Source organism: Epinephelus fuscoguttatus, linkage group LG12, assembly GCF_011397635.1.
Source record: "Epinephelus fuscoguttatus linkage group LG12, E.fuscoguttatus.final_Chr_v1".
Taxonomy (NCBI): domain Eukaryota; kingdom Metazoa; phylum Chordata; class Actinopteri; order Perciformes; family Serranidae; genus Epinephelus; species Epinephelus fuscoguttatus.
The window spans coordinates 8,813,388-9,084,789 of NC_064763.1; the positions used below are offsets into that span (position 1 = coordinate 8,813,388).

General features: G+C 40.0%; 9 protein-coding genes and 1 long non-coding RNA gene across 18 annotated transcripts; 2 read left to right on the plus strand and 8 right to left on the minus strand.

Moving 5' to 3' along the window:
• Positions 1 to 328: 328 nt before the first annotated feature.
• Positions 329 to 48,533, plus strand: fgf11b (fibroblast growth factor 11b). The gene is made up of 5 exons (XM_049592914.1): positions 329 to 853; positions 25,729 to 25,839; positions 27,828 to 27,931; positions 48,097 to 48,295; positions 48,397 to 48,533. Exons 1-5 carry the CDS (start codon positions 661 to 663, stop codon positions 48,531 to 48,533), a joined length of 744 nt encoding a protein of 247 aa, XP_049448871.1. The 5' UTR covers positions 329 to 660.
• Positions 48,534 to 69,139: 20,606 nt separating this feature from the next.
• Positions 69,140 to 72,378, minus strand: LOC125898396 (uncharacterized). The gene is made up of 3 exons (XR_007450622.1): positions 72,332 to 72,378; positions 72,133 to 72,197; positions 69,140 to 70,753 (listed from the first exon to the last, which is right to left on the minus strand). It is a non-coding gene; the product is annotated as an uncharacterized LOC125898396 (long non-coding RNA).
• Positions 72,379 to 76,656: 4,278 nt separating this feature from the next.
• On the plus strand, positions 76,657 to 81,046 carry LOC125898544 (claudin-7-B-like). Its single transcript, XM_049592375.1, has 4 exons — positions 76,657 to 77,156; positions 79,382 to 79,546; positions 79,638 to 79,722; positions 80,090 to 81,046. The coding sequence occupies exons 1-4, from the start codon at positions 76,934 to 76,936 to the stop codon at positions 80,238 to 80,240; spliced, it is 624 nt and encodes a 207-aa protein (XP_049448332.1). The 5' UTR covers positions 76,657 to 76,933; the 3' UTR covers positions 80,241 to 81,046.
• Positions 81,047 to 84,230: 3,184 nt separating this feature from the next.
• On the minus strand, positions 84,231 to 94,527 carry npm1a (nucleophosmin 1a). Its single transcript, XM_049592362.1, has 11 exons — positions 94,360 to 94,527; positions 92,397 to 92,476; positions 91,294 to 91,413; positions 90,454 to 90,547; positions 90,138 to 90,250; positions 89,980 to 90,050; positions 88,548 to 88,599; positions 88,380 to 88,460; positions 88,143 to 88,244; positions 87,953 to 88,027; positions 84,231 to 85,520 (listed from the first exon to the last, which is right to left on the minus strand). The coding sequence occupies exons 1-11, from the start codon at positions 94,406 to 94,408 to the stop codon at positions 85,470 to 85,472; spliced, it is 888 nt and encodes a 295-aa protein (XP_049448319.1). The 5' UTR covers positions 94,409 to 94,527; the 3' UTR covers positions 84,231 to 85,469.
• A 1,912-nt stretch (positions 94,528 to 96,439) lies between these two features.
• On the minus strand, positions 96,440 to 123,061 carry kcnip1b (Kv channel interacting protein 1 b). Of its 2 annotated transcripts, XM_049592918.1 has the most exons (9): positions 122,904 to 123,061; positions 122,191 to 122,482; positions 102,792 to 102,916; positions 101,083 to 101,152; positions 100,915 to 100,985; positions 100,690 to 100,797; positions 100,457 to 100,561; positions 99,984 to 100,046; positions 96,440 to 98,796 (listed from the first exon to the last, which is right to left on the minus strand). In XM_049592918.1, the coding sequence occupies exons 2-9, from the start codon at positions 122,276 to 122,278 to the stop codon at positions 98,749 to 98,751; spliced, it is 678 nt and encodes a 225-aa protein (XP_049448875.1). In that variant the 5' UTR covers positions 122,279 to 122,482; positions 122,904 to 123,061; the 3' UTR covers positions 96,440 to 98,748. The 2 variants fall into 2 exon arrangements, with proteins under 2 accessions (XP_049448875.1, XP_049448876.1); XM_049592919.1 differs by lacking the exons at positions 122,191 to 122,482; positions 122,904 to 123,061 and adding an exon at positions 108,841 to 109,260.
• A 26,335-nt stretch (positions 123,062 to 149,396) lies between these two features.
• Positions 149,397 to 159,027, minus strand: hrh2b (histamine receptor H2b). The gene is made up of 3 exons (XM_049592829.1): positions 158,912 to 159,027; positions 152,205 to 153,056; positions 149,397 to 152,044 (listed from the first exon to the last, which is right to left on the minus strand). The coding sequence occupies exons 2-3, from the start codon at positions 152,904 to 152,906 to the stop codon at positions 151,583 to 151,585; spliced, it is 1,164 nt and encodes a 387-aa protein (XP_049448786.1). The 5' UTR covers positions 152,907 to 153,056; positions 158,912 to 159,027; the 3' UTR covers positions 149,397 to 151,582.
• Positions 159,028 to 178,715: 19,688 nt separating this feature from the next.
• LOC125898886 (mucin-3A-like) lies at positions 178,716 to 191,220 on the minus strand. Of its 5 annotated transcripts, none has more exons than XR_007450663.1 (5): positions 190,726 to 191,220; positions 186,232 to 189,558; positions 185,607 to 185,648; positions 184,440 to 184,514; positions 178,716 to 179,465 (listed from the first exon to the last, which is right to left on the minus strand). XR_007450663.1 is itself a non-coding variant. In XM_049592909.1 (5 exons), the coding sequence occupies exons 2-5, from the start codon at positions 189,486 to 189,488 to the stop codon at positions 179,454 to 179,456; spliced, it is 3,372 nt and encodes a 1,123-aa protein (XP_049448866.1). In that variant the 5' UTR covers positions 189,489 to 189,558; positions 190,726 to 191,220; the 3' UTR covers positions 178,716 to 179,453. The 5 variants fall into 5 exon arrangements, 4 of the variants coding, with proteins under 4 accessions (XP_049448866.1, XP_049448865.1, XP_049448868.1 ...); XM_049592909.1 differs by lacking the exon at positions 185,607 to 185,648 and adding an exon at positions 184,620 to 184,647; XM_049592908.1 differs by lacking the exon at positions 185,607 to 185,648.
• Positions 191,221 to 199,719: 8,499 nt separating this feature from the next.
• On the minus strand, positions 199,720 to 231,267 carry LOC125898499 (protocadherin alpha-C2-like). The gene is made up of 4 exons (XM_049592309.1): positions 228,459 to 231,267; positions 223,385 to 223,443; positions 214,947 to 215,032; positions 199,720 to 204,579 (listed from the first exon to the last, which is right to left on the minus strand). Exons 1-4 carry the CDS (start codon positions 230,997 to 230,999, stop codon positions 204,269 to 204,271), a joined length of 2,997 nt encoding a protein of 998 aa, XP_049448266.1. The 5' UTR covers positions 231,000 to 231,267; the 3' UTR covers positions 199,720 to 204,268.
• Positions 231,268 to 240,940: 9,673 nt separating this feature from the next.
• On the minus strand, positions 240,941 to 251,742 carry LOC125898707 (protocadherin alpha-C2-like). Of its 4 annotated transcripts, none has more exons than XM_049592591.1 (3): positions 249,155 to 251,742; positions 246,998 to 247,034; positions 240,941 to 245,128 (listed from the first exon to the last, which is right to left on the minus strand). In XM_049592591.1, the coding sequence occupies exons 1-2, from the start codon at positions 251,588 to 251,590 to the stop codon at positions 247,023 to 247,025; spliced, it is 2,448 nt and encodes an 815-aa protein (XP_049448548.1). In that variant the 5' UTR covers positions 251,591 to 251,742; the 3' UTR covers positions 240,941 to 245,128; positions 246,998 to 247,022. The 4 variants fall into 4 exon arrangements, with proteins under 4 accessions (XP_049448548.1, XP_049448547.1, XP_049448546.1 ...); XM_049592590.1 differs by having other exon boundaries at positions 240,941 to 245,131; XM_049592589.1 differs by lacking the exon at positions 246,998 to 247,034.
• Positions 251,743 to 258,658: 6,916 nt separating this feature from the next.
• Positions 258,659 to 265,183, minus strand: LOC125898231 (protocadherin beta-15-like). Its single transcript, XM_049591976.1, has 4 exons — positions 262,321 to 265,183; positions 259,562 to 259,623; positions 259,344 to 259,456; positions 258,659 to 258,999 (listed from the first exon to the last, which is right to left on the minus strand). The coding sequence occupies exons 1-4, from the start codon at positions 264,850 to 264,852 to the stop codon at positions 258,728 to 258,730; spliced, it is 2,979 nt and encodes a 992-aa protein (XP_049447933.1). The 5' UTR covers positions 264,853 to 265,183; the 3' UTR covers positions 258,659 to 258,727.
• Positions 265,184 to 271,402: the final 6,219 nt, after the last annotated feature.

Consider the following 271,402-nt stretch of genomic DNA (forward strand, 5'->3'; position numbering starts at 1 on the left):
CGGACTCTCGGCTCATTATTCCATGCTGCCACGTTTAAATGGGAGGCAAAGTTGGACCTCCGTGGACTGCACAAATGGTGACAAACAGTTTGATCTTTCTCACGCTTTTACGAGCTTCCTAGCATTCAAAATGATTCCACTTTTCTTCAGTAAAAGTGTTTTTATATGTAAAATAAATTGAGCTCTTTCTCTTTGGTGTTGTCTAGTCAAAGTAGGTTAGTTATTTTGCAATATAAGATTTTGAAATTGGCTATTTGAATGTGAAAATGAGTGGGGAAGAGGGGTAGATACATGTCTCCATCTTCACCTTTTTAAAAGTCAGTCATTTTAACCTTCTGTTATTTTCAAAACTGAAAATGTGACTGTGGCACTTTTTCGTGTGCTCTGTTAGTGTCAGATTTTTATTTTTCGGTCAGCGTGGAGGCTTTACTTTGGACTGCAGGTGAACTTGCATCTCTTCCAGTTCTTCCCTCTCCAAGGGAACCCTCAAACTAAACTCTTCCCTGTTAACCCACTTAGACGCCCCTGTCTCCCCTGTGGGGGCTTCTCTACACCGTTTGTCCTACTCTAGTTTTTTTCTGAGGAAAAGCAAACGCCAAACCAGCAAAGGGGGTACTGGGAAGGAAGACACCCCCCTCCCAAAGGTGAGAGGGGGGGAAGATGGCAGCTCTCGCCAGCTCTCTCATTAGACAGAAACGGGCGGTCAAGGACGACCAAACCAACCGACCGGTAGCCAACAAGCGCAAGCCCTGTCCTAAGAGCAACAAGTCCTTGTGCCAGAAACAGATCCTGGTGCTGATCTCCAAAGTACGACTATGCGGGGGTCGAAAAGGTCGAAATGAGAAAAGACCGGGTGAGTCACTGCTATTGTTTTCATGTTTTTCCGCTTGTTCTTTTTCTCCCCCATATGTTGGCACAGTGGGCTCAAAAATGATACAATTTTTATGAAACAAGTAAAATGAGCTGAGGAGTTTTACATTTTTACAATTAATCAAATACAAAATTAAGCTTATATCACAAAATCCAATATTTAAAATTCTGGTTTGAGTTTTCAAATTTTTACTTTTGTTCATTTAGTTGATCAAAAACCTGCCAGAGAGCTTTTATTATATTATTCAGTTCTCTTTCATCTCTGTTTGAAACTACAGATCAACATTGTATCAAAATATCTTTCCATTAGGAACAAGGAATCATCCAGCGTGACAGTTAGTTATTATGCTCAATCTGTTTACCATAGATTCACAATTAAAAGCCATTAACTTAAAATCTAATGGTTTCACAGTAGCAGTTGTTTTCAGGGCAGCCACCTCTTGCAGCTTCACCTGTTTGATACACTGACCAATGGTGGCTGCTGCCCTAAGCTCTGCAGAGTGAAAATTAAACAAGCTGTTGAATAAATGCAGCTGGAATGAGTTTCCACTCACCTAATGGAGCTTTAGCGTTCCCAAACATATAATTACGTAGAGACCAGCAGGAACAATAAATTGGGAAATTAGCTCAAAATCATCATTACAGTTTTATGCAGTGTAAGCTCTCTCTCTGGTTTTGTGCACATCTGCAGATTGTCAAACTCAAAGCCACTTCATCTGTACACTTTTTAGCTACAAATTACCATGTACATGTATAATGCATACAGTTGCACAACAAACAGTTGTCTCATGCAATGGGAAGAAATTATTATTGGAAATTGTTGAAGAAACACTAACAGATGTACATGCACACACCTAACGTCAGGCTGACTAGTTTGAGTAGAAGTTAAGATTTTTGTTTTGATCCTATAAATTAAAATTCAAAGAGCATTCAATGAGTGACACACACATCTGCACCAGTACACTCACACAAGCACAAAATGTGGGTGGAAGAGGAAAATTAATTGTGCGATCAAGATTTTTATTTGGAAAGTGTTTAGAAACATTGGGATATAACATATCTCTTTGGATGGATGGGTGTTGTTTGGATCAATCACTTGTTTGAGTATTGTTTTGTGACTATATGAAAAATTTGTGCTTTAAATAATAACACAAAAATTTTGCAGTTTCTATCATCCATCCATCCATCCATCCATTTTCTAACCGCTTATCCTCTTGATGGGGGCTGGAGCCTATCCCAGCTGACATGGGGCGAGAGGCAGGGTACACCCTGGACAGGTCGCCAGACTATCGCAGGGCTGACACATAGAGACAGACAACCATTCACGCTCACATTCATACCTACGGACAATTTAGAGTTACCAATTAACCTGTCCAGTTTCTATCATAAACATTACAATTTTAAAAAGCTAATTCTAGAGGACTGGGCTACCGCACAGTGTCACATCAACTTCAATCTTGCAGTAGTGCTGTCCTGACATCCACACCAGCCACGCAACCAATGTGGGTAAGAATGTTCCTGTGCTGGGTAACTCTGTCAGCTTCTCTGATGTAATTTCTCTTTGTAAGCACAACTTCAACACTGAGGCTCTGAATGGAGAATTATGTGATGTGTTGCCAACATCACCTTCTCTTTTGTCAATGAAAAAGAAACATGTGCCACAACACAAATTAGCCCATTTAAAAGTATACAATCTGATGCTGTGCTTGTGGATGCGGTGTGTGTTGTGACATTATTGCTTTATATTACTATTCATAAATGATAAAATGCCTGTTTAACATTTAATGGAAAGTTATTTTTTGTTTAATTTCTTAATATGTAAACCCTGGTGTATTCCTTTCAATAATAGCCTTTTTCCCTAAATGCACTATTGCATTAATTCAGCAGAGAGAGTAATGTAATATCTTAATTTATTTGTGCAGTATTCTTTACTGCTTTGGTGTGACTGGTAGACTGCTGAATTATTTAATTCATAACTGAGAAATGTTTTGCCTTATTCATGCACAATTAGCGAGTGTAGTATGCTTAAGTTAAATTATGCATATTACAGAAATGTCGCTGAACAAACATCCTTCATAAAGAGGCCACATACTTTCATGGCTGATTGGGGAAGAAACTGACACACACACACACACACATACACACACCCCCCACCCCGGAGCTAAAGACTGCATCTAAGCAGATTGAACGTGAGAATGATGAGTGATGAGCAGAGCTTTGTGCTTGATGAGGACTTTCATTTCATTCTGCACCACTGTGTTCACATATGTCTACTATACTTCAAACAGAATTGTGATTCAAAAACTTTGAAGTCCATCACATGGTATAAAGACTGATGTACTGTAGATAGGATACTGTACAATATTTATTATGAGAATTGCAGAAAGCTTCACCTGAAATTTGTCTGGTGACGAAATACTTTAAGTCTTGCTTATCTAGTTCCATCTGTGGTACCATTAGGTAATAGACATCTAAAGAGTTGTTGGTACTGGCTCAATACATTGAAGTCCTTCTATTATTAAAGCCATAAAACATTTCAGAGGTATAGAAACATCCAGGTCAATGACAACATCCTGTAATAATACAGCTATATCTCAGAAAAGGTGTACTGGTGAACCATTATTTTGTATCTGCTCTACCAGTCCCTGCTTTTTATGAAACTGGCCGTTAGTTGTTTATATAATAATACCAGATGTTCATCTGGTGTTGTAATTGCAAAGGGGCGGATTGTGGACATAAATGAAAAGGCTCCACGCTCACCTCAAGTAACAGTTATGATCATTAGGAGATTATTATCCGTGTCTTTCTTTGTTCTGAAATTCCATTTGGCTGTGTAACATGGCATTACCTTTCAGTTTGAGTTTATCCACAAAAAAGTAGGTAAAATGCGAGCACAACTCATAAGACATGATGGAGATGTGAAAAAGGACAACCTGATAAGCTATGTGAGGCTAGATCAAAGGGGCCCAGACGCTAAGCAGATATCAAAAATATAGGTTTTCACATTGTCTAGATTTAAGAAAAAGAAAGTGCAAATAATATGCAGTAACATTTAAAAACCTACAAAAGTCCTCAGGGCTCATTTATGCTCAACTTTAGAAATGGAGACGGAGGCGGATGGAGCCTTCTGTCCATACTTTGCATTTATTTCGTTTGTATTTGTGCACGTTTTCTGAGAGCTTATGGATACGGACGAGATCGTGGAGGCAGTGTAGCATATTTCAAGAGAGATAGGATGGTAGAACATAACGAAGACATTTTTAAAATGGTGGATCAAAATGAATCAGTTATATAGTGGGAAAGAAATGATCCAAATGCTAGGTTGTATGTATATAATGGCTATAAAGTTGTTTAGATAATTAGATAATTACGTGTCCTACATTTGACAAGCAGGGTAGGCCTACCAACTTAATCATCAACTCATAAATCTGCTCATTTATGCTTAGCAGGCAGCACTTTGTCCACAGGGGGGAGTTAAACCGTTACTGTCAGACCTTTTGCACATATACCAACCTGCTAGCCCTGTAGATGTAGACCTACTTACATTGCCACCCACAGGCTTTGGAAATAATACCTGCTACTATTGAAACACAGCTAACAAGTGTTTCTCTTTGTGTTTCAAATTGAGAGGGGAAAAATCAGCTTCATTTAAGCTACTGACCTTTTTACAAAACTGTCCATAGGACTTTAGGGTTTTAACCAGATATTGTATATATACTTATGTGGGTCTAAAAAAGAGATTAGAGATTAGAGATTAATAAATATGCTTTCACATTTATGCAACACAAGTTCCTATCTTTTGTAACATGCACAAATAATAGGATGTCATTTCTATGAGTTAATACCTTGTTACTAGGAAATACATATATTAAGGTTGTCCAATTCTCCAAATCCACAATTCGATTTGACTTTCAATTTTAAGGTCACGATTTGATTCAATTTTTTTTCCACTTCTTTTTCAGTCCCAACAGCTATGCCACTGTTAGACTACTGAGTCTTAATTTGTAACAATTATACATAGCATTAATTGTGATATATTTTTTTTGAGAATGTGCCACAATAAGGCCTTACACTAAAATCTAAACAATTTAATCACAATTAATAACAATAACTTTTTTTCATTAGTCAACTGGAAACAAACCGTTAACCAAAAAAAAAAAAAAAAAAAAAAAAAACCCACAAAGAAGAGCCACCAGATGGCAGAGGATTACTTTACAACAGAAGCTTAACTTTCCTAACTGATTCGGTTCTTCACATAACTTGCGGGGATGTCCATAAGTTTAGGGAAGCAGAACAGTTTTCCGGTTTTGATGTTTCTCCATTATTTGTGACCCCAGATGTGGCCACTGTGTCTCGAAAAAACAGCTGAAGGCTTTGGACTTACTCAAATAGGCAGGGATAGAGAGAAATAACTGGTTGGAGAATCACTGGTCCGAAATCCAACTGAAAATCGAAAGCTCTTTTTGATCGATTTTCAATTTAGAATAGAAATCGGACATTTTCTCCACACAGCACAGCCATCACAGGATTCTGTAGCTTCTCTACAAGCTGTGTTTTTTTTTTTTTTTTTAAATCAGAGTTTTTCTCAGCTGTCACATTAGCATCACACCAGCAGCTATATTTATTACTGCCATAAAGCAACGGGCTACTAAAATGATAGAGATGGACATAAACCTTGCTGTTAATACATGTGGTTGGCACAGAGCTCACACTGGATTAGATCCATAACAAACTCCAGAATCTGCCTTAATTTACATGCCTTTTCCCTCATTACCCTCTAGGTGTCCTGTACTGTGCTTTACTACACAGGTAACCCCTTCAAGTGTTGTCCTGACCAATGAATAACCCTTCTACAGTCAGTGATCTGCACCACTGCCCTCTTTTCAAATCAATTCAGCTCATTAATGTATAGCAAATAATCAATAATCACCCTCTTAGTTTGTTCAAGGTGGAATCTGACTTGAAAGGGAGGGATATCGAGCTGCTTGCCCTTTGGTACCTTTCTCTAAGTTAGATCAAATGAGCACACAGTCTTAGCGTTAAGCATGTGCGTGGAAATGATAAGCAGACGTTTAGATCCAAAATTACCCACATATGTGATACAAAGAAAGAATCTTTTTAACATCCTGGTAGAAGAGAAATGTCACCAGTACTATTACCGCAGAAATCCAAATATGCATCACAAATAGCAACACTATTAGCTGAGTCATTAGAAACTAATGGATGCAAATATAGTGCAGACCTAGACATCTTGTAGCATTGTGTGGGCTGTTTGGCATGGTGGCGCACTGTAGTATGTTGTAGGAGTAAGCATCCAAGGGGCCAGTAGACAGTTGGAGCACAAGTGTAGGCCCCAGCTGGCGGGCAGCAGACCAGGTTACAAGGAGAGATCCAGCAGAGGATAGCATTAAGCTGACCCCAAGAGATCGGGGCCGCAAACTCGCTTACTCAACAACACCCGATCAGACAATGCAGTGTTAGGTAGCTTCTCATCAGAACTTTACTGACTGTGACAGGGGTCAGAGAGAGAGAGAGAGAGAGGCAGAAAGGCAGGGCGACTGTGTGGAGGTAAACAGAGGTTTAAAGACAAAAGTTGAGATATTACTGACAGTAAAATCGTATCAAAAAGTTGAAGGTGGGAGGCAATTGTGGGGGCAGACACAGATAAAGAGGTAATCGAAAATACAGGAAGAGAGGTAGGGAGATGTAACAGTAGAGATTAAAGGGGAGGTGGGTGGGACTGAAAAGAGCTGTGAATCAGACTGTCATAGAGGCAGCATGTGGGGAACATGAGAAGAGAAACCATGGGGCTGGATATGAACTGCCACTGATAACGTTCCTCTCCTGTGTAATAATCTGGCTAAAAGCAGGTTGTTTTTAATTGAAAACGGAGCATTTCTCTTCAGTTTCATGAGTGTGCAGGTGTTTTCGTTGATTCAAGTTGGGTGGGTGGGTCAGTGATCAGAGGAGAACCCTGCCTCCTGGAAATTACATTTATATGTAATTGTTATGCCAGATACATTTTGAGTGTGTTTTTGAGCTTAGTTTAGTGCTATGTTCTCTACCGCATGCATACCTTAGGTAGGTGGTCATGGGAAGCAAAGGACTTTGTGGTTAGGGTTAAGGCCTCAAAGCACATTTTCTCAATCAGATTCTTACTGTGAGTAATGATCTCTTTATGAATACACGATTTTCTGCCAACATTAGAAAACTTTCATATAAGAGATTTCTATTCGAGATTTTCTATTATTTTGCCTGAGCATTGCAAACTGGTTTGGGGTGGGCAGGGCTCATTTGGATGAAGGTGATGTCACATACTTCCATGCACCAATCATGGTATACTAAAATGTTTTATCATAATGTGATGAATCGGTGGACTGCTGCTAATGTTTGCCTGCCAGTATGTTTACATGACACTGGAAAAAAAATCAATGTAATGTGTTAGTCCGACTAACACTGAACTTTTAGAATTAATGTAAACATGTTAGTCTGACTGAAATAATATTAGGCTGAATTTCTGAAAGTCGGACTAACACATCTAGATAATGTCATTGAGAGTTGAATTACTCCTGCACGTATACAGTCAATTGAACCCAAACTGGCCTAGGCACTCTGCGCATGCGCCACAGTATCTGCCCCAGGCTTCAACACGGAAGTCAAATAGCATTACATGCGTAACAGAAGAAAGGCCGGTAACAACATGGCCAAATCCACAGCTGTGCATTTTTGGACGGACAAAGAGCCACAGTTCGTGCTGTGTCAGCTGAAAAGAGTTAAACATTTCAAAAAACATGGATGGGAGGAAAACAGAATGACGTATTAGGTCAACCAGATAAAGGTCAAATACTAACATACTTAAAGGGAGCATTCGCCACCAATTGTAGCGGAGCCAGACATTCTTCGGTCAGTAAATCAATCCTGCTCCCATGCTTAAATGTGCATGTAACCGTACTGACTGTCAATCAAATCAGATCAAACCACAACCATACAGTCCTGATGAAGCAGATCATGAGAAAAATAATTTTTAAAAAAGTACAAAAAAAAACATTTTTACTAAATGGTAACTTTGCTTGTTGCTTACTTAAAAATAAGGATTTCATGTTACAGAAAAGTTTTTAAGGGCTTTCAGGTAACAAAAAAGCCCTTTAACTGAAGAAATGAGTCTGGTTTTGGTTTACCACAAATTAACATCAAAAACATGTCTCACTTTTATTTAAATAATCTTATTCAATCATCTTCTCTTAAAAATAATGACAATAGCAGCATATTAAAAAATGATAATAAAGATAGACCCTATTTGTCAGATGCCCGATCAGAAAAATTCTGGAGCTCAAATTCAAAAGGCCTGCTGTGACATGTACATTTATTTATTCACTGTATATCACAGCAGCCCTTTCCCTGAACTGGAGGATCAATATTTTACTGTCGTTGACTTAAAACTTAAACTGGTTATAACATGGATTTTTTTCATCACTCGGGTAACATGTAGCTTGGAAAAGCATTAGCTAATGTATTTTTGCATCAGTGTGCGGTGAGGAAAATAAGTGAAACAGTAACATACAGACTGTAATGTTGGTTTAAGTAATTTACTCACTCGTGCATGGCGGTTTAAGTAAATGGAAAATTCAAAATGACCAAATAACAATATTAGGTGATGCATGCTGTAACATTAGCAGTACTGCAGAAAGTTTAAGTGACTACTACTGACAGAAACACGTTCCACATGTTGATAAGCCCAGGCCACACTGCCTGTGTGAGCAGTGTGTTATGGCTACTTTGCTCAACTGCTGCGGCTCACACTCCTGCAGTGTTAAATATATCATGCCTTGGTGGGGACAAAATTTTGCAACTTGGTAGATACATTCATTAGAAACACATGGGTATGTTGAGTTTACTGATATCAAATTTTCACGAGTATATCTGGTGGCAACCCCGGCGCACCTCATTGCCCTCCCACTCTCCTCATGGCCCTCCCCCAGTTTATTGCCATGAGCAGCTCAGCTAACGTTAGCTAAGCACATGACACCACCCTACTGTCCCTCTGATTGGCTAGTACCAGTTTCCTCGAAAAAAAAAAAATATTTGGGAAGGATTGTGAGTAGTGTAAGTGCAGCGAGGTGTGTGTCTGCTGTTGGACACTTCTCAGTTTTCATGCTATGATTATTGTAGCCTAAAATTTCATGCTAAACAGCATCACAATAATCCCTTAACTTTTTCTGAAATATTAGTGCTTAGATGCAGTGAAATTACTTTACAGTGATTGCCTTGGATTTAATTGAAACTGACAAACTGAACAGTAAACTGTATGATGCAGCTTTGCTGGACTGCATATGGACTGGCAGCAAACACACTTAAAGCACCATAAACAAAAGCAGGGTGCTTGTTCTAAAGGTTAGGGCAGTTGAGGTAAAATTTGGGAAATGCCTGCCCTCATCTATGAATTACAATGTTTCACCACAGTTTAGTAACATCGCAAACCCTAATCTAAATTTGAGAGATTTACAATAAACAACAGCTTGCTGTTTGTCTGCATCTAGACAAGACAAGCAAAAGATTAGTGGCTGATTGCTGTTAAAGTCATGCAGTGTCTGTGGTTTTCTGACCTTAACCAACCCTTTTTTCATCAGAGGGAACTTAAAAACAGGATCTGGTACTAAATAGTGTCAAATGAGGGGCATGGGGACGCAGCTGTTCATGAAGTAGGTGATCTAGTTAATCCCTTAAACTTTCTCCAAGATGTACACATCAGATTAAACTACCATGAAACAACAAAGTTTTAAGCTCTAATCTTCTATCTTGTTTTATATTAAGTAAAAGCCCATTAGAGATTAAGGGATTTATTCATGTGTTTCTTTCAATTTTGAAGGTTTATCTAACTTTATGTCTCTGGATTGCAGACACTCTTTAGACACTCAGCAAATAAAGTCTGTGGACATGAGGGGATCAGGGGGATCAGCGACTTTTTCTGAGTATTATTGCAGTTAGAGTTTAGACTTGGCTTGTGAAAAGATATTGAGCTGGAGAGAGGCTGATGACAATGGCCTTAAGTCTTATTCAAAGTGAAGAGGCAGAGGGATGTGTGTACAAACCCCCCCTTTTGTTTCCTGTCATCCTGAAGGTACCACCTTAACCTCCCACACATACCTGCTAAATTGAATCTGTGGGTGCTTTGATTAAAGCTGACAAGGACAGATTGAATTTACCCCTAACAAGAGAAAGACAGTGAGGATGGAGGACACCTATAGAGGTAATGATGAGAAGACAAGGAGAAGGAGAGGCAGAGGAAGTGAGAGGAGGAAGGGCATGAATGGGAGATGTACTGCAAGAGAATTAGGAAGTACTTCATACCAAAAAGATGTGTATATGTGTATACATATACAGACAGTATGCAAATTAAGAAGTTACTATGAAAATCAAATTATTATTATTATTATTATTACATTTTATTGAAATACCAGATTAAAAGTGTTCACATTGGCAGAAACCAGTTTATCAGTGTAATTGCCCATAACCAGTTTGGCAATTCAAGTGTCTATCATATATGTAACCTCAGTTAATCAGGTCATCTCCTAGAGATCGAGATATTCTTTTGCAAGAGAGATCAAGATACATAATACCACATTTGAAATTCCTCTGTTCCCAAATAATAAGCCCTACTGTATAATAATAGCAGTATTTTTATTTTGTTATCACATATAACTCTTTTCCACCATGGGAACTTAGTAACCTGTAAACTGGGGCTTTCTCTAACCTAAACTTGTAGGAACCAATTAGTTGTGGCACAGCGAACTTAGAGGTGTAGGATGTGAATTTTACTTTAAAACATTAAAAAAAGAACTAATATTATCAACAGAATATAAAGAAGTAAAAACTTTGATGTGCACTTGATTGGGATCAGCTCATTTAATGGCGGTCATCTGTTGTTATAAGCCTCATTGTCATTAGCGTCATTAGGTGCCCGCTACACCTACTGGTAGGTTCAAAAGGCCATTATCAGCCCATTTAATGGCTGCTACCAGTTCATTAGGTTTCACTTTCCTTAGGTTTAGGTGACAATAAGACGTGGTTGGGGTCAGAAGATGTTTATGGTTGTGCATAAATATTGGTTTCCCATGGGACTCTAACCCTAACCCTCCATTTTTTATATGTTATGTACATTTTGCATACAGTCTCTTTCAAAATAAACACATTACGTCGGTACAACAAAAGCACATGGTTAGGTTTTGCCTACACACACACATGCTTGACTTTAGGCAATAAAAGCATGTGATTGGGTTCAGGAAAAAAGAGAATGGTTTGGCTACACAATCACACGGGAAGCAAACACCAGCCTCCCAGGTGAAAGTTGGTGTTTGTTAGGCTCATCCACCAACCCTCCCACCTGCCCTACTCTAACTTTCGCCACCTTAACCTTTGTTGTGGTCCTGACATGTATCTTTCTGACGCAGCCAAGCACTGTTAGACAATAACAGTGACTGGCCACGTATCATGCCGACATGAAAGGACAGCTTTTTTCATCAGTGTGTATCAACAGAAGTCACTGACCAAGAGCTGGTTTTTGACGACTTTGGAGTGAGGACGCGTTGATATCTACTATGCTTATCACCACTGATAATGGCCATTTAATGGTTAAACAATGGCAAAATTGGCTGTTATGTCAAAGATATCTGTATATTATGTTGCAGAGATATCTACTGAAATGAGCGTGCGAACCAGCTAGCCCCAGCCCGTCCTGTATTGTAATACCTCTTGTACCACTGGGGGCAATAGTGAGTCACTGTTGCAACCCGTCTACCCTCAGTCCAATAAGAGAGGACAAAGAAGTCGTGTCTAGTATAGTTAAATCATTTTTGTTGGTTTCAGATACCTGGGATCTCTCCTAACAAACTTAAGAGATCTTTTTACATCCTCAGTTTCCTCTTCCTTAATTGACAACAGCCAAGCTAAGGCTAGCTTGCAGTCTTATTGTTTATTGAAGCCCGTCATTCTTAACCGTCTCAATCCAGGCCTTGGCCAAAGCCAAAATATGTCCAGAGCATGATAATTAGAAGTCCATAACACTTTATCCCAAACCATTTGTTTTTAGACAAAGACTGTTGTAAAGCTGAAAGACGCACAAAGCACAAACAGTGCAATTAAAGACAACACAAACCGTACCAAAAAAATGTAGTGTTGGTTGTTTACAAACTGCCACACATGAAAATCACAAAATAAGTGTATTTTGACCGGATCTCAGAGTTTCAGCAAATTGTAGGTATTCTTGACCTGCTGTTAGTATTTGGCTTGGAGGTGAAATACTGCCCCCTTTTCATTTAAAGCCTGTGGCCAGGTATTACACAATTCAAATCAAAGAAAACAATACAATCCGCTAAATAATTCTGTTCCAATCGTTGCTTGAATGGAGTTAGTGCCATACTCATGCACATGTGTAAGTGCTCACTGGTAAGCCTGGAAAAATGCAGTTCAGTTGTGGGACAAACAACAATGAGAAACTGCAGCTAATATAGATCTTCTTTCACTTTTACATGTGATGACCTTTAGAGACCAGAATCATTAGATCAATAGCAGAGCCCCACTTACAGTAACAGGTCGACAGAACGGAGCAAAGAGAGTACTCGAGACTGGCACCAGACCAGCTTGCACACCGCTGACCTACCTTTCAGTGCCGGGTGCATCCCTCCGCTGCCCCAAAGGATACACCATTCACTCCTGATTCAGAAAACAGGAAGGGACGGTGACTAATCTGTTGGAGGACAGACTGTGGAATGATTTTGAAAATATCAATGCTACCCAAACATCATGTTACATGTAAAAAATTCTGTAAACCTGTTGTGTTTGATACATCTATATTGTGCTTTGATCACTGGCATCCATGTTTGCATATGTGTCCTGTACAGTCATTTCTTCATGCCTATTTATGAGAGTATCAAAAACTGTGTAAACTAAACTTAATCTCAGACAGAGCTTTGCTGAAATCTACAATGGATTCTTTCCTCCCATGTAGAACTGCTCCTCAGCGTCTCTACTCGTTGTTTTCTTCTTCTGCGTGGGAAAAAAAGCGCACCATGTAAGAACTATATCAAAATGTTTCAGCAAGCAAATCAATGCAAGTTCAAATTCTGAATCCTTTGCTGTCCGTCACTGTGCTGTTTAGCTTAGTTGTTTGTTTACGCGTGTGATCATCACACGATCTGACAGAGGTCTGGACGCCTGTGGGAGTGCAGAGGAATGTTTGTTTGTTTGTTCTGCATATATTAAAGTGTTTATTTGTGTCCTTGCTGGAAGGTCCATGGGGGGGAAAGGATAGGTGAGGTGTGTTGTGTTGGGTAGCTGTTAGGTTCAGTGGTCTTGCTCTTGGATATTTTAATCTGAAGAAATCAAATTTGGTGCTATAATGTTATTGATTAAGCTGCGAGGCTGCAGTATGCAGCACTGAGTCCCTTGTGTTAAGCATGTTGTTAGCTCTCGCTGATATGTACCTGTCATAATGCTAATGAGGCACATATGTGAATACTGAATGTGTGTCAGGGAAGCAGCGTGAGTCCTATGTGCTCTTGCTCGTGTTTGACATGCTCTTGTCAGCACCATTAATAAGCAGCAATAACTGCGTCTCACTTATGTGAACTGCTGCCACTGTCACATGAAATGATTTATGGAGCCTTGAATTTAAATCAAGAGGCCACTGTTGGAGCTACGGGTGATGTGATACACCTCATTCATTCCTATTCCTTCTTTTAACCTCGCCCTGGTCCAGCTATCCCTCTTCTTCTGCCTCTACAACATCCTTTTTCAACCTGTCTTCCCCTATCTCCTCTCTCTACCCCTCATTTCTGCGTCACACTTTGTATCCTGGTATCCCTTCCCATCACTGCCCTTTTCTCTTGCTCTTGCTATCCTTCCTTCTTTTATTTCTGGACAAACATAGACCATTCCTCAGTCTCGCTTCCATGTTGTTAACTAGCTTTCACGACTTGATTCCTGCCTTGCTCCTCTCCTTCTCTCCCCCTCCATCTTCCCACAAGGTTGATAATTACAGTACTAGCAGCACCGTAGCTCATGGCCCAGTTTAGAAATGAAAAAAAAAGGAAGAACCACGTTCTCCTTTTATTAGAAGCAGAATCAAACACTACACATGAGACAGACTCCCTCTGTCTTGCATATATGCAGCACACGTGCTTTTATGCAATCACAAATGTACTGTATGCATGCATGCATACACAAAGAGTGAGAGCTATAGAAAGAGAGCACGATGATAAGGGAGGGGAGTGTCAGGGAGTCCTGAAAATATAAGCCAAGGAAAACCCCTGTTGTTTGGTGCGGTCAGAGCAGAAGAAGAAATGCCCTTGGCTGCTCAGTCATGCAGGCCCTAGTAATTACCTCCAACCTTATCAAGAGGAGCTCGGCGAGAGGGAGATCAACGAGCGACATACTGAGCTCAAATCAAGCCAGATAAATACATTAGTGTAATGATAACCAACACCGAGCTATACACCACGCTGATTAGCGATAAACCACAACCACTGCTTATTTTTCAGTGCAATTACATTGCTGCGGAGGGTTTAAGTGTCCTTGATGGCAGCCGCGATGCATGAAGTGATTACCTTGGGTTCTTATGTGCATTGACCTCATTTATACAGACACACACATAATTGCTGTGTTTATGGTTGTACTGTAACACCAGGCTCCAGTCTCCCCCAGGTGATTTTTAAAATGATTATCAGTGCTGAATGTAAATTGATGAGGGGCATCCCTGTGTAGATGGGTTACTGCTGGGATTAGAGGCGAACCCAATTTAATAAACAAAATGCTATTATGGCTATAATCTCTCCTGCTTTTACAAAACTTGTACAACTTACTTAATAATCTGTTTACCTCTGTCTGAAAGTTGTACATTAAATCTTTCTCTCCCAACATAATAGAACCACAAGAAAACATCTCAGTCAACTGGGAAATCCATTAAATTTATGCTTAAACTATGTGAATTTCACTTTAAGATGTACGTCGTGTCACTTATGTAATTACATAGAATTAGATTAACAGTAACACAAACGTTGCCTGCAACAAAATGTGATAATGCAAGCATTTTTAAGCACTGGCAGAGTAAAATTTAACTTAGCGTGTATATACAGTTATCTTTTAAAGCCACATCCCTTAAGGCATGCTCTGCTTTTCCGCTTGTCAACTGCAAGTCATATTTTCACTCATGTGCGGAGAGGTCAGTTGGAAATGGGCCTGCTGATGAGTCAACATGTTGTCGGGTGCGCTGACAACACCTGTCCGCTGATGTACATAAACAGACAGGGAGCTCTCTTTGACCCACACTCCACTGACCTGGATCAGCGAATGTTTTCTGTCACTCAAGCCCACACGTGTCCCAGGAGTGATGAATGTAGTCGCACACCTCCTCTCCACGGGAAATACCCAGGACTGTCGAGGCTGCAGGTTGTGTTTCTGGCATAACTAGGAAAAGTTCTGCAGGGCAGATGTAGGTGTGCTCACCCTGAAAGATAATGTGTAGTCCCTGCTGTTCTTTTAACTACAAAACAGGGATGCGCCTCACAGCAGATAGGATACATATGGTAAAATTAATCATCATTATGAGCAGTCTCAGTTGGCTCAAGAGAGCAGTTTTTGTGTAGATCCATTTGCTGTATGGTCATAATCAAAATGTAATACTCTGTTTGCTCATAGGAGAAAACTTTGCAGAAGTTGGGAATCTAAGCCTGTTCATCTGAGTTGAAGTTAAACATCCCATCCTCCACCCTCGAGACAACAAGTTTAATTTTCCGCCACAATTCTAATGTCAACCTACTCACTGTTTGGTCATCAGTCCTTGGATGTATTTTTTATTTTTAAGCAAAAAAAAAAAGCTTGTCTGAACTATGGCTTAGTTCCTCAGGGGGACTTCATGCTCACATTTTTGTGTCACATACACATCAAATCACCAGGATTCTGTGGAGTATTTAATATAAGACATGTACTAGAGCTGAAATGAGTTGATTAATCACAGTTCAACAGAAAACCTGCAACTATTCATATAACAATTAAACTGTTTCAGTCATTTATCAAGCAAAAAACAATCTGCTTCCATGTCCTGATGGTAATTTGAGCATCTCTAGGTCAGATAAAACAAACAATCTGAATGTGTCATGTTGCATTAATCGAGAAAATAGTCTCTAGATTACTCAATTATGACAGTAATTAAGCTGCAACCCAGCTCAACACTGCATGGGACTACTTGTTGGTGCATTATAACAGTGGTGGAAATATTCAGGTGCATTACTTAAGTGAAAGTACCAATACATTAATGTAAAAATACTCTTACCTTTACTTAACTAAAAGACCTGCATTCAAAATCTTATTTATGTAAAAAAATCAAAGTACTGCCAGCTAAATATATTTTAACTATCACAAATAAATATATATTATTACATATGGTATTATTGGAATTATTATTGGTAATACTGATGCAACAATGTCTAAGTACCATTTTACTGTACCTGGTTGAGCCGGAGCTAGTTTTAAATACTTTAGATACAGTTCAGTAGGTTAGGCCACTAGCTCCTGACCTAGGAATTCTGGTACATGAATTTGAATTCATTTTTTGGACTTTTTTTTTGTAAAACACTGGAGTTTTTCTGTGTACTTTCAACAGTTGGATCAGTTAAAAGGTGGTACTAATTGAATGGTAACAACTTGTATCTGAAAAGTGACAAGGGACTCCAGCGGGCCACTGCTTTACTTACGGGGTTGAACGGCATAACAGTTTGGGAGTAGGAGTGTGAATCTTTTGGTATCTCATGACTCGACTGGATTCCATTTCAGTTCAATTTAAAAACTGATTCTCAATTCAGTAGACAAGGGTGCTAATTTCCGAATCTAATGTAGTTTGCTGTGCGCCAAGAAAGATGGTGCAACAAATTCTGAATGAATCCATGAATCCAGAATAGAGTCTGGATAAGATCAGGGGGTTTATGGATAAGACTAGGGGATTTATACATTTAAAAATATATTATCAACTGATTGCAATAATGTAAACGCAAAGGCAGACCTTAGAGAACAGGTAGCATTTAATAATGCTACACTTCCATAACTTTTTAATATTTCTCAATTATCCGTAACTGTAAGAATAACAAGTTTAGGTTTTACAATAAACAAAAATGCTTCCAGTTACAGAAATAAAATTAGAAGTGTTAGTGTAGGTTTGACTGAGTTGATCTTGAGGTCCACAGATCACAGGTAAGAGCTATTCTGGTGGCTTTGGCCAAGGCTTCCCTGACCTTTACCTTTGTCTCTTGGTAAAGCCTATGTATCGTTCTCTCAGTTTGTAAATTACGGGATGGTTTGACATACTTTCACTCAATTGTCTGGATAACAAACCTACAGCCTTCACTGTCGACTGCATTGCAGGGGCTTTGGAAATGAAGCAGGTGAAGGATCTAGGGTTTGTTTTTTTTTTTGCCCCTTCAGAATTGGCTGAGAGTTTGTTAAAATGGTGCAGTGTGTTGCTCAGCTGTTGGCTCAGCTGTTGTGAACATGTTTCACTTCTTTCAACTCTGGATGACTGTGCATGATGCTAGCCAGAGTAGTGTTTCTGTATGTTGAATGAATTATGTCAGCTCCTCCTTTCCCAGGAAACTGTAGAATTAAAAGTGTGCCAGAAGGCTTGCCTTTTATGAAGATGGGACTAGCTGAAGTTCCTGCTGCTCAATTGTTTATTTTCGATAGGCTACTGACTACTGAGCTAGTGTTGGCAGCAGCTGACTAGTCATTCATACTGCTGTGTGCAACTCCGGTTTCTGCAAAATCTATGTAATCTACGGCTTCTTAATCTAGGTGATCTCATATGGAAGCCGAAAAAGGGCGTGCATTGCCTGATTGGCTATTGTAGTTAAGTTGGTTGAAATCTGCAACCTTACCACTAGATGCCACAGAGTCCTACACACTAGTCCTTTAAAAAGGAGCTGGACACAGTTCTCAATATGGAGGTTGCTGAGCCAGCAGGCAGCAGCTAATGGTGTTAACTCCATAGACGCTGCTAAACAACAGCAATGGTGTTAACCAGGGGGAACCTGAGGATGGGGACTATGCTTTTGTGACAACGCTGTCTCACTATCAGGAGTAACAGTTTTACGGGAGCAGTGTGAAGAGCTTCCCAGTGGGATACACACATGCACTAACATGCACTAACATGCATATGTGTCAGGACCTCCTTAACAAAACAAACTACAGAGAACCTCAGATTACAACACACACGGATGTAGCATGACTTCATGCTCAGTACCTCATTACTCCACTATATCTTTAAATAGCAAATAGTGGTTTGCTGCTATATTAATGCTCTGGATGTCACATAGAGAACTTTTAAGTGCAGTACTTAAGTAAATGTATGAAGGTACTTTCCACCACTGCATTATAAGATGCTTTACTTCAAACAATAGATTTGTTTGGATTATGGTCTTATAAAACCAGGAATGCTTTTGGCACCCTGCCATATAAAATATACCCTTACTGTTTGAATACAAGTATGCCCTAACATACCAAAATCTCCAAACATGACCTTTGAGTCAGTAGCTCTCCGAGTTATCAACTTCACTGTTTACCCCTGTGGAGCAGTAGAGAGTACATGTGCACACTACGCATCCTCGTGATACAAACACAGGCTTTTTGCTCATGTAAACAACTCTGTGTGCTTTGCTAATCCAACCAGAGGTAGACTGCTGTCAGAGTGTGTCACTATCTGTCAGTGTACTTCCCCAAGGCTTATGAAGAGGAAAAAAAGTTGGCTTGCCTGCTAATGTGTGCTCACTCTTATGCTCACTCCTAAACTTAACAAACCGTTAAGTTTAAAGGGGCACTCCAGCAATTTTTCACATGAAGTTGAGTTTAGCCCTCACAAGGAGGTCTACTCAGCCTGGGAAAACACTTGTATAAAGTCTTCTGTGGCTCTGGAGGGAGCTCCCTGAAGTTTTTTTAAAAAAAATAACCTTGGTAAGGTCAGCTTGGGCTTGATAACTGCAAACTGAAGTTGTAGCAATATCAGGAGGCAGGGGAGGTCCCATGAAAGATGCAATACAGTTGCACTGGGGGATATCTAGTTTCCTAGCTCCTGCTGCTTCGATCTTATCTTTTCAAATCTGCAAATTGCCTAACTTTATTGAAGTTCAATATTAAATTCCTTAAGTAATCTTTTAGCTTATCTCCTGCTGCAGATTGAAAGGTAAAAATTAGAATTGCCACCTTGTTGTTGTATGCCTCCACGAGCCAATAAAGCTGCAGTTACAGTTTACATTCATGTCCAGACTTATATGTAGCCTTGACAGTTCAAAATACTACAAACAGGCTATGGATGTTGCTGCAAAGAAGCTACATATTCTAAAACATGGTTGTTTTACACACATCTTCAACCAACAGTACAGAAGATCTATACAGTACAATCAGCACAGTTTCAAGGTGTACACCCAAGATTGGTGTCACCGATTCAGCATCAAATATCTCCCCTTGTGTTTCTGAGTTATGGTGTTGAATAATGGCAGAAAAAAATGTTTTTGCAGAACATTATGATGTCACAGTGAAGTTGACCTTTGACATTTTGGTTCTAAAATGTCATCACGTCATCATTCTATTCTGTTAGATATCTATGTACAAATTTTGTCAGAATTTGCATATTAATTCTTTAGTTTGGGCCAAAAACATGTTATCTGAGGTCACAGTGACCTTGACCTCTGACCACCGAACCCTAATAAATTTATCCTTGAGTTCAAGTGAATGTTTGCGCCAAATCTGAAGAAATTCTCTCATGGCCCTCCTGTGATATTGCTTACCTTGAGAAAAAGACAAACATGAGGTGACAGTGACCTTTGACCTTTGGCCACAAAAATATAATCAGTTTATTGTTGAGTCCAAGTGGATGTTTGTGACAAATTTGAAGAAATTCACTCAAGGTGTTCTTGAGATATCGTGTTCAGGAGAATGAGATGGACGAGGTCACAGTGACTTTGACCTTTGGCACAAAAATCTAATCAGTTCGTCCTTGAGTCCAACTTGATGTTTAAGCCAAATTTGAGATATCATGAACCATTAGAAGAATGGATCAGACTGACAGACGGACGGATGGATGGACAGATGGACGGAAGGACAACCCGAAAAAATAATGCCTCTGGCAACGGCTATCACTGGCACGTAGGCGTAAAAAAGCTGTGCCAAGAGCCATATATGAAGACATCATATATGACATATTATTCATGGACCTAGTATAAAACATTCCACATCAAAATCAAAAACATTTTTGATGATTTTACATTTAATATTGTCAAAATGAGTAAAACATGTACATTTTGTGAAGGAGCAGAGAATATTTAGGTACACAATGATCCCACTGACACCCCAACAATACTGACTCCAGGTATTTCAAAACGCATTTTAAAAAAACAGAAATCAGATCACAGAGATTTTTAAAAAAAAATTCTGCAATGTATTCCAGTCTGATGGTGAGAAATACCTAAAAGACTCTTTACCACTGTCAGTATGAACATGTGCTAACAACTTAAAAAAAAAAAAAGTCCTGTGACCACAATGAGCACTGTCAAGTACTTTTCTGTGAAACAGAAACACATAGACAGGTTGGGAGAGGCCCGAGAATTGCCTTGTATATATAGTATACCAGGAGTAAAGCTCACAGTAGTGAGTCAAGGCTTTACAACTTGTGATGAATCTAAGGGAAGCATGGTAAGCTGTATCAATCATAGTCTCAATGGCAGTACAAGTGTGTGTGTTTGTGTGTGTGCACATTATGCAGACACAGATGCTGTCAGGACAGTGAGAGGGAAGCAGTTGGCAGAATACGCATGGGGATGTAGTGCATCTCTGCTATTTGATGACACTGAGTCGAATCAGTTATGCACAGTTTTGTTCATTTGCATGTTGTTAAAAGCCTTGTTGCTGCACTCAAATATCAGAGCCAATAGCAAGCAAAAAGCTTTACAAGTTCACAGTAGATGCAAACATACATGAAAGGAAAAAATAATAATTGTAAAGGGTAACTTGGCACTATCCTGGACCCATTTTATAGTGTTCATTGCAACAAAGGTAACTATCCATCTTCCTGAGAAAATACAAAATTTCTGTCTTCTAGAACCCAAAAATCGGTGTAAATTCTGTAACGTGCCCTGGGACACTCTGCCCCCAAACTATGAGGCACTGCCACATTCACCTCCTACCCCCACCCATTTTAATGCCAAGATATAACTTCTGGCAGTCACACAGAATTCATAAGTCAGTTATGTAACTGATGTTTTTATGTCTACACAGGCAGGTAACAGTTTTTGTTTAACTCAATCAATTCAAAGCGCCTTTCTAATTGGCTAAAAATGAAAGTAGTAACAGAGACTTCAGTCAGGAGTCTCCACCATCACCAACAGAGACTGTGATTTAGAGCTGTTTAAAGTGCTGCCTTTATATCAGCTTGGAGAGGCTTCAGCAGATGCAGCAGTGGTGGAGAGAGACAGAGTTAAAGAGATATGAATGAGTGTCAGGGAGTGTGTAAACTTGCCTCTAACACTGTTACTGGTTGACACTGTAAAATACTTGCTTACTAACAGTAGTGCCAGTGGCGGCTGCTGGTCTTTCAAACAGGGGAAGCTCACTTTAAGTTTACATCATAAAATTTGTCATATTGTAGCGAGGCAGTAACTTATAAAAGGAACATTTAATTGAAGCCATTTTTCAACCACACTCATGCCATAGAACCACAGCAAAACACACCTCAAATATTTTCAGAGGGGTTTAAACACCTGAACTGTACTGTACAAATGGTGAAAATGAGCTATATCTCTTATGGAAATAAGGAACTCCAGACGGCACTCTGTCAGAAGACTCCACTCGCCGGTGCTGGTGTGTATTTCCAAAGCGCTGTCAATCACAAAGGGGTTCAGCCTTTTAGACAGTTCCTCCAATCATCATGCATACACCGAGCGTCCTCTCCCGCCTACCGCTCCATTAGGTCCCAGGGAAGCTGAGTCTCCCTGGAAGTGACAATTTTGTCGCATTTATCCAATGACCATCTCGCTTTGCTGCATGAAAAAAAAACCTGCTCAGCCCTGTCTCATAGGAATGCTTGGAGGCTCCGCGTCCACCGTGCTGACACGAGAATGTATGACAGGGAGGTTGCGTTTGAAAACTAGTGATAAACAGCTGATGTTTGAACATCATAGTCATGATGTTAAACGCATCCTAGCGCACCTTTAATGCAGTGTAAATTCTTATTTTAATGTAAATTCAATAGTGCATATTTGACCATTTCTTCTATGAAATTTTAGGGGAAGCTCAGCCTCCCTTGTTGTCTCAGAGCAAGTAGTAGTATGTTTACGACTACTACTCTTAGTTGCATGCTCTCGGTCTCTCATACACTATACTGTTAACAGTGTGGATGTATGTTTGCTGTATCTACTAATAGGTCTTCCAGGTATTTCTGACATAAAATCATAATCCTGTGGACCTGGCCCCTTATAACAAAAACCAAGATTTTTTTTATTATTATTATTAAATCAGACACAGTAGAATGGTTGGGATATCATTAATCTTCTCTCGTACATTTTTTAAGAAATTAAAGTAAAGAAAGCTAAAGATTACTTGTAAATGTGCTATTGGTTCTATACGGGCAAATATAGCTGTGTATGTTGATATGAAGGTAGAGTATAATATATAATAAATTAGTATACCTATAATCTGCATACTAAACAGAGAACTTCCTTCTCCTGGGCCCACAGCTCACTCCAGATCCTGGCATCACCACCAGGCCCCCAGGAAGTATGCCGGGCTTTTAAGACAATTTTCATTGTGGCCAACTGCAAGTTTTGGGGTCGGTCATGTAATGCCATTGGGTTCCAAAAGACTATTTCCAGTAGACTTTCATTAGGAAACATTAGGAAAGAGATGCCTATAAGAAATTGGCTGGCTTGGCGGTTGTAAGTCTGGCATGCCTGCTCTATGTGGAAGTAGTGCCGATCAATGATTTCATACCGCGGAAATAGAGCTTTTTTGGCTCCATAGGCCACTGAGCTACTCTCATAGCTTTCCCTTTAGTTTCAAATTCCTACAATAACAGAATAAAGGCACATTGTCTTCTAGAGCACAACAGTTTTAAAATATGACTTTGGGCCTAATAGTCCAATGTTGCAATATTTGTATGGTAATAAGGTGGTGAGTGTCCACGGGAGCTGTTTTTGTGTTATCATCTATGAATCTATCATGCAGCTGCAGTAAAATACAACAGTTATAGTTTTTGCTGGGAGCTTTCATTACACTGGATCAGAATTTATTGTGCTTTGGGACGAGGATTCCAAAGTTGGAGCCAGCTCTGCTAACTGAAACATTAGTTTTAGTGCCCCTGACACCAGGCATGGGAGTTTTGATTGCAGCCATATTGCACAAGCTGTCTATTGAAGTTGTGCCTAAATGTGTGTTTTTTTCTCGCTCACATACAGCCGTCACTCTTAATGAAATGACTGAAATGACAGTGTCATCTCATTCATTCTGTTCCTCTGCCATCCCACTGCTCACTTCTCTCCTCCCTGATCCTCCCATCTCCCTTTCTTTCTCTCTCTCTCTCATCTCTCTGTTTTGCATCTGTGGGGACAAGTAATGAACAGCGTCCCTGCTCTGATTGGATGATGTATGATGTTATTAGGTGGGATGAAAGCGTACATAACTCAAAGGACACAGAATGTAAAAAGGGGAGAAAGAAGAAGAAAGTGCAGGAGTAGAGATACTGAAATGTTTTGACAAGCAGCTTTGAAAGAGAGAGGATGGGGACTGCTGCAGATGCATGCATGTAACAATGGGAGTAGGTCACAGTTTCACTGATGCCTCAACCCTGGCACACTTCCTCTGGGAAATAGTCCTACAGATCTCATCCCTGTATCCTCTGCCACTCTCCTGCTCCCTGTGCCAGTCTGAAGAAGACAGGCAGATTGCACAGTGCCCTAAGCCCCTCCCTGGGGAGTGTGTGTGAGGGCATGGGCGAAGTTTAGCAGAGGGGGAACTCCCAGAGGTGCCTCAGTCCTCCAGAGGCTCTGTTACGAACTGCTCCTTCATCCATGTTTCATCTCCCGTATTAAAGCTGCATTGGAGGAGACTGGTCAGTTGAGACTAAATGACTGAGCTTTAAACAGAGTCAGGGGACCTGCAGGATGGAGTAGCCTCCTGGCCGAGGCAGCGAGGTCCTGAGCGCAGGAGACAACTTAGATTTCTATAACGCAGAGAGTGCCTCGTGTAATTGAAGGGGAGGGGTGGGGGGGATGGGGGTTCTAGTGATGTCTGAGAGCTGCTGCAAAGATTCTGTCTGTTTCTTAAATGAACGCAAAGTAGGCTGCAGGGACTCCACTCATGAAACATTCAATCTCTCTATTCGCCCTCCACCCTCTCCTCCACCACCCAGCCCCCTTGATTATATATCTTTTATTTAGCGGAAGACAGACTAACTCTCTCACTTGACTTCATCCTCTGATGGCCCCAGCCTCTTGCTAAAAATACCACTAGTACCAAGCCAGCGGACTGATGCTTGAGCTTAAGTTATAGATGCATTTTATTCACTGAATTACTAGCTGCTACAGAATGTTATGCATCCCCAGTGTTAGGTGAATTAGACCAGAAATGTACCTTGGCCAATTCACTAAAAACTAAGAAATTGAAATTGTAATTGAACTGAACACTTGTTCTGATTTTTTTTTTTTTTTTTACATTTCCATGCTCTACAGAGAAATCTAATACTGTAATAAAACGTCTAATACTGTGTTTATACTTCTGTGTTGAATCAACATCGTACCTATGGCATAGACTATGCATAAATGCATACGCTGTGGCCTGACCTACACCTGTCAAGAAATGTATCTACACATCTTGGTGACGCAGACCTTCTGTTTATTTTCCTTAACTGAAAACCATTTCCCTCAGTGGAAATGAAGCTTCTGTTTACTTTTACTTCACCGATAAGAAACAATTAAATTACAAAGACAATGAAGCATTTTAAGTCTTGTGTGTAATTTATCTGCGCTTCATATGAGCAGAGCAAAGTCGAATGGAGTCAAATTTTGAAACCTTACCTTGTTGAATGTTGTGGTTGTTTCCAGCTTTATATGAAGTAAAAGTCCGTTAGGAGTAGAAATGCTCACAAAAGGTGTAGGCCACTTGTGTATGCTACAGCTTTGAATAGAGCCTACGCACAACTAGATCAGCCTTTCCATAAAACATAGCTTTATTCTTCTTTATTTTTCTTGTAGTATTGTGAAGTATTTGAAGGTCGGATAGGTCTACGGTAAAGATAACAGGGATCAATCATCATCTGTTCAGCCAGGCATCTTCCCTCTTAGTAAAACTCCCTTAAGACCTCTCACTGACGCCTAACAGGCCTTTCATGTGACTTTGACTTTTTAAATGCTTTTGTTATTTCTGTACTGAAAAAAGAGCAGAGGAATATTAAATATAACCACACCTTACACTGACACTGTAGTTCCCAGGTCTTGTATGTAATTGATCATTTTGACTTTGCATGATGGTATGATGTGAATATAAAGCCCTGTTAGCGACTCTATAAGGCAGCACTTGGTAGAATGACAATCTTAATATGCTGATGTTAGGCAGGTATAATGTTTAACATTGTCACCATCTTAGTTTAGTGTGTTAGCATGCTAACGTGTGCTTGTCAACTTAAGCCTCTGTGGTTGGTGTCTTCAAGCACAGACATATTTGACTAACCCTTTCCTTTTCCAGGTTTTGTAAATCAGAGAATGTCATGTCTGTCCTCGACCTCTGGCAGTAGCACCTGACTAATACAATGTTGTTTTCTGTGTTCCCTTGCAGAGCCACAGCTAAAAGGCATTGTTACTCGGCTATACAGCCAACATGGATACTACCTGCAGATGCAGCCTGATGGCACCATGGACAGCACAAGGGATGAAAGCAGCTCATTTTGTGAGTGTGTGTGTTTCTGTTGATAGCCTACATGTCTTTGCTTGTAGTCGTGTTGTGTAATTTCAAACAAATCAGTCACAGTCAAGTCTCCAGGACCAGTTAGAAGAACTGGGTAGAAGCCATACTGTGCTAAATGCAGAGGCCAGATGTGTAAACTATGCATATACACAAAAAACAGGTGTATGCCTTTTTCTATACATTAACTGGTATTTATAAAGCAACTATGTACAGTGAGAATGTGTGTACCTCACACCTTCTTCAGACTTGAGTGACTTTTTTGCCACTTTAACTTATCAGTCTTCACAGCGTTCTGTGTGTCAATCACAGGCGCATTTATGAACCTCATTCTAAATTATTTATGATTTACCATCCGTCTTATTTACATAGGAGTCATAATCTCCCTGTTAATGATCGTTTCATTTGATCCTGAATTGTGCTGCACTTCTTTAAGTCAGTTTCAATGTGAGTGCTATGAATGTTTCATTGATCATCCTTATGATGTTTAATAATCATAATGAGTGAGACTTTACCGCAGTGATGGTTTGCAGAAACGTGATGAATTAGTGGTGCGGATGCCACAACTATCCACAGCTGTGCATAATGACAGCTGATCTGGGAACATTGGAGGACCTCGCCGATGCAACAGGATCAGTGAAATTGCAATTCTGCCCTGCCGTATCTCTCATTGACAGATCTAATGAGTGGTGAGGCAGGCACAGCTATCAATATGCAAATGGTGTTTAAGGTTGTTTCTACATCCATTTTGGTGAACTGTGGTACTGGAAATGAGGCTTGTGCATGTGCGCCCTGCTTCACAATGATTGAGATTTATGAGCTGAATAGAACCTGGGGTACGTGTAGCTTTATAAATCTGACAAAAAAATGCATATGCACATTTCTGTCATTGTATGTACGCAGTTTTATGCATCTGGCCCGTGCAGTTTTTCACCTTCATAGAGCTGAAATACGGAACAGCTGATACCCTTAGTGGGAGGCAAATCTCAAGCTTTGGCAAAGTTAATACTCTACTTTACACCCTGAGCTAAATAGAACCACAGTAGGTGTCACACTTTGCTATATGGGCCCTGTGGCTGAGGAGTCGAGGCAGAAGTTAGGATCCTGTCAGCTCATCTGTCAAATTTGTTCCAATTTGTACGGTCATGTCTGTCTTTTAATAGGAAGCCCCATCACATCATACTGCCAAACTGTGGTCATTTAATGTGTCCCTGCTCACAAGCAGACATGCTTAGCATATGTGTTCGTCCTTACAAGCCATTTATATTGTGTTTCAAATCCCAGATACTGATTTTGATTCGATTTGTGACAATGTCTGAAGTTCACAAACCACGCAAAGCAGCTGTCTGAGTTTAAAGTGCTTCTAAGTGACAGTCTGCCGCCAAATGTTCATCCTGACCTTTAGCAATCTACTTGTGGTTTTCAGATCAGAAACTATGAGTGTTCTCTTCCAAGTATCATTTCTTTGTATTTGCCTATTTGACCTTCTAGACTGAGACATGTTCCCTTTTTTTAGACTGCAGATTGAATACGGCAGTTTTTAAAAACTGTAAACTGTATTTATTCAACAGCTTACATTATATCTTGATGAGCTGACTCTTTTGTTAACAGGTTTAGTTTAACCAGCCTGGATAATGTATCTATCTCTCCTAGACTTCACTGTCTTTGCTCTAAGCTCCATTCGGTGTGGCAGAACATCTCCTTTATCATCCAGCTTTAGAGGCAGTGTAAAGCAAAGTGAAGGTGACTTAGTGTTATTTAGAAACATAAACTTTGAGAAGCATTTTGGTTTGAGAGAGATACAGCATGCAGCAGTGACACTGCAGCCACTCAGCCTAATACAATGAAAAGAGAAAAGCAGATTCTGTTGCTACACAGTATTGTAGCTTGATTTCACAATCTACCCTGACTTCCTCTTTTTTCCTCTGTCTCTTTGTTGTGCCCTTTCTTTCCTACTTTATTCCCCAATTCAGCACAGTTCAACTTAATTCCAGTGGGACTGCGGATTGTGGCAATCCAGGGGGCAAAGACAGGATTATACCTTGCCATGAATAGTGAAGGATACCTCTATACCTCGGTAAGTATGCCCCACAGTCATGTGTACAATAAAAAAGCTAATTTTCATTCGATCACATATCTCAACTATATTATAAAAAATATGTTGCTGTGACACCCCAATTATAATTGCTCTGGTTTTGTCTTTTTACTGTAAATGTTTAGATTGAGATATAAGCTTTCATGTCCTGCTCTGCATGGGCCCCCCTCCAGAAGTATGTAAATATATTAATCAATTAATTATTATTTTGTTAAACATGATTTTTTCAATATAAAAAAAGAAATAGAAACTCTAAAATGGAGCTGAAAGCACATCAGCTCTTTCTCCCTCATTGAGAAGTTCTGGATCTGGCCTCCATCCTGCCCACCACCACTGCTTGCAGTAGGTTTCGCTTTCCGCTTGCTGGCATAGTGCAGAGACAGATCTGGCTATGTAAGACCAGTGAAAGAGTAGTGCACATTAAGATGGCTGGCGTTACCGTTAGAGACTGGAGAGATTCAGTCATAGATGTTTGAGCCTCAGTTGGACTCAGATTAGAAGTCTGCTGTGCACCAAAATCAACGACTAGGAGATGTATAAGAATGCTAAGTGTAGTTAGCTAGTAGGCTAACTGGCAGTAGCTAAAATAGTGTTAGTGGTATAAAATATCTGCTACAAAGTTACAGTTTACATTCAAAAACTACAGACTATCATGTTTACTGTCAAAACTTTCACTATGCTAATGTGTATAAGTGTGTATGATTGTTTGAGAGAATAAGGTAAGACATTGGGTGTGTTTACATGGACATGAATAACCTGTTTGGTTTTTGGAGTATCCCATTTATGTATCTGAGCATGTAAACACCACATCTCCTTTTCAGAAACTAAGATAAGCCCTGAAACCTGAATATGCTAGCTTGATAACTTCGCAAGAAACTAGGATACTGTTGCATGTATACACCTCAACCCAGTTATTGATTGCTGCTGACTATTTGAGCAGGTGGGGCTTCAGCCAAGTGACAGAAATACAATGGCGGCAGCAAAAGCGTCTCAGGTCTGGAACGATAAAGGAGCACAGTTTTGTCTTTCGGCAATTAAAGAGGCTTCCCTATCCTATGCAGTGGCAGTGACAGTGACAGGCTGACACTGGTGTGGACGATAGTGTTGAGTGGCATTGCTGCTTTCAGGAATAGCTTAGTACATACACACGTACAAGTGTGTGTGTGTGTGTGTGTGTGTCAGCAACCGGATTACTATTCATTATGTATACAGGGAATATGAATAACCCGAGATAGGGTGACAACCTGTAAGAATACTTTGGAAAGACAGTGAGGGAGGAATTGAGAGTAAATGTAAAACTACAACTACAGTTGTTCCTACGTTTTGCGATTCAGGATCAGCTAATCCATTTTACTTTCGTGCTTGTTTTTTTGTTTTCAAAGCAGTTTCAGAATCCTTTAGAATCCTTTTATTTCTTTGGAACGACCCATTTTTAAGTTTTGATCCAATTAGACTGAAATTCGATCAGATTACTTCTGAACCAACTGGGCCCTGGGCCCAGGGGTCTGTTGAGTGCAGGAACTGCCGATGGGAACAGGTGGGAACATGGCAAGCATGCATGTTGCGCTGTTGATGTTTTGTTGTTTAAATCAGTCTTTTTTGACCTTTTAGATCTCCATAATCTTTTTCGCTTTCACTATTTTTTCCAGTTTCACTCACTTTTAAAATATATTCCAAATGTTACCAACATCCCAGGTGCTTTTAAGCTTATCAAGCCGGACTACTTACAAAAATGTTGACAAAATGACTGTGAACAAACTATGCAGTGAGTAATCAACTAATACATGAAATGCATGAGACTTTGAATCACTGATTGTCTGAGATGACAAAGATTAAAATGCAATCGGTTGCAGGTCAAAAATTGTCTGGTTGATTCATTACAGTAAGATTAAACCAGTTACAGGTGACCAGGAAACATAAATATGTGAAGCTGTTGCAGGAGGAACTCTTTAAAGTGCAATACCCATGATAGAGTGTTGGTATAACAATTTCTTGTGTCTAATTTTGTCCATTCAGCAAAACACATTATTAGCTCTAAAGTATCATTTCTAGGGATAGACCGATATGGATTTTTTAGGGCCGATGCCGATACTGATTTTTTTCCATCACCCTTAGCCGATAACCGATTATGGACTGCCGATTTTCTTGAGCCGATATTTGGGGCCGATACTGCTAAAATAAGAAACATTTATTGAACAGTAAAAAATACTAAAACAAGATGGAAAGTTGAGGTAGAACAGGTAGAATATTATTATTATTATCATACATTCAAATAAAAAAAAGAGTTCAGTGCTCTTAAATCTTCCAGCAATGTCTTTATAAAATAAACAATATTTAAGCTGAAGCATAAATAAAACAACAACTACTGTACACAGTAGGATTCAACAGCTTTGTTCAACTTAACCACATACTTTCAAATGAAAAAAAGTGCCAGGGAAAAATAAATCCACGAACCCAAGCACGTATCGGCCGATGCCGATACAAGTAAAAAACTCAAATATCTGCCCGATATATCGGCTGGCCGATGTATCGGTCTATCCTTAATCATTTCAATTCTTTCCTTAGTAAGTGTCAGAGGGGTTTAAACCAATGGCTGCATTAAGCCATGACTTCATTAAGAATAAATTGAAAATATATCTATTTGGTAAACTTACTACTACACAAAATATAGAACTTAATATCAAGAGATAGGCTGCTATATCAGCAGCAGGCATTATCTTGGTGGACAGTCAGATTCAGCTTTTAGTGACAAGCTGCAATCCTCGTGAGAACACTGGTGTGCTCACTGGATAGTGCTTGTCCCAGTGTGCTGTCAAATCAGTGCCTTGGACAGTGCTTGTAACATTGCTCTAGCTTGATAATATGGTCAAAACACTTCAGATCATGCAAAACATTAAACATTTTAAAAAGGAAACACTCAAGCCGATCTTGGCAGCTAGTGGAGCTTTCAAGTTGGGTAGTTTGATCAGCACCCCGCACAGCGTTAGTATCATTTTAGGAATGTGTGGTCTGGTCAGCACCCTGGACAGCACTCTTAACATTGCCTATCAGTGTTCCTTAACCATAGCTACATGGTACACAATACAGTGTTTATGGGAAATTTTGGCTATTTACTGACTGCTATTGCTATCTATCCAGTCAGTGGTGTAGTGGAGGGTTAGCCTCTATATACAGACTCTACATTCAGTGTCAAGAATGGTGGAGGGTATATCCACCTCTTTTTCTGGACACTTTCAGTAAACCCATCTATCAACCAAAAAGCCACAGAAATGTAAAGAAGAGCATATCCACTTCCTCCTTCATACCCTACCCATCAACCTAGTAGTACACCCACCTCACCAGCTACCACTACCCCACTATGTATAAGATAACAGCACAAAACCAATATAGTTATACACCTGTTGCTATCAAAAAAACAATGACCAGGTTCAGAAAGCAGTATATGTTAATATCCCAACCTGCAGTTTACCTACAGCATGATAATGGGAATGTGTACATTTTTTCACACTCATTTCCATTGTGTCCTTGCTTGGTTGTCCCTTTGCAAACACAAACAAGCACACTCAACCACCCACAGGCACACACATACCCAGACACAGACAGACATACAGACAGACACACACACACACACACACTATGAGGGCTCAAACGTTTCACCCAACCACACTACAACGCGTCACTTGTGCCTACTTAGGACACATCAGATCTAATCAAACTACGTGAGCACACACCTACATTTTACATAGGGTTACTATGGAGACATGAGTGTTACACACACGTCCGCTACATGACGCGCAGACGTTGTGCGCTCCACTCAAACGACGCGCTCACACGTCTTATCAGTACGCGTGCACAGCGCGTTATAAACGCTACACATACACTACACCTGCGTGTTTACGCACACACGTCGGATTAGCAGAGTTAGCATAGCGATGCTACGTGTCACACATCCGTAACACGACGTGTTGTTGCTTCAAGAGTTGACACTTTTGACCCCTGTGATACATGACGTGTCTACGCACGCACGTCTGATTAGCAGAGTTAGCATAGCGATGCTACGTGTCACACGTCCGTAACACGACGCGTTGTTGCTTCAACAGCTGACACTTTTGACCCCCCTGAGTACATGGCGTGTCACGCGCCGCACGTCTGATTAGCAAGCTAGTTAGCATAGCGATGCTACGTGTCACACCTCCGTAACATGACGCGATATTGCTTCAACAGCTGACACTTTTGACCCCTGTGATTTCATGACGTGTCTACGCACACACGTCTGATTAGCAGAGTTAGCATAGTGATGCTACATGTCACACATCCGTAACACGTGTTGTTGCTTCAACAGCCGACACTTTTGACCCCCCTGATTACATGACGTGTCTACGCACGCACGTCCGATTAGCATAGCAAGCTAGTTAGCATAGCGATGCTACGTGTCACACCTCCGTAACACGACGCGTTGTTGCTTCAACAGCTGACACTTTTGACCCCTGTGATTTCATGACGTGTCTACGCACACACGTCTGATTAGCAGAGTTAGCATAGCGATGCTACGTGTCACACGTCCGTAACACGACGTGTTGTTGCTTCAACAGCCGACACTTTTGACCCCCCTGATTACATGACGTGTCTACGCACGCACGTCCGATTAGCATAGCAAGCTAGTTAGCATAGCAATGCTACGTGTCACACCTCCGTAACACGACGCGTTGTTGCTTCAACAGCTGACACTTTTGACCCCTGTGATTACATGACGTGTCTATGCACACACGTCTAATAACCACACGTCTAGGCGTGTGCAGGCATTGCACGCACATTGCACATGTAACAAGTACACGGTGAATGCACACACAGTGCACGCGAAGCAAGTACACTGTGATGGTTGCATACGCAATTTACATGTATCAAGTATGCAGTGAATGCAGTGTGTGTGTTTGCTGATAAGTTTGACCCCTCACACACACACACACACAACCAGTACATATAGTATACTATATACCTCACAGGCTTTTACTACGGTATTTCACCAAATTCAGAATTTAATTGTGAAAATCATGGCGATAAATGTGCATAAACTGTGAAGTTACAGTTAAATTCAGTCATTTACAAGAACGTACTGTTATCAGTAATGTAATGGGCTTTAATTTTGAGGTTACACAGTTAAATATGGTTATTTTACAAAGGCATTCTGCTAAATCACAATAATTCATGAGTTAAATTGTGAGATTACAGTGAAATACAGTAATTCTACAGGAGCATATTGCTAAATCACAGTAATCAAATATACAAAAATGTGATGTTACAGTTAAATTCAGTAATTCACAGGAACGCACTGTTATATCACAGTAATGTAATGGGCCTTTTATTGTGAGGTTACAGTTAAATGTAGTAATTTTACAGGAGCATACTGCTAAAGCACAATAATATGCAGGCATAAATATAGTGAGATCACAGAATACAACTATCATTTCACAACACTCTATAAATATGCTGTTTCTCTTAAGTGGTCATCTGTGTGCTGGTTCTTCTTACTAAGCTCTGATTATCATGCATTATTAGACTTTGGTGCCTTGCCTGTGTGAACAGAGAGAAGAAGGGATTTCCTCAGCAGTAGTCAATAGCTGTACTGCATCCCACACTGACCTCTTTCAGAGAATTTCCTCTCAAACACGCGCGCACACACACACACACACACACACACACACACACACACACACACACAAATACACACACAGACACACGCTTACATGAATGAGTTTGCATAGGTGCTTCACAACAGAACAGCTGTCCTCCTGTGTAATATCATGTTTGATTTTATGACCGCATATTGTTCTCTATAGTGTATCTGATGTGCTAATTTGCCGGTGTAGGCGAGAGTGCAGGTGGCATGATATGGCCCTTCATACATATCTGTGTGCTCTGACAGCATGTTCATACTTGCTTTTACATTTAAAAGCGTGGAGAGAGAGTGCGTGACACAGACGAGGAATGTTTTCATTTACGATAAATAAGTTCATCACTGTCACTCTCAGAGGAGCCGTGGTGACTGACAGAGTGACAAGTCACTTCCTTCCAGCTATTTCCTTATCCTCTGGCATACACTGCTGCTTAATGGTGGTAATTATGTTGTTTTCCTGTGAATAACTCGTCATTTTCCCTTTGAATGTGTCACTCATGTGCAAACACATATAGTGGTCAGATTGTAGGGCAGACAAAGTCCACTGCTGCCCTGACTTACACATAAATCTCAGAGCCTCACCACCTGTAGGTGACAACAGGAAATGGCTGATCCTGATACAAAAATAGAGCTTGGCTCATACATGCCCCATTTTATAATCTATGTGCTCTGGAAAACTCATAGACAGAGAAAGAGAGCGAGAGAGAGCGAGAGAGAAAGAGAGAGGGAGAGAGAGGGGAGGCTGTCTTACAGAAACAGTTTTTGCGCCAATCAAGATTTAAACACAGGCTTTGCTTGTTATTGTAAATATTTGCCTTCATGCAGGTGTTTGTTCTTATCTTATATTTTAAAAAGGTCCCTAGCGGGGCGCCGGTGACTCAGAGGCCGTTTACACATACACGGTGATTTTGATAAACGGAGACATCTTCCTTCGTTTGTGCCCTTCGTTTACACGCAAATGGAGATTTCTCCTCTGAAAACGAGTCTTTCTAAAAACTCCGGCCAGAGTGGAGATTTTGGAAAACTCCGGTTGCGCGTTTGCATGTAAACTGAGATAAACGGAGATAAACGGAGTTATAGACAGCCGACGTCACAGTATGCGCCGGAACTTGTGCCTGTGTCAAAAGTGTGACCTATGTTGCTATGGTGACAATGGATACATGGAAGGCTTGAGCTTCTCGTTACACTGCCACCTACAGGTTTGGCATGCTCTTGTGTATATATACACGGGCAAGTGTAAAAGAAGATCTTTTCGAAAATGGAGACGGTGAAATGTCCGTTTATGAAAATAGCCGGCCACGTGTAAACGGTCTCTCTGTGGGTAGAGCAGGCACCCCATGTACAAGGCTGTTGCCGCAGCGGCCCGGGTTCGAATCCAGCCTGTGGCCCTTTGCTGCATGTCATCCCCCATCTCTCTCTCTCCCCCCTTCACACTTACCTGTCCTGTCCATTAAAGGCAAAAATGCCCCAAAAAATATCTTAAAAAAAAAAAAGTCCCCAGGGACTGCAAATGGAAATTAGCTAGTTGCTAAATGTGGTACAAAACATATCCACTCCTTGTGTGTGATTAATGTTTTTGTTTTGTTTTCACATAATCCCTGACAAATGTAATATATACATTATAAAATCTTTGTTGTAATCCATGTCAGGCTGTACAATATCAATCTTGAGGCACATCAGATTGGATGATGACTGCCTAGATTTAGAGATATCCCTGATCCAGACATATTTTCAAGGATCAGTATAGGCCAAAATAAATCCGATCAAATTCCAATCCTTTTTTACTGCACTGTATTGTGTTTTGTTTACCTCAGCCAACTGGTGTTGCAGTGCTGTCCTCCCTTACCAAAGCTCTACAGTGTGAGCATTCAGATTCATATCACGTGAAAATTATAGTGTGTGATGTGAAAAATTATCTGTCCACACTGGTGAATGACTCTAAGTTCAGACAGAGGTTACAAAAATACAAAGATTCACTTAACTCAGACCCTAAAGAATCTTCTATCTCTTCTTTCTGTCATTAGCACAGAGCAGTGTACTGAACATTCAGGTAGCAGCTTCTCTTTTTTAGCCACTGTTATCAGTCAATTTCACTGTTTTAAATTACAGACATCCCCAGCAGCAGGTCATATCTGTCGCTAACTTACGTTAATTGTGTGAGTAACTCGATGGCAGGCCAAACTAAAACCCACTCTGTGCAGCTAATCACTGTGCCTGATCACTGTGCCACAGGATTGTGTGAGGGAAGATCCCCCATTCTGTTACAGTACAAACCTAAATGGACATGTCTTCTCTCCAAACTATCATGTCACCCCAATTTCAGGAGTTGCAATCTCCAGTTACTCTTTCATGTATGTCAGATCAGTAATCTAAACTTACAAGCTTAATGGTTTTGAATCAGGACCATCAGTATATAGATCAGGTAGCTCTTGAAAATAAGGTGTGTCAGATTCAGTAGGCTACAGCTGTGGCTTCAGTAATTCAGTCACATTTAATCAACTGACTCTAAATATAAGTATCTGATTGGACTAAGATCAGAGATGTTAGTTAGTCTCACATGCTCTCCAAACTTCTCCAATTGTCCTCTGGGTGTCTTATTGATAAGTTTAACCAACCAGTATTTCTGGTGCCAACTCGCAAGGACAGCAACGTTTAATTGACTGGTAAACGAACTGCACACATCCCAAGGATATACTTTGTGAGCTTAACTACACTCACTACACTACTCCTATTTTACCTCAGACTGCATTTTGTTGCTCTCCTTGGGATTTACTATGAATCCACCTTATTCCTGAGGGCACTACAGTAGAAAAGATTATGTGCGCAACTTCCAGTGAGATAGCGGAAGTAGCAGCTAAGCTAGTTTGTCCGATAGACTGCTTGTGTTTTGTCCCAGTGGCTAGTCTTGGTGGCTAACCGCCAATGCGGGTTCTTAAGAGGTAATCTGCCTTCAGTTTGGCAAATACTGATTTAGTTTTTAACAAATATTTAACTATTATTAACCTCTAAAATGTCTTTGTGGAGCTCTGGTACCTGTTGCACTGTCCATGTCTCTAACGACTTACAACCAGGCTAAGTTAAATGTTTGTCTTCAGCAACTGTGTGCTAAAAAATTTACAGGGAATGTTCCTGTTGCCAAAGGTACCATTGATTTGAGAAATAAAACCACAAGAGTTTCACGAGACATAGCGAAAAAGTATCAAATCAGAATTTGCACAAGAGAATGAGACCTAGACTGACAGGTCCGTCACTCAATGTCAGTACATGATATCCTTGTCTTTCCCTGTCTGACTTCATTCTACATTAGAATATTGCTCGTTATAAAATAAACTCAGCAACATACCTTGAAATATGTGTTTAGTTATTAGGGCTGGGAATGCGTTACTGATTTACCGTACTTTCTGTATATCATAGAAAAAATGAATGCCGAAAGTTATTTCTTGACTTTACACTTTACTTACTTACTTCTTTTCTTATTTTTACTACTATACATTTCTATTACTGAGGTTTGCTGCTAAATTCAGCATCATGTTTTGCTCAAAAACAGTTTTTAATACATCAGAAGTAAAAAAATGGGTAAGCTGTAGCAGGTGGTGTGTTCCATGTTTTATTTCCCAATTGCTCTTGGAAAGAAGAATAGAGTACTGTAAACAAACTGTTACCATTAGAAATCACTGATTTCGGTCCAACGCCGGAAGTTGCACAGAAAATTCATGCAAGGTATCATGGGGGCTAGGAATAATGTGGATATTGCTGTAATTTCTTGTCTCTTTCTCCTTCTCTCTAGTGGTCATCTCTTCGAGCTACATCAGCATTGTTAGACTTTCTTTTGTTGGCTCCTTCTTACTTGCCTCCATTCTCTATTCCTTCCCTTTCCCTGCTGTAAGACAAAAGCCATCTGAGTAGCGCCTTACAGTTGATTTTTTGTAACATCAGCTGGTAAGAGTAGCAGCACCGTCTGCCTGTGCAGCACAGTTAGCCTGTAACATGTCTTTGGACTGCTTCAATTTAGTAACATTACCATTACCCATCTGAGAATCCTGAAGATGAATGTATTCAACGTAACATCACTGGCACTGCCCCTTGTGCTAATGCTTTTGGGTTCTGGTGCATTTTTCTGAGCGAGTTCCCTGGGTGGGACCACTTCAGGTGATGTAGATATGTGTTTTAGCCTGCAGTCTTTAGTTGCATGCCTTCAAGTCAAAACATTAAAACCTGGGCAGAAGTTGGTCTATCTGATGTGGCATTCCACCCAGTCCTGCCGCATTCAGCACTAGTGCAAATGTTGGCTAAATATTAGCCTATATCATAACTGTAAATGTTTGCAAGTATTTCCAGCATTTTAAGTACTATATTTGTGTGATTCAGTGACATAATGGAGTACACGTGCGGATCTACAGTGACATCCAAAATGGTAAGATCCTGCAAAGGATCGAAAGAGTCTGAGGTAGTTGTGTGTTCACCACACCTGAGGAACCCATAAAATGCATTGAAGAAAAAATCTGCATATGATCCAAAACAGCGCTGCCTTAGGTGAGACACCATTTTTGTATAGAGGTAAGGAGAAGGGAAGGTGCTTATCATTGCCCCCCTGGATGCTCTTTTTTTAGACCACTAAAGGGTGAGGTGAATGGAAAGGTTCCCAAGCAGGCTACATACTGAAGGAACTGCACATATAATGAGACGGAATACCTGCTAAGAGTGCTTTGATGGAGGAACAACACATTTTTCAAGATTTGAAACTGTAGAAAATAAAAGCACAAATCATAATGACAGGAACTAGGTCCATGCTGCCAGTTCACGTAGGACTGAAGAGCACCTTCTAGTCCATGACAGTTTGGGTGAAGACTGGGCAATGCAGGCTTTGAGGCACAGCATGGGGGCAAAAGAGTTTAAATTCCTAGGAATTTAAATCTTGACAAGGAGTCAGCAATTTTATAATCCAGGCCGGGTAGATGTGCTGTGCAGAGAGTGAAATTGCCTGTGACATATGACCACGTAAGTCGTCAGACAAATCTGTGAATAAAGGAAATGAAAGAGCGTACTTTTATTCTCGTTCTCACAGAAAACTACGATTTGTTTTCTAGACCATAGGCTGCCCCAGAAAATGCATGTAATAACAGTAGTATTTAATTCTAAAGGTGTGGTAGACTGTGAATCTGTGGGAAGAGCAAGCAATTCCGTATGCCAAACGTCAGCAAACCATTGATTGTTATAGATCCTCCAAAACAAATAGAAAGAGCTGCATGGCAAAAAATAATTTTAGGATGACTGATGTTTGTGCAATTATCATTGCACCAAAAATACAGGCTGTCCCAATTTTCATACAGCAATCACCATGTAAAGCAACAAGATTGTGTAGTCTATCCACTGCTTTTGAACGGTCCAACAATTCACATATGAAAAATCGGCCCTGGGGAATAATATTTATGGCAAAGTTAAGGTGGCCTAATAAAGACAGCAATTCATGTTTAGATGCCAAATCCAGTGCCTTTTTATGACTTTAAGAAATAACTTTTCAAGAGGCAGTGATGCTTGCATGAGGTTGCTGTTGACATGAGGACTTGCAGTGGCCCTTGGGTTTTCCCTGCAGACAGAGGAGCACCCAATTGCTTAAAAACCTCTTTCAGCCCGCTAATGCATTGATCTAGTGGGGACTGAGGAGAATCCACTACTAGGAAATCATCTAATGGGTGAGGGATAAATAGCAGTTATTCAACAGTATGCCACAAAGCGATTCTGACAGGGGTTTGAAAATGCAGGGGCTGCTATGACAGCCGAAGGTTGATCTGACCAAAAAACATACTTAATTTTGTCATCTGATGCCAAAAAGGTGCCACTGCATTGGATGGAGTGGCTCTGAAGGCATGCTATATTGGCCTTCTCTAACCATGCGCCTGTCCTGGCTCGCTTGATGGATTGCAATATGGACAATTGAATAGAATAGAAAAAATGGTGTGAGAGGTATGACGGGGCAGACAAGTCCATTATCATTCCTTTTTCTCTGAATATTTTTGAATTGCCATGCCGATGGGATTTATGTGTAATTTGGAAAAGGCCCAATCGTGTAGCCCTCCTTGATCTGTTTAGCTAATAACTTGTTCAGTGTTTCTGGTACTTTAAAATCAGATTGGAGGTTATTACAGACATGGGATACTTTTGGAAGAAAATCTAAGCCAGCAAGGCAACCTTTAACCAAGCCATTAATCCAGTAATTCACAAAATAACAATTTGATTGTTGAATTTGAAAGCTTTATGATGCTGAAAGGTGTAAATGGTTTATCCACTTCTTTTTCATAGAGCAGGACAGACATGTAGATCTTGGTTGGCTGTCTTCACATTTGCTGCAAGCATGTTTGAATCTGCAGTTAGAAAATCTACATATCTTGTAAAAATGAGGGGCCTGAGGAGTTTCATTCTTAGAAGTCATCTTTTCACTGCTTTGTTCCTTGTTTTTAGTAAGAGGTTGGAAAACTGTCAGGCTGAGCTTGCTTCTGATTCACAGTTTTTGGGAAGAGGGTCAGTGGTTGCAAAAAAGACCCACACACAACACAAGAAAGGGCCTGATGCTCTGACTCATGAGAGTCATATCAACAATGGACTAGTCCAATCTTTGACTGAATATTTGGATGTGCAATGTCAAACAGGATGGATTAATTGATCCTGAATAGCAAAACATGAGATTTCCAAATCTGGATAATTTTGATCCAAATTAAATTCTGAACAACTGGGCCATTTACATTTTGAGTCACACCTCCTCTATTACTGTTTCTGGGTTGGTTTCTCATGCAAATATGTATTCTAAAAACTGTGCCTTGAATGGACCCTTTTGCTGGCTCCAAAAGCGAGTCAATCCCCATAGACCCCCATATTAAAATGTCCAGCCTTACAGCAATAATAAACATGTTTACAGCCTGGTACAAAAAAAAGTTTTGGTCTGTATAGCTAATTTCCCCATTTATGAAAACTGTATGTACTGTTTTTATATAACTCACCAGTTTAAATATTATTAAGGATTAAGTTTATGCTTAATTAAGGGCAAAGCCGCTTTGAGTGACAGGCCATCTGCTAGTCTGCCTTTAACACTATGAGTCAGGTCTACCCATTGCTCCTACACAGCTCTTCCCAGTCATCCAAATTTGGCAATTTCTGGCGTGGGTAACATCATGATGGCTACGTCCATTATCTTTAAACAATCTATGGCTGAAACGCATTTGTTTTAGCCCACTATAAATAATGCTGTTAACTGTGAGTGCCAGTGTTCTGTAAGTTTTAAACCTTGCCACAACCATGCACCTGATACAGCATTCAAGATCTGGAGCTGTCGAACACTGCTAATTTTTCACTATAATAACTCGTGTCATCCATCTTGCCCTCACACAGCGCATCAAAAATCATGCTGTGGTGCTAATACCAGAATTCCCTATTCAGATTGGATGGTTTTTATGAGCTTCAGCAGCAGTCACATTGTGAGAGACTTTGGTTACTAAAACTCTAAATCAACCGCTGTGAACGCGTCTTATAGTGAAAACTAGGACCACCAACTTGGACTGACCGATTACTTCCCCACATTGTTCTCACAGTTGTCAGCTTTCACCTAGGACAGCACACAATAACAGAGCATATGGGCCTTATATAACAGAAATACAGCAACAGCACAATAAACACCATTGTTTGTGACCTGTTCAGCCTTGTGATACAAGTGTGTGATAGCAAGAGTGAGAAAGACAGACAGACAAAGGACAGGAGAAGGATAAAGAAAGAATGAGAGTGAGACCTTTGTCCTTTCTATTCTTTTCATGGAAGGATTGCATTGAGATGCAGGACAACACCAGCAGCGAGATAGCATCGCTCTTATCACAGGACAAGATAAACTGTGGACATTATAAAAAGTAGCTGAGAGGATAATTGGCCAGAGCAAGAGTAGTGAGATGAAATGCAGAAATGCAATGATAAGGACAGACATTTTGCCAGGTGGCCAATTAAGAGCACTTAGGGAAGGCAAAACCTATTCTTTCTGATTGACTCATGATATACCTTGTACCGGTGCTCTCCTTCCAAAACTCTCTTGAGGATATATTAGAACGGAGTCCTTGCAATTTTCCAGGGTATGATGACAATGATACACAATCAACCAACACTTTTTGGGTCCTATCTTACCATGAAAATTAAAAGCAAGGTGATAAAGGCAGCAGGCGGTCACCTTTGTCACTGAGGGTTGAAGAGGGAGGGTCAGCCACCACTCATCTCTCAGCTACATTATATTGACACGGGCATTCCAGCTGTCAGTCAACAATGCAGAGGCACGAGTTCCTGCAAAGTACTATCCACTCTGCTCTTGCAACGCAAGCATTGTGCCTCTATGAGCTATTACTAAGCATTACACACAGACCATACATGTGTTTTTCTAGACAGTATTAACTGCCAGTCTCATCCTCTGTAAACCCCTCTTAATAAGCACGTCTATGCCCTATTGACTTATGTAACGTGGCGTGTCATAGTGCATCTACATCTGGTTTGACAACATCAGCAACATGCCCTGCCGGTGGTATTCTGCATTGCACACACTGGCACGGATGATGCATGTGTCTAACAGAGGACTGTTGTGAATGAGCTTTACATTTCACGTCATATGTGCTGCAGGAGTAATGCAGTATGGTGGGATTACTGCAGCTGGGCAGATTTCACAGCTGCCCATAGATTACCCTGGGAGCTGATGGGACAGTCAATAGATGCAGGAAGCCTGTGTGACATGTGACCCCTGCTGTCTAAACAGGGGACTGCAAATAATTGCACGTCAGAAATCCTAAAACGTGTTTTGAATTTCAGAAGTAGAGCTACATTTTCAGGGGCATTAGTTCTTATTTCACGCTTGTGCATGCACGATGAAATGAGAGTAAACAAGATACTAAATATTATGCACGGATTCTTTATAGTCATAACTTTCATGGCTGTTCCTACATCCTAATTAAAAGCAGAGAAAGAGGTTAGTCTGACTTAAGGAACTCTGCCCTTTGACTGTGTATTATTAGTACTTCACTGTCCTTATTTGGTGGCGAGTGCAATCCCAGTGTATGGTGGCATGGAGAGTTATGCTTCCTGAAGCAGGTAGAATAGATGTAATCAGACACGAGGGATGAGGAAGGAGGTGGTGTGTGTGTGGGTGGAGGGTTGGGGGGGAGGGACGCTGCTCTGCATCATAAAAAGGTTCTTCCCATCTTGGGGATTCTCAGCACGGATGCAACATATTACCTTTCTCGTCTGCTTTCATTTAAATTCATTTTTGGCTTGAGACACATGGTAGAGAAGCTACCCAAGTCTCTAAATGAGTCGCTGTTGAAGAAAGAGGTTTTTATTTAATTTCTAGTCTGAGCACCACACCATTTAGATGGAAATACTCCCCCATCACTCTTAAAAATGTGCCGTCCTCAACACATCTTTGACAATTATTCATCTGAGCAGGTAAATCCGGTGGTTTGAGTGATATCTTCAGTCAGTACACCCCGGGTGTACTGACGGGTTTCTATAGTTCTGGTAGAGGTTACCTCAAGGTGAGTTTCAGAGATGGAGATAATTACAGCAGCATATTTGTATCAGTTAGGGACAGGCATCTTGGCTCTTGTGGCAGGTTATCATGGAAAAACCAGCTAACAGGCCTGTCAGATTTTTTTTGCCTTCACGCTAGCGACAGCTATGGCTCAAGGCATTATATTTCTGGGATGACCATCCATCCATCCCATTCTTGTAAACGTGATATCTCAAATACATCTTGAGGGAATTTCCTCAAATTTGGTACAAACCTGCATTTCGACTCAAGGATAAGCTACTTAGATTTTAGTGGCTAAAGGTCAAGGTCACTGTGACTTCATGTCTGTCCCGTTCTCATGAACATATCTCAGAAACGATTTGAGGGAATTTCTTTAAATTTGGCACAAATGTCCACTTAGACTCAAGGATGAACTGATTACATTTCTGTGGTCAAAGGTCACTGTGGCCATGAGTCTATCATATTCTCATGAACATGATATCTCAGGAATGCCCTGGGGGAATTTCTTTAAATTTGGCACCTACGTCCACTCGGGCTCAAGGATGAACTGATTCGATTTTGGTGGTCAAAAGTCTAAGGTCACTGTGATCTCAACAAACATGTTTTCGGCCACAACTCAAGAATTCATGTGCTAGTCATGACAAAATTTCACACAAATGTCTTATAGGTTAAAATAAAGAGATGAAATTTCATATCCAAAAGATCAAAGGTCAGCTTCACTGTGGCATCATAATGTTCTGCAAAAACACTTTTCTGGCTATAATTCAACACCAAAACTCAGCAGAAGGGGAGACATTTGGTCAGATACTGAATTGGTGACACTAATCTTGGTTGGTCACCTTGAGCAACAACATCCATATTTGAAGCATTGTCAACTGTCATGAGTACGCATGAGTCTGGACAGACATGGATGTAAACTACAACTTGACTGCTTGGCGGAGGCATACAACCACAAAGCGGCTATTCTAGTTTTCAGTTGTCAGTTCAGTTGTCTGCTCTCTCAGTGTACTTTTTTTCTTCCAATCCTTTGGAGATTACTTGAATGAAATACAGAAAATGTGGGTTCTATCATTAGGCTAATTTAAGTTAATTTAATTTAGGTAATTATAGTATGACTTGAGAGACGGGTTATCACTGGTGTCATTCCTGAGGTTGAGCTGAAGGGTATTTTGTTGGATCATTGGGTTCTTTTCCATAGGGACGTGAGTGTCAGATCATTGGGTGCTGGCGACTAAAGCCCTTGTCAGCCCAGCGTTCCTACTTTGGTCCTGAGGGAGATGCAAAGAAGCAGGTCTCTCTCTTCTTAATCTCCTCTATTACCCAGCAACCCCTCTGTCCTCTCCGATCTTCTGCTCTCTTTCCTGTCTCTCCTACCTTTCCCCTTCTGTCTCCCGCACTTCCCACCCCTCTTGCTCTCTGGCCTGATTAATAATGAATGAAGCAGATCATCTATCGATCCCATCCTCTTTGTGTTAGCACAGCAGAAGATATCAAACCTGTCAGAGAATCTTAAAATAGCTCTGCGATGTGGTGATGACGGTAGTTTGTTGGGTTAAGGGTAGGTGTTTGCTTTTTAGGATAAGAAAACAGAACTTAAAAGGGTATAAACTGTAGTGGAGCAGCAGGACAGGAGTGGATGGAGAAAGGGCACAAACTCCTGAATTGCCTTCTCAGCTAAAGGATGATGCCTCCCTGTGAAGGAGAAAGGTGATGATCTGTGATAAGTGTGAAACTGGAGGTCTCTTATACCTTCTCAATCTACTTTTGGCTCTTTATTAAAGCTCATCTATGCCAAGTTGTGATCCTTTGGCCCTCTTCTGTCGTCCTGAGTCTCTGAGAAATTCTCCACTCAGCCATTTCTGCCCTGCTGCTCTCACTTAATCAATCCAGCAGATTGGCTTTGCTCTCTGACAGGGGAGGACCCTGTCAAGACCCTGATGGAGACTAAGAGAGATGTATATCTGTCGCTATTGGTTAATATCACCAGTCAACATTATGCAGGGTTCAGTAGTCCTTATGTTGAGGACGGGAGGGTGGGAAGAGTGCTGCTGGAAAATGATCATTTACGACTGGCTATATCGTTGGATTTGATCCAAGTTTTGCTAATTTGATTTTGTAATGTCTATTCAGATTTAGCAACTGACATTATATGAGAGTAGCCTTCATTAACAGGGATAATGCTCTTTTGGGGAAATGAAGGGGTTGCGAGCAGTTCCACCAGACAGTAAATCCCTTCACCCCCTGTTTTTTTTCACTTTTTCCACAATAATGAAGACCCTGCATTTTTAACAAATACGCCAGCTAACAATAGCCAATTAATCGTCATTAATAGATTGACTAAATCAGCAACAGCTTTGATAACTGAATAATCATGCAAATGATTCTTTGAAACACAAATCAACACATTCTCACTCCCAACTTGTCAAATATGCTTGTTCAGTGGTCCTAAAGGTCAAACTATGAAGCTCTAGATGCCCTTCCAGCATCAGTTTTGGACGCTCAGGGATGGCATGTCCATTTATGCTTCTTACATGCATTGTGTGTTTTCATAATATAAAAGATTATCACAGTTTTAACATGTACAGCTTACTCTTATTAAATGCATACAATCTGTTTTTGTTTTTTTTTTTTAAACTTGGAACAAAGGTAAAAAAAAAAGTTTTTAGGTTTACTTCCTTAGGTTCAGTCAACAAAAGTACAGGGTTTAGGTTTAGAAAATCAATAAGATTTCGCTTAAAATAAGTATATTTGTTACTAACATAATGTTACACTACATGACATAATTTACCAAGTGACATACGTCTACGTATACTGGCACACTATATCATCATTATTAAAACAACTCCGCTGACTTTTGGTTTCATACAGGACACAAACAGCAGGTCTCCAAGGTGAAAGTCTGGAGTTTGTTTGACGCATCCACCTCCCCTCCTGTCCACCCTATACAAACTTTATTGCTCTTTATACTACAGCAGTTTCTTGGAGCGTCACAGTATGACCCCAGTGCTTCTCATACGGCTGCAAAAGGATGCCTCAGTGTGTCGGTATCTAACCCGTAGCGCCACTGATCTTGTATCAGTGTTTGACACACTAAGAGTGAGACCAGGTTGAAAATGCTTAAAAGTGACTGGTTCTGTCTTCTTGAATGAGAATACTTGCTGGTTATCTTAGTCTTCTATAACGGTAAATTGAATATGCTTGGGTTTTGCACTGTTGGCCAGCTTAAAGAACATCTTCTTTTCTGTCACCCTCTGAACTTCACTTGTATCATTTACAAAATTGTTTCAGGTTCAAACATATAAAACTATTAGATATTTCCCGACATTTTAAGGAAAGCCCAAAAAAAAAAAAAAAAAAAAAAAATTCTTCTGTCCTATTCCCATGCTGGGAACCACTGTGCTAATGCCTCTTATGGCTGTGTTTGAAGTTTAAATTATGTTGAATGGTGAGTTCAATAAATGGATGTCTATGGGATCCAAAAAGGCTCAATAAGGCAAAAATAGAAAAATGCACTTCTATAACAGACTTACCCCATTAATTAGGATCTTGTTCATTAGGCAAAACAGGCTAGAAAAGCTTTCTGAACTTTGGATGCCTCTGAGGATGTCACTGCAGTTTGATGTCAGAATTAATCATGTCAATGTACAGTATTTAATGTGTGTAACTGAATTTGTTACTGTATTGGTGAAGGTATCAGTGTTTCGGTGCTTTTCATCTACTCTGCTCTTTTCCTTTGGGAAAGTTATGTATAGCAGAGATGTTAATGCTATTTCTCCACGTATAGTATGCATCCTTGTCTTGATGTTCCCAAAGGACCAGGATGTTCATGCTTTCAAAGAAGCTCAAGTTCACATATAATTCTACCCATCCTTTCCCTCAGGAAACAGTCACCTAATTAATATATTCCACTTCTTGTTTCCATGTTGTTGTTTTTGTCTTCTTCTTTTTTGTGCATGTGTGTGTGCTTACATGTAATGGAGTTCATGTTCAAAGGCTCATAAAAAGGTTACAGTTTTCTCATGGCATTTCAGTATTCACTCGCAGTCACCCCTAAAAATAAAAAAGCGTAAACTGAAAAAAACACAGTTTGCAAATAAAGATTACAACCTTTTTTTTTTACCTCTGCTGTTATTCGTTCAAAAACTACAAGTCCCACAAATCTACAAGCTGCAATGCACCAGTTGTTCTATGATGACGCAATCAAGCAAGAGAAAGGTGAACAATGCTGAAAAAAGTTGCGGTATGATAGGCTATAAGTTAGTGTCATATGCGCAGACATCGCTAAAAATAAAGCCCACTCATTTTTATTATGAGCAAAACAGAGATGAGGAGGAGGAGGAATCCTGTAAGGGGGATTTGGCTTAAAGGCTTCGTACTACCCATTAACTGAGGCGGCTAACATTAACATTTAGTTACTAGTTACTTTGCATATTCAAGCTAATTATGCAAAATAAAATTAACAAATAGCCTACATTATGATGTAACATTATAAATTAAGACAAAACTCTATTGTCAAGCTCTAATAAAGTACACTAAGTAGTTAAGATGAGCCCCACTTTTACAGCTGCAACATTAACTTGACGCTAATACTTTTGTACTTTTCCTGTAAGATTTTGAACGCATGAATTTTACTTACAACAGACTATTTACATTTACTTAAGTAAGAGATCTGAATACTTTTTCCACCACTCATGTTACTTTCATAGTCCTCCACTAGTTTCATCATCATAATTGCACACCAGGAGAAGCAGCACACACACCATGCTCATAAATTCCTTTTTATTCTCCTAATGTTTTTCATGTTGGAGCACAACTACTCCTTGGAAGAAAGTTAGCGTGGAGCTACACTTGCACTTTTTTTTCCTTCTCTTCTTTTTCTTTTGCTAATGTGAATGTACCTCTTCCCCTTTGCATATTTCTTTTCAGGAGCACTTCACTCCAGAGTGCAAGTTCAAGGAGAGTGTGTTTGAGAACTACTACGTCACATACTCCTCCATGCTCTATCGCCAGACCCAGTCTGGCCGCTCCTGGTATATCGGTATCAACCGTGATGGGCAGGTCATGAAGGGCAACCGAGTAAAGAAGACCAAAGGAGCTGCACACTTCCTGCCTAAAGTTATAGAGGGTTTGTGTCCTTTGTGTCACTTCAGCACAATTCAGACCAGTCTCTTATTTATTAATGACTTCCTTTATTATTAACCAACAGCTTCTATCTTTGTCTCACAGTTGCGATGTATAAGGAGCCATCGCTTCACGAGCTCGCCAGTGAACCAGTGAGTCCTCCTCGGAAGACAGTGAAGACGTCAGACTCGCCGTCCCTAAAGAATGGACGGAAAGAAGCTCCCAAGGCTGATGCCTCGTAGCACAGGAGACAGAGGGTGGGACAAAGGGCAGCAGTGACACTGGGAATACAGCCGCCCATTATGCACTGAGGGTGGCTGAGGGAATGGCCCCTCACTGGCCACCAAATTCCAGAAGTGCACTGCAAGATGCTGAGGGATAAAGGGTCAGCAGTCCATCAGCAGCCAAGAAGGCCTGAGAGAGGAGTCCCCCCCCCCTCACCTGTCACCACAGAAAAGAAGCCCAGGGCCTGAGCCAGAACTACTCCCACCCCCCACACCCCACCTCCCTTCTCCCACTGTTTGTCTCTTTCTCTGCACCCCTGTGACTTCCTAATGCACAGTCTCCTTCATTTCTCTGTCATGCTCAAGCTTCTTTGTCCCACTGACAATTTCATCTTTTCTCACATGCCTACCAACTGTATGCTCCATTGTACTGTATATTCACCACTCATGCATTTTCCAGCGCTGACTCTGTATCATAATCCTCACCCATGGGCCCCCTCTTGAGCCCTAAAGTTGGTGGCAGTGTGGCTCAGCCAGCTTTCCACCCACCATCTGCCGACCAGCTAAGCTAATCACCAAGGTCAACTAAAAGCTCAAAGTGAGATGAAACAGCTCACAGAGGAAAGATATCTGCAGGGATCCTGGTTCAGGTCAGGTCAGCTGAGGCAGAGGATGGATGAGAAAGTGTGTGGGCAAAAAAAACAGCTACTTTTTAAGAGGAGTTTATCACGTTAAAACTAACGGCACTTATTACTTTTTTGATTTTGTTTGAATATATCAACCAATCTTGTGATAAAAAATGGAATACAGCTCAGATGAAATGGACACGGGTGACACAGATGATAATGTTGCTCAAAACAGAGTAAAACAATAGCAAGGCAGTGATGACAATATTAATAATGGTAAGCAGTATAATAATGGTAAGCAGTATAATAATGACAAGATCCAGCACGGTCTCATAGAAATACGTGAAATGGACTCAAAGTCTTATCAACACATTATGTGGTAGGGAGCGTAAAGTACATGCCATCACATGCTGCAATCAATAAGGACCTTTTGTTGTAGTGGACACAAATCAGCATAGGGTGGGTGGGAGGAATGGGGGATGGGTCAAACAAACATGGACTTTCAACTAGGAAACCACTGTCAGTGTCACTTGTGAAACAAAAAGTCCTCGTAGTTCCATGACTTTACGGTGTTAATATAACTATGCAAAGTACTTAATGTAGGTACTTTACATACCCATGTAAGTTTACTGAAACCACAATCTTCTCCCAAACTTAACAAGTGCTCATTAAATCTAACCAGGTGTCCTTCTTTCCCTACACCTAGCAAATGAGGTTTCACAACGAAACTGTGTTCATAATACACTTAACATTGGCATCATTTTAGAGTTGCCAACACACAATTTTGACACATTTTGTGCCAACTACATTGTCAATAGGTTAATTGGTCCATTTCACATTTTTCTGTGAGACCGTGTTGCACGCTCAGGATTTCAGAATTTCCAGAAGATGTGTATGACAAAAAATATATTAAGCTCACAAGAAAGGAGCAGCTTGAAGTGTCATGTAAAAATTAAATAAATCCACTATTCTTCCAGGGAAGATGAGCCATAGAACAGAGCATACATTACTTAGTTTTTATTCCAGACTCTTAAACTCCTGAGCAATATTGTACCTACAAGCCACAAGATAAATCTCAGTGAAGAAAAAGAAAAAACAAGAGTGAATGAGTGAGAGCATGAGCACAACTCTCTTTCCAGCCCCCACTTCTCAACCAGGTGACCACTTCTTATTGCACTAGCTCCTCAAAGGCTACAAATTAACAACTGGGTCATGTTTTAAATCCATGGTGGATCTGAACTCAGTCACCTGAAAAAAGGAGCCGTAGTGTGTGTACTTCACTCAGCATCTGCTGTCAGCAAAAGCCAGGTTTGAAGCTCAACATCAAAGCCAGAGGAGCCTCTGAGCTGGAGCACTTGTTATTCCGAGGATGTCTGGCAGCTTATCCACTCACTAGCTTTATCAAATCACCTTGGAAGAAATCGCCCTCAAAAATGGAGTTGTCTGAGCGAATGTTTTGGTGTGATTGTGTTTTAACCCCTGTGTGTGGACGTCTTTCACAGTATGGAGATTCTGTGTGTGACTGAATGCCAGTACAGAGGATAGATAGAGATACTGTGGGTAACCTCCACCATGTCCTTCAGACAGGGCATGACACTGTGTCTTTGATCCGTCTGTGTCTGTGTATAGGTGATACTTAGGGGAACATCCGTTAGCATAGCATTTTCAGTGATCACTGAGGATCTTTGGGCAACCTAATGGCAACCAAATTCATAGAAATTCATTAATTTAATAATTTCATTAGGTGCAATGAAATAACATTTTGGTGTGCACTGTGTCTCTCAATCAGATATAATTTGAGAAAAATATGTGATAACCTGACAGAAGTTGAGGCCTCTAAATAGGAACTGTCAGGGTATTGGTTGTTGTCACGTCAACGCCGGCTGCTGTTGGGTGCTGTCTGCTCTGGAAACCCACTGAGGGGTAAAAATGTCACCACAATGTTCAGTCAAAGTGAATTTGCATGGATACCACCAACACACACAGACAGCAGTGAGTCCCTTGTTATGTCAGGAAGAGCAATGCCAGGAGACGTTGAAGGCAAACTATAAAAATGCTCATTAGCCTATATGGTCGCTAACAATCGCAGATAATCTCTAGGATGTTCGAATGTGAAGATAGGGGGTTACAGAATGTGAAACGGAGGCTTTACGAATGTGCTGCATTGAGGGTGAGAGTCTGAAAAGTCTGAAATAGCGTGTTGAATTGTAAAGAGGTCAGCGCATAGAGGCAGTTATTTAGAAAGTGTGAAGGATTAGCAGGTGTATTCTTGAGGAATGTTGATAAGGAAATTCTGCAGCAAAGTAAGCAAGATTCTTGGCAGGGTTTTATGAGGCATGTGGATATGATAATTAATGTAAGACAAAGAGGCATGTAAGGCACTGCATGCTATTTATGACGGGGGGGGGGGGGGTCTATGAAGGAAATTAGTTGGAGAGCTTTGCATTTCTTCATTAAGTCTTAATTTTCTGGGTTTTTCCAGGGGGAATATCATTCCGTACAAATTTGGATATTTTGTCCTTGTTAGTGTATTTTGCACTGCAGACCTACAAATTTCTATTTTTGACGAGCCAGTGCTCCATCTCCCTGGTGAATTTGGTACAGCCTTGAACAGTTTCAAACTACTGTATGATATCAAAGTGTTTGCACAGCAGGTAGTATGCAGTCCTATAGGCTTATTTTAGCTGTATGAACTCATACTGTTTTCAGTATTTGTGTATTCCATCTGGAAGCTTCTTCATGCCAGTTCACATTTCAGTCCGTTCTATAAAAGGAAAGCACTTGGAGGTGCAAAGCAGTGACTGAGTGACAACAAAGGAATCTTGCATGCCAAAATGAGACATGATTGATTGATGTATTTTTTTCTGTTAGTCTATACAGTAGGGCTGCAACTAAAAATTCCTTTAAAGATCAATTCTTCATTATCTGCTAATAATTTTCTTGATTATTGATTTGTGACAAATGTCTATTATAGTGTCCCACATCATAGAGGGACATCTTAAAATATATTTTTTGACACTTAAGAGTCCAAATCCCATAGATAAATCAGTTTACAATTATACAAAAGAGAAAAGTATCAAATTATGACATTCCTGAAGTTTGCACCAGCAGTTTAGGGCATTTTTGCTTGAAAATCAATAACAATGATTAATCAATTATCAAAATAGCTGCCAATTATTTTTCTATTTATTGACTTTTTGACTAATTAGGTTTTTTCGCACCACAACGTTCTGGAGACTCCCTAAGAGGAACTGGCCACTGGGCAGGTTCCTCAAGAACTACATACCTTTCTCTGTTTGCCTATGCAACGCCAAATACTGTCACTTTGGAGGAATAAAATATTTCCTACATCACATACATCCCCAGTAAAGCCTGGAATTCACTATCGGTCCATTTGTCTGTGTTTTTTCTTATATTTTATTCTTCACTAGCTATTGTTTGTGTTTTTGTTGTTTAAACAGCTAATTAAAAAATACATAGCGTTGGCCAATGCTGCATTGGCGGAGCTTAACCAAACGAAGTACACTTATGTCTGGACCAATCACTGGTTCCTCTTGGGCTGGGAGAGTACCTACTCTGAAATCGGAGCTTAACATCCCTCAAAATGGTGTCTAAGTATTTTGATCGTTCTTAGTTTTTACAATGTTCTTACAGCTAGGTTCTTAGAACCACAATAAAGTTCCTCTTGTCCAAAGATACAAGATACAACTATCATATTAAACATCAGAGAGATGCACATCCTTCATAGATTTCCTTCAAAAAAAGCAACCAGTCCTTACTACCCTAATACTGAAGAATGCCCCAGTAAGTTGTCCGATGGTGATACTGCAAGTAGACAGACATGAACAGAGAATGTGAAGTAGTCTGATGTCGAATTTGAACGACGAAGTAGAATATAAGATTCAAAGAGAGCAGTGCTTTTTACGATGAATGTGAAGTTAAGGATCTTGCAAGGTTCAGAGACAAGTAAGTGCAATGAAGGCAACAGAAAGTAGGATTTTGGTCATGCAGCTATTAAGTGAAAGTAGTTCTGCTCTTGAATGTAAAAGTTATGGGAGAAAATGGCCATGTGACGTTGATAGAATATGTTAGTCATAGAGTAAAAGAGGTACTGTTTTTGTTATTGTTGTTTGAAGGCTTTAGAAAGTGTTGTGTTATTCCACTGTGAATTTATCTTGAAGAGCAAACAGCGAGGTGGTACCATGGTAAATAAAAATACCGCTATAGTTTGTGTGCCCACGCATCAGAGACTTAAAGTTGTAATCCCACACCTCTCTTTAACCACAGCCTACAGGATCTACAGCCCATTAACTTTCTTTTCAACACTGTGTTGCCTGTGTAGGTGTATACTTACAATATGTTTATGAAGTCCGTGTGTGTGTGTGTGTGTGTGTGTGTTTGTGTGTGTGCATCTATGATTAAGAGTAAGGTAAGACAAGACAGAGAGGCAAGGAGAAAAAGAAAGGGCATGAGACTGAAACAGTGATCGATAGACTCAATAAAACACAAACGAGAGAACAGCCACCCTGCGATGGGTGCAAAAAACTATTTCCCCAAGGTCTGCCAGAGACAGCAAAATCCATTAGTTCATAATGAACTGAGCTGTTGTTAGATTTCTACCTGTAAACTCAACAAAGAGCCCAGTCGGACAACTACAGACGGGGGTTTTCCTCGGGGCCTCTGCACTGGGCCAGACAAACAGTTTCGTGTGAGTATCAGAAGTCATAGTATCATTTGAGACACATAACTGCAGGTGCATAACATAAACCCCGTCCCTAAACTTGGCCCACTAAAAGACAAGGTCATTGGAGAACTGGAGGAACGTAGCACCTTACGAGCACTGGGCAGTGCTGGAAGCATTTAAAAGTGAACTTGCTGTCTTAAGAGGTTCTTAAGAGATTCCAACAAACAAACAAACAGGGAGTCCCCTGACTTTTTAAAAGTTAGTGGGAATAACAGGCAATAATGAATATGAACTGCAGCTAAGTTATCACCAATGTTTGTTTAGTGCAGTACAGATTTAAAGCTTTTATTGCACTGCACATCCAGGGAAACTTTATGGAACAACCCTTGGTATTATTTGATTTGAAGTGTATTATAAAGAACCAACAAGGCGTTTTAATCACACTGAATGCAGTGTAACAATACAATGTTAAACTAGCATACATGAGACCACTCTGAGGTATGCATCTTTTGATTTAAAGATTTTACAAAGTGTGTGTGTGGGATTTTATTTGTCTCTCTCTCTTTTTTTTTAATCAGAAGTAGCCAAAATGTAGAAATTGCAAAACATGCTCTGGTCCTTTTGAGAATTATCCAAAAATCCTCAGAATGATCCAACTTAAACGCAGACCCTTGATCAAACCAGAAGCTCACCACTGTCCAAAATCAAAGTTTATTCCAATGTTTTATTCTCAAATTGTGTGTTTACAGTTATTTTTCAGTTCAGTGACGATAAATTGTCCCAAATACAGCTGCCAACATGTTCTAGTCATGCATACTGAAATGTGTACCATGCAATTTGTGACTTAATAGGGAAAATGTGTACAACTAGCTCCCTCTAATGGGAGCAGTTGGTTGCTAAAAAGGTAACAGTGTTAATGAGGGACACAAAGAAACACTGTATGGTTTGTAGGCGTAATTTCCAAACATCAATCTAATGACACTCAAAACTGATTCATTATGATGAGATATAATGCTCACATTTTCACACAGAATTTAACAGTGTACTGCTCTACTGTTTGATTCCCCACAATTTATGATAAGGCTCAGTTGTTCACATCATGCTGTAATGTGATGATAACACACGCATACTGGCTTCCTTGTTATGCTTTATGTGCAACATTTCCAAACTGCAACAGCTCCTTACATTGGATTGGTGCTCTCCTACTGAATCGTTTTATTTAAAACAACTAAAATTTCACAGCTAGATACTGTTAGTACACAACAGTATTTCCTACAATAAATTTGACAGGTAAACCTGTTTAACGCTGCTATATGAATTACAATTGAGTTTTTTGTTTTTCTTTTGCAAAAATCATTTTATTGCAGAACAATTTTTTTGAAGGGTTAGTGGCAATTATCCTAACCCCACCAAAAATAAAAGATACATCAGTTTTGAATTTATACAAAATTGTGAAGTCCCCAAAGTCTCAAAAGGTAATATCTGTATTTGTGCACACAAGTTAATTATCTTGTGGGCACAAAATAATTAGGCTACTTGTTTACACAAGATGATAACTTGTTTCCACAAGATAATTAATTTGCAGACACGGGATAATTACTTGTTCCCACTGGATAATAACTTGTTCCCACAAGATAAAAAATATCACCGTTTAGCTCCATACAAAATGGAGGTGCGCTATATTCATTGTTCCTAAGTATTAAATGTTAAAAGCATGATACTTTAATACTGTTAAGCCTTGGCTGCAACACTGTGTTTAAATATTTTGAATTAAATAAGTTTTGGTATCAAAGGGCACAACCTAGAAGCCATTTATTTTGTACTTTTCGAGCATTCTTGCTGCTGCAGCATCATATTCATCCTGTTGAAGTAAGTGGCCTCTTTGAGGAATGCTAAAAGTGTTAAAGATGTAAAATGTTCCCCTTGATCTTTATACAATAAGGCAGCATGCTTCTTCACAACAAAACCTGTCCAGATGGCCTAAATGTATGGAATGCCAGTTCACATGTATGTTATGTTAATAATACTAGTGTACATCTGATGTACTATGTCAGGTCTATTCTTTTCAGATATGTACTTAAATAACTGGTGTTGATGTTTTTTTTTTATCAACTGTCTTTCAGTTGTTCTACCTTGTCATGTTTCCTTTCTAATGCAAACTCCTCAGAAGGAGGAATAATTGTTGTTGCTCTCCAAATGTTCTTCCCTATTTGGTGTGTTTTTGTCTTTGCTCGGCAGTGTTGTATCCACATTGATGTGTCCCTTGAGTGAACTTCACCCAAACGGAATCCCACTGTGCGACTGAGTTGTGTGTTTGTGAAAGAGGCAATGTATTCAAGTGAAAACAGCAGGATAAAAATTCCTGAAGCCAACATGGGTCCTGTCATACACAACAATGACCTTGGGGGTCTCAGAGTTACGGTCACGCAAGTCTTCCAGGAAGTTCCCACAACCTCTCTCTCCTACTCTAATGGACTCTTGGTTTAACTCCAATCTTCTTGTCTTCCAAAAAAACTGACAATAAAAAAAAATGAAAAAGAACAAAAAAAGCCATACATTAAAATGGGCCTCGGCACTGATTAGCCACAGAGAGACGGCCTGAATCCTCAGGCACCTCCCACGTATTAGCAGGGATTTAGACACATGTTGGACTCCTTACAATAAGAGCCAAAGCAAGTGGCAGGAACGTACTGGCTTTTTGACCACTTCAGGAAGTAGCAAACAGAAACAAAGACCAGCAATATGCAACAAGAACTACCAGCCTGCACTCAAGGAAGGGAAACAAACTCAACAGGCTAACAAACAACAATCAGGATTTGCAGGCTACAGAGGCGATCAGTGGTCTGCAATAATAACTGCTAGACTGACGTGGGATTTTTTTTGCCAAGCATGCATCATCACTGTTCTTTGGCTCATTAGGGATGACTCTCCCTCAGTATCTACAGACACAAGCCCTCTAATCACCCTCTCTCCATGTTTGTCATCAGACCTGTCTACATTTCTACAATAACTCCTACATGAATTGAAAGGAGATGTCTTATTCTGGAATATTATTCAATAAAATAACATATATTTGTATGATTGTAAGCAGTGCCCTTTGATATCTTGTCTTCTTCTTCCCATTTCCTTTAAAGTTGCTCTAAAATGCTGTATAAGTTACATCTTTGACCAAGGCGGTGTAGGTTATCTGCATTATGCAACACAGTCTCACAGAAATGCATGAAATGGACACAACCTCTAACAACACATTAGGTGGAGGTGGGCACGAAATAACTTAAAGTGACATGCTGGCATCACAAAAACCAGGCTGTTCTCATGCACTGTTTATATGTTTTCCTACATATGGTAATGCACCAAAATTCACACATATCCTATGTAATGATGAGCCAGATATGGCCAGCGTATTGAAGACTGTGATCATGTGACCAATACACTTACAGGAATAAAGAAGGAAGCGGTCCCTTAAAGAGAAAGGTTTGGTTGGTAGATAGGTCACAAAAAAGGGACTTTTCCTGGGTGACGGTTGTTCTGAAAAATATGAACTTTGAGTCTTTTAAGGTACATTATTACCATTTTTCCCCCAACCTTAACCACAGTAACTTTTACCTGCCTAAACCTAAAGACGCCCATCCATGTTTCACTTCCTAAACCTAACCACAGTTACTTTATGTAAGTATGTAACACTATTCATAGGGCACTAATTCATAGGATATTATACCAACCGTTGTATAAGAATACATTGCAAAAAATAATGTCAATGCAAAGTCTATTATGAATGGTCACAGTTTTGTTTTGAAAAGTCAAAGTGTGGTTAGGTTTAGGGAAAGAAAAACACTGGATTAGGTTCAGAGAACAAAAAATGTCTTTGTTAAACTTAGGAAAAGATTATGGTTTCAGTTAAAATAATCAATAAACTAGGGTTGCACCGAAATGAAAATTTGTGGCCGAAGCCGAATAAAATTAAACGCTTGGCCGAATACCGAATACCGTTGTTTAGTTTTTCATTCATTTTTGCAGATGAACCCTCCCCCAGAGTAGTGTTGTCACGGTACCAAAATTGGGACCCACGGTGCGATACCAGTGAAAGTATCACGGTTCTGAGTAGTATCACGATACCACAGCAAAAATAAGGCAGATGTGCGTTATCATTTATAAAAAAATAAATCACTTTTCTATAATACATCAATGATATATCAGTGGAATAAATTACTTACTGACTTATTCATACTTCAAAAACAGCATCAATAAGTGATTAACATAGCGGGGATCGAAATAAAATAAATAAATAAAATAATATAATATAATAATATTATTCAGCCTTGTTTTTCACTTATTCCACCGAATACCGAATGTGTGGGGGTTTTTTGCAATATTTGGCCGAATATATTCGGTTACCGAATATTCGGTGCATCCCTACAATAAACCATTGAATGTGGATATGTTGCGAAAATTATGCCAATGCAAAGTCGAATAACAATCACTGTTCCATTGTGAAACGGTCGAAGTTTGGTTAGATTTAAGGAAAGAAAAACACTTGGTTAGGTTCAGAGATCAAAAAAGTAGGCTATTTGATTATGTTTAGGAAAAGATTGTGGCTTTGGTTAAAATAACTACAGATGGGATGTGAGTGACAAAACTCATATACTTTGTGTAGTCACATAGTGTACCTTTGTTGTACTTTACATACCATAAAACTTCAATTAATAGCCCGGGCTATTATTTGCTTATCACTGAAATCTACAGGCCTTTGGGAAAGGCATCTGTGTGGGACAGGCTTTTAATTCCTTTCACACAAAACTGTTGCTAAGCACAGATCAGAAAAAAATCAATCAAATTGTTTATCTAAACCAGTATGAATATTACTTGTATAGAAAATTAAGCTTCAGATAATATATCAATTATGAGTTGATTCAGCTCTGACAGACAGCGCATCAGAGTTACAACACTCGAGGATTAGGGCAGCTGGCACACTGACACAACACCACTTTGTCCTGTTAAAACAATACTCACAACTTGGGATTCATTTTTATGTAAAACCCTTCTGATTCTTTAGATCTGAGGACCCTTACAAACTGAAGGAGTATGAATAACTCACAGGGTAATCAATGAATGGACACACAATTTGAGGTAGCCCAGAACCTGGTTTTATTCATCTGAAGAACTTCTATTTTAAAAAAGAACTGCTTGGCAACCAGACCAGGCTTCTAATTGAGACAGGCGTTTATTTGTCAAAATGTGTAGCCACACCGGGCTAGTAAAAGGGACCAGGCCTTTAACTGGGACTAGGCTTTTAATTTAAGTTTTAAGTTAGTTATGCCAAGTCCTTTAAGTCAGGTAACTATGTTGACTTTTGTTTTCCCACAGGACACAAACAGCAGTCTCCTAGTTAAAAGTCCATGGTTGTTGGACCCTTCCACCACACACCCTATGCAGACTTTATCAATCTTCATAATAAATTTGTGTGTCCACCACAACAGAAGCTCCTCAATGGCATTGCTATTGTTTTCATGTTTCCAGCATGACATTTAACACATTTCATGCCCACTTCATAATGCATTTGTAAGACTTCATCCCCATTTAGCATATTTCTATGGCACTGGGCCAACATATTTGGGTTCACTCTATTTGTACTTGCAGTCGCCTAATGAGCTTTATGCTTTTGCTGACTGGAGGACCCAGTTGAGCTGAGAGATGGTGTCATAGGTTGGTTGACCTGCCCCAGTTTTGTCTTTTCTTCCTCTACCTTTAAAGGGCATGCTGAATTGTGCTCCAGCACATTAGAGACAAATAAATTGTGCTCTTTCATGTTTGTGTGGGCAGTTTTAAAGATGGTCAAATAGTAAGTTTAGCAGTGCTGGTCTCAGAAAATTTGACTGCAGTAGCTATGAGAGAGCTTGGTAATTGGGAGGGTCGGCTTGAGAGAGAACTTTATATATCTCTTTAACAAGAGCATATGGCCTAAATTACGCCTATCAATTAAGTCACTTAATCATAGATCTAAGTATATTATTGTTATTCGAAAAATGGCATACCTTTACTGAAAAGTGAGGTTACAAGTGTTTCGCAAAAACTGGACAAGAGGCCTGTACTCACCGCTTCTGTCACATTAATTAAAATGATAAACTGATTCATAATCTTTCAGTGAACACACCGATGTGTGCACAGCTCCCTTATTGAAATGGTAAGTCAAATTAGCTGGCTACATTTATAACACTAATACCTAACAGCAACACCATAACTAATTCCTTGATATTGTATGTAAACTCATTAACGTTTTACCACTAATAAAAATACAATACAACCAAATGACTGTGTGGGCCCACATACTGTAAATACAATATATATATTTTCAAAACATAAATAAATGCTTAACCATGTGCAACCTGTGAATGACTTTGACACACAACTACAGCAGACTCACACGAACCTGAGCTTTCCTAATGCTTACTTAATCTCAGCTCATCTCAGTTGGATAAATGAGGTGACGCTGTGATTAACCACAGATTACAGAGGCCTCTGTATCCATGCACAGTGGATGCCCTGCAACATTCAACAATGTTATGAAATTCATGCTGTTTCCTAAGAAACAAAAACACAAGTATCTACATCTACATGTCTAATCCAAAAGCACATACAGTAACGTTAGTATCAGATAACTGCAGTGTGTGTATGCAAACGTTCACTCATCAACACCTGCTTGCATCAGAGTTTATCAGTAAAAGACAGAAAATATCAGCCGCAGAGGAACATCAAAGGGGATAGAGCACTTTGAGTTTCTCAGAAAACTTTGAAGCAAAGTATGTTTCACCATCCAAACCAACCACCTCTGTCTAACCTGAATTACAGTTAACTGGCACCTGCAATTCAGGACATGACATTTAGTAAACTGAACCCAAACCATATCAAGCTGACAAAGCTACCAGACTATCAGTCTAATTAAAAAAAATGCATACCTTAATGTTGTATTCTTCTGTGCAGAAACGTTCCCAACAGTAATACATCTCAAAATAAGCGCCCACAAGGGTGTACGTCTTGAAGCTGGCCTCACGGGTCAGTGGAGTCCTTCTTCAGGGTTGCTGTTAGCAGGGCTAGCTAAATTAAGCTAGTAGCAGCTCCGAAATTATTGTACTGTGCGATGTACACGACTCCTTGTCCCTGCACTGTTGTCCTCAAAAGTTTTGTTTTCAAAAATCCTCCTCAGTCGTGGGCAATTGTTGGAGCTGTGTGTTGGCTCTTTACTTTCTTAAAAATGGAGGAAAAAAGTCAATTCTGTTGCGTCCTTTCCCCGACTGGGTTTGGTTGGCCTGCCAACTGCAACTGACTTTGATGGGTGTGTCAGAGGTGTTACCCAGTCAGCAGCGACGTCTATATGAGCCACATTCTAGTAGCTCTTCATGTTAAAACTGAATAGTGCCCAAAAATATTGACATTAGATGGACTAAATTATGTCCAATTAGGAAAATCCACTTAGATGGGATTCTGTATTCTGATATCAGTGTAGTATCTTATCATCAATAGATGCCCAAATGGGCATACAAGGCAGACTATCAATTTCCATGTCCATAGGTGTGAGAGCAAATGTACAAGTTATAGGAAAACATGAATAGTTTATTCTATATGCTGTCATACTTTTGTAGGCTATATATTATACAGTCTAACTGCCTAATTTTCAAGCTTCTAAATAAAACTAGCCCATAATTTGTCAAATAATTCAGGATTTTTGTTCTGCATTTTTATAAAGGTGCACAAAGGTCATTTAAGTATGATTGCGCAATCAGATTATGGGCTACGATGGTCACTCACAGAGATTGCCAAAGCTTGCACTGCTGCGTCCTTCAAAACCCAGCCTATCTAGGTTTAATGTTTGGAGAGTCCAGTGCATGGATGTATAAAGAGAACTGGATACAACATTGGAGGCGGGGTCCCATTCATTTCTTGGCGCATGCGCATGACTCCAAAAAGTTCAACTTTCTGGGTATAATAGGCCAACCCGAATCTTTCACATCGCTGAGCAAGCGCACTAGAGACTTTCCCCACATGAGCAGCTAAAACTTCCAGTGTAGCCCTCCATTAACTTGAACAAGGATAAAATGATTTAATCATGCAGCTCCTCTAGACTTTCTGGATGTTATAAACCCGAATGGATCAAATCCCGCGAATGAAATGAGTCAGGCATTGTGACGGCATTGTGAAAAACAGGTTTCTAATAATTTACAAATTTCTCTTTCACCATGTAAGTCAAGATAAGATAAGATAAGATAAGATAAGATAAGATACACCTTTATTGATCCCATAATTGAGAAATTCCAGTGTTACAGCAGTCAAGGAGAAAGTCAGATTAAAGATTTCAAATTTAAACTTAAAAAAATTAAATAACTAGGCATGCAAATAAGTACAAAAAATACAAGAGACAGCGATAAATATCAATAACAATAATAATAATAATAATAATAATAATAAAAATAATAGGAAGTGGACAGCAGTGAATGAAAATGACCAGTGGATAAGGTGCAAGTGATTGTATGTGCAAAAACAGCAGACTGCTGTGGTGTCCATAAAGTGTTCATAGTGTCTATAAAGTGTCCATGGTGCAGTTTACTGTGAGCAGTGCTGGTTATGTAGCCTGACAGCAGCAGGCAGGAAGGACCTGCGATAGCGTTCCTTCACACACTTTGGGTGAATCAGTCTATCGCTGAAGGAGCTCTCCAGAGCTTTTATCTCCTCCTGCAGAGGATGGGAGTCATTAGTCCTCAGAGATGACAGCTTGGCTGTCATCCTCCTGTCTCCCACCACCTGCACAGAGTCCAGAGAGCATCCCAGGACAGAGCTTGCCTTCTTGATCAGCTTGTCCAGTCTCTTCCTATCTGCAGCCGAGACGCTGCTGCCCCAGCAGACCACTCCGTAAAAGATGGCTGATGCCACCACAGTGTCAAAGAAGGTCTTCAGGAGCAACCCCTGCACTCCAAAAGACCTGAGCCGCCTCAGCAGGTAGAGTCTGCTTTGGCCTTTCTTGTACAGTGCTGTTATGTGATTAGTCCAGTCCAGTTTATTGTTAAGATGAACACCCAGGTACTTATAAGATGTCACCATCTCAATGTCCTTTCCCTGGATGTTCACCAGTGTTGGGGGGAGGAGTCTGCACCCGCGGAAATCCACCATCAGCTCTTTGGTTTTCCCCGCATTGATCTGAAGGTGGTTCCTCAGGCACCAGTCCACAAAGTCCTGTTTCGGTTCTCTGTACTCCCTGTCATCCCCATCTGTGATGAGGCCGACTATGGCAGAGTCATCAGAGAACTTCTGCAGATGACAGGTGGGGGTGTGGTATGAAAAGTCTGCAGTGTAGAGGGTGAGGAGGAACGGTGCCAGCACCGTCCCCTGCGGGGCCCCTGTACTGCAGACAACCAAGTCCGATACACAATCCTGGGTCCTGACATACTGTGGCTGGTCCGTGAAGTAGTCCAGGATCCAGGATGTGAGGTGATTAGTCACCCCTATGTGCTCCAATTTGTCCCTCAGTCTATGGAAAAAAGTATTTTTGAGCCCCATGAGATCCTGTGACAGATCCTGACGTTATAATTCCACAGTTTGGCAACTTTGTCAAATTGGCTTTAAAGCCTGGCGCTGTTCCCGGGGGCTTGATCCCATGGCCATATGTTGTTAATGCAAACTCAATAATTTCCTGTATCCATTTCAAATAACTGAGGAAAATGCAATTACTTGCACAATTCCCATATGATAGCCTCCTTCAAATCTAGTTTTTGGTATCTTGTGGCACTTTTGAGCTACATGACCACAAAATTCAGTTTGGCTCGGACTTAAAGGGCCAGTGTGTAGGATTTAGTGGCATCTAGCGGTGAGGTTGCAGATTACAACCAAGTGAATACCTTATCCCTCACCCCTGCCTTTCCAAGTGTGTTGCAGGACCTACGATGGCCTTCAGGAAGCCAGTATTTGGTTTGCCTATTCTGGGCTACTGTAGAAAGATGGTGGGCTCTGTGGAAGGGACCCTTTGGTAAAAACATAAATATGAATATTATTTAGAATTCTACTTACAGATCCCCCTAAATCCAACACTCTGCTTCTTTATCAATCGTAGACCCAGAGTGACTGAAATAGGATAATAACACTTTGTATTAGTAATCTACACCAACAAAATGTTGAAAATAGTATTATTTTATTGCTGAATTTATTAAAGTGATGGAAATGTACATTATGCAAAATTGTACATTATATGACGAGCACCTGGCGTTTACCCACTCTTTATTGCCCCTTGTCCTTATTTGGGTTGGCCTTTATTTGATTGTGGTGACCACACCCCCAGCCATTATTTGAGACCCTGCCTTGCTTTGATATAATATGTTAAATTTAATTGATACTTAACATAGTTTTATTTAGAGTTTGTTTACCTTTATGGACAGAGTAGGGGCTAAGGATCAAACATAGGACTGGAAGAGGACAGAAGCCTTCAGGGATGGACACATTAGGAGAAAGAAGATAACAATTAAGGAGAGTTAAGTGTGCAGGCGAAGGGAGCAGGAAAGGTGAGGACAGAGGAAAGAGCGAAAGATGACACAAGCTTTCAAAAAGCCGCCCAGCATCGGAAATCTTTCATTTACAGCCTGCCCAGTCTCACCACCAGCAGTGCAGACACCATCAACCCAAATGGCCTGAGACACAAACCTTATGTGACCCATTTTCCCCTGACAAATTGTGCCAGAGTGGATTTGAATGCGTTCGCTCTGTCGGGTGACAGACAGGCTGAGAACAGGACCAAATTCAACCTCAGTCCCAGAAAGGCTATATCCTGTCCTGGTATTAATACACTCTTTTCTGTTTTCACAGCAAAGCCTAAAAACACTCAAAGTTACAGACAGAATGGGAGTACTGGTTACTTGTATGCAATGCCTTGTATTTATGTTCAGAGGATTAGCATGCTCAAACCAAGGAAATGATGGAAGACCCCTGTTTTATTGCCTTCCTCAGTCTTACTGGGATATTTATGTGTGATGAGTGTAGTGTACTGCATACCACTATTTGTGGAATAGTGGGGGTTTATTTTAGAATGTTTGTGAGTGTCAAGCAGCAACATCGAAAATGGCATCCATAAACTAGTCTGACTTTTGGTAAGCTGGATAAACAAAAGTAAAACCATATAAAAACCAAACTTGCCTCTTTAGAGACAAACTTACACAGGCTTGCTGACAGAGAGTTGGGCATTCACTATAAATTACACTTACCCACCACTTTATTAGGTACACCTTGCTAGTGGCGTGCTGGAACTCCCTTTGCCTTCACAGCTCCCTTAATTCTTGGTGGCATAGATTCAACAAGGTGCTGGAAATATTCCTCAGAGATTGACATGATAGCATCACACAGTTGCTGCGGATGTGCCATGATGTGAATCTCCCATTCCACCACATCCCAAAGGTGCTCTATTGGATTGAGATCTGGTGACTGTGGAGGCCATTGGAGCACAGTGAACTCATTGTCATGTTCAAGAAATCAATTTGAGATGAGCTTTGTGACATGGAAATAGCCATCAGAAGATGGGTACACTGTGGTCATAAAGGGATGGACACAGTCAGCAGCAATACTCAGGTAGGCTGTGGCATTTAAACAATGTTCAGTTGGTACTAAGGGGCCCAAAGTGTGCCAAGACAATATCCCCCACACCATTACACCACCATCACCAGCCTGAACTGTTGATACGAGGCAGGATGGATCCATGCTTTCATGTTGTTTACCCCAAATTCTGACCCTACCATCTGAATATTGCAGCAGAAACTGAGACTCATCAGACCAGGCAATGTTTTTCAAATCTTTTATTGTCCAATTTTGGTGACCCTGTGTGAATTGTAGCCTCAGTTTCCTGTTCTTAGCTGACACGAGTGGCACCCGGTGTGGTGTTATGTTGCTGTAGCACATCTGCTTCAAGGTTCAACGTGTTGTTGGTTCAGAGATGGTCTTCTGCATACCTTGGGTGTAACAAGTGGTTATTTGAGTTACTGTTGCCTTCCTATCATCTTGAACCAGTCTGGCCATTCTCCTCTGACCGCTGGCATTGACAAGGCATTTTCACCCAGAGAACTACTGCTCACTGGATATTTTTTTCTTTTTCAGACCATCTTCTGTAAACCCTAGAGATGGTTGTGCGTGGAAATCCCAGTAGACCAGCAGTTTTGGAAATACTCAGGCCAGCCCATCTGGCACCAACAACCATGCCATGCTCAAGTCACTTAAATCACCTTCTTCCTTATTCTGATGCTTGGTTTGAACTTCAGCAGATTGGCTGAATAGCTATATGCATTAATGAGCAGTTGAACAGGTGTACCTAATAAAGTGGCCAGTGCATGTATAAAGCCTGCAGCCACATTGATCTCTGCACTATCACATTTAATACATTTATTTGGTAAAACTAATTGCTCCGGCCATAATCGTATAGAATTTTGTCATCATCTTTAAAAGTGGACTCAAATCTGGCTCATGACCTTTGACAATTCCCTCATCACCCACACACACACCCTTTAGTTATCAACCATGACATTAAAGCTTTAGAGTAGTAATAAAAATCTCTGCACACAAAAATGGCACATATACATGCAGCATTTAAAGGAAATTGGCATGGTGTATGAAAAGGTTAATGTAAATCTGCCCAGACATTAAACAGTGTTTATCTGGTCCGAGATTAACAAACATGTGTTTGATCTCCTGAAGAGTCTTTTCAAAGAACCACGATTATTTAAAAGGTATCAGATGGATAAATAGCTGCAATTACTTGTAGTTCACAGCCCAGCAGTCCATTAGACATTACAATCTCTCAGTGATAACCGTAGTAAATGGATGATGGGTCGTGTCCCACAGACTGGGATAATTAAGCTACAAGTCAAACTCTAGAACAAGCTGAAGTTGAGCAGCATCTGATCTGGCAGATTATTGCGCGCTCTGGGCTGTCACTGACTTTCACAACGAGCTCCCCTTTGAGACGTGGCCTCAGTCAGGGTCAGACAGCCCTCGTTCCTCCTCTGATCCTCCCTGTGCTTTACTGGGGCATCTCAAATCTCATGGAAGCATGACTCTTGCATTTATATAAGATTATTCTCAGAAAAAAAAACACACAGAGAGAAGCAGTCTGCACTCAGACTGAATGGAGCATTATATTTCTTAATGCGGCAAATAAGGATTAAGGCATTAAACCAAATATAGTTCTCACGATAGCTGGAGGAACCAATTACCCTGAGCGTGCGCATGTTTCCGTTATAGGCATGTACATGCTAAATTTGAACAAATGTGGGAAAATCACAACCTTGGAGGTTTGATGTGCACGCGTTGCATTTAATTATGTTTTTCCAAGCTCTGAATGTTATCTGACTACACACAATCATCTGCTCTTTCATTGATATTAATGTCAATAACACTGCATCAGATGGATGGTAAATAATCATGAAATGATTGACAAAGTCACTTGAAGTGCGAGGAGGTGAAGGTAATAAATATCAAAATGATGTAATTGCTACAAAACAAAATATGTCAGTGAAAAACTATTGTAATACCAATCAAAACAACTGATAATTGCGATGAACAAAAGCCATTTTGTATTCCATCATTCATTTTCAAGGCTAAGAGAAACAACTAAAACAAATGTTTTGATGAAAAAGAATTTTACTAAGTAATTATTTCATTGATTAAATAAAAAGATAGAGAGAAAGAGAGAAATAACTGGAGTCTGTAAAATAATTTACAAAGATGTCACATAATGTCAGCAAAGGATAATGGCTGTCAAGTCCCAAATTACACTTAGTCCCTGCAAATGAGCAGCATGTATATGATCATTAATTTTTTAATTTGATGATTAAAAACTCTTTTTCATTTTCTACAGTAGGTGCAGAGTGAAACATCATTTGGCAAATCTTCAGGAATAAAGCCACCTTTTTTTCAGTGCACTTGCAAATAATTCACATAATCAACAATCAAAACTGTATATGAGTGTCGTCAATCAAATACCATTCTAATTTGACTTCATTGTTTGGTGGATATCCTTGATAAAAGGCACCTTACAGAGCAGTTATTTTCGAATTGGAAGAATGAGGCCCTGAGCGTCACAGTTTTTCTGCTTAGCTACTAAATAAGTATAGGATCATTTCAAGCACTTCACAGCTGCAGCTGTAATCAAGACATTATACATAATATACAAGGCAGTAATTATGATGTATTATTCTGCAGCTCTGCATTTGCCCAAATGGAGTTGCCATACCCCAGCAGACCACAGCTCATAGCATATTCAACTAACTTTATTGTCTTTATTACATTTGCCAGATAGCCCATGTGAAGTATGTGTAAAGTATCAATCATTTATTTTGCACTGCATGTGTTAGTAAGACAGAAGTGGCTTTTATTTATTGGATATCTGTATAGTATACTGTATTGCTGTGCTTGCTTTTGGTAAATAATATAATATTGTAGGAAATGAGTTTTTAAATTATGATTTTTTTTTCTTAGGGGCACCCAGACCCCCTGGAAGATTTGGTAACCTCCACCCCCACCCCAGTGTTGATTATAGACTTGATAACATATGTGTTCCTCTAGTTAAGGAATACTTTTAAATACATGTACATTTAGATCAATGGCGTAACATAGTTGGGACAGGCCCCTGTGCATGCTATTTTCACTGGCCCTAGTGCCAGATTTTGCTGCTAAAATAGCCAACGAATCTTGTATCATGTCATTATATGTTCAAATAGAGACTTTACATTGGACAGCATCAACATACATATTACTTAGCAATCATCTTTGCATATCTGTACCAAGCGAAAACATGAAGCCAATGGAGAAGTGCCAGAATTGCAGTTCTTCTAATGGCCACTTGAGGCTGGCTCCAGAAGCCAGTCAATCCCCATAGACCTAGTGTTGTTTTTGGCGGCCTATTTTCATTTTAGTTTTAGTCTAGTCTTTGTGTAAAACTGTCATTTTAGTTTTTATTAGTTTTAGTCACGTTCGTACTCTTTTTTGTCTAGTCAAGTTTCAGTCACCTAAACGTCTGAGCATTTTAGTCTTATTTTAGTCAGAATAATCCATGACTATTTTCGTCTCATTTTAGTCGACGAAAACTGATGACATTTTAGTCTAGTTTTAGTCAATGAAAAATGTATTTTAGTCTCTTTTTAGTGATGCAATTCTATTATACCCAGTCAATATTGTATAAGTACCTAGTATAGAATAACCAAACCAAAATTTTCTTTTCTAAATTAGCTCCCAGTTAGAGCTAAATATATATTTATTTATACAACAGTTAGTTCCGACCGAGTAATTTGATTGGACAAGAGGCATTCCTGGAATGCTGATATAGAGTATAACATCACTGGGACTTGTAACAGTAAAATCACTCCGCTCACAGGTGTTATAAGTACGGGATAATGTATAATGAGCTGGTGAATACTGAGAAAATAACTCCCGACAGGGGAATAGAACCCCGACGCGCACCCTGCCCTGCGGCTGAATCTCCTTGTCAGGGCAGCGTCCCTAGCAACGCTGGGCTACATAGCAACGGTCAATACACAGTATTATCAGACCTCTGAATGCCGTGACTGACCAATCAGAATACAGCATTTAACAGAGCCATGTAAATAAATATAAATACAGCCGTTAATTAACCAACTATCACACTCGCTACATTGACACAAACTGACACTAGCGTTACACCAAGAAGATGGATATTTTCCCCAAAATTATATTTGAATTAAATTATGAGAGGTCGTCAGGAGAGGATGAGGAAAAGGAAAGCCAGGACCCTTCTGTGCAGACCTCCAGGTGTGTTTGTGTAACATCAGCCGACCTCGACAAACTGGAGAGGAGCAAAAATGAAGCAAACACGGTCAAGAATTATCAATGATCATCTGATGAGGTATTGATGAGGATGAGGGAGATTTGAAGCTGAATCCGGCTGTGCCAACATCCAGGTTTGCCAACGTCTCATCAGCCGAACTAGACGAAGTTACACAGTTGCAGATCGATGTAAATGCAAAGTAGCTTGTGAGTTCCTGGTGTGTGTGCCGCGTTGCCTGGCAACAGACTGGCGGAACTGTTTTTTTTCGCGGAGCTAACATACTTAAATAATTTATTTCATCACCTTTTGTTAACATTTCCTTACTCAGCGTTGCTGTTTAAGCTGTTGTTGAACTGTTGTATAAAAGCAATATCACATGACAGCGAGTGATGTTGTACTGTATATCGTCACGGCTGTAATCCGTCTGTGCAGTGCGACGCACAGCCTAGGACACAGAAATACTGCAAAATAATAATAATAACATGACTAAACATTATAACATTATTTCGTCTCGTCTCGTTTTGGTCAACAAAAATGAAAAGACATTTTAGCAGAGGTTTTTTTTTGTAAACCACATTTAGTCTCGTTTTTATTCGTCAACAATATTGCATTATATATTTAATTATAGCCTAGTTATCATCACATGACCACCATTTACGTTGCGTCTCGTCTCATTTTCATCACGTGATAAAGGTTTGTTGACGACGATATGTAGTCATACTTTTCGTTGATGAAAGCAACACTACATAGACCACCATGTTACAATATCCAACTTTACAGCAGAAATAAACAGCCTGGTACAAAAAAACAGTTTGGATCTCTATAGCTGTTTGCTGTTCCCTGTTCGTAATGACTGTATGGGACGTGAGTTTTTATATAAAACATACCTGTTTACATTTTGTTAGGTCTTAAAGTTACGCATCAATAAGGGCAGGCTGTTTTGAGAGACAGGCTGTCTGGTGATAGTGTCCTCAGCTGCTCCACAGCTCCACCCTCTTGCCCTTATTGGTCACTTCTGGCTCCAAAAAACCAAGATGGTGACGGCCGAAATGCTGAAGTCCAGGCTTCAAAACAGGAGTCCATAAACCAATGGGTGACGTCACGGTAGCTGTGTCAGTTAATTTCACAATTACTACAGTTAGTTCATTATCTGTACATGACAAAAAATACCATAGAAAATAAGAAATTATTTGTTTAAATTAATGTTTTTTTATGTTATTATTACAGTCACATTTCTGAAGTGACAATCTGAATCACTCTTCACTTTCTACAGGCGCCCACACCCCAAATGCTCCAGTGCAACCCCGTACCTGCACTGTCTATATTTACGATATAATTCAAACATTTCTAACTGTTCAATTGTTGTTGATTGTGTCCCACAGCTTACAGTTTACATTACAGTTTATTTGTTTTGTTTTGTTTTTTACAGCTGACAACTGCTTTATCCACCAGTGTCTCATGTTTGAATTGAGACTTCTGATTAGAGGAAATATTCAAAATTGTATCACATTTGTATACGCATAAGCATTGGTAAAACACAGACAGTAATGGTTCAAAATAGAACAGAAAAATACAATAAAATTAAAGGAACAACCTCCATTGTTTTGTCTTCAAAGCATTATAACATATGTGGTCTCACGACCCCTTGTGTTTTGCATCACTGGTTATCTTGTTGCTCCTGTACAAAGAAACCTGTAATTTGATTTGGATTTGATGGTGTTTTTATTATTATTATTATTCTGTTTTATCGTACTTTACAGTACAATGCATGTCCATTTAAATTTTTATAATCTAATATCTCAAACAAACAATAATTATGCACTATTAATATAAGAGTGCATATTTTTCTGCTATTATCTTCTTGAAATTGCCCTCAGACATGGTCCATTTGTACAGAATGTGTAAACATCATGCTGCCAGTTACTGGGAGCTAAAATGGCTGTGTATAGCTTTGTGTTATATTCACAGTCACCACCAGATGACAGCATTGCAATTAAAATCTATGTTTGTTAGCCTCATGTAACCTTTCGTCCTACAGCCTGCTCTCATGGAATCATGGTGCAACATGCACACTCAGGGTAGAAGGATTACAATGAGTCATTACTGTCACATCAAAATACACAACTGTCAGAAGGCAGGGTTAAATCCTAATTGGAAAACATCTAATCAGAAAAAAATTATGACTGAAAATATAAAAGGAATTTCGGGGAAAGATTTTCAGGCAGGTAATAACTTCAGTAACAGTCAGATTAAGCTTCATCTAATTAGCTGCCAGGGAACAACTTTAATAGTGTGAATAATTCTATGAAATTACATTGCCCACAGACCAACATGATCCAACTTTAAAACAAATGTACTTTTTAGAAATGGATATACAGTAACTGCTTCTCTGTTGTTGTTGTTGTTGTTGTTGTTTTGGCTCAGCCAACAATACAGTACAAACCTTAATAAAACTTCAGATTTTTGTGTCAGTGACCTTGAATTTACCTTTAGGAGCATTGTGAATAAATTCCTGAAGAGGACAGAGACAGCTGACCTTCAGTGGACACACCCTGAAAAGCAGAATAAACACATGTAAATTATTTCATGCAGTATCTGTATCTGTTTCTCTACAGATGAGTCACCTGACTGGTCAATAAACATGTGACGAGCCAAAAATATTTAGGTCCTACTTCCTGTGTCTTACCTGCAGCAACTGATGACTCAGAGAGTGACTGTGGGTATCAGTCCAAGAAATACCGATGTTGCGCAAGTATCATAGTAGTTTTGAACTCTGAAGATTGCTGTATATATGTTTATATGCTATACAGTCAAGTACAAATGTGTGAAAAGTTCACATGCCTGTGCTTGTTTCGCTTGCTCGTGCATGGAGATTGCTCATGGTGGCATATTCAGTGTTTTTAATAACTGCATAGATACCAGCAGGTGCCACATAAAACCTGTTTAACTGGTAAAGGCATTGAATCAACTCCCAGAGTAACTTTGAAGCTACTGCCAGGCTATAACGTAGCTGTGTAACAGAAATCAAGTCAAAGAGAAACTGATTCTTACAGGCACGATTCAATCAGATTAAAATATACCTACATTTAAAATGTCACCATTGTAAACATTTAAATATATAATTTGAAAATCCAACTATCCAGGAAAAACCAGAGCACAAGATCACAAGGTTTAACCTCTATCAGTTAAAGAGTGACACTGAAGTCCCGGGATTTTCTCTCATGTCATAATGAACTGGTGAGAGCAAACTGTCATCTGAAAGCTATTCTCCCTCGGGGCACAGTGCTCCTGAAAATTAAACTCACAGCCTCTTACATCTCCACCTTTTGCTGTGTCAGGAGGAAGGTGTTTACTCTACTGAAGGATTCTACTGAAAGGTTTTGTTGTAGCGGTCGTGGCAGTGCCCATAAGTGAGCATGTGATTTGTAATAAGAAAAGTAAGAATTTAAAATAATGGAAAAGGGTAGGCACAAACCTGACAGTGAAACAAACCACATATTATTTACAGAACAGGAAAAAGAAGTTCTGTTTTTTTTTTTTTTTACCGCACTACTCCAGAAAAATGTCTAATGGGGAAGTGAGCATTACAGATACTAAACACAGTCAGTGGGAGCTGACTGGTACAAACACATTCTCCTGACCTGAGTGAGAAGATCTACTGGAAAGTATCGTGATCAAGGATACTGTGGTCTATCTCATTCTTTACAGCAAACACCTCAGTCATACATTCTCCAGTCTAACTCTTCAGCCAACACAGTTTCAGGTATCAGCTAAACCAGACTCTGCAGAATATCAGAAAACCTGACTCATACCTTAAGTTCAAATCTTTATTGACCCTTGAGGAGAAAGCTGAAACATTTGAAACAGGAAGTTTAGTTGTACGCCCTCAGGACATTATTTTTAATGTCAAAAACTTAATTTCCTTATTTGTGGTATTTTTTCTGCACCAATTTGTGCCTTTTCTGCATCAAATTATTGTAGAAATGTCTTTAATTTCACATTGAGGAGGACATGTCTCTTGCGCACACCCCCCTGAAATCTGTGCCTATGTTAATCACAACAGGTACAGCGAACAACCAAGATGTATCTGTTTGTTAGAATAGGTGTGGTGCAAATTAAGCGCATTTATTACTGTTCTTGGAGCAGAGGAAAATTCAAACCTACTGCTTTTCACCCTCGAGGGGCTTTATCTTCACCCAGAGGGGAGAGGAACAAATTCCTGTGGAGTGGGTGGTCAAAGCAAGCTGAGATCAATCATTTCTTCTGCAAATACTTGTCTGTCATAGATAGCCTCTCTGCCAAGGAGGGCTGCTGTGTGCCAATTGTTTTGCTGGCTACTTAAACAATGTTGAACAAATGACTGGTAGAGTTCTCATACCAGGAAATCAAACAAAACGTTAAGGGAAAACTTTATTTTACCAATAAGTAAGTAGTGGGAACAACATTTTTTTAAATTGTTAAAAAAGTATCTTTTGCTTGTTCTGGTCTGTTTGGTGTCTCACTAAAGGAGAAATCTTGCTCTGAAAACACTTTCTTTACTCCAACATAGCAAACTATTACCTGCACCCCTCTCCCCAACTCTCAATTGCATTTCTACTCTGTTCTTCCTGTAATAAGTCTACTCTCATGAGATTTTAGAACGAGACTTCGCCTTGAGTGAGACTCAGACACAAAACTGACAGAAACAAGCAAAAGGTACAGAAAAACATTTCACTTCTCTGTAGGGTCCATCCTGTCATGTTGTAAGACACTCACAATAAAAACCTGAGCAAAACCACCCATCCATCCATTCATTTTGTCAAGGTCATAGTTCAAGTTCTTGTTGATCACTTTTCCCAGGTACTTGTTGCACTTAACCATCTCAACAAGTGAGCCCTTAATAATGGTTGGGAAGACTGAGTGGGAGTTATGTTTTGTGAACATTTAACCTCAGAAGTCACGCCATTCATCCTGGAGACTCATTAAAACGGGGTCATCTGCTAACTTCAGGAGATGCCTGTCATTGCAGTTACTCCTACACTCATTTACATACAGAATAAACAATAATGGGGACAGCAGGACACACCCCTAAAGTGAGCCTGTGAATGACAACCACTTCTGGGGTAGAGCAAGCATCATCCCTGATTGCCTAGGGCCATGTTAAAACTCCAGCAACCATATCATCACACTATCACAGTTTAAAGTAATTAAATTCAATTTTAATTCAATTCAAGTCAAAAACACTTTATTTGTCCCTGGGGGGCAATTTAAAAGGAGCATGAAGGTAGTTTTACAGGGAGCACATGTCACAGACATTCATTCAAACACAGATAAAAAAGATAAAACACAAAATTAAAAAAAACAAAACAAAACAAAACAACAACAACACACAAGTAAAGTGCTTAGTTTAGTATGATTGTAAAGTGCTTAAGTGCTTCAGGGTTCAGAGTTGAGGAGCTGGATAGCCCTGGGGACAAAGGTAGCTTTCCTCTGCTGTGTCCTGCAGCCAGGACAGCGGAGTCTGCGTCTGGAGGGGAGCCACTGAAACTCAGAGTAGTAGAGAGTATTTACTGGCTAAACGGTGTGGTAACAAGAAATCACCAGTAACAACTGGTGATAGCTTCACTGAAAGAAACTGGATCTTTAATATGAAATCATAATAACAATAGGATCCATCAATGCACAGTACTGTCCATACCGACACAACTGTTACTTTAGCCAATTGTTCTGGGTTAATGTTTAGACTCTGAACTGTGTCTCAGGGCCGGCAAGCCACTCCTGCTGCCTTTTCTTGATTTTCCTGGTTTCAAAATGTACCTCCTCCATCACAGAGTGTAATTCAATTCTGCTGACCTATGTCAGATAAAGCACACCCTCCTGTCAGAGCAGTGTATACAGGGCCACTAAATATGTCCTATCACTTAAGCACATGATGGCCAACACACATAGACGTGTTGATAAACTACACAGCCAGCAAAATTATATGTGTGAGAGAATGTGGTATTGTGCTATGTAATATAATATCTAAGAGATAATGTGTCTGGCAAGAAATTAAAAAAAGACTTCCTTATTTTGTAAAAGGCCTGATCCATGCTGGTAGTGGATACTCCAGCTTATGTTGCCATGTTTAGATGCTGATTGTTCAATATCAATAATCAAAAACTATTAAGACTGTTTTATCTTAAATCTCCCTCCACTTAGTAGTTCAAATGAGTACAACAAAAAGCTGGTGAAACGGCTTGTGATCACATTACACAGAGTAATGTCCGATTTGGCCCCATGTGTCCTGATTGTAGACCTCAGTATTCCACTCAACTTCCACTTATGTTAATGCAACTTCCCATTTTGGACGGTACACTCTTCATGTGGAGCCTAAGCCTCTACTTGCTGCCAGACAATATGTGTACAACAAATAAACTAAGTGCAGGCTGGAATTCTGACCTAATACATTGGCCTTATATGCATAGTTTTACTTCTACGTACTCCTTTTTTAACATTTCTGTTTTTGTTTTTTTCTCGTTTTTTTTTTATTACAATATTGTTTTAAACTTTGGTTCGAAATAAAGTCAATCATTCATTCATTCATTCATCTACTGTGTCAAATTTTTTAGCTGTATTTGATGTGTAATTATTCTGACGGATAAAAATGTAAAATACTGTGTTTTTGCTTACCAAGCCTCGGATAGTTAGACTAGATGCGGTTAGACATCGTATTATGACTACTGCTGGCTCTTAAGGTGTCCACTAATATCAAATAATATGACTTTAATTAAAAAAAAAAAGAAATCGTTGGTTCATTATACATTTGTGTAACTCAAGATGTTTTTCTCTTTCATTGTTTATTGTATTAAAATATACAAACCAAATCATCACAAACCAGACTATACATATTTTTCTATTTATGGTATCAGGGGTCTATTCCAGGAAAACACTTACATCATGAAACTTCAGGTGTTTGCTGCGACGCTGATGAGTCGAAACTACGTGCGCATCCCCGCCCACCTGCAGTAGAAACCGCCTAAAAAAGCTCGCTCCCGCTGCTCCCTCCCCAGATAAGGTGCGGCAGAGGAACAGGTGTGTGAGGAATCTCCGACAGACTTTAAATACTGAAACAACACCGTTGTCTGCCAACCTATTTACAGAAAGCTAAGGAAAACATAAATATATAATAACAGAGGAGTTAACTTTGTCATTCAACAAAGCAAACTTAACTAAACCCCGTGAGACAGTGAGGAGAGGGATTCGTACCTTCACAGCAGGTGGACGTCGTCTTTGTTGATTCGCCGCCAGGTCGAAGAAGAAGGAGAAAATGGCCAACTCGGGTCTGCAGATTTTGGGATTCGCCCTGGCCCTTCTGGGTGTCATTGGACTGATAATTGGCACAATTTTGCCCCAGTGGAAGATGTCTGCTTATGTTGGGGACAACATCATCACGGCGATAGCCATGTACGAAGGACTGTGGATGTCCTGTGCTTTCCAGAGCACAGGCCAAATCCAGTGCAAGGTGTACGACTCAATCCTGCAGCTCAACAGTAAGTCACCCAGTTAATGGATTTAACTTGAGTTTCGTCGAATTTCTTCTAAAGCACAAAACTTTTAAGAGAGTTTTAGTCATATTGTGACATATAAGCAAATAAAAAGCTGTTAAATGTTAGGCTGAATATACTTTCTTTTTCTCTCTCCATAAGCCTAATAAGCAGGCTACCCTTAAAGTCAGACACACTTACAGGCCTTAATTGTAATTTATAATTCGAAGCTTATCTTGGTAATGAAACAGTTTTAAAGTTAAAATACATATTTTTTCTCACCTTTTCCCTAACCTCCAACAGGAAATGGTGTAACACACTGAAACACACCTGGAATATAGGAACTAGTTGCTTTTTTTCAATAGGCCATTTCCTTCACTGACTCCTACGGTGTCCTTTACAACGCTTGTCTAATACCAGATTCCTGCGGCTTGGGCCAACCGGTTCTGTCACTTATTAACTTCCCCTTTATTCACTCAGAATGCACTTATTTTGTTTAAACCACTCTGTGAGGCCTCACCTGCACTGTGCAGCAGGACAGGTTCATGGCTCAGTGCCAGAGATCATTCTTTTAAAAGAAACTTATGTTAATAAGTCTTTAATTTTTTTTCCACTTGGTAGAATGTGTGCAGCACTTTTACACTCAAGCAATGATTATCCTACAGGCGTTGTCCAGTACAGCTACCCCTCCTCCTGGAAACCCTATAGTGTCTGATTTGCATTACACAGCATAGGTAGTCACAGGTTAAACAACACCTGCATGAGATTCTGTTTAGTCAACATGTCTAAATACCAGCCCCACAAAGAGTTGCTTTGTCCTTAACCCACATGGCATTGAATTAACACCAAAAAATATTGAGTTTTTCACGCATCATGTATGGAAAACTAAAATAAATAAACATTTAGTTTGCATTTTTCCAAATGTTTGAGCTCAACACTTAATGAGTAGGTTAAACAATTACAAAAGGCCCTGCTCCCAGGTTATGGGAACTGGTTATTCATTGGTAAACATGTAGGCCATTAGTGAAATAAATCTAAAGCCAAATGTAATAATTGGAACATTTCCTTCTTAAATTAGAAAAATAAAAGTCCATGTACCTGATCTGTCTTAATGGCTCTTATCTGTTATCTTAAAGCAAAGGCTAAATGGGTCAATAGTGTCATGGCCGTTGGATTTTTTTATTGTATGACTGTCAAATTCAACTGATTGATTGCCCTCAGGCATAAACTGCCTCAGTGTCATTGGTTATTCTTCTGTACAGTTCTGTATGTAGGTCCCTCCCTTCATGTCGCTCTTGGCTCAACATATTCACTCAAATGCACAAGTCACTTGTTGACTCAAGAGTTAAGAGTTCACAAACTCTATTTTCTCCAAATAGCTTCAGTTTTTTTCTTTTTCTTTTTTCTTTTTTTCTCTGTTTGGCTTATTAAAACATTTGATAAAATATCTTGAGTGCAATGTGTCCTATCGCCTCTTCAAACATGAACACAAACCAAACTCTGATAAACATTGTATGATTAAAGCTGTGGTTAGATATGGAGCGAGTGAACAAATAATGGCCTGTTATTCAGAAATACCTGCTCAGAATCTACTAACATACACCTGAAGTTCAGGAACTATTCATACCAAAACTGGGAAAAGTATGACAGCTAGATTTTGACTCTTTAGTTGAAGCCACAGCGGGCATTCTTGGCATTCTCAAAAGTGTCTGGATCTTTTTAGATGGTAGTTTTAAAGCTAAGAAACCACCTGCTGCAAAGTAGGCTGTGAGTACCAGAAATTAGGAGTGTCCTCCCCATAGTGAAACCTGAAACCTGGTTAGACCTGTTTCTGACTTGCACATACAAACCCACACACCCACTCCCCCAACCCCCCCTCCTAGTTTCTTTGGGCTTCCGGTTAGAGCCAGTTTCTGTGGTTCGTTGTTATAGGGAGCGGCAATGAGACACAAGAGACGGAAGCTGCTCTGTTATATGTGAACGGTGTTTGTTTACGCTGCTTTTTTCCCAAATGGCTTACAATCACACAAGCAGCTCTTCAGAAAATAAGTTGAGGCTTTTCACCATAAGTCACTGTAGAAATGAATTTAAAATTAAAAAAAACCTTGTTTTACTAAAGTAAAGCCTTTCAAGTCTTGCCACACCCATGACCCTGTGTATAGAGTATTTCTAAGTGTTCAATACTTGTCACAATAACTGATGGATTAACCCTATCCTGTCCCCTTACTCAGGTGCCCTCCAGGCAACCCGCGCCCTCATGATTGTGAGTATCATAGTAACGGTGGCAGGCCTGGGCGTAGCCTGCATGGGAATGAAGTGCACCAACTGTGGAGGAGATGACAAAATACGCAAGTCCCGCATTGCCATGACTGGTGGCATTATCATCCTGATTGGAGGTAAGAAGCCTTTTTTAAAATCTCTTCTCTTTATTTTCTTTTGCCTTGACACTTAACAGTTTAAGTGATGTTCTTCTTTACTTTCCCACAGCTTTGTGCTCCATTGTTGCCTGCTCTTGGTATGCTCACGACATCATCCAAGCTTTCTACAACCCCTTCACCCCTGTCAACACAAAGTAAGTACATGAGAATTTGAGCTGAAAACTTTACCTTTATGCACCAGTTTTGTCTTGTGCAGAGCCACTTTTAGAGTGAAAATGTAAAAATTGCAACATGAGCATTTCAAATGTGCTGGGTTTTTATAACGTTTTTTTTTTTGTTGTTTTTTTTTAAGCAATGTCCCCAAACATGTTAGATGTGCTAGTGTATTTAACATAGCAGCTTTAAGCTTCTCCTCCTCTCCCTTCTCTATCCAAACATTTGCATATGTTCAGTCACTCCTCCTGTGCTGATGAATGTATGCTGCATGTTTGTTTTACAGTAGTCGAAGCTCTGTTGGCATGTGTTGACCCTTCTAACTTACTGTAACTTGTCTTTCTGAAGGTACGAGTTTGGTGCTGCCATCTTCATCGCCTGGGCCGGAGCGTTCCTGGCTGTAGTTGGAGGAGGCATGCTGGCAGCCTCCTGCCCAAGAGAGAAATCTACACCGAAATATCCCATCTCCAGACCCCCCAGCAGCAAGGAATACGTTTGAACGGGACAGGACTCTGTGTTAGATGCTGAAGGAACACTTTGACATTCATTTTTTAAAATTTTATATTTTAGTTTCTTCAGGGCTGCCCTGTGATGTTACTGTAATATTATTTTAACAAAGGCATTAAAGTTTTAAATAATGGCTGTTTACTTATTGAAGAGCTCATTGGCCTTGCCCTGTCTGGAACTACAGTTAGTGCTTATTGATTTGTATACTATGTAGTATACTATTCACTTAGTTGACACCTGTAAAGCACTGAATTAAAGTTAAGGTGAACGCCCACAATATTACACAGTTTGGTATGTAGACATATTTTGCTACAAAGTACACTGAATCAGAATGAGCAGCGTGCTTGGGGGGAAATGTTTTTTTTTAGATGTGGCAATGGACTACACCTATTATATCATTTATGACTGTGTAGGCCGAATACATAGCAGTTCATCATCTGGCACCTGAGAAGCAATTTTCTACCATTATTTCCATGTATTTGTGCCTTATTTATATAAAAACTACACATTATTCAGTACCACTGTTGACTGCTATACTCTAATCAAGTGCCGATATAAATTACTGTATTCTGATTCATTTTACTCAGATTGCCATGTATTTCCGACCTACACATAGCATGATGGATGTGAGCTATGTATTTGTTGTCCTGTAATAATGTCTGTGTGAGTGCGCTTGGCCTATTGCTACTGTTTTTTACATCACAAAAGCTGTTGCACCCATCAAATTCAGTTTTTTAAACTTTTTAAATTGTGATTTGCAAGGTATGTGTTGTACATAAAATAAAAATGGAAAATGTACTTTCTGGTTTGTTGACATGCTTTTACACACATAGGTGTAGATTTCGTGTGAGTGGTGCAGAGAGCACGTTCTCAATATTTAGAACATGTGCACCCCCGATAAAAACATGAAAGTATCGGAAGACTTTTATTTTGATAGACATTTACACCGTAAATTGATGCAGGTATAGTGCAAATTGGTGCATAAAACATCACCAGAAGCAGGACCTCCAAACCCTCATTTCTTGTGTCCCACACATATTAACTTCAAACTTGCATAACAGAAAATGGAGCTCAAAGTGCTTTACAACTGAAAGTTTCAATAACTACACTTGAAAAGGGGGGAAAAATAAACAGTCGGAAAATTAGATGGAACAAATGGAGGCTCTCTGCACCAATATGCAAATCAATAGTATAATTATAGATTACTCATAAGCTTTGTCCTTGAAGTAGTGTTGAACTCAACATGTTTACTATATCTTCATGCTGTGAAACACAGCCGGCATGTGCAGCAATCATGAACACTCTCAGACATGTAGTATGGCAGACTTAGGTTGCAGATGATTTTCCTACTGTGGTCAGAACCTGCACTGATCAGAGCCACACTTTACTCTGGCTGGTAGCCATCTTCCTTTGGCTTGATGTGTATACACAGCATCATAATGGCTAACAAGATGACATTTTCTTTGGTTTTATTGCCACCTTGTGGTGTGTATAGGTAACTGCTGTTAGTTGGTGCAGTTGCAATATATGCTGTATGGGTGAATGAAAGTATTGTATCTTATAAGTAGTGCATTATATTCTCAAATATCAGTAAAGGTGTTATTGTGTATGCAGGCTCAGATCAGCTTTTTGGATCCATTTGAAGCAGTCGCACGATATGAGGAAAGGTTTTACTGCAGTGGAGCAATTTCACCGGAATTCTCCTTATACTTCCTATCTTTTACAGTCTAATTTCCCCTCACTTTGTCATTATATGTCTTCAAGTTATACTACCTCTGATTTATTAGACCCAGCAGTGTCGTGCTCTAGTTCTCCTTTCCCTCTGTTCTCATCGTGCCTGCCATCCTCTAATCATTATTCTTTCCTCCCCTCAGGCCAGATCCAAAAAGTAATAATAATAATGATTTCACTCCTAAGTGGCCAAACCATATGACCCCAGTCTGTCTGTGTCCTATAAAATCACACAAAGCATCCAAACCAGACAACTCTTTTCTTTTATTACCATATATAACAAACTTATTTTGGTGATGTATTAATAAAATAAACATTTGCTGATAATTTTAACTGTCATTAACAGCCTGTGTGTCACAGTATTCAGCATTCAGAGTGGCTCTTAAAATATTATTTCCCTCTCATTCCCTCCTTTTCATTGGAAAACATTTTTCCTCTCTGCATAAATTCTAACCACAAAACACCTGCTGGCTCCTCTAATCTAATCAGGAGGGCAGGGCTATTGATCACAGTAAATCCAGGCCATCACAGCAGATATTTCTGTGCCACAGAGTCACTGAATAATGAAGAATTATTATTGTTCATCGCCCTGTTATCACCCCGACAGTAAATTATGCATAACTCTATGAATGTGATCATTTATGGCATCATTAAAGGTAAAAATGAGCAAAAAGGGCTTAATGGTCTTAGAGTGGCCTCATAATCATGTCTGTGAACTCAGGGCCCACTATAGTCATATAAACAAACACGCAAGGACACACACACAGACACTAGCTCTTGAATAACTGACTTATTTTCTTGTGTTGCTGCACAAGATAATTTTTTATATGCAAATTACATCCGATGCCTACCAGCCTAAACCACAAAGAATGGCTGCAATGGGAAAATGAGCCTCTCTACCTAAAACTTGGACACCCACACAAAATACAGAACCAAAACTGAAGCTTTACTCAGTGGGGAAGTTTCAAGTCTCAAGTTTTCGCACTGAAGTTCCAAGTCAAGACTGACAATTCCCTAGTCCTAAACTTTGAGTTTCAAGTTTTTAACAAGAGATAATGCGCCTCCTCACCAAAATGCTATTTCAAATTCAAGCAGTTATTTGTGAAAACAAGTGCAACTGAACTTAATCATAAAAAAATGTGCATTGCACCTTCATAGCATAGCACTATTGACTAATACCATAATTAGCTCATAGCACCCATATTAGCTTGTCAACTATGTTAACATCATCCTCAAGGTATCAAGTATTTTCAAGTCAAATGGCTCAAGTCCAAGGGAAGCCATGAGTCAGTGGTGTCTCAGTCAAACTCAAATAGCAAGTCTTTTTTTGATTTTGTCAAGTTGACCTGCAAGTCACTTGAGTCTGACATGAGTGACATGTGTCCACAACTGGTACCACAATTAGCCCATAGCACCCACATTGGCTTGCTAACTGTGTTAATATTTGCCTCGAGGTATCAAGTATTTTCATTAAAAAGGATGACGTCCAAGAGAAGTCATGAAGCATTGGTGTTCAAGTCCAAGTCGAGTGAATTGCAGGTATTTTTGCAATTCTGCCAACTTAATTTCGACTTAGGTCGGAGTAATGTGACTTGTGTTTATAACACCAGGCTCAATCATGACCCAGTTTAAACTCTTATTACAATAAGAACTGAGCAAAATAGACACTGAGGAGAACCTATCCACATGGGTTGCTTGACACAATCAAATGCAGTATTTCCTGCTAATAAACATGGCTGATGATCTTTTTAAATCTGAGTAAACATCTGCTCTCAACATGGTAAATTCTCTTTGACTGTGAATCACAGATCAGGGTGCAGGACTGTACAACAGTTATGATAAAGGGTCAGTTTGCATCAGTTTGCAATATGTGACCCAAATGTAAATATACAGTATTTTCAGGTTTTCAACAGAAACAAAATGTTATACTTTAATCAGTCTCAAGCTTGATCACACAGATCACAGTAATGTAGAGATGAGTCTAAAGAAAGCTGGCTTGATTGCCATTTTAACTATGATGAACATATCTGTATGCTGCTCCTCCAATTAAGAGAAATTTAGAAAAGAGATGGCTGTGCACACTTTAAAACTAATGCAAAAGACACCTGCAATTCTAAACTAGATGTCAAAAGAAATGCAAAACAATTGCATTTTCAGCAAGTTATTGTTGTACATTAACAAAAAATAATCTTCAAAATGTTTTAAAATTATTAGTAATTCTCACTGGCGAGAAATGGAACAATGGCAACACTTCAGTTTTTTCTTTTTATTTAATCAATCTTGGTATAGTCCACTCAAACCCAGACAAACTTATACTTGTTTTTCAAGAACGTGGAATGATGTTCTGCTTTCACAGGCCTCATGCATCAACATTTATAATCTTATTACTATAACTGGTCACAGGAGCACAAAGGCTGTGGCCTCATTAAACCTGAGTACAGGTGGGAATTTCTGGGAACATCCTTTGCAAACCCTTGCTGGAAAAGTAATAAGTAACTCCTTAATAAAAAAAAAAAAATAACTCATTTGCAAAATCCATCATGCATTCAGTCACTCACAGAGCAAGTACATAACCTTTGGCCTCCTGGCTGGTAGTCATGGCAATACAAAGAACCCAAACAGGCCACAATCTACGAACAGTGCTGAAATGTGCTCCACTTATGACACCATGTCTTCAGGTTAATGCAGCTTTCTGCTAAACACCAAATGGTTGATTACTTCTGGACGGTTGATACATGAACAATTAGAACAAATCTTTGAACTCTGATACAGTTTTAAGTGGACAGTGTGTTGTCATGGGAACTTGACCGTAGGAATCTCACATAGCATAAACATTCAAAACATTTCACAAAGTGCAGTTTTTACATCCATGTTGGACAATACTTCTACAAAGACAAATCAATGTTGCTCAATCACCATCAAAACGTCTGCTTTACCAAAACTGATACATGTCGTCACCATGGCTAACATCAGCTGAAGTTTTATTGGCTGTTGAAAAGTTTTAATTTCTGGTGCTGCTTTGTTGCTGGTGTGCATAATGATCCGGTGCTTTTTTTAATTGTTCCTGCATGAGGCCAAATTAATCTTTACGGTTTACATTAAAAAAAACAAAACAAAACAAAAAAAAACGCATAAAGACATATCCTCCATATTCTGGTGCCAACAATCTAGTGATTTTTATTTACACATTTACAAATATGCAAATTTGTAAGCTGGTTCTCCTGGGGTTTATTCAACAAACCATATCATTTCTCTGCCCTAATGAGAGTGTGATGGAGGAGGAAGGACACCACCATGCAAAAGCACAGTGTGCCGTCAGCGTCCATATCACTGTCTCTCTCTAGTGTCTTTAAACAGAAGGGCAGGTGGAGCTGGATTAGACTTAGAATTAATGACAAGTGTGAGGCACTGAGTTTGGCTTCAGAGGGTTTGAGAGGTGCTATGGGCATAAACAAGTCATAAAAAGAGACAATAAAAATCACTGAGACTGTTATTTGGCATCCATCATCGTCTGTCTCCACTTCCACAGCTCCGCAATGACCTACAGAAAGGAAAAAAAGAAGATATTTATTCATTTAGAAAGAGAGAATCAATACCAAATTAAATGTGTAACCCATTACTTTTCTGATCTGCTCCTGCACCATAAACCTATTCTATCACCTTCCATTTAATGGATTAGAAAAATAGATTCTGCATATTTATGTGGAATCTGTAGGCAATATTTGTAGGTTTCCATTTGTAGTCAGAGTTGTATTGACCAATAAGTTTGAACAGCAGGTAAACACTCCATGTAGAAAGGGGAAAATGCATTGGCCACAATGCTATTTAGAACCAATCTGCTATCATATGATGACAATGTAGCTTTATATTAGCTTTTTTTTTTTTTTCCCCAAAAAAGATCTGTTTAGAGAGGAGCCAAAATGACAGGTACATGGAAAAGGGAGGTCCTGGCTAAGATATTTGCTAGCTACACCAGTTCAGCCTAAAATACTGAGACTTGCACCAAGACGCTTTATCATTTTCAGACTGAATGCCAATGGGTTCCAAGTTTGAAAAAAATGTAGACTTGGATAGATTGATGCTTTATTAATCCCTGTAGGGAAATTGTTATACAAAGTACAAGTACAGGTAGATACTTTAACCCTTTTTCAATCTACAATAGGGACCACTGTTTTTTTAATTTCAATGCTAAAACCATTATTCATTTAAGACCACTGGTTAACATTAATCTTCCTGTCAAATTCTTCAGATGGGAGGGCCCATCAGCTTAGTGCAAATCAAGCAGTAGAATTTATGACACATTACAGATTTAAGGAGAAGTCTGTACAGACCTGTTTCCACCAAGCAGTATTGTACGGCACAGTTCAGTTTGGTACGCTTTTTTCCCCCATTTCCACTGTGAAAAGTTGTGGATGGTACCGTCCCCATTTTGGGTACCTTCTGTTGGGGTAGCTAGCACACAGATCTGGTGCTAAAAGGTGGAGCTGTGAACACTGCAGTCTGTTGATTGGTCAATTGTGGATGCCCTGCTCAGGGCTGAGTTGTTGCTGGTTTTGAGGCAGAAGCCACTGTTCATACCATGGAGAGTTTTATTAGTAGACAATAACTAAAAAGTGAAAGGATGTTTCGAGCCTCCTGCAGCAGCTGGAGAAAAAAATAACTTAATTCACTGGGATGTCTGCCTCCCTTTTGAGTTGGAATGTTAACTTGTAATGTTATTCAATGCATTAAGGTGAAGACATGAATCAATCAACACGCCTTAAATTTCACTGTGACAACTATGACCATTACTTTAGTTTGTATCTGACATACACTATTTGTAATGAGTGGATCTTCAAGCATTTATATTTATATTAATTTCTATTCTATTTTTATGTGCACTGCATATATTCTAATCCTCACTTGCAGAAAAAAACCCCCAAAGCGTTGCAAAGCATCATTCCTGTGGGCTCCAGCAACAATAATCTGCTGAGTTTGCCTCAGAAGGACTAAGTGCACGATCCCGCTGTTTTTAAATATCACATGGAGAGAGACTCACTGCAGCCGGTTTTATTTTGTTCTGAAAATGTCGGCGTGCAGCCTCGTTCTGTGATGATAAACAAGGTGCAGACTTCCATCTATATCACTGTTAATGAGGAAATACAGTGAGTGCTGGAAGGACCAGTGAGTGACAACAACCGCACCCACATTTTAGAGTACGGTTTGTGGTGGAAACACTTAATGGACCTCGAGTCTCAGTACAATGTCTAAAGGGTTACTTTTGGTTCCAAAGGTACCATACCGAAAGTGTTTGGTGGAAACAGGGCTTATGTGTAAATGGTCCTTTGTAAGTTAGCCATGACCCAAGGTTCAATTAAAATCAGACAGATGTCAACTCAGAAATGAGAGGCATCAGCAGGACCAAATTTATTTATGTTAACTAGGGATGTACTGATGTGAAATTCCGGGCTGACACAGATGTGTTTTTGTAGTACATTATGTTTTGTTATTTATTCCCCCTTTTGTGCCAAGGAAAAAAGAAATCTTACTTATAAAAATAAGACATTACTTAATGCAACGTCCGTGAGTTGTCATTTCAGCCACCAACTGCTAACAGCTAACGTTAACTTGCGCCCCCCCCCCGCCCCCCCAAACCGCCATGTTGATAGTGAGTTTACTGACACCTTTTCTATTGTCCCCAGGACGACAGGATGCCATTAGTCTTGAGTCCTGCTTTACAGCTTGAATTGCTGTGACACAACGGAACAACATAGGCCACTGCCATCTTATTTGCTGATAGGCTGATGACGGTCGAGGCGAATATCAGTCAATAAATGTATCCCTAATGTAACATGTCTGCTCCAAATTTAATTGAACTTTTAATGACCAATGAACTCAAATAAACAAACTAAGTTTCCTTAAAAAAAATTCCAAGATAATTTAGGGCATTTATGGGTTTGTAATATTGACGGGCATCGCCAATTTGAACTTTACCTTGGTGTCTGCCACATTATGACCATTCTTCATAAAGTTCTCAAACTTGGGCTGAGATTTAGGTAGCTGTACTCCCTGTAAAATGGAAAGAATTACAAATGAGCAAATTTAAATGTCTAAAAGGCACACCATGTTACTCTATCAGGTAATAAAGTAATTCAGTTTAAAAGGAACTTTCCAGAACACTGACCTTCTTCACTGTCTCCATCAACTTGGCTTTAAGATCAGGAATTGTTAGGTTTCCTTTGGGAGTTGGTGGAGTTTTAGCCTTATCACCTTTAGGACTCTTTTCCTACAATGAAAATTACATTTAGATACATTTCATAAATATAAAATATTAATATACTGACTACTACTATGGTTAGCGTAAGTCCCCACATGCTATTCAGTAGATACAAAGGGCCCAGATTATGAAAACGACTGTTACCTGCTTTTTGGCTGGAGTGTTGGGTTTGGGACTCTTGCCATTCTGAGCAGGGGTTCGTTGCTTGGATGGTGCTGGCTTGGCCTGTAACAAATAAGCAGCTATTAATAAGGAAAGGACTCCAAGGTTCTTTAGCTGGAACTGACACATCTGTATGAGACTGATGCTTGCCTTGACAGGTGACTCTTCTTCCTCACTCTCCTCGTCATCATCTTCATCATCCCTAAGAAAACAAGATTAAAAAATCAAAACAAATCAGATAAAGGGTGGACTTGCATCTACCCATTATGAACCATGTGAAACTCGTCTTCTGGAGTGAAACTTGATACCTGGGGGCTGGAGGAGGGTCATGGGGCAGCGGACTGGACATACTACTTGTCAATCAGGTAAAAGGGGCGGTATGTTTCCTGAGACGTTTGCTCTCACACAAACTGCTTGGCCCAGCATAAAACACGATCTGGACTGATTAAATTATTTTTGGAAATACCTAATTTTCTATTTTAGAAAACAGTATTTTAGAACAGTGATAATAGTCTGGAAACATGAATATTTTTCCATACTTTATTTTTCCAATTTCCATACTTTAATACCTGGAAATTGATCAAATTTATTTCCATACTTTTCATACTTGCGTAAGAACCCTTGTGTCTTTTATCAAAAAACTAATATGGCCCTCTGTGTGTTATTATCATTACTAGTGCTTTAATTTTGATAAAATGCATCAAGTGAAAACTGCAAAAGGACTCCTGTGCACTGTTTAACTTGCAATATAAAATTTATTTGCGACGTTTCGGTTTTTTGGTCTTCTCTCTCCAACGCACCTGTCTTGTTTTAATAGATGTGTGAAGTGATTTCCTTTGTATTAAGTGAAAACTGAAATATTTCCCTGTTTGGTCTGAAGCCAAGAGTTTTATTACAAGCAGTTGTGTTGCAAATCATTGCTGGTGCTGACATGTTATCCCTCTGAGAAAACCTTGTTGGCCAGATCATAAAATATGGCCAAATAATTGAGCATTAAAAAAAACAGATATCAGCAGTGTAAAGGAAAAAAGGGACTTACAGTAACTGACAGACAGCTTTCACTTTCCTTTCTTTCACTACCATGTTTCACAATTAGCCCAGTCTTCCTGTTCAGCTTCATAACAGTTTCCTTGCTGAACTGGTATGTTGAGAGAAATTTAGCAGCATCATGAAACTAAACTGGGTTGAGTGTGTCCCTTAACTTTTTGATGAACTTGATAATTCACTCAACCCATCTCAACAAAGCAGCCACTTGAAAAGTTAAACCCCCTGAAACCTAAGATTTAAGATTATCCAGGATCACGTTTTAAATTTGAGTTTAAAGTTTTGGTGCAACACAATTAATCAAGAGTTACAGTAAAAGCCGATGTTTCATGGGAGGATTTAATGCAATCCTCCTTGATTTTAAGCTAGTTTTAAAGTTTGGTGCAATGTCGTTTAAAGTTAAACTATGATTTAAAAATTAATCCTTGTTGGTGCAACCCAGCATTAGTGTTGAACTTTTGGACTCTACTGAGTTCCAGTTTATGTAACCTGAACATATTAGAATAGCCTGTAAATGTGTGTGGAGCTTGACACTTACTCATCATCATCATCATCATCGTCATCCTCATCGTCCTCATCATCCTCCTCAATGTCCATTTTCATTTTTTTCTGTAAGGAGATAAAACGTGTTACAGTTACTTGAATTTTAATAGATTATTTTACTGTTTACAATAGCGAAGGAATGGAGAAACAAACCTGTGACTTGATGGCAGGTGAGGAGGCCGGCCTTTTCTTTGATGTTTTTACATCTTCCTCCTCTTCTTCCTCATCTTCCTCCTCTTCATCAAAAGTCTGATCAGCTTCCATCACTTTAGGAAAGAACAATTTAGAAATGTTTGACTAAGTTAAAACACTACCACCAAAACCAAAGGGATATGCTGTGCAATAAAAATGTTTATTTACACTTCAATTGAAAGTAGTGTCTAATGGATTAATCCCCATAATAACCAGACACTGAAAATAAATCCCTGACCGATTAAAACACCTGGATGATCTTCTAAGAAATACTCACTGACGAGGTGTTGTCCACTGAGGTGGATTGGACCGGCACCTACCCTCAGACGGAAAACTGCTGGAGGTGTGATTGTGAAACCACCGAGACACACCTGAAAAAAAGAGAAGAAAACGCTCACTTGCTTAGGGTTTGGAGTTCAACTATATCAAGACAGCATTTGTTGTATTTGTTTCCAAACATGAAAGGTATTAGCTTTTTGAGCCAAATAGCACTATTTAACCAACACCTACCTGCAAAATGCAGGTTGGGCACTGGGTGCTACTCTTGTGTCTACTCTGTGCCAACTTTTAAGGGTGCAGAGGCAGGTTGAGTCTGAAGTTGCTAAGCGACCATAATGAGTACTGCATCAGAGCGTACTTACCAGAAATCCCAAGTTCACAGCTTCTTCCAGGCATTGTTTTTTAAGTGTGTATTAGGCCTAAAATGTCATCAGACAGATGTTAAGCTCTGGGTAGCCCTGTACTAAAAATGATTCTTCTCCATATTAATCATAGACTGATATTCACAGGAGAAAGGAAAGAAATCTGCTGGCTGTGATTGGTTCCTTGCCACGACATGTGGTGCGTTTTGCTGCGTTCCAAAAGTTGAGCTTTGTTTATCTCAGGGCCCAGCTGTTGCGCCCAGCGAAAAGGTTCTTGGGAACACTACAGCGCTATGACAGCATTGCTCTAACTTTTCTACATTCTGCATGTCTAAATTCAAACAATAAATGTGAGGGCACAAGAAACAGCATGTGTACAGGCCCTTAGACTTACGTGGGTGGCTGAAGGGACACTGGAACTCGAACACACTTTGTTAGTGCATCTGTACATGAGTAAAGATGAGAAGTTTACTTACACTTGGCAGGGTAGAGGGCTTTAGTGAGACAAGCGCTGCCTTGATTTTCTGACCCTCTGTGTCTTGTCCTTCAACCTCCACCATGTGAAGCTCGTCTTTAGTGCCGGGGTCCACACAGGCCTGGAGAGGGCGAGGCAACAGCTGACTGTAACTCTGTTAACTTTCAGGGTGCCTGCACACCTGACCTATTTAACATTCTTTCGTTCTCTGATGTGTTTCTTGTTTGTTCGTGGTGTGAACAGTTGAAAAACAGAAAACAGTATCTACTGAAAAGTACCCCTAACCGTAAAGCAAACATCTTGTGTGTTGTCCCACAAGGATCGATCCTTGGTCCTCTTCTTTTTTGTTTTTAAAAACACAACCGCAGTATTCTGTGATAGTTTAAGTGTGATTTTAGCACAAAGTCAAAGCCCTATTAAATCCAATACAGCCTACAGGCTCTACCTGCTTGACACTATTTACAGCATATGAGGTCCAGTTAAAATCTATACTATTAATGCTGACAAGCCATCATTTTTTTTCTGCAAACCCTAGAAAGTATGACTAAACACCTTGGGTTCAGTTATGTGCAGCACTTACTGTTGATTTGTATACTACTAAATGATTCAACAAAATGAGTGTGAGAAACAAAGTGACAGATGTGAATCAGACACTTCCTGTTCTGATAAGGGGAGTAAACTCAGTTGTTTCTACCCTAAAACTACTGTGAGGTGAAAAAGCTCAACACTGACTTTGTTAGAGGGGCATTTAGTTATGACTTAAATTGCGTTATTAACTTAGGCATGTAATTATTGCTGTAATTTTATCTAATTACATAGTTATTATTTTGCCAAAGAAAATGTGAGTGTAGCCTTAATAAAGCCAGAGGGTAGTATATATATATATATATATATATATATATATATATATATATATATAGATATATAGATATATAGATAGATAGATAATTATATTATAATTTATATAAAATTCATATAGTCAAAAGAGGTTTCATAAATAGCCAAAATGCTGGTCGGCCAAGAATAATAGAACATCTGGCATGTTCTAAAAAACAGCATGTGTTCTCAGCCCTGTTAGGACACCTTGGACCTCAGGGTACTTACCATCCGTAGATCTAACTGATGCTCAAAGTCATCATCCTCAGGATTGAACACCACCTCCTTTCCAGCTTCCAGCACACAACCTGATGAAAAGGTTTTAAAATGTAAGTCATTTGCTTGAAAAAAAACAAAAACAAAAAAAAAAAAACTGCGTGGGGAGTGACCTCATCATAGGGTGCTCTACTTCAGACAGGCAATCATTTGTATGTATAGTGCTATAATTCAAATGCACACAAGAGGGAGCCATAGAGACTACTGAGTGTTCCCACATGGCCTTGACACAGGGAAACCCCTCTATCAGGAGAGATAAATAATTCTATGGCTGTCTGCAGCGCTTCATAATAGACTCAGGGTTTGACTAACAATGGTAGATAAACACCATGTTACTGCACTTCCTAAGCAAAAACATCAACATACAATGCGACAAATTAACTAAATTTCATATCTCCTGTCTGAAACAATTCTCAAAGCAATATTCTATTTCTAACTGACTAATTACTGAGCTAGAATAACTCACATAACACGTGAGAAAAGTGAAGGACTGAAAGGACAAAAACAAGGATAAACACTGACAAGTGCTAAAAATAAAATAAAATAAAATAGGACCTTTCTAAGAGCACAATCCTATGCAGACAGTGTGCACCTAACTAATATGGGATAAGATTAATATTTAGTAATTGTATTCAGTGTTTGGTTTTTTTGTATTAACAAAAATTGATACAGCACAGCATCACAATAATTTACGTGGCAATATTGGATAGATACACAGATGCCAAGTATTTATTTTTTATTATGTAAATTATTAATACTGCAATACACATTCCTGTAGGGGCATAATTTGCAGATGAACAAAGATAATAAATCACAGTATATTACAATACTCAGCATATCGCAAAACATTGTAGGTCGCAATAATTTTGTATCATGACCCAAGTATCGTGATATCATATTACTGGTACTCTGGTGATTCGCACCCCTCCAGCCTGCAGTAAAACAGTAATAAAGTGCAATAAACATAATAAGTGCAGTACAGAACAGAAATACACTGCTGTGCTATACTGTACATTATATTATGTTATATTTAACATTATATTTCCCTGTTGACTGAATCAACTCAATCAATTTGTGACTGTCTTTTCCCCCCAAGCTAAAATAAGCTCAGCACCACTAAAGAGTATTATCCAATATCTCTGTGTGTTAACTAACTGCACTCAAGAAAAAAAAATTAAACTTATATTTTCCTTGGCTGCACTACAAATCACAGTCATGTCTATAACTGTAGTTTTCATCCCACGAGGAGGGAAGGTGAGACTGGGTAACGGGACGGAGAGGTGCACATGATCCAAAGAAACAGAGTGACTTGTTCGCGAATTCAGTCACAACGACATTATCTAAAAAAAAAAAAGATAAAGAAAAAAAAGGTATTGCATCATTATAACGTATAATTAGAAGTTAAGGGGTCTAACTTTACATGATGCACCCAGCGAAGGGAGTCAGCAGGTCCGCATGTTTGATCCCACGTTGAGATGACTTATCCCGACTGGCTAAACCTGTCATGACAAATTTTAACCTAAAGTGTTAAGTTGATGAATATTATAAGATGTAAATACAAATATAATACAATTCCCAACCACGAGGAGAGAAAATGCTGGAATATTAACAATGTTCACAAAACATGAGCGCCGCCATGTTGGTAGTCAGACACGTGTTTAGCTGCAGCCTGGAGTGAACCCGCGCTGTTCAACACTCATTCAACCTCCTGCTACAATATCTTAATGGTGAACAATCTAATATATAACACGTTACATGTTTTGGTACGACATGAACATTACCTTTTATTACAGAGGAACAAACGCAGCTGAACAGCTACATTTAATGGGTTTCTCTTATCAGCAGTCAAACCTGATGACACGCAGTTAATATTAAACACCATAAAGTAACATAAGACACGCAGAAGTTATCTCACCGTAAAGAAAGGTTTGTGGCGCCATTGATTCCTCGTCTAACCCGTTCATCTTTTCAGATTAAAATACTGACAACCTGCTGCTTGTCTGCGGTGGAGGTACAGCCAACTACTAACTTATACCAACCACTAACCAACGTGGTGTTCCGCCTCCTCTCTTCTTCGCGTCCTACTTCTTCTTCTTCACTGATTTAAACGCTGAATGCAGAACAACGTGTATAGATGCATACCGCCAGCCACTGTAGCGGAAATGTAACAGCAGGGCTTTGTGCCGCAAGTTCTGTAGGTTATTGAAGAGAAAAAATGGAGGCACTTCAATTCATTTTTAAGTAATGCAGAGGGAGTAATGTTTTTTGTTTGGCTTAGGGGATGGACATTTAAATGGTTATATTTTTAATTTTTTTTTAATATCCTCAAAACCTAAAAAGCGGGTTTTAAAGGCATGTTTTCTTTAAAAAGCTCCAAAATAAGAGAGGCAAAGAGTAAGGTTTGAGTTCAGTGTTTACAATTTTATATAGGCTAGATAGTGTACAAATATGTAACATATTTTAAAGTGCATTCAAGGGTTTTTGTAAAAAAAAAAAAAAAAAATCTCTATATCTTTGTTGTTTAGTGTAGCACTCAAAGAAACACTTAATACAATGCAGAGTACTGTTAATTAATAATAAATATATAACATAATAATAATTATAAATAATTATAATTAATAATTTCAAGCCCCCCCCCCCCCCCCCCCATCTCTTTTCCTCTCTTACATGCAAAGCAGAAAGTTTTGATCGTAAAACCAACAAGACAGTACAACAGCGACACCCAGTGTGCCACAGTGGGTATAGCACAGCCCTGGTTCTGTTCAGTGGTTAGAACTGCCATTATTCCTCTGCCCATTGAAGATGGCAGATGGTGATATGTACTATTTAATTAGGATTTAATCTGATTTCTGCTGTATTAGTCTTGTTAATGTTTATGTCATTTGTTATCAGAGAAACCCAGTTTATATTTTTTGCCAGTCAGACCAAATTATATAAGGAGTTGTATTTCTAAAGATGTCTATGTAAAGGTAATGATGAAGTTGGATCTTTATCCCTAAAGCTTTTCCAAATGTGATTGCTTCATCCAATTTGGATCTCTGATTGCAGGCTAAATTAATGCGTGGCGTTAATGTGCTCTGAATGTTAATTATATGGGTGAGAAATTACACGAGAAAAATCGTTGTGTGTAGCCACCGTGAGCCAAATGGGTTGGAGTCTGGGTACTGAGAAGGCCATGAATGGATGCATGAAAACTGCCGGCAGCTAAACAGCACAGAGGCTTTACTAATCAGTCCACACTGTGTGACCGAAGCGCCCAAACACCAGCTGGGTTCACATTGACACAAACGTAGGAGTCATATATAATTCTGACCTTACATTTAAAGGTCAGGGAAGTTATGCAAGCTTGTTTATGTAAAGAAATATCCCCAATATAAAATATTTTCTGCTCTTCAGTGACATGGAGAAGGTCATTCATGCTTTTTTTCCCCCTAGATTTCACTATTGCAGATCAGTGGTGATCTGGCTTTTTCTGTCAGAGCTCCTGAACTCTGCAATGCACTTCATGTAGAGATTTGATTATCAACATCTTTATTCACTTTTAAAAAACATTAAAAAATATATTTGTTGAAAGGATAGGATTTTTATGAAGTCCCAATGTTATGTGTCTGTGTGCATGCGAATAGCACGCCTTTATTGTCATTGTACAAAGAATATACATCTGCTTTATCTGATCAGCTCCCAACTAGTTAATACAATAAGCACACAAATAAAGGCAACATAATCATCCTTAAAATTGGGATTACTTAATACAGTATTGCACTAAGAAGTAGTGGATTGCACTATTTAATAAATAGCAAATTATTCTCATTGTTCTTATTATTACTATATGATTCACATCATTTTCATACACATCAAACCACTCAGTGACTCCTTATGCTCCGAATGGAGACAGATGCTTTAGAGGACAAACATTGTTTCTCCACTTGTTTACACACACACACACACACACACACACACACACACACACACACTTAAAGTAAAACACCACTCAGTTTTTTAAGAATTCACATATTTATTCTTATGGCTTAGAATTAATTTTCTGTTTGTGAGATTTAATAACTGAACTGTCCAAACCAAGATACCGGACACCAGAGGCCGTGATGTCACACTGATGTACCACACAGCAAAGAGCTGCTCCACTGACTGCAAAAAGAACAGTGATGAATATTTCAGTGCTACTATATCCCAGTGAGTTTTCTATTATGGTGATGCTTTCAAACACTGACTCACAGAAAACCATCAGCGGGCAACTGCAGGAGTCAGTCACCCTTCTGTCTGTGGCTGCACATCAGTGTGACATCACAGATTTGGTTTGGATGAGGGAGACAGATGTTCACTAATACAGATGGGGATGTCCTCAGTGTCATCAAATATCACATTCTAAAGCTGACATTCAGTGGTATTTCCCTGCAAGGTTAGAAACTAACTCATATCAGGTTTTCATTAGAATAGCCCAGCAAGTATCCGCAGCCTCGTCACCAGAGGACAATGTTGGCACTGTGCATTCTTACAAACCAATAATACATTACATTTGCATATCTTATAAGTACCATATCAACCTTTCTAATGTCACATTAATACACAAGTTGATTTTGTCATCAGTGGACGGAGGGTGTAGTGGTTGGGCAAGATGCCTGCCACGCTGCAAATCACTGCAGTCCACTGTTTGAGACCAACAAACAGTAAGTCACTGCTGTGCTTTAGGCACCAAATGTGGGTCGTTAAGCAACATAGATGTTTTTGGCTGTACCTGTTCTTGAAATGAGTTTTCAGCCCCAAAACATGGGTAGTTTTTCAGAACTGTCACTGCCACTTTTTAGCTGAAAAACATGGGCATTTTTTTTTTTACCCATGCCTGTTTTTCCAACGGCTTTTCAGTCCCCCAGTGTAGGTGTGATTTAGGAGCCTGTCACTTTGTTTCCAGTGGCTTTTTTAACACCCAAATGTGGGTGTTTTTTTTTAAGGAATCCATGGCCGTTTTCCAGCAGGGACAGTGCAACAAAAAATGCTTTGTACCAAGACACTGCTGTGTTTTCCTGCCTCAACCCTAACCATGTTAACCACGGGTTGTTGAAACATAAAATTTCGAGGTGTCCACTACATAATAACGTACAAATGTAGTGTATGTGGTTTGCAGAAACATACAATGCCAATATTTTTCTAGTGACTGGGTTGCCATTTGATTGTTTCTCAGATCACAATCAGCTTTATTGGACAATGCACATACAGGGAATCTGACTCAGTTATAGGTTTATAATTTCTTGTATATTAACATACCAATGAGCAAAATCAATACATTTGTACCATACAAATATTTTCCCATCATTATTGTTGCCATCTCCAAGTTAAACCTTGATCATCTGTGCAAATAAAGATATTGGTTTGACGTTCACAAGCCTCTTCCTGATTAATTACTCAACATCTTTGTTTTGTGGGCACTTCATCATGAAATCCAAAATTTATACACATTTGTCAAGATTTCTGTTTTTACAGTTAGGACAAACACCGATTTGACCACAAGATGCAAAGCAGCAGGTGAAAATATAAAGGAATAATTCAGTTTCTTCTTTCCTTTCACTAAAACCTAAGTTCCAACATAGACAGAAGGACGGGCACACACACACACACACACACACACACACACACACACACACACCATTTCAGACCCATTAAATGTATCGTCTAGTCTTTGACTTTCTACTGTAAGCTTCAGACAGACTCCTAACAACAAGCATCAGACAGACTCAGCAGGTAAGCGACAGCCAGGTCAACACAAAAGTACAGGGATCACTGCAGCAGTGATGCATGAGATAAATATAGAAGTCTTTATGGCCAAAATTCCATAACAAATTTGACAAATGTTTGGAGATAAGTCAAAACCTCTTGCAAAAGCATGCAATTATATTTTGGCAAAGGAGAACGTCTTTTGGCAAAAAACAAACAAAAATAGTTTTGCTGGTTGAACAGTAGCTCTTCGCTGGTCGGCAGCAGCTTTGTAATGTAGGAGCATCTTTAACAGGTCAATCTTCAAGACAAGACTGAGAGTGATGTCTTCTGCGTCCAAGTCTGTCACATTGGTCACTTTGTATTGTGTGGGAAAATTGCAGGAAGGCTAACAGCATTCCAGTACAGTCCCTTCTTTCAAGTCATTGTGGGGGAATCTGACTGTATCCAGACCACAGCTGGATGAGATGGGAAGAGGAGGAGAGACTGGATGTATTGCACATATGCATCCACACACACGCACTCACACCAAGCCCTCGTAATTTCCATGTCTTTGTCTCCATCGTGTCCTCTTGTCCTACATCACGTTTTCAAACAGCTGCATGGATCTCATCATCATTTCATCCTGCGCAGAGAGAAAACCAGTAATCAGGGCAGAATGATGCAATTACCTAGCAATGTACTGAAGCCCTGTATATAGAAAAATATAGGCTGTTTATACTGCCGTGAAGACAGCAGTCTCCAGATATAAAATCAGTTTTTCACACATTTAATGGGACATGAGTTTCAAGTGTTTCAAAACTCTGGAGTCCATATATTTTTTATTGTTCTCTTTTTTATGATATACTGTACGTATATTATTTTCTTGCTAATCTAAGCTTGAAGGTCTACCACATCTAATGGTCTTCATTGTGGCTGACAGCTCCAAAACCTTGTACATGAACCTTTGTAGTTCCTTTAAATGTCACATATTGTTTCCCAAAGGTCAAGAATGAAATTCCCTGCTCAAATTGTAAATGTATTTTACATTACACTACATTTACTCTTGTATTAAAGTTGTTTTTTGCATATCTGTATTTTTTAAGTATATTAAAAATAATTGTAATTCTACTTTTACTTAAAAGTTAAAATAACCTATATTGCAAAAAATAACCTATATTGTTTCGTCTCCAACATTACACAACACAAACTCACTGTAATGGTTGTAACTCTTCAGAGGAGAATTACGTATGTGCCTGGTTGTGCCCTACAAATGGCATAAAATCGGTGTTGCTTCTGCTTTGCTTTAATACATGTGTTTGTGGCTCCAACCTTTGTCAGTTTACATTATTTATACGACTCTGCCTTAGTGATGTTTTATTCTACTGCTGATTCACTAACAAGTGCCAGCTAATTTAATTTGTGTGGCTTAATATTTCTTGTTGCACCCACCACAGTGCCCATAACATTTTCATTCATTGTTGTTTATTCTGTTTAATTGCCTGAGTTTAGTCCTTTTTCTTGTTTGTTCTTATGAAGCTCCACCGAGGAATGCAGTTGTTTAATTGATAATCATTTGTGTGTACAGGCTGCAAAGTCAATCTTTCATTTAGTAAGTAGGCTAAGTAAATTTGTTATTATTTAAAAGAACATTACTTTTTCTTGAGTAAAGTATTCTAGTACTCGATCCATCCATGCAAATATGTGAGTAACAGTAGGTAAATTTATGCATGTCATATATTCTTTTCACAAGCTGACAACATATGGTAAAATGTTTTCACATACTTTTTACATATAAAGAAATAGACAGCTCAGATGTATGAAAATACATACCTCCTGGCAGGCAACAATAAACTCCTCTAAGGTCACCACTCCATCTTTGTTTTTATCCATTTTCTGTAGGAAGAAATATAACATAACTTGAATCAGTATCAAGTAGAAGCAAATCTACAATAATTTTGTTGTGGAAATATACTCAGTGTGCTCATGATGCAACAACCTCACGCACGAAAACTGCAAGAAACCGTTCATACCAGGCAATATAACACAATATGGACAGTTTAAAAAAAGACTGAAGAAAAAAAAATATGGACCTCAGGAACTGGGATTGCTAACAATATAAAACTTTATAAACCTTATCTGAAAACTTGAAGTATATGCGAAGTGTCTTAGTAAAACCAGAGAGGTTCATTTGGGAAGCTACTGGAGTATGATGAGAGTCACATTGTTTTCCCTCATGCTGTGCAAACACAATGGTTTTAAAATCACCTGTCACTGTAAAATGTTGGCTTTTCAATTAACCTAACCTGAAAAAAGGCGTCCACATGCTGCTGAGGGACGTCTCCCGTTAGTGCAGGGTAGGTGTATTTGCCCATCATGTCATAAATGGCCCTCACAATCTCAGTCATTTCCTGAAAGAAGGGAAGATTCTTATCATGGTGAGACATTAGAGACATCAGATGACACACATAACACTTAACGTGATCTCATCCCTTTGGCAGAGGCCCACGCTGTGTACACAGCGACAACACAGTCTCACCTCTCTGTTTATGTAGCCATCTCTGTTAATGTCATAAAGGTGAAACGTCCACTCAAGCTTTTCTGTCAGTGTTCCTCGCAGCAGTATAGACAAACCCATTACGAAGTCCTGACAGCAGAGGAAGATAAGTACAAACTTAAATCCTGAAAGTGTTCTAGAACAGGGAAGTAAAGAAATTAGTAATATTTTTTACACAAAATGCAAATACAATGGAGGATGACTCACCTTAAACTTAATGGAGCCATTGTTTGTAGTGTCAAATGCATTGAAAAGATAATGTGCATACATGCTCGCATCTGCAACAGAAAAAAATCAAAGCGTAAGGTCTCCTGGAAGGTCTTCTCAGAAAGCTTTAACGAGGAATAGAAGAAATTCAAAAGCATTGCACTTTACCTCCATGGGGGAAGAACTGTGCGTAAATGTGTTTGAATGTTTCCTCATTTACCACACCGCTTGGACATTCCTGTGGAAAGAAAAATATGAATGAAGTTTACTCTACTCTAACCCTAACCCTAACCCTGACATCCTGTTTGTTCACCAGAACTGTGCAGTCATGTGACCCTAATCATATTTGTCCCTGGGATATCTTCTGGCACAAACCTACTTTACCATGTTAGCCAGCATGCTAACATTTGTTTCATAACATAATTTTACTCTGATGAAACTCAAACATTGTTTTGTACAGTTAACAATGTATTTCCCTCAGGAGAACATAAATACTTCCCATAGCAAGGTCTTTCGTTTGGGATGCATTGGCTGCAGTTAAAGTTGGATTGCAGGACTTTTACATATAAATGAACATCTATTAAAGTCAAGCTCTTGACAAACAAGTTCACACAACGTTAATTAAGACTATTGCTGTCAGGGAAAGCTCTCCGTATTTCACAGTATATCAGAGATGTGGTATCTGGTGTCTGTGGTGCCTTTCCTGTGCTGGCACAGTGGAATGATGCACATTATGTTAACCAGCTAGTGGTAAAGGGGGCAGGAACCAGGTAGACACCATAGCAATGGAGCAGCAGCTAGGAGTATGGTTAAGAAGCGTCCAAGCAAAGGAGTGGGTGCTCCAGAGAATAAAAGAAACTTGGCATGATGAAAGATTAAAGTAAAAAAAAGAGCATTGCTGGGGGTGGGGGAGATGCAGCAAACTCACCTACAGGCATATGTTGTAAGCACATGTCAACAGTGTTCATGTAATGACTCTCACTGTCAGAGGGGGGAGGCAAAAGTCTTGCACTCCCGCTTTAAAGACGGTTCCACAAAGAAACATTGCTGATGAATTTTTGGCTTGATTATGGCTCTGCGTTGGTCAACCCCTTTGGTCTAGCCTGAGATATTTTAACAGTTAATTGATAGATTGCATGTTGTACAGACAGGCATTGTCCACAAAGGATAAACCTTAATGACTTTGGTAATCCCCTGACGTTTATCAAGTGCCACCAGCAGGTCAAATTGTCCAATTAGTTTATAATCAAAGGCAAAACTAAGAACATTCACTTCAGTCTCAGCTGTTTTTTGCTAATTTATTATATGCATGTTGACATGCTTAAATTAGCATTTAATGCTTGATTTATGTTTGATGCCTTTTCAAGGGCACAGAGTGTATGCATGGCCATAGTGATGTCACACTATCAAACACACACCTTTGCGGGAGTCATGTGGGGATAGTTTTGCCGGTCAGCGCACATATAACATTTTCTAACATAGCTGGGGGGAGAAAATGGAGAAATCGTGCTGTAGATGTGAGTCTCCATTTCACTGACCCCTACAGTTTGGAAGAAGATCAGTTTGCTGCGACGAGAAACCCACACGAGGTATAGAAGATCCAAATGTTTCCTTGTCAGCTCCTATTCATGCATAACGGAGGCTTAACACAAAGCACCGATGTGTCTAAGAACAGCCTCTAGAGTCACTTGCATGGCTGTAGTCTAATAGTCTTTTCAAATAATGAGAACAATCTGACAATTTGCATGGCTAGATAACAGCAGGGACATTTTTTTAATTAGGGTGATTTAATCTTTAAAGTTTGAATTATCTAGAAAGCATTATGCTCTGTATGTATCAAAATAATCTAATAATAAAATCAGAAAGTGTGTGATTACATTCTTGAAACCACGATAGAGGATCTGCAGCTCCTGCTTGGTGAAGTTAGTCTGGGCTTCCAACTGATCAAGACCCTCTGGCCTGTGACACACCATCGTCATCTCGAGCTCATCGTCTGTTTTATCTACAGGGAAGAGAAAGAGAGAGAGAGAGAGAGAGAGAGAGAGAGAAAGAGAGAGAGAGAGAGAGAGAGAGAGATGGAAATAAATATATTTATTACACAGAATCATGTCAAAGCAATCCCTGTCTAACATGTGCTCTTCCCAATTTTTAGAGATGTGAAAACTGTAATACAAAGAAAAGAGACAAGTCAGCGACGCATAAGAAAGTCAAGTCGGCAAGAAACATATCAAAAATCTGATTAGGCGGCAGAAAAGAGCGCTCACGGGGGAAGCAAGTGAAGCAGCAGAAAAATAAGGCAGAAAGAGGATCACATAGAGGTAAAAAGAGAGAAAGAAATGAGCTTGAGAAGAACTACATGTCCTTGCCAAATAGATTTCCCCTTAGGACTGTAGTCATTTTATTAATGGCAACATGGCGCTCAGTATCGGCTGCTGTGGAGATAGATGGCGGTTAATGATGTGAAGAGTTCTGATTCTGCTCTGGGCAAGTCTTGCCAATACGTCACTACTAAGACTGTCTCCAGCCACAGGGCAATGCTAACATCCCGACATCTGGCAGTGGACACAATCCACACAACAATGAATTCTCAAACATGAGCAAACATCCAAGAGGATATAAACATCCAACATACAGTGCTCTCTGGAGGCTTTATTGCATTCACTGGCAGAAACTTGAAGCAGTATAATCTAAAGTAGGCTGATCCAACACATCTACAGCATTATATTAGGGTGGCAGGACAGCATATTTACACATGGGTTGTGTCTGTGGTTACTTTTATATCCCAACTGGTCTGTGTAATATAAACAATATATTTTGTTGGAGACCAAGTTTTTATTATTTGTTATATCCTTGGATGAATTATTTTAACACAAAAATCAAAACCTCATTAAATCCTGGCAAATTCCACAATGAAAGCAACCAAATTAATGCCCCTGACAAACATGGATGCACCAACAAACGAGCTTTGTAACTGTGTCAGCATTATGGGCTCAGCTAGCCCTTAAGAAAAGGAGATTAAAATTAATATCATATGCCTGCTTTTTGGACTGAGGCGATGACTCATTCATTTCAACCCATTCAGAAGTGGTGTCAAGATTAATCCTCACTGCTGAAACTGTATCTAGTATCATGCATCATCGGCCAGAGGCAATCTTAATTTGAATTTCATATCAAATATCCTGTTGGTCCTCAGCTTTTAAGCCATTCCCCGAGGCAGAGTGTATGTAGTGATAAGTGCTGAAAGTGACCTCTAATTAGGTGCATTTGTTTCTTTCCACAAGAATAATTGCTTCTACTTTAATCTTCAAATTAATCTTTATTTGGATCCTGTTTTTTATTTATTAGATTGTGGTTTCAATCCATGCAAAAAGGTTTCAACCATAAGTGTGTTAATTGAGATCAAATTGTATTTTACATGCAGTATTCATAAAGCTTACCTATTATAGGGGATCTATTACGCTTCTTTGTATTATGTGTATATAGAGTTTATAGTGTTACGATAATGGATGTTCCTCTTATACGTGTCCAAAGTTTTAAATAATGAGGTAAACGTATGTAAAAATAACCCCTGTGAGAGTAAACCTCAGGTTTCCCACCATGCTGAACACCTTGTTTCCAACAGTTTTTTCTGTTCTGGTTACAGTATGACATCATGGTGTGCTGGATTTCTTTATATGGTCATCTGCTCCAAGCACGCCACTGCAGGTACACTCATGTACACTGATACATGAAGCTACAAGCTAATGTCAGGGGAACATGTAATCTTGGTTGCTGATGTTGCTGATGTTGTAAACCTCTCCCTGATTTCGGATCATATTCCCGTTGGAACACGTGCAGCTGTTTTAAAAAAAATTTATAGGGGATTTTTCACAGTAGAAAGTACCACAAGCCTTCGTTACAGTCATTCCCTGGCTGCAAGTTATCAACTGCTAACACACATGTAGCTACATGTCAGAAATGTCATGTAATGTCAGGAAAACATATAACATGTCTACTAATGTTGTACATTTCCACCCAATTTATATACATATTTAAAAGCATTTATTGTGCATTCATTGGTGATTTTTTAAGCCCTATTTCTTTAGGGTTTTAGTGAATGCTGAACTGGGGATTTTCCATGCATGTCATACTTTATATAATATATGATTTATATAATATAGTTCTCAGCTGAACATACAGTAGGCTATGTGCTGCATGTGTGTATGTTCCATCAATCTGCCTCAGCTCCTGTTGCAATCTCCTTGACTCTTGTTGTCATGGGGATAGACAGGATTAATGCGAACAGTGATGTGTAGGCTATACTGGATCAACTGATCATTATTTGTGCATGCATCTTCTCTGTAAGTAAAAGTCACTCATCATTAGACAAATAAATGACAGAGACACTGTTTTGCTGCGCCTGTTATTTCTGCCTGGGTGAATTTGCTCTCCTGCAAATGCGATGGTGTGATCAGAAAGAGATTTAATGAAATGAGGGTGAGAAAAGGAAACAGGCAGAGGTGTTGATTAGAGGAGGGAGGAGACATGGTGAAACAGGAATAGGGAAAAAAAAGAGGAGGTGGCAGAATGAAGAAAAAGGTGACAGAAAGAGAACACGTGGCAGAATGGGATCACACAATATGTTTAGAAGACATAAAGAGACAAATGGGACTTAGTGTAAGACAGAAAGTGAGCTTGATCTTGGAAGCATGGTAAGAAAAGGGACACATTACTCTGACAAGATTCAGGCACAGAAATGCTGCAGACTCTCGAGCAGCATTCCCAGTGTTGATGCTTATATGCAGTGAAGGAGTCATGATTTAAATGCTGCAGCAGCTGCACAGGCACATGTTCATCAGCATGCACTGGGATGGAAGTGATACATGATGAAGTGATGGAGATAATTATAGGTGTGTGTCAGATGGTGATATTATAGACAAACCACAGCTCTGTTTTACTGTTAATGCTAACTGCTGCAACAGCTTCAGGCCAACAGTGTTTACACACACAACAATTACAGTGAGTGGTTGTTCAGGACTGTGCACAACAGGTAGGGTTCAGTGTGCTTTGTAAAGGCCTAGCCCAAGTGTTAACAAAGCCAAAATGTTTTACTAGTAAGCATCTCACATTTCCAAACTGTATGAGGGATTTGACTCTTTGTCACCTGACCTTAAAGCTATAGTTGGTAACTTATGTAAAAAATAACTTTTTGTTGTATTTGAAATTGTCACCATAGCCTGACAGTGGTGCATGACACAGATGATCTTTGAAAAAATCATGCTCCTCTCTCTCCTCCTGCTGCTGCTTCTAGTAGCATTTGCAAGAATCCAACCAGAGCTGCAGGGCCTCTAACGCAGCTGTCATTCTTGTCAATCACTGCTCATGAACTGCATTCAAACAGGGCAGCGCTGATCAAATCCTAAGCATGAGTCTGTTACTGCAGTGCCTGTATCTCGCCTATTCTGTTATCAGAAACATATTTTCTTGAATTGTTTGCTGTGAAATGAGAATGTTTGCTCAGGCTGGTGGGCAGTGCTTGGTTTTTGCATGGCTGTTTTCTACCAGGTCCCAAACTTTCTCACTTTACAGGCAACCAGTGCACTAAAATATGTTTCTGAAAACATCGGAGGTGAGAAATAGACGATTCAGTAACAAAATGTTTTACTTGCTTTTTTATTTACTTGAAGTAAAGTTGCAAGCCACAGCTTTAAAGTAATAGTCTGACATTTTGAGACACGCTTTGTCACCTTCTTTCCGAGAGTTAGATAAGTAGATTAATATCACTGTAAGACATAAGAATGACGCCAGTGTTGTCTTATACTCTGCTAGAAAAGGCAAGCGTATTTCCTAAATCATCAAATTATACCTTTATTTCTAACAAAAATTAGATTATTTCAAAATGACATCAATTACTTTCTGTTTTCTTTTAACATAATACACACACACACACACACACACACACACACACACACACACACACACACACACACATATATATGTATATGTATATATATATATATATATATATATATATATACACACACACACACACAATACATATATATATATCTATATATATATATATATATATATATATATATTACATTGGTGTCATGAAATGACAGCAGCTATTGCTTCAAATCTTCAGTCTGTGCAGTTGGGATGATACAATTTAATTGCTGATTGTGTTAAAAAACACTCACAATTAATTAACCATGGTCAATTTTCATTACCGGAATTACTGTAGGTATCACATCCAACAGCACTCACAGAGACTGCTGGGCGACTAACAATGAAAGAGACTCTACAATACTGCATACGTACCATGTCTAAAAACAAACAAATGCATAAAACTTAATCGAGGAGTGGAATATTTCATATTTAAAGGTATGACATGGATGGCTTTCTGTGAATATTGTTTGTGTGATTTTCATTATAAAGTCTGTTGACTAAAACAGATGTGTGTCCTTTATGTGATGCAACAGAAATATTTGTTTCTCAATAAAATGTGAGATAATGTGATTCCAGTACGTTCCTTTTTAAGCATTGTGAGCATATTTTGATGATTATTGAATCACAGTTATTTTTACCAGGATATTTGTGACATAGAATTTTCATATTGTCACACTGTTGACAGATAGAATGGCTGGTACACAAACATCAAATCCCCCAGGCATAAATATCAGGCATCTTTTACAAAAAAAATAAATAAATAAAAGATTTTTTTTTTCATATATAGCCTACAGCACACTGTGTACTGTTTACTGAATGCTCTGTGGTCTACAATACAAGATTGTATTAGCTTTCTGACGTTGACTTATTTTTATTTGTACACTGTGTTGACCTACCTCTCTGCCCTGTTCCTTGTGCTATTGTGATACTTATTTTCCCTCCTGGGGATCAATAAAGTCTTATCATGTCTCATCTTATCTCATATACCTCTGCACAGCTGGCGACGCAAGACAAACTTTAATGGAGCTTCAAAAAACAGGATGACCTCTGTGCATTCGTCCTCATTTTGCTCAAAGGCTTTTGAAAGGCTTTTATCACAACGAGGACGCATGATTCTCATCAGTGAAAAAACAAACAGCAAGCGCCACCTTCGTCTCGTGGGTCGCTGTCTACTGTCAGAGAGTAATTGTTTTGTTTGCCCAGTTCATCTATTTTATCTCTGTTTCATGCTGCTATAAATTCATCATTCATTCCTGGCTGAGTATCGTTCACACTCTCCTCTTATGCCCCTACAACCCAGTCTCCATGACAACGAGGATCTCAAGCATAAGGCCAGGAGGAGGTATGATATGTGAGCTGCATGTTAAATCATATGCTCTCTCCTGAACCCTCTCCCCCTCACTCTTTCACTTACTCACATTCAACGGCCATCCACATGAAACACACATATACTCATCGAGTCAGGGGCAGTGATTTGACTCTAGTTATTTTCAAGGGCATCCTAATTCATGGCGTAGTGTGATATCTCCATCTCACATTTTTTATGGCTTGATCTCACACAAGTATGCTGCCACTTCCTTGAAATTCTAGATTTCCATTTAAAAGATAGCTATTCTTATTTTCTGTTATTTCAAATTTTGTATATAAAAATGCATTAATCCACTGGTTTATAAACTTGTCTATGTCATTTGGTTACATGTAAATAACATTTAGTAAATGCATTAGCCGCTCTATTTTTGCTGTTTTCTGAGTGACTCCCTTCTTTAATAATTTATAATCACTCTACAGAAATATGGTGAACATATAAATATCATTGTTTTTTATAAATCTGCATGCATGCATCATGTAGAAAACAACACGGAGCACATATTTTGAGTTAAAATAATGATGTGATTGCTTTCTTTCTGTGTGTTATTTGGCTCTGCTCACTCTCACTTTAGTCGAGCTTTCTGTTGCTCTGCTATCTCCATCTTATTCTGACTAATGTTGACGTACCTCTGGATGGTCTCCTCTGCTTGGTTTGCATGGTCAAAGTGCCCACCACTGCACCCATGTTGTCACCGTGGTAACCAGCCTGGTCAAACAACCCAGAGTAATAGTCCTCTCTTTAGTTCACGGTTTTGTCAGCCTGTCGTTCTGATCTTCCTCCACAGCTCTGAATCTTTAACGGGCTTTGCTCCTGTTGATCCCTCTCACTGCTTTAAGATCTGTTACAGAGTGGTCGAGTCTCTTCTTTAAGCTGATTCTCTTGGATTTCTGATTTCTCTCTCCAAACACACACACACACACACACACACACAAGCTGCTCCTGCCTTTCTGCGCCACTCCCTCCGTTCTGTGCCGGATTCTACTCATCTGTCAGCCTTTCCCCCCTATTTCTAGCTCCCTGCCTCCTCATGCCCTCATGTTGTTGTGGAGTGCTGGCAACTGATGCAGTGCTCAATAATAACACTACTGACAAGTGAATGGTAGCAGGTGAAGGACACGCATTTGCTGACAGACCTCTGGTCTTTACAGGCATTACACTTTAGATGTTATATATATATTAACAGTTTATCTTCTAATTTGTTACTAATTCTTCCCTTTACTTACCTAACACATATTAAGTACATGCACACATACACACACACACACACACACACACACACACACACACACACACACACACACACACACACACACACAGCTCAACAGTAATGGATGATCACAGTCTGATACCACTTTGAATTAGTACTCTGCTCCCCAACGCATGGAGATGAGCATGTAGATATATGTCAGCTGTGGAGCCCACCTTTGTGTGTATTTCTGTGTTAATTCACAACACTAACATGGACAGACGTTTTCCTCTCTCGTCTTCTAACACAGAGGGTAACAGAGATTTGGTGATTTCTTTTACTGCAGTACAAACAAGAACATTAGAGTGTTTAATGGTGTCAATTAATATTCATGCAGCAGCTCCAATTCAAGAAAATGAGACTATGTGCATTGGGGTAGGAGCGAGTGAGTAATGTTTATTTCCCTACAAGTGCTGAGCATTAAAATTCAAACTGGGTTGGTGGAAGGAGAAGTAAGTGTTTATTATACAACAAGTGCTGTTGCTGCTTAAACAATGTCATGCATTGTGGTAAAAGCAGCAAACGATTAAAAATATTTTCCAGTCCAATCCTATATCGGCAGAAAAAAGGTTGGTATTGTACATTTTTGCAAACCATGGATATGTTGCATTTGCATCTTATTACATAGCAGATATGTTGAAGCAATGCTGTGGTTAACTTGTATTCAAGTTCAGGCACAAAAACGATTTGGTTATGGTTAGAAAAAAATGTTTTGGCTTAAATACCCAGTTTGTGGGGCACAATCCTCACTGGAAACACAGTGATTTCCCAAAATAACTACTTTTCAGGGAACACAACAATTTGCTAAAATATGCCAATGTTTGGGGGCTGGAAAGCTGCTGGAAAAACAGTTACTGGTTGCAAAAAAACATCCATGTTTGGGGGGCTGAAAAGCCGTAGGAAACACAGTAACAGGTCACTAAAAAACATCCACAGGAAAAAAGCCACAGGAAATACAGTGACAGTTTGCCATAATATGCCCATGTTTGGTGGCTGAAAGGCTGCTGGAAAATTAGCTGCAGTTGCTAAAACACACTCTCATTTGTGGGCTGAAAAGCCACTGGAAAACCAGCTACAGGTTGTTAAAAGACATCCACTTTGGGGACTAAAAAGCCATAGGAAACACAGTGACAGGTCACTAAAAAGTGCCCATGTTATGTGGCTGAAAAGCCACAGGAAAAACAGTTACATGTTGCTAAAAAACACCCATATTTGAGGGTCAGAAAGCCACAGGAACCAAAGTGACAATTTGATAAAAATATGCCCTTGTTTGGGGGCTGAAAATCCGCTGGAAAAACATCTACAGACGTTAAGACACACCCTCATCTGGGGACTAAAAACGCCACTGGAAAAACAGGTACAGGTTACTAAAAAACACCCACATTTGAAAGCTGAAAAGCAACTGGAATAACAGCAACAGATAGAACAGGTTACTTAAAAAACACCCGTGTTTTGGGACCAAACAGCTTAAGGAAACACAATGAAGGATCTTCGGTGGCTGAAAAGCCAATGCAATAACAGGAATGAGTCGCTAAGAAACACCCACATTTGGTGGCTGAAAAGCTGCAGAAAACACAGCAATGATTCACTGAAAAACAACAGACTTTGCTGTTGGTTGGTTTGGAACAGAGATCTGCTGGCATCTCGCCACCATCCTCTCCACCTCCCAGTGACAAAGTCAGCTTATATAGTATGTCACTTTAGAAATGTTGATATGATGTGTATGAAATGTGCAAATGTAACATAATCATGGTTTGCAGAAATGTACAATGCAGACATTTTCATCTGGCAACTGGGCTGCCTGTACGGGATATTACTCTTGTCTAGCTTTGGATTTGATATGTTATCTGACATATTTAAGCAGCGATTCACAGCAGGACTCAGCTGGAAATGATTTATTCTAAAGAAAGACTTTTAAAAAGTGATTGCTTATGTGTGTATTCCATGTTGTAGAACTGAGTGAAGTACAGAAAATGTAAATGTCTTTTTAAATATTCCACTCACTGCAGACCAGAAATGTAAATGCTCTCTCTGCCTCACTCTATGTGTGTGTGTGTGTGTGTGTGTGTGTGTGTTGGAGGCGGGGGGGCTTCAGAAAACCTCTCTTGGTTTAAAAAATTCATGGACTGCCATTTTTTCAATGACGTTTCAGTTGTCTTGTTTCTTGAAAGTTGGGTTCCACCTCCTTTTTAAGAGCAGTAAAAAGAGCAAAAGCCAGTACGGTGGCATCAACCCTAACCCTAACCCTCGGAAAAAATAAAAAATAAAAAGATCCACGATGTATTACATCATGAGTTCAAGAGCCCTAAACTCTGCAGTCTTTTATACATATAATATTAATTCCCTCATAGTTATGTAAGCCTTGAAAACTTGCCTTATCACTGTGTTTGTCCACGCTGTTTGAACAGCAGCGGATGCATGCAGGTCGTTAGTATTTAAATGAAGTGGCGTGTGTTTGTGGGTGTGCGTGCATGCTGTTTGCTAAGCACAATCCTGTGATTGCCCAGGTGGTGCTGAGGTAAGAAGTTAACATGCACTGATTAATTAAACATAAAGTCATACATAATTCTGATAAATGTACACCTCTCTCACGCTCAGTGTCCTACCCTTTTCATACAGCCCTTTTCCTTTTTGCATTCAAATTTCCTGCATTCAAATACTGTATTAAATAAAAAAGCTACCTCTTCACCTTTACAGATCATGTGACACTCATTGCTTTTCTATCAAACATTTATTACTTTTACTTCATGAAAAAATCAGCACAGCTCAAATGAGACCAGTGAGCATAAATGAAAATTACAAGTGTGTAAACAATCATTCCCCACTTCTCCTACTGAAAATAGATACGAGCCCCCTGACACTCCAACACACACATACAGTACAAACGCTCGCAGATGGGGAACTAAGTATTCAGAAAACTATAAGTAACCCGCTGTGATACCCATGACAGATGTTTGCCATCTGGAGCTGCCTTTCTGCACCATATCATTCTGCACAGTGACACTGCTGCACTGCAGTCTGACCTCATAATCTCCTCATTATTTTTTAAGCAGTTCATGATCTACACAAGTCAGCTCGGCACCATCAACTGCCAACAGGCACGATTCACAACGGTGTTGAAGGTAATTTCGAAAAAAGGTAAATTAATAAATAAATGAAAATGATAATAATCAAGACCAAATAAACATAGTTTGAAGAATGTATAACAGTCAGTCATGAAAAGCTGTTTAACTCATTCCTCACATGGTTTCAGGAACGCTGATGATACCTGAGACTTGAGTGCCCTCAGTTTGAATTTTCATGTAATGAAATAACACATTTGTCTTTAAGGCTCAACGAATTAAATTTGTGAGAGGAAGGAAAAGCTATGTTAAAAAAAAGCCTCCTTTGATCTGAAATTGCTATCTCTGTTTTGGAATGAGATGGCAGTTTCAGACCTGATGAGTGGTGTTCCAGTCTCGTTATGCAATAGCTCCTATCATTAAATTATGTCGTCTCTGCTGCTCTCTTCTTCACCTCAGCGTTCCCTTTTCACCTGCATTCTCCATAATAGATGGAGTTGTGCTTAAAGAAAGTCATGTCTTTGATGAAGGGAAAAAGGGCTACATGATGAATCAGTGTGTCTGGATGGCTCTACATGAATTGCCGATATATCGTACATTTACCGAAATTAATATAGTGCCTCACCATAACCTTTTTGTTGGAATGACCTGTATTGACAATATGGCCACATTATACATATGTAGTGAAAGTGTGATTATAGTAATAAACTTACAAAGTACAAAACATTTTTTTCTCTTTTTCATATAATTCTAAATTGAAAACCCTAATTTATTTTTGACTGGTCAGGCAAAACAGGCACTTTGAATTAGCATTTGGCAACACTGGTAATTAGTTAAAGCTGGGGTAGGCAGTTTATTTTGGCGTCATTGGGCAAAAATCCCACATTCAGTTTTGAGCATATTGTAATTCAAGTAGACAGAGAGAACATTAGACTTCTACGCTTCCTCTTGGCTCTGTTTTCAAGCTTTAGCAAATCTAGGTCGTGACTGGAAACTGTGGTCAATCACAGAGAGGGGGCGATCCTATTGGCCGTTCTACAAATGCAGATGGGCGTGCACATCCCTGCAAATGGTGAAAGCCTGATTGAATAGCAGAGAATCTTACAGAGACAGCTGCTATTCCAGCACTGGCAACAAGTGGTTACACTGCAAAGCAACCCAAAAAGGGAAAACAGACCTATCCAAAAGAGTCTGACAATAAATGAAATAGAACAGGTGTCAATATTAGCGAAGTGTTTCAGAGATGGAGACAATATGTTGGCAGTAGTTTAGCCTACTGCTAACTGGAGCTAAGGGCTCACAGCTGTGACATGAAGTTTACACTGATGTAGCTAACTTTAGCTAATGTTTGAGCCTCAGAGTGTCCACTGCCTCCTCCCTGCCGCCACAGACCACCTTGCTGGGAGGAGAGTGGGCTCTGGAGACGGACTGCCACTCAGCTGCTGCAGCAACCGAGGTCCAGCCAGCTCAAACCCCAGCACTAGGGGAAAGGACAGTCCCAGCCAGATCATCAAACTTTCTGTTGCTGCCTATACATGGGGTTTGTGCTGGCCAAACTCGAGCTTCTACAGCGGCTGACCAAAGGGCTGTCTCCTGAGCTGCTGCCCACTGCAATGTAAAAGCACCACTCCCCCAGGGGAGTCCACAGCTGTGGGGAGCAAAGTGGAGAGACATTGGGGTGGCTAGCTAGTTAATTCTTGTCTCATTTGTGCTCTGAAAAACAGAGAGCGAGAGAAAGAGAGCAGAGGGAGGAGGGGCTGAGCAGCGGTCCACTTTAAAATGAAATAAGATTAAACAGATCAATACTTGGGAAACACTAGGTCAGTGTGTTAAGTGCATGGATATTCCCATGGTCATCTGGTGGGAGGGGCTTAGGACAGAGAGGGAATAGCTGCAGAAAAGGGGTGTATTTTCACATTCTGATGTTTTTTCACCTATTCCAGATTTCAGTCCACCACAGCTTCAATCAGTTAAGTGAATAGTTGAGAAATTATAAAACTGATTAGCGGCAGCTATAATATTTACCAGGTTTCTTTAATTAGTGATTTGGTTATAAGGAAATTTATTAAAAATTAACTTTTTTTTTGTTTTTGTTCTGCATTGAAAATTTTATGTTAAATTATTTTAAATCAAAAAGAACTTCAGTTAAATTAAATATTACAAAAGTGGGTAGCCTGGAGTAAAAGTCTTGTTATCTTCCACACTGTACATTGCCCTCAAAACAAGACAAACAATCTTTGGAAAAATTATACTACTAGCTCTACTGAATAAGATGGATACACGTAGGTGTTCCCTCCTGTTTTTGTTATGTTGTGGTGTTGCTGTTTAAACAGCAGGTGGCAGCAGAGTACAATACTTCCTGATACAGTCAGTGTCCTGGGTCATCATTGCAAGCTCATTTTGCTCTTGATTAAATAATATGAGCAAAAATTAACAGAGTCCCATATCATATGAGCAGGTAGACTGAACCTATAGTAGCCTACTACAATACACTTCAATCACCCAATCATCACCATACTGTTCACAGCATCAGACACTTGTCCAGATTATGTATGTGAATATCAGATAGTAAAACAATGAGGCTGGAGAGGATTAATGTGGAGAATGAAACACACAGAGGAGGCAACAGATAAAAATAAATCTAGAAGAAGACGGTTACATAAAAGTGTGTAGTGAGGTGATGTAAAAAATTAAAAGCAGAGACACACACTGTCAGCTCCAATCCACTGCATCTACAGCCGCAGGAAAGTGAAAGAGAATGAGAGGCTGATGGAAGAGACAGACTTTTGGGGAAAAGAGTTCACAAACACAGGGCAATGCTGGGTAATTCTGCCATATGTTTTAGAGCTATGGTAGAAGTACAAGGGCTATAGATCTGAATCTGTCTCAGCAGTGGGGGATGACGGGACTCTTGGTGCAAGGTTATGCACTTAGAGGACACATGTGACTTGTAATAGCGAGGGACAGGTGCAGCATGAGGCCGGATGAGAGGGTTTCTGATGTCAGCTACATTGCTATTGTTTCCATGTAGGACTAGAGTCTATATGAGTAATGTGTAGGCTATTACAGTAAAGGCAAACACATAAAACAAAATCACCATTTTGGTCTAAACATGAATCTTTAAAGCAAGCCCATATAACTGAACAGTGGCTACTGTGGCTGCAAATGACAATAATGGGATAATGATGAATGCTAAACTAATTTTTAGCATTTAACGAAAATGTTCAGTGAGCTGACTCAGTCTGTTATACTGCAGTATTTCCCTCAATATTTCTAAGCTTAGCCATCATAAGCTACTGGTCATATTGTGTGGAATAAGATCTCTCAAAAGTTACATAATCTTCCTTTAACATAAGATGTCGTCAAGGGAGGCACAACAGTTTCAGGGTCATTACATTGGCTGAGTTTATTAAAGTAATATTCCAGCCAGTGAGCTTGGTTGAAATACTTCAACATTCACCTTTTTAATTTTCAGTCATCACTTTTTCCGCATGTTTATACCTAGCTTAGTTTCGTCAGACACATTTCATATGTAAATATTAACACTTGGGTTAGTGTTGACGTCAGTGGCTCAGTGGCTCATATAGCTGCCATTGCTAAATATAAATTACTGCGGCAAAAATGACTAATTTCCAATTTACAGTTCAAATACACTTGTACATTTAAGCCACACACACATTATCAGTCACATCTCAATGAAACCAGGAGCTCTGCATGCATGGATACTTGGTTGATAATGTTGTTTGATTGTCTTTACAGGAAAATTAAAGGGTAACTTTGGTATTTTCCAACCTTTACGATATTTTCCCAAGGTTTTTGTGTCTAAGTGACCAATAGGGACAACACTGGTCCAAAAACTGGTCCAGTTTAAAACAAGACTGCTGCAGCCAGCAGTGGCAAAATTGGCTGCAATGTAATCCTGCAGGGCAATTGAGCATTGTCAATTTACGACCAGTAGAGATACGTGTTTTTGCTACTGAAAGGCTCAGACTGTGATTCTAAGTGTCAAACAACTCATCTTAAGGATCCCTACAGAGACAGACCTTTTGGTTAAAGAGTAAGATCCTTTTTGTTTGAACAGAAGCTGCCCTGAAATCACCATTGTCAAACCCACCAGACTGCATTTGAATAAAAAGTAAGTCACATCTAACTGGGTGTATTAAGGGTTTATTTCAACCAAACCTGAAATGGTCATTGTTGAAACAATAAAGAGACAAACATTTTTGCTTCTGTCAACCTTGAATGAAGTGTGTTTTACGATGATAAAATTACTGTTTATTTAAATGGATTTTGGTTGGTTTGACAATAGTGATTTCAGGTCTGTTTCTGGTTTAACAAAAATGATCGTACTCTTTAACAAAGAGATCAAACTCTATAGGGATCCTTTCCATAAAACACTTAGAATAACAATCTGAACATGTCAGTGGCAAAAGCAAGCACTTTTAGCAGATGTACAATGACAGTACTCAATTGCTGGCAGGGATTACGTTACAACCTGTTTCACCACAGCTAGCTGCACTGGTCTTTTCCAGTAATGGACCAAGGTTAAAAATTATTATTCCAATTAGTCAATTAGAAACAAAAACATGGATGTAGGAGTTCAAGTTAAAAAAAATCCAAAGCTACTCCTTAAGCAGCAGGTACTTTTTAAGGAAAAAACAGGTAACACAACAGCTATCAGTTTCTCAGTCTTACAGATCACAACAGAACTATTTCTAAAAGCAAAGCTATGTGAAACAAGAGTATTTAGTACAATATACAAAATACATTATCCACTAGGGACTTAAAATAAGTGTCCTTCTGCTTAAGGCTCAGGGTGTAACACCACCCAACCCCAACTCTGACACTCTAGCTTGCAGTGTCTAAAGGTCTGAAAATAAATAAACATGCTGTTGCATTTGTAAGAAGAGCTTTTAAAGGTGAGCAGGCAGAGTTTTATGGTTCATTGGCCACTGTATAAGTGTGTGCAGGCAAATATGCATAACAAACCAAAGCACTGGAGCAACTATACATGTCTGTTGGTGATGAGGGCCTTATATTATTTCACTCTACCTGACATGCTTGCGTGTGTGAAGCTGAAAATGCATGTGTGTGCATAATTTCATGCCTTCTTCCATGCATATGATAGATACGCAAAGCAGGGGATGATGCTCTGAGACATGATTATGAGTGAATCGTGCAGAGGAGGGTTTTTAATTGGAGGGTTTTTAATTTAGTCTCAAGTGCTTTAAACCTTTATAACAAGATCAGCTCTTTCAGTTCTCTTAGGTCTCTCTTATTTCTAGCCGAAAGCTTGTGCAGTGTTTTCCATGCTGCATGCCACTGTTTCACATGGCCATTAAATTAAATGACAACATTGCACGAGTCCCTTTTGGTTTAGAATATACTCAAAATTTGTAGTTTGGACAGATTAAAGACAGATCTTTTAATACATGGACAACTACTGAATTCAAGACTGATGCTGTTGAAGGTGTGTTTAAATCACTAGATTGGCCTGTATTTAGAATTACGTAATGTTGAGATGTGTGTAAAGTGCATGTTTAACAGCTGCTGTATAATAATCTATTTGTCATTTTTGTTTATAGTTAATGAAAAGTCATTTAGAGAATTCTGTACCCCATAGAAAGATTTTAGTTATGTTTTTTTTTTTTTTTTAATTAATGGTCACAATAACAAGAGCATATGTATGTGCAATATGGGCTGCAATCTGTTAGTGTGTGTCAGTGTGTACACTCCTTTTACTTGTGTATATGAAAGCTTGGCTATGTTATCACAATGAGAAGCTCATGTTGTGTAATTCACACTTTAAAAGACCAACTGTTGTGCTAAATTAAAAAGCTATCCATATTTTCTCTTACACTATAGCAGGCAAAAAATAGATAAACTCAAAACCGTGTGTTCAAATGATAGAATCAGTTCCTATTTTTGACAAAGTATAACTAAGTATTTCGACTAGAGGTGCCTAATTAACTCAGTGACATTCAATTATGGAGTTAAATGAAGACGCGGCCCCTGTTCTGTCCAATGCACAAGCATCTCAACCTTAAACAACGTGAGGTCAGTACCTTGTGCTGCAATCAGCAAAGCATAAAAGAACATTTGAGGAGACGCAGCAAACATGTCCAGAGGCACCATGTCAGGGGACGAGATGTTCAATAGAATTCACACTCCAATTTCATCAACTGCTCCTCCTTTGAGGATGCAGAGCGCAAGATGACGAAAAACAAAACTCTCAATTTAATAGTTTGTGCACTTTTAACTTAGTTTGTTCTCTAGATTTGATAGTGTTTTTTGGCATGAGACAGTTGCTTTCAGTGCCATCCCAAACAAAGCCAAAAAGTCACTCCTAATTCAAATACACAATAGCTATATAGGTTCACATAGGACACAGTCTAAACATCAGGCTTTTCGCCCATGCATCTGAAGATCTGCCCCTTACTGTAAAAGTAGGTTTGGAATTGTTCAAATATTTCTGTGTTTCTAACGACTGATAGTCCACAGTCTCTCAGTTCTTAGACACTACAGATGTGCGGTTGCATCGCATGACCTAGATTGTCAACCCATGCGGCCATAAGTAGGCTGTATTATTTCTAGAACAGAACAGTAGCTGACAAAGCCAAGACTTTAGAGCACATGGTTTTACTCTCAGCAGGTTTCATTACATTTTTTTAAAGTTGTACTTTTTGCATTACACAGTCAAAAACTGTACTATTTATATTAAAGTATTACCATACAAATATACGTCAGATGTTCATGAAGTTAGGCTGATACCAGTAGTGTCTGTTGGACAAAGACATTCCAGGTAATAAGGCATAAGTAGTCTGTGAGAGTGTGGTCAGTATGAATGTAAAACAGAGTACACAATTGGATGGATTTCAGCATATATGAAAAGCAGTGATATTGATGCTCTTGTCAACTGTATATAGTCATATTTAGAGGACAGACTATAGACAAAGTCTGAAAAGGATAAAAGATACAAGTTACAGGCTATGAAGTTGTGCTCCTACAAATAGGTTGCTACTTTTTAAAATGAAAACAAAAGACTGTATGAAATCACTTCCTGGCAGATAGCCTGCACATGATTTAGAGCTAGATAGTATGAGGCCTATCTAGCCTCATATCTAGCCTGAGTATAAGCCTTAAAGACTACATTTGTATCGGAGGAGACAATTTGTGGAAAAGATGCAAAGACATGAAATTCATTTCCCACAGTGAGAATTTAAATGAAGCATCGTCTGCACCTGCACAAACCATTTGGATATTTTTATACTGCTCTAAATGTGTGTGAATTTAATTCTAAATTTATATCAAGCGAGAAGTTTTGCAAGTGAAAGCAGATCAGTGAATTATGTCAGTCGTGACTGACTCACAGCCGCACTCTGACTCAGTGACTCAGCATTTGTTTTTGCTGTTATGGTGAAAAGTAACTTTCAACCAGAGGATGACGAAGGTCGTGAGGAGGGCAAGAGCCAGGGCTTTTAACAAAAACACGATCAGGGGTTGACAGTGCATCACAACTGCTGTCTGAAGGTGTGTCTACGAATGACGCATCCATGACCTCATCATTCAGCTCTTAAAGGTGTATCGAAGAAGACCATGGCTGCGATCGAATAGTCTTTTGTCTTAGGAAGGTTCCTCACAGAGAAATGACCCAGACGTATCTAAACAGCAGCCATGATAAGAGCTGGTTGAATTTTGTAAATGCTAAGGAAAGGTGCTGAATTGCTTCCAGTCTTATCTCCTTCAGCATAGGGTACACTGTACAATCCGTTCCCAAAGGAAAGGAGATAATGCCGTCCCACGATTCCTTGTGGCAGCAACTTTTAAAGCAATGCTTTTTCATTCAGTCATTCACAAAAACAAATGATATGCCCATCTTGCATAAATTCAACAATTGTCATTATAATAATACTAATTGGGATTCATGTGATAAATATGTGTGGACAGGAGGATAAGCATGAGTAATTCTAACCTTAATAATGAAGTAATAGTTTTACCAGGATGTCCACGTTTATAAAGCTTGCATGAAACAACAGGATAAGAGGGCATGGAGTGAAGTATCTAAGATGTACTTTTAACAGTCCATCTTCAGAACATTGTAGTTTCACCACGGCAGACCCACGTCAATAACATCCTGTCACATATTTACGCAGCCAAGTGCAGTCACATTTTCTTAGCACTGTGGTTGTTTTTTCCTTATGAATTCTCCTTTACATTTTTCCTTGACCTCATGACATTCCTTTGCTGCTTCTGCTTTATTTGAATCAGTTTTTTTCAAAAATAAAAAGGTAAAAAATATCCAGTATGTCCCAAGAAGAAAGGTAAAAATTGAGCAAAGTTTGAAAATATAAACACAGGCCTGTGTGACAGAAATATCTTGTAATCCCTTGCATTTGTCTTGAGACCTGTCCCACAGGTGAGAACCACAACTTCTCTAATTCTATCTGAGGCATTAGACCTGATGGTTCGATTTAGCTACCATGAGCACCACACCACACATCATGTTATTCCAGTGTCCAAAACCCCCAAAATGTTCATATAAATATGTTCAATTTGAACACTGCTGCATTGGCAAATAAGAGTTAATGTTGTATTTATATTTTCTAGGTCCTGAGCTGGAACTCTTGGACTTTCACTTGTAAAGCAATGGCTCAGTGTTTTGCTCAAGGACACTGTGACGGAACACATAGCTCTTGATGAATAGACTTTACCTCAGCTGATGTGGGAATTGAATCTTGACCTTCACTACATGGCCGCTGCGGCAGCTGCACAGAACACATGGAGGCTCACAGAAATACATGGAATGGACACAACCTCACAATGTGGTGATGGGCACAAAAGGTCTTAAAATTACATGCTGGCAACACAAAGACACTGCCAATGCAAAGTCAAGTCATTTTTGACGTTGTGAGATGGTTACAGTTTGGTTAGGCTTAGGAACAAAATATACTTGAAGTAGATTGTGGTTTGGGCTAAAATAACTAGGGATGTAAGTGATGTAAACTTATGCACTTTGCGTTGTTTTGTAAAGTCTGTGAAGTCAAGTAACTTCCTGAACTTTTGGTTTCAAACATCAGTCTTCTGGTTGAGATGTTTGCTTCATCCATCCATCATCACTCACCTTGCACAGACTTTTGTGCTCTTTATATTTCATTCGTGTGTCCACCACGACAAAAAAAATCCTCACTGACTTTGCATTGGTATTGTTTTCGTGTCGCCAGCATGTCATCTCTAAACACTTCATGCTCATGACACATTGGTTGGTTGGTTGGTTGGTTGTTGATCTCACATTCTATGAGACCAGGCTGAAACATATGAGAACTCAATGCTGTGCTAATGGAGTCCATTTGTAAAAGAAAGCCAGGTACAGTATAATTCCACTGATAACAGTTATGAGGCTTGAAGTGAGGGTGTTTTAAACAATTTAATTTGGCGAGAAATCAGTGCCACTAAAATTGTGTTTTAGTACCAATATTGTATGAAAACACTGGATCACACTATTACAACAAGGCTGAGATCTGTTTGGTTGTTCACACTAATATGTAGCCCTCTCGCAAAACCACATTGTATCCAATCAAGTACACGTGAAAAAATGCATGCATTGTTTAAATGCATATTTGAGGGAAAGATGTACAGTGAGTGCATCTATATTAGAGTAATAACAGTACCTTTTGCGAGGGTTCCTGAGACCAATCTCTGCAGCGACTGGATTAATTTGAGCACCCCCTGCCTGCAGCGGCTGGTACAGCCAGCCATCCTGAGGTTGAGGTAGAGGCAGGGGCAGATGGGGCCGAGGCTTCACCAGAGAAAACTCTTTCTTCCAATATACTGAAAAAAAAAAAGCTTGCAAATGTTTTCGCAATGTCCTCTCTAGAGATATTGCTCCAGTGTGGGGATTGCAAAAAAGAATCTGCCTCAGTAGTTTTTGTGATGTGACATCTTGAGGTCCTTTAGGGGGAGCTTTGTGGAGAAAAAAAGTAAGATCTGAGATGAATAACTATTCACCTGCAAAATTCAGCTTGTACTGTAGCTTAAGAGCAAAACAATGTATATTATCCTCCACACAGTTACACCTGAGTACCTGTTAATTCACACACTCAGAGAAGCAAACACATACACACACTGTTGTGAAGTTTAGAGGCAGGTAAAGAAACGGTGCTAGAACTGCCAAAAAAAACCCCAGATGGGCAGAAATGCTGATCTGAAATAAAAATCCAAACCTGTATGTCAAACTTTTAAAAAAGCAAAGTTGTGTTCCACAGACCAAAATGAGGCAGAAGATAAATAATTGAATGGACTCCAAAAGTAGAATGTGAAGAGCCGTGCACCCGGGGAAGTTCTGTACAAGAAAAAGCAGAGAAGCTGGTCCAGTTCTTCTCACCTCCTCTCCTCTCTGTCTGATCACTCTTGTCTTCTCCTCTTTGTCTTGTGGTCTTGTGAGGTAGCAGTTTCTCCTCCAGTGTAGATTTCTGTGTGAGGTTTTCCTCTGAGCTGCAGTGGGAGCCCTGCGGCTGTGGTCTGTGGAGGAGCTCTGCTCTGGTGCTCTCAGCAGATCTGTGCTGCAGAGAGCACCAACAGCCACCACTGTACCCGCCCTCCCTCCTCTGTGCTCCCTCCTCCTGTCTTGCATTTGTGCTTTCTCACTCTCAACCTGGCTAATGTTCTTTCTTCTCCCCTTTTTTTAAGAGCCTGCCCTACACAGTTGGATGATCCAGTAAATAGTGTAAAAAAAAAAAGAGGGGATTTAAGGTTGGTTGTTCATAGTTTAAGGCGAGAGCCCCTGTAGTGAATAGAAATTCAGATTATTCAAATTCAGATTAAATAAAAAAAATCAACTATTACAACATCCTCTCCTCACTGTGTTAACAAGTGCTTTAAATAAAAATGGACACTCATTCATAGCACCTAGAGCAAAATCACACATCTTACACTGTACTTGGTCACACTGTCAGTGCTGTAATCTGTCTTTGTGCAAGAGATCATGTCACAGCTTATAGTGAAACATCAGTGACATAGTCCATATTAAATCAGTACATTTCTATATCTGCTTCATGAGTTAGACATTTAGAGCTTTATTGTACTTTCTGATAAATGGTTTCTCTCCCAAAACTCATAAAAAACCCGATACTTCTTCTGTTTACTTCTTAATGTTGTCAACATTAAAAAAACAGACTGCGTCAAAGGTGCCACATTGAAATGTAAATGACAGTTTATTTGGAATCATATTAACTATTCATTTTTGCTGGATGTGCCAACAGCCACATCACAAATGATTAGGCACATGCCCCTGCAGAAACGGATGAGGTCACACTAAGTCACAGAGCTAGCTTTCTCTTGTGTCAACATATGGAAATTATTTGTTAAAATTACAAGCTAAACAGAAATACATACCCATTAAGTGGCCAGAAACAAAAAGAGGCGAGTCTGGGCATGAGATAAGAGAATACTTTGTGTTTACAGTGTGATGCAAACACTATCTCAATATGTATTAAGTAAAATTCTGCGCACCTACATGTGGATATTTTTATGGAAAAAAGACCCCCATAGTCCCTATCTTAAAATACATGACAGAGGTCATCTCTGAAGTATGGCTGTCCATAGCGCTAATATTAATTACCATCATTATCATTATCTGCACAGCTATAGCAGGCAAGTACATCTGTAATCCCTAATGCACATTTCTGTCACTATGGTGATCAGGCGCCCACCAGAGCTGAGAGGCTACTGTATGACTGCTGAATCAGAACCAGAAGGTCCGTGCCAAATTTACATACATGCAAAGCAATCGGCCATAAACACACAGTCTAGTCCATCACGAAATGACTCTAAAACAGGTTATGTAAGCCTGCAGTTTGCTTGTGGAGCTTTTTGTTTCTCACTCCACTGAACTGGGGAAATGCTCGAGGAGAGCATGACGCAGTGCTTCCTCTATCTATTTTTCTCCCCCTCATCCTCTGTCTTGTCTATATTTAATGCTTATAGATTCTATTTATCTCCTCACAGTCACAGTCACCATTGCATTTCAGGAGGTCCCTGTCCTACAGTATCACTATCCTAAATGTCACACATGGGAAAAAAAAAAATAAAATAAAGACAGCAAAAGGAAGACCCTAGCTTTCGTGACTTGAGGTGGTTGTTCGCACAATCCTGTTTAGATCCCAGGAGGGGAGCACTTTACTCACAGAGTGGCAGGGTAAAAATAGCAGCACAGTACAAGCCACAGTGTCAAAAAGAGAATAAGTATGTGCAGGATAATAGTAATTAAATTATAAAGTGTAATTATAACAAAAACAGTGAAGTTAAAACCATATTTTTGTTTCTCACAGACTAATTTATTGACTCTTTCAGTTTTTTGTCAGATTTTTTTCAGTGGGCTTTCATCTAGAGGGTGTTAAGAAGCTTTTATTTGTGGCTTTATTGTAAAGGGGATGTAGTGTAGTGTATTGCTGCCAACCAAAAAGACACATGTTTATAGAAATTGTTAGCAAATAATATTAGATTTGAATGGATTAAAAGCAAGTTAAGCACAGGACACAGGTTGGGGATGATGAAAAAAAGGGTTTTTGTCATAAAGAATAGGAATAATTGGGGTCCTGGGTCTGTGGGAAGGAGTGGAGGAGGCTGAGATGAAGCTGGCGTGGGCAGAGGGTGAAGGAAGTGTGGTGTGCAGGTGAAGCTGGTTGGCAGGTGAGTGATGATCCTGAAAAAACAGGTCAGGAACATGAAAAAACACATGAGGAAAATAGTTGCTAAGAATGTCTTTGTCTGCTGCGAGGTTTATCTACCACTTGGGTTGGACAACAATCTGGCAGTGAGCGGTTGGAGCGTCAGAGTAGAAATACTGCATGTTGATGAGCTGATGAGGCAGGTGAGTATGATGAGCAGAGCTGGGAACCAGGGAGACCAGGGAGGGGGACTACGCCCACGCCAGCACACAGACAAATCTAAACAAGGGGAGATAGGCAGACAGGAAACCAGGGAAGGGGAAGAAACACTAGGAACAACACAAGTTATGGCGGTACTGTAACACTCAGATCCCTTTCTTAAGTAACATACCTATATAAAAATACACCATTACAAGTAAAAGTTATGCATTTAAAATCTTTCTTCAGTAGAAATACAGAAAGATTGTAAGCAAAGTGTACTTAAAATACTCATTTCTAGGAAAATGTGACAGATATATTATTATATATGACAGTTTTATTCATGATGATTAATGTAGTTAGTTTTGAATACTTAAAGCTATATAGTTTTTTAGTTATTGTTATATAGTTTAGTCCAGTGATTCCAAACCGAGGGGTCAGGCCCCCTCCAAAGGGTCACAAGATACATCTGGGGTTCGTGAGATGATAAATGAGAGAGTAAAGAGGTATAAAAAAGCTCTGCTAATAAATCTGTATTCATCATATCGCTGATTTTTGCATAATTGTTAAATATTTTAACCTCTTTGGGCCTTATGTAAATGAGATGGGGCATGTCTTTTTAGCTGAACTGCCAATAGCTTATAAAGATCTTTAAACTACACCTTTGTGACCTCTTTTTTTGTGGGAGGTCACAACACAAAACAGTTGGGAACAACTGGCTTAATCTTTAATAATGTGCTGCATTTTATAAGCTTATTATATGGTTTAAATGTAAAATTCCAGAGGCCCTGAAAGGCAGGTGAAAAAAAATAACTGTGGGCAATGTTGGCAAATATTTGATCTCCTACATGCAGGATGTTATCTGCAATGTAGGAGGTATAGCCTAAGTAGGAGTAAAACAACCTTATTAAGTCTAAAAGCTTATCTCCTACATAGGAGATAATATCTGTTACGTAGGTGATAAAATCTCATCTGTAGGAGATAAACTGTAGGAGAGGAGTGTACGTGTAAAGACTCCAGTGTATATCCTTATGAAATGTAATGAAGTTAAAAGTAAGTGAAGTGTAAAGTGACACACTAAAAATATTAAGTAAAGTAAAAGTACCTCAACACTGTATTTCAGTGCAGTCCATGAGTAAATAGTATTTACTTTTCACCAGAGCTGCAAAAAGTCCTGAAACTAACTGGCTCACATTCTCATTTTCCTCATACATCCACCCTCTCGGTGTACCCATGTCTGCCCTGTGGAGACTAATAGCAGGCCTAGCTATGTCAACACACATGATTCACTGGTCTAATTTCTGCATCACTTCTGGGGTCTCTGTGGCACTGTCAAGTTATTTATGTAGCCCCTCATCACAAGCATGACCCAGAGTCCTTACATACTGTATTATGTTGCAGTAAACTAGCCTAACTCATCCTTGGGCCACTGTGCCACCCCCAAACATGATTTACATCCCTAAAAAAGCATGTTTTCTAATGTTAACTGGGATTGATCGTGACAGCATATCGGTGCCTCCATGAAAAAATTATGTTGTGTTTTTTCATAGCATTAAACTTTGTTTTTTAAATCAGGATGGCAGCAATACCCTTCCATATATAATCAACATCACTAGGAAAGCTAAAAGAAGGTGAAGAGGAAGAAAAAAAAGACTTCTCAGTTGCATGAAAAATATCAGTGTCCATGGTGATATGGAGGTATTAATAAATAAACTTTCAAAAATTACCTTGGCACTTCTTTGGGAAGATATTGTTGCCATAGTGAACCAAATTCCCAGAATAGAGCAAACAAGAAGAAGACTGTAGCTGCTGAAGAGTAAAAACAATTAAATAAACGACACATTTTTAATTATATTGACTTGCTTTGCTTGGAAGGATAGACCCAGTGTTCATACATTTATTCATTTGCATAATCTTGGTGAGTGAAGCCTCATATTATTCATTTCCTCAGGGTTGGTTGTTGAGTGATGTCAGTATAAAAACTGCTGCTGGTTGCAGGCAGCCACTGAACCCTGCAGCAGCACTGCATCGCCTCCTACACTCAGATTTTAAGTCTCCCAAGCCCCCGCACTGAGCATGCCCAGACAAACCTACTTCTGGATCTCTAGACAGGAGTTTAACAGTCCTCTGCACATGGAAGGATGAGAAGTGACAAGAACAGTGGGAGGCCATGGAGCTGAGATATCTGGCAGTGTGAGGCAAAGCCAACAGCTGCTTTATTGCTAGACCCACGCACAAACTCACACCAGCACACAAAAACACACAGAGGACCACAAAAAAAAATGTACAGTGAGGAAGTGTGTCTTGGCTGTAAGATAAGAGAGGCTTTATTGTTTGTCACAAAGAAACAGACATTCTTTTTTGACAAGGCTCAACCTCAAATAATGCACATTTAAGAATTAAAATTGTTCTTGTTTTACCAGGGGAGGGGTTGGAAAAGAGGTGGTTGTTGTGAGTGTGCTTTGTTCCTGAAAAGTCCAGACCAGGTTGTTTACTGACCTCCCTGCTGTTGTTGTTAGTGTAATCAGAGAAGACAACAGGGAATCAAACACAACCTTGAGTAAGCCCCAAAATACTCTTACTGGATTTAAAACCATTAAGAAGCACCTGCTGTAACACAAACAAACAAACAAACAAGCATACAAAAACTCTTGATCCATACAGCCATTGCTGGATTGACTCATGGTCAGATTATGAGCAATCTGGAAATCCATCGGTAAAAAAAAAGAAAACAAAAACAAAACAAAAAAACCCCACTATTTTTTTTTTTCTTTCTTTACCTCTGGAGGCACAGCCCGGAGTTTTTCGACTAACGGAAGTGCAGGGGCCTCGGCGATCGCTCACGCCCTTCACTTCCGGCGGTGCCCCCAGGGAATCGCTGTGTTGTTTACAAATACTTTGGGTAGAAAACCAGAGTTTAGCTATATGTCACATTTTTCACGTCACTATGTCACTGTGTAGACTAATCTGATGTTTGTTAAGTCTATAAACACAATGATTGAAAAAACGTTACTATTTCTGTGTGAACGTTTTGTAATTAGTAACATGGTTATAGTAGATTAGCTGGGCTAACAGTTAGCTGTTAACGTTAGCCGTTAGCGGTGTCTGTAATAACCATAGACTGTATAAAAATAAGGCAATAACTCAATAAACGGTCCGTGAATAAAATATTTTTTTCAGCGGATATCTTAGTTACAACATGATTGAGCTACCAAAGCAGTTTTGTGTTGCTATGTGTGGTATTTATTCAGTTTTGGGAAATCACAATGTCTAGAAAGCATCAGTGGCTGCAGCTGACAGGGACAGTTAGCAAAGCTAACATCAGGACGTCATCTGTTAAAAGCCTCCCGTTGTCGGATACGACATGAAACTACTCCAGTTAGCTCAATCATATTGTAACTCAGACATCCGCTGGATAAAATATTTTTTTCACGTTGACAAGACGGCGTTTTGGGTGGAGCAGTCGCTATGGACACGGAGCTTGCTGTTTCTGTAGATACACATTTCCTGGGGACAGCTGCATGTTTCGGCCACGCCCCCCTTCATTGTGATTGGCTAAAGCGCAGCATGTTCAAACTCAAAGCCCCCCCTTCTACAATGTAAATTGCAGAATCTGTCTTGAGAGATTAGATTGTGAGAGGCTGGGCCCCTGGGCACAACATGCAGAAGGCTCAACCTACTCTCCGACATAGGAGCAAGACACACAGATTTTGTGGTGGTCTTGTTGTTTTGCATCTCTCTGGAGTTGGGTTCTGTTTCTTTGTGGGCATTTAGTGTCTTTTTGGTCAGTTGGTGTCTCTTTGTTATCTATTTTTTGTCTTTTGCCTTTTTGTTTGTTTTGGGTCTCTGCAGTGGTTTTGTATTTCGTAGAGGCCATTTCATATTGTTTTTTTTTTGTGTTTTTGTAGTCATTATGTGTCTCTTTGAAGTAATTTTATGTCTTTTTTGGTTGTTTTACGTCTCTTTGTAGGTGTGTTGTGTCTCTTTGAGGTAATTTTGTGCCTTTTTTGGATATTTTCTGTCTTCTTGTGCTGGTATTAAGGTTTGTTTTTATAGTTGCTACATGTCTCTGAGGTAAATTTGTTTCTTTTTGACCATTTACTGTCTCTTTGTGGTAATTTTATGTCTTTTTTGGTTGTTTTACGTCTTTTTGTAGTTATGTTGTGTCTCTTTGAGGTAATTTTGTGTCTTTTTTAAAGTAATTTTGTGTCTTTTTGTGCTGGTTTTGTGTTATCTTTAGACGCTGTATTTCTATTTAAAGGTAATTTTGTGTCTCTTTTTGGTAATTTTGAGTGTCTTCCTGGTCGGTATGTGTTAATTTGAATGACATTTTGCAGGTGAAAGCCTGGTGGGCCCCTGATTCCTTGGGCCCCTGGGCCTGTGACCATTAGGCCCGTTAGTAATCCATCCACGGGTTTACCTGAGGCTTCACCAGGCAGTGCAGTAAGATGTTTGTGTGTACAAAGCAGAAGAGAAGTCCGTAAACAGAAATGTACTGTGTAGGTGTGTTGAGTCAAGGTGTCTGGCCACAGTGTCGAACAGGGTCAGACTCGAATCCTCGGCCCCATGTTTTGGCTTAAAGGCAAACTGGAGTGGATTCAGTCTATCTACTACCATGGTTGAGAGTTGATTATATACTGCTCTCTTCATACATTTACACACCATCAATGTCATGGCCACTGGCCTGCGGTTGTTTAGGTCCTTAGCATGTGTTCTCTAAGGGACTGGGATTATTCATTCCATTGGCTTGGGACACAGCCAGGATAGCTCATGTGTTTCAGCAAGATTTCTGCTCAAGTTAAAAACAAGTAGCAAGCTTCAAAGCTGAAAAATGAAACCAACACCGAAGTGCCAAAAACTGCAATTCCTGGAATAGCCACTTGAGGCTGGCTCCAAGCATGAGTCAGTTCTCCTAGACTCCCATATTAAAATGCCTAACTTTACAGCAGAAATAAACATGTTTACAACCTGGTACAAAAAGCAGTTTTAGTCTCTATGGCTACTTTAAACATTCATGACAATGGTACTGAATTTTTATATAACTCACTCATTTACATTTTATTAAGGCTTAAAGTTAAACATATTTAAAAGTGGGGCTGCTTGAGTGACAGGCTGTCTGTGACGCCTCACTACAGTCTCGGAGTCAGATCCACCTTTCATTGCTCCACAGCTCCACCCTTTGATCCAAATATGGTCACTTCTGGCTCCAACAGCCAAAATGCCAAACTCAAAGCTTTTAGAACAGAAGTCCACAAACCAATGGGTGACGTCATGGTAGCTATGTCCAAAGTTGCAATACTCTGATGAATAAAAAAGTCAGAATAAAAAAAACATCTGACAGACACAGAACCCTATTTTGAAGTCTGTGGATGAGACAAAGGAAGTAGCTGTGCGTTGCTCTTTAACAGAGGTGCAAAGTGGAAACTAACAGAAAACACTTCTAATGAGGCATAAATCTCACTATTGCATGGCTTATTGTACAAACAACCTTCACCTTCAATTAAGTGCAGCTCACAGCTGCTTCACTGGGAAGCATCTTTGAGTAGGGAGACTGTCCCAAACACAGCATTGGTGTCCAAAGTGAGGGGGATACAGAGAGAGCGACACAGAGTGGTCACAGGAGAGATGCCATACTGATTCCGAACTTTTTCCAAGTCAAGTGTCACAGCAGTAACAGAAAGTTTGTTGGGCTGGTGAGGAGCTGGGGTTTGCACAGACTAAATTCAAGTTTCTACAACCACTACCTAAAAGTCAGTCTCCTGAACTGCTGTCTGCTCTCCTCCCAGCTAAGCAGTCTGTTGTCGGGAACATGAATTCGGGCTTCACACGGCGGCACCAAATATGTTGGGATCAATATATTAGGTCTCACCAAGAGGCACCAAATATGTAGGGATTTAGGGATCTATCGGAAATAATTAATAATTATTATTAATAATAATTAATAATTATGTTAAATAATGTGACTTAATTAACATTAAATCACCTCGTGGGGCACCATTCCCGTAAAGGGAAAAATGATAGCCAGTTGAAGATATCAGTCTCATAAAATAGGCTAAACTATTAATTTGGAGTTTGATTAATAATTAAATGCAGCAGAGGTTGACTATTCATTCACTCTTGTGCAACATTAAACAGACAGCAGGTATGATTCCAAAGAATTATATTTATTCACAAACTAGCAAAGCAAACCAAAACATACAAATTCTAACTAACTATATACAAGTTTGGTGTGTATACGTGTGTTGTGTGTGTGTGAGAGAGAAAGAAGAGAAAGAAAGACAAAGGCAGGTGTGGTGATCAAAGAGCCGTTTGGCCTACAAAACAAAATGGCTGACAACAGAAAACTTCCAAAATGGCCGAATCAAGGCTGGCTTCAGGTCGGGGGAGGTGTTTGTCTGACCATGTGGTCAGGACAAAGACAAAGGAAAAGAAGCGGGAACTTTGAGATGCCTGTTTGGGTGTCACTCTGTTGAAAGCCTATTTGTTCATGAGTCTGTGTCAATGTGACGTGTGTTGCAAACAGTCTGGATTAGTGCAGAGATTGTTTAGCTGGGTGCAAGAATCTGTTTGTGAACAGTATTAGCAAACTAAACACAGCTTTGGCGAAGCCAACTAATCAAAAACCTAACTGTAAACTATCACAACAATAACTCAATGACAGCATTAAATCACATACAAAAAGTTAAACAGTCTTGCGTAGCCTGTAAAGCTGTGATAAGCTATGCCCAGTTGTTACGTTACCGATACTTGAATGGATGGGAGAAAGAGTCACTTGGTGGTGTACTGCTTTGTTAGCCGGCAGAAGAAGGCTGAGAAGAACTGTGGTTTCAGCTGCAGTCTTTGTTGTGTCCTTTGTTCCAAAGATGAAACTCCGAGGAAGCTGGTCGCTCAGGGTTTAGCAGAGTTAGACGCTGGGTGCTAACTCACTTAGTTCCTTGTTGCTGGAAAGCTAGTTGCAAACCTTGAGTCTATGATCAATTGCCCTCCCTTTAGTGGTTTGGGCTATGGAGCAAGGGTCTAGGCCTCTGTGCTGGTCCAGGCCCAGCCAGAAAGATATGGGTGAGCTGCTCCGCAGCTGTAAAGCAAGAGAGAGGGCTTGAAAGGAGCAGGACTTAGCTTAGAGTTTGGTGACATCACAGAGGAGCATGTCACTGTAACAGTACTGTCCAATCAAGTTGTGAGACTTGTGTCTCACTGAGGTGTGAGGTGAGACCTCCTGTGGAGATGGGTGTCACCTAGCTCTCTTTGTTTGAAGACAAAAAGCATGCAGAGGAAAAAGCCTTTAAATGTCCAGCGATGATTTTACCAAATGATAAATCATCTGTGACCCTGTGAATGCCAGCACTGTACTGGGATGCAGCACAGGTCTGTCTCCATGAAATATGACTGCAACAACAGCTTGGACAATAGTAATATAGGACACTGAATTTACAATGAATTCCATTGCTTTTCTGGCCAAGTCCCTAAGAAACCCTTGAAAAAAAGTCCACAGCTCCACATTCAGTGGTGTACTGTATAGACACTGAAGTAAAGCCAACAGAGGGCCTTGGGCCATGGGCATAAACCCGTCAACCTCCCGACCTCCAACATGCTCTGTGGGCCTTGGCTCTCCTCTCACCCTATGACTGCCTCTCCAGCCCCAAAGCCTTTAGCATGCTCTGTGGGCCCTGGCTTTTCTTTTAACTAGCTCTATATCACAGCCTCTAAGCATTGTCCAGCACACCACACTGACCTAGCTGTGCTCTGCTCCTCTGCCAGGGAGCCAAGATGTCAATTTGCAATTGCATCTTTATTTCTTAATATGCAGGCAATAATTACAAATGTAGCCTACTGGTGTATATGTCAAGGCTACAGTGCTCATAATGTAGTCCTTCATGCTGTACTGATGTTTGCCATTAGGTGGTTCTGTTGAGAAAGTCAGACAGAAAGGGTGGCACTCAATGTGTCAAACGTTTGACTCCTTACACAAAATCAACATACTGCAAAACCTAAACCAATAGCCTGGGCTAGAATTTGCTTACATCACTGAAGTCAAAAATCCTAAATTTGGGACAGACGTCTGTATGGGACAGGCCTTTAAAGGGATGGTTCGACATTTTGGCAAATTCGCCTATTGCCGTAATCCCTATAGACGAATTCGACGAATGATTTGTGTATGCCGCCATCTTGCGGCGGCGCCATTGCTGTGGTGACATGTGTCAGTCATCAATTCATTATGCTGTCATTGTGAAGTGACTCTCTACAATGACAGCATCATGAATAGCTGGATTGATGATGTTAGACAGTGGCCTCTGGTAACTGAAGAAGGTATCTTAAATGAATACCGATATTAATTTAGAAATTAATAATTTGTTTGAGCGATAAGCAGGAAAGATTAGAGTAATAGGGAGATAATAGACTGTATCATTAAACACTGTGTAGTATAACGTTAGCATACATTACGTGCGCTGACGTTAGCAAGCTAGCAGCGTGACATTTAATCATTATGGACAGGCTACATGACTAAAAACAACAACAACACGTGTTTGTGTTTTGTTTTAGGTATTCAAGAATATTTTATTGATCGCCTGGCCTCCGATGACCAGAAAAACGGCAATTACAGGTCTCTGATTGTGGGTCAAAATTACCTGAGCTCCGGATGGGTCGGGTTACACTGCCTTTTAGACGACCATCACATCATATTGAAGGCGATCAATATTGATTGCCTTCAATATGATGTGATGGTCACGTAGCCTGTCCATAATGATTAAATGTCACAAATGATTAATTTCTATATTAATATCGGTACTCATTTAAGATACCTTCATCAGTTACCGGAGGCCACTGTCTAACATCATCAGTCCAGCTATTCATGATGCTGTCATTGTAGAGAGTCACTTCACAATGACAGCATAATGAATTGATGACTGACACATGTCACCGCAGCAATGGCACCACCGCAAGATGGTGGCATACACAAATTGTCTATAGTCATATGAGTAGGTACATTACCTTTAATTGTCAGTGCCTGCTGTTCTGAGATCGGTGGGACAGAGCTGAAATGGAGGTGAACGGTACAGGCCCTTCTCTCCCTCAAAACTAATCAAATACACCATCAAATGACTCCAAAACGCTCTACTGGAAAACACATGGCTTGCGCATTCCCCATGCTATGAAATAATAATGTATAATTAAGGTGACACTGAGGCCAGTATGCCAGTCAGAGAGAGAACCATGGAGCAAAAGGTTAGAGTTAGATGGCCTAGGGCAAATGACAGTAAAGAATGGGAGATAGTTAATAGAGATTTGTCAGTAATCTTGAGTAGGCTTACGCCGGATTTCCACTGGATGCGTGTCCGTTGCGGAACGGCAGCGCTGGTTATCCGCTGGGTGCTCCGCTGTCCGTCAACACCCACCGGCTGCGTTTGCTGTGTGGAGTGGTGCAGCTCCGCCGGAAGACATCATGGTGCACTGCCGTGATTAATATCTCCTCGTCCATGGTGTTAACGGGGTGAAATGACGTCTAAAAACCTCTGACCTGTTGACTTCAGGCCTGCCTCTGCCCATTATGTCGTTTTCAAGGTGTAGTGCAGGGAAATATGATCCGCGTGAACACTGTGTATTTTGTTTTGAGAATTTACCGGATGTTTATCGTGTTTCTGTGCACGACTTCCTGCCCTGCACGATCTGCTCTGTGCTGAATTGCTGCGTTGAGCTCCGGTGTCCGGCAAAAATAGAAGTCCTACGTATCTCTTGCGGAGGGCTCTGGACTGCCGGAGCTGTGACGGAGCCGGAACGCAGCACAGCCACAGCCGGTGGAAACACACACATTGACTAGAATTGAATCCTATCGGCTCCGCTGCCGTGCCGGAGCGGAGATGCAACCAACACGCATCTAGTGGAAATAGGCCTTTAGAGGAAATGCAATAGAAAGGTTAGAAAAGATGGGAGATATAATATATTCATATGGTGTAGAGTGGTTTGGGGTGCATGAGAGAAAGAGTGAGAGGGTACAGTCAGGTAAGTCTAGGCGGCAAAGAGAAATAGAGGAGCTAGTCAAGGAAAGGAGACAGTTAAGAAAGCAGCGGAAAAAAGGCTACAGAAGAAGAAAGGGAGGGAATTAAGGTGTTGCAAGAAGAGTTGAGAAGCAGGCCAGCAGTTCTTAGAAGGGCAGAGCATCTCAGGAAAAAGAGGAGGAAGAAGGAATATGCTAGGACAGGTTTTTTTTCAGGGACCCTTTTAAGTTTGTTAAAGAATTGTTCAGCCAGGAAAAGGGAGGGCAGCTTAAAGCAGAAAGGCTAGAGGTTGAAGAATATTTGAGAAACACATATTCAGATTTAGAGAAGAATAGGATAGTAGGTTTCCCACCCGATATCCCTCCATTAGGAGGGACAGAGCATGAGATGGATGTCAGGCCACCTAGGAGGAAGGAAGTTCAGGAGGTGGTCAGGCGTGCAAAGGCTTCTTCGGCCCCAGGGCCTAATGGAGTCCCCTACCAGGTTTATAAAAGTGTGCTTGATGTCCTTACATTTTTGTGGAAACAGCTAAGAATAGTTTGGGAAAAACAAATTAAACCAAGAGCATGGCGTAGGGCAGGGGGTGTCCCCATTCCTAAGGAGAAGGAGTCTGTGGACCTTAGCCAGTTCCGGATGATTTCTCTCTTAAATGTGGAGGGGAAGATTTTCTTTAGTGTAGTTGCGCAGAGATTACCTAGCTACTTAGAAAGGAATAGCTTAATAGATACCATGGTGCAGAAGGCAGGAATACCAGGTTTTTCAGGGTGTTTAGAGCATACTAGCATGATCTGGCACCAGATTCAGGCAGCGAAGATTAACAAAAGGGACCTACATGTAATATTTTTAGATCTTGCAAATGCGTTTGGTTCAGTACCGCATAGCCTCATTTGGAGTGTGTTTGACTATTTCAGAGTGCCACAGGTAGTTGTCAACTTAGTGAAAGCATAATTTCAGGATATTAGGTTGTGTCTAAGTACGGCAGGCTTCACAACAGGTTGGCAGAGGCTAGAAATAGGCATCATGGCAGGGTGTACAATTTCTCCATTAGCATTTACTATGGCGATGGAAGTAATCATCAGGGCTTCTACGTGGGTGGTAGGTGGAGAGAGACGGCAGAACGGGTTGCATCTTTCACCAGTTAGGGCTTACATGGATGACATGACACTGGTGACCACAACAATGCCATGTACAAAGAGGCTACTAGAGAAGGTAAATAAGAACCTCAAGTGGGCCAGCATGAAGATCAAGCCTAGTAAATCTAGAAACATCTCGATATGTAAAGGGAAGTTAAGTGATAGGAAGTTTGTCATAGATGATGAGGACATCCCAACAATTAGGGAAAAGTCAGTAAAGAGCTTAGGTAGGTGGTACAATGTAGAGTTGAGTGGTTGGGCACTCCTAGGTGCCTAAGTAGTGTTGCATTGTATGGAAAAGGGATACTTCAGCTGCCAGTATTTAGTTTAACAGAGGAATTTAAATGTACCAAGGTCAGGACAGAGCTCTTGTTATCTGGGAGTAAAGATGTGGTAGTTAGGAGTGTGGTTCCAAATCCAACCAAGGGGAGGAAGTGGAACCCAAGATCGGCAGTTCAGAGATTGTAGGTAATGTTCAGTTTGGGTGGGGAGGCCTGGGGCTTGGCTCAGGTAAACCGGTATGGAATAAAGCAGGTCTCAAAGATAAAAGAAAGCTGGTTGTGGAACAGATACGTAGACAGGATGAGATATTAAGGGGTGCAAAGGTAGTGGCTCAGGCTAAATAGGGACAGTGGTTGAACTGGGAAAGTGTAGAGAAGAGGAAGCTTAGTTGGAGGGACCTGTGGAGTATGGAGGAGAATCATATTAGATTCCTGGTAGGGGCTAAATATGATGTGTTACCAACCCCCCAGAACCTAAAACTGTGGGTAAATGAGGACCCATCATGCCCATTGTATTAAGGTACCGCAACCTTAAAGCATATTTTGGTAGGCTGTAAAGTTCGCTTGTCACAAGGCCGATATACATGGCGACATAACCAGGTGTTGAAATGTTTAGCTGCAGGAATCGAAGGGAAACAAAGACAGGTGAATTCAGAAGGTGTTAAGGATAGGAGTTTAGCAATTCAGTTTGTCCGTGAGGGAGAAAAATACAGAAGGGATAAGTAAGGAGGCAAGGGTGTGGCCACCTAGAAGGTGTTTGTGATTGGGAAATGCAAGTAGATTTAGGGGGAAAGCTTGTTGTTCCCCAGGAAATAGTTTGTACCAAGCAGAGGCCTGACATAGTGTTGTGGTCAGTGAGTCAACGGATAGTTTATTTCATTGAGCTGACAGTTCCTTGGGAAGACTCAGTGGAAGAAGTCTATGAAAGAAAAAAGCTTAGATATGCAGACTTAGGAGCAGAAGCTGAGCAGCGAGGATGGAAGACTAGGATTTGTCCAGTGGAAGTGGGGTGTAGGGGATTCATAGCAAGATCAACTGTCTCACTCCTGGGGGAACTCGGAGTGCAGGGACAGAGTTTGAGAAAGACAGTGAGGGAAATGTCAGATGAAGCAGTCAGAGCCAGCCAGTTTATCTATAAGAGATGAAATAATGTCAGTTGGGGGGCAGCAGGGGGAACTACTAAGCAGGGTACATAACTCCTTGAGATCAGGTGGAGAGATCCACTTCCTCTCAGGAGGAAATTCAGGAAGAGGAAGGTTATTTAAGTGTGGGAGTGGCCTATTTGGATCCCTTTTGTTTGAGCCCATGCTGCAAGGTGAGTGTGTTTGCTGATCCTGTAAGTTTATTTATCTCCTTTAACTTTAGCTTATATTGGAGTTATGCTATGTAGCATGAGAAATAGAGTATGGTGAATGTGCTAGGAAAGGTAGTATCAGCATTGCTTCTACCTGGAGCTCGCATGTACGGAGCCTGGGTTTGGTTGAAGGTGGCAGTGCTGTTTGGGCTGAGAAAGCCATGTGTAAGTAAGGAGGAAGTCCAGGAAGAGGAAGGTTATTTAAGTGTGGGAGTGGCCTATTTGGATCCCTTTTGTTTGAGCCCATGCTGCAAGGTGAGTGTGTTTGCTGATCCTGTAAGTTTATTTATCTCCTTTAACTTTAGCTTATATTGGAGTTATGCTATGTAGCGTGAGAAATAGAGTATGGTGAATGTGCTAGGAAAGGTAGAATCAGCATTGCTTCTACCTGGAGCTCGCATGTACAGAGCCTGGGTTTGGTTGAAGGTGGCAGTGCTGTTTGGGCTGAGAAAGCCATGCATAAGTAAGGTAAAGGAGGTTATTGGGTTGGTGTGGAGAGCAGTGAGACCTGGCATTAGGGAAGTGTCCCTAGGATGCCAGAGATCACTGTCTAGCCTCCTGGAGGTTTTGTGGGACCAACTAGACGAAACACCGGTGTAATCTAATGCAATCCAGTGGAACGGCTATACCATGATTTTTTCCCCGAAGCTTATAAATTTTTGGTTATTGTTGACATTGTCTAGAAAGTGATAATTCTATTTTGTTTATTATTGTGGTCATAGTGAATGGTGGTGGTGTACTGGGGTGGCCTCCTAATTTTGTCTAATTGAGGGGGACAAAATATTAGGAACACTTTTCAATATATTGCACTCCAGTACATCAGCACCACCCACTGCAACCTCAATAATAAAGTAGAATAATCACCTTTCTGACAATGTCACCAAAAACTGAAAATGTAAAACCTTTGTAAACATAGAATGTGGGGCAGAGCTGTTGTATTGGATTGTATTGCACAGGTGTACCTAATAAAGTGGCCAGTAAGCCCCACATTTACACCACCAATCCATGCTTGCTCTGGGTCTACTCCGCAGCCCCTGGTTGCTCGGCAGCCTCAGCCTCTCTTCTTGCTCTCTCCTCTTCCAAAACCTGTAACTCGTCCTTTGTATATTCTGGCTTCTCAACAAACTTGTTTTGATGATGGGAGTAACTGCACTAAACATACGCTGTTTGAAATCACTCCGCCCAGCAAGTACTGTATGTCTGGAATGTAGTTCCGGCTGTGCATTTGGCTTCAAAATAACTCTGTCTCGTAATATTACATTATTATTTCATAGCGTGGTGAATGTGTAAGCTACAAGTTATCCACTAGAGCGTTTTGGAGTCATTTCATGGTGTATTTGATTAGTTTTGAGGGAGAGAGGGGGCTGTACTGTTCACCTCCATTTTGTGCGCTGAGCAGCAGGCAGCTCCGCCCCACCTCAGATAATATATCAATCATGAGTCATTCATTTGATCTAGCTCTGACAGACAGCACATCAGAGAGAGAGTTACGACACCCTAGGATTACAGCACCCGGTATACCGACACAACACCACTTTATCCTGTTGAAACAATACTCACAACTTGGATTTATTTTCATGAAAAACACTGTTGATTCTTTTCATCTTAGGACCCTTACGGACTGAAGGAGTATGAATAACTTACAATGTAATCAAGGAACATAACACATAATTTGAGGTAGCCAACAACCCGGTTTTATATACCAAAGAACTTTTATTTTAAAAAAAACCCCGTCTCATTGAGACAGGCCTTTATTTGTCAAAATGTGTAGCTACACCAGGCTTGTAAAAGGGACCGGGCGTTAAATTGGAACTGGACTTTTCATTGAAGTTTTACAGTACTATGCAATTAGAAGCACGGCATTCTCGTCATCTCTATGTCATACTTATTATAAATAGTATTATGCAGTTTTAAAGGGAACCAATGTTCACCATGTTCACCATCTTTGTTTAGCATTTTAGCACGATAACATTTATATTATTAACACCAAACAAAAGGTTCAGAGGCTGGTGGGAATATCTTAAAGTTTGCAGATATTTGGCTATAAATTATAATTAGCCAAAAATAAATATTTCCATGATGGTGGCACTAGATGAAAAGTCAGAGCATCAGATAAGTTATTACAATTTGTCCTGAAGGGACCAGGACTTGTATAACTGACAGACTTACATTGCTTCCCATATAGCCACACTGCTGGTGTGGCTAAAAATCACAGTACAAAGCAACCAGTAATGAAACAACATGTCAGATAAAGAGGAAATGTTAGAAAATGTACAGCACTACACAACAAGGCTCCACCTCCGTTGCAGCTGGCACTGATGTAGGTTCAGTTACGAAGTGCTGAGAAAGCAGAATACACATAAAGAAGTTGAGTGTTACAGCACACTGTGTTACAGCAGAGCTGAAGGGAAAACATAATTTATCACAGCCTTTTGGGCACAAACACAAGAAACCTGCGGATTGGAAATAAGACACAAAATGCCACAACTATTAAAAATATAGATTGGACTAAACTATTAGTCCTTTTGCTTGTGTTTAGTCTGACTAATTGGAATACCTCCACAAAATTCACTCCCAGTGTAGCCTGCGGAAGAAATTTGTTTAATTATCCATGGCAACTGCTTTCCTGTTCAGGTCCACTGGGGACAATTAGGACGTGTGAGTTAACAAACACCAGCCAGCACTCCAATCAGATACAGTGGCAGTGTTTACAACCTCTCAATTCAGGCTCGAATGATTGTAGAGAAAAAAGGGATCTTTTTTTCAACGCTTCACACTTCACCACCCACCTTACTTACCACCTACTTAGTTGCATAATGTATGAGTTTATTAAACACTCTCATCACATTCATACAGTATGTCAATAAGTAAATAGATAGATACATTAATAAATAAAACAAATAAAAATATGAAACAAAAAAATCATAAATAAGGAACTCCTTTCTTTAGATGATAAAGTCATCTTCTTAATGTCTTTGATCATCTCTTACCTGTTTGATCTTTCCCCACCTTCACTATCTACCTTCAATACATTGAAAATATCAGAGCTTTTAGTCATTTTTCACTCCAAGACCTTAAAGATGATTCTCTTCATTTCTTTTTGATTTAATAACTTGGTGAGGTGTTAATGAACTGTGAGCCCAACCCCTTGAAGACATACTGCTATAATGGCATGAGTGCTGTCTTGTACCACATCCAAAAACATTATGATGTCAGTGTATCTTTTAGGAATCGTGCATAAATATCACCTTCCTCCCTGTGGTATAATCTTATCTGCATAGCTCATCATTAAGTTTGTCATGATAACATGCATACCACATGGAGACTGAATAAGGCCTTGGGAAGTCCACGTTATTTGTGGAAGCCAAGTCTGCAAAGTGAGCACTGGTTTATACTGCCATCTGGTGGAAAAGCATTAAGAATTACTGCTCTGTTCTCAGTGATAATGTCTGCAGCACACCCCACTCCCAGACATGTAAAAACATATGTTTGTGAATCCATTCACTAAAAAAGAGCATGTTTTCTCAGCCAATCAGGTTGAACATATTCAAACCTGTGAATGATGCCCCTATAAAAAGGCAGCAGCTACACCATAGTCAGATTAACCCACTAGGGGGCCCTGCGGCATAATTTAGCTGTAAACCAAGACTGACCTTCCTCAGTGGTACTTTGGTAACCACATATTTAGGAATATGCACCATAGAAATTTTCCAAACAAGACAAGACATGTGGACAAGACACCGCAAATCAACTAACTGCCCCCAATGCTTTGGGACCCCTGAAGGTTTAGGTCCCTGGCAAAGTTGCCTGCTCAGTATCACCACGTTTTCACTTCAGACAGAGCAGTTGACAAAATCGCTACAATTGGCTTCTTTGGAAGATAGTTGCAGTTGACTCACAAAGACAATCCTCTTCCTCAGCGGCGAGCGTGCCACTGCTGCAGTTAACTTGTTAGCAGTGGTGGATTTCTTTTTGTCAGTGATTCCTTTGCCCCCATGTTCAGTGCACTGCTCCCACTGAACCTCTGAAGACAGAAAGCTCTGTGTTCCCAGCTCCAAAGTTAGTGTACAGCATCATTTGTAACCGTATACATGACCTGTGTATATATATATATATATATATATATATATATGTGTGTGTGTGTGTGTGTGTGTGTGTGTGTGTATGTATATATGTATATACACAATACAATTTTATATATATATATATATATATATATATATATATACACACATATTCTAACCACTTCATCCTCATATATGTGTGTGTATGTATGTATGTATGTATATACACAATACAATTTTATATATATATATATATATATATATATATATATATATATATATATATATATATATATATATATATATCACCACTGCTAAGGAGAGGCAACAAGCCTCAATATATATATATATATATATATATATATATAGATAGATAGATAGATAGATATAGATACATCTATATCTATATGTATATATATATATATATATGTACAGTACAGGCCAAAAGTTTGGACACACCTTCTCATTCAATGCGTTTTCTTTATTTTCATGACTATTTACATTGTAGATTCTCACTGAAGGCATCAAAACTATGAATGAACACATGTGGAGTTATGTACTTAACAAAAAAAGGTGAAATAACTGAAAACATGTTTTATATTCTAGGTTCTTCAAAATAACCACCCTTTGCTCTGATTACTGCTTTGCACACTCTTGGCATTCTCTCCATGAGCTTCAAGAGGTAGTCACCTGAAATGGTTTTCCAACAGTCTTGAAGGAGTTCCCAGAGGTGTTTAGCACTTGTTGGCCCCTTTGCCTTCACTCTGCGGTCCAGCTCACCCCAAACCATCTCGATTGGGTTCAGGTCCGGTGACTGTGGAGGCCAGGTCATCTGCCGCAGCACTCCATCACTCTCCTTCTTGGTCAAATAGCCCTTACACAGCCTCCAACTAAACGCAAACCGGATGGGAAGGCATGTCACTGCAGGATGCTGTGGTAGCCATGCTGGTTCAGTGTGCCTTCAATTTTGAATAAATCCCCAACAGTGTCACCAGCAAAACACCCCCACACCATCACACCTCCTCCTCCATGCTTCACAGTGGGAACCAGGCATGTGAATCCATCCGTTCACCTTTTCTGCGTCTCACAAAGACACGGCGGTTGGAACCAAAGATCTCAAATTTGGACTCATCAGACCAAAGCACAGATTTCCACTGGTCTAATGTCCATTCCTTGTGTTTCTGGGCCCAAACAAATCTCTTCTGCTTGTTGCCTCTCCTTAGCAGTGGTTTCCTAGCAGCTATTTGACCATGAAGGCCTGATTCGCGCAGTCTCCTCTTAACAGTTGTTCTAGAGATGGGTCTGCTGCTAGAACTCTGTGTGGCATTCATCTGGTCTCTGATCTGAGCTGCTGTTAACTTGCGATTTCTGAGGCTGGTGACTCGGATGAACTTATCCTCAGAAGCAGAGGTGACTCTTGGTCTTCCTTTCCTGGGTCGGTCCTCATGTGTGCCAGTTTCGTTATAGCGCTTGATGGTTTTTGCGACTCCACTTGGGGACACATTTAAAGTTTTTGCAATTTTCCGGACTGACTGACCTTCATTTCTTAAAGTAATGATGGCCACTCGTTTTTCTTTAGTTAGCTGATTGGTTCTTGCCATAATATGAATTTTAACAGTTGTCCAATAGGGCTGTCGGCTGTGTATTAACCTGACTTCTGCACAACACAACTGATGGTCCCAACCCCATTGATAAAGCAAGAAATTCCACTAATTAACCCTGATAAGGCACACCTGTGAAGTGGAAACCATTTCAGGTGACTACCTCTTGAAGCTCATGGAGAGAATGCCAAGAGTGTGCAAAGCAGTAATCAGAGCAAAGGGTGGCTATTTTGAAGAAACTAGAATATAAAACATGTTTTCAGTTATTTCACCTTTTTTGTTAAGTACATAACTCCACATGTGTTCATTCATAGTTTTGATGCCTTCAGTGAGAATCTACAATGTAAATAGTCATGAAAATAAAGAAAACGCATTGAATGAGAAGGTGTGTCCAAACTTTTGGCCTGTACTGTATATATATAGATATATAGATATATAATACAGGTTTAACAGAAGCTCATGCATTTCCATGCATCGTTCTATGCATCTATCTAATGTACTACATAAATATAAGTAGTGTTTCTTTGGAACATAGCGTACACTATGTTGTAGCATTTCTGTTGCGTAATGTCTCATGTTGTAATACCATTGATCACAGTTAGAAACCTCTCCTTATTTGTCCTGCTTTGTTTTCTCATGGTTTCAACCCTGTACTTCATCTAAAACACTATTGAAAAGAGAATACTCTTTGCAGCCATGCAGAAATGACAACCTTGAAAAGCAAGCTCTGTGCCTATTGTTGGTTTATCTCTTGAAACACTGCAAACATTGTAAACACTATACCCACGTCTTTGTGGTTGAGCTGTCTGTGTTTCATTAACACAGTTAAATAGACACAGACATGCACCAAAACAATCATAATACAACTATTGACATTGAGATAAACATGCTGCTCTTTGCGCAGCATGGAGGGATTTTATTTATCTTTGTGCTATTAAGAAGTAACATAGGAAATAATAATGTAAGAGTAAACAGAGATAACCAGAATGAAAATAAGACATTCAACACCTCAGATCACGGCAGGGACTGCGGTCATTTGGCCTTATGTAACTTATCAGACAAGAACAATATTGGATTAACACACTTCTGAGGCTGCGATACATTTTCATAAAACACATGATGACGCAGGCGGAACCATTGTGGAGCTTAATATAAAAAATATTTTGGTCCCATTATGTATAATAATAATCAAAGACAGTGCCATCATGTGGCTGGGCTATTTTGGGGATGGGGATAATCAGTGACAGATCCTTTAATTTTTTTGCATTATTCCTTTTGTGCTCTATCTTTCTGGGATTCAGTCCAGGTTCAGTTGCAGCACTCCATTTACCATTAAACATTTACAGAAGCACAGAAACCAGGCTGATGATAAGGTTTAAATATGTGGTCTTTTTATGAATGGGACTAACTGGAACTAATGTATTGTGTCACAGATTTTATACTTAGGGACTGTTCGTTATGTATGGGAGGGGAGGGGGTGATACAAAAAGGGGAGGCATGTCAAATAATTTTTAAAGCACTGGTGAGGGACTTGTTTTTATTTTGGCGAGGGGAGGGGAATATAAATTTAGATGCTTGTGTTTTATATTTATTTCTCTGCCAATTATAAAAGAATATATGTTTGGAAGGCTTTTTTTCCTTTCTTTTTTTTTCTTTAATTGCCTAAATTACACAATTGATCAGAGCCAGAAACTGTAAAAACAGAAATGATCATGGATTTTCACATTTCTGACAGTCAAAAGCAAAAAGTAAACAGATCATGGCTTAAGATAGTGATATTTAACAATCTGGCCAAAAATAAACCGTTTGCACAAACTAACCAGCATGCATGACAAGAGTGACAAACCGAGGCATTGTTCAACTCCAGGATTTTGTCAACTTATAACTTTCATATATCAAAGGGTAAGTACAAAACACTCAGGGAGGCTTAAGTAAGAATATTTGTAGCTTATGGGAGGGTAAAAACAAACAAAAAAACAAACAAATGAAAAAACCCAAAACGAATTAACATCCCAGCTACCCCTCTCATCTGATGAGTAAAGAACAGTCCCTTAATATTTCTATTATCTTCTGTAGTTATAACAATGCATTTTTATATACAATATCAGGTCAATACATTTCAGAGCTTAAAGACATAGATCAGCAGTTTTATTTATTTATTTATTTATTTATTTATTTATTTATTGGCAACCAAGTAATGACATCATGAACTATCTTTTTTTTCTTTCAGGGAACATTCTGTGTAATGCAGATCTCATATTCATACAAACAAAAAAGATGTGGAAAAAATGAAGATCATTGCAAACCCTCACTCATTTTATTTATCTCATCCTGATAGATATATATGACATAAGTTCATTATTAATTTGTAGCTCATCATCACAAAATATCATAGTATGGTGTTCTGTTCAAGGACTGAACACAAGTCTAGCAGATGTTCACTCGTAATTTTTGAATGCACTCATTATTTTGTGACTGACATGTGAAGGCAACAATTTATTGCAGTTTTCCAAAGTCTTCAAGAAGCAGCTTCTTTTATTTTCCAGCTAAGTCACTGACCTAAAACTTTCATTCCAATTTTGTTCCATCTAAAAGAAAAAATATAAATTGTGCATAAATTAAACAATACATTACAATACAAAGCTCATCTTTTATTTGGACACATCCTCTATGTACTGCATGAACAAAACAAAATCACCAACTTTGTGAAAAGTTGATTACTCTGTCATATCTACAAACATGGAATGTTTTATTCTAAAAGTAATATATTAGCATTTTTGGAATTTTGCTTCATTGCTTTCTTGCTCAGAGTCAAACGAAAAGTTCAGTACTGCTTTCATGTCTGTGCGCTAACTTTGAAGTTGGAGCATGGAGACAATTAGCCTAACTTAGCCTGAAGACTAGGAGTAGGGGGAACAGCTACCTTGGCTGTGTGCAAAAATGTACCTATCAGCATCTTGCTTGATCAGTACACAAACACAACAACCACTTGTCATTCCCAGCTCATCCTATACAGATGCTTTGTCACTTTGTCACATTAACTTTTGTTTTCACAGTGGACACTACAACACATTCTCACTACAACCTCAACATATGACATACAAGGTACCCTGGGTACCATGTCAATTTCTGCCTGTTACATGCATTATCTGCTTTCAAATTAAACTTCAGTTTTCACAGGATATGTACAGTTTGCATACAGTCTCTTTCAAAATAAACAGACTACATAATAAACTGTCGATTGACCCATCCACCATCCCTCCCGCCCCACTCGGACTCTTCACCTCCTTAACTTACGTTGGTGTCCCACTGCTTTTCCTCCTGACGCTGCTGGGCACCATTACACAATAATGGCGACTGGCCGCGTATCGTGCTGACGTGAAAGGACGGCTTTTTTCGGTGGTGTCACTGCCAAAGCACTGATATTCAACGACTTGGGAGCAAGACAGGGTTGGACACAAACAGTAGCCTCTTGGGTGAAAGTCTTGCTTTGTTTGACCTATCCACCTCCCTCCCTACCAACCTTCCACCCTAAGCAGACTTTCCAGCTTTTCATACTATATCAGGTGGTACAGAAGTCATGTCACCATCAAGTATTGCTGTGGATGTATCAACAGCACAGTTAATTGAAAGCCTGGTGCATCTTAAAAAAAATGCTATAGGGTGCCTTCGGAATTAATATCCCACACCAAGGGGCCTAACAAAGTATCTGTCTTTGACAGCAGGGATGAGAACACATTGAACGGAAATGTAAAAATGACAATTTGTTACGGGGAATTATATGCTTTAACTATTTCTAGGGACTCCGAGAAGTCACTTTGCCAATTGAGATATGATTGTTAACACAGTAGTTACTGCAGCAGGTAAACATCCCAAAATCTTTGGTCTTTCCTTGTTTGCATTTGATACATGTGAATAAAAACTTAGAGTCTCCTCTGATGGATGCCAGAAACTTTTATAGAGGAAATTCTTTTACACGTGCAACACTCAAATCCAGAGAGACCTTTACTGTGTGAGTTGTACTGAACATGACTGCCAACTGTAATACAATTTCATCCTCCTCAGTTCAGAGGAATCAGCTGCATTTAATGCCACCTATAAATGGTCCTGCACCTCCATTCTCTCTTTTTTACTCCTCTGCCACTTGACCTGAGTAAGAGTCAATAATTTTAATTACTTCCACTTTATGCCACGGAGCAGCTGCTGGCTTGATCGCTGCCAGTTTCAGACCTTATATTCATGAAATGCGATTTAATGTCTCCTCCTCAGCAGCATCCTCTCTTCTGCAAGTTTGAGGCAAGTCATCAATTCATCCCAAAGGAATTTCATTCCCTTTCCCTGCCTCAACCTATCAACCCACTTCAACTACCATCGACAGCACCATGGCTCACATTAAACTTTAATTAGAATTGCGCTCAGCTTGCCTTGTCTTGTTACCGACAGTACTTGAAAACCGTTTTCCATCTGCACATTACCCCTGATGGTCGACTGCAATCATTACAAGGACCAAATAAAGCAGACAGAATACTGATATGCACTAAACAGTGTCTGCAATACACTGACAGCCTATGTGCAAAAGTTGAGTTTTAAGAGTTTAGTGTTATCAATGAAAAATGATTTAATTGGTTTAGAAAGTTTGTAGTTAATAAAAAATGTATAATAATAAATACATGAAAAATATAATTAATACATTTATAACAAAATGAATTAAAAGCAATTACTGATTATATCTGATTAAAAGCATTCTGAGAGTAATGAATAAAATATACATCATAACTATGTTTGTTAAAATACACGAAAAAATACAATGTACTATTCTGTCTCTAAATAAGTAAATTATTTATTAATACATTAATTCTAAAAATTAATTAAAGGCAAGTAAATATTACTTGGCATCACATCTGTTAGTGCACTTTCTTTCCAATTTTTCATCTATGAATTATTTTTCTTTTGTCAAGCAGACTACATTTACATTCCTCATCTTTTCGAATCCTTATACATCAGAACACAAGTGTCAGTGGGCTGTCGTGTCAAGATATTTCAACTGTTAATGTTTATGCATGAGAATAATCCTAGCAACATAAACATTTCATAATTTTCCCTCTTACCTGCTATTTATTATGTTTTAGTGTGAGTTGCTGAGTGTTGGAGATATCAGCCTTAGAAGTGTCTGCCTTCTCTCCAATATATTGGAACTAGAAAAAAGTAAAAAACAAAAATAATAATAATAAAAATGTTTGTCTACATATATTGCTGTACTCAACAGCAATGTTTCTTTCCAGAAATTATGACCTAGTGAGTCAAGATAATCCACAGACCTTGTTGTGAGCAGTTTTATGTAAGAACTACTTTCTTTCTACCAAAGTACACCCATCAACTGTATCACAGCACAGAGGGAGGCGTACAACTACCGCTGGGCTAGCTAATGTTACAGCTCTGCTGGTTGGATGCCTTTAATGTTTACATCTCTCGCTTTCACAAGCACGAGCCTCTCGTCCATGAGTAGATGCACGCTTCCTTCCTGGTACAAGTGGTGCGTGTATTTTGGTAGGAGGAAAATAGCTTCCACATGAAACGGGTCTGAGGATCATCTTCAGAAAGTGATTCATTATTTCTGTAAAGGGACATTAGCCCCTTTTCCACCGCAGGAACTTTTATCAATTACCTGGGATTTTGTGTGTGTGTGGGGGGGTGGGACTTTTCAGATTACCCGCAATTCTTGAGGGGCGGGGCTGTTTGCTGAAGAACGCTGATTGGTGGACTCACACTTGCAGCGTTCCACACTTCCTGGCACGGGCAGCTGCTGCAAACTTTATTAAATTTCTACAAGCTTCACTTCGTTTGTGTTTTGATTAAGGATGGGTACCGAAACCCAGTACTGAATTAGCCCCGGGGCTAAATTATCAAAGACCGTAGTATTGATCAGCGCTAACGGTATCGGTTCTCCTCTGCTCTCTGTTCCGGACACACACACACACATCCACACATACACCGACACGACACGGTAACCGGTGAACAGCTGAACGGCCGCGGTGGAAACGAAGTGAACATAACTCGAAAATTACTTGAGTTGACGGCAACTACACTTGTTACTGTAAGCGAGTAAGAAGCCAATACTTTATCAATACATGTGTTCAGCAAGCATGAACATGTAAACATGTAGACAGCGATATTCAATATGCTCCATCCACAGTCTCTCATCCACCGTCACTAACGTTATGTTTTACACAAGGACAGCAAGATAGTTCAGCTGATAGCGAATTGTTACTAACAAGCTCAAATGACAGCAGTCTGTATGTAGGCTATCTTAGTTTGACACTTATCTTAAAATACTTTCAAACTTAGCTGCTGGCTGAGACAAACAGCCCCAACTCTCTACACCAGCACTATGTTACCAGTAAACAAGCTGGTGAAGCCAAATACAGGGCACACACCGAATCATCTTCGTCATCACGCTAATTTGAATACATTTTCCAGAGATTTGAGGTGCGGTGGAAATGCAAACCACGCAGATTACCAGTTCTTGGAAATGTTGGTGGAAAAGGGGCTATTTCTGTTGAGTTCATCAAATGAATTTTTTTGTGCTTTGAGCGCCACAAGCTGAGTGCCATCTAGTTCGATGAAGTTTAATCCCCAAAACTCTGCAACTCACACCAAAACAATCCAGATTGATAAATAGCAATAAAGGTATTAGCAAAAATATATATTTTTGATTTGGGGATGAACTTTCCTTTTAAAAATACGTTGGACTTGTTATGAACAGCTTTATTGATTTGACTTCATTAATGCAACCAGTCCCCATCATAACTCAGAGGGTTACGCCAGGGCCACACTGCCCGCGGAAGCGCAGCACACCGAAATTCTCGCGCGTGCCGGAGCACCTCCGTTCACATCAGATGCGCATTTCTCCACGCCGTCGAAAAGCGATTCTGCTCCCAGCTCTTGTTTTTCACTGCCTGGCTTGTCAGATTCGCTCGCGGCTCGCGCAGAAAATAGACCAGACGCCGAACTGATCGCACACAGTCGGTTAACATGGGCGCCGAAAGGAAACTGCCTTCTCTTCTCGGCGCTTCGAGGCTATTCGCGGCGCTTCCGCGGGCGGTGTGGCCCTAGCGTTAGAGTGTTAAAAGTATCCACAAGTAATACAAAAAAATCCTTTTTAATAAGGGAAAGTTTGGTCGAGTTTCAGGTAATCTGCTGAAACATCCAGGAAGTCCTTAAGGTCCTCCTGCTTGGGTCAAGTCAAACATAGACAATTTGTACATATCAAACATGCTGGTCACTCATTCACTCTCACTGGCAGGGTTGAGGGGAGAGAAAATAAACCATTTGCAAAATTTTAACCACCTGTGTCTCCATGCAGCTTACTGGGACACTTATTGAGTCATCTATTCACTCCACTCAGCTCTGCTCTGCCTGCTACTGTCTACTTTAAAATACACGGTCGGTGTCTAATAAACAGACATTGTCATCATCATGATTATATCTGATCATAAGCGCTGGGCACTTTTAAATTAAGCACATTGATTTGAGTCATGTATTTTTTTTTTATCCACAACACAAACAAAAAAATCTATGTACATTCATCATATTGTGCCTTGAATTTTACACAAGTATTATCTTTGGCACTATACACTAAATATCTAAGTGATACTGTAAATGGTTAGCTAATCTGGAACTGTGACTTGTGGAAAAAGTTTGTAGCTTACAACATTTTGTCTACAGTCCAGCAGTGGAACTACAGATACATGGCGTTTTACCTTGGCTCATCAGGGACCATTCCTCTCATATGTGAGGCTCTTTCCCTCAGTTTCTTTATTAACTGTGTCTTTATGTTTCTCAGACTGTTGGAAAACCCTTTGTCCGTTACTAAAGGTCAATCGTTTATGCACAGACACACGGGTAAGCTGCAGTTTTCTGTGAGACAGTCTTCTACAGCGAAGCAGCTCTCCATAGGCCCTGCGGAAATCCCTGTTGAAGGCTGGATACAGGATGGGGTTAAGAGCTGAGTTAAAATAGCCCAGCCACAGCACCACAGAGTTAAGTGTATTAGGTGGGTTTGTCTTTTCCCTTATGCCCATGCAGGTGAAGAAGGTGAAGTAGGGGAACCAGCAGATGACAAAGGCCCCCAGCACAGCTGCCAGGGTCACTGTAGCTTTGTGCTCTCTGGCGATGGCTGCAGTTGATGCTGTGCGTGCAAATGATGGAGTGGCAGCTTGAATACGCCGCACCTGAAAAGGTCAGTTAAGGAAAGGTTAGAGAGAGACAGAAAATGAGGTGAGCTCACTCACTGATCTGATGATAGGATTTAATTCAGCACCCGGTGAATATGACTCTGTGACCTTTTATATCCCACCTCAGCATGTTTTCCAAAATGAAATAAACACTGACCTGTTCTCGTGCCACTCTGAATATGCAAAGATACATTCCACACATAAGCAGCAGAGGCAGGTAAAATGTGCCAAACGTGTAAATGAGAACATAGTTGTTATTCCATTCAAACTGGCAGTAGCGTCCCTCCTTGTCCTCATCCCCCATGTCCCAGTCCAAGTGTTGCACTAAGTAGTCCGCTGTATTCCAGCCCAGGTGGATGGGCACAAAGGACACAGCTAGTGACAAGGCCCAGATGGCGATCATGGCCAGTGTCACCCTTAGAGGAGTAACTCTCCGGGAGTAGCTAAGGGGAGCTGAAATAGCTAGGTATCGGTCCACACTGATGGCCAGCAGGGTCAGGATGGAAGATGTACACAGCATGACATCCAGTGAGATGTAGATGTTACATAGGGCTCCTCCGAGGGGCCAATTCCCGCTGCGCAGCTCCACAGTGGCGGAGAAGGGCAGCACCAGCAGGCCTAGCAGGAGATCTGTCACTGCCAGGGACACCACAAAGCAGTTAGCAATGCGCCACAGTCGGCGACTGAGCCCCACAGCCAAACACACCAGCACATTCCCACCAATGGTCAGAATGATGAAAGACACCAGGACCAGCCAGCGGAGAGCTGTGGAGATCATGGTGACCTCCTTCTCAGGCACAGGGCCACTGAGACAGTGCTGCTGTTGGTATCTCAGTAGAAAATGTTTACATAAGCTCATCCACTGCCAGTTCACTCTTCCATCAGGCAATTCTTCACATGGCTCTTTTAAAAAAGGTAACCAGTTCAAAAGAGGTCACAGAGTGTAAAGCACTTCCCAGACATCTCTTTTCTCACAGTGCCAGTGCTGTAAACTCCCTGTAAAACTTGCCTGGTGGAGAACAAGAACAGTGGTTAGTAGCTGAAAATTCATGTTATCATTTAAATGACTTTTTATCATTTGTGTATTCCAAAGTAAAGCATGGTAATCCTTCTGACATTTAAGGAGTCTGAGTGCAGCTGCCAGTTAAAGGTCAAATGACCACAAATAGTTACTGAGCAAATGACCTACCGAAAAAGAATGAGCAAGACTTTAGGACATAGTTTTCTTATTGGCTTCTACAAGGGAGTGTATAAAAATCCTGATTTTGCAATTAATATAATTATAGTCTACTGTGTGTTATCCAATCTATGAAGAAGCAATGTTGGCCAAAATACCTCTGAGATATTATCTCCTAACATAGGAGGTCTAAGAAAATACCTCTTAAGTAGGAGAAAAACTTTTGCTTTGTGTAAGTTTACTTAAGTTTATTATGTCACACATCCTACATAAGAGATGATATCTCCTATGTAGAACATAATTTCTCCTAGGTAGGAGATAAACTTAGACTTATCTGAATTTATCTTAATTAATTTCCTATGTGGGAGATACCTCCTACATAGGAGATAAACTTGTTTTGCCAGTGTTGCCTGCAATTTTGATTTTCACTTATCCTCTTTGGGCTTCCAAAAATACACTAAAATACACGTTAAAAAAACTGAAATAAATCAGCTTGTTAAATAACACAGTAAATCAAATCAGAAAACAGGCTATATCCTGTAAGTGATGTAAGCTTTATTAATAACTCTTTGTAAATGAATGAATGCATGCTGACAATTGTTACTGCAGTGTTCTTGGATAGTAGATAGTAATTGTAACAGATGTACAGCCTGATTGCATATGTTTTGTATTTAGTCTCAAAGTTGGATGCTAGAATCTACATTTATCTCCAGAATAAGGATAAATTAGACACATTTATGCAGGGTTGGCTCATAAGTGGTGTCATTTGTAGTTCAGCTCTCCCTTTAGTCTTTACTCTTCCTACTGCTCTTTCGGGAACTCCATCCCAATTTGACCAAGTTCCAAATAATACAGGTGAATATATGCTGTATATACACCTCCATCCATCCAAACTGTAAAGGAAACCATGAAAACAGACACAAACATGTACAGGCTATCACATACAATACGTTCCACTTACATACTGTCTTTTTAACTGCATAAAGTTGCAATACACCCACAAATTAAATGGGTTAACATCCTCAGTACAACAGCATTCTTGTGCTTTTGTTTGGACCAGCTGTCTTTTATTTCTGTAGAATAAATACATGTCATGTTTGCATGTCAGCAACACCAGTGGCACTATCTGTTACAACACTTAAGCAGATTCATGGACATTATTAGTCTACCTCATGGAATGGCAGGGCATTATAGCTCTTGCACAATCTATAGAAGAATAAATGTTGTGTTCTAACATGATATCTGCACGGCTTAGTTGGCCTAGAGATACATGTGACACAAGTAATGGACCTGGATGATCAGCAGCACAGAGAGACACAAAAAGAATGTGCCTTTTTATAAACATATGTTGACACTGGGAAGCTGTCCCCTAGAGATGGGAAAATTTACTAGAGAGCCAGAGCATTTGTTAAAGCTTGGGCTGCGCTCTATTGTGCATCACTGTCAGGCTAATTCAAGACAAGATCTTAAAAACAACCATAAAACATTCTGCCACAGTCTAGGGAGTAAAGTAAACAAATCTGAGCTCTCCAGTGGAAAAAAAAAGGTAGATTCCTGTGTATCCAACCACATATCTTTGTTTGAAAAAGGAATTTGAGACATTTCATTGGCTCCTTTCAGGATGTTAGAGACAGGAATATTTATTCACTGATGAGTTTGCATTCTCAAAAAAAAAGAAGAAGCTATTTTCTCTTTTCAGAAGGAAAAAACAGCTGAATACTAAACTCACAGTATGTTTGAATGAGTAAAATAAGATCCATCTGGATCACCAGGATGGCGTTTTCCTCTGAGGTGTTCTTTCGAAGCCCCAGCTGTCGCGCCTTGCGGGGAAGCTTAGCTGTTTTCTTTCTTTCATTTTTTTTTCAATCATCAGACTGCATCCTAAAATCACTAGTCATGCATCCTCAATGGGTAACTTTATTAATAAACAAGTAAAACACATTGGCAGTAACAGCTAATATCATTCGGTTAAATCAATTCTGTGTGTGTTTCATATTTCATGGGTTAGGGTTAGGTCAAATAAAACAAATGCAAACACTATAGTGATACGCAAAATACACTTTATTTATTGATAGATCATGATTATGAACTTTAATAGGTGTCTTGTCGCTCTGTGTTTAAATTGTGTTTACACTATGTTTATTGTTTACTGTGCTGTACCACAGTCTAAGTCTATTAGCAGACATAGAAGAAGTCCAGTTTTAACTGTCTGAGACTGCTGTTTGACTGTGTATACATGATGCATGTTTGAGTCTGTTGTTTTTACTTTGCTATCTGCTTCCTTATTATAGTAAGGCCATCTGATGTAGTACTCCCATAAAAAATAGATGACACCTGGCATGGACCAATGGTTCTCAAATTCCCTAATTAAGGTTTGATGATTATAAAGCAGAGACAACAGTAGAGTGTTAGTGCCGATAGGTGGTACTGTGCTTAAGAGGCTACATTGTGCAAGAAAGATAATCAGTTACTATAATACTATTTTTATCACTGTAAATATGTGAAATTACTTTTTATTCTTTTAACAACATTTCAAAAGCAAACATGAAAAAGTCCTGATGAGCCATATGATGTGAGAAAGTGCCTCAGAGCCTCATTCAGCTATAAAATGTTTGAATTTGAGGAGCTCAGTCACACATTGAGGTTTAGTGGACTGCTTATACTGGGATAAAGATGCTGAGTGGAATCTAGAGCTGAGGTTGAATCTAGAGCTCACTGAAGTCTTTCTACAGATCAGAAAGTCAAATATTCACAGCATTGCCTGGTAACTTGGTGCTGTGTGTGCGCTACCTGATATGTGTGTAAAACTGTGCAATCTTTCCACTGCTTTAATATGTATGTTTATGGCTGCAGCCATTGTGTTGGTGATGTAACATTCTATACGCTTAAGAGTAGCTTAATATTGCCATAAACCTTTTATTTGTTGTCAATATGTTGTCTGACTGTAATAGTTACAATTGACTCTAAGTTGTTTGCACAGGCTGCAAAGTGTCGCATATAGACATGGAAATTGTTGTTGGTTTGGATAGAAGGGGTCATGTTGCTGACATAGTTCCTCCTCTGTATATTTAATGCAATTTGTTGTAGCCTAAAGACATTCTTTAATTTAACAATAGTGTCACATTTCATTATAATCACACATCAGCTAACTTCTCTATCATCTCAAAACACACAAGCAATAGCCTATTCTAAATGGTTATGGTTATATAGGAGGTTATGGTTATATAGGAGGATATCAGTACCTCCAACTTTATGACACTTGATAAACAAAAGAATATGTCAAATTAGTACAAACATACGGATTAGCACGTTCTTTCATCTGCTTTATCTTTTGTTTTATGACAATGTTTGTGACCCTATTCAGGCTCTTACAAATTCAGTACTGTCCCTGCTGTGACGACAGTTAAGATAACATGAAGTGTTTACAGAGACAATGATAAGAAGAGCGGATATAATGTTACGATGTTTACGTTAGGGTGGAGGAAATTATGGGGGTGTTCAAGTAATGATTTGATGATAAAATGATGCATTTAATGAATTAAAACAGAAGCTTTGCTTTATTATATTGACTGACAGAATGATTTTATATATCTTCATATACAGTCTAAAAGAGTACACCAACCAAGTGGAAAGATCCCATGTTCTGTTAACTGTAACTGCCACTGACATTCCCAGCTATGATGCTTCACTTGAGGTATGCAATGCAAAAAGAAATCAGTTAATCAAAAGTTACACATTTGTTTAATAATTGACCCACTGTGCTCAATAGTTTAAGAGCTCATCATCACAGATGAAGATTCTACCTTGTTTCCTCAAGCTCTTGGTTAGATAATTCACAGAAGCCACTGTTTCGGCTGTACCAGGCCATTCAGAGAATTCAAGGTTTTAATGTAATATTGTCAATGGATTCCCCTCAGGGATAAACACTTCTTGTTTCCATGGTGACTTTGTTTTTTCAGCACTGACAGAGTTTAGTCGAGCCGTGTCCCTTGTCAGTCTGCTGCTCTCATTTAGTGCAACAAGAACCAGGCTTCCCTGGCCATAAAGAGTCAGAAATAAAAGCAACTGATCCGTGTTTGTCCACTTTCATTTTGCTTTGTTGCCAATGCACCAAAAGATTATGGTAACACTAACACGTGAAACACAACACCATACTGTAGTACCATGATGAGAACCTGAGATCATTTTACATTTTATTGCATAATTAATTTGCTTGCATCCCAAATAGTCTTTGTCGCAAAATAATCTACTGTAATTTTCTTCTAGTGGGAACAATGTACCATAAAATGCATATGTATGTGCATGAATACATACTGTATGTTATCACTTAGTATAAGCTAAGTAATATTATTTATAATAATATATTTTCTTGCTGTTATCTACAGTAAATATATGACTGTGTGTCTGTTTGACAGCTGTTCATATAATAGAAGTATATCTGCACACAAAGATCAGAGAACCTAAATGTCCCTCTCCTGTCAGGGAATATAAAAATCCCCTGCATCATGGAACAAATTAAGTGTGGCTGGTGAGGTAGATGAGTCAACAGTGTGTGATAACACTGTGGCAAAACATCCGGCCCAGTGCGACACAAGGTGGGCCAGCTTTGTAGATCAACAATCTAACAACATGTGAAAAGTGAAACCACTCACAGCAGTATACTGAATCCATTGGCAATTTGCCAAGGAGAAGTAATGATTTGTGTACTACTCTTTTGTTTTGTTTTTGTTTTTTTTCTCTGCCACAAACTGAAGGAAGGACATTTTTTCTTCCATTGTCTTATCTGGGATGTGCTGTCCCCATTAGTGGACCATGTTTCAGCAACACAAACTTAATTGTTCTGTAGCTTACTGGAACAACTCCCTTATGATTGCTAGTAATCATATCAACCACCCATGCCATCACGTTTTTACTGCAACAAGTCAGTAAGAGATTATGATGCAATTTAATGACTTATAAAACATTTAACTTTGAATTAAATACTAATTAAACAACCATGAGCCATAGTAAAAAAAAAGTCAGATTTGGAATCTGTGATATACAGTTTCAATACAGTATATTTTAATACTTAATAGATATAACTGCACACATGAATACATATTTTATAAGTCTTTCAGTAAGGAATATTACACAAAATGAAAAATTAATCTTAAACCTTGCCTTCTGTCCCACATGCGGCCCCATACTAGATCAAAGTAGCTTAAACTGGGTGACAAACTGACGATCCAACATCACCATCTTTGTCCAACAATAAACCCTGACACACTCTCTCCTACATAGGGCTTGAACCTACAGCTATGATACCTATGTGCAGAACAATTAAAGTGAAACCACCAAGCCAGCATGTGCAATTATGTCCTAATTACACATGCAAAAGCAACTAGTTTGACAAAAAATATACCTTGTCTGAGGTGAAACCACAGTGCCTTGCTGCTTGATCAGGACTAAAGCACACACCCACATGCTCGCTAATATCATGTGAGTGTGTTACCAGAGAAAAGGAGACATAGATGAATCACTAAGCAACACTTTAATATATTTATATACATAACGTATCTGACACTTAACCCAAACACCAAACATGACTTATTGCATGAATCGTCATCCTTGTAAATGTCTTAAATGTGTGCTTGGTCAACCCTCAGTGTAACTTCCCAAATAAAGTTGTTTAAAGCATGTTGACTCACCTCACATGGTTTGTCCTAAATGTCCGTCAAATCCCAACCTTCTTCGCATGAATGCTCTCCTCTGCTTCCTTGATCCTGCTTAAGTGTAAACTTACTCTCTCTCTCCCTCCCTCCCTGGCCGTGTCCTCACAGACATGTGCAGACAGACACATGTAACCTGCATATGCACTTTAACTCCCTCTAGTGCATCCATTCATCCATTGCCCATGAGCTTTGTTACTGTTGTTTTAGCTTAAAAATGCATTTACTCTTACAATAATGATATTTTCAAATTTCAAGGGCCTTGACATTATCTTAACAGGTTAAGGCTGCATTTAACAAATAAGGGTTTTTAGCAACCAGTCATCACCTCATGTCTTCATTACATGTTTGTTTAGCCTCTTTATTTTGCCTATGTGTGGACATTAAGAGTGTACGTTAAGAACATAGTTAAGGTAGGGGAGAGTGGAACAAGATGAGCCACATTTTATACTACTGTGCATGTACATACCAGATGTTGGGTAAGTCACACATGTGCACGTCCCAAATTACTGTGGTGAGAATAAAGCAAGTCAAGTCGAGTTCCTGCTTCAAGTCAAGCTAGACAAGTCATGTCATATGAAATTCCAATGATCTGATGAATCTGGTCAAACGTTAGCTTTCTAGCTAACATTTGACAAGCCAATAAGCTAATAAGTCAGCCAAAAAAACACTTTTACATACCTTCCTTTGTAGTAACCAATGAGGTTGTTTGTTATGGTGGTAGTGTTACTGATTGTTGAGCTGCAGATCTTGCAAAGTGCTGTTTTCTTTTATTAACATGTCAACATTACTACAGCATGTGGCTGCCACACTAAAAAAGAAAAAATGGAGCAGAATCACATAATAACGTGAAAAGTTTTTCCTGACAAGATTTTTTCACATTACAAAAAACTTATTGTAGTAACAATATACTATTATCTTGTTACAACATGAAACATTTTACATAACATACATACATAAGATAAATCATCATCGTTCTTTTTTTTTTGTTATAACATGGTAAGTTTGTTTGTTGTAATAACGGGAAAATATTTTGTTATAACTTGAAAAATATCCTATTATAACAATAAACTTTTCGGGCTCTAGTTTCCCGGCGCAGCGCAGGGTGGCGAACCCCGCGCAGAGCTAGTTTCGAGCAGCACAACCCGAGGCGCGCTCAGTTTGGTAGTCTGGCAGACTGAGGTGCGCTGAGATGGGTGTGGCGGTGCAGCAGGGGGAGGTGTCGACAGATCCAGCTTGGCACAGTGACAGTTTTGTGTCAAAAGGCTTCGCCGAAGGTGCGCTAAAAGCTCGCCAGCTGAAACCAGGTCTACTGTCAGCACAGGCGGAGCGCAGCCGGTGTAAGCTGAAGTTTGGCTGACCGGCGGACAGTGCGCACACGTCACCTAAACCTCACGGGCAGGTTTCCAGAATATCAGACACATTAAAAAAAACACTATGCAATGCAACTATCTGCAATCAGCGCATAAATGTATCTCTATATCGACTGTCCCGTCACATCTGATGTCAGATCAAAGGGGATTGGCACCGTTTGGCACGTTTGGCACGTGTAATGGAAACCCAACCTGATTTGATTAACACAGCTGCAAACTAATGAGTTCACATCCCTCTCAGCCAACCACAAACAGCCACAGCATCAGATAGGGAGTAGATATTCAGCATCTGTCATCTTAGAAAAGTCAAAAGAAAAGAAACAGAGTGAGACTGCGAGAGAGAAAGAGAGAGCACGTGCGCACGAGAGAAACGCATCATTGATTTACAATTGTGGTGACCTCCTCCCAGGCTACCTTTGCATCATCAGCCTGCGGAGGTCTGCTCGCAGTTCCGTATATTCGGACACTGCGAGCTTGGACCTCCCGGACCAAAACATCAGTTTCCTCCTGGGAGAAGTTTGGCCATCTGATGCTGCTGCTCTCTTCTGCCATGGCGAATTGAGTAAACTCTCATTATGCCTTCGCACGGCGCATTTAAGGGCAAGGAGAGGGGCTCATTTGATTGGTGTGATGTGTGTAAAACCCACTCCACGCCTTCTCTCCTCCCTCTTTCCGACTTGCGCTGGTAGGAGGGACGGAGGTGGGAAAGAGGAGTAGCTGCACTAGTGCACACGGTGTGCCAAACTCGCAAAATCCGCTTGGCCACACCCAGTTGGTGAAGCGCATGTGCGCTGCGCCTCGACCAGTCTGCGAAACAAGAGCCCTTCATGTTATGACACAGATTTGTTTTCCTTTTCTGGTGTGTCTGCTGCGTCCTGGTAGGTTGCCAGGTTTGTATGCATTACACTTGAAATCACCAACTTTTGTTTCAAAAACATAACATAACTTCCCAACTTCTCAATGTCCAAAAAAAAAAAAAAAAAAAAAAAAAGCAAATACATAATTGCATGCAGCCATGACAGTAGACAATGCTTCAAGTCTAGGGGCTCTAGTTTCGCAGACTGCTTCGCCAATTGGGTGTGGCCAGGCGGTCACCCCCACCTCTGGTATGTATGTAAGATGTTGTAGATCACTGGCAGACAATTGATTGTGTAGTTTTAAAAATAGGACTTGCTAGAAAAGTTGTCACTGCGCAAACTGCCCCACATGTGGAGAGGACATGTTAATCTACAGCAGCATTCAATTTTTTTTTTCAGAATTTTAGACGTTAACTGCGCAACTGGAACACAAGCATTAAACAGACAAATAATCAAAAGATAACTATTGAACCTTTGGTGACAACTCAGTGATGGCGAGTCTGTGAGTCTGTGAGGCTGTAGTTAGGAGCAGTAGTGCTTTGAGTAAACGTGCTTACGGTACATCCTGAGGGGAACATAAATGTCTGTTCCAAATTTTATGGCAATCCAACAAATAGTTGTTGAGATATTTCAGTCTGGAACAAAATAGTGGACAGACTGACTGACAGATCGCTTCTCGTAAGGCTAAAAATATATGATGTGAGAAATAATCCCCCCCTTTAGTTCATACTCATTACTTGTGTGTTGATCTTTGTTACTTCAAGCCAGTCATCCTCGCCTGTGAGACACTAGTTAGTTAGCTTTGCTAGGTCACATTGTCATCATGATATTTGTTTTATTTTCACTCGAGTGCTCTCTAGGGCATTTAAATTTGCCAGTTTGTCCTCAGATTAACTGGTCTGCTTGTCCTGGCTCTCTACATTAGGATTTACCTCAACTAAGAGAATCATCATCCTCCAAATTCTCCTTTCCAGGCAGTCCGCTTGTAGAGATAGCTGGCACTAAATACACATGCACAGCAGCCACACACCTTTGGGTGTGCACATACGCATATCAAGCTATGTCACTCTGAAACTAAAGAAACTTTATCATGTTTTAAATGCATGATTAAATAAGGGTTAAAAAGAAAGATTACAGGCAGGAAGATTGATGTGGATCAAAAATATTAATATCCTCAAGTCAAGAGGGAGCTATAAAATATCATATCTAGGGAGGAGGAGAAGGCCTGAGAATCACAGAGGCTGGTAGGACTATTTGTTCAACTAGAAATAGCAGTGTGCTATGCTTCATAAAACTGACCCGGTCAATGAGGTAACTGAGACAAATTTCTCAAGTGAAGGACAACTTAGGCATTAAGAATGTTAAGTAATAAGTGAACTCATTTGGATGCACCGGTCCAGAAATGAATGCTCAGTTAAATCTTGTTATTTTAATCAATAGATTAAATATAGAAGAAGAAAAATGAACCATATTGTTATTATCTCATATTTTTAAGTCACTTCCTCTTTCTTTGGCTGGGTCAAAGTGAAGGTTGTGTTTATTTAGGATGTGTTACCTCCAGCAAGAGACTTAACACACTTCACAACTAGGGATACACCGAATATTCGGTAACCAAATATATTCGGCCGAACATTGCAAAAAAACCCCCACACATTCGGTATTCGGTATTATGAAATAAGTTAAAAGCAAGGCCGAATAATAGCGGTGTGTTTTGATAACGCAATCAAACAGTGTGCCGTGATGGGCGGAGTAAAATGTCGGCAGTGTGGCGATCCGCCCGTCACAGCACTGCATTTGCAACTAAAAATAGTTTTGAGCGAGCAAAATAGACTTAAATCATTCAGCACGCTGTGTAAGCAGCCTACAGATCTCAACCAGCAGCAGAAACGAAAGGCGAATCCAACTGGTTGTGGGTTGAACGGGGGTCACAGACACGTGATGTGTCAGAGGAGAAACGAGCCGTTCACGGCCCACAAACCTTACTGCACTTTAGGGACTGTTCGTTACTTATGAAGGGACTGTCAGGGGAGGAGGGTGGCTCGTTGATTCTTATTTCATTTATTTATTTTATTTTGATCCCCCCTATGTTAATCACTTATTGATGCTGTTTTTGAAGTATGAATAAGTCAATAAGTAATTTATTCCATTGAAATATCATTGATGTATTATAGAAAAGTGATTTATCTTTTTATAAATGACAAAAGGCACATCTGCCTCATTTTTGCTGTGGTATTGTGATACTACTCAGAACCATGATATTTTCATTGGTATCGTACAGTGGGATCCAATTTTGGTACCGTGACAACACTAATCTGGAGGGGTTCATCTGCAAAAACTAATGAAAAACTAAACAACGATATTCGGTACTCAGTATTCAGCCAAGCGTTTAATATTATTCGGCTTCAGCCACAAATTTTCATTTCAGTGCATCCCTATTCACAACCAAAAGAAACAACACAGTAGGGGTGTAACGCTGTTTGTCCAAGTACTGGAATGCACCTGTGACGCATGTGCATGCATGCATTTGCGTCATAGGTGTTGGACTTTAAAACAGTTTCATCATGTTGAGAATATTATGCAGGAGTCAGCCTCATCTAGCTAAGTAGAATTAGGCAATACCATGAATGTAGCAGGCTGCAATTAGCATCGCTTTAAGCAATATAGGCAAATGAAGACTATTCATTTGTGTTTTCGATGATTTTATTTACTTACTTGTGAATGAAGCCACATTCAAAACATCCATTCTGAAGAAAAGTTGCAGCACAGGCAGCAGTCAAGCTCATATCCTAGGGTAGACTATGAAAATGTAGCTGTCCAGCATATTTTTTATTTATTTTTTTGCCAGCACATCACAAATAAAGAAACCATCAGAAAAGTGATGCATATTTCATATACAGTTAGCTAGCTATGGACTGACAAAAAATAATTAAGTTCACTGTGCAGCTCAAAGACTACTGCCAGCAGCCATCAGCAGCTCTTAAGGTGGAATGTTTTCTTGCATGTCACTCAGTGCATAAGTCAATCAGCACAACTTAAATGTCAAAATGACAAAGTGAAAGTTTGACCATTCTATTTTTTTTATTGTCTCTCTTGCATGACTTATGTCGTAGTGATGATTGGATCATCGAGTGCTTGATATATGTATGTGAATTTCAGCCAGATCAAGTGAACTGCGATTATTTTATTTCCCGACTTGGAGAAAAAAAGTGTCAGTGCATTGTGTCAGTGCTCTACGGCAGCACTACACCTATGCACGGTAGCCAGTATGAAGCAATAAAAAGTTAGCAAATAAATGAACAGACAGATCAGAATATTATTCTGATTGAAAGTTGTTAGCAGTTAGCAGTTAGCAGTTAGCGGTTAGCAGGCAGCTATCCCTATGACACCAGTGTAGCTGTTATAGTGTGTGTGTGTGTGTGTGTGTGTGTAAAATTGACATTGACATTGACATTAGTATTCAACATATGTAAATGTTCTGCAATATGTACTAAGCTTGTACTCCAGGTTTTATTGGACAGATAATCAAATGACCACTTATAGGGAGGGTTCTGTGTAGCTTCATGCTTGTGTACGTGAGTTGTTTGTATACCAGTGTACTGTGTATACCTGTGATGGCTGTGTGTATGAGTACTTCAGGCGAGCAGGCCATATTGGATTTATCGGGCCGTGGAATATGATTCTTCTCAGCCGATAACAGGAATTTAAAAGGCCTCCTGGCTGTCTTGCCTGTCAATCATCCTCATTCACACTGGTGTGCTAACAAGATGTGAGTGAGCCTGAAGTGATATTTCTGACTAACAAGCTTTTTCTCACTGTTTCAAGGCCGCTTGTCTGACCTGCTTTGTGTTGCTGCACTGCCGAATCAGAGCTTTTTCTATCATCAAAACTATCTTCTAAATCATTGGTTCTCAAACTTAAACCGATAATGTGCTGTTTTTTCAGTCAAGTACCCCTTGACCAGCACAAAACATTTTTTTTAATTTTAAAACATTTATTTATAATTGGACAGACAGAATACAAACAAAGCAAACAAGGGACATACAGTCGGGCAATTTAAAAAAAAAAAAAACAACATCCCACAATCTCTTATCCCTTCAAGTCCAACCTCCACATCCAAACCCAGCCCTCATCTTCTGTCTGCACAAAACATATTTTGGTAGAAACCAAGCGGCAACCTCCGAGACTGAAAAATCAAGCCAAGGAAGTGCCAAAAACTGCAGTTCCTTGAATGGCTACTTGAGGCCAAAACGGAGTCACTCATTGAACCCAATGTTAAAATGCCCAACTTAACAGCAGAAATAAACAAGTTTGCAGCCTAGTACAAAAACGATGAATGAAAAAATGATTTCAACATTCAACTGTACAGGGGGTAATTTTTTTTATAACTCACCTGCAGGGTGTTGCTGCACTCTATTAGTCAAATCTACCCCTTGCTCCTCCACAGCTCCACCCTCTCACCCAAATACGGTCACCTCTGGCTCCAAAAAAAAAAACAAGATGGCAATGCCAAAATGCTGAACTCGAGATTTCAAAATGGCAGTCCAAAAACCAATGGGTGACATCACAGTAGTTACATGCATTATTACATGCAGTCTATTGTAAAACACACACACACACGGAAATGTGAAAGTGATTGTGTTTATTGTGGCAGTTTACAGCCATTAAAACTGCATTAAAATAGAAATATTGAATTGGGTATTAAACTTACATTTTATTTTTTATTATTATTTTAGGAACTATGCATGACAGATATTTTTTAAATTAAGATTAAAAAAATTGTACTCCCTGCACTATTCCAAAGTACCCCTAGTGGTACCCATACCTCCATCTGAGAACAACCCAATCTCCAGAAAATGCGTTAACATTGTACTTTTCTGCAAAACACAGATGCGTTACATTCATACATTCTTGTGTAGTGGATACAATGACACTTTATATTTCAACAACATTGTGGTTAAGTGAACATGGGTTTAGGTTTAAATTACCTGGGATTGTAGGCACAATCGCCTCTGGAAATACTGGAAAATCTTTGCTGGAAAAAAGGGATGAGTCAATAAAAAACACCCACGTTTGGTACCTAAAATAGGTGCGGGAAACGCAGCAACAGCTCCCTATAAAACAACCAATTTTGTTATTTGTTGGTCTCAAACAGTGGTCTGCAGCTTGGCAGGCAATCCACCAACCCCTCCACCTCCTAATGACAAAGTCAGCTCATATATTACATCACTTTATAAATATTATACATATGAAACATGCAAATATAACACATTTATGACTTGAAGAGACACCAACATTTTCCTATGGCACCTGGGCTGTTGAGAATGATTGCTCTGATTCAAAATGAAAAAAACATTGGTCTTAGCTGAAATATCTCTACAACTATTGGCTGGATTTCCATAACATTTTCTAATATGCAAGTCCCTAGTCTAGATGACAAACTCTAATGAGTTTGCTGATCCCCTGACTTTTTATCTATTTCACTCATCCAGTGAAATATTTTCTGTTAGATGAATTGAAATTGGAATATTTCAATTTCATTGAAATTCTCAGTAATTATTGTGTGGCTTGCACAGAAATGTATATTTCCCACAGGATGAATTCTGATGACTGTGGTGATCCCTTGACTTTTCATCTAGTGCCATCAAAGGGTCAAAATTCTTATTTGTCCAATACTTTGGTTTATCAGCACACCTGCAGAACTTACATTACCATCAGCCTCAGTTGTACTTTGAGTTCAGCACTTATTAGTAGATGTTAGTCTGCTAACACGCTGAGGTAAGATGGTAAACACTTGCTAAACATCAGCATGTAAGCACTGTAACTGTGCGCATGTTAGCATGCTATTAGTATTTAGCTTGAGGACAGCCGCACAGAGCAATTGGCATGGCTGTGGACTCAGAGCCGGGTTTTGCCTGAAAAGAACTAGTTCATGCAATGCGTTGTCCCACCGTGTCTGTCGGCAAAAGTTTTTAAAGTTGTTCTGAACTGCACTCTGCAGACTCGAAGGCAGGGTGAAAAGTCAGCCATCAGGGAGAGTGGGAAGATGCAATAATTGTTTAAATGTTGTTGGGATAGCGGTAAACAGTTTCAGACAGTCCATGCTGGAAGGCAGGAAAGCGTTGCACTCATTTGTACACATCAAGAGTGACAGAAATAGTTATGTGAAGAACAAAAACGGAGAGCTAAAGATATAAGTTCAAATCCTGGCTCCTCCATCTCCTCCACACAGCAGTGTGAATGCCCAATTGTCAGTTTCTGAAAACTTACCCCTTGTTACAGAAGTAACCTGAAAGGAGTGTTTGTGTCTACGACCTTCTTTTGAATGCCTAAATGTGCTTTGTTTACATTAAGATTATGCATTGTACCCTTAAGGGCTCAGGAAATAGAATGTATTTGATGGAGTGGGATTGGGAGCATAGATGCAATCCAAAAGTCAATAGTTTGACATGAACAAATAAGCAACATAACATAAATAACAAAAACTGCCTCACAGCAGCTGTCCTGACATGTTTTACATTATTTATCTAGTTATCTAGAGTGGTTATTTTTTGAAGTTGCATTAATCATGTGCTTGCATTCTGTGTGTTTGTATGTGTGTGGTATCACAGCGTGACATGATCTTTGTCAGCCAAATAAATTGCCCTCTTGAGGCAATAAAGGAAGTCATTACCAGATATGGAATGTTTTGCTTAACATTTTCCAAAGTTTAAAGAAGTATGGCTTCTTTATAAGAAGCAAAGCTGGCCTCTGTGTTCTTAAAGACAACTCTGTGGTCTCCAATGAATATATGAGTCATACAAAGAAATTCAAATCCTGCCCTGTGGAAGTGTGATATGTGCCACCCTCAAAGTTTCCACACACCTTTATCTTTTTTATTAACGTGGCTATTCACCGTGTTCAACATGATGGAAGCTTTGTGTGCTATGCAGGATTATTAAGACAAATTATGCCACGTTTAAGGCCATATAAAAGCCCCGGGCAATTGCCTGCTCTGTTGTAAAGAAATTCAGCCAGTGCTCTCTTCTTCCTCTTCCATTGTGCTCTGTCATATTACATTTCCATCCCAGGGGTAGCCAATCTCTGACATCTCAGTGGATTTCTGCTCCTCTAAAGCCCCACTGGAGGACACTCGACCCTGGGAGGAAGAGTGAGAGAAAACCCCACTCTGCCCTTCTCTGCCCTCTTCCACCCCTCTTAGTCTCGAAGGAGCACTGCCACTGCGTCTCCACGTCAAAATGAGTCATTAGGTCTGTCTGTGAATCAAACCGGCAGCAATGTTTCCATATGAAGAAACAAGGAAGAGTCAGTAGTGTTTATATTTAGTGGATAAAATGGCAGAAAAGAGGTTGCATATTTATTAAAAAAAAAAAAAGCTGATATAAACAGCCAAACAAATCCTGACATGGGAACTGAAATCATCTGCATAGTTTTACAACTGACCGGAAACTTGGCATAGCTACTGAATAATTAACCACTTTTGGCACATAACATTTTGTCCACATATAATGAGGTCACAAGGCTACAACTTTCTAATTTTAGCATGCTTAACAGCCATACTGTTGTCTCAGTGCATTCTGACCATCCCATGAAATAATTTAATTGCATATTGCCCTCCTAGGACAAACAAATGGATGCTGTTTCTGCAGCACATCTGCACTAGTTTGCTATTTGTAATGAAGCGCACTACAAACCAAATTTGAGTTAAGGTTAGCCCCTACATTTGAACTAGTTTCAAATTGGTATTTTGACATCATCATCATGGAATTTCTATTTTTTTGCGTAGATAAGTTATTCTTTAAATTAATGTTTTCTTGTTTTCTTGTGATAACTGGGCTGAGAGGTGAGAGATTATAGGAATTGCCTTCATAATAAGGTGCCGATATGGATCTATTAAGTAACAACTTTAAAACACCCATTCAAATGATTCTACATCCAGTTTGTTGTAGCCATGTATCTTTCGATTCTCTGGTATAATACATGCACAGGGCTGGGTTTTTTGTCTGTGTTGGACACATCGGTAGCAATATTAATCATGGTATATTTGCATCATGCATGTATGTACAGTAATTAAATCAAGGAGTGACAGTTATTAACATAATGCAATATCCTCTCTACAACACAGGAAATTGCTTATAGGAGGAGACGCAAGCTGGAAAACAAAACTTCAGTGCCTGAGCCGAAATTTTACACAACCCTAAAGTCATAAGCAAAGATACATGTGCAAGTGTTATGTCTTCCAACAGAGACAAAGACTATCTTAATTATTTCATGCTAATTATAACTAATTCAGAAGATATGCTGACAAACTGCCAAATCTAGAGTTTTAAGTATTTAAAAGAAAATAAAGAAACAAAGAGCTGCTAGCAGTTACTCTGTGTTAGATTAAGGCTGTAAGCATATTTGGCTTGCAGTCCTTCCCCAGCCGTTAGTCAGCGTCACCGAGTGCATGATAAAGACAGCTATTTGCATGAAAATATAACATCAGTACTCAGAAGACATCTCATTTTCATGGCAAAATAATACAAAAAAGAAGTTAAATAAGAGCTCTCTGCCCCTCTGTTGTTGAAATCTATGAAGATTCACTCCTCCATAGGGAGAAGCAAGGTTTACCTTTCTATCTAATTAGCACTCTGGGTGCCACAGCAACATTAGGAGCTGTTGTCAGACTGGAAAACATCATCACAATGACACTGTCAGAGTAAATCTACTGAAAAAAGCTGACACTCATTCTCACACAAACTGTTAACAGATATTTTAACAGATTACAAAGCAGAGCTAAATTGAATTTAGATTTGTTAACTTTGTATCAACCCCAGAGATTTAAAGGCTGCTCAGTTTGGCGTACAATCACGCTTTTAGATTTGTAAAAATCTACTCATTAGTATCCTGTAGATGAAGCAACTCATACTTCACTGTGCTGGAAAGAAGAATAACTGGGCAATTTGCACAGAACTAAAAACTGTCTGTCAGTGCACAGCAGGCTGCCCTGGGAGAAAAAGCACTGCAGTGGAAATGAGTTTGTCCTCCCTTAAACTGTCATAGGATGGACACAACATGAAATATGAAGCCTAAAAGATATTGAAACTTGCAATAATTATTACCTTCAGTCCATAATGTCCAGCTGGAATTAGAGGAATTGGACTTTGTTCCTAAAATTCAAAAGAAAAGGACCATTCCTGGCAAGAAGCTTTTTGATAAAATTGCCTTTTACTTTGCTTTCTGTAACATTTGATGCTGTGCTGTCAAATGATTAGCATATGTTTTACTGGATTAAAAAGCACGTATGAATCATTGGTGCCACATACAGCTTACTGTTGTGCACAAATGCTAAAAAATGCAAATCAACACCAATGGCCTTTACAGGATAGTGTGTGCGTTTGTGGCATGCTTTCAGTTACACACAGTAATTCAACGTTGCCAATGTGTTTCTGTTCATAGATCGGCAAGGCGGTTCTAATTGGGGGCAAGGAGGGGCTCGTGTCCCTGTTATATCAAGGCTTGACACCCCCTTTGTAATATTTTCGTACATTTTTCAGTTCTCATTTTTCCCTAAAGAGGGGAAAATGTTATCGTTTATGGGCAGTGATAAATAAAGCAGTGTCTATTTGCACCCAGGAGAGAATTGTCACACTGCAGCTATTTACAGCCACCCTTACAACGCGTTATCATGGATCCCACTGCTTGTTGTGATTGGCTAGAGCTCACCATGTTGAGGATCAAGATTTAAAGTGGTTAGGATTGGGGCTAACAGGTCATGGTTAGGGCTAGTACTAACCAACTTTGGATATTCTCTGAGATCAGCGTAGGACGTTAGGATGTATAAAGCTGCTGAATGCCCCCTTGGGACATAAACTTTAGCAAAATTGCTGAATGGACCTGTTTGTTTTAACATCATATGTTGACACTGCAAGTATACACATATGTAAATAGCCACATTGACTGTTTACACCCCTGCTGTAAATAGACTTATTAGCTCCAGACACGGTGCAAAACGTATTGTTGGCAAGATACCTAGATGCAAAAAGTATCTGCCTAAAAAAAAAAGTTAAGACTGAATGAGTATTCTTTTACATGTGTATTGTTAGTCCTTTAGAAAAACAAACCTATGGGGGTGGTGGTGGTTGTGCTTAATATATATATTTTTTGGTAACCCAAAAATTGCATGTGGCCCCTACTGGCCCCCATTTTAAATGGTCTAGCACTGCCAAAGTGGTCGGTCCACCACCTCCATCCACAAATTGTAAGATTGACACAGACATGCTCTATGCTTAAATGTTAGTTGCTGCACCTTATGATACTATAACTTTCTATATCCTGCCTCAGCACTCCTGCCTGTTGAGGCACTGGTTGGAGGTTGAAGTTGGCTGATGTTCATCCCTGATAATCCCGTGACTTTTCCGCCATCATGAGATTGACATCTCTGGTTTTGATTTAACAACTATTGGATCTATTTTCATAAATTTTAGCACATACATTCATGTTTGCCTCAGGATGAATGTATCACTTTTATGATCCCTTAATTTTTCACCTGATGCCAGCATTTAAATTTGTCTGATTATTTGGTTTATGACCAAATACCAGCAAAACTAAGGAGATTTCCATCAGCCTCAGCTGCACACGGTGTTTGTTGCTGATTAGCAAAATGCTAGCCTGCTAAACATAGATGGTAAACATGACCAATATCATTTTGGTCGTCCTAAGACGAGCCCTTCCTCCATCAGCATCTCCAGTCATCTTGATCCTCCATGAATCTGGCTCGTGCTTTCTGCTCCTGCATTTTTCTAAAGGACATCCATGTATGTTGACGTGGGACATCCTTGTGGACAATACCCATGTGTTGGCTCCAACTGCACCAGTTTGCTGGCTGGGAGCTCCCAGTGTGTCTGGCAGTGACTGGCCAGTCTCATTCTCCTAGATGCTTGATGTTAGTATTGTCACAGTGAGCATGTTAGCTGCTAGCACAGTGACATTAGCATTTAGCTCACAGCCTCACGGAGCCGCTAGCATGGCTGTGGACTCTTCATTAGTGATACATTTAAAATCAGTGATTTTGAGAGAGAGAAACAAAACTGTTGGCTGCCTCTTTCTAAAATAGAACGTAGCTACTCTCATGAGGACATAACCTCTACGTTGCCGCATTTTGAAGGCCATGACATCACTACAATTCTTTTCAGCTAGAAAGTATGTCTCAAATTCCATATGTGTGCAGATCAGCACCTCCAGCTGATCTGTTCAGAAACTCTTACTGAAAAATTCTGATAATGAGGGCACAGACCAAACATGGTGCTATTGTCATAAAAACATGCAGCATTCCCTTTAATCCAATGTTGCATCCAGAAATAACTAAAAAAAACTTAAAATACAATAAAATAACCAAAAATAAAAACCCAAAAATTAGTAGGTCATGTGACCTTCATCTTGCATATGGCAGCAGCTTCTAATGAGTTTCCCTGATATTATGTATTCATTTATTCATCCACCCTTCTCTGTGTTTAACTCCAAGAAAAAAGCAGAGGGGTCACTTTGGCTTGTGATATGTTCAGCATTCTTCACCAGCCTGTCGTTCACTCCAGCTCTCCTCCATTGTTCTATTCACAGGTAGCGTACAGCTTGTTTGAGCCTGGAAGCTGGCAGCTGCCCATGGCTTTTTATGCAGGGGCTGGTGAGAGCCGTTGGACCTCAACCAGACGGACCAGTGAACCAAAATAATGAGCTGAAAGTGGCTGCGGGCTGCACAGAGCTGCAGACTGGGGTGTTACTTTTCAGTGGTGCTGGCAGTGTTAGTAATCCCTTCAACTTACAGGGAGTCATTTGATTCAAAGTTAAAATCAGCATTGTCACGCAATGGAGACCAAAGTTGTTCAGCTGGGAGATTTTATGTGTTAAGTCATAAAACAGCCATAAAGGGCCAACCAGCTCAATTAGTCACTGTGCAGCAAATGGAAATATTGTTTTACAGAAAAATATGCTTTTTATACATTTAGCATGCATACATGCACATTATGTAGCTGTGCGTTGCATACTGGTTACATTAATTAAATGTATGGACATGCTACATTTGTTTTAAGCAATGAGCCTGGAGAGGTTGTGGTTTACAGTGATTTTAGAACAGCTAAGGGGCGTTGTTAGGCATGATGAGGAGCAAAGTGCCTAAACCCTAGCTATTCTAAAATCACTAAACCACAGCCTCTCAATGCTTGTTGTTTATATATATATATATACATATACATACATATCAAGCTATAATATATTGATAACAAATAATCACTCTTACACCAAGCAATGTACTTCTTCAGTAACCTTTATTTAGCAGAACGATTGCCAATTAACACTCACAGACACAATGAATAGTGCTGTTGTTCGTGTACTGGCTTCATTTCTTTCTTGACTACTCCAGCTCTTCAGTTTCTCCCTTATTGATTTCAGCGTGTCTCCTTTATCCTTTATCTCCCTCCTGTCCAGCTCTTAAACACTTATTCATGCTTTGCCAGTGCCTACTTAATGAGGTGGGTATTCCATTAGGTAGATGGGTTATTACCAAGAAGTAAGGGGGTATACTTTCCAATGGCTTTTTGGCTGATGTGTAGGTATACTGTAAACAGCCAGAAAAAGAGGTGGGTATAACCCTTTCAGCTGCGTGTACCCTCCACTACATCACTGCGGTTAGCTCACCCAGTAAATCAAAATCTGCAACAAAGTCTGACATTTGAATTTGGCTTTGAACACAGCTCAGCCAATCATAATCAAGGATAGGAAAAAGTCATGTTGAATTACAGCAAATTACCTGTATCAGGCTGTTCTCAGAATTTTTTTATATGTTTTCCTATGAAAACCCAAATTTGTGAATAGCCCACATATTTTAAAAGTCTGTGATCACGCGACCAATGCGCTGATGGCAGTAAACAAGGAAGCAGTCCCAAGTGCTTGTAAGGAGTCTGGTTGGGTGGTGGATTGGTCACAAAAAAACAGACTTTTCCCAGCGACTTTCCCCTGGAATCACACGTTCAGATCTGAGTGAACTTTGAGTTAATGTTAATGTTATTGGTCTCCAAACAGACGATGGCTCTGCCCTGAAGCTGCATATAGCTCAACTCAAGCCACTGTTTGCTACAAGATAGCTACATCATGATATATGACCAAACAGGGCAGGTCTGACCTGTTTTTGTGGACCACACTGCAAATAGGCCTATAACTAGATCAGAAAGTAACTAGTAGACTATCAATAACTTACTGGTCACTTAGATGATAAAGGTCCAGATTAATAGAGACATAAACCATGTGGCAATTAGTGCCACCTCCTGATAACAACAGTAAACATTATCAAAAGAGCTGGCTAACTTCTCAGTATTTCAATGTCGTATCATATCAAAATACGGAGTGACTATTTGCACACCAGTATAAATAGCCTTGGCCTCTCAGCTGGGCTATTTTCACTCCTGTATGACATGTGACAACAAACTTTTCATGTACAAAAAACCTAACTGATGCAGACTTCCTGTTTCTGTATACTGACACCATTTCCCTCAGTGGAAATGAAGCTTTTATCCACTCTTATTTCACAGATAAGAAACAATAAATTGTGAAGACAGTAAAGCCTCCACTAAATTAGCATTTTAAGTCTCGTGTTTGATTTATTCTTCAGGGATTTATACTTCCGGATTTATCCAGGATTCATATGAGAAGAGATAACCTCTGCTCGTCGCTAGGCTAATTTATACAATGTAAAATGCCACAGGCTTGTGCTAATAACGTTAGCATTTTGTATTTGTTTGGAAAATGTCTATAGTGTGACAGTTGTTTGTCAGTGAATCTTGTTAGTTGTAATGGAGCCAAATTGTGTGCCGTTACCATTGTTAAATGTCGCTGTTGTCCTTGGTTTTATATGAGAAGAGGAAAAGATCGCTGGCCACCAGGCTACAATGTAAAATGCCATAGGTTTGTGCTAATAACATTTGCATGTTATATTTGTATGAAAGAAGTTTTCATAACAGGACAGTTATTTTGTCAGTGAACTTGTGAGTTGTCTGAAAAATGAAGCTATCCGACACAGTGTCTGTCTCCCAATTTTGGTGGGGAAAATGAACTTTACGAGCTATCTGAGGAAGAATACATCAACCAGTATATCAAATTTTAGCTGGTTAATAGTGCAACACATTACCGATTGATTCTGGCAGGTTTTGTTAAAATAACAAGTCAGAAACAAGAAGATGGCAATCCTATTCTTTTCCCGTAATGACGGCCAGAGGCATGAACTGTTTGGAGACCATTAACAAGGGAAACAAACACACAAATTTAAATTAAAAATTGAAGCCTGCTTTTTAATTTCGTGAAAGCAATTCTCAGTCAAAGTTGAAACAACAAAGATATGAATATAGATTATATGATTATAGAGTAATTTGCTGTGCCAGTCTCATTAACGTCAACAGAAGTGGCACCAAAGTTTGGCTCCAGTGCAAAATTTGAACGCTGTCACTGACATCATGTCCTTTCCTTCTTTAATAGTTTTCTTGAGTATAAAACATTAAAATAATTTCATCACAGAACAAACAAACAAAAAACAAACAAATGTAAAATAAAAAAAACAAAAAACTGGAGCTATATGTTTTATAAAATGTAGTCTAGCACTAGCTGATCTCCAGATATCGCTCTTCTTTCCCTTACAAAACCTAGTTTTCTTCCACAAAAGTAATAAAAGTAACATTAAAAAAATAAAAAAATAAACCTATCCAAATGTCTACACCATACTGTACCTAGATGCCCAAACAACCCGCAGATTTAGAGGCTGTGCTGTAGGCTGTGAGACAGTAAATGAAGATATATGCAGGTTCAAACTGATAAAACGTGTGTGTAATCAGAAACGGATAAACAATTACATAAGAGAGAAAAATCCTACTTTAAAAACTGCTTAAGGTCTTTCTTTCTGCAGTTCTTTAGAGAATTGTGCACATCTTAATTGTGCACCACAGCAGTTTAATGCCTAGCTGGTGCTGAATGATCTCCTGAGGCACAACAGACATGTTAGTAATATTCTCCCAATATCTGCCCTCAAATAAACCCAGTCACCATTCTTCAAAAGAAGCAATACAATCATATTGTTGCTGTGACTACATAACTGAGACACAGTAAATTGTTCCTCTCTGCCCACTGTGTGAATTACACTGATACTTTTACGGCTGTGGGGAGGAATTGAACTGATATTATATAGAGCTGCTTGTCAAACCATTTTAAAATTGAACTCTTTAACGTTCACATAGATGACAAGTACTTTCAGTCACTGTGAAAGATGTTCTCTGATATGAAACACAAGTGCAATATGTTGTCCGGCCTGTTTATGTTTAGTTTTATTGACCCATTTGTCTTTGGCTCTAGGACTCAGGGCAGTGCTGTTGCTGCAATATTATTTAGCAGCACCACTTTTCATAATTGGCAAGTCCTTTGGCAAAGGACTGCAGAATGTCAGCAGAGCTCTTGAGTCAAGAATTTAGAGCTTTCTGCATGTAGGCAAGCATCAAAGCTTGTTCATCCCATTTATTAGTCTCTATATTTTCATCTCTGTGTCTTTTCTGCTTTTAGGTTCCATGAAAATGTCTGTTTAAAACTGATTTTATTTGATAGGATCTATATATCTACATAAAGTGTGTGCATTTTAGCTTGTGCAAAAATTTGAGCTACAGCCATTAATACACAGTGTAGCTGTGATGATGACTGACAGCTAATGATACGTAATGTTGCTTCAACACCTTAAAAAGGCCCTTGAGACCAACTGCATGGGAAATTCAAAAATATAAATTCTCCCATTATGGTGAAAGAGTAGGCTACTGTACCAGTTTAGCATTGTAATCTTATAACATTGTCAGTGCCAGAGATTTTGTCTTCTTTTTTGTACACACATTATTCTTCCTTGTCAACTGCTGATAGTTTGGCCTGAGATTCAAGTGTGTTATGCTTGAAGCATCTAATGGTGCCTTTAGCTGAAAGAAAAGATAAGAAGTCTGGTTTCATCTTTCTAACTCCACACCCCAGATTTTTTTTCATTTTCAAACTTCTTCAGCCCCAGCAGACACTAAAATTTTCAGACTGCATGCAGCTCCCTCTGGAGCCACAGAAGGCTTTATACAGCTTTTTTTCACATGGTTGGCTACAGTAATACTCTCCTAGACCTGTAAACAGACTCTGATGTGTAAAATCGTGTAAAATTTGGCCACAAAATGACCATTTGTATATCAGTAACTCACCACATTACCTTGAATTCATGAAGAATTGATTTTTTTTTTTTGCCTCCATGGTGAATCCAAATAGGGAGAGCATTCCTCATAAAGTGAAGTAAACAGAGACCATCAAAACTTTTTTCTTCAGTGATCTGATTGGTCAGAGGTCAGGGTGTCGATAGGCTGTGATCTGATACTCTGAAGTTTACCTGCTCTGGAGCAGGTTAGCTGTTCAGCATAAGTTAACATGGTGATTTATCACAGTAAAAAGAGAACCAGCTCTGTGGTACTGAAAACCCAGAGTTAACCCTGAAGTTACCTCACTAACTCCAAATCCTGCTTCGTAGTACAGGCCTCAGGAGTTGCGTTAGTGTTTGTGAACGACTGTCTTAAATATAATATTGCTGTTGTTAAACATGGACCCCAATGACTTTAATTTATGAAAACTGTTTGCCTTTTGGGGGTTTTTCATTCATCGTGGAGGCATGTGAGAGAAACAAAATTTACTTCATGAATTCAAGGTGAGTAACTGATATGCAAATGGTAATTTTACGAAAGTATTCCTCTCAGTTACATCAGGATTTTGGGCTATTATCTGAACATTGCAGCTCAAGTTTGCATGCATACGTTGTTATCATTTAAAAAAAAAATAACAACAAAAAAAACACTCACTAACAGTAGTTAAATATACCTTGGTGTCAGAACTGTGCTACCTACATGAGGCTACAAAGCTCCAAGGCTGCTATGGACCCGCGTTTCCCTGTAGTACCATTGTTGCAAGAATATCATTTCCAGCTGATATTATTTTGTCTCAGGAGTGTTTTAATTAAAGCATCAAAGTATATCGCACTCAAAAGGTGATATGACAATCTTTGCTTGGCTTACTGCTCAAATACACTGTTTATACAGTCCTTTTCATAATCTTTTTTTCCTAAGTCCTCTAAATCTCATATTCCCCTTGCATTGATTATTTATGAAAGCTTTAGTGAAACCATCCAGTCTTGCTGTAGTTTGCTCTTTATGTCCATGTGCCTGCGTGCTCATGGTTTTGTGCATGTGTGCAGCACATGAACATTTTGAGTGTGACTCACGCTTCATTGCAGCCTTTCGTCATGTCATTGTTTTACTCTGAAACCTTTTATGGAGTTCAGATTGTTTGGGGATTTGGAGACCGTCAGCACAATTGGCAAAGGCATAATGAATGTTTCTCTATTTAGTAGCTAGTTTTGCACTTGTGAAAAGGTTTAGATGCACTGAAGCTGTACGTCTTGGCTGACAATGTCCTTTATTTCATTCGTTAAATGTACAAAGGGAAGTTTAGCATTCAGAATTAAACAAAGCTCTGGATAAATGAACAGATTTACAGACGAATAAACAATCAGTAAATTCTGATTTATTTTTGCATTTCAAAATGATTCCATTCAAAAATTTGTTTTATATATTGCACATTTAGTCTGAGGAGAAGCAGGTAAGAGGGATGATTGATGGGGAAATGTATCAACTGGAACTCATAGTGCATTTATCATAACAGTGCAACAGAATCTCATATGGAAAATAGATAAAGAAATTTGTGCCATATATTTTATGCAGGCATTTTGACAACAAAATTACATTAACTTTCAAAAGTGAAATAAAGAATTCCTTTGGGACGATAGTAGCTGAAGGTCACAGAGATCAGGGGCAAATTTGAGTACAAAATCATGTTTATAAGCTTGACAATGTGCAGGAGAGAGAAACTCTACTGGGTAAGCGCTTAATTCAGAGTAATCTCCTTCTGTGGGTATGAAGGGAATAGTAAGAGTCCTCTGCAAAGGCTTCTGCTGGTCACTTGTAACACAGGCTTATGGCTATTAAACAGCACACAGGTTGAGATGTTTACACTTGCTGAATTTTCCTGGGCAACCATTTGAACAGGGTCTTGCACAGCTTTTTGCTCCTCACCTTTGACTTTGTTAAGTTCTTAATGATGACATTTCTGAGCAGGCTGAACTTCATTGGCTGGGATAGGTGCACGGAGAAAGCGTTGTTTCCTCTTGCTGAGCAATTCAGAACCTCCAAGAAGCGTTTCTCCTGCTGCCTGAAGTCATACTCCACACTGGACAGACAGACATGCAGCCCAGAATTACCAAAACCCCAAAACGCAGATGTGAAACAACACAAAATGTATCAGCTCTTGCCAAAGGATGCAAATGAATGGTGTCAGATCTGCATTACGAGCTTATCTTTCTATTATGCACCACGCTTTTGTAGCTACAGTTTTCACTCTGTGGGAAGCTCTATGCTTGTCAGATTTCAAAGTGTTTGATTGGTTCAGGCAGAAAGATATTCTCTGCCGGGGTATCCTTTTTTCTGAAGGTGCAGACGTCTTGTTCAAATTTCCTTATCTTCCACTTGGCCTTTAAGGACCACTTGCCGACACACACCAGTCAGCAAATCAACTTACGTAACATCTTTTTGTCATGCAAAATCAGTTTTGAAAATAAGTGGATCAAGAGGGACGTTTTGAATATTTCAAGATAAAGACTGTTTTAGGTTTTGCTTTGGAGAGCAGGAGGCATTTCTTCCCCAAAAAAATGATGAGAAGACTTATATTCCTTAGCTTCTCTTAGCCTCTTTAAACACAGTATTCTGGGACAATTGTTTTTTATTTTTGTATTGCCTCCAACTGATGCAACATTTCCGCTAATGGGTGCAAACGAACATCAAAGTTGGAATATTAGAGCCAACCGCTATTGCATGATAATTAGTGTATTAGGTGTATGAAGAAGTGATGTATGAAGCACTACCTTCAACCAAATTGGCAAGGTATATGTATTAAAAGTATGTCATTATCTTTCCAGTCTCACCTTTAAATAAATGTTACCTAAAATTGCTGCAGGGTGTGAAAATATGAAAATGCCAAATGTCTCACTTTAAAATCTACTTTGAATAAATGTACCCACCTCTTACAACTAAACTAACCTACTAAAATATTTTATTTCTACATGACGTGGAATTACCTTGTATGCAAATTAACAATACTAACATGACTTCAGTAAAGTGATCATTATAAATCTTTCTAAATCCATCATGCAGGCTGCTTGGGTGTGACTTCCTCTTTGCTAATTTGAATTTCTGAGAGTGTATCTCAATCTCCATAAATCTGCTGTGGGGATAGATTGAGTCACATACAGTCAGTGCTTAAATCTGACACTTGTTCCAAAAGATTGATGGTTTGCTCAGAGAGGAAAATGTAATCTCCCTATGTATTCTGAGCAAGAAACAAATGAGCAGTGCCGAGCCTTTCATTTGGTAAGCTGCCCATACAGTAAGTCATTAATTTTCAGTGAAGTGAAGTGGGCAGACTGGTGGAGAACTGTTTGGCAACTGAAATGGCAAATGGGCTCAATCTTGTTGAACTGTGTGTCTTAAGCATAAAGGAAACTTTAAATAAAACCTGTATTTTGAAATTGCCCTTGGGTAAAGTGATGCATGGTCCCACTGCTGTGCATATACTAGTGTTAAAGTAAAGTTATTCTAAAGTTATTGAAATTCATGTTATGTTACATTTTTTACTTTTGGCAGATGCTATTTGCAACCAGGTGCCGTAGCCAACAATGATATTCACACCGAGGGTGGAAGTAGTCACTGTGAATATTTACACATTTATGTTAACATGGATGGGTCTATTCAGCTATTCTGCTAAAGTTGATTTACACAGTGTGCATTATACATCCTGAAAATGAAAATAATAAGTCAACTAAGTCTTAAAACAATAAGCCAGCAAAGACCCACACAGGACTCAACTCCCTGTGTGGAAGTCCAGTGCTTAACCCATCTCCCACCCACCACATCTTACTTCCACCATGGACTCTGTCACTCTTTAAATGGCACCTGCGTACTCTCTGGTAGTACATTTGCGTTTTTGAGTTTTTTCTCATAATTTTAACACTTAAATTTCAGTGAACATCTGATGATATTAGCTAATACTAGCTCTAACCATGACCTCTGTGCACTAAACATGACAACCAGCACTAGCCAATCACAGCACATAGTGGCATCCATAATGAGTGGTCAAAGGGATTGGTGTAAATAACCAAGAGGTCTGCATTGTGACTGTTCTCATCCAGGTGCATATAGATACTCTTTTCATTTTTTGCCTCAGTGAAGGTAGTAATGACAATATATATTTAGGGGGAAACATCTCCCCTAGTACCCAAATATGCTCAAAATGTACATGTTCTCATCCTAACTCGTGAAATATCACTGCTTTATCTGTGGACTTTCATATCTATATATGACACACGAGGTATCCTCCTGTGTCTGCTGTTGATGTAGAGGAAAGTCATGTCAATTTACGCTTGTTACATGCATTGTGTCTTTTCAGAATACAAAAAACCCCAAAAAACAGGGATGCATGAGAATAGCACATCATCAATATCAGCTGATATTCGCTTTAAAATGAACTGTCAGCCAATATGCTTTTTCTTATTTTTCACAATGAATAAATATTATATACATTGTAAAGTATTGTATTTCATGTCTCCATCTGCTGGTGGGCCATCATGGTAAGTATGCATGCATAAAATGATGTTAATTCTGCTGCAGAAGAGACATGATGATCACTAAAATTAGGTAGGGATAAAGGGGATGTATATCAATTAGAGCTTAGATCAGGCCCAAAAAACCCAGCCCGACCCCACCCGAGCCTGTACATGTTCTGTCCGAGCCCGGCCCGTCCCTTTAACTGTAATTATGAGCCCAAGCCCGGTTTAAACCCGACATTTTTGTAAGGATACGAACGTGGACATTAAAGGCTGACTCTCATCTTTCTTTCCATGGCAAGCCTTCGTTATGTGCCTCTTGTGTCGAGGTCCCCCTCTTTTTTGCTGTCATATACCAGCATCGTGCTGCACTTCGTATACTCGACGAAGCAAACACACATGTTGTCACCGTCAACAACTCACATGTGCGCGGCCAGTGGCGCCGTCAGGGGGGCCCGTGGCCCCCTTCCCTGGTGCGATAAGTAGTTGGTTCCATAGCCTGGTGGTGTGTCTCAAATCACATACTTCCCTTAGTACACTTCCATGTAGTAGCCTATACTATGTGCACTACGTACTCATTGGCGTAGTGAGCGAATGTTGGGCAGTGTTGTCTCAAACCAAACACGTCCGTTGTGCACTCACCGGAAATAACAACCGCAAATTAGCTAGTTAGCAAACTAGCATTAGCATTTGCGTTAAAATTCGTGGTACCAAATAATTACAGACTGCTAAATTAACCCAATAAACATAGTGCTGGCTTATACCCAACAACAGTATAATGGTGCTTAGTGCAAAAAACACATGCATTTGTACAATGCAGCGATGTTGACGGTCGCACAGTCCTCGTCCGTTATTTCCAGTTTGAAAAGTGGTCCCTCCCCTTCCGCTATGTAGCCAAGATGGCGACCATTGATGGTGAGAAGTGTCCATAGTTCCACACTCAACTTCCTGCACCATCCATGTACTCATAGTGCACTGCATTTTTCCATACTTCTAAGTGTGTACGCGCTTATGCACTCAAAATATTAAGTGTAAGTACAGAAGTACGCAATTTGAGACACAGGTCTAGGTCTATTATGAGGAGCCCGACCAATCCGAGCCCGAGGATAGTGGCGGGAAATTATGGCTGAGTCGGGCTGAGAATCTAAGCTCTAATATTAATAAGGGTATCGGTTATCAGCCAAATGAGTTGTTATATATCGGCATATCGGATATGGGCAAAAAAATCCAATATCATGCATCCCTAGAAGGAAACATCATGGCTTAGCTTAAAATAAGGACAGTTATGTACCGTCATATAATATCACTTGACACATGTCATGTACGTGTGTCACTTCTGTAGCATGCTACTCATACTACCACACTATGTTGTTATAAAATGACTTGACTATGACTTTTCTGACTTTTGGTTTCACACAGGAAGCAAAGAGCAGTCTCCCGTGTGAAAGTCCGGGCCTTGTTGGACCCATCTGCTTCCCCTCTGGCCCACTCTATACAAAACTGCCGCCATCCAGTGCATTTAATAACACCAAGAAAGGTGCCTTGGTGTGTTGGTTTCTTATGTGGAAGTCCACTGACATTGTGCTGGTATTTGACAACTTTGGTTGGTGGCTGCTGCATCAACAACTGCCGCCACCTGATAAATCTAATGCCCAGATCACTGACAAAGCAACGGTATTTGACCAGATCATAATAAGAATGGGCTGAAATGTAAAATATGTGGATAAAACTATATACATATTCTTTTTTAATCACTATAAATGGCAACCATGCACCGCTGTCTGGAAAAATCATGAGCAAATGTAATAATAAACATAAACAAACTTAACAAATACCCATTATTATTACGACTGGTTCTGGTATTATGGTGTACTGCACTTCCTTGGTGGTTTGTCCAAATGGTGTTGCCGTTCCCCAGCAGAAGCTGTTGGTTGGCTGCTGTAGTTAAGTACAATCAGTGTCAAACACTGTACTGTGTCTCTATTCCATTACTTTCAAATTATCATATCAATGTTGATTATGATGACGATGAAAATGATGTGATGTTATGAAAATAATTTTATGAATTGTTATCATCTCAGTAGTAGTTTCCATTTACCGCATATTTGTACAGAATGCTGTATGGCTGTACTTGCTTATGATGAAGGATTTAATATAATGGGAAATGAGTTTTCAAATTTTGCAATTTTTTTCGCTTCATCATTTGGCTACGGCCTTGGCCAAAGAAATATAAGCACTCATGGCAGTTCATAATAAGTCTATTAAACGGAGTGTCGTTCTAAAATATTGATTTCATTTTTAATTACTTTCTTAATATCCTTCTGAAAATTTCCCATGTCACAATATCTGAAGCCCAGACAATGTCTTAAATTCATTTAAATGAAGTCGTCCTGCTCCTGCCTATAATCCAAACCAACACAAAGTGATATCATTCTATATCCATTAATATGGTGCATATTTGGGCATGAGCTGAATTCTAGAGCTGCTCTGATCACTCACCAGTTCAAACATTGCATACAGGTAAAATTAATTAACTGTTATCTCACCTGTAGACAATACAAGCAGTCTTCTGGCAGGTTGAGCAGTTTTTGAGGTCCTGTCCAGTTTTGTAGCATCGCCGACTAGGTTAAAACAAAAAAGTAAATTGAATTGCAAACAGTAAATTTGAGCAACTTCCAAAACTCTCATCGTTTTCAGATTTACAATTTAATATTCTCTCCACTCACCCTCTCTGTCTGATATTCACTCAGACTACTGTTGGCAGCGTTGAGCCGTATAACATGCATTATGTCAGACATCAGTGGGTTATTAGGAGTTGGTTATTCTGAAACATGACCTCAGAGGCAGTCACAACTTATTAGCACACTACAGTGAATGAGAATGATTGACAGAGACACATTGCCAGAAGGCAGTTTTAATTCCTGTTATTTGTCCCAGAAGACTTATGTGGCTAAATAAATCTCTCCGAGACGTGCCCTCTTGAAATGCCCAAGTAGGTTTCTGTCACACACAGGCGCACGTTCACGGACCTGTTTGCAAACTTGTAACGATATAAAGGCTTCACATCATCACGCTACAATCTCTGATTTATAGCATCGTTACAGTGGCCACAGAGCCAGCTTCATGACACCTTAACAGCATGCTCCAAATGTATTTGTGCAACGTCTCACATCATGGTGCGTGTAATAAATTATTCATAAATTATATATTTTTTTCCATTTGTGGGTATGAGTTCAATGTCAGTAGAAAGTCAGTGCTTATCAATGTGGCACTTGATAATTTACTGCATCCAAAATAATTCTAGAACATGAACCATATCTTTTCCAAATTAGGTTTATTTTGCATAAACCAATTGCATTATAGATGGTTTTCTTCAGACAGGACAGGGTGAGCAAATATCTGACACTGCCATAATATGTATATATAATGTTTAATTTTTATATCACATTTGGCGCCCTTAGCAAGCTTGCCTGCTGCCCTCCCCCACTCCAAAAAGATTATTAATATTAATATTCATTGTTATGTGTTATATTTATTGTATTTATTACAAACAAGAACAAGAGCTTTTAAGAAATTAACACAACCAACTTAGCTAACACACAATAATAACAAAATATAAACAATAACAGAATATGATATGGGCAAATTTGCAAAAAGCCCTGGAAGGCTTTTGCCTTTTCATTTTCTCTTAAACTAATGCTCCCCACACTCACCTTATGTTTGATTTTTGCCCCCTGGGTGTCACCCTATGTCACCTACAGTATAGGGAGATCCACCACTGAATAAAAGAGATATCTGTGCTGTATCTGTTGATTTAAAATATGTATGTGTTTTTTTTTTGTTGTAAACAGTGTATTGCCATCAATGACCAATTGTTTTTCCACTAAACTATGAATGAATATGAATAATCATACATATAATTACACAAACACACATACAGAAGTTTTTTTTAGATTGGAGATCAATGCAGTTTGCTGATAAATTCCAAATCCACTGAGTGGTCCAGTAAATGCAAGTGATGACTCACTAGAAAGTCAAAGATCAGCACTGCAGGACAGCTTTTAAAGTAATTCCCTTGACCATATTCTGGCAAAGCGCTATAATATACCTGTATCAGACTGAATGTGGAGTATATCAATAATTCAGTCATAACTGACCCTGCAGGTTTTGTATTTTCGTTACACTATAAGTGAAATGCTTAATGTTTAATAAGCATCACAGAATAATGCTGTCGCAAGTCTTTATGTATCACAAGTAAAGCATTACACTAGAGAAGTCATTTCACCTCCCTTACCCACTTACATATGCAGACACACACACCCTCATGCATCCTCTTACCCGCTGGTGGGAGTGTGGCACGTCTCCAGGTCATGGATAATGTTAAGCAGAGTGGTGATCCTGTCCTTGTTGGCTGCCAGGCTGGCCTCCACAGTCTCGAGCCTCTGCTGTAGGGCTGCTGATTTGCAGCACTGTGGGGAAGGAGGCAGCAACAGAGCTGCAGCAGCTGGGTGGGAGTGAGCCAGGCTGGTGTCCTCTGGGCACGGCTGAGGGGGAGCAGGGCTAAACTTTGAATCCGGTCTGACGATTGCCTCTGCCTCGCAGGACTGGAGGCGGGGAAGGGATGCCAAGTGCATTGTTGATGATGGCAATATGGAATTACATTCAGGGCCTGTGTGCATACAGAGCTCTCGCTCACTGTTAAAAGGGGCTGGTGCAGTGAAAGAAAGCTCTGAACCTGTGTGTACCTGCGGTAATGAAGAAGTATCTGAATCAGAGTTTTGGTGGACTGAAGGTTCGGTGACAGGGTCGACATGTGTACTGGTGTTTTTAAGTGATGAGATAGTGGGCTCACAGTTTGTGCGTGCTGTGGCAGAGTAGCTTGGAAGTGTCTGTTCATCTGCATTGCATTTAAGATTAATATTAGCATGCCTGACTGATACACCCAAGGCAAACTGTTTTGTATTTGTATCCATCTCCAGGGTTGTTTTTACTGGTGGGCATGCAGCAAAGTGTCCCTCATGTTCTGTTTTTGTGTATCCTTGATAATGTGCGAGCCTTTGTTGTTTCGTGTTTATGCAACCCTGCAGACAAGAGCTGCTTGATTTAATTAGGGAAATGTAATTCTGAAGGTTGGTGACCTGGGACAGATTTGAATTTTCATGGTCATTTGACTCATGCACAACTAATTCATTGATTAGATTACCATTGAATTTGTTTTCATCAGTATATGATTCAGTATAGGGACTAATGTTTGATGCAGGATTGTGGATGCTTGCATCGCTGCCTCTGTTGGGATATTTTGACACATTTAACGGCTCAGATAATAAAACTGGAGTTGTTATGGAGTTGTTTTCCTGATTGGAAACAACACCGCACACACCAGACTCATTACCGGTTTGAGCTCTGCTGTCTGTTCCTTGTGTGCGCTCAGGTTGATTTACATGAGGCGCTTCTTTATGACTTAGATCTTTGTGATGTTGCTTTGTGTCTGCTGATTGAAGAGAAGTTGTACCTGAAACACAGACGTTACTTTGGTTTCCTGTCAATGTAGATGAAGAAGTGGAGGCTGTGGGTGGTGGATTTTTCAGGTTGATGGAGGAGTACTTGAGGGCTTTATTTCTGTATAGAGTGCTGCTGCATGTAAATGCAGAGCTGGGAGCTGCACTTGAAGGCAACCTAGCTCTTGAGTCTGGGGGTTTTGCTGCATTTGGTGTTGTGTTTAGAGACGCTGTAGAAACATGAAGTGTAGGTTCAGATTTTGAGGAGTTACGTTGAATTAGGTGAATTTGTGAGGCTACTGAATTATGTTTAGTGCTGGTATATGTAAATCGGTCTGAATTAGAGCTATGATTCAAAGAGCTCTGCGAGACGACAGTGTTCATTACAGTGTCAATAAAAGATGCTTTACCTGGAGATTTGCTGTCGACGTTTGATGAGGGCTTTACTCGTTGTGTATTACCTGGATCCGATGTGGTACATGGTGGACTTGCATGTGTAGGTTGTGCAGTTATTTTTGGTTTATGGTTTTGGTCTGATGCATTGGCTGCCAGTGATAAGGTGGGACATTTAGGGGTCATTCTTGGACTATTTTTTGCTATGTTTACTGTTGCTGCAGGTTGAGCATTGGCAACTTTTGCGGGTATGCTTTCAGTGGACATCAGTGCAGTATGAAAGGTTGTGGTTGTTCTGCATGTGTTGGCAGTGAATGTGTTTCCTGCAGCATGTGAACAGGAAGGTGGCGACAGAGTATTTTCAGGTGTAGGGTGCACAGATACACATACACTTTGAGGCACGTTATGTTGCGTAGAGTTGTGTCGTAATGATTTGAGGTGCTTAGGATAAGTGTGTGAATGTGGGTTGTTTGGTTTGGTAGCTGTGGCCATCTGTGGAGTCAACATTAGACTTGTTGGTCGGGGGATCTTACCGTCCTGTGATGGTTTTGCTGAAGATTTTATACTGGCATCCTCATGTCTTGTTTCAATAGTTGCTTTAGTTACAGTGATGGTTTTAGCATGTAGGATGGTTGTGTGTTGAGAGGATGTTGCATCACCGGCAGCATGTGTCTGTGACAAATTGACCAAATTCCCCCTAGAGTGCACTGGGCATGCTGGGTGTGGTGTTTTTCCATACTTTAGCTCTTCACTAAAATATAACAGTTGTGGGTTATTGGGTGTCCTTTTGTTTCTGTCTGTGACGCTCTCAGAGATTTCAAGAAGGCTTGACTTCAGGCTTTTCTCAACATGGGGCATCTGGACATGCGTGGTAGTGGAGAGCGAGGTGAGGACTGGTTTCTCTTCAAGGCGAGCGTCAGGAGTAGTGCTTTTCTCCCCCGATGTCGCAACTCCGGTGGCTGCAGACTGTCTGCCACCACAATTGCTGCATATTTTTTGTGTCATACCGAAAGGTCGGGCAGCAGATAACAGCAGTGTCTTCCCACACCGCTCTGCATAATGACCTTGCAGTCTGGTTTGGTCTCTTCCACAAGAGTTTGCACTCTTAACAGGCTCTACTTCATCGCTATGAACACTTATTCCACCAATGGCATCTGAATCAACCACGCTGCCATTCGTGTAGCGGGCAGCAGATTTCGATTTAGGCTTGACATTGGTTACATTCCCTGCAAAGTGTGGGTTGGTCTTGATTGCCCTGGCATAGCAATAAGTCCCACAGCTGCTCCTCTGACTGCAGGCCACATCCTCAGAGGCCTCACCTCCAAGTGCTCTGAAAGTCACTTCCTTTTTGGTCTTGGATTCTCCACTTTTCTGTTTTAAAATAGCCCTTTTCTCCTTGTCACTCTTTGTTAGCAGTAATACCTCCTTGTACTCTGTTTCCTTGGTAATATAGCTGCTGGATGTTTGAGCAATGTTATCTGATGGTGTCGAGAGCCTATCAGTTAGCTGCACGCTGTGCTGGGTGGATGGTCTGCTGATCCCAGGGGACGTCTGAACACCAACGCTGCACTGAGGTCCCCACGTCTGCAGCAGGGCTCCTCCGGTTCTGTCTCCTCCTGTTGTCCTCCAACCACGCACTCCAACCAGGGCAGGGACACCTAAAACTGGAACCGGAGTTGTCAGGTCAGCCGCTCGTCTCCCCATCCTTTGTTTGGCTGACTCAAAACTCTGATAACTCGAGAGAGTGGCAGCGTTTCCACACCATTACATCCGTCTAAAAGTAAGAGAGGAACAAGTTTACAGTGAGAGGCATTTGAGGTGGTGCTGTGAGAGAAAACCATGAGTAAGCAGGACGGGTTGAAACAATGCACAGAGCGAGAACTGAGACACGGAACTGCTTCAGCGCTGCAGAAATGAAGGATAACTAGAGTTGTCAAAAAATCAATTGCGGATTCGAGATAAGACAGGGAGAATTATCCTCTCACTTTAAACTTTCCTGACATGGTGTGGCTGGATAGGAAATAGGAATGGCAAGGTGTTAACGCTAATAATAAGGGGAGGCTGTGGCTGTGAAAACAAGTGTTGTATATTATATTAGCATTTCAAACAAACCGCACAGATCTGCTCTCAATGTCTGACAGCCCAAAGAATAATTTATTTGTGGAATAAAATTCACAACATAGCTCCTGTGGTGAACTCTCTCTCCTCTCCCGTTGAAATGTTTGTCATAGCGAGCAGCTTCCACTCTCTGTTGTCCTCCACATTCAGCTCACCTTGGAAAGAGGCCATAATGTATATATACACTGGTGCTATAGACTTCATTAAGCTTTGTGTGCATTTAACTGGAACACCCTTTCACAGAGGTGGCATTTTGTCTGCGTGTGTCCGTGCCACCCATGAATTCGCGTGTGCCCAGTTTTCTTTTGTGTGTGCAAGAGGTCATTTTAATGATTTACGCAACAACAGTTCGGTAGTCAACGACGGGGAGGTAATTTGTGGATTTTTGCATACGTTCAGGCATTTGATTGTTACACACGTTCAACACAGAGTGTGAATGTGTTTGTTTGTGATTGCAAGCCTTGATTTATAACAAAAAAAATCATGCAAACACATTGTGACAAGGCTCCCCTCACTCCTTCCTCTTCCCAAACAGCCTCTATCCAGGGATGTCAAAAAGAACATTTAGTCATGTTTACCTGCAGGGAACATTATTTTGGTTGTCATATCATCTAATGTTCCTCAAGCTTAGTCAAGTGACCTGTGTCTTTTGTTGCCATCTAACACCGTCCTGTCCTGTTAGTACAATAAATAAATCTCCCTTTACATGCTCTTGCAGTGCCACACACTTTTTTAGATGACCAGCACTAAAGAACAGAGCTTTCTCTGGCTTCAGCACAATTGCCACCTAATGTGTTTTTGTGATTGTGTTGAGCAGGCATACCTGAGTGTTTGCTTGATCCTGCTGCAAGATGTCTTGTTGTTGTCTTGAGTCCAAATGTCAGGAGCTAGTTTTCCGCTTTCTGTTTTACGTCCTCATAGATTCCTCAAGGTTTAGACTGACTTTGCCTTCATATTTCAAATCCCTTTGTAGTAGAATGCAAACTCAGAGGAGTCTGCAAGCAGTGTTGAATGAGCCCTCTTTCCTAATGATTCTCAACTAATCTACCTTTTATTGATCAGACATGAAGCCAAGCTGTGTCCTCATTGTATCCCCCTTCTCCTCTTGTTTTGGTCTTGCTGCTCCATGCTCACTCCATAATCACAACACAGCAGTGTGCTACAGTATGCTGCCCTCCAACACTCTCTGTCCTACTATGTCTTGCCTTTTTTCTTACCTCCTCCTCCTCCTTCTCTCTCCCTCTCCCCCTCTCTTATTTCTGCCACTATCCTCCTCCCCAGCATTCATGTATCCTGATCTACAGCTGGGTGGAGAAAGAAAAAGAGAGCAAGGGAGAAATAGAGAGAGAGAGAGAGAGGAAGTGACTTGCATCAGTGGGGTAGGGACTGTGTGTAAATTACCATGCAAGTTAAAAAGCAGGGAACTGCACTGACAACAAATGTACAGCAAATGTAAAAGCAAACAAAGCTTTAAAAATAACAGGGAGAAAATTATTTTACCTCAACTCTGCAGTATTTTTAAACATGAACATTTACAGTATCTCAAGACTATCACTGCTGTTTCAGTCTCATACTGTTACTGTACACAGGAATCAATCTGAAGCTGGTTTTGCTGCATACAGGACTAAGTAGGCGCAGTGTTTTACACTGACTGCTGTCTTACCTTTGAGTGCACAGTCTGATGTGGTAATGATGTGTGACAGGGCAAGGGCAGGCAGTTTTTAATGCATTTTGTACATTAACCATTTAGCTACTAAATTTCTCAGACCAACGCTGCTTTTTGGGACAAGTCTCTCTCGGGGTAGTATATTACATGTTGTACATCAGTCACTTTTCAATAATTATTAAAATAAATAATATTGCAACTAATGGGGTAAATGAGATAAATAAACAGGCATATTAAAGTCTAAGTCTTCCTAAGCTTGAAAAGTTTTTGTCACATACAGCAAACATCTCCTCACGATCAGATACATGTCCTCTGAATATGCTGTGAAAAAGTTCAGTCTCTGTAGGCAGCCCAGGCTCCGCAAATGGCAACAAAAACACTTCACTTCTGTTTACGTTCAACAATGTTATCAGACACAATGGAGCTAGCTCGCCTTTTAGCCTCATTGTAGCCTGTAGCTCTAACTGCCTCTCTGGGCACCGTGTTCAAATGTGCGAGCTTGTGCGAGACCGTGAGACATGGGCACCACGTTCATGTGTGTGTGCTTGCTTTCACTGGTCTTGCGCTGGCTGGTTGGTGCAGCCTGGACCACAATGTTTTTGTTGCCATTTGCAGAGCCTGGGCTGCCTACAGAGACTAATATGAGGAGGAGAAAAGCAACATTACAGAAAAGGCCAACACCGTGGCAGCTGCAGGAGGAGGAAATGGGATGAATAATGTTTAGTTTTAGTTTAGTTTATTTGCACATAATGTTAAAAACAGACCGTATAAAATTTACAAGATTAAAAAAAGAAAACTGCCGGAGAGGTTCGAAGCCACTAAAAGCTTATCAAAGAAATTCCTCTGTCAAAACATCAATGAAATCACATAATAGAGAAGACAAAAAAAATGGTTCAGGAAAGATGAAAGAGAGGAGGAGAGAGGGAAAAATCAAGACAAAACAAGGTAGCAAATAAAATTATGTGTAGGTTAAATTATTCATCACTGGTTCAAGTAGCTACAGTACCTGTACCTGTACATCTGACACTGATCACACCCTTGAATCCCATGAAATCAATGCTGCGCAGATGAATTGCGTGTATTCCAATTATTGTCTAACATCATTGCGTCTGATGAATTGGTCTTCTTTGTCATAACGTTATATATGCTACAATAAAGCTTAAAGCTGACGCCACAATTAAATCATATCATCACCAAATTGATGCAGTCTGTGAGGTTTGTTTTAAATAAGAATTAAAAGACAAATCTTGATCAAATGTTACTCTGAGGTTTCTTACGGTAGTGCTAGAGGCCAGAGCAATGCCATCTAGAGAAACTATGTCATCAGATAAAGAGTCTCTGAGTTGTTTGGGGCCAAGAACAGTAACTTCAGTTTTGTCTGAATTTAACATCGGGAAATTGGTGCTCATCCAGGTTTTTATGTCTTTAAGGCAGTTATGGAGTTTAGTTAATTGATTACTTTCTTCTGGCTTCACCGATAAATACAACTGAGTATCATCCGCATAACAATGGAAATTTATAGAGTGATTTCTAATGATGTTACCTAAAGGAAGCATATATAGAGTAAATAGGATTGGTCCAAGTACAGAAACTTGCGGAACTCCAAAACAAACTTTAGTACGTAAGGATGATTCATTATGAACGTGAACAAACTGAAAACGATCAGATAAATAAGATTTAAACCAGCTCAGTGCAGAACCTTTTAGGCCAATTAAGTGATCCAGTCTCTGCAGCAGAATTTGATGGTCAATAGTGTCAAACACCGCACTAAGATTTAATAAAACAAGTACAGAGACGAGTCCTTTGTCTGAAGCAATCAGAAGGTCATTTGTAATTTTAACTAGTGCTGTCTCAGTGCTATGATGCACTCTAAATCCTGACTGAAATTCCTCAAATAAATTATTATCATGGAGAAAATCACACAGCTGGTCTGCGACTACTTTCTCAAGGATCTTTGACATAAAGGGAAGATTAGATATTGGTCTATAGTTGGCTAACACCTCTGGATCCAGGGTGGGCTTTTTTAGTAGAGGTTTAATTACAGCTACCTTAAAAGACTGTGGTACATAGCCTATTAATAAGGATAGATTGATCATATCTAATATATACGTGTTAACTAAAGGTAAGACCTCCTTAAGTAGCTTAGTTGGGATGGGGTCTAAGAGACACGTTGATGATTTAGATGAAAAAATCCTACTCTGTATGTCAAAAAGGATTTGCTGATCAATGCTTCTGTTTTTATTAACGTGTTACACAGCGTCATAATGTTTTTGTAATCAGGTTCTAGACTGATAGATAACACTACAGGTAATAGGACAAAATGTCCATTTTTAGATTTTGGGGTGCAATTTCCCTTTAAAGGCAACTTTAAATTACAGTAAGTTAAACACATGCGTGAGGCAATGTCTTTTGCACAGAAATAATTAAAATATGATACCTCAACATTGCAATCCAAAATAATTAACAGCAAAGAGATGCAGAACAAAATTCCTTTCACACCACGTTTCCATCAAAAACAAATGACCTGCAGTGCATGAAAAATTCAGTTATCCATTGTGTGACTTTAGGCTAATGTTCTGCACTCTTGATTAGAGTGATCAGCAGTGAAGTAACTGCCCTACCAAACTGTCCCACGGTGAGCTCTGTCACATTAAATTCTTCTTCTCTGCTTTAACAGCAAACAAAAGTATGTTCGAGAACTTGTGAGAAAATAACATTCAGGACTAATTAACGCAACGTCAGTGAAAGTCGTGTCAAACTTCATGATCAAAGCCCTTTTTTTCACCGACTTATTTTGAAATCCCTCACAAAGCCACTGAATGACAGCTATATGTGGCAGTTTGTGGATTTATTGAACCCACTTATGAATCAACATTATAGCCAACGTTTGAGTTTAATTACAGTAACCTTTCCGCTGCAGATTAAAGGGACTATTATAAGTCTGTGCAGAATGGAAGAGTGGCTGTTGAAGAGGAATTTACAAGAACACAGAGAAGGACACAGACAAAAGTTTCACTTTATAGACCCATTTAAAGTAGTTAATGCCAGTTATATCTGTCCTAGTTCACTTTTTTATTGGGGTATGTTCAGACGACTTCACTTTCCCACTGATTACTTCACTGAAACACTGTGATTTTTTTTTTATTTTTTTATTTTTAATTTTTGCCAAGACTCCTCCTGACTCAGCTGCAGACAGAATACAGACTATAGGGAAAATCTTGTTATGCTCTCATAGTTTATTGTAGTGGACAACATGTTTATAGAATTTCTACTTCATTTATTACAAGAGTGAATCCTCTCAAATGGCAGATAGTTTACAAAATGTGACAATGGTTATCAGTAATTAATAAAATGTACTGTTACTGTGCTGGATGCCTGGGTGTGCGGAGTTCAGTAGATTGCACTCATATTCCATCACTGCAGCCCTGGGGAACATGAGGCTGACTTTGTGAATAGGAAATTGTTCCATAGCCCCGAGGTGATTACACAATATTGTATCAGTGAAAATGCCTACTGTGCCATGATAACAAGGCACAACAGTTTTACTGTCACTGTAAGATTTTTCATGTTCTGCATTTATTCATCCTAATAGTTTGTTCTTCCAAGGAGAAGTGTATAAATATTAGTTATCCTCTTTATCTGACCCGAATCCATGAGGATTAGCAATATGTACTGTATCAACAGTAGTGTCAGCGGGCTGATGAGTGGCTTAAGTCCAGGTGACGCTAAGAACACCAGATGATTGCAGGTTAATTAAGGGCCACCAGGAAGTTGTGGCAAATATAATCAACCAGGGGATGTGTAAGGCAGAAATTGTCCGTAGTAGGATGAGCTGTCTCATGCCTGCACACTGATACTGTACATGTTCACGTATAACACTAATTGCAGTTGCTTGACATTTTAAGACAGCAAAGCCTTGAAAAGAAATGGTTAGGCTCTTTTGAAGTGGGATTTCATGAGGTACTTATCCATAGTTTGTATATTATTAAATACAGTAGATGTCAGTCACTAGTTTAGAGAAGCACACAGGAGTACTGCCAAGAAAGCTAAGCAATGCACTGCTGTAAACGGTGGCAACAGCAAAATGTATTTTAGCCACCTAAAAATATCAATATTAAATTAAATGTATGATATATTTTTTTCATTCATTCATTCATTTTCCATAACCGCTTATCCTGTTAGGGGTCACGGGGGAGCTGGAGCCCATCCCAGCTGACACTGGGCGAGAGGTGAGGTACACCATGGACAGTGCACCCAACTATTACAGGGCTAACACATAGAGACAGACAACCATTCACACTCACAATCACACCTACAACCAATTCAGAGTCACATTTTAACCTAGCCTGCATGTCTTTGGGACTGTGGGATGAAGCCAGAGCACCTGGAGAAAACTCACACTGACACAGGGAGAGCATGAAAACTCTGCACAGAAGTACTCCCCCACGTTATATTTAGAATATTTTTTCTGCTTTATCTTACTGTCAGACAACAGTTTCATACAGTAGTTTCATATATCACCCTCTTCAAAGCCAGACTGCATTGAGAAAAACAGTGATTTAACATTGCTGATCAAAGGGGCTGCTGGTCTACCACTACCTTGATCACTTACTTTGTTTGTGTTATTGCGTGACTTAGGCATTTAGCTAACTATCTAAAAGTTAGTTTGGTCACGCAATAACACAAACAAAGTAAGTGATCTAGGCAGCGGTAGACCAGCAGCTCCCATGTTAAGCAATGTTAAATCATTGTTTTTGTCAATGGAGTCTGGTGGTTTTAATGAGCGCATGGATGGAGTATTGAGGCTGTTAACACTTTCCCTGTCATAACAGGCCTTCTGACATAAAGTTGAAGTGATGAGGAAAATCTAAATATGGCGTACACTTCAAATGTTGTTTATTTTTTAAGGGAGACTTTTTTATGTAGCTAAAATATGTTTTGCTGCTGCCCCCCACCCAGAGCAGTACATTGCTTGGTTTCCATGTTCCTCCATGTTGGCACTCTTGCTGCTTCTCTGAGGGCATGCAGACAAATCTCTACTGTATGTAATACACTGACTATAGATAACCACCCCACACAACCACATTTTTAAAAAAATCCAAACTATCCCTTTAAGTGCAGCAACCTTTAAATGCACTCCATGTTGAATCCTATTTGAAACAGCTGAAATTTAAATACACTGATTTTATCAAAGCTAGCATGCTTGTGAGATAACATCTGATTAACGACTTGTTCTCTTTAATCACAAGCGTTCATAAAGGTACGAAGTAAGGAATGCTGCATAGAGGAATTCATTAAAGAGCACATTTTCACGTAACGCCAGATATTTTTATTGTTCATTTGAATACATGTTTGCAATGTGGCTTGTGTGGTTAAAAACAATTGTAGTCAGGTTCCAAAGCATTTCATACGACTATAATATGGGATGTCAGAGCTAATGCTAAAGCTGCATTTTAAAAAATGGCCACTGAGGGGCAGATGAGTGTCAAACAGATAACTAACAAAGCCTTTGAGTACAACTTTAGTGTGGAGTTATTATTATTAAAACAGGGACCAGCGGATAGAGCATAACAGCATTTCTATTTCAAAATCTGTTGTATGTTTGTCCTGTGTGCTTCCTTGATATGTTTTTTATACATGTATTTAATTTTCAAGACAGCTGCCACCCTAAAATCTCTCGTATTATTGAAGAAAGCATAGATGATAAAGAAAGTAAAGAACAAAAAAAATAATGTAACTGTGACTGTTAAACTTTTTCTGTGCCAGTATCATTGGGATTAACTTGTCATACATACATTTTAATGCTGGACAGTATAGAATGTGAAATTATGAAACTAACTTTAGTAATTATCAGATATTCTGCTTAATAGTCTGTGTATCATCATTGCCCATTATTCTTTCTTTTTAAACACACAAAATAATGTCACAGAATATGAACAATGTGGGTCAGTTGACAGTCTCAGTTTTCACCAGTAGGTGTCAGTATTGCTGGAGAGATGGACTCCTGGAGGAGGAAGGGGGCGTGAATAAATAGTTTCTCCAGTCCACAGACAGATGGAGCTCGTGGCACAGACATCGGCAGACGCCTTCTTCCTAGACAACATTAAAAATGGGAACTCTTTGTTCAAATGGAGGAAAAGATTAAGTTCCCATTTTAGCCAGTGCCCTTGAATCCCTGCCAGCTGTAAATGTACTGTGATGTTTCTGACCCCTGCACCCTGAGCTCAGCAGAGAATTCCAAGCACAAAAGGTTTCACAAGTCAGATTTTTTTTCTGTTATTTGTTCCATTGATTTTTCTCAGTCATAGGTCAGCTGCTTTGATTCCTGCATGTGTTTTCTATCAAGTTAATGCCACGCTGTTTTTTATTTGGTAATTGAATGGCTTTGCAAAATGTGTCTCAATAGTTTTCGCTCCTGCCAATAAACACAGATGTTTATGACTTGGCTGAGCTGAAGTGGTTTTGGGGGGGGGGGGGGGGGGGGGGTTTTGGTAGCATTGTTTTTTAAATTGCTCAACAGTAGAAGGAGAAAATATTTCAGTTCATGGCCAGACGCTTCCAGGAACACATTTACAAATGTGACATTGTCTGACGGGAAAGATTAAAAAAGTTAACACTTCTTGCTGGCTTTTTTTTGTGCTCCTGGTGTGTAATACAGATGCTGAAGGCACCTGTTCTTGGTTTTGAGAGACACCCCTTGATGTCTGTATGTGACGCAAAGCTGCCTCCTGAGTTGAAGTTGTTGGAACTTGTGGTAAACATTGTCAAAAAAAACCCTACTTGGTTATAAGAAACATGTTTTTGGTTAAGTACGTAACATGTTGTAAATATGCGACCAACTGACATAAGTTAGATACTATTACCTTAAAACAACACTAACTTTTGGTTTCAAATGGGATATAAACAGTGGTTTCTTGGGTAAAAGTGTTTGTTTGACCAATTTTACCTCCCCTCCCTCTCGCCCTACATGGACCCCCTTGTTCTTCATACTACATCAGTTGCTCTGAGTGTTAAATATTGTCACAGATGGGTTTGCAAGCCTGATACATCTCATAGAGACACCATCGGCGTCACTGTCACATGCCAAGGGGTGTGAGAAAATGTCAATATTTGACAACCTGGTAAAGAGAACAGGTTGGTTATTTATATAAACTGTCACAATGTTCTCAAATATGTAATAGATTCAAACTATAATGATAATGTGGTAATAGTAAATGTTACATTTTGACGTCAGCCTTTGTGTCACTGACTGAAGTAGTCAGGCCCTTTTCTTTCTTGCCATGACAGGCTATTAACCAAACTCTGTGTTTGATTACTTGCAGTTTATTGTTCCAAATAATGGCTAACTGTAACAACAAAATATGAAGAGTAAACATCCCCGTAGTATACAAGATTCAGAGGAAAAACTGTGGGCAGGAAACCTGAAAACTAAGATTTTCACACATCCAGCACAGCCACTAAGAGAAAATGTTGGCATTGTATGTTTCTGCTAACCATGAATATGTCACATTTGTACGTTTCATGTATCATATCAACAGTTCTAAAGTGACAGAGTATATGAGCTGACTTTGTCATCTGGGGTCTCATTAATAAACTTTGCTTATGCACAAAACAAGGCCTGAAAGAGGCCTAAACCATTTCCCATGCAAAGTTGTAATGTGTAAAAACAGACTTTATCATAGAAATTTGACCCATGCTTAAGAACATTTTGGAGATGGGGAATTGGCAACAAAGATAGTAAGGTGGAAACCTGATTGCAGGAACTGTTGAATATCTTTTGGTATAAATGAGACCCCTGGACAGGATGATGCACAAAAATCAATTCATCCCTGTTTTTCCAGCGGCTTTTTTGGCACCAAACATGCATGTTTTTAGTGACCAGAGACATCGCTGCTTTTCCTGTGGTGATTTTGCCACCAAAAGTGGATATCTTAAGCCAAAACATGATCTTTTTCGAACTCTTGTGCCCAAGTATAAGCACATATTAACCATAACATTACTGAAAGGTAAAGTTTCAACATATCTGCTCCATGATAGCATGCAAATGTAACATATCTGTGGTCTGCCAACACATTTTATCCTGCCATTGGGTTATCACATCAGTATTAACTCCATTCTTAGTTGAAATCAAGTCAAAACACAGCTTAGATATTAAGATATTTAAGAAAAACTTTATTTGTGACTTATTAACAAAACACATTACCAGATTGATGAAATCATAAGAATCACTATTATCACCTTTACAATGATAAGCAGGTGTACAAAAAAAAAGTTATTAACAGATCTGCACTGTCACAGTCGACTGGTGTGTGCCACTCACTGCCACACCCAGCGACTGAGGAACATTCACTATACACAAGCAGAGAATACATCAACTTTATTTTTTTAATACCATTTTATGTATTTTGATTTTTTTTTTCTTTTTCTGCTTTTTTTTAAGGGATACATATGGAGGGTGAGTAAATGATTCGATTTCACAATAGTGTTTGTTTGATCATTGTTTCAAAGCTTAACACAACTTTAAGGATCAGTTTTCTTATCTATGAAAATCATAAGGGTAAAAACAGAAAAAAAGCATTTCATAGCATAACACAATAGCATTATGTATATCTAGAAGATTAAATTTTCAACAGGATAAAAAATGTGATTCTTTTAGGTTTTTCCACAAATTACTGTTTGCAATAGAGTATATGTGTGTATGTATATGAATGTGTGGATGAGTATGGGTCGTTCAATGTGTGTGTATCGTCTTTGAGAATGTGTATCAGAGGTATATGTATTCCAATACGCATTTCCCAGTGGAAAAACATATCTATGTATATATAGTATCTATATAGTATCTGTTTCCTTTGCTTATAACATGCAAACAGCCACTTGGTGATCTGACAGCACAGAAGTACACCTGAAGGACAGCAGGGGGGAAAGACACGTGTGCATGGGAGGGATTGAGCCTGATAGCAGCAACTATATACCCCTACTGTGACTGGTAAGACGATGTTCTAAAAAAAAGGAACACTGAGGTGAGATTTTATGACACTTTTCATCATGTTGATGCTGTTCCAATATCTACTGCTCATTCTGCACTCTATCTACTGCACTTTCTCTACCATGCTACACCCGGGATTCACAATGTCGGGGTCAAATAAAGCTGATCACGTCACACAGTTCACACTTGGGTCGCTGCAACTTGGACATTTCTCCTGTACAGCTGCATTGTTTATGATGTTTGTGCAGCAATTAAGCCAAAAATATATCATTTAGGGTCTTTCCAGCTGTGAGGTTTGACTTGTGTTGATTTTTGCTTGCTCTCTGGTATCATCGCCTCTCACTGGTGCAACATAAACAGTGTCAACAGTGTGCTTCCCCTCCATTAATCCTTAAGTGGATTTCCCCCACTTCCAAATCAACCACAAGTCAACCTCTTTCCACTGCTGCTGCTGAACTGCCCTGCACTTATTGTGTAAGTGGTTTTAGTCGGCCCAAGTTGATCAGCTGTCACTAATGGCTGACGCAGGAATAACTGCAGTACCTCTGCTAGTGCAAAGGAAGAATGACCTGCCCAATTAACTCTGCTGTGGTTTCTTTACCCTCTACGATGGAGCTACACACTACAATGACTCTTCCTTTGCCTCTCCATCTTGTCTCATTATATCCAATACAACATACTCTCAGATTCTGCTAACTTGTCAGAGGTCCTTACAATGCAATATGCGAGAGATGACAGAGCTGTCGACAATAAGCAATCTAAGCTCAGCTGAACCCAACAAAGTATGTGTGTGTGTGTGTGTGTGTGTGTGTGTGTGTGTGTGTGTGTGTGTGGAGTCTATGTGCACATGTCTATGTGTGTTTTCAGTGTGTATATGCAAATGCACAAATGTCACTGTGTTAGGGCCGCACAGTTCATTGAAGGAGAGTGACTTGAAAGGTGTTATCCAACCATGTTGATTTGAAGAAACAGGAGTAGAGGGAGGAAACAGGCAGCGGGCAAGCAAATCCTACAAGCACTGAAGCAGTCGAGGCAGTGGTGCAGGGCTTGAAGAACAACTACTTAACATTCAAAGACAGAATCAGAGGGATCAGGCTTGAACAGAAATGAAGCAACAAGCAACGTTCCTGCGTCCCAGCCATATAATACACTTCCATGTTAAGGATGGCACTGGCCGTCAGTCTTGGAGTTTCCAGAAAGGGGTGCGTATTCTTTTAGTATATCTTTGTCGTTTGTATGTACTGTGTGTCTATCTGTAAGTGAGCAAGAGAGAGCATGTGTGTATGTCTGTGTGTGAGTAGGAGGCAGAGAGAATCAGTGTTTGTGTACACTAATGTGTGTCAGACTGGGTGTGCCGATACACAGTGGGAATAAGACCCCATTGACCTGTGCCGTATTCCAAGAGGAGAGGCAAGGTCAGGGGCCGGTTGCAACAGCTGCACGTAGGTTCCCTAGTTATATCCGAAGTAGCCACTAATCCCGATTCACGCATTGCTAAAACACAAGCGGTAGCACCACAAAAATCTGTTACAACGTAACCTTAAGTAACAACTAAATAGTTAAGCAAGCAATAAAGCAGGTGCAAATGATACGAAGTCACACAATTGTACTCACTAACAGTAAAGCAGGATTTTTTTTTTCTTTTTTTGCACACAGCGTATTTTTTTTCATTAATAATTCCATGTCATTTTGAAACTTGAAGGACTTCAACAGTGATTTTGGATGTTTCAGCCCATTTTCTACAAATTATACGTTACTGATGATTGCTTTCCGTTTTTTTTTTTTTTTTAAATCTGTCTTTTTTCAAGCAGAATTTGTTTCCCATTCATTTCCATACAACACGAAAATCAACATGGTGAGACGCACTTTAATCCATCACGTCTGTGTTTCATTGCCATGTTATGTGATAACATGACGCAGTTTTTAAATGTATCTGCATATTACCACAATAAAACCAGATGCTGTGTTCACTTTGATGGATTTCTTAAAGCTGGGGTAGGCAGTTTTCTGGAGAAGGCAAAAAAAGCCAGATGTTTAGACAAGCATATAAGCTTACACAGTAACGTGCATGAGGACTAGTGATTTCAATCATCTCAATGCCGTTATGTAGGACTGGAGGTAGAAATATCGTCCTGTTTTCTTTGCAAACTTGTGGGCCTGTAAAGCCCTTTGAAATGACACACTGTCATTCAACGTTAGCTACATAAACATGAACTTTTCAGTTGTTGTCAGTGTTTGAACAGCTACTTTTTCTGCAGGATTTTCCACCATTGAATCAGGCTTTCACAATTTCCATGGACGTGCACATTTGCAGCAACAACTAATAGGAACGTCCTGTCTTTGAAATGACCTGTGATTCGCTCAATTCTCCTGTCATGGGCTAGAATTTCTAAGGCCTGAAAACAGAGCCAAGAGGCGGTGCAGAAGTCTTGTTTTCTCTCAGACCACTTAAATTACAATATGCTCAGAGGTTATCATAGGATTTTTGACAACGATGCCAAAAAATAGGCCTACCCCAGCTTTAATGTGAAAAAATATGGAATCTCAACATATATGTTTTTGTGCTAATAAATGAAATCAACAACGGCTGCCTGAAAGATAGGAAAATACTTTTAAAATGCTGAAAACGCAAAATATCAGCAGTGAGGTTAAGGATATAAGATTTGTAGAAAAGAGACTAAACCATGTTAGTATTGCCCTTAAAGAGTCAAATATGGATTCTTTATACCAATCGTAATTTTTATGCCAATCTTGTCAACTGCAAATCCGTGTGGCAGCGAGGTAATGCTATTACTGATTGGCTACTCATGTAAAGTCTTATGTTATAACTAGTTAGAGCCGTAGTATTCCCCCCTTACTACCCATGGTACAATCGAATTTAGTAACTTGCTCTTGCAAATTAACTAGCAGTTATGAAGCCGCTACTTTATACCCTAACCTGGGAACAAACTTGCGCATAGTTGGTGCAACCCAGTCCAGGTCCTCAGCCTCAGCAATGTGCTATGTTACACTGAAACAGAGCTCGAGCGTGGTCCTGCTTGTCTCAGCCACCTCATTCTCTTCAAGGTGCTAATCTCATGGTACATATACTGTATGTTGTTACTTTTTCATTTTTCTTTTTTTATACAAAAGACCACATTTTCTGAATTTCTACAAGGCCTCCATAATACTGAAGACAAAAGCCTCTGTTTCTTTTTTTTTTTTTGTTTGGCTTTCACTTCACCTCCAACTAGGTGAGCCAAAAAGGAAGGGGGCTGCATAAAGACAGAGATGCCAACACAGGCAGCCTCAGCTGACAATGGTCAGATACAAATAGTACACCTTTTCAGGTGTTTTTGTTTTCATTATACAAACTGGTGGGGGCAGCAAATCACAGAAAGGCTAATCTAATCCAATAAAACCCTTTCTGTTTGAATTTGGTCCAACCTTAGATGAAGTCTGTCGACTACGAACATTTGTTAACCATAAACCTTAGACTTTTACAGGCTAAAGTTATGGGCCAATGAGCCAAGAAAGAAAAAGAAACATTTGTTTAGCAAGTTCACATGGTGTGGGGAGCCAGGACTTGTCTAATGAGGGTTGGCCACTGTACAATGTCTTTGCAAATATAGTGCAAGGAGGCTCCCTTGCATCTACAATATGCATTTGGCTTTTTATTCTGGCTCTGTAATTGGGATTTGTTGGTAGCTCTGTTTTCAAGTCACCCCTTCTCCTCTAATCATCCCCCCCATCATCCTTTCCTTTATCCTTCTTGTCCTTCTTGTCCTTCTTCTTCTTTTTCTTCTTCTTGGCCTCATCCTTCTTGCCAAAGCTTATGAAGTCACCTTTGTCATCCACAGGGCCGGCGTCATGGCGGATAGAAATGATGGCTGGGGATCCAGGGATAATGAAGGCTTCAGGAGGAATCTCGCCGGGCTTCAGGGGCTGAGGAGGGCCGTAACCCTGTGCGGCACCGTACCTGAAGTGCCAGCTGTTGCTGTTGACTCCAGCACCCACTGGAGGCGATAGTTCACCACCATCTCCATCTATACCAGAATGAAAAAAAGAAAAAAAGAGAGATCATGTTACTCATTAGAAATCATGCTACTCATTATTTTTATTCAATCATCACTGTGACCACACTGCATCATTAAAGGAATAGTTTCACATCTTGGGAAGTAAGCTTATCAGCTTTCTTGTAGAGTAAGATAAGGAAATCAATGTTTTTAGTACAAATTAAACATATGACATATAACATGTTAGTTATTGAGCTTTGGGGAAGGGTAGGGTAAAAATTTAACTAACAGATATCACCATAAAACTTACCCAGCTGATTATTCACATTAAGAATATTGTATTTTGTATTCCAAGTTTTCTAAAATTGTATTTTTAAATATGCAAATGAGGCACTATCTGAATCTGTCCTAATTTAACAGACATTTTCTAACGTTTTCTTTCCGCAGTCTAAGAAAGACATTGTATATAAGCGAAATAGCCCAAAATCTCAAAATTGACAAGTGCATGAAAAAAATTAACAAAAAATCCAATGTTTTCACTTGTGGTGTCTACCCTTCAGAGGTATTGGTAGGCAGATTATGTTATTGGACAGAGCCAGGCTAGCTATTCTTTGTGCTAAGATAAACTGACTGGATGCTGGCTAAAGCTACATATTTACCATACAGATATGAGAGTGGTGTTGTTATCAAACAGGAAAGCAAATAAGCACATTTCCCAATATATTTGAACTATTCCTTTAAATATCAATTCCACAGTAGCTCTTTACATTATCTTTTGATCGCCGGCTAGTGCCAGAGGTAGGACAGTCCACACTGACCTGGACTTCACAGAAGTAAATGCCCCACTGTCCTGCTTATAGCTGAAGAATTAGTGCCTCATCAATTAGCACCCTATTGGTTAGGATAGGTTTAGGAAAAGAATCATGGTTGGGAAATGTCACGTTACATACTTCATGTAAAGTTACAAAGGTCAGATTTAGTAGTAAAGTTACGTAGGTTAAGTTTAAGGAAAAAAAGGTTAGGTTCAAGGAAAGTCAAGTTACATCGGTTAGGTTTCAGGAAAATGAAGTTTTGTAGGATTAGGTTCAAGGAAAGTAAAATTAGGTAGGTTAGTTTTAAGGAAAGTAAAGTTACATAGGGTAGATTTAGGATAATAAAGTTACATCTGTCTGGTTTAAGGAGAGTAAAGTTACATAGGTTTGGTTTACTGAAAGTAAAGTTATGTACATTAGGCTAATGGAAAATTAAATTTTGTAGGATTTTTTTCATAGGATTAGGAGGATTAGGATTAGGATTTCGTAGGTTAGGAAAGGAAAAGAATCATGGCCAGGGGTCGGCATAAATAACATGACAAAATGACATCGCACAACGCACCATAAAATAATTCAAAGTTCACTTCGTCTTATACAGGATCATCAAGAGCATCAGTCTCCTAGGGGAAAGTTGTGTGTTTGTTTGACCCATCCACCATCCCCTTCCTGCTAACATGGACTTTTGCTCTGTATACTACTTCCTTCCTTACATCCATCAGTGCATTGGACACATGATCGCAGCCTCCACATTTGCAGCCTATCCTGCTTGTCATGCATTTTTCCTTATTTAGACTTCACTATTTGGGCTTTGATATGTTCATAAAATCTGACATGTAAGAAATATTTAAAATCAAGCAAAAGCATGCAGAGCAATAGCCTGACAACAGAGAGATAGCCACAGGGAGCAGATATTTTCAGGACAGCGATTCGGCCGAGACCACATGAGGGAAGACTGGAGGGGGCTAACCTTTAAACCACAGGGATGTTTAGCTTGGCAGTGTGATTTGTATTTGGATGATGGCAGCCGCTTAATCCTTCTCTCATAGGAGGCCAGAGACAGGGATTCAACCTTCAGTGCTCAAGCACGAATATGACAGAGAAAGGAACCCAGGGAGCAAATTTTAAAAAAAAAAAGATACTGAAAAAAATCTATATATAGAACAATTATTATGTAAAGTGAAAATAAGACATAGCTATTAAGGTCAAAAGGTTAAAGACGGCAGAGTGAAAAGGAAAGAGGATGTTAGATGAGATAAGGAGAGAGAGGCAGAGAGAGAGAGTGAGTGTGGCAGCAAGAAAGATGGGGGTGGGCGGGTTTTGCAGACACGGTGCTCTCAGGCCCACACCAGTTCCCTCTGCACTGACCTACTTTCAGTCTGGATTTTATTTAGATCAAACACAGGCCCTTGCAAAAAGATTCTATTTGATTTTTCTTTGTAGGCTATTTATGACATTGCTGGAGCGCTGAAATGGTTTCAAATGATGTCCCATTGGGAGGTACACTATTTTGAAAATGCATACTTGTCCATACGCACAGTGTATCACTGAGTACCTACAAATGAGCTCATCAAGAATGAGAATATGTACAGACTATAATAAGAGCAGATGTAATGGACACTATCACGCTGCTTGATATTTTAGCTCTGCATTCCTACCCTGTTTAACCACTATATGTTACTGAGTCATGACTCACTGGAAATTGATCATATATTAACACTGTAAGGGATTGATGTTTGGAATATAGTAGATCAGATATTGTTGCTTTTAGTAACAAAGCAGCAGCATGCCATTGTGACGGGGACATGAGAACACAGACACATAAATAATTTGTTATCTACTTGCAAAAGTAGGTGTATTCATTTTTAAGTTACATTAAATAATTAGCATGTGAAGGACCGGGGTAAGAAATAAACCATGTCAAGCTATGACTGCTGAGGAAACATTTTGTCTCATGTTACATAATTTCTAAAGACAGCGAATTGCTGCTAATTGACCTATGTAATTTAGCTTGTTTAATGATTAGTCAGTGTCAGATGTTATCATCTTATCTTACCGTTAGTGGAGTTAGTGCTGTAATACTGTAATGCCAGCCTGTTTCTGAGGATTATGACATCTGATGGTATGGTCTGTCTGTTTTTATTTAATCTGGGTATTAAGCCCAGGAAGTATTTTAAATAAGTCCCATTCAATGGCTCTCAGTGGTTAGGTAAGGAAGATGGCTTCTCATGTGGAGGAGGACAAATATGCTTAAAATAAAATGAAAAGGAGATGTGCAAAATACGGTGCGACAGAATGTGGATGAGCTTATTGAGCTAGTGATGCAGTGCATGTCATTACTGTACACAATGCACCTCCATTTTATATAACTGATACACCATTTCCTGTTACCTGATGCTAAGAAAGGAGATTTGATGCTCTGTCATAAGAGTTTGGGAATACTTTATTTAGATATTTAGATCTCGTATTGATAGATGACTAAAGACCTATGAAGCCTCTGTCTTTGCAAATTTTGCATTTAATTTTTACCCGTGACTGTATGTCACTCTGCAATTTGAAACCATAGCATTAAACTTACCATGGCAGGCATTGAATGCCTGCATACTTTACCTATTCTCATTCCCATGTCATCAAATACTGATGCTTTGTCATGCCCCTAAGCATCACTTAGTGATGCACAGGGCACCCTTTAGCGTCAATGTGACGCATGGCTGGAACACATCGTAACACAGGGTTAATGCTGTGAAACTGTTGTAATTTATTCAACATTTTTTGGGTTAAAATAAGTATCTTTGTTATAGTACCTAAAATACGGTAATGTGACATAAGTACCATCCACTCTACGTCCCGCCCTGTGTGGACTTTCTTACTCTTTTTACTATGTTGGTCGCTCTCAGTGTTAAGTATTACCACAGATGGGTTTACATTAGAGTCAGTTAAAGCACAATGTGTCTCATACAGATGCTCCATGGTGCCTTTGGCGTCGATATCACATGCCATGGGACTTGACAAAGCTTCTGTATTTGATGACCTGGGGATGACAACAAGCTGGCAGACCACTTTTCACTATGAACTCAGGTAACTTGGTGCGTCATTTAGGAAAGCTATAGGGTCATTGAAGGAAAATTCCGGTAGGATCAACCTGGCATATTTTACATAAATGTGGCCATTTTGACTCTTTGGATGCTGCTAGCTTCACACTTGTCACCTCTGTTGTAGAGATTCAGGGAAACAAGGACAACAAAAATATATTGGAAGAGACGGTGCAAGCCCTTTAGAGTTGTCCAAATTAACATGAGTTTTATATTAATATTTGCAACCATTTGTCTCTTAGCTTGTTTATAGGTTTACCTGGATGTAGCATGCATTTTTGTGATCCACGCTGTTCACACCTGTGTCTAGTATGTGTCTCCAGCTGACCACTTGTGCTCAGATTTTGATGCTGCCTATGTCACTTACGTGAGAGGGTCAAAGAGCCTCACACACAGTTATTACGTCCACACTCTTGCTAGCTGCTTGCTGCTTGCTAGTCACGTTAGCAGTTGTGTCAGTAGAGCTGAGATGTCACTGTCAGCAGACTTCAACATGTCTCCTTCCATAGGGCAAAACAACGGACAGTCACCCAACACTTCATCCAACTAGTTATAGAGCACACTGTCACCAAAACAACCATCACGTCCTACATGCAAATTCACATTTCCTAGGACGACAAAGGTATGACCCATTCTACTCTCCCCCTGATTGGCTAGTTCTTATTGCCTTCGTTGGTTGGGTTGGTTCAGTTTGGGCGAGAGGAGTGGGATTAGTTAGGGTTGGAGTAAGAATGTCAGGGTAGATCAATCAGAGCAAGACGGGTCATGTCTTTGCTATTCTTGGAAACTTGTGTCACCTCTGACACATATTAATACCAGGTATAAACAAACTGAAATACAGTGGATTTTTTCTTTGAAATTAAAAACGGGGTTTTGCCTCTGGGAGCATGAATGTACCCAGTTTATGTTTACAGAAGGATGGTCAATGGGTGCACAAAATTGAAAGAATTCATCCTCTGCAAACTATGAATGTGCTGAGTAAATTGATAAACTCTAATGAAGGTGCCAGAGGAGAGGTGAAGAGTTCACTGAAGCATTAGGATCCATTCTCTGTGGCAAATTAGTATTAATGTGAAATTTTATGGCAATTTAGCCTGTAATTTTTTAAGATATATTGATTTGATAAAAGTATGTGGACACAATATCTTTAACTATACTGGTTATTTGGCCATCTAATGGTTTTGGCATACAGTACAGGCCAAAAGTTTGGACACACCTTCTCATTCAATGCGTTTTCTTTATTTTCATGACTATTTACATTGTAGATTCTCACTGAAGGCATCAAAACTATGAATGAACACGTGGAGTTATGTACTTAACAAAAAAAGGTGAAATAACTGAAAACATGTTTTATATTCTAGTTTCTTCAAAATAGCCACCCTTTGCTCTGATTACTGCTTTGCACACTCTTGGCATTCTCTCCATGAGCTTCAAGAGGTAGTCACCTGAAATGGTTTCCACTTCACAGGCGTGCCTTATCATGGTTAATTAGTGGAATTTCTTGTTTTATCAACGGGGTTGGGACCATCAGTTGTGTTGTGCAGAAGTCAGGTTAATACACAGCCGACAGCCCTATTGGACAACTGTTAAAATTAATATAATGGCAAGAACCAATCAGCTAACTAAAGAAAAAGCAGTCAAGTCTCATTAGTTTAAGGAAAGTCGGTCAGTCAGCTTTGCTTCCCTGTGCAAAACTTTAAATGGAGGATTACTTGTATCTCTGCCATTGCTTCATAAGCCTATACACAGAAACTGGCACATCTGAGGACCGATTATGGTGTAAGGAAGACCAGAGTCACCTCTGCTTCTGAGGATAAGTTCATCCAGTCACCTGATGTAGATATCGCAAGTTAACAGCAGCTCAGATCAGAGACCAGATGAATGCCACACAGAGTTCTAGCAGCAGACCCTAGTCTCTAGAACAACTGTTAAGAGGAGACTGCGCGAATCAGGCCTTCATGGTCAAATAGCTGCTAGGAAACCACTGCTAAGGAGGCAACAAGCAGAAGAGATTTGTTTGGGCCAAGAAACACAAGGAATGGACATTAGACCAGTGGAAATCTGTGCTTTGGTCTGATGAGTCCAAATTTGAGATCTTTGGTTCCAACCCTGTCTTTGTGAGACACAGAAAGGTGAACGGATGGATTCCTACTCCTTCCTGGTCTGTCTCTAAGCATGGAGGAGGAGGTGTGATGGTGTGGGGGTGTTTTGCTGGTGACACTGTTGGGGATTTATTCAAAATTGAAGCAACTGAACCAGACAGTGCTACCACAGCATCCTGCAGCGACATGCCATCCCATCCTACTGCGAACCTGCCATCTTAACCTTTCTCTTTCTCCATCCCCACACCTCGCCCTCCATCCCCTGTATCTGTCTGGCTATTTGACCAAGAAGGAGAGTGATGGAGTGCTGCGGCAGATGACCTGGCCTCCACAGTCACTCTGACCTGAACCCAATCGAGATTTGGGGTGAGCTGGACCGCAGAGTGAAGGCAAAGGGGCCAACAAGTGCTAAACACCTCTGGGAACTCCTTCAAGACTGTTGGAAAACCATTTCAGGTGACTACCTCTTGAAGCTCATGGAGAGAATGCCAAGAGTGTGCAAAGCAGTAATCAGAGCAAAGGGTGGCTATTTTGAAGAAACTAGAATATAAAACATGTTTTCAGTTATTTGACCTTTTTTCGTTAAGTACATAACTCCACATGTGTTCATTCATAGTTTTGATGCCTTCAGTGAGAATCTACAATGTAAATAGTCATGAAAATAAAGAAAACGCATTGAATGAGAAGGTGTGTCCAAACTTTTGGCCTGTACTGTACTTAATTGTATCAGACAATTTATCACAGTAATATAATAAAAAAGTTATAATTAAACCTGTGCAAGATTACTAGACTGGTATAAAAGCTACAAACTGTGCTATAATGACTCTCTTCCTGCAGTGAAGAAAATTGTACACTACCACACATCAGCACAGCGTCTGGCCTATGTACACTTGATGGTGCTCGAGCAGTTCATGTCCCTACACATGACCAACTGAGCTAAAATGTCAAGTGGGAAGGAGCGAACAATCAAGTGAATATTGTCTCTGAAATCTAAGTTTCATCCCAGGCTCTGCACTGGCTGTTAGTCATTAGCTCTGAGACAGTGTGCCTAGGAAAGACAGGTCATTTCCTGGCCCAGGTATTAATTTGTGTTCCCTACATATTCAATTCAGAACAAGCAGGTCAAGTCACTGCATTAAAACACTGTTGCCTTTTTCTAGCTTTGCTTCCCCTGTGCCACTGTTTCTCTAACATGGAGGATTACTTGTATCTCTGCCATTGCTTCATATTAGCCTATATTTCACAGCAAACGCTCATCTGAAACGGATTATGGTGTAACTGCTGGTAAGCAGGTCAGCACAGCTCCTTGTAAGGAGGTTGCCATGACACCTGATGTAGATATGTGGGTGTCTGAAGCCTCATTTCATGTAACCTGATGTCCTACATTTAAAATAGGATATGTTATTTCCTGTCTAGTCCACAATACTGTTCCATCTAAAATGAATCTCTATGGTGGTTTGCAGCACATGCACAAATCTGACAGTCATGCAGTGCTTGTGTAAATATATGTGGCACACTGCATATATTCTGCATGAGACGCATCTGCCTAAACCATTCTTTCCTGCATTATTTCTTCTAAATAACTGCATGCCCTCTTTTTTGTCTTAATACCTGCCCTTGCAGAGTCCCCTTCCCTTTCCCATTCCCTACTCCTTCCTTTTTTTCTGTCTCTAAATCTTCCATTCAGAGATATGACTGGGAAACTGGATGCTGCAGCACTCCCTACTGATGGAGGTGGCTGCTGCAGCAATCTGTACAGTTTTTGGCAGTGTTGCCACTGATGGACTATCTAAACATCTGACGCTATCACGCCAGGTCAAAGTGCAAGGGTCAGGGTCAGCTAAACTCTCTTTCTCCAAAGAGCACATTTTACTCCATCCTGCACTCTCTGCTCTTTTCTTGCACACTGGCACTTCTCATAAGCTGCCACTACTCTTTTCTGCCCACTTCATATCACATTCTCTAGGCGATAAACTGCATTTCCCAGGGGGCCCTGAGGGCACTACATAGGTCACCCAGACAACTTCATCATGATAACAATTCAGTGTAGATATGGAAATATGTCACAACTCTTAATGCACAGTAAAGAGGATCAACCTGCAATCCAGCACATGCTTATGCCTTAGCACTGAGCCACTCCTAACAAATTATTTCCAATGCACCCCTGATAGGTCTGCAGTATGCTGTGCACTCTGCTTAAAGACAATATTTGAGTCTTTACGTGACCAGATAGGCAGCTTTCAATCTGCTTTACAGAAAGACACATTCCTCTGCAACAAACTGGCTCAAAGATGCTGAGAAGTGGTACAGCTTGCATCTCGAACAATTCCCCAGCTCTCTTAGAAAGCTGACAGACGGTAAGACATATTCTGTCACTCGCCGAGTGATTGACTGTGATGCTACACTTCGACCTCAAGTCTGTACCTATGTTCTAATTCCTTCAGCTAGACAGAAAATCAGTAAATGAAAGCTTGGCAGAGGGAAGGAGGGAACAGATCACAATGTTCCAAACACTGTTTTGAAATCTAAGTTTCAAAAGTTTTCCAGGCTGCCAACAAAAGCTGTTAGTCATTAGCTCTGAGACAGTGTGCCTAGGAAAGACAGGTCATTTCCGAGACCAGTTCTATTTACACTTATGTTGTGTTGCTACATGTTGTCAATGTTGCCGCCCACTCAGGACAACTCATTTCTTATTAAAACACTGTTGCCTTTTTCAAGCTGTAGCTCTCCATGCTGGCAGCTGCTTTTATGGGAGGATACACTTGTTTATCTGTGGCTCTGCATAAGGTCCCCAGGCTTTTGGCACCTCACTTAAGCTCTGCATGAACATCACACTGGAATTCAAGATCATGCAGATATTCAAAGCACAATTTTGTCAAATCCCCAGTTTCACCATATTATCTGAACCCAAGTAAGGACAAAGATGAATCCAACTTTATGAATTCAACATATTTGATACAATGTAATCTAATGGACAGTTAATGTGTAACTGTAACAGGCATTTATGTGTGGTGACCTGGGACTCCCTAAAATCTTATTTCAGTGTTGTGTGCCTGGCTCGCTTTGGATTGTCTGATTACTGTTTGGAAAGGCTAGCAAAACCATAACCTAAAAAGTTGTTTATTGACCTAATCTTTGCTTTAACCCCAAAAATAAACCTACTGGAGATCTCACAACTAACTGTAACCTCAAACAGATACATGGGCGTGGGAAGGTGGATGCTGCAGCACCCCCTATTGACAAGGGGTGGAATAACATAGTCTGTAAATTTTTGGCTATTTTGCCTTAACTGATGGACTATCTAAACATCTGACGTCATCACGTCAGGTCAAAGTGCAAGGGTCAGGGTCAGCTAAACTCGGGGGGACAGGGTACTCCAAAGAGCACATTTTACTCTTTGCCGTACTCTGACTTTTTCTTGCACACTGGCACTTCTCATAAGCTGCCACTACTCTTTTCTGCCCACTTCATATCACATTCTCTAGGCGATAAACTGCATTTCCCAGGGGGCCCTGAGGGCACTACATAGGTCACCCAGAGGGCACTATGTGATGCCTACCTGTTCCCCCTCTCGCCAGCCTGCTTTACTCTATCAACGGTTAGTCTAAGTAATATTACATTACAATAACTTTGTCCTGACTCCAAAGGGGCATTACAAAGAGAATAAGAACAGAGTCAGAAAATGACACAACAGAGCCTTGAAAGTCAAATCCCATGTTTCTAAATGCAGGCAAGAAGCTGCAAGGTAACGTTAGTGCCACTCCAAGCAGCAAAGAGCCTGCTGATGGAATGTTAGCATCTGCAAAACCACTGCGGCCATCACCGGCACTAATGATGAGAAGGTGCTACTTGCAAACTGATTCATGAAATGATGCTTTTAGGTTCCTAGATACTGGTAGAAAAGACTTCCGCACACTTACATCTATGCAGTGTTTCACTTTGTGAAAGTGATTTAAGTGTGCCAAAAAAGTTTCCAAGCCTACTGTATTTATGAACCCCAGTGCTGAGCCTCTTCACCTGCTGGCAGTTAGCTTTATCAAGAGGGAGTACAGTGACAAGGACAAGAACACTTGCTGGCTTCCCAACCGTTATGTTTTTGGCAGGCAAACCAAGGTTACCAGAGGTTCAAATCCCAGGTGCCTGCTTTAACAAGCCTTTTAACAAATAGCTTGGAGTTTCACACATTACTCATAGACATTTCAGTATACCACTTTCTCCACTTTTTATACATTTTAAAGCAAGATAAATAAAATCTTGCTAGGTTTTCTTCCATTCAAATGTAGATGTAAAAGGGCAAATCCTTTTCTTCTATCAGTTCTCTGTCACCATTGCCCCTAAAAAGTTGTCATTATCTACTTTTCTCACTTTATCCTGACTGTTAGAGATCTACTGACCTGCAGCGCTGGACACAGTTGGCCAGTTCTGGACCAGCATCCCCTGGGCTCCCTGCATCACAGAGGACTCCTCCATGTGGACCGAACTGAAAGGCACAACACATTCAGCAAACTCAGTAAGACATGTCAAATCAAAAATTATTAAAGCATTAAATAAAATATGGGCTGATTAGACATCTAGCTGTTAATCATCCCTTCCTTAAAGAAGCTGCTTTTTTTGTGTAGATATTTTCAAAACCTCAACTGAAATTATAATCGACACGTTAAATGCTTACAGTTTTAAAGGTTTGTTTGTTTGTTCAGGGTTTGTTGCCTGGGGCAATCCGTTTTGGGCTACCATTTCTTGTGGTCTTGTTTCTTTTTTTCTTTTTTTTTTTAAACGTCAAACCCTTCATGTAGAATCCTCCACCTTAAAACAATGTGACACAAGACCTTTTACCCTACAATGAAGCAGTTGTATAGAGTCCTCATTGAATTTGTTATTTACACCTGAGAAATGTCAAAATATCACACGGAAAGGCTGATGTCAAACTTTAGAATAAAAATGCATGAAATCTGCAAATCATTTCTACACTGTTAACTACAAAAGACAAAAACGACAAGTATTTTGTTAACTCTGGCAATCAAAGTTAATTACTAGTTGCCTGGCAACCAGTTGTAATACCTTCCTGTCAAGCCTTGTATTTGAAAGAACATCAAATAAAGATGAGAGAATGTGGCTAAAATAAGAGAACCGCTAAAACAGAAATATGCCTTTTGAAAACGAAAATGGTTTTCTGGTTGCTGTGGACCAAATTAAGACCAGTGTTAAGTAATCCAACATATAATAATGGCAGTAACATTGGGCCCCATCTTACACCAGACACAAAATGGCGCACAGCCCAGTGCAACTACTAGATTCGGACTGATGCAGCTGTCATTTTCACGGTCAGCCAGGTTGACAATAGGCGAGAGGCAGGGTACATCCTGGACAGGTCACCAGACTATAACCCTTTTTAGAATTGTGCAAATTTGCAGGAAAGCCCAATCAGTCTTTTTTCAGCATTGGCAGTAAGCAAGCAAAATCAGGGAGTGCGGCAAAATGCTCCTTGCCTACTTTTGTTTATAGAGAATGTGCCTTTTTCGGGGCAATGGGGGGCGTGAGCAAGTAACAAAATGTGTGGCTCAGCATGCGGCGTAAACAGTGACGTTTAAGTTTATTTACTTTATTAATCCCCCTGAGGGGAAATTCAATGTTTTCACTCTTGCTTGTCAATTACACACAGGTCCGAAAGACACACACATGCACAAACAGGACCTATACATGCACAAAGTGGAGAGATGTCAGAGTGAGGGGGCTGCCCTTGGTGGGGTCCCCCGAGTGGTTGGGAGGTTCGGTGCCTTGCTCAAGGGCACTTCGGCAGTGCCCAGGAGGTGAACTGGCACCTCTCCAGCCACCAGTCCACGCTCCATATTTTTTGACGGGGACTCGAATAGGCGACCCTCCGGTTCCCAACCCAAGTCCCTATGGACTGAGCTACTGCCGCCCCAAAAATGTCTCCTTCAAGCCGGACATGGGAGGTAAGCAGCAGCTGGTCAGTCCTTTGTAAGTTGGCCCGTTCTTCACCATCCCCGCTGTCTGAAGGTTAATGCCCTCTTCATTTACGAGGGCAAGGAGGGCACGCAATTCCTTGTCTCCCCAGTTGCTCATCTTTACAGTGTCTTTCAGGTTTGCGTTTCCCTCTTGCTACTAGCTGCTCGCTCATTCCTGCTATCAGCTGTTTCCTGTTTATCCACCGCCAGTGGGTCGCAGGTGCAGCATCATCAACAGCTCCACCCACAAGTCATCAAAAGCCCCTCCCATTGCAGAAGGCCGTCTCGGTCTGTTTAAACTAAAAGGGTTCCGCCAATATGACCACCCTACGAGGCGGAAAATTGGGCACCTCGGATCAACTCGCCAGTCTGGCTCTGTGTGTCTAAACGCTCGCAGCTTGCTGGCAAAAAGGCCCAACATTCGCGGAAAACCTGTCAGTGTTAAAGGGGCTTATCACAGGGCTGACACATAGAGACAAACAACCATTCACACTCAGGTTCACACCTACAGCCAATTTTAGAGTCACCAATTAATCTGCATGTCTTTGGACTGTGGGAGGAAGCTGGAGTACCCGGATGAAACCCACGCAGACACAGGGAGAGCATGCAAACTCCGTACAGAAAGGCTCCCTCCTGGGATTGAACCAGGAACCCTCTTGCTGTGAGGTGACAGTACTAACCACTACACCACCATCGCTAGCCAGTGAAGATTCTCAGTCGTACAGTTTATGGTAATCATAAGTGCTAATATCGTAAGCATCCTTGTCAAGTTAGTTTATCCTTTCATCTTTTCATCATATAACTGTTGGCAGTGGTGAATACTTGTACTGAGGGGACTGATCCCATCTGTTTCAGTTATTTTGTAGCTTCCAAGTTACATAGACCTTGCTGTTGTTGAGAGTTTTGTGTCACTTTTTTTAGGGGTGGGCAATACCCATTGATTTCCATCCAATCCGAAGCGATACAAGGCCAGAATCTCCGATATTGATACTAATATGATACTTTTTATTATCAAAAGTGACTTTTTTATGAAGGATAAAGCAGTACTCCATGATTTATAAGGTAACTAATCAATCTACTTAAAGAGGCAACAGATAGCATTTTTTCCTAAATATATCATTATGAAAATAATGTGGGTTGCACAGGGTAGTGGCCACACTAAAATCAGACTATCAGCATTTACATAGGTTACTTAGTGGCTTTGCAATAAGCTTCTGCCACTGGGGGCGAAATTTCGCAGAAAAAATCTGCTTTACGGCAGGAAATGCGTCATGTATTGCGAAACTGGTCGGTCAGCCAATCAGGGACTGGAGCTGGTCCTTATGAGTGGCAGACAGACAAAGTTTGGAAACAAGTGAAAAACAGTCTAGCGAAAGAAAATGAGCTCCTCTGTGTGAGGAGGCAAAGAAGGGCAAAAAGAGAGTGATAAAAGACGAGGAAAAACAAGAGTAAACCTCAGTCAGGCGTTCAAGAGATGGAGGGAGCTCCGTGACCAAAGAGGCTTCAAAACCGATGTCCAGTTAGCTTTCTTTCTAATGGATCAGTAAGTAACACGGCTAAATGTTAGCTAGACGAGAGAGGACTGTAAAAAGTTACTGTACTGGCTGCTAGTTAATTCCTAGCTGACCAGCATCACAAATCACCGCAACCAGGGACCAGGTAGCGAGCGTTGGTCGGCTGACATCCTCGTTGCCATTCTACGACAGCCCCCGGACAGTGATAACTCCTCCGCTCCCATTTGTCTGGTGAACGCCTCTCCTCTGTCAATACACTCTGCCAGCAATTTAATAATACTGATGCCAGTTGTAACATTTGAATGTTTTAGTAGTAAGTTATGTTCTAAGCGGGATAATGTATAGTGAGCCGGTGACTGTTGAAAAAAAACTCTGTTGCGTGTCGGGGTTCCATTCCCCTGTCGGGAGTTATTTTTCAACAGTCACCGGCTCACTATACATTATCCCTTACGTGTCCACTGTTGTTTGTAATGATACTGTACATATTGGTATCATTTACTGTGAGATGTTTGTACTGGTACTGTGCATTCTGGTATAATTATTTGCATTACTATTTGTTTTTTCTTCAGATAAATCTGATAATTGTTGCTCGGTCTCTTTACTCATTTATTTAGTAGTGTCCACACACCTTCTCATTCTACATATACATACTGTAGGGGTATACTGGTGGCTTTACAGCCTACATTTTATTGATTATCTCTGATCCCCACAGTCAATTTGGTCTTTGCAACAATGCGAGCAACACTGCTGATGCTAGGTGGCGCCAAGCTAAAAAAAAAAAAGGAATCCTATCCGTTGCCTCTTTTAATAATAGCTAATGATGACCAATTAGAGTCTAACCAGGGGCGGACTGGGACTAAAAAACAGCCCTGGACTTTGACTCGGCCCAGCCCACAACAACCGGTGCGCATATGGTATGCGCTTCCTTCTTCTTCAATTTGATTGGCGGCCGGCTGGCTCATAGATATCTATGGGCCGGCTGGCATCCAGTTTAAAGGCTGGCACCTAGCGGACTGGACGTGGAACAGTAGATTATCAGGGAGAAAAAAGAAAAAAAAAAAAACAGTGATGACTGCGACTTCTGTTAGAGGTCCTTCATCCTCCCACCCTTTCGATTCCAGCTCCGAGTTCTCGTTCTCGTGTTTTTCCTTTTTCATTACTCCATCACTGCTACTATGTTTCTGATTGAACTAGTGAGGCTCAGATATAATTTCCACATTGAACGTCCATGGATAGCTACAGTCACGCAGATGCTTAATGGTTCTATTCATAGTACCACTGAGGGTCCGTGTCAGCGCCCAGCAGTAAATGGTATGGCTGGGAGGTGGCCCTACTGTCCTACTGCTGAAATCGGATGAAAGTGAAACTAAGAAGATGATGCTGGGTCTGGATTAAGTACATGCATTAGATGTGTTTATTTACAAATACAAATAGGTACGACATAGAAGAGGGAAACTGATCCCTTTTTTGGTATCAGTCCTATTGACTCTCGGATTGATCTTCAAAATGCAAGTTTTAAGAGTATCGATATTTTAGAATCGATCCGCCCACCCCTACTTTTTTTTTTTAAATCAAGGATAATGGAGTTTAAATCAGCTATTTCATACCTCACAGTAGCACTTTCTACTGCTGTTTTTTTTTTTTTTTGGATCTGTTAACATACTTTAGATGACATTTATTTACATATTCAATTAGGATACATAACATCTTTAATGTATTTAAGTATTTCCAGCTTATCTGGTTACATATTTATATTTTATTAATTATGTGAAATAAAACTAGGACACTCCTACACCCAAATGAAAAGTATAAAAAATTCACACTACAAGCACAAGATAAACTCTCAGGATGGCCCCAAAGTGGAATTCTTGAAGTTTCAGATGTTTTTCAGAAGTTTTTTTCACCAGATGTAAAAAACCTAGAGGGTGTAATTTTCTCAGCTCTATGTTTCATTCGACTCAGCAGGTGGGCATGCAGCACACACAATTCCTTCTTCTTTCACTGTTACAGTTTACTATCACTTTTTGACTTTCACTGGACAACGGACAATTACAAAACAATTTGCTGGGAAAATTGAAAAATTTATTTCATATATACTTATTTATACTACCTGTCCAAAGCTTACAAAATATGTGATTTCCTTGAGTCTTGATGTTCGAGTGAACCAACCAGCTGCGACTCGGCCTGGCAAGGAAATATTCTTGTTTTTAACGTATGGATTGTATGGATTAAATAAAAAGAGATACAATGTGTTTTTAGTAAGGATTCACATGATCATGGAAAACCTGGAAAAGTCATGGAATTTCACAGTCATATTTTCCAGGCCTGGAAAAGACATGGGACTGGTTGAAATTATTCAAAGTTTTGGAAATGTCATGGAATTTTGTGTGTAATAAAATTGTTACAATAAAAAAAACTTTATTATGGCTCCTTGAAAAGTCATGGAAAAGTTTAGAAATTTTGTCTATGGAAATGTGGGGACCCTGTTTTAGTGACCCTTATAGGTGCTGGAAGGTGTATTTTGTTACCATAACATATATCTTCATATGTATGCAGAATCTGTAGGCAATGGGACAAGATTTCGTTAGTGGGAGCACTCTGGTTTCCGTTTGCATTACAAGTAGTATTAACCAATCATGTTCGAGCAACAGGTAAACAGTCTGTGAAGAAAGGCTAGGCACATTGGCTATCGTCTGATGACGATTTAGCTGTATGTTAGTCTTTTTATTTTATTTATATGAAGATGCAGAAAAGTGTTTACAGAGATTAGCCAGCAAACAGAAGAGGACATCTTGGCCCAAATATCAGCTGTCTATCTGGATCTCCTGATGCAAGTTTTTAGGCAAAGTTAAGATAACTGGCTGGTGGCTATGGCTTCGCTAAATACAAGTGTAAACAACCACCAAGCGCATTGTGATCGATCAAACCACTTACCAAAGCTGTTTGGAATGTATTTAACCACATATTTTTTATAGTGTAAATGCTAATGCGTCCTGATGCTTCCTCAACAAGGACTACGTCATCGATGCAGGACACAGTGGTTGCCTGCGCTCTATAAATTGCCCATTTTATGACCAGCTTGATGAAGTTTTACCATTGTTCATTGTTTTGCCCTATGAAAGGAGAAGTGGTAAATTCTGCTGATAGTGATATCTCAGCTATATCAACACAACTGCTAATGTGACTGGCAAGCATGCTTGTGAGCAGCTACCGAACGTGTTGGTGTAATAACTGTTGGCATCATAGCGTAGGTGACGCAGTAATAACGAAATCTGAATAGAGGTGGTCAGCTGGAGATGCACGATGGACACGTGTGACTGCCGATGTGCCTCGGTTGTCCACTTGTGCTCAAATCTCCGAAACACATTAATACCAGGAGTAAACAGGCTCTTAGTAAATAGCAATTTGCCTTTTTCACAGCAGATATTTTGACTTGTCATGGCAGGAAAAGCACAGGTGCTACATAATAACACCAATGATGGCTCTGTTCTATTCAAGCGTTCCATTGAGAGTGACAGAGAGCCGACACGCACAGTACCAGGAGCCTGAAATCAAAGCAGCTAAATGGAGTTCAGCTATCATTCGTTTTATTATTTAAACTTGTACTTTTCAAACTGTGACAAGTCAAAATGTCTGCCCTGAAAAAGGCCTGCGGGGCTGAAGACAAACTTTAACTCAATCTTTCCCTAAGTAACATAATACTGGGGAAGTATGACCACACAGAATCCCTACACAGAGTCACAAACATGTATCTTAAAATGTAGAAACTCTTGTGATGCTGCAATAAACATGCAAAGCCAAGTGCATGCATGCAGCATCCAGCATAGGCTTGAGATATTCCCCCCCATACATTCATAATGACTATAGAGCTCACTGTATAGGAGGACCAACCCTGACTGGGGCCTCTGCAATGCAGCACCTTCAGCATCTATCTCAAACTGCAACACGCTTATGTGTTACATTGAATAGGGATTTGTCATGAATATAAAATGGCCATGTACATTCTGAGCAGTGCAGGTTTCAAGCTTTTTCCACAAGCGAAGGTGCTGATTTAATGTGTGAGAGTATGACACAGTTACTGGTGTTTTCTACACTGACTGACTTCACCAGAAATGTGGGTCAGTAATGTTGGTGCTACGCGTCGTGTGTGGTGTGAGACATTGCAGCGTGCGTGTGTCAGGGTTAAGTGTTAATATGAGCTTCTCTGCGTCTGTGCTTGTTACAGGCACTGCCATTTTAGAGATGGCAGCGGCAAATTGCAGTGATGATTTATGTTAATCCATGTCATGTTACAGTGACTTGATGACATGATGCACATTATGATACCCTCCACGCCATAGAAATTAACACTAATGTCCAATTAAATCAAACTTAGACAGAGCAGAAGACTGCACAAGTGAGCAGTCAGCATTGTTGGCATGAAATTATGAAAATAGAGTCCACATTACAAACATGTGGAGGTAAAACTCATTAGTCCCTGATGTTTCAGCTGTCCTCATATCAAATTAGCAAAGCACTTCATTATGTATTTTAATACAACTTTTGTGACCTGATCATTACAAAATTTAAGAGACAGATGGAGAAACACACACAAAAAAAATGTTCCTAATTTTTGTCAGATCCTGTTAATATGAATATTCCCTAATTTGCAGTAGGTAGCTAATGAGATCTTTAGATTATGGTGTAATTAGGATTTTGGTCAAGCAATAAGGCGTATGAAGGCATATCTGTAACAGTGCATGCCACTGCATTAACAAGTGTGTCTAGAGTCCAAAATGTCCTCTGCTGTCTGTGTTCACAACTTCTCCCCTTGTCTCTGGACAAAAATATATAAAACCCCACAGACACTCACACTTGTGAGGCAGTTGTACATGCAGACACTGATGCATGTGTGCATCTGATGATCTGAGAAAGGTCATAGTCAGCTCATTTGTCCTTCATGCTTCCTGCTTAAAGACTGTAACTGGGGGGGAGCGACGCTCAGAATGTAGATGACCTATATAGTGTTACACTGCAGAGGAGGAGTGCTACGCATCCACTGATGGGAGCTGCAGATGGCTTTTCCCAAAGGAAGAGGACAGGGTTGAGGTTCAAACTGATGCTGAGGGGCCACTAACGGCCATTTCTGATAATGGCAGACACTGATCTGCTGTATTGTGTTGCAGTGTCATTTTGAGAAATACAAAAATTGCATTTAAAGATTCCATACATTGCAGCTGTGGTAACGTCAAGAGCATTATGAAGGGTCACTGTAGTGGTAGCATGGACAGGCTGTAGACACTGTGAGGAAGATGAATAACTTTTTCTAGATGATCAAAAGTTGCAAAAGAGTTAAAGACAGAAAGTGCTTACCTCTGCACCCCTGCCCTCAAAGATGCAGAATATCGCCAGTCAGCATTCGGGGCTTTCGGCTGAGCGAGCAATAGGTAAAGAAAGAGAGAGAGAGAGAGAGAGAGAGAGAGAGAGAAGAAGAGAGGGAAGAGGTGGAAAAAAAGAGAAGTGGGTGAGAGAGAGAGAGAGAGAGAGAGAGAGACAGGAGGGAAGAGAGAGAGTTTAGTTTGATCTCATACAGTGCAAAGCCAGGCTGGGCCATGGTCTCATCAATTAATCATGATACACATCCCAGCTCTGGACGTGATAGGAACACTGCAGTTGTGTCCCCCTTTGCAGGCACACACATACACACACACACACACACACACACACACACACACACACACACACACACACACACATGCATACATATTGATATCCCCCCATAGACACAGAAGGACTTTAAAAAGGGCAGTGACTGAGAGCCATATTGATGAGTTTTTGGACAGTCTCTCACTTCATGGCTCTATAAATGTGAGAGCTGGGGGAGTTATGGCCTTTCCCTGAGAGCCGGGGTGTTTGTACAGAATGATGTGTACGTGTTGGTGGGTAACTGGAGTATCTGTCTGCTCCTGATGAACCTGGGCTGAGTGCTCAGAACTCTCAGCAGTCCTCTGGTATATTATTGCCTTTAAAAACCAATAAGCAAGAGCCATCATCGCCAGGGCAACCTTACAGAAATAAATGAAATGACCACGACCTCTAACACCGCATTACAGGGTGGTATTGTGTCGAAAATACATGGTGGTGGCATGGTTGGGTTGAGGCACCAAAACTATTTGGTTAGATTTAGAAAAAGATCATACAGGATGTAAATATGTTGAGTTAAAAGAAATCAACACAAAAAGTAATCTCCCAGGTGAAAGTCCAGGGTTTGTTGACCCATCGACCACCCCAACTTCTTCCCTACGCAGACTTTCTAGCTCTGAAACTACCTACAGTATGGGTCATAGCTTTAACACAATACAGGCCAACACCATGTAATGCAATGTTAGGACAACACATTCTCACTCCTAAATTGTCAAATAGCGACATTTGGTTAGTGGGTCTTAGCATCGAGCACCGACACACCGAGGCACTCTTTAGCAGTGGTATGAGACACACTGGGCAGCATGTCAACTTACACTCAAATTTGTTGTTTTCACAGAAAATAGACAGTTTCTGCTAGTTAAATACAGCCTTTTTTTAAAACGTACGTAAAAATTTGGGGGTTTACTTCCTGAGGTTTATGCAGCAAAAATGTGGTTGGGTTTAGAAAAAAACATCATCATTCAGCTTAAAATAAGTAAGTTTGTTACTAACATGATGTAATGTAACATCACGTGACATACATCACTACCGTAGCCTACAACACATATTAGCACACTGTTGTTATCAAAATAACTCAATTAACTTTTAATTTGACATGGGACACAAACAGCGGTCTCACGCATGAAAGTCCAGAGTTTGTTTAAACCCTCCACCTCCATTCCCAACCACCCTAGGCAGAGTTTCTCACTCTTTATACTACAGCAGTTGCTCAAAGTGTCAATAAATGCCTCTGCCCAGTCATCTCATACCGCCGCAAAAGGGTGCCTCGGTACGTTGGTATCTGACGCTGAGTGGTTGATGAGGTTGGTTAAGAGGTTGTGGTCATTTCATATTTCTGTGGGATCATGTTGAAGGGGCAATCATTTACAAATATGACGTATTACATATGTGTAGGATTCAGTGTGAGACAAATGTATGGGACAAATCATCAATAATATTTTCAAATTATCACTGTTGTATAAACTGATTTCATCTTTTTCCATCTGTCTTAATTTGGAGATTTACATGACTTACTTCTGATTCTGTATATCTCCATGACTCCATGGCCATTATCAAATTGCAGCTACTATACGGACACCTTTTTGATAGTGCATGTTTGCACTAAAATAAATGATAAACATTATATTTAGATGTTTCTAAGAACACAGAGCATTAAGAAGTATTGTGAAATCAAAAATGCACTGCCTGGACGAAGGATTTTTTGGATAAATATTTAAATTATAAATATAAAGTAAATGGTAAATGCTAAATGGAAATCACCCTTTATTAGTTAAAAATGTATTTTTAATTTTTGGGACAAACTGTCCCTTTAAAATAAAGACCGATACATCAGTAGCTACAATTGGTAAAATTGTCATTACAGTGATTGTTTAGAATCATTTTGGAGTAATAAAGATTACTCCACTAAAGATTGTATGAAATACTGGTCAGAGATATTAGTATTAACTGGGTTTGTATGTCTATCAGTGCTACTCCTACTAATATAATAATGTTGATTTTTTTTTTGGAGTATTGGAGTTACCATGCTAAATGGGAAAACATCTCCAACAAGTAATCCAACCCACATGACCACTTAAGTCGTATCGTCAAACCTCTGAATGCAACCTACAGGAGCATTTCCTAAATTAGTGCTCCTACCAGTGGAGGACAGAATAGCTCATATGACCGTTAACTGTCATAGTTTTAAACATGTGGGTAACGTTATGAAGCAGTTGCACCAAAACTACATGGTAAGGCTTGGGCAACAAAACTCCTTGGTTAGGTTTATGAAAAACATCATGGTTTGGCTTAAAATAACTACATTTGTTAATTATGGATCTAACTTGACATACATCACGTAATATATGTCGACGTACTGTGTTTCACTGATAAAAAATAAAACAAAAAAACCAACAACTCTACATTGACTTTTGGTTTCACAATGGATATGAACACTGGCCTCCTGGATGAAAGTACAGTGCTTGTTTGACCATTCCACCCTAAGTGGATTTTCTCACTCCTTATACTACGTCACCTGGCTTCCTCCATTACTCCATTAACTACTATGGCCACTAGAGGTCACCACCTAACAAAAAACATAAATAGAGGTTGTAATTTTTACTTGTAAAAATCCCCTATGTGGTTGGATTCTAATTTTATCTCCATGGCATAGAAATGTGCAATCAATATTTGTGAACATGAGCCACTCTCTCTCAAAGCCAGAAACGAGAGAAGTAAGACTCAAACTTGTGACGTCATATGATAAAAAGTCTGCTCCATAGACAATGACTTGGAGCCTGATTTAGTGGACCCACAGGATGTTTCTTTTTTTCTTTATATCAAAATAAGCTTTATTCTATTGCAGTGTTCTCAGTTCTGAACAGAAGATATACCCATATACTAGGAGCATACTCCTGGCTGCTCTTGGGGGTCATCTCGAACATCTTTTCCAATTTATTATCTATGGAGCAGCTGCAGACATTTTACTCTATGACATCTCAAATGTCAGTTTTAGCACTCCAGTTTTTAGATTTGGAAGAGAGTTGTTCATGTTCATTAATATGTTTGGACTGCCTTAGACCACAGGAATAACATGTATGAGTTTTTAAAATGGGCGTAGTTCCCCTATAAGCGTGCCAGGATTCATTTGTCTTTGATGATAGCCAAATTTTGCTGATGATTACGCCTTTAAATTCAAAGAACCATAAGAATCTCATAGGGGGCAAAAGCCATATTTTAATGAGCTAATCTTTCATGGCCATTAATTATGCCTGATTATGCTTACTCATTACTCTCTCATGAGTAGGTTCTGCGTACATGCACTGTATGAAATGATTGTGAACATCTGCATTACAGCTAATGCTAAAATCTGTCAGCATCATGTGGCTTGTAGCCTTGGACCTCAAGAACACTGAATAAGAGACACTGTGTTTAATTCACGAACCTGCTCAGGCAGTAGCAAGTGTCCCAGATAAAGATGGCACATTATGTTCCTCAGTTCAATTCAGAGGGGAGTATTTTCTGCTGGTAGACCCAGCCTCTTTGAGTAAATCTAATTTGCAGGGCTGAGGAACAGAGGCTGGAGGATAATTTAATTTACACTGCTACACTTGTCTTGGTCAGAGGTTTTCTTATAACTAATGTACCAGTGGCTGGCACCTGATAATTAGGATGAGGTATCCAAGAGAGAATGTCTTAACCATAGTGACCACTGCATCAACAATCTGGCATTAAAAATCATATTATCACTTTTTTTTTTACCACCAATCTCTGGAGCAAAATAGCAGAATATATCCACCCCGAAATCTCTTAAATGTAATAGACATGAAGATTTCAACATTTAAGAGCAACATAAATGATGCATATGGCTAGGAAAGCGGATATGTAGGATTTCTTGATTGATATCAAGTCAGTTAAACAGCAATTGTTACCTCCGTATTAATAGTATTTCAGATGTGACTGTTGTGTGACAATATTTCATATTAATAAGGGATTGCTGATACAGTGTCTGAGAAATCAAGTCATTATTAATAAAGATATGGCCTGGCAAGTAAAGGCATTAACTTCACTCATCTAGCATATTGGTAGTTCAGAATCATAAAGTGTAATGCAGCCCTTAAGACCAAGAAAAGAAAATAACAGTAGGTAAAGGCATTTCTCCGCCACAGTCAGAGGCAACAACAACTAGTCCTGCAGGGCCTTTGATCACTTCAATTAACCCCAAGTGCTCCAGTGTAACAGTTTTACTCACACACACACATACCCAGCCACAAACACACGAGTCAAACCCACTTGCACAGAGAATGAGCCAGTAGTGAAGACTGCATGACCTGTTCTTAGTGTAGATGTGATGACAACCTCAAACTGAAACACAAATCTCTGAATCATCAGAAATAACACAGGACCCTGAAAAGCATCAGGCCTGACACTAATGCAGTGTGAGTGCTGAGCTGGGCTGGGCTGAGCGACAGCACAGTGCAAGTGGGAACTGAACAAAAGAGGATGAGGCCTGCAAGGATTCGATTCATTGTAGTAGGGGATCAAACCTGACACACAGGAATATCTTCACCCAACAAAATATCTGACAAAAATGGATACTGTAGCAATAACCCTGATGAAAAGCCATGTTGAGCATATGGTTGAAAAGGTCTTGCATTGTCTAAGACTCACTAAAACATCATTAAAGCCACTACTATGTAAACATAATGATTCATGACCTTCCGGTTATGCGTGCAAAGGTAAACATAAAAAATGAATGACACACCTCTGGGCAGAGCTGCAGCGAGGCATCAGGCATACTCAGTCTTCGTACAAATCCACTATTACTCGTGAAGAAGCGGTCGGCACCGCTGCCCCAGGTGCCACTGATGGGGCGTCCCGTGTTGTAGAACATGAAAGTGTCACTGCCAGAGGTGGCTGTCAGGCAGGTCTTGTAGCAGTAAGTCTTTGTGAGGGAGCCATTCCCGCGCACTTCAATGTAGTGAGGCTCCACTTTAAGGTCTCTCCGAAGCACCACATTGTTATTAGGCTGTGCTCCGGCTGCACCACCGCCTGCCCCACCAGCACTTACGCTGCTGCTCCCGCCATCTGGAGGGGGCTTCTGAGACACACAGCAAGGGGAGCAGGACCCAGGCTGGGTGCAGTAGGCATGGCAGCGAACGATGGCCAGCACCACCACAGTGACCAGGAAAACAAAGGTGGTAGCACTCAAAGCCACGATCAAGTAGAGGGTCACATTGGAGAAGAGTAGTGTGCTGTGAGGTCGGATGATCCTCTTGGGGTCAGGAGCCACTTTGGGGGGCACCTCCATGACGGCCACGTTGATGGTGGCAGTGGAGGAAAGAGCAGGCTGCCCATGGTCCTTCACTACAACGGTTAAAGCGAAGGAGGTGGAGTTGTCCTCCAGGATCCTCCGAGTGGTCCTGATCTCACCAGTGTGTTCGTGCACCTTGAACAAGTCCAGGTCAGTGGCTGTCTCCAGCACGTACACCAGCCAGGCATTTGGACCAGCGTCTGCATCGTATGCCACCACTTTGGTCACCAAGGCACCAGGCTCTGCATTCTTTTGTACCGTTTCCAGTGAGCGTGTACCATTGCCGGGAGGGTTGACTATCAGTGGTGCATGGTCATTCTGATCCATTATGTAGATGTAGACAGTGGCAACGCGACTGAGTGGAGGAATGCCCCCATCTTGGGCTTTGACCTGGAAGTGAAACTCTCTCAGTGACTCATAGTCAAAGGCTCTTAGGGCATAAGCCTCCCCCGTATCGGCCTTCACAGACACATATGAGGTGACAGGGATGCCATGGTTGTTGTCATTGAGCACTGTGTAGGTGATGCGTGCGTTCTCTTTAATGTCTGCGTCTTGAGCTTTCACAGTACACAAAGAGGCCCCGGGGGCATTGTTCTCAGCCACATAGACAGTATATGAAGTCTGTTCAAATCGCGGTGGGTTGTCATTAACATCGGCCACATCCACCTGTATGGTCTTCTGGGAGGAAAGCGGAGGGTTTCCTCCATCCGTGGCACTCAGAGTGACATTGTAGGCATCGGTGGTCTCGCGGTCCAGGAAGGCTGAGGTAACCAGAGTGTAGTAATTTCTGAATGACTTGATCTTGAAAGGAAGGCCTGCTGGGATTTCCAAGCTCACCTGCTTGTTAGCGCCAGAGTCTCGATCAGTAACGCTAATGAGGGCCACGACCGTGTCTGCACGGGCATCCTCCCTCACGGGGCTCGACAGAGATGACAGCACTATCTGAGGGACATTGTCATTCACATCCACCACCTCTACCACTACCTTACAGTGTGCTGCCACGGCCCCAGGGCCCTTGTCCATCGCCTGAATGTACATCTCATAGGAGTTGGTCTCTTCATAGTCAACATTGCTTCTCACTCTTATTTCTCCTGTATTGGTGTCCATGCTGAACATCTGCCTCACTCTCTCAGGAGTGTAGCTGCTGAAAGAGTAATAAACCTCTCCATTTGTGCCTTCATCCAGATCAGTAGCATTCAGTTTAATAACCAGGGTGTCTTTGGGCGAATTTTCCAACAGTTTCACCTTGTATACTGAGCTGTCGAACGTGGGAACATTGTCATTTGAGTCCAGGACCCTGACATTGATTTTAGCCGTGCCTGTTTTCTCTGGTGTCCCACCATCCACAGCACTTAAAATTAATTGGTGGTAAGGCGTCTGTTCTCGATCAACGGGCTTTTTCAGCACAAGCTCGATGTGCTTTGTGTTTAGGGAGGGTTTATTGGATACCAGCGCGAAATGGTCGTTTGTGCTGAGCTGATACATACGAACTGAATTTGACCCAATGTCTGGGTCTTGAGCGTTTTCAATCGGGTAACGAGACCCCGGCAGAGCAGATTCTGAGATTTCCAGTTGATACTCGTCTCTGGGGAACTGCGGCGCATTGTCATTGGCATCCACAATCTCCACCTCGACATGGTGCACCTCAGTGGGATTTTCGACCAGCACTTCCAGATTAATGAGGCAGGTGTTGGATAAATCGCACAGTGCCTCCCTGTCGATCCTTTCATTGACGAGTAATTTGCCATTTTTGGGGTTGACAATCACATAGCGTTTACCGCTGTTGGAGGTTACCTTAATTTTTCGGGTGGCGAGCTTTCGAATATCCAGCCCCAAGTCATGCGCCAGATCACCGACCAATGCCCCATTTTCGAGTTCTTCCGTAATAGAATATCGCAATTGTCCAAACGAAAGGCCACAAAATAAGGAAAATATCACAAAATAAAAAGGCACATTATTCCCTATCCAGTTGCATATCCCCGCCACAGCCATTGCAAGCTCATAGGATCCGCAGACGGATTAAACGCAGCCTTCCGCCTTTTTAGCTTGCAGTATCTTGCATCCCAGCACCTCATTAAGGTGGGCTAATTGGTCTCCCGGTAAACGAAACACAAGCGGCTCATCCATTGTGTTACCCGGCTGAGGTGAATCCTCTCCAGCGCACCCATGTTTCCTTTGTCCGTGATGCGCTTTTTTGTCTCCAGTGCGCGCTGCTGACGGGTGTGTTTCCTTGCTGCTGGAGCTGTGAAATCCGTCAAGGTTGTCGAAATTCGGCAAAAATAAAACCGGAAAAGGGGTGTGTGTCTTTCAAAATAAAATGGCACATGTGTCGCTTTTTCTTCCAACAAGTTAAGTCAGCTCTCTTAGAGAAAGGAAAGGAGAAAGTCGGACAGGAAGCCCGAAACTGGAGAGGTCCCTCCAGTGTTTTAGTGAAGTGCTGAAATAAAGGGCTGGGAGCTATAGCTTGTCAGGGTTCCTATCAATTCCTAATTTATACTTTCCAGTGTTTACCTGTTTTTCCATTATGCATAATTGCGCATTCCATTTGCTGTGTAAATGCCGCCTTTAATTTAGTCTCTATTGTCATGCACCATGTGCCAGATACCCGCTGTTCATGTGTTTCATTGACAACATAGCCGCACAGTATCTGTTCATTAAAAGGGATTTATTTTGAAAACAGCAACCGGAACTTGTGTAATTGAATATAGCTGACTTGACCTTGGAAGGACGGCATCCCACCCTAGCGCGCACTCAGACTCCAGCTCTCTCCCCTCCACTGTGGCGCAGCTCCCCTCCTCCTTCCCCACCCATTTCTCTCCTCTTATCCTTCCATAGCGATGTCGGTGTAGGGTCTGGGAGCTAATAGACGACCAACACATTAAAGCACCTCCAGAAAAAGAATGGCGGCCACATAAAACAGCCATACAAATACATGTGCATTCAGCGACACCAGTCATTCATTCCACAAATCTCATTATCTGTGCAGCACGTGGCTGAAAAATATATGGTGAAAATGGAAAATGTAACCCGAAGATGTGGCTGCAACATTTAATTTAGCGGGGTTAATGAGTGTGGACTCACTGTTGCTCATACAGGCAAGGTCAAGACTTTAATCTGCACAACATTAAGCACCAACACCTCCTCCGAAATGGAAGATATATGCAATAAGCGTCGCCACATGCTGTACACGGACACATGTTTGGGGACTGGCTCATGTCTTCCTTTGTCTGTACACTGGAGTCGTAAGGATGGTTAATTTGCCGGTAGCGATTCTGCAGCGCAGCGTACCGCATGGCGAGCATTTGGGCAAAGCGCAGCAGAAAGAAAGCATTGCACTGACAATCACAACCTTCCCTCCACATGGATCACTGTCAGTGGTAGACCTCAGACTGTCAGGTCACATAATCGTATTTAAGATGCCCGTGGTGGACCCCATAAAGCAGAAGTCTCATTTCCTCTCTATAGAATACATCCCGAAGAGAAACATGATACAGTATGGGGTCATATATGGGCATGGAAACCAGGAGGCGGTTACTGTGCTGTATATAGCCTAATATAAAATAAATCCATATTGTGGCTGTATTAATTAACATGCATGATTCATAACTGGGTTTTTTGCCTTGTCAGGAAGATCCAGCCTACATTACAAGATTCATTATTGTATTTCCACTTTTCAAGAATGCAACAATTCCCTCGTTTCACATGCTCCTTTACTGAATGTCTAGGAATTTGCTTTCCATCCCTTCAGCTGGCAGTCACTGGAATATCCTACATGATGACATAATGAATACATAAGCAATTGTTGTTCTTGTCCCAGAGTGTGCATGTTCTCACAGGTGAACTTGAAGATCTAAACTGCTGCTATCTTGAGTTTTGCTCTCTAAATGTCAGTGTGTAATCAACATTTGGAGTAACACACTGACTACACTGGCTCTTGTCAGTGTGTGATTGTTCCTTTGGTCCTTTTCTTTGCAGTTCAAGATGCTTCTTGTTGTTTTTTTCTTTGTTTGAAGGTTAGTTCTTGTGTATGTTTACCATCTGTCCACCCTGATGTGTGTCTTCTGTCATTGTCCTATTCCAGAGCTTAACCAGAATAGGGGTCCTGTGTCTGCTCAAGCCAGGGCCTGGTAGGATGATTAGATCACGACTTTCGCTGCCTGGTTCAGTGTTGTTTGCTGTGTATGCACAACAAACATTTTTGGCTTTGACAGTGCTGGATCTAGCACTGGTGCTGGATTTCCCCCAAAAGTATATATTTCATTATATCATTTATATTTTTGTGTGTTTGTATAGCTTGGTGGAGTGTGACCCTCACCCTGGCCAGTGGCTCCTAATGGACACTGACTCTGTGTTTTACCTTCAGCTCCAAAACATAGTTTGTTGTTGCCTAAATGCATTGTCTATTCCTTTTTTTAAAATCAGTTTTAATCCTTTAGTCTTTAATATTTAGGTCGTATCAATGAAAAAGTGTACCTGGTGTTGCACATCAGCATATATTGCTGTTGATGTATGATGAATTAAACATCAGTGGGGAAAGTTAAGATAAAATACATACACTCTGATGACTCTTGTGGTCTAGGGTAGCATTTTATAGCATTGTTAATGTCCAATTAACCCCAGAGATAAGGTAAAAACCACTCAGTACAAAGCAGTTCTGAGGCATAATGCACTGTATCTTATGTTAAAGCGTTAATGGGAGTGGCGTTCTCAAAGATGTTGTCATCCACAGGCTCTTAGTGCACTGACTGGTTTGATGGACATAAAATCTGAAGCACATACACAAGCTGTTCATCTATTTCAGTTAGAGCAGATCTCAAGATAGTTTCTGGCTACTGTTTGTTTTATTTTGATGGCAGCTGTTCAGGCTTATGTATACAAAGTGAACTTCAGTGAAGTTAATCAAAATGATCTGTTTGGTGATGCACTAACTGTTTAGCACTAATTCTTACACAAACCAGGAATGAGTAGCACAGCAAGGAAAGCTTCAGGTCCAGAATGACTTCAGCACTAGGGACAGCTCCTCAGGCTCAGGCTGGCTGAGGTGCCGGGATGACTGCATTATTAGCCACGACTTCTGGATAAATCTGGGTGCACTTGTATAAATACTGGCTATGTGTGCATTTGACCTGATCTGAGTCTTTGAATGTAAAATAATTATCCCATTAAACCCCTACTTTAATCAAGATCGATCTGGTGAAGATGTGCTGCTTACTCTGATATGAATTATGATAATCTGTTATTTACTTATGTCAGAGTCACAAATTGTGGTGATTTAGATCAGAATCCCATTTACTTAGATTAAAATGTAATTTATATCTGGTTGTATTAGTTATATGAGGAAAATTATATATTGATGCAGTTTTGCATGCACAGCCCAGTCGAAATGTTTGCATTGTGTGTTTCTGCAAACCATGAATACATTACATTTGCATGTTTCATATGTATCATATATCACATCACCATTTCTAAAGTGACGTAGCATATGAGCTGACTTTGTCATCAGGGTGCAGAGGGGATGGTGGACCGCTGCAGACCACTGCAGATCACTGTTCAAGACCAATAAACAACAAAAGTGGTTGTTTTGTCGTAAGTCATCGCAGCATTTCCAGCTGCTTTTTAGTCCCCAAATGTGGGTGTTTTTAGCAACCCATGGCTGTTTTCCCAGCAGCTTCTCAGGTAACAAATGTGGGTGTTATGCGAGGGCCTCTCACAGTTAATCCTGCGGCTTTGTTGCCCTCAAACATGGGTGTTTCTTAATAACCTGTAGCTGTTAATCCAGCAGCTTTCGCCCCTAAACATAAGTGTTTTTTAGCAACCTGTCATTGTGTTTCCTGTGGCCTTTTAGCCCCCAGATGTGGGTGTTTCTTAGCAACCCATTGCTGATTTTCAAGCTGGGATAGTGGCATTCATTTGTTTTTCACTGGTTGTTGTGCCTAAACCTAACCACATGATAACCATAGTATTGTTGAAATGTAACATATTAATGCATACTCCACATAATAAAGTACAATCCTGTAGACTGGGTTGGCATGCACACGGCAAATAATGTGACTGGACCACCCACAGTGAAGTGTTAAGAAAATCTACATAGCATTTGTGTGAAATTCTTCTGATTGAGTAAAATGTGACACCAGGGTTACAAACATCATCATGATCTTTGCTTTCTTACAGCCATCCAAGGATGATGTAGAACATTCAAAAATGCATGAAGATGAGGGCAGCACAGAATGTTCTCTATTTTGACCTGTCTTTTTAGTCTGGCTTTTAATTTAACTATATCTGTTTATTTACTTGTGTTTATTAATTTAGTCTGTTTTACATTTTGGTATATGCGTGTATATACAAAGTTAGTGATTCCTGACTGTAATTCGATGAGATTTATGATAATGTTTCCTCAGGCCCTGTTTTTATTTGTATTGAATGATGTTACTCATGTATAGCTTTTGTCTCTGGAACTAAGTCAGTGCTATGTAAATTAAGTCTGACTGACTGATTACAGATATGTGAATGCATTGGAATTACATTCTTTAATTTCATGTTTACCATTAAATTTACTCGAGTTGCTACATAAGGGTTTTGGAAAATATTTATCTCTAAACAGGCAACTATATGGAAACACATTGAAGGAGCCTGTGAGTCATAAAAAATGAGACTAAACAGGGATTGCTAGGTCAGTAACCATGGCCCTCTTGTGTAAAATTTGGGGTAGAGCCTAGAGATAACAACAATCATGCAGTGGCTGAATTAGCAGCCATTGCTCCATGTACCAGAAAGGAAACTGGAGGGATACTGCTGAATATGGAGCACACATAGCACACATTTTAGTTGACTAACATGGAACAGTAGCTGTAAACTGTGCCTCGGTAAAAGCAACAAAATCATTAAAGATAAGGAATCATTACTATTTCACTGTGAGAGTGAAGCTACACCATTTTTGGCCGAAGCTTAGGGAGTCTGGGAAATCCGTCCAACACAGACAAGCAAAGTCGGTCACAACAGCTGGCAGGGCAAGGCTGTCCTGATAGCCTTGAGCAGAATAGATCACTGGGTGAATACATCTAATGGAGGAGAGCCATAATGGCTCCTTTGAATAATCCATGCAGAGTCCGTTGGAACACTTTTAAGATGGTGTTAATCATGAAAATAATTAGTTTTATAAAATGTTTTCATCAAAACACATATTTTAATACATTAAAAAATGCATAATATCAACATCAGCAAAACAGCAAAGACTCATATTAATGTGGGCAAAATTATAGAAAAGCATATGCAAGTACACACAATACTTAAGTTTGGAGGAAAACATCCAGTCCTAGTGTTTACTGCCAGTCAAATACTCACCCCCCACACTGACTGTACAACAAACATGCAAAAATGATGTGTTACATTCAAGGGCTTTGAATTGACTGAATATGCATTCCCATTCAAATATGCTTTGCTGATTGTTAACCTGCCTGCTTATAGGAACCATTTTGGATTTGTTGCATAAGCCTCAGAAAATAGTGTTTCCATAGCAACAGCAATTTGATGAATGTTTCTGTGCCAGCTGTGATCAACATTCTAAATTAGATGTGTTGTCCCCACACAAAACTCCTGCTTATTTACATGCCAACATACTGGAAAGTCTGTGGAAGCAATGTTAGGCATCCCAAAACAAAACATAAAACACCCTGCTATGCAATTCACATTCGTTACTAAAATTTGCATTTTAATTTGAGTTAAGTTATTGGGCAGCAGGATGGAGCTGTGATTGTAGAGACAGCTGCAGTGTCCTTGAGCGAGACTGTCTGTCCATCTGTCCGTCACGTGGTACCAATTGTCTAAAAGATTCAAGTTCACAAATTATTGTTGCAGTTTAAAAATCATAACAATCCACCTGTCTGTAAGTTTTTAAGAGGACATTTCTACAAACTATACAGCATCTGTGCAGCAGCTTACATGCAGTCATCTAAAACAACCAACACAGAATGGCCAATGCAAACTAGTGCAGCAGTGACCCTTTGGCAAGGGCAGCCACACATAAAAAAAAAGAAAAAAGAAAAAAAACTGCCACAGGCATCACTCAAGATGGAGCCTAAATTTCACTGCACTTAACTCCATCATAGTACTCCATCAGCCTGGCCACCAGATCAGCAGAGACTACTACAGTCACTGGTTCCCATGTGAATGCCAAGCATGTTCCTTATTCATGTATACACGTCTATACATAAATATTACAATAATGTAAGACATAAATACTCTCTAATCTACAGCAGCGTTTGCCTCATCAAAACAAAATCCAAGTGGTGTGATGTAAAGGCAACAGGACAGATGTTGTCTGTGGAGATTTAGTGCATAAAATCACAAACTTTGCAGATGCAGTAATAGATTTGTGTTCCTGTCTCGTCCAGCATATGTTTCTAAATCAAAGTGACAATCTGTTCATATCCATTTCCGCTGCAATGAAATATCTGCTTTATCTTTTCACGCAGCCCAGTCATGAAATAAAACAAATGACATATCAGTCCTCCCTCTGACTTCTGCTCCAACAGCACACCACTGGACACTTGCTTAGGTCCTCTTCACTTTATCCTTCCAGCTGTAGTGGAATCCGAGGCTCTAGGTGTTAAGACTCATGACCCCGTTGTGCATGGGCCCCAGCCAGAGTATCTTCTCTGATCTGACTCACTCATACAAATGGGTCAAGCACCCACAGCCTGTCTCACACTTTGACTGATATTGTCATAATTGTAATTGCAATGTGGTTTTAATAAACAACACTAACATTTGGTAGATGTGAAGATTAATTGATTTAGTAGCACAGTCCAACACTTAGAAATATATCCAAGAGAAGCTTGGAATATGACCACTGTTGATTTGTGTTTTCAGTGCCGGACCTAGCACATTTGGTGTCTTAGGCAAGCTTCTCCAGGTGCCCCCCACCCAGAAAAAAAATCAGTATATTATCTTGTATTTACAACAAACAAGAAAAAGAGCTAATGAGAATCAGCACAAATGAAGAACTTAGCTAACAAAACAATAATGATAACTAACAAAGTAATGTGCAAATTTGCAAATTTTGTTTTCTTCTTTTTTTCACCCTTGATAGCTTTTGCCTGTTTTATATTCTCTTACACTGAAGGCCCAGACACACTAAACCGACTTAGGCCCCCTGCTGTGTCGCCTCATGTAGCCTGAGTCTCAGCCAAAAAGTTGCACATGATCACACCACAAAGACTACAGGCGCCAGCAAACCAGCATGGGAGGAAATAACTCTTCACACCAGCAGACGGTGGTAGTGTGTTTTTGTCATTCAAAAAGGGAAACTGGAAGACCGTCATGACTCAAGTTAGCCAGTTAGCACATTAACAACACAATCTAATGTTGAAAGAACAAATCACATTTACCATGCGCCAGTGAACAATAACTCAAACCATCATGAAACGTTTCTACTAAAGAACAAAATGACTAAAAAAAAATCTTACTTTATGAAACAAGTTTGTTTTGATCTCACTTCCTCTTGACCTTAGCTGTTTGTTTACTTTCCTCATTTCTGTTTCTCTTCTTGTGCGCTGAGCTGAACTGCCAATCAGGGTGACTGCATTCACCGAAGGGCTCTGCTGTCATCAACGCCGATTCAACATGCTGAATTGGCCCCCCCGCCCAAGAAAAAAAGCAGACAAAGGCCCACGAGGGGCAACATGGTGGGAGGGACAGACCGCACTGACTGGGGTGATTGATGCTCACTGACAGCCCAACATTGACCGATGATGGACCATCAGCCTGGCATGTCAGGGCCTTAATGCTCTCCACATACACTCCACTCTACCTGTTAATATTCTAGCGTGATCTGACTGTGATGATCACTCATTAATGATTATGTTGAACTGCATTGCTAGGACTAGAGGTGGTACCCCTACCACCAGCCAACTATTAGCAGTTAGGAATTTTTTGTGGGTTGGGAGTGGAGGGGATTTTAAGGCGGCTGCCCCAGTTTGCCTTGAGGAAAAGCCACCACTGTGTATTTTATTCCGTAACTGTTTTCAGTGTAAAATGAGTTGTACAGCTGTAGACAGTTGCACTGTTGAACTCGTCTAGTTGGCAAAGTTGCTCTGACGTGACCTAATTTTGTCTGAGCTTTAGAATCTATCACATCAAAATCACCAGTGTAATAATAGCTATGGTTTGCACTGATTATGATAGTACCCAAATCCTTTTCCCAAATCTCTTCCCTCACATCCTCAACATCCTCCAGGCCTAAAAACACAGACAGAGGGCACTAGAGAACACCTTCTGCTGAAATGCCACTGCATGCCAAAGCTTGAATTGACTGTTGCCATCTGCAGCCTTAAGCAGGGAACTGGCCTCCAAATATCACTATTAAGGACTAAAGCAACATTATATGAATTTGTACACAAGGAGACTGTGACTAGGACAAGGAGACTAGTCTGTTGATGCCAATATAAACACTAAAAATTAGAATTTACTTTTATAGTCGCCAAATCTAGACAGGCTTGAGCAAATTAACAAAATATGGTTAAAATATGCTTTATCAGCTTTCACTCATCTCTGAAAATCTCCATGTTTAATACTCTAATCCAGTACTCAATGATGAAATAGACAGTACTCAATAGTGAACACACTTACTGGATCAATACGCTGCTCTATGCTGGTCTGGCTCTATGCAAACAAAAGCAGTTCTCTGACTGTCAAGGAAGCAGATTTTAAAGTGATTTATGATGAAGCCTGAAGACTAGAAATGAAAGCACTGCATTAAGAAATCTTAATGATGTTTAATGGGTTTGCCTAATTGCATAACTTTTTAAGACCACAAATCATCATCTGATAAAGCTTGAGCTACTTCTTTGCTGTGGAGAGAGGAAAGTTTTCAGTGATTGATATTCAGTGTAGTGTACTGTAGACATTAGCTGCTGTTGGCACCCAACAAAAAGAGCTGGTGGTAAATAAATTTAAAATCCTTTCCCCCTCTAAAATTCATATAAAGACAATAATAACAACATGGACCATCCATTTATTGATTCTCTAGACTGGCCTGTTTCTATTCTGGGTCATGTCAGGACGGGACTCTAGTCTTTGACAGGTCACCAGTCCATCACAGGGCCAGCACATGAAGGTTTCAGAACACCTGACCTCAGCCTGATAATCAAACTGAATTCCCTGAAAATGATATACAACACAAATAATATTTTAATTGCTAAACAAATCAGAGATGTGGGTGGTGATCCAAAGCTGCCCCACATACTGTTCTTACTGAACATACTGTGTAGAGAAATTACTGAAATAATATGTGAGAAACACTTGCAGGGCCGCCTGCAGAGTGAATGGTTTACAAGGAAAAATGTCCAATTTTACCTGTAAGTAAACAGTGTAATAAAAAGTAAACTGCTGCACCCCAGTGTCCTGGTTTATCACAGCTGGGTTGCACAACACTTTCAGCACCAGCTCTGAAAATGCAGACCACTGGGGGAAGAGGATTGATGTTAAGTATTACAGCGATACTCAGCACACACAAGTGTAGCCACAGGTGCGCTGCTTTATTTCTTCCGACCTACTTTCAATTCTTTTAAAGCACAAGTAACCAGAAGACCTTAAGGCCTTTAATATAGTAGTGCATGTGTTTCAAAATGCTGGTGAGGTGAGTGGTATCCAACTATCATATACAACTGTATTGCATTTCTCACTAAACTCTGTAAATTTTTCCTGGCATGCACAAAGACTGATGGACATTTACATGACATTCTAGCACTGTAAGACACACTGTATTTATCAAAATACCCCAGGTGTGTGTAAATGCACTTGAAGGATGTCTGTAGGTATCAGACACTGAAATTTAGTGCTTTTCAAGATTGTTTCAAGATAAAATTCAAACAAAATTTAAGACCAATTTTTTTTTGCAAAAATCATATTTTTATTATTCCAGCAGTACAGGAGAGGCAGGTTTTATGTAGGAACATAATTATTAGTGTGATTTGGTTATCTACATTTGGCCAATGAATATGCAAGTATAACCCTGCAAACGCAGTGTGAAGCTCAGTGATAGATGTTTTGTGAGATCAGAAGTGTGGACTTTCAGGCAGAATTAAGCTTATCATTTTTGACAAATAGAAACTAAAAGATAGATAAATTACAGAAGATGTTTGTGGCAATTTAAGCCTCAGAAATTTAAATTTAAGACTATTTAGCAACTTTTAAGGTCTAATACTTATAAAATCGACATTTTAAGAGCTTTTCAGGACCTCCAGACACCCTGACTTGCATTTCCAGCAATAACTGGTAATAATACCTCAATCCTTTTCAAACTAAGATATTATTGTGGTAGACAAACTTGATGCCGTTGATTATAATAGAAATTGCATCATATCAGGACAAATTCATGGCACCCTCACACATCAGTGTCCAGCAGGACTGCAGACGGATGCCCTGTGTGGTCACAGCAAAGAGCAGAATGTGCAATTTGGCTCTGGGCTTTTACTAATCCTGACAAAGCTATTATTTGTCTGCTTCTGCGATTTGAACTGCAGGCACATCTCCTTTATTTAGTTTTCAATTTCCAAGAATTAGCACAGAGCGTTATACAGAGAAACTGGGTCAAAATGTGTGTATGCTAGGGACTTTGAGAGAGAGAGAGAGAGAGAGAGAGAGAGAGAGAGAGCAAGTGTGTCACACACCAAAAGTCACTTCCGATAACTTTGGTGCATTTTTCATCACAGACGCAACAGAAAGACAGATTAAAAAGCTTTATTCAAACTAGCATGATCAGGCAGAACATTTAAGCCAAATAAGCAACATCAAAAATTTCGACAATTAACCAGACTTGAAAATAAAGATAGACCATTCTCTCCCATACTGTCTTTGATCCACTAAGTGGGATGGGACCGGATTAGGTTTGATGCAACTCTCGAAGCATACTGTACAGTCTGACTGGCAAATTAGCAAAGAGGAAAAAACTGAGCTGCGTACACAAATGAGAAAGAACACACTTTTACTATACCAAGCACAAGCACCTCCTGTGCCTTTTGATCACAGTGAATACAGAAGATATCAAAAAAGTCTACTGTATAAAAAACACAAAGTATAAAGCAGTTTAATTTACAGTAAATGCATTTACCGGCTCTTAGTAGAACGTCTGCTCTGAAACCAAAAGGCTGAGCCCATATCCAACAATGCCTTATTATTTAGGGTATTTTATCGTTGGGGTACTATAACTGTAATTTGTAATACTGTATGACATGCTGTTTTTTCATTCATCAACAGTCACATATATCTTTTACAATGCAGAAGGCACGCAAGGAGCTCATCACATGTGCAATTCATTAATTCTTTAAACACTGTTGGAATCGACCGGTTCAGACATTTATTGTGCACATACATGTACTCCACAGCAAGAGATCCCTCATTAAGTGACATCTTCGGGCTGACAGACAGGCAGCCGGCTGTGTTGATGTCTAGGAAGCCTGGTGTGCAACTGAAACCAGGCAACAGCGGGAGAGGATAAGAGAGGTTAGATTTCACTGACTCAGAATATGTAGCTCGATACATCTAGAAATATTCTGTCTCCGCTGTATTTCTGAGTGAGTGCTGAGATCACATTTAGATCTAGTGCACATTTCAAAATACTGTCAGCTGCTTAATATTTCTTATGCACTATGGATGTGTTCGGCTGTTTTTTTTTACTTGCAAAGTCAGCACTGGAATACTGCAACTATAATTAACACCGTGTCCTCCTTCTCCCATCTCTTTACCTCACCCAATTATATTTGATCGTTTAGCACCCTAATAAGCTGTCCTAATGAGCTCCTTGTTTCTGAGAAATGAAAGTCCTGGGCTTCACAGTAGTGCTACAGCACTACCTCTGAGGTCAAGAAAAGTACTCTAGTTTCAGTAACTTATGTACACTATCAAAACAACATCATATGCACTAAACTACAAATATGCAACACAAAATGCCCTTGAAGAAGCTCACAAAAGCAGCATTAAAAGTTAATACATAAAATATCTATAAAAACATGAATATTCATAAAACAATACCTTGTTTGGATCTTATATTCCCTTTTACCATAGCAAAGATTAATACATTTTAATATTCTCAATCTTTTCAATAAACAGAGTATTTCTCATTACAAAATATTTTTTTTTAAAATTTCCACTATGATTGTAATTTTTTTTATTGACTTATATGGTTTGCACTGTGTGCAATTAATAAATGCAGTTCATATTTCAATTCCAGCTTTATCAGTGAGAATTAGGAACAATAATCGCTCGTCATCAATAAAATCTTATTACAAAGAAAGTTGAATTGACATTTGACTCTGTTTTGAAAAATATGGTTCATGTTTGACATGCGGCCCACTCTGGCCCCGCCCAAATCTGTTATGTCATAGTGCGTCTGAATGAAAATTTGATGTGAGAACACACCTCCCCCATGCACCCTCGCTCACTGACCTCAACAAGAGGAGACAGGCTCAAACACTGTATGCTAGAGTTTGAACATGACCATAGTTTAGAAAATTTAATACTGCAGTGTAATACACAACCCAGTCACCAGAATAAAGGTTGGTAAACCACAGATACATGACATCTGTATGTTATTATATAGCAAAAACATTACAACTTAATGTTTGAACAACACTGGAGCTAACATTTGGTTAGGTTCAGGCACAAAATCACTTGGTTATGGTTAGGAAAAGATTCTGTTTTGGCTTTAAGTACCTGCTTTTTGTGGCACAATCCCTGCTTGGTTAAAAATAATTAAATAAATAAATAAAAAATTACTTTTTGTGCCACTACCGCAGCAGGAAACAAAGCAGTGTCTCAGTTAAAAAACAACTTTTTGGGCCACTGTTTTAGCAGCAATGTGGCAGTATCCCTGTTGGAAAAATAGCAACAAGAAAACACCCATGTACGGTTGCTAAAAAGCCACTGGAAACACAGCAGTGACTCCCTAATACACAACTAGTTTGTTATTTGTTGGTCTTGAACAATAGTCTGCAGCTTGGCAGGTGTCTCATCTATGTAGTTCACCATCCTCTCCACCTTATGACGACAAAGTCAGCTCATACTGAATGTGCAAATGTTACATATTCATGGTTTGCAGAAATGTACAATGCCAACCTTTACTTCTGGCAACTTGGGTGTTAATACAGCAAGATAACTGTGTGTTTAGTCAGATACTTTAAAACAGCACAGATGTCTATAAGGTTTGAATTGCACACCTGATGTCAGTGAGGGTGTCAAAAGTCGTTTTGTTTCTCTGACCTCATTATAATTTCTATAGAACTACTGTATCAACAATCAAATAAAAAGAGAAACACTGTATCTCCTATATTTTTGGGGTTTTTTTTTCAGTTTTACAGTTTTCTTTCATTCTTTTTTCATCATTTTCGCACATTCATCACTGTTGAGTACAACAAACACTGTTAAAAAAAAACCAAAACTAAAATTAGATCAGTTATTTTATCTGCAAGTTACTAATTGAGAGTGTGACCCTTGCTGAACAGCAAGACTCATAATACAGTAAAAATGGTTATTCAAAAAACATAAACACCAAGTGCAAAGCCTGAATCAATGACATAATCAGCTACACTTTAGTATTACTTATGGAAGTATCATATTCACCCTGATTCATATGTGTATTTGTGAATAGGCGTGTTTTGAACTGTTGCTTAAAAAAGGTCGATGGCAGCTTACATATAGGTGACTAACTGTTGGTTTCTAAAACTACAGCACACAGCGTAAACCCTGGAGAGAAGGCAAATTTGTCCACTGAGGAGTTTCAAAGCATTAAGGAGGGAATGATTTACTACATGAGGCAACTCTAGAAATGTCCAAATATGCTGCTATAAATGACATAAATGATTTTAATTCTATGTCCAGATATTTCAAACATGTTGTAGAATCATGCAGATCCATGCTTAGAAGAGAAAAGCAGGTAGAAAGCTGAGGTGATTAGTGGTCGATGATTGTACGGGGGACTGGAGGAGCTAGAGAGAAAGAATGAGTTGGAGCAGCGGGACTGAGGGAGGACAGTTGTTTTGCATCTTCTTTGTGAGTCATGGGGAAGAATTCCAGCCAGAGAATACCATGAAGAGATGATTATATCATGGCAGTTCTCTTCTGGGTTCCTGCTAAGAGAGAGAACATAGAATTAGCCCACACAGGAAGTCAACCTCGATATAAACTCATGGAAAGTCCTCACTCATGCAACAGTGGATCGTGACTGGTTACTGCCACCATCATTGACATGTCATTGGATTTCAGGGACATCTAAATTCAGGGATTAATCAGAACCTCTGTATTTTTTTTTCTTTCAAATCAGAGCTGTTGAGGATTCAGAATTTTCACCAAATCAGCCATAGAAGTCAGACTAACATACACAGCTAAAATAAAATATGACAAAGCCATAAACTGTAATAGGGAAGCAAGGCGTATAATTAAAGCATGCACAAGCAGGCATCACAGTGTGCTATTTGGTATTTGGTGGACCAATATTACATCTATGGAGGGAAAATATACTGAACCAAACCTAAATGCATCACTTCTGCTTTTGCTCCTATTTTAACAAGGTTAGGTTAAAGATCTAAGTCTTTTTTATGCACTCAGAAGATGTATTTCTCTTAAATTCTGGTTGCAAAATCCATGTTAGCGAGCACCTGTCCTTTTCCAAGATAATATGCAGTTTGATCACACAACACAATGCCACAAGTTATAAGGGAGCATGCCATTGGCAGGAGCTGTTGTCTATGTACTGAATGTTTAATTCATGACCAAAAGCTGTCTCGAATGTCATTTCCATACTTTTTGGCAGTACATCCAATCAGCCTCACAACAGCACACCATGTAACCATACCAGCTCAGGATCTTGACATCCTGTGTTTTCACGAGCATGATCTTCTGAGACCAGCCACCTGAACAGCTGAGCGTCTTGACCTGACAGCAGTTTGTCATCATAACTGACTTATGCGGTTGTGAGGCTGGTTGGATGTACTGCCAAATTCACGTTAAAAGAACACTGGAGATGGCTTAGGGTAGTGAAATGAACATTCAGTTCACAAGCAACAGCTCTGGTGGACATTCCTGCAGTCAGCAGGCCAATGGCACGCTCCCTCAAAACTTGTGACATCTGTGGCATTGTGTTGTGATCACACTGCACATTTTAGAGAGGCCTTTTATTGTGACCATCCTGGGTTACAACTGTGTAGTAATGATGCTGTTTAATCAGTAGGCTGATATGCCACACCTGTCAGGTGGATAAATTATCTTGAAAAATGAGAAGTGCTCACTAATATGTTTTTTAAACAAATTTGTGACCAAGATTTAAGAGAAATATATTTGAGTTCATGAAAAAGTCTTAGATCTTTAACTGAAACCTGTAAAAAAAAAAAAAAAAAAAAAGGGCAAAAGCAAAAGTGTTGTGTTTCCATTTTTGGTAGGATAGGCTTCATATTATTATAGGACATTGCCCATTTGAAACGTGCCCTTGGATGTGGGGATAGTTCGATACGGTCTGTGCTCTCAGGTATGTTACATGCTGAGAACCAATTCGGGACAATTCATAACCTGATCCCTTTTTTCTATCTATGCCATCACAAATTTGCCCTGAATCTCTGCCAAGCTCGCCAGATGTGCACAACACAGGTCTGACCAGCAGCCAATTTTATTCTAATCTCAGCTCTCAGTAAGCTGATAGGTTTTTGCACTTGAGAGACCAGCCAATTTAAATTGCACTGCTCACAGTAGCATTGCAGTGGAACAGAGTGTTGTATTTGCAGAGGGACAGTGTCTGACAGGGGACAAATGGAAATATTTGATTCTGCTCTATTTAATCAGGACAGTATGTTGACCAAAGGATTACACCAAATATTGGGAACTGTGACGGTTTATCAAAGCAGGATTTTTTAGCCAAACCAAGAATATATACCAAATAGGAAAAGGAGACAAAATGTCTACACAATTATAGTGGCTCTACAGAATGTAGTTAGCAACCAGCATACCTCCAGTTGTAGAATGGACTTCCTTTCATTTTGAGTACTTAAGAACAGAAAAAAGAGACAAGTTCAGTGGTTTGTGTGAAACTCAGACACTCACACTTACAATGCATACATAACATACATAAAACTCTCTCTCTGCCCCCCCCGCCCCCCCCCCTCCCCCGCCCATCTCTCTCCACATGCACCTGTGCATTTATGCATATTCATGTTGTTTAATCTTTCAGCGGATCACTCAGTCTGCAGGTCCAGCTGCACAAAAGCAAACAACATCTGGATCGGTTTCAGCCGTTCTACATTGATTACAGTCTGCTGTCTCTGTGCAGGGGCGTCGCTGGAGACTCCGCAGACCCCCAGCGTGATGTATCTCAGTACAGCGAGATCTCTTGTCCTTGAAGAGAACCCCTCTATGTCTGGGCTTCTTTGAAGTTTACTCCCCCCCTCACACCCACTAGTTATGCTCTGATTGTGTGTTATGCATCTCCAATAAATGACCTACATACTACATAAGACATCGAACAGTGGCACATTTTCCATTTTGTGGGGGTATTTGTTTAGCCTGATTATATTGAGACAGTTTGTGCTAGATATAGGCTGATAATAAACATCAGCATGATTATATTCTTAGTTGTAATTTCTATTTTCCCAGATTTTCTTTCTGTTGCAGTTGGTACATTACAACCCATTGTATACAGCAATATATCAGTGGAGAAAATTTTCAAAAAATGGACCAAATAAATGCAGTATTTTTACACCTTCAACCCCAATGCATCACATTTTAAGAAGAAGAACAACTTTGGTAGCACTTTAATTACATCGTCTGCCTACAGGTAGTTCACAGATTGTTTAGACAGCATATTAGCTGAGATTCAAAAATTCCACTGTTTCACTTTAGTTCATGTGGCAATTCACAACATATTTTCTGAATAATTTAGTTGAACTTGAACTATTCACTCCACCTTTGCTGCAAAGTTTGAGTGTGTAGTTCAAGTTCAACTAAATTATTCTGAGAATATGTAGGTATGTTCATGAATACTCACATAAACTCTATTGCAACTCTGCTAAACATCTACAGAATAAAGCAAAACAGTTGGTGGACTATTCAAATAAATGACACCAAAACTTTCAACTTCATTGCTCCATTGATATCCGTCAGTGGACACTCCATACTCATAACCAAGACACAAACTGCTTTGAGTTTTAAGCTTGAATGTATTTCAAAGTAAGAGTGGAGAAAATAATCAGATCCTCGACTAAAGTAAAAGTATGGTGAAAGTATCAAAAATATCAAAAATAAAAGTACTTTTACTGCAGAAAAAGTTGCCACTGTTACTGAGGCTATTATATATGACATTATCTAATATGCAGACCCATCTTAATGTTGTAGCTGGTCTAGGTGGAGCTAGTTTTAACAACTGTATATATTATATATGTGTACTTTATATACAGAAGGGTGGTTTAATCCAGTGGGTCCCAACCTAGAGTCCTTTAAATAATAAATAACAACATCATTTTACCTTTTCAAGCCTCAAATGATTTTTAAACTAAACCAGCTGAGATGTTAAGAGGGAAAATGTTACAACTCATACACATCAACAGAAGTTTCAACAGCACACTCCAAAGGCACACTGCTTTTTTGGAGGCAACCACAAGCCAAAACGATTGGAAACCAATGACTTCATGATATTTCATAAATTTATCTCGTGTTTTTGTGTAGAATTCCCCACTGGATAATTAAACCTGTGCACAATGCAGTATCAACCAAAGTGTCTCTAGGTTTAGAATAATCAATATTGTGTATGAAATAAAATAATAAGGAACATTAAAGATTGATACCTGATACTGCAAAAATGTGTTTCAAACTTTGCATATGTGGTCCATTTCAGATGTATTTTAAACTACAAAAATTATGCCACTGTAGGATTTATACAGTAGTAAACGCACTTCTTTGAATCTGCAAACATTATTAACAGCATTACCAAACTGCATGTTCGGTAAATATAACAAGACATTGGTTGGCCTTTCAGGAAATACAGCATGACATGTAAGAACTTTTTAGACCGCAGTAAGACCCTGAACACACCACTTAGTTGTCTTACCAACATGTTCTGGTTCCCTCTGTGTTGTCTGTAAGCACTCATCTACTATTTAATTTATACATACCTCCAGTGTGGATGCTCTGGAGTCTGTGGTCTCACTCGGCCCTATGCTCCTGGGTATACTGGACACAAAATACCCTGCTCCTTTGGGGATTATCGGCTGTCTCACGACCACTTTGCCCTTCCTGGTCTCTGCGAGGAACAAACTGTACCAGTAGGCATCGCTGGAGATCAGGGTGGAATCTGCGATGGTGGAGCTTCTCTGACTGATCACGCTGTTCCTGCTGATCACACTGTTTCTGTTGGCCGGGGGGATCTTGATGGCCTTTGGCTTTGGTTTTTGACACTTCAGCACAATAATAACCAAGATGGTTATCAGGAGCAGGAATGACACAGCCCCTAAACCGATGACTAAGTACAGGTTCAGGTCTGTGAAGACATCATACTCTAGCGGCAGCTCTGTGGTCTCTGAAAAGGACATGACGTGTTCCACTGTTGATATCTTGATGGTGACAGTGGCAGATAGAGCAGGCTGGCCATTGTCTTTGGCAACAATCACCAGCCGCTGTTGTCTTGGGTCTCTGTAACTGAACATCCTTGTCGTCCGGATTTCACCATTGTACTGATCCAGGCTGAAGAGGGTTGAGTCGCTGATCTGCAGGAGCTGATACGTGACCCTGGCGTTCTGCTCTGAATCTGCATCGATGGCGATCACCTTGGCAATCAAGTGCCCCTTATCCGTAGACCTTGGTATCACCTCCTCTACCACGGAGCCCTGCGCCCGCCAAGGTGACACAATGAGAGGAGTGTTGTCATTTTGGTCCAGGATGATGATGTGAACTGTCACGTTGCTGCTCAGTGGGGGAACACCAGAGTCTCTCGCCTCGATATGGAAAAGGAAATCCCTCTCTCTCTCATAGTCAAAGGTCTTCAGGGCATAGAGATCACCATTCTCAGGGTTGATGGAGAACAGCATTGACATAGACGTGTTAACAATCTCCTTCTCCATTATGAAATAAACCAAGTACTGGTTCTCATTGAGATCTGGGTCAAACGCACTAAGAGATGTCAATAACGCCCCTGGGAGATTATTCTCCACCACATGGATTGTGTAGAAGGACTGGGGGAACGTGGGTGCATTGTCATTGACATCCAGAATCTCTAAAGTGATGGTTTCATTTTCAGATAGGGGCGGTGACCCTTTGTCTGTCACCCTCAGTGTGATGTCATATTTGCTTATTATCTCTCTATCCAGTGGCTTTGAAACCAGCAGCTCAAAGTAACCCTCTGAGGATTTGTTTAGCCAGAAAGGCAAAGATTCTTGGCGGTTCAAAGTGAGCTCTACTTGCCCGTTGACACCAGAGTCCCTGTCGCTGACGCTGACCACAGCAATCAGCGTCCCCACAGAGGCATCCTCTGTCAGTGCACTTTTCACAGACTTGATGGTCACTTCGGGGTAGTTATCATTCAGATCTGTGACGTACACAGTGACTTTACAGTGTCCAGACTTCGGGTTGGCCCCTCTGTCCTGAGCCTGTATGTGCATCTCAAATCTCTGACTCTCCTCATAGTCGATCACCCCCTTCACCTTGATCTCACCTGAGCTTGGATCAAGTGAGAAGAGCTCTTGAGTCTTCTCTGAGGTGTACAGCGTATATGAATATATCAACTGAGCATTCGTGCCTTCATCCAAGTCTGTTGCGTTTAAGGTCATGACCACTGTCCCTGCAGCCGAGTTCTCTGAGACGTTGACTGCATAAACCGGCTGACTGAACAGGGGGGCGTTGTCATTGATATCCAAGACATTAATAACGATGCTGGCTGTGCCGGAGCGGGGAGGCACCCCTCCATCCACAGCGGTTAAAATCAAATTATGGATTGAATGCTCCTCCCGGTCCAACTGACCGTTCAGTACTAAATCGACATATTTGGAGCCATCGCTGCCAGTTTGTATATCAATGTTGAAGTATTTGCTTTCGCTGAGATAGTACGTCTTGATAGAGTTCGCCCCCACATCCGCATCCACAGCATTTGTCAATGAAAATCTCTCACCGGGAGGGGTTGCCTCCGATATGTCCAAGTGCATTGTCTTTCTGCGGAACACGGGCGCGTTGTCATTAATGTCCATGATCTCTAACTCGATATTAAAAATGCGAATGGGGTTTTCAAGTATGACATCCATTTTCAGAAAGCACGAGGTTGTTTTAGTCATGCATATGCTCTCCCGGTCTATCTTCTCGCGGATTACCAGCTCCCCCGTTTCTTTGTTAATGTCAAGGTAATTTTTACTGTGAATGACATCGAGCTTGGCTCTGCGCTCCACCAAACTGCGAACATCCAGACCCAAATCTGTGGCCAGATTGGCAACAAAGGAGCCCTCTTCCATCTCCTCCGGAATAGAGTACCGAGTGATGGAGAGCGCACATCCCCATAGTGCAATGAATGTGAAAACAGCCGCGATAAAACGTGTCCGTAAGGGTGCAATCACAAGCATCATCATTGTGGTATTTAATAATAGAAATTAAAACAGATCCGTCCTTACGATCAGGTTGTCTTGATGCAGGGGAGCGCCGGTGTCATTCTTGCCTCCACCAGTTGTAGCTGGAGCTGCAGTAGGCCATGCACGGTGCAGTACCGCTGGAGGAGCGGGGCTCACACGGCAATGCTCTGCAGGGGCGGAGGCAGCGTCTGTGTGGCCTGCTCGGGGGGGCTCACTGAGATTAAGGGGTGCACACAGACTGATACTTGAATTTCTAAAACTTAAGCATAGATTTTTTTTCTATTCAGAATTTTGTGCTGCAACTTGAAACTTCTATGCTCATTTAAAATATAAAAAAACAACAGTTGGATGTGATGACAAAGTGGCCCAATTTCAAAATTTGAGGAAATGTCTAATTATACAACTCATGATTACAAAGTGATGTTCCCATGTCGTTCACCTGGCACGTTTAAGTTATCTCATTCATGAGACAGATGTGGTTAAAAAATGTATTTGCCAGTCATAATTAGAAGACTTTCAATGAACATTCTCCACACATTTTGTAAAGTTATGTTGAAATTTAAAAAAAAAAAGAAAAAGAAAAGTAGGGAATGCAAATGCTACATAAAAGTATTTGCTGAACATAACAATTTTAGATTGTTATTTTCTTGAATTATTTAATTCTGAAAAAAAAAAAAAAATACCAAATGGAAATATGAAAGAAACATGTAAGGAAGCCATGTAAGGCTCTTTGTTTTTTGTTGTTGTTTTGTTTTGTTTTGTTTTGTTTTTTGGTGGGTATGTTGCATCATTCATATCTGTCTCCATCCCTTTGGTGGATACTGCTAATATTGTAATGCAATATGTCATAGACACTCAGATAATAGTCAGAAAAATGATATCACTTTGTATCTCATTCTGCATTTAAGATATGGTCTTTATCAAAATGTTTTAAGCAGAAGGTTGTGTTTGCATCCCATCACCTCTGTCTTAAAGGATATTTCTCATTCAGTCTGACATCACCAAACAAACAGATAATATGGATGAAACTGTTTTAAAATACACCTGAATATATATCCTGCAATGATAAGAAACTTTATCCTGATATTTTTCTTTGGAGTGACCTACAGTTTAAAGCTTTATATTGGAATTACGACCATTGCCCACTGACCACATATTTTACTTCCTGTTATTATTGTGCTTGCTGTGTTTGGTTTCCCCAACTAAAGGGGTTGTATACTGACATCATGGGCAGTAAAAGGAGGATGGTCATAAACATGGTCTCCTTGAGCTCCATCTGGTGACAAAATAAAGAACTACAGGAGGACACCCACCTACTCATACACACTCACACATAGATACTATCTTATACTTAAATGCATTTAAGGTTTTTTTTAAAAGTTTTTTCTACTAATTTACCTTTTCACTGTAAGTCTTTCTGTTTCATGTGTGCATTCAAAATATATCTGTGTTGCACTAACTGTGTGTATCTAAATTATATGATGATTAAATATGGAAAAGACACACACGCAGGTCATATGTGTTGGAGATCGTTTGAAGGTTTCTCATATTAAAGAACGACCCAGTGGCTCATTTTGCACATGGTTCATGTATGTGAGTAAAGCAAAAATGCTTATTCAAATAGATAAATTTAGATACATAGATAAATTTCATATGCAATTTTAAAATCAACTTTTTTGTTGTAATGATTAAAGTTGAATTTAAGGGGCACTTTGCCTATTTTTAAAATTCATACATATTATTCCTGCACTTTAAGAAATTAGTTGGTCTTTTTTTGTCAGGTTTACGTATTTCAATGAATATAAAAATTATGCATCCAATTGAGTCAAGTACTTCTAAAGTAAATCAAAAAAGTACGATTTATGTTATTAAATCAATAAAACTATGAAAATCTATGTTACTATAGCTCATAGAATGTACCCTTTTCACTTTAATAAACTTTCACTTTAGATATGATATCTACAACGAGCTCAAAAAAGCTGGGGCAGGACCATGTTTATCACTGTGTGACATCACCTTTTCTTTTAATAACATGTAAGTAGTGTTTGGGAACCAAGGACACTAATTGTTGTAGTCTGGAAAGTGATATTCCTTCCCATCCTTTTTTTTAATTGATATTTTAATGACACTACAAGGACCAAAATACAAATACCACACATAAACACAACACAAAGACAGTTTTCCAGAGATTACAGATTAACATACATATACTTACTGAAGAGATCATTATATCACCACTCCTTCTTGAGAAGGTTTCTGCCTTCTACTTAAAGCCTTCAGAATTCTTTTCCTTGTGCTGGCTTATCTTCAACATTCATAACAGCTCTTAAACTAAATGTACGTGTCTTTTGTTTATATATTCTTTGATGAGTGTCCATGGTCCATCCAAACCATTTCTATAAAGCCCCAGTAGGGCTGAGGCTGCACTCTTTCACATCCTTGCTCAGTCTACAACTTCAGTTGCTTACCACTCCAGAGCCTCCATTGCTGCATTTTGCACTTCATAATGTGCCACAAATTTGTGGTGGGAGACTGGACTGCAAGCAGGTCAGTATGGCACTCTTTCACTACAAAGCCACCCTGCTGTAACACATGCAGAATGTGGCTTGGGATGTCCCTGAAAAAGATGTTGTCTGGATGGCAGCATATGTTGCTCCAAAACCTGTATGTACATTGCAGCATTAATGGGGCCTCCACAGATGTGTGGTTACCCATGATGCCATGGGCACTTAGGATCTCCCATTTTATCAAAGATGTTGGTTTTTTAATTTAGAGCTGGTAGCAATCTGGATTGACCTTTTCCTCTTTAACGCAGACAACACAAATGTGGACTCATCAGACCACAGCACGCTCTTCCACTTTGTGTCAGTCCAAAGAGTTTTTTTTTTGTTTTTTTTTTTTAGCTTTTTTATAATGTATGGCAGGCATCATATTTTACAAAAAAAAAACCAATTAAGTTTATCAGTTTGAACATTAAATATTTTGTCTTTGTTCTGTATTCATTTGAATATAGGTCAAAAAGGATTTACAAATCATTGCATTCTGTTTTATTTACGTTTAACACAGTGTCCCAACTTTTTTGGAATTGGAGTTGTATTTCGTGAGGCCGTTCTCACCCAGCTACTAACTAAATGTAGGATATAGGAGTCATGGTCATACCAGGTGTCACGTACTTATTATAGAAGCAATGCCACCCGCCCACTGCCTAACAGTGTGTAGAGTAGAGGAGAGGACAAGCTTGAGCTCCTGGCACGCATGAGGCATGAAAATAGCCAGTTTAATCTGGTTTTGCATGTACTGACCGTACCATATATATGACTGTATGTAGCAATTCCACCATGTTAAATGATAGTCAAGTCTGATCCTAAACCTTTTTTGTCAGACTCCTTTAAATAAATGGGATGATTTTCTTTAAATATATGCAGATGCACAAGTTATCAGATGAAGAGTAAAACAACAGAGAATTACTGTTTAGCTCGAGTATGGAAATAAAATGGTGAATTCCAACATAGTGCACACACTAGTCTCTTTAAATAGGTATATGTGAGGGAAAGGCACCCTCTAGTGGACGAAAAGGGGAGAAACCAGAGTTGTGGGAGTTGGTGACTGCTGGAAGAGAGAGAAAGCTATGAAGAGAAATAAAGCAACACAGATTGGGCTCTGAACAGATTTTACATGGCACAGAAGCAAGACATATGCAATGTGTCTCTGTTTATTGCACAAGGGACATATTGTGAAGGCGAAGCCTGGCTGTTTTTGGTATTGGTTGTGATACAGTCAAAGATAAGTCTTGGCTTGGTTATCTGTAATTATTGGCAGGATATAGTTGTGGGCCTATCTGGATTTGTTTCTTAAATCCTAGTGTTAAATGATGGAGCTATATATTCATTTTTTTGTCAGACTTTTTTTTCTGACTCCATGTTCAGACTTCAAAATGAATCTGAAAATGGCCCTTGGCACTCGGATTTTTGAACATGAAGCAGTTCACTGAGGCAGTCAGGCCCAAGATTAACCCTTTGGACTGCAATAGCCCAGTTAGAGGTGATGGATCTTGAGGATTATCTCCAGAGTGGTAGTTGAAATGCGAGGTTTGCTGACCAGAATATCAAGAGCAAAGGTTAAATGACACTCAGAACTATAAGTCACAACTGCTTCTTCTTCCATAGGCTTCATGTACACTGGTGTGCCTGTCATAGAGCAAGGATCCAAAGCTTGAGCTCTTGCCTTTAACTTAAAGATTTAGTGAGGTTGGCTGAAATAACTATGCATGATTGCATCTCAGCATGGGGGGAAATGGTTTGAATTGTGCAGTGGCGTTCATAGTTGGTGTCCCAAAAAGATGTGACTCCATGGTTCACACCACTGACCCCTCTGGAGACAAAACTCAATGTCAACATCTTGGCACAAAATGACTGAATTTGTAAAGAGCTCTTTCATAGAAAGGTCAGGGCAAGCCAGATTAGCAGCAGTGTTGCCAGTTCTGCCCTGAGCTTGTTTCACGGAGGCACTTTTGAAGCCAGTTAGCTAATCGTGCAGCTGCCACATTTTATTCCACACTCTCAGTGCCATGAGATAATATTCGATCATATTGATCAGTGCAAAAATACCATAGTTGTAATTTTAACTGTAATTGACACTGTCTGTGTGCTGCCTTCCCTTTTCCACCAGGAATAGTGCAAACATCGCTGTGCTTTCTGCCCAGATAGTGCCATGAAAAGGGCATGTTTATCCTCAGACACATCGCTGTGTTTCCATCTGAGATAGTGCCTTGAAAAGCATTTGTTTTTCTATCAAGACATCGCTACATTTGCTGCTGGGATCATGCCACAAAAGCATTTGTTTTTTACCTAAACATTACTGTACTTTGTGCTGGGATGTTGCCATGAAAAGTGCTTGTTTTTTTTTTACCAAGACATTGCTGCATTTTTGGCTGGAAAAGTGCCACAAAGTGTGTTTGATTGTTACACTGTGCTTCCTGCCCAGACAGTGACAGACAGTGAGTATTCATGTTTTCGCCAGACATCTCTACATCTCCTGCTGGATAATGCCACGAAAAGCATGTGTGTTTTCCATTGACATAACTACGTTCCCTGCTGGGATAGTTTCACGAAAAGCGTTTGTGTTTTACCTGAACGTCGCTGCACTTCCAGCTGGGATAGTGCCAGGAAAAGCATTTGGTTTTTTATAAAGACATCGCTGCATTTGCTGCTGGTGTCATGCCACAAAAGGCATTTGTGTTTTACCTGGACATCACCGCACTCTCTGCTGGGATAGTGCCATGAAAATTGCTTGTTTTTTTACCAAGACATTGCAACATTTCTGTCTGGAAAAGTGCCACAAAACTTGTTTCTTTTTTATAGAGACATCACTGTGCTTCCTGCCCCGAAAGTGCCATGAGAAGCATTTGTATTTTACCTTGACATCACTACGTTTCCACTTGGGGTAGTTTCACAAAAAAAGCATTTGTGTTTTACCTAGACACTGCTGCACTTCCAGCCGGGATAGTGCCATAAAAAGCATTTGTTTTTCTATCAAGGCATCGCTGCATTTGCTCCAAGGATTGTGCCATGAAAAGCGATTGTTTTTTACCAAGATGTCGCTGTGTTTTTAGCCTAGATTGTGCCCCGAAACTGGGTACTTTAAGCCAAAACATGGACTTTTTCTGACCATAGCAAAGTGTTTTTTGTGCCTAAACCTAACAACACTGTTGAAACTACAAAAAAAATCAACATATCCACTATATAATAGCATACAAATGTAACATGGCAATTGGGTTATTTCTTCCTAATGAAATGAACACTTAGTTCTTCTAGCAGTTATTTCAGAGCCACATAAACACATTGGTTCTGCATATCATCCATCAATCACAGGAATAAAAGCATGATTGTTTTGTGAAAAAGGCAACAGCTGCAGAGTTTCAGACAGATTTATTGATATTAATATATACTGTACATAGAATACTTACAGAGAGAATAGTTTCACCAAGCATAACTCTGTAATCATCTGTAGATACACAAATCATACTCAAAGATAAATACAAATTGGAATGCATATAACCAGTGACTGAATCATGCCAGCAGTTGCTTGTAATCAATCAGTCTGAGTAGTCTTGGGATGTGTGTGTTGCCTGCAGCAACATTACACCTGTGTTATTACCCTTCTCTGTGCCAACTGTTGGATGTGATGTGTTAGTGCAATGGTCTGCTGCACAGGCCCGATGAGTACAGTCACAGCTGTGATGACACTTGTTGTAAAACCCTGTAACCCCTGGTTGATGGACACATAGCTGGTTACACTCCTTATGTCAATGTTATATCTCTGAAATCAGATGTATTTGGGTCTTTTTGCTATTGTATTACCTCTGCTAACTGTTTGCATTGTTTGTGCATTGTGCCTGGACTGCATTCAGACTGTGAACAAATGACTTGTCACTAAAAGCACCGGGCATGACTTGATGAAAGAGGCTGAACTTATAAGACAATTGCAACTGTAGAAAATGTTGAAAATCTTGGTCGGATAAAATCATGTTGACAAAGGTTGTTCTTGTGGACTAAAGCAGTTATGTTGTTTGAAATACATAGTGTGTTAGCTTTAAAGTAGAAACTACTTTGAAGGCTATGAAGTATAAAGTTTCCTGCTAGTACAGTTAGTCAGTTCACAACTTTGACACACAGCAGGTGTCCCTACACAACAAAAAAGGTCTACATAAAAGTGACTGGTACACGGACGACCCTTGTGCAATAAACTGTAAGCTGCTGAAATTGCGAGCCTTTTTTTGAAGTTAGACATTCACTATAACCCCATTGAGAACCAGCAGCCTCCAAATAGATCAAATCACGTGTACCTGAGCTCACTGCTGCTGGAAAAGTAAAGTCTTCTCTCTAGTGGTTTATTCCCTTTAAATAAAGATACAACTTCATGATGGAAAAGTCATCACTTAATCCCACCATGACTCGAAATAGACTTTATTTATTCTTTATATCAGTATAAACAAACAAACAAAAAATAGCTTCTGGTAAGTAGTGCTATTAAATTCCACTGGAAAGGAAAAACACAGTCTGTCTTATAGTTATAAATGGAACTAGTAATGGTATATATATATATGTCAGACACAGAATATACATTATAGTTGGTGTATCATTTGTAGATGTCATTACTTATGAGACCATCGTCGTTGTCAAAAGATTGTTCGTAGCTAGAGATGAATTTTTTTTTCTTTCCAAAAGTAGAGAAAGTGTTGTACACATCCAGCTCTCCTCTGGGTGCCAGCTTCAGAGTGCTGTAGTCAGACGTGGTGCCAGGTATGTACACATTGTGCTGGTAGTCTGGTGGTTCAGAATGAGGCTGAGTGTACTTTGGGGTCCATGAGTAGTGAGGAACTGTTCCCTCTTGAAGAGACATCTTGCAGTCTGTTAAAAAATGCGCATAAATTACAGTTTGTATCAGAAGATTATTTCTGCAAAGAGCCAGTATTTACATACAGTATACTTGATCTGAATAAGGTGGCTTTAAAGGCATCCTCTTAATTTCAGCTTAGGAAAAAAAAGCCAAACACATCTTGCAGGGACTTAACTAATCCTCATTAAAATCCCCCCACCACCACCACCAATTTTGGGGCCTGGTATTATCTGCTTTTCAGTTTACCATTTTATATTTCAGAATAAATCCGCAGGCACAGACACAGGGAGAGCCCCCAACCCACCACTCTCTTTCATGCGAACAATAATGAACCCAAACTGCACAGTTCACCCACCGTTCATATGGTTTCCCCAGGTCCAGTACTGTGGTGCCACAGAGCAGGAAAACCCATGGTCATCATATTTTTGTTGACGAGTAAGAGTGCCCTCCATATTAGCTGAACTGTATCTGAAGATAAAGAGATAAAAGATATAAGTTTAGGCACGTGCATTTATGTGTGTCTGTGTGCATGTGTATGTATTATAACTACTGTAAGTCAACCAAGGTATTCACCTCTTGTATGCTGAGTTGCGTTGGTTCTTGGTCCAGGTCCAGTCCTTGTTTGAATACCTAAGCTGTACAGATGAAACATAAAAAACACTTAGTGACCAGCTCAGTTAGTCAGTTTGAACATGTGCACTGCATTTATGTCTTATGTCAACAGGAAACTGCACACCGCCATCTAAACAACACATTCTCATTCCAACCATTCCATGGACTATCCACAGCAAGATGTGACGTGGAAGGTAGCCTGGGTGGGTTGGTGGTTGATGTTCTAGGACACCGTGTCAACTTCAGCCTGCTACATGCATTGTCTGTTTTCAAAATACACATCCGTTTTCACAGGAAATGTGCAGTTTGCATACAGTCTCTATCAAAATAAATGTCCTATGTCAGTACAACACCGCAAATTGACATTTCTTTCCTTCTGCTATGAACACACATTATGTTTAGCCAGCACACAGGTGGTTGGGTTAAGGCAACAAAAACACATGGTTGGGTTTAGGAAAAAAGAACAGGCTTTGGCTTTACAATCTTACCGACCTTCCACCGACCTTCATCCAATCTGGGATCCAATCTTGGATGAAGGTCGGTGGTTGCTGGACCCATCCGCGACACAACCCACACACCCACTTGGACTTTTTGCCCCCTTAACTTAAGTTGTTGTGTACTGCTTTTCCTCCTGTTGCTGCTGGGCGCCGTTACACAACAATGGCAACTGGCTGCGTGTAATGCTGACGCTTTTTGTCAGTGTCTGATGCTGGAAGTCAGTGACCAACCACCAGGTTTCGATGACTTCAGAGTGAGACTTGGTTAGTCCAAAATAATAATTCGCAAATGTAATTATAATCATAAAAGAACTTTAAAAAATGCTGTTATTACTACTATCAGTTCTAGTGTTGCGGTGTGCTGCAGTTTGGCGTGTGGTTTGTCTTAGGAGAAGCCGTTGCTCGTCTGCTGTAGGCAGGTACAATCAGTGTCAAACACCCTAATGTGTCTCTGTTTTATTACTATCAGTGTATAAAATTTGGAAAACTAGAGTGTACTTTGAGTGTTATGTTGGCTGAATCATTGTTGATTGTGATAGTTTTTTTAAGTGTTATGAAAGTGAACACTTTATGAATGGTTATCTCCTTACAATATTATTCTAAACACCTGTATGAATGTTATATCGCAAGCATACAACCCGTGCATTTTCTAGCCAACAGCCTATAGCTGTACATTCTGAATACATTCCACTCCCTAGTTTTGCATAACATTAAGATTTGTTAATTGGTTGTTGATTAATGGAAATGTATTATTGTCACACTGTATCAATATTAACACTCCACTTCAGTCAGGAAGTGTGTGAAAAAGTAATGTTAACATCAATGTGTCATTTTGCACTGGAACTATAAATGAGAGATGCTCATGTTTTGTTCTACAACATAAAATACATTAGGAAATACTCCAGTTGTGAACTTTGGACCTTCTATGTGTCTTAAAAAAAAAGGCCGTTGCTAACAAGGGGCTAAATCAAACTACTAAACATTATCACACCAAGCCAAGCCAAGGTTTTACAGTCTTGTTATGGCGGTGACATTACGTAATGAGACCGTTGTGTAGTTTGTTAAAAGCCCAACGTTAGCCTTTTACCTCTGGTGATTGCATTTAGGCTTCAATAGTCATCAAAGTGGTGTGCATTTATGAAGAATATCTTGCTGAACAAAACATGTAAGTATCATAAACATTTGTTCGCCACAGAGTTGATTTCCAGCAATGATCCAAAGTCCAATGGAGAAATCCCCAGGCTTTTTGACAAGGGAACCAGTGTGACGCTTACTTACGCATCAGCCTACAGAAAAACGTCATCCTGGCAGCACTCTACAATGGCAGGGCTAAAGGCATCATACTGTATAGTCGAAATCGGTGTGGCTGACATGACTTTGTGTTTGATGTTCATGTTGACAGCCGACAGTCAAGTTCCATAAAAAGAAACTCTAACAAAGTCAGGTTTTACTACATTATCTAATACATGTCTTAAACTGAGAAAGGGACATAAAATGCTCCCCAGAGCTACTTTATAATGATGGAGAAGATGTCACATCAATTGCAAAGTTAGTGTCCAATCTGCTGATGTGAGGGTTAACTTTGATAGATATTTTACTGATGTTGTTGACTTCAGCAAAAATACAGCAGCAGTATTAAGTACAACTTCAAGTGATAAAAACATATATCTCTTCTATCCCTGCAACACCTTTTATGCATGTCACACACCATGACATACTGTGGTAATTTGCCATATTGTTATCATTTTTATGTTTTCACTACTTGTGGGTTGGTTAAAGTAGGCCAGCCATTAGGAATTAAAGGCAGGGGGACTAAATTTTCCAAATTGGGCCTCTCATCCAAACTAACTCCTGCACCAACAGTGGTGCATAACCCTTAGCAAGGCCCCCTGGGCTTTGGGCCAGGGTCACCTCTGCCTTTTAACCCGCCTCCCACCCCCATTACAGTAGGCCTGGGTTGAGGATATATTTTCTATAATATAATTATATTAATAATAAATGACAGAATGTGTTAGAGCGCCCCCTACAGTGTAAAATGAATTTTGACATTTGCCCCTGAGTCAACCTGTCTGTCATTTCTAATTGAAGTGAGACAGCAGGCGGACTAGTTAGAGACATAGCTGGATGGATATAGTTTGGGGATACGTGTAATTCTGAAATGATAACAGAAATAACCCCTCTATTGTGCTGATGTGTATGCTTCGATAGATTTCAGCGTGTTACCTCGTTTGGGGTCGCTGCTCTGTTGTTGGCCAGTTCATTACGGTCCAGTGCGCTCCAGCCAGAGGTGAGGTAATCTGTGCTCTTGGCATTATTCTGCTGAACTGACATTACCGGGCTGCAAGGCTTAAGGAACATGAAGTCACTTTTGGACGACTCCGGTGTCAGACACATTTTGTAGCAATAGACCTGAGGGAGCGTCCCGTTGCTGTTTGCCTCCGCGCAGCCGGACGCGCTTGAAGACATCCGAACATTTAAGTTGGACTTTTTGAACACCTCTGTGGTGGTGGATGCTTCTGAGCGGGAGCAGCAGCAGCAACACCCGCCGATGGAGGGGAAGTTGGACTCTCTGCTGGACGGCCTGCCCTTCAGTCTCCGCACTGCAACCAGGACGATAATAGCCACCAGGAATGTGAAGGAGATTGCGCCCAGAGACACGATTAAGTACAGGGTGAAGTTGGAGCTGTGATGTGGGCTTAGTGACAGGTCACCCAAATCGGGCTGCGAATCTGGCAGGCTGTCAACCACTGACAGAATGATGGAAACAGTGGCCGAGAGGGGCGGCTGACCATTGTCCTTCACAAGAATGACCAATCTGTGCCTCGTGGGTTCTTTCTCCACCAACTGGCGTATCGTCCTGATCTCGCCTGTGTATAGAGCGATGCTGAACAAGCTCGGGTCTGTTGCTTGGAGCATCTGATAAAAAAGACGCGAGTTCTGACCTGCGTCTGCGTCCACCGCGCTGATTTTGGTGACAAGGTAACCGGCGTCAACTGATCTGGGCACCGCTTCGCTGGGCGCGGTGCCGTTTTGCGCAACCGGTGAAACAATTACAGGTGCATTGTCGTTTTGATCCAAAATAAATATAGTCACTGACACGTTGCTGTTCAGAGGTGGGAACCCTGCGTCTTGAGCCTGAACTGTGATCTGAAAGTTTTTAAGTTGTTCGTGGTCAAAGGATCGCAGTGCGTAAATGTTTCCGTTGTCCGAGTTTATGGACACGTATGTGGACACGGGCATTCCCTGTATGTCACCTTCCAGTATAGAATAGGAGAGGTATGCGTTTTGACCAGAATCTGGATCCAGTGCAGTCACAGAGCAAACAGATGCTCCCGGCGCATTGTTCTCAGTCAGATACACAGTATAGGAGGGCTGCTTGAAGCGGGGCGCGTTATCATTTACATCAGACACTTGGACCAAAATAGTTTTCCTTGTGAATAAAGGTGGGGAGCCCATATCTCGCGCAGTAAGGGTGATGTTGTACTCTGCGACCGCCTCTCTGTCCAGAAAATCACACGTTACTAATGTATAATAGTTCTTAAAGGATGAGTGGAGCTGGAATGGGACGTGATGGGGGATCTCACAGTCCACATTCCCATTTTCACCCGAGTCTTTGTCCATCACGCTGATGACAGCTATCACCGTACCCGGTGGTGCGTCCTCCTGCACAGGTGTGGACACTGATGTTAAAATCACCTCTGGAAGGTTGTCATTTTTATCTAAAACGTTCACCAGCACTTTACAGTGAACTGCTACAGCAGAGGGGCCTTTATCTTTTGCTTGTACATAAATTTCATGCATCCTGGACTTTTCATAATCTATCACTCCTTTAACTTTGATTTCCCCTGTGCGCGAGTCCACGCTGAAAAGCTGGCGCACTTTGATGGGCGCGTGGCCACTGAATGAATAGGTGATGTCAGCATTGGGACCTTCATCTAAGTCGGACGCATTGAGTTTTATGACAACTGTGCCCTTGGGTGCGTTTTCAGCCAGCCTCACTCTGTAAAATGACTGATCAAACACAGGCGCGTTATCATTTGCATCCAAAACGGTGATATCAATTTGCGCAGTGCCTGATCTCTCTGGCGCGCCTCCATCCACCGCCGTCAGAACCATTTGATGCGCGCTCTGCTGCTCTCTGTCCAGTGGGTTTTGAAGGACCAGCTCTGCGAATTTACTGCCATCGCTGCGCGTCTGTATATCCAAAAGGAAATGATCATTTACACTTAGCAAATAAGTGCGGAGCGAGTTGGACCCGACGTCTAAGTCCTGTGCGCTCTCAAGTGGGAAACGGGATCCTGGCGCTGCGGACTCAGATATGTCCAAATTAAACTCGGTCCACGGAAAACTAGGAGAGTTATCGTTCACATCCAAGATCTCCATCTCCACCCTGTACAGCTCCAGAGGGTTTTCAATGACCACTTGCAAGTGAAAAGAACAGGACAAACTCTGTTCGCATAGTTCTTCCCGATCAATTCTTTCATTGACAAATAAAACTCCGTTTTCTAAATTTACCTCCACATACTGCTTCTTGGCACCTGAGACTATCCGGAACCTGCGCGCAGAGAGCTTTCCCAAATCCAAGCCCAGGTCCTCTGCTATATTGCCAACAAAAGCTCCATGCTCCAGTTCCTCAGGGATCGAGTAGCGAATCTGTCCCCGGACTGCATCCAAGAAACAAATGAACAACGCAAAATGGCAAACTACGTGCCATTTCCCACAGTACAGTCTTTTCTTCTCTCCGCGTTTGTCCATCTGTAGGCTGAAGCAGTGCCGCAACTCACACCCAGCGCTATGTGTCTGGTGCACTCATACAAGATGATTAAGGCAGAATTGTGCAAAATACAGTGTGGAAAAAACTTGACATTGGTGGGACTGGAACAGCGGCTGTCTGCCTGAGAGAAAAGAGAGGAGAGAGAAAGGGATGTGCAAGGGCTACTAGCCTGTCTCAGATTAGTGTGGGTTTGTGTGTGCGTGTGTTTATTATTGGCCCTACTGTTCCAATAGGAGGGAAACGACATCTGCTCTGATAATCTTTCCTGCCTACTAGCCCGATCAAATTCATGTCATAGTCTCCAGGCTTTCACCGCAGGTCAGACGTACTTGATTCAATTTCTTATAGGAGTGTTTCATTATTTTCAACGGATGGAGTTTAGCATAAGCGGATATAAACAGCATATTTACTCTATCTCACTAAACCAATAAAAAGTTACAGTTGTAGGCTTTTAATTCTTGATCAAGCTACTTTCATTTGAATAAAATGTTTTACTCGATTAAGTGTTGTTATGTGTTACGGTGCAGTAAAGATGTATATGAATTTGTGCTTCTAAAGATTTGGAGAGGAATTATTTATTTATTTATTTATTTTTCAATAAATTAATTTTCATAACAAGCTGAGACTATGGAAGGAAATCACTGTGAAAATCTTTTATTTTTTTGTTTATGATTGGAATTGAGAACTTAAGTCATCCATGGATGAGTAGAAGCCTCTACTCAACCCAGCTTTCAAGACCTTACCCAGTTAATAAAGAGTGATAGCAATCCTTAAACGGGAACACCACCTAAATTAGGAATTCCAGTATGTACATTAGCTACTCTCTGTCAAAGTCAGAAACCAGAGAAATAAGTTTCAAACTTGTCATGTCATCATGTATAAAGTCTGGAGCTGCTCCATGGGAGACTGATTTTATGGACCCACAGAATGTTTTATTTTTTTTAAATGAGTTTTATTTTTATTGTAGTGTTCTCAGTTCTTAAACAAAAAATGTGCTTATATGCTCAGAAAATTCCCCTAGGTGTCATCTAGAAAATCTTGCACCATTTACTGTCAATGGCAACCTGGTCTCACTCCAGCGTTGGTCACTGACTTCTGGTGTCAGACATTGCCAAAAAAAGCCATCTTTTCACGTCAGCGTGATACACAATTGTCACTGTTTTTTGTTTAACATCTCCCAGGGGCATCACAGGGAAACGCAACAGCACAACAGCAAAAGTTCAGCTGGCGGCAGTCAGTCAGAGTTGGGTGGGCAGGAGGGGTGGTGGGTCGAATAATCACCGCCTTTCACCCAGGAGGCCGGTGTTCACTTTCTGTATGATTGTAAAGTCAAACTCTGTTCCTTTTTCCTAAACCCAACCACGTGCGTTTGTTCTTGAAGGGAAAAAAACTCAATCTGTGGTGTTATACCTACATAGTGTGTTTATTTTGAAAGAGACTGTGTGCAAACTGTCCATTTCCTGTGAAAACGGAAGTGTATTTTGAAAACAGACAATGCATGTAACAGGCAGAGGTTGATACGTCTTCCCAGAACATCAACAACCGACGCACTAAGGGTACCTTGCAAGTCATATCTTGACGTTGAAAGTCCATGACCAAATGTCGATAAGTGACAAGGCCAGATTGTGAATATGTCATCAGTGGAGCAGCTCCACATTTTATAATGATATCACAAATTTGAGCTTTAGCACTCTAGTTTGTGGATTTAGGAGAGAATTGTTCACATTTACTAATATTTTTGGACTGTCTTAGACCACAGGAATAACATGTATGAGTTTTCAAAATGGGTGTAGTTCCCCGTTAAGTAGAATACAGTGACTGCATTACAGCATTCGCATTATAAAAAGGAAAGTACATCTGTTTTTTGTTTTTTTTTTATAAAAAACAGTTGCTAGAAACTCATGATAAAACAACTATGAAGTCTTGAAAGCGGAATGTGCAGTGACTCTATGAATAGTGTGGGTTTGATATCTGTAAGTTGTAAAATTGTCCTCAGGAAGCAGCTCCAATTCCCAGACATCAACACAGTATACCCCGGCAAGGATTGCTCCTGTTTAATAAAACAGACGTTTCAGCATATAGTTCAGCGTATTAATACTCAAACAGAGCAGTTGTATCTGTTTACCATCCACCTCAATGCATGCTCCACCCGTTTGCTCTGAAAAACCCAGTTCCCCTGGTTAAAAGCTGAAAACACAATCTGTCTGCAGGAATGAAACTGCAGCAGATGGTGAGGTTTTCCATGGGCTCATGCTCTTTTTAATTAATGGAATGGAGATTAGAGGGCATTTTCCCTGGATCATTAGTGAACAGAGGAATTAAGACATTTTGTGAGGAATAATCCCAAGGCTATCCATGTGATGCACATGTGGTTTTCTCTCAGTGGTCATACTGACCTGCTTTTCACAGCCTAAGTGCATGGCATCACTTACGCACTGCAGAGACTAAGTAGCTGGGATAAGGGGACACAACCACCACATTTAGGGATCAAAAATACAAAAGAGATTATCTCTCTGTCACTCCCCCTCTCTCTCTCATGCGCACACACACACCCATACACAGTCTCTCTCCCTCCCTCTTTCTCTCACTCAAGGGCAAAAGTAGAATATCAATCCCTTTGTCTTTAACTACTTCCCAGTTTTAAAATTGCAGGATTAGAACAGGTTAGCCTATATTCTGCAGCTTTTAACACTTAAGCGGTTTTAGTTGGACACAGTGTTGTGCATTCGGCTCTAATGGTAAAATGTCTGTCATGTAATGTAGTCTGAGTGTACCTAATTATTTTGAATTTTATTTAACCTCTTGTGAGACATTGCAGATGCTCTGCACCACCTGGTATGAAGAGCCAGCAGCAAACTGACAGCAATGACTTCTCACATGATTGACTGCTGTGGTAATGAGGGAAATTCTTCCTTCCATCTATTCTCCTGTTTGTCCTGCCACATTGTATACAAATACAACTTGTATTTCCTGTTATATTAGTAACAGACTATGAGAGCAAGGTTCAAAACAGAAAAATGAAATAACATGGGACTTATTAAACACACTGCAAATTTTTGTATCCGATACGTTGAAATTTTACTTTTCAACAATATTGTGGTTATCATGTGGTTAGGTTTAGGTACAAACTCCACTTGGTTATGGCAAGGAAAAGATCATGTTTTGGCTTAAAATACCAGGTCTCAGGGGCAAAAGCCCTGCTGGAAAAGCAGTGATATCTTAAAAAACGACCACTTTTCTTGGTACTATCTGGCCTGGTAACACACCAATGTCTCTACAAAAAAATAAATCGCTTTTCATGGCACTATTCTGCCTGGAAACACACAGATGTCTCTGTAAAAAACAATCACTTTTCATGGCACTACCCTAGCAGGAAATGCAACCATGTCTCTGTAAAAAAACAATCACCTTATGTGGCACTATCCTGGCAGTTAACACACAGATGTCTCTGTGAAAAACAACTGCTTTTCATGCCACTACCCTGGCAGCAAACACACCAATGTCTTTGTAAAAAACAATTTTTATGGCACTATCTCATCTGGAAATACACCAGTGTCTCTGTAAAAACAGACATTTTTATTGGCACTATCCTGTCTGGATAAACACAGATGTCTCTGTTAAAAACAACTGCTTTTCATGGCACTATCCTGGCAGTAAATGCACTGATATCTTGGCAAAAAGCACTCACTTTTCATTGCACTATTACAGCAGAAAAGCAGTGATGTTTTAGAAAAAACAATCACTTTCCCCAGCACTATTCTTGATGGAAAAACAGCAAGGGGTTTCTAAAGAACACCCACGTTTGGAGGCTAAAAAGCAGCTGGACACTCAGTTGAAAAACAGCCAGTGTTGTTTGCTTGTCTTGAACAGTGGTCTGCAGCTTGGCAGGCATCTCTCATGGGTGTCACGTTATCCACCAACCCCTCCACCTCTTAAAGACAAAGTTGGCTGATACACTGCATCACTTTAGAAATGTTGATATTATAGATATGACACATGCAAATGTAAGGCATTTGTAGTTTGCAGAAATGTATGATGCCAACATTTTCCTCTGACAACTGGGCTGGAATGAGATCCTGCACTAGTGTTAGGCATGTGCAAACATTCACATGTGGGTTGGTCAGAAAGAAAGTGATGGTTTGAGTTGATCAGAAGCACTCACTCAGAGCAAATAACATTACCAGAAGAAAAGGATTTTGGCTTCAATTTGGGTATTCCATCTGTAAACATAGATTTTCATTAATAAATTAAGCAATTCAATAGTCTGCAAAAAATCAATTTGGATATTACCTCATGCGTATGGCTGATTGTGTTTGTTATTAAAATCTTTGTTGCACCACAAAAAATGTTTTCTTTTCTGTCAGAGCGCAGAAAAATCAGCAATCGAAAGGAATTAGAGGAGATGAAATGTAAAGTCCTTTGTTCTCATTTCATTTTTACAGAAATTGTTGTTATTATGGAGCCAGTGCTTTGATATTTATCGTCATTTTTCAATATTATGTTACATAAGTATTATTACCAACATTAAACTGTGTGTATACTGTTTGTAAAGAAAACCTTGGAAGCTCAGTTTGGTGTGAACCTATCCTTCTCTATGCCCCTTATAAATGTGGCAGCACATGGGTCACCACCTGAGTTATTAAGCTGGACTCAGTGTGTTTGTTGGAACTTGACATGGATGTCAGAGGAACAGAGGGACAGCTGGGAGCACAGTTATTGTTGCAGTTGTCACATAGGAACCTCTTGACACTGATAGTTGCTCAGAAGCCTTCTGGAATCATCACTAAATTCTTGTCTGGGCAACCCACAGCCACCAAGAAGTGAAAGGCAGAGCTGGAGAGCCTGTTTCTCTATCTGTTTTCCCATTTACAAATTGATGTGTGCATGAGGCAACTGCCTCCTTGCCAAACAGTGACAGTATGACACACTGTTGCCATGGCATTGACTGTACACAGACATGTCTGCGAGGGAAGCTGACAGTAACGTATGGGAATATAACGCTTTACATACGCATTTCAGGTTTCCTCATTCCACACTGACAGAGTATGTCCTCTAAATGTCACTGTTGACTTCTTAAGTAATATCTGTAACTGCAGAGTAGATGGGTTCCTTTAATAATGACTTACAAACATTTATGACTGTGTGCTCATGGGCTTCTCACTTTCTAAAAATCATCATGTCTGCTGTTACAAACTTCTTACTCCCCTTCTGATCTTATGTGTTCCAAATACTGGTGGTTTCTCCAGCAACGCTCCATATTAAGGTCCTGTTATAAGTCTTATTAAGTAGGTTATAAGAGCTTTACAAGTCCTTGAGATGCTTAATAACATTATTATCTAATAAAACTATTGAAGTACTAATAATAGCACCATACACATTTTCATATTATAAAACACTATATGCACTTACAAGAAAAGCATTATTATGCATTTATAAGCAGTTAATTATGCAGTTATTACCAGCTAAGTATGCTGTTTGCAGCTATCAGGTCTAAAGCAAGAGCAATGCCTTGTTAGGGTTAATTAATGCTTTATTGTGCACTTATTAACAGTTATGCTTTTGCAGCAGATCTTAAGTAAGAACAATGCCTTAGTGTTAATAAATTCTTTATTACGCACTTATTACTTTTTTTTTTAAGATATCTAAAGAGAGATGGCATGACATGCAGCAAAGGGTCAGGCTGTCTTAAAGTGTGTTTTGTGCTTATTCCTGATGGAGGAGCTGCGGAAAGTACACTTATCTATTAATAATTGCATAGGGTGGTCCAGTAGCTCACCTTGAGTGAGCACACTAAGAACGATTTTGCACTGCAGCAACCTGTGTTCAATATTAACCACAGGCCTTTGCTATGTGTCATTCCCTGTATCTTTTACTATCTTTTTAAAAAAATGTAAATAAAGGATTTATTAACCCGAAGGCATTGCTCTCGCTTAAGATCTGAAACCTGCACAGAGTGTTAACTGTTAATAAGGGCAAAATAAAGGATTTATTAACGTTGACAAGGCATTGTGTGGATCCAGTAGCTGCAAAAAGCATAGTTAACTGTTAATAGGTGGATATTAATCTCCTAATAGATGCATAATAATAATACACTTCTTTAAGTGCCTACAAATGTCTAATAATCAGAATCTGTTTATGATGCTATTATCAACACAATATTCTGACTGACACATGATAATAACCATTTTATAAGGACTTCTAAGGCTGTTATTAGCTAACAACTGATGCTCAATACAAGGATATTAATATAAAGCATAACCATTTCTCCCAGAAAGTCATCAGAGAATTGCCTACATTTACACATCAACAGCAGAAAATGAGGACAGTTCTGCATATGAGGAAAAAAGTGGCTCTTTAAACGCAGACTCAGAGATTACAGAGCAATTCAGGTCATCGTCGGCTAGTGAGAGACTAAACAATTACCCCACCAACAAGCAGATGTCTCTGCGCTACTACACACCAACACCACGCTTCAATAGAGAGACTGTTCAGTCTGTCTAGTATGGTCTTCTTTCCCAAGAGGACAGACTG

Coding starts and splice junctions, on each gene's coding strand:
- fgf11b (XM_049592914.1), top strand. CDS start 661: ATGGCAGCTCTCGCCAGCTCTCTCATTAGACAGAAACGGGCGGTCAAG. Junction 854..25,728: donor TCGAAATGAGAAAAGACCGG/GTGAGTCACTGC, acceptor GTTCCCTTGCAG/AGCCACAGCTAAAAGGCATT. Junction 48,296..48,396: donor CCTGCCTAAAGTTATAGAGG/GTTTGTGTCCTT, acceptor TTTGTCTCACAG/TTGCGATGTATAAGGAGCCA.
- LOC125898544 (XM_049592375.1), top strand. CDS start 76,934: ATGGCCAACTCGGGTCTGCAGATTTTGGGATTCGCCCTGGCCCTTCTG. Junction 79,547..79,637: donor CATTATCATCCTGATTGGAG/GTAAGAAGCCTT, acceptor ACTTTCCCACAG/CTTTGTGCTCCATTGTTGCC. Junction 79,723..80,089: donor TTCACCCCTGTCAACACAAA/GTAAGTACATGA, acceptor GTCTTTCTGAAG/GTACGAGTTTGGTGCTGCCA.
- npm1a (XM_049592362.1), bottom strand. CDS start 94,408: ATGAACGGGTTAGACGAGGAATCAATGGCGCCACAAACCTTTCTTTAC. Junction 90,251..90,453: donor CAGTGGACAACACCTCGTCA/GTGAGTATTTCT, acceptor TCTTTCCTAAAG/TGATGGAAGCTGATCAGACT. Junction 88,600..89,979: donor GATGATGATGATGATGATGA/GTAAGTGTCAAG, acceptor TTGTTTTCTTAG/GGATGATGAAGATGATGACG.
- kcnip1b (XM_049592918.1), bottom strand. CDS start 122,278: ATGGCTGGCTGTACCAGCCGCTGCAGGCAGGGGGTGCTCAAATTAATC. Junction 100,986..101,082: donor ACAGTTCTTCCCCCATGGAG/GTAAAGTGCAAT, acceptor TTTCTGTTGCAG/ATGCGAGCATGTATGCACAT. Junction 100,798..100,914: donor ATGGCTCCATTAAGTTTAAG/GTGAGTCATCCT, acceptor CTCTGCTGTCAG/GACTTCGTAATGGGTTTGTC.
- hrh2b (XM_049592829.1), bottom strand. CDS start 152,906: ATGAGCTTATGTAAACATTTTCTACTGAGATACCAACAGCAGCACTGT. Junction 152,045..152,204: donor TCAGAGTGGCACGAGAACAG/GTCAGTGTTTAT, acceptor TGACCTTTTCAG/GTGCGGCGTATTCAAGCTGC.
- LOC125898886 (XM_049592908.1), bottom strand. CDS start 189,488: ATGGGGAGACGAGCGGCTGACCTGACAACTCCGGTTCCAGTTTTAGGT. Junction 184,515..186,231: donor TGCCACACTCCCACCAGCGG/GTAAGAGGATGC, acceptor GTTTTAACCTAG/TCGGCGATGCTACAAAACTG. Junction 179,466..184,439: donor ACTGCTTGTATTGTCTACAG/GTGAGATAACAG, acceptor CTGTCTGTCCAG/TGTGGAGTATGACTTCAGGC.
- LOC125898499 (XM_049592309.1), bottom strand. CDS start 230,999: ATGGCTGTGGCGGGGATATGCAACTGGATAGGGAATAATGTGCCTTTT. Junction 215,033..223,384: donor TTGAGGGCAGGGGTGCAGAG/GTAAGCACTTTC, acceptor TGTGCCTTTCAG/TTCGGTCCACATGGAGGAGT. Junction 204,580..214,946: donor AACTGTGTCCAGCGCTGCAG/GTCAGTAGATCT, acceptor ATTCTGGTATAG/ATGGAGATGGTGGTGAACTA.
- LOC125898707 (XM_049592588.1), bottom strand. CDS start 251,590: ATGATGATGCTTGTGATTGCACCCTTACGGACACGTTTTATCGCGGCT. Junction 245,132..249,154: donor CCAGAGCATCCACACTGGAG/GTATGTATAAAT, acceptor TCTCTCTCTTAG/CAGGAACCCAGAAGAGAACT.
- LOC125898231 (XM_049591976.1), bottom strand. CDS start 264,852: ATGGACAAACGCGGAGAGAAGAAAAGACTGTACTGTGGGAAATGGCAC. Junction 259,624..262,320: donor GAGCAGCGACCCCAAACGAG/GTAACACGCTGA, acceptor TCATCTGTACAG/CTTAGGTATTCAAACAAGGA. Junction 259,457..259,561: donor CGCAACTCAGCATACAAGAG/GTGAATACCTTG, acceptor CTTTATCTTCAG/ATACAGTTCAGCTAATATGG.